The sequence below is a fragment of the Nyctibius grandis genome, chromosome 4 (assembly GCF_013368605.1).
Source record: "Nyctibius grandis isolate bNycGra1 chromosome 4, bNycGra1.pri, whole genome shotgun sequence".
In the NCBI taxonomy this organism is placed as follows: Eukaryota; Metazoa; Chordata; class Aves; order Nyctibiiformes; family Nyctibiidae; genus Nyctibius; species Nyctibius grandis.
The window spans coordinates 93,432,413-93,720,082 of NC_090661.1; the positions used below are offsets into that span (position 1 = coordinate 93,432,413).

The 287,670-nt window shown below is 44.0% G+C and overlaps 4 protein-coding genes across 8 annotated transcripts; 2 read left to right on the top strand and 2 right to left on the bottom strand.

Annotated features, from left to right (window-relative positions):
* Positions 1-8,551: 8,551 nt before the first annotated feature.
* XPNPEP1 (X-prolyl aminopeptidase 1) lies at positions 8,552-40,196 on the bottom strand. 2 transcript variants are annotated; one of them, XM_068398443.1, is made up of 21 exons: positions 40,096-40,196; positions 38,791-38,886; positions 36,022-36,152; positions 30,302-30,369; positions 28,526-28,626; positions 28,138-28,230; positions 27,042-27,185; positions 26,544-26,639; positions 24,231-24,312; positions 23,060-23,270; positions 19,396-19,485; positions 18,016-18,066; positions 16,790-16,848; positions 16,025-16,102; positions 15,418-15,489; positions 13,557-13,617; positions 12,648-12,717; positions 11,862-12,035; positions 10,923-10,999; positions 10,112-10,210; positions 8,552-9,107 (listed from the first exon to the last, which is right to left on the bottom strand). In XM_068398443.1, the coding sequence occupies exons 3-21, from the start codon at positions 36,136-36,138 to the stop codon at positions 8,979-8,981; spliced, it is 1,872 nt and encodes a 623-aa protein (XP_068254544.1). In that variant the 5' UTR covers positions 36,139-36,152; positions 38,791-38,886; positions 40,096-40,196; the 3' UTR covers positions 8,552-8,978. The 2 variants fall into 2 exon arrangements, with proteins under 2 accessions (XP_068254544.1, XP_068254545.1); XM_068398444.1 differs by having other exon boundaries at positions 40,040-40,105.
* A 22,283-nt stretch (positions 40,197-62,479) lies between these two features.
* Positions 62,480-163,343, top strand: ADD3 (adducin 3). Of its 3 annotated transcripts, XM_068398849.1 has the most exons (16): positions 62,480-62,594; positions 97,131-97,177; positions 135,668-135,891; positions 148,511-148,649; positions 150,164-150,315; positions 150,434-150,514; positions 151,591-151,740; positions 152,652-152,795; positions 152,884-152,982; positions 154,032-154,214; positions 155,028-155,285; positions 156,385-156,504; positions 157,816-157,905; positions 159,115-159,238; positions 160,164-160,259; positions 160,968-163,343. In XM_068398849.1, the coding sequence occupies exons 3-16, from the start codon at positions 135,697-135,699 to the stop codon at positions 161,264-161,266; spliced, it is 2,130 nt and encodes a 709-aa protein (XP_068254950.1). In that variant the 5' UTR covers positions 62,480-62,594; positions 97,131-97,177; positions 135,668-135,696; the 3' UTR covers positions 161,267-163,343. The 3 variants fall into 3 exon arrangements, with proteins under 3 accessions (XP_068254950.1, XP_068254951.1, XP_068254952.1); XM_068398850.1 differs by lacking the exon at positions 97,131-97,177; XM_068398851.1 differs by lacking the exon at positions 160,164-160,259 and having other exon boundaries at positions 62,481-62,594.
* Positions 163,344-183,097: 19,754 nt separating this feature from the next.
* MXI1 (MAX interactor 1, dimerization protein) lies at positions 183,098-240,425 on the top strand. Of its 2 annotated transcripts, none has more exons than XM_068398690.1 (6): positions 183,098-183,281; positions 194,086-194,218; positions 210,518-210,547; positions 235,689-235,803; positions 236,997-237,168; positions 238,529-240,425. In XM_068398690.1, exons 1-6 carry the CDS (start codon positions 183,098-183,100, stop codon positions 238,690-238,692), a joined length of 798 nt encoding a protein of 265 aa, XP_068254791.1. In that variant the 3' UTR covers positions 238,693-240,425. The 2 variants fall into 2 exon arrangements, with proteins under 2 accessions (XP_068254791.1, XP_068254792.1); XM_068398691.1 differs by lacking the exon at positions 183,098-183,281 and adding an exon at positions 192,935-193,397.
* Positions 240,426-247,125: 6,700 nt separating this feature from the next.
* Positions 247,126-257,935, bottom strand: SMNDC1 (survival motor neuron domain containing 1). Its single transcript, XM_068398606.1, has 6 exons — positions 257,832-257,935; positions 256,980-257,099; positions 252,938-253,080; positions 250,876-251,037; positions 249,672-249,825; positions 247,126-248,931 (listed from the first exon to the last, which is right to left on the bottom strand). The coding sequence occupies exons 2-6, from the start codon at positions 257,097-257,099 to the stop codon at positions 248,794-248,796; spliced, it is 717 nt and encodes a 238-aa protein (XP_068254707.1). The 5' UTR covers positions 257,832-257,935; the 3' UTR covers positions 247,126-248,793.
* Positions 257,936-287,670: the final 29,735 nt, after the last annotated feature.

Consider the following 287,670-nt stretch of genomic DNA (forward strand, 5'->3'; position numbering starts at 1 on the left):
GCAATGCCCAGTCAGCCACTGGCCACAAGCGTGGTCCATCAAACTGCTCTCCTGGCTCAGCATTTCTCACCCAGCTGTGTTGGAAATCTGATTGATCCACAGCTGCCCAGTGCACTGGTCCGGATTTTAAACATTTTTTAAATCTGAATAGTTGAGAACTTAAATGATGCGAGCACTTCAGAAGAGATAACACGGCATTGCACCCGGAGGGGGGCTGGTGAAGGTCCTAAGTGGGAAGGGTTTCCTGAAGCAGAGGTTTGCATGGCACTCATGAGTCTTGTCACTTGAACACAGGTTTATTTATCCCACCTAGCTGTAACCATGTGCCTGAGATGGCTGCGAGAGAAGCTTTGTCTGCTTGTCAGGTCAATGGAGAAGGCCATAACCCCAAAAGGACGCTTCAGCTCACAAGTACGCTACATCGTTTCTGGGGTTCCCTATCTCTCTCCACTGACCACAGAAAGCAAACCCAAGGTATTAGCTGTGTGTGTTTGATAAGATGAACACACACTTTGATGCATCTTAGCTGCTACTCCTGTTTCTCAGGAGCAATGCAATCACTGAAGCAGGAATTTTTCAGCAATATTTGACTTCAAGGTTTTTTTTATGGTTTCGTGTTTGTTATCTGAAAAATTCAAGTTCTTCAAAATTCAATCTGCACAGGGGATTAGGGCCAGGTTTCATCAGGTTTATGTCAAAAAATATTTTAATACAGTTTCAAAAATTGTCAGACTGCCTTGTTCTAACAAGTTCTAAATGGAAAACTCCCAACTTCTCCTTAATGGGTTTTTTTTTGCTTTAAAAATTAATCCAATCTTTTAAGTTTAATTAGAATTGCCAATATTTACAAAACATATTCGAAAACAATGAAAACTAAATGGTTTGATGGATGTCACTCTTTTGGCTCAATAATTCTTTCAGGTTTCTGGTTAGCAAAACTTTTCATGGTCTTATCATGACCTTATTATCTTGTCTCAGAACAGAATAACCCTACAAAATATTTTCAAAAGGCAGAAAAAAGATTTCCTGTTTGTCCCTTGTTTTGACCAACTCTGAAATGACAGTGATTGCTGCGGTGTTGAGCTCCCACAGCCACTCAGGCTCTTGAAGGGAGAAAGGGAATGCTAATTCCATGGTTGACTTTACTTAATTAAATAAAAAGAATATTTGGGCAAGTAAAATAGAATTTTTCCCAGACTCTGCCCTGATCAAGCTGTGCTCAGAAACATGCAATCTGATTATCTGTATTTTATCAAACTGACCGTAAGGCTTTGCGAGCCAGCAGGAAGACGGGCTGTTAACAACTCAGGTATTTACAGCGCAGATGTCAATAATTTGCAGTATTTAATCACGGCTTGCTTCAATTTGTCCACAGCTCAGACAAACGACCTGGCTGTGCCAAGGGTCATGGATGCGTATGGAGCTGGTCTGGGTCTATCTAATATCATTAGATATCTCTGGTTCTTGTGTAAAAAAAAAGCAATAACGGACTCAACCTCTAACCAAGCCATGCTGGATTATCCCGTCTCCAGCCAAGGCCAGATCCTGTACATCAACTAATGCTAAGTTCCGTGTGATCTTAAAGAAGTTGTGGGTGGGGGTGAGGAGGATTTGCTTTTTCTGACTAATGGCATGGCATATATTTTGCTTGCAAAAGGCCTCTCAGATATGAAATTTCGCAAATATTATGAAAAGGTCTTTTCTGAGTGCCCAGAGAAGGTGCACAAGCTAATCCTGCAGCACTGAGATGATAAAAGCACACCCTGAAGGAATGAATAATTGAAGTCCAACCCTAAATATTAATAGCATACAAGGGGAAGAGTACACTTTCCTCAACTTTGCACTTACGGAGCTGCCTGTTTAGATTTGAGCAGAGATATTCTCACAACTGCTCCAAGCTCCTTAAATCCCCTCCTAGAAGACCATGGTGCTCCGAACTAATGCTACCTTCATCTGAAATTCCCCAGCTCATTTTCTAGTCAAACCTCAAGAGGAACGTGGGGGTGTTTATCAGAAGACGTGCTCCAAATGCAAATGGAAACGAAGGATGCTCATTGAGCCTCCTGCCATCGCAGAGGGGAGAGCAGTATGTGCACGGGAGAGAGGATGCACAGAGGGACAGGGTGCAGCGAGCGGGGGCTTGCCCCAGTTCTGGAGATGCCCAGCCAGGGCTGCTCGACATGATGCGGGAGTGATGGACAGGATATCTAAGGCTCATGGCAGACCCTCTCCAGTTGGCTAATGCTCCGTTTTGGGAGATGTTTACAACATACTGGCCCCAGGTGCCTTTTCTTAAGCAGGATCAGTCCAATGCAGGTCCCCCTGCAGGGGCCAGGCTCTGTGCTCACCTGGCTGCTGGCCCATACAAACCGCCCCAGAGACTGCTGCAAGGAAGGGCTCACAGCCGAGCACGCACACGGGAGGACACCCACCTTCAGGCTCTGCAGGCAAAAGGCTCCCGTGATGCCAGGAGCCAGGGCAAGCCACTGGAGGTACATGAAAAATGGATGAAGGATGGGATTGGATTTTTTTTCTTCAAATGCCATCTGAGCGTGGAAATTGGTCTGCGGACAGGGCATCACGGGAGCCAGGCAGTAACCCGCACCAGAAGTCTGCACTCCCAGGAGCGCTGGCAATGGGCAGCCCTGAGGAATGAAACTCCCCCACAGCGTTCACCAGCCCTCAGGCCAGTAAAATATAGGCAATTTAAATTATTTTTTAAAAGGGTTCCTCTCTGTCCGTTGATATTGCTCAGGCTGCTGTCGGCTGGCTGCGTGTGCTCCTGTGTGTTTGCGGTCAGGACCACTGTCAGCGTTACATGCACTAACAAACATTCACCCCTGGATCAAGCCCTGGGCTGGGAGTGGGGAGACACGGAGATTCCTCTTCATCAGGCTGACGGCTTCTTAGAGGAGTTCAGACCTCTGTCTTCATATTTTTCCGACCCCAGTTTCTATTGCCTCTCCTAGCCCCTGCCTGCAGCCTTTGCCTGAGCATCCGGCAGAAGAGAGATGATGCCACGGACGGGCTTGTCCATCAGCAGGGTTGTTCAACATGAATCTCCTTCAGACCCTTCTGCCAGTGTCCCTGTCCCCCTGGCCAAGCCCACCACAAAGGGCTGTGGCTGGAAAGCTGTTCGTTTCCCATCCAAAGTGCCAGGATGTGTGCAGAGGCCCTGCTACCCTGCCGTCTTGCTGAGGGCTGAAGTGATCAGGCTGCTCTTCTCCTCCTCCTGGCCAAGCTCCTGAGCTGTTTCCCCTTGCAGCCTTCCCTCCTCTAAGAGACACTGTGGAGGTGACCAGACCACATGATGTTTGGACAAGGGGAGACTGATGGCTCCTACTCTCCTTGAGCCCCTTCTCCACCAGACAGTGAGGTTTCATCTACCCTTTTTGCTCAGTCTCTTCTTTTTAGGGCATTGTGCCTCTGCTTAGCTTGTCCAAATTCAAGATACATTACATGTGTCCGAGAACGTAACATGACACACCAACCCTAGGGTTAAATTTCTTCCTTTTCTTCTAAAAAAACAGCTCTCAAGGAATGTGATTGTTAAAGCCCTTATGATTTTGCTAATAAGTCCTCTCAGTGCCTCCTGAAGCAAGAAGGATGAGCAGGGGCTTGGGCACAGTGATGGCACAAGGTCAGCTTGTTGAGGCTGGTCAGAGGCAACAGATGCAACAGCTCCTCAGCAGCGCATTCAGGAGGGTAAGCAACCGGGGAGAAAGAGTGATTTGAGCAATTGGTGCTAAAATGGCTTTAAGTACCTTCTGGCTGCAAATCAGAAGGTTCCCAGCCATCAGAGCAGCCATGCTCTCTCTGACCACCTTGCACGAGGTGCATTTGGAGGGGGACTCCCCCATCCCTGCAGCTTATGATGGAGCCAGGCAAGCTCCTGAAGCGTGGTGTGACATGGTGACAGGACACCTGGCAAATAAGCAGGATAACTCGGCATGTCCCTTCCAAATGCGCACTGTGAGCCCACACCAGCTGTCCGGGCTGTATGTGCCAAACCAACACACCCCACCATCAGCGTGGAGCTGCTCCTGTGGCCACCAAACCCCCTCCTTCTCATGGAGTGATGCAGAGAAACTGTAAGAAACAGGAGGGGGTTTATGGGGTCAGGTGGCATGATGCTCCTGTTTCATTCCCATGCTAATCTTCATCAAACAGACATCACTCCACTGCCTCGCAGAAGCAAACACGTCCATGAGCATCCACCACATCCCAAATTTAGAACTATTTTTAACAAGCTGGAAGAAGCAAAACAAACAGCACTTGATCTGCAAGCTCCCCATTCTTGACAGCGTCCCCAGAGGTGGTGGAAAGCCGAGGAGATAGCTTCTTGCTTTAATTGGTACATTAAAATTCTTCCAGGCCACTACACAACTGTTAATAGGCAACTTAATTAAGCACTAACCCAGTTCATATTTCTACCCTCCAGAAGCTCTTGTTTCTTTTTTTTTTTCTTATTACTTCCAAAGCCATGGGGACTTTTGTCCTCATCATGTAAAACAAGCTGAGGGCAGTGACACCAGGCAATTTATTTAACTCCTGATCTCCAGACACCTCCACCAGATGCCCAGGCCTGCAGTTTCTTCCCCAAAAAGAAGATGGAGGACTCTGGGAATGAGGTGTGAATTGCTACAAGTCAGCAAAAATAAATGGCAATAATCCTTAGCACCAGCAGCCAACTCACCCCCACTGAGTGCAAAAAGGAGATGGTGTTGGGCAAAGGCGGGTCCTCTCCAGGCAACAGGTGCCAAGAAGCATGTGGTTCTTTATACAGTTCCCTGAATGACTAAGGAGCCTCATTCAGCCTCTCATGAGCATCTTCCAAAATGTAGGTGTCCTCCATGTTGTCCTCAGCCACACACTACCCAAAGGAGATCCCTCAGAGCACCACATGACAGGGAAAAGAAGTAGCAGCAAAGGAAAGAAGATGTCATCTCCTGATCCCCAGGACAGCTTTAACGTTTGGCTGCTCCAATCACCTGGCTCTCACTCTCACTATCTGCTGAAGGAACCACAGAAATAAGCACCCATGCCCCACAACACACTCCAGTCCCTCATCATTACTGGGCAACTAATTGACTGTGTGCAGCTTGAATGTCAGGCTGTTTTGATGGGTTTGCTGAGAAGAGATCCTCAGCAACGATGATCTCAGAAGTTTTCTTTTCCTTTCTAAGGCTGGGCTGGGGTAAATCAAAACTTGCTCCAATAGCTGTCGTGCAAAGTGATGGGTTTAACAGTCATGCGAACAATAGTGGGGTTTCCATTACAGATGAGTTATGAGTCATTTAAGTTAAAAAACAACTGGATTTTACTGCTGCCAGGCACACTTAAGGTAGTATCCACAGACTGAGGAAGGAGGGGTGACTGTGGAGAAGCCAAGCAGTCATCTGGCTTATGGAGGGAAGGAGCGTTTGTTGCTGGTGACAAATGAATATGAATCTATCTGCTCAAGGAGAAATGGTCTATTTGCCTCAAAAGCCTTGTACACCAACAGGCACATGGCCAATGCACACGTCATGATTCGTGATTGAATGGTAAGGCCAATGTGGATTTTGCTCACTGAAAAATAGGGTCTGTCTCCTGCTGTAATGTTTTTATTCCAAGGGAAACAAAGAATTTCATAGCCCTCAAACAGTAATAGCATAGCTGGAGCTTTCTAGCACAAACATTGACAAACAGCTGGGCAGGGGACAGTGAGGGAAGTGCTCTGGTGACATAAATCAGGGTGATCACAGGGACCTTGAGTATGGTTTGCATTTGCTGAAGTCCCATCCCATGGGTAGAAAAAGGATCAGGTGGTGGTGAGGCACAACTGCCTGCAGAGCTCCTGGGTTGAATGAAGTAATAGGACCGGACGGGCTTACCCCAGCAAGCACCCCTGTAAGAAAGGCTGTATGAGGAGCGGAAATGTGCTTTGCAGCATCATCTAAAACTGTGAAACACCCACTGGGTTAATAATACTGCAAAACCGAATAGCTTAAAAATAGACCATTAAGTATATTGTTATTGAAAACGCCCCTTCCTTCCCACAACAACAACAAAAAAAGCCTCTATGGAAATATTTTTTTTTAAATAAAATTACATTTCTCACTTGAGCAGCATAATTTTATGGTCCTTTCTGTGGATGGCACTCATACAAAAATAAAACCCAGACCTGATAGAAACTTGGTTTCCATTCATCCTTTTTCTTGCTCCTCTCTTATTTTTTTCCTTCCACCAGGAGAGGGGGAGAGAACACCCAGGGAAAGCAGGCACTGATGAAATATGTCAAAACTGGAAGAAGGAAAAAAAAAAAAGAAGCCAAGTTTAATTTCCATTGGAAACCTGAAGCTCAGACAGGAAGGGGTATAAAATGTATATTTTCAAGGAGTGAATAGGGAGAGAGACAAATGCCTTAGAGTTAGGAATACGTGTCAGCCAAGCCCCCAGGAAATGTCCCATCTCCCTCTGCTGAGGTGCCAAAATCCAAGAAAGGGGTAAAAATCTCTGAGCCGTGACCAAGCTGCAGTGAGAGAAACCCCGCAACAAAAGTCCACAGGGTTGAGATGGCATGGAGGGATGAGCTGGGGAGTGAAGGACAGGAGGTATCTGCTGAGGCTCCCTGGGCTGGTGCCTAGAGAAGGCAAGTCTGGATTGCCCCACTTCTGTCCCTGTGTGTTGGAGGGGAGACTTTGGGGTGGGAAAGAGCCATGAATTTCTGCAGTCTGGGTGGGAATGGCCCCAGGTGCGCATCTGACTGTAAAGAGGGAATCGAGGTGGGGAAAACGTCCAACAAGGCTATTCAAACCTAGTGAATTGCATTTGGTGTCACGTCCCCCATCCCCACTGAGGAGCCTGAGCCAACCACAGCAGCTTTGGCTGAAAGGACAAAAGCTTCCCTGGATGTTGTGATTCACCATTTGGTAGAAATCCTCCTCTTCTGCCTTCTCATGGGAAACGCCCTTGAGTTTGAGGAGAGACCTACCCAAGCTGGGTCTTTGCCACGACATCTGTGATGCTGTTCTTGGGGACATCTGTGGTCAGCAGTGCAGCCCCGCCATCCGTGGGTCTACACTGACCGGCAGAGTCATCTGCTTGAACTTCCACCATCCCCCTGGAGAGCAGCTGCCTTCCAGCCCCACAGGCCTCGTACCCGGCCGAGTGAGGCTGCGGCGTTGGGCTGGCAGTTCCGCCATCGTTCAGCCTCACCACATGCACAGCGATTTTGCTGGGAAAGTCCCGATTTGTCACAGCACAACCTGTTCCAAGACCCCTCGCTTGTCCTTTGACCCTGTAGCACAGTCAGTACCTACAGAAGCAACAGGCACCTTTGGTAGGAACGTTTTCCCTGATCTGTTCTAGTCGATAGCACATACTCATGAGACGCTGTCGACTGGGTGACGTGTGAGCCGGATTTCCCCCAGACACAGCTGAGATGAAAGCCAATACCTCGAGGTGGTGGTGGGAAACCACTTGGATATTTAAATACACTTAGCTTTCTGCAGAGGCTGGGCTGTGAAAATGACCTGTTAAAGCACCTACTGCACTTCTGGTTTATCACCTTCTTGGGTAACATAGCTAGGAGACCAGGCAACTTTGTTTCTCTTCCCAGTCCTTTTCTGTTTGGCTACATCCAGAACTCTGGAGGGAAACACCAGAGCCATTTAACAGAGAGTAAATGGCATTTAACAGAGATTAATATTTCCCTCTCAGAGTTTCTTTGGGAGAGGAGGGAAGAAAATTCTGTATATGAACATTTCCATGTGCACAGAACACGTCTTTAAAATACCAGGATTTCGAGTTGCTGTTACCCAATCGCTCTTTTTAGATCCAATATTGAACTTGAGTTTGATCAAAACACTTTCAGTGTAAATGTTAAGAATGATGACTTTTAGTACCTTTTAGTAAACATATTCTCACCCCATCATGTAACATTATGGACCATGCTTTGATGCGCCTGCACACAGTGATTTTCAGAAGACTGCAGAGCAGAGAACTCCCTCTCCACGAGACGAAGCTCTCGTACCTGTGTTTAACTTGCAGTAGCTCCCTTAACCACTAGATGCCTTTGTGCACTGCCTGGCAACCCAGAGCACGGTTCCTCATGGCCAAGGCCAGGCTGATTTTGAACCAAAGTTGCACCGAGGCCTTCTTTTGTCCATTGTATGCATTATTTTTAACTTAATAATTGCTTTATGTCCAGGAAGAGCTGTAATTCCATGATATTGCCCACGCATCCTGCACTGCCAAGGGTTATACAAGTACTCAGTAAGTCATAACAATAAACATAAGTACTGGCCTCGGTGCTCTGCACACACAAACCTCTGCTGAGTGTCACCACATCCCTTCCACGACCTATTACAAAGCACAGGCAGAACTGACTGCTCCTGTCAGGCCTCTCCACAACATCTGCCCAGTGCCTAGCACAGGGCAGCCCTATACATCTTCACTGTCTGAGCTGGATGCAGACATAAAGATGGAATTATCTGGTTCTCGCCCTTCTTCAGGTTGTCAAACCCAACGCATCACTGACTGCAAGAGAAGGCAGACAGAGCAAACAGCGGGTTGGAAACTTTTATTCAGTAATCAGTCCTGCTGTGTGGGGAGCATCTTAGCAACTGGAACCCAAGTATGCAAAAATACTGAGTTTTCACAGTGAAAAAGCAGACAGTATAAAATATTCCAGTATTGCCTCTTAGAACCATTATCTCAGTAAGACCCCTGTTTCAAAGGCAACATGCTTAATTATTTTGTTTGCTTTCTATTCCCAACCCCTCCCCTCCAAAAAAAATTGTTTAGAAGTAACCCTCCTTACCCCAACATTACCCACACATGTTGGGGGGAGAGAAACACTACACGAAATCCCCTCCTGATTTCCAAAGCTTTACTGAAGAACATTCTCCCAGTAGTGTCGCGAGCCGAGAAGACGTAGATTATTGTGACACTGAGCGGTCCTGATATTCTACACACCAAAGACAACTGTGGTGCTACTGAACTCTGATGAGAGGCTCTGTCTCCCGGATGAGCCACTGAAGAGCTTCGTGCCGGCCTTGCCTCTCCAGTTCTGCTCCAATTACTTCTCTGCACTTCTGATGGTAGTCGTTCACCCAGTTACACTAGAGAAAGGGAGAGGTATGACATTCAGTGTAAACACAGAAGGGTTGGTGCCCTTCCAGTTTTTGTCCTTGAGCTCTTTGGGACTGAGCTGTTTGTTAGGCTGGGATGGGATCCTCTCCCCAAGAGACAGACCTCTAATATATGGAAGTGACTTGTAAAATTGATGGGGGTAGGAAGTGAAGCAATTCGCCCCGGCTTTTCAGGGGAGACGAGATTCAGTTCAGCTGACAACTCTGCAAATCACTGCCTCCAGCAAGTCAGGCTACCTTGTCACAGTCTAGTAAATAGCTTTGCAAATTTGTAACTCAGCAATGCAGTCTTTAGACACAAGTTGCCCTATTGGTCTGAAGAGGTAACCTTATAGCACATCTTGGTACTCTTCACAGTCCTCTTCAGAAAAAGGAAATGCAAATAGGATTATCATTCAGAAAAGAAGGATGGGCTGAGGCAAAATAAAGACTATTGTAGAAAAACAGGATGAAACACACCACAGTGAATGTAGTGGGAGACCTAAACAGAAAGTTTAGAGCACGAAGCTATTCAGGAAATAAATGCTGCTGAGCAGGTATGACTGAAGTCTGCTGCAGAGTGTGGTGTGGCTGAATGGGATTGGTCATGAGTAGATACAGACAACAATACGGGGCAGTCATTAGTACAAGTCTCTAGGGAGACAGCATGATAGTCTGACAGAAGCAAATTAAGGCAGGAGTAAGAAAAGAGATTATAGTGGCAAATATCATATCAAGGGAACTACCAAAACAACATCATCAGAGGGGTCCTCGCTGCCTTCATCATAGAATAATTGGGATTGGAAAGACCTCTGGAGAGCTCATCTAGTCCACTCTCCCACTTAAAGCTGGATCAAGTTTAAAATTAAGTCAGATTGCTCAGAATTGCTCTCTGGATCTAGGAAATGGAACAGAGGCCAGTGGTTCTTGTAAACAGAACAGAACAAGCTGGTTCTAGTGCAAAGAAGGCAAAGCAAACCTACTGTTTCACTTACCTCTTTTTGTGTCAGCAAATTAACATCAATCATTTTCGTCTGGATTGGAACGAGGGTTAAGGGTTCAAAAGTCAGGCTCCCTCTGTTTTTGAAATTGTACTGCAGCAGAAAGACAAATGGGGTTATAAAGTTTTAGAACAGCTCTAGCCAGATCACACTTACTGCTCGGTTCATGACATCAGTACAGAACAACCCACATAATGTTCAGATGAGAGGGTAGCAACTTACAATAACATGTTTCTTATATCTCAAGCAAAGAATCTCAATATAAACCTTAGTTATTTCTTTCCATGGTCACTTTTTTAAAGGCCATGTCCCGGGTCACAATTGTACAGGACTCAGCTTGATGACTAGATGGTCATTTTCAGTTTGGCATTTCTAAAAGCATAACCCAGCCAGACTGCCAATTACAATGTCAAAATCCATCTGTAGTTTTGTTCCTACTGCCACTGAGGACTCTCTATCAGAGAAGAAAATCCCGACTTGAGAAGATCAATCAACTCTACAGCAAGGACTCCAAGGGGCTGAATAAAGATGCTTCTGGTCTTTGACATCCACACAGAAAACATTTTAAAACAACTTTCACATACACATTTCAACCTATGGAAACTCTGCAGAAGCAGAACTATCTTCTGTGCCCCCATGAGCAAGGGAGACTTAAAATCAGTCTTCACCAAAGCAGGGTTTTGGAGACCAGGAGTCTTGAGTAGGATTCAACTGTCTGCAGTATGGTCCCACCTCAAGTTCCAGTACTTTAAGTTTTACAACCAGTGAGTCATGAAGAAAGGTGCATCTTGAGCAGGTCATTCACCTTGGTTTCAGCAGGGATCACAAGGACAACATTTTCTATTCGTATCCCAAAGGAGCCATCTTCATAATACCCAGGCTCTGCAGAAACAGACAGCAATTAACTAAGCCGCATAGCTGCACTGTGCAAATACTTATTCCCTACGGCCAAACTTCCTCTCCATGGCTTTAGTCCACTGAAGTCACTAAGCAATCTTGACATCAGGCATCCACAGAGGCAAACAAATTTCTGACTCTACTTAATCTGCACAGAAGCTCCAAGCAAGTTGACAGCAAAAGTTCTCAAAGAGAGGAGAAACAAGACAGACAAGCCCTTGAGCTCAGAGAGTCTCCTTACAAGTCAAGGGACAGCACAGAGTACACCAGAAACTCTGAAAACATTAATGTCTTTATGAAAGGCAGGTGGGTATCCCCTTTCCCAAAACACTTATTTTAGAGAGTGCTCCCCTGACTCCGAGAGGACTTCGCAGCCCTGAAGGAATGTAAGTCTCTCAGCAAACCCCAGCAGGCTGTTAATTTACTACTGGAAGAATAAGACATGTAAAGATTTAACAGCTGCCTCAAATAGCAAAGACAGGATTAGCTCCTGAAAGCTTGGTGTCCACCTTGTACTGTAGCCAGCTCTTCCACTGCAGAACGGGAGGCAGCAAGCCAGAGCTGGGCTGGTCAGCAGCACAGCTGTGCTGAGGTTTGCACTGTAGAGAGCAGCAAGCAGGCCTGCAGCACCCTACTCCAAAGATGCTTTATGGAAGGTGAAAGAGCTAAAATCAGAGGGTCTTTACCTAGAGAGCTTAAATGACAATTAAAATAACAAATGGAGGAGGCAGGACCAGAGCTTATGATCCCACCTTTCCTTTACACCATTGTCAGATTTATTCCCTCTGCATCTTAAAGAGCTTGGTCCCTCCCCCAGTAACCAGGGAGAATCACCAATGCTGAATACCATCAGAGACGATCATGCCAGCCTCCAAGGGCTCATCTGCAAAGGTTTTGTAGCTAATGCCACAAGGACCCTCGTGTACATTTAGGAAAGAGCCAACTCCATGTCCTGTCCCGTGCAGGTAATCCAAACCACAGTCCCACAAGGCAGAGCGGGCAAAGGAATCCAGAAGGTGACCTGCAGGCCAAGGGGAAGAGACAGACGTGGAGAGAAAATTCGATCAAGTCAGGCTCTCTCTGAGATGCTGATAATCACTCTGAAGGCTCAAACCTGGAAAACACGCAAAAAAAACCCCAAACAAACAAAAAAAACCACCACCCCCTCAAAAAACCCCACCACCAACCAAAGAAAGCAAGTCATTGGATTGTTAGAAGTTACAGGGCAGATTGGGCAAGTCTGACATTCAAGCCCTTTCTCAAATAGAGAGCCCCCCTCTCTCTCCTGTTACACAGCTCTTCAGAAGATGGTCTGTAACAGAAACATTGCACTGCTGCTTGCTCCATTGGGGTTTTCAGGAAATAATCTAGTGGTTAAATGTCCCACAGAGAATTCAGTACCTTTCTTAAAGGTAGCTGCACTAAGTGAACTCAAAGTAGAAGACCTGCCAATTGTATTTGGTGAACTAATCAGCCAGAATCCAAAATGTTGTGATGGAAACAGATACAGACAGTTACATCAACATCTGCCGAGCACATCTGGACCCATCAACCATAATATTGCTCTCAGATCACTTAATGGCTCTTCAGAGGTCAATGCTGTGGATCAAAACACTCTAACTCACCAACTTACCTTTGGTTCCATTTGGGAAGATGGCTGCACTCACAGCTATATGTCCCTTCAGGACATAGGTGAAGCATTCCTGTCGACAAAAATGTCTGCCATAAGTAAACAGGGAGAGGCAAAACTTTGTCTTTCCCACGAATGGAAAGACTGCATCTTGTACCAAACGGCAGAGGATCTGGAAAGGCTTGCTCATGCTCTCCTGTGGCTGGCAATGCCAAAGCAAACCATGAGCAGAAAGAGTTCAAATTACTCTGAAGATCTTTCTCTACTAATTATGGAGAGTGTGTCACAATCTCAGACCGCAGGTTTAGCAGCAGGATTCACCTGACCTACATGACTGATTTTCTTTGTGGCTGTAGTTTTACTTCCTGAGCATACCCTACAGCATATTTTCATCACTGAGTGAACTATAATGATCAAATTAGTTTTAATTAAAGAAGTAATTTAAAATAAACAAAATTACATTGCTGAATTTCCAACACGGACCTTCTCAGATAAGTCTGAGACTGGTTTTTGATATGGCACACTAGACACAAACCACTGCTGCAGCCTTGCATTAGACACTGAACTTTGCACTAAATTAAACCCCTCTAACTAACTCCCATGCTGGACAAGCCAGTAATGTTTATCCTCAGCCCCCTGATTTTATTACTTCTTAGAGGAGACATGTCACTTTGCACATGAGAGGTGTGCATTTTAAGACAGAAAGGTGTCATTTTCTAAATCATTTAATTTATATTTTGGAAGTCTGACAGCCTCCTTTTCAGTCTTTATCAAAATGGTGTCACATGTTATTAAATAAATTATACTTGATAGAGCACTTTGACTATATAGCAATAGGGCACATTACTAATTTGTTAAAGTATCTCTAATAATAAAGATCAGATCGCAAACGACACTGAGATGCCAGCTTACCTTTTCATAGGCCGACGGTGTGCCAAAATGCATTGTCCTGGTCACATCTGTTGTACCATCTCTTCCAGAGGCAAACAAAGATGCAGGAAGCAAAGAGATAGAGAAGAAAGAAAGATCAACGTGAATGCACAGAAAACCCAGTCACACTGCAGCAAACCAACCAAACTCATAATTGGGTTAAGTCATCTGCTCTGGCTACACAAGACCGATGATATAACAATTCCTCATCTCAAAAAATCCTGAAAACACATGTCCCAGATGTAGAAATAATGATTTACAATTCAAAATGTTATCCTTCATCCATAAGCATCCCAAAGCTCTTCGCAAATTAGAATCTAAACTGCTCATAGAAATTATGCTAATTTGAGGTTTAGCAACCAGTACCTGCCCATTGAGAACAGAACAAAGAAGGCCAAATTTAGACTATTTGTATGGAAGATGATTCATTAGCGGCTTAAAAAATATATACTTATGCACAAATGACAGCTACCAGCTCAGGAAAGGGAAGTGCAAGGGGGTATGGTGTCCCTTTCATCCTCAGGATGTCTTGTTCTAAGATTTCTAGAAGTTATCCAGCATTTGGATAGGGGTCAGTCTGAAGCATCAGAAACTGGCTCTAAGTTCCTTCTACAAATATCATTTTGAGCCTGTTGTCAAAAACACAGAGGCTCTTGAAATAATGAGTTCCCTTTGAAACACTCACTCCTGTGCCTCTGCTTTTCCCCAGCACACACAGGCCATGGTCACAAAGAACTCACGGTTTAACTTCTCAGCAGGGACAAGCGGAGCATCCCTGTCACAATGCTGTGGTAAGTGCCATTGACGTCCAGCTTACATTGTATTCAAAGGGCTGCTTTTCATAGTGGCACTAAGGAAATCGTTAATTAGGCCGTCAGAGAGGAGGAGAAAAAGATCTCCTTGTAAAAATCTTATCAAAGGATGTCTGTATGGTTCTTTTTCAAAGCTTTTCCTGACTGACACAACAAAAAGGCATAGCTCTAAAGACAAAGCTCATCTCAAAGGAGCAGCCAGGTCTGTCCTGCATCTTTCTGAACAAGCCACTTCTCATCTATTTACACTGGTTAAAAACATCACTTCTTTCACTTTCTATGGAGCCAGAGTTCCACAGTAAACAGCTGCAGAGATTGAGGCCACTGAATAGCACTGTCAAAACAGCACTGAGTGAGTCAACAGACATGATGCCTTCCCAAAAACACACCTGAGACCCAAGTGACCACTGGGATGATGAGAAACCCTGCCTCTGAGTCTCTCTCTGGAAAGGCAGAGAACACCACAGGACAGTGCTGCCCTGCTCTTCTGCCCCACCTTGTTCTCTTCTGCCCCACCTTGTTCTGACCTCAACATCAGTCAAATCTGCCCAAGTCCTGGCAGGGCAGGTGCCTCACTCAGCTGCGCAGGCTGCTGTGTAGGCAGCCCAAGGCTAAACCAGGGCAGTAAGGCCTACTCCCTGTTCTCTGCAGCTCTAACACCAATGCGCCAGGTGAGCAGAGCTGCAACAGACAGAAACATGCACCACGATCTGGAGCACAGCTACCATCACACTGGTAATGGGACTCTGATGGGCACTGCACTTTTAGATCTCGTCCCCTACCCCAGACAAGGCTTGTCAACAGCCCTAGTCTGCTGTCCTGAGCCTAGCTCAGGGCCTCCTGTCACGGATCAGTCACTCATTGAGTGATGCACTTGGCTATATTCAGAACCCCACAAACTCCCTCCAGAGGGGATACAACAAACAGGCTCTCTGTGAAACGACATTGTGCTCAAAACTACCCTTTGCCATGCTTGCCACTGCAACTGAGAGCAGAAAACATAGCGATTCAGCACCATTCATCCCACTCACTTGTACTGTGCTCCTGAGTCCAGGAGGTAGATCTCATTCACAGACAGCGTTCTGTTGGTCTCAGGAACTGGCCTGTTCAGTTAAACACAAAGGTTTTTGTTCCACAGTTTTAAGGTCTCCAGCCCATGTCTGCAGTCCAGAAACCATATTAAGTGCAAGCTTGGATGTGTCAGCTCTGATTTCTTGTGACAGTGATGGAAATCCCACACATGCTGAGCCAGGAATCATACTGAGGAGTGTATTTGTCTACAGTAAATAGCACTACAGTAAACAGAATAGATTTGTTGCTTCCAGCAAAACCCTCAACATCTGTTCCTGGACATATTTCAGAACAGTTTGCACTTCATACTTGTCCTTCCCAGACTTCTGCCCCCAAAATAGCCCTTTTCTATGGCCCCTGAGCAGATCAGCATCACAATATATGCACACTGCCAGCAGGGAGATGTTTATTTAGTAAGTGTGGAAGCTCTGGTGGAATAAAGCAAGATGGCAATCAACAGTGACTACAGCTCCCCGGAGTACTCTGTTGTGACTCCACAAAGAAGCCAGACAGCTCATTCCAACTATGTTTGCTGAAGGATGAAAGGAGAAGCTGCGTTTCTCTTACTTGTAGTGAATGATGGCTCCATTTGGACCTGTGCTTGATATGGTAGCAAAACTCAATTCAACAAAGTCTTTCTGTTGGCTGAAAGAAAAGATTGTGATCACTACAGCACAAGTGAGGGGAGTACACCAGGCACCTGGGGCACTTGGAGTGCCCCATCCTCAATTTCACATCACCTCAGCCCTCCCCTTAAACTTGAAAGCCATCTGGGCAAGCACACTTGGGTAGGAGAATTGTACAGATTGAAGCCCTATCCTCCCAATCATGTGGAAACCTGCTTACCCTTTCCTTATAAGCAGAAAATTCACCACCCAGACCACCCAGGGAAGAGATGTCCTGAACAATTTCTTCTTTGTTACTTATTTACTCAAAGGCATTTTTAGAGGTCCTGTTGATATACACATGGGAGTATCTCTCAATACAAATGGTGCTGGTTGTTCATCAGAGGAGGAGGAAATCTAACTAACTCTTACATCAACTCCTCTGTGGTAAGAAAGCAACTGTCTCATATTTAAGTGTCCTAACCTGCGGCACTCCTCATTGCTATCTCAAAAGGAAAGCGGATAGGATCCAGTGGGCTGGGACTTGTATCTCCCAAGAGACCCAATTCTTCCTCAACTCTTTCAAGTGTTCAAAGAAATTGTGTAGTAACAGTTTGTCCTCAGGTAAAATACATCTGCGAGCGAGCTGGATTTCTAAAGAATAAAATAAAAACAAAGGATAAAAACGCCACCCAGAAAACATCCTCACAGGGGATTTACTTTTTACCTGCGAAACTCCTCTGCTTTGTCTGCAGCAATTATTTCAGTTACTGTTCCCTTAGGAACCTAGTGGACAAAGATGTAGGTTGAATTACTACACAAACAAGCAAAGAAAATGCTGTATGCTTAAGCACTGGGCCTCATCTGTGCGTTATGAAATCCAGTCTTGAAGTGGCCTCTTTCCAGCTTTTCTGTCCTCACTCCTCAGTAATGACAAATGCAAACCTAGCAATATTGTGCAGGGCATGTGAGAAGCAGGAAGTAGAGATGGTCACAGCAGGATGGCTGAACCCTGACTAGGGACCAGTTAGTGCGCTATTAACTTCACTGAGATACTTACAGAGGTAACATCTCACCAGGTAACATCTCTTCACAGACAGATGACACTAAGCTTAAATAGTTCTCTCCAGCAGCCCATTGTATTAGCAGAATTTTTATGCTTTTAAATCACAAATGGAAGCAGTTGTAGGAAAAACAAAGGACATTTTAATCTATCAAATGCCTAAAGTAAAACTTAACCTGTGACACAACCTCCCCAGGACTGGACAACAGGCAAAGGGGAGCAAGAGCTAGGTCTCATAACCCCTGAGGCAGACTTCTTGAGGCACTCAGACATGTAAAAAGGCACCTTCTGGAAGTCATCAAGCCATCTCCATAGCAAAGTCAATGGAATCAGACATGCAGTAGCATAGAAGGAGCACAGCTTAGTAAGCTGCTGTGTAACACCTGGCACTCTGCACCTTCACTGTGTACTTCTAACCCAGAGCAAACACAAGTAATTTATCTTTATCTCATTTTCACTGCACATGGGCATGACTGCACCTCTCCATTCATAAATGCCAGATCTATCCATACTGCCAGACAACACTGATTATCATGAGAATAATTGCAAAGTATTGCACCAAACTGGATATTGTTTCATGATTTACACTACCAAACCAGCACAAAACAGTATTAACACTATATTAAGCCTGTTCAGGTAATTTCTCACCTGCTCTGGTTTTGGTCCGTGTAAAATGAATGGGAGTATGTTTTAAAAAAAAAAAATCATTCAGCCTTGGATGGAAGCATGATTGAAACCCCCCCCCAAAAAAAAACAGAGAAAATCCCAACTGTTTCCCCACTTTTAGCTAAGGCACTATAAAGCCTATCAAAACGTTTATGCTAAAGAAGAATTTTACATTGTAGTAAAGTCTCCAAGTTAAAAAAAAAAAAAAAAAATCAATACACTACCTCTTTCTCCAGCCAGTTAAAGAGCTCACACAGGGCAACAGCATCTTTAATCTATGTTAAAATAGGCACAAGAAAAGGGAATTGAGAAGAAAAAAAGATTTATCAAGCCTCAGTATAAACGGTTTTTGATGCAAAAGAATTCGATCTGCAAGTTTCAGAAACACAAACTAAGAGATAATTTAAGAGGTCTTTCCAGGTTCTGCATCTTGTAATTAATACAAGCACTAGAAATTTATCTGGACAATTAAATAAATGTTAATAGAGGTTTACTGCTGGGAAGTATCTTACTGTGAAGAATTACCAAGAACTCAGCAAACACAGGCTTTATCCCACACATGACTTTCAAGTCTCTTTTGCTTCAACACACAAGATCTTGCATTTCAGATCGTGGAAGGAAACCACAGGACACATCTGGTGATGCGACAGGGGAACACACACTTCGGGCACACGGGCACCACACTCTGTCACACAGCTTCGGCTTCTCTCTTGCCTGATGACCCTCATTTTTCTTCCTTTTTTCTACACGCTTGCAGTATGCAGGGGCAAGAAGCAGGAGAGAAGTGTACAAGGGCAAGGCACAATTTTGTCCTCAGGTGGCAGATAACAAAGTATCTCTGCTCAGCACAAGTATTTTTACTTCCCCTTAACTAACAGGGAAAGAAAAGCATTGAAATAGAAAGTAGCAGTTCCTAAGAAACTAGCAGAAAATATGGGACAAGCCCAGAACTGCCAGCCCTGCTTTAACTGGCACATTTCTCCTATTGTGAACTGCTGTCTGAAAATTAACAGGAAATAAACAAGAGAAAACTTCAGCCCTGCCATGAACCTCTTTCACAGGCAGCTGCTTTGCTTGAAAATATGAAGCTACCTGGGAAATCAGCCTCATTTCCAGTGTCATGATGATGACACAAAACCAGAGTGCTTTGAGGACACTGGCTGCTTCTGAACATCTTGGCTTGTGTTTTGCACCATGTGTCAAAGAATTTCTCTGTGTTCTTTAGGCTGTGTTTATTCAAGCAATAACAATTTGAAGACTCCACTAAGAAAGACAACAGAACTAACAAAGGGGCGAGAACAGCCCTTTGAGGGCCCTTACTCTAAACAACACTTCTCAAGTCTGTGTGGTCTTCCAACAGAGCAACGTTGGTTCTTCACACTACTACAAATGTTGTTCTTCACTCCAAGGGAATGCTAAGCATGCAAAAAAACTGCTTCAACAGCAGTACATGTCTGACAGAGAACCGTTTTCATCCTGCCATCCAAATTCTTATTTGCTTTTTAATCCAAAACACTAAAACTGAAAGGAAAATGTAATTTCTTTCCCCAAACATAAAGCAAACCTCTTGTCATGTGCAAGGAGGCTCTCGAGTCTTCACTTACATGTGCTCGTCTCATGCCTTCTGTTTCCGATGTGTTCTTCACAGCTTTTGCAATGCAGATAGGGGTATACGGGGTGAGGTATCGGTAAGCCTGCAGCAGAAGGACAGGGATTACTTGCGGGTGGATTAGTCAGACTACATAATCCTACAGGTTTAATAACTCAGCCTGGCCACAATTGGTACTTTGGAAGTCTCTCTCAGCCTCCAGCACTGTGAGATACTGGTTGCCATTAGTCAGCTAAGTGCACGGGGGAACAAAGAGGAGAAACAGTCCCCAACTGAAGGAAGAACAGCCACAGGGAAATCCAAGGAACTAAAGGGTCAACAGCTTGTCATGAAGCGGGGTGAAGATTTGGATATCCTAAATACCATATATGTCAATGTCTGAGCCATGGTTTTCCTGTTGCTGATGTACACTGAAGGCCCAGAAACAGCCAATGAGAAACACCAATCCCAACTCAGGTTGAACTTAGGGTGTTCAGACCTAAAAAGTCACCTTGACTTGTTACCTGACCATCACCCTCAAGTAGCAGGGAGCAAAGGGTACCCAGAGCAGGTACCAAGCATTGGAGTTGAACCTGGAGGGCCCACCAAGGCTCTGGCTCCTCCAGCACTGAGCATCACCACTTCTAATGATCTCTGACAAACACATCAAGGGCCCAAGAAACATGAAAGGCTTTTTGCAAAGCTGAGCTTTACATGCTGTCCACTTCTGAAAGGAGCTTACATCAGCAGTTTGAGACAAAGCTTTCCTGTGCCTGGACAGGGTGGCCGTGCATTAAGAACTAGCACCTGATCACTTACTGCTGTGCACTTCCCCAAATATCAGCTGTCCTTAGATTAGCAGGAATGCTTGGCTGGTTCTGAGCACATCTTCAGAAATTCACCAACTGAGGTGACTTGCCCAAGCCTTGTCACACTTAGCATCAGAAGAAGGAACAAAAAAAGAAGTCTTTTGCCCCACAGTTCTCTGCTCTACTCATTATATATCAGGAGATGGGATAAGCACCTACACAAGCACAGCCCAAGCAACACACTGTTCTCCTATTCTCAACGCATCAGCATACAAATAAACACCACTCAAATTCATGGGAAAGGCCTGATAGACCCTCAGCAAAGACCAATTTCACACAAATCCTACAGGCATACAGCTTCCAAATTCTTAAAAATAGCAAGACCATTACACTAGATTATGCAGAAACTAAAGTACTGAAGAAGCCACAAGAAAGTCAGAAAAGTCTTTGTATCAGTCAGGACAAAACTTCTCAACAGTCGGATTCTTAGATTGGCTTGTCTTTTACAGATCCTGGCAGGTTCTATCAATCTTCTGTGAAAAGCATATTTACATGCAGCTGTAGGCAAATCTATAAAGGGTTTGCAGATTTGTTTAATAATGGACTGGATTTTTGCCAGTGTCAATATTTGGCTTTGATGGAGACAGACAGTAAATGGACTTCCAGCACTGGGGTTCTTCAAAGCACCCCAGATCAGTTGCTCAGCTGGTGAAAAGTGGTGTAGAGCTGGAGAAAAACACCCAGCATGAGGAACTGGGAAACCTTTGGCTTTCAGCGACTCTCTAAATGGTGTTAAATCAAGACATTTCAGTCCTTCCTCTCCTGCTTTCTATTGCACAGAGTTCCTTGAGCCAGGGACTCTCCCATTGCATGCAGAGGGCATGTAGCACTGTAATGACTCAGTATCAGCCAAAACTTCCAGAGGTAAATAATGTCACTACAACTCATTACATTCCTTAATCTAGGTCAGACCTGCTGTACTTCTCCATATGGATGGTCTGCGCAAATCATCTACGGCAACTTACCCAAACTAAGGTTAATCCATTGACTCCAGCTACACCAAGGGGTATTCTGCTCTGAAGTCAACAGAGCAACAACAATTTATCCTGAATGCTTCACAGACTCTACACTTTCTGCTACTCTGAACGAAAGAGAGCAGGCAAAATGCCAGTATTCTGTATTAAAAGGCCATTTGCAGCTAGAAATGTATTGACCATGTCAGAAGATTTAACCCTAAGCAGGGACAAAACACTGTCTATCTTGCTCATGTATATGTCTTGTTGGTTTTTAAAACTAAAAAAAAAAAACCACACAAGGCAAACTGCACATTTCCCTCAAGTCAGTGCAAAGGCACAGAGAGTCACATCCCATATTAAAGGGATACGTTGAAAGCAACAAAACTTTCCAGACCTGTTTGGTTTTACCATCTGTCCTGATGCACCAAGTGCAACGAAGCTATTCAGGTATATAAATGAATGTCTTCACTGGAGAAAAATAATGCATGGTTCCTGCTATTTGGCCGTGAGAGCTGGAGAGTTTAAGCAGAGATTTGTCCTGGTATCAAACTGTGGTAGCCTGGGGATACATAAACAGACCCTGCTTTTGGGATTTTGTCTTCTGGAAGACACAAAGCTGAGACCACTGTTAAAATTCCTGTATACAGAAAAAGCCTTCAGGCCCCATGAGTTAGCTCTGTTGCCATGGGTATGGCTGTATCATACACACACCTGCAGTACAACCATGCAGTACACAAAACAGGCAGGAGATATCTGCCTGACAGGTGGAGGCAGAAACCTGCTGGTGAGGGTATGCAGACTTGCAGCCAAACACTTTTTACAGTTTAGTTCTTCCTTCGGCGACCCCTTCATCTGAGCCCTGTGATTCTCATGCGGGAAGCCTGGACTGTTTAGTAACCCAGCACAAGCACAGATTCTGTTTAGCAGGTCTGTTCTTCCAAGGCAACATCTGGAAAATACCCACTGGTCCCTGACTCCCAGCCATATTTACTACCAGTATCTGTTAGGTACTAGATATCGCTCTAAACTGGATGGCATTCCAGAGAATGTGATCTCTAGCAAACATGAGATGTACACAAGATGCACGGAAACCAGTTTATTCGTCCACAGCTGCTGCTGTGTCCTTCCCTTAGTATCTCCTTTCATGACTATTGGAATATTAGGTGGACTGCAGGACTCCCAGACAGCCAAGTTCAAGTACAAGGGTAAGATACAGCAAGTACAGCTGTACAGAAATTATTCTGATGGTACAACTGTCCCTCAGCAGATGCACTCACTGCATGGACAACCTGTGCCTGCAGGTTATCTGCGTCCTCACAAGGTTCCCTGCCGCAACAACTCCGTCGCCCTGTCCCTCCTGTCTTCGGTATAAGACGTCACACATTGCCTGATATCCTTAAGCCACTGAAATAAATAAGGGGAACCATCTTCAGACACTCAGATAAAGTCCAATGCCCCCTCCCAAAAGTCCTGCTCAACTTTCCTGCCTCAGTTTCTGCAAGTTTGCAGCTCTTACTGCTGGTCCACGTAAGGCTGGTGCTCCAGCCGTGGGCAGAATGACCCAAGTTCACCCTGCTCCCTCTCTCCCTCCCCTCTCTCACTGTACTTGTCTTATCTTAAGCTGACAATTCTTTGGGTAAATCGGCTTATCGAGTTGGAAGGCCAGCTCCAGCAAGAGCAACCCCAGGATTAACAACCCCTTGATACCCCAGCATGGCTGGATCCCTTCTGCACAAGCCCAGCCTGCATCATGCTTTGCAGAGGGGAAGCTGAGGCCAGCTGCCCTCATTAAGACCGTTCCTGACCATGCTGAGCAGAGAGGAGAGGAGTATTTTCCCTTGCAAGGGCCACTAACCTTGGGAATGGCCTCAGTCAGAGCATAGCTGGCTTTGTCACTGAGCCACACTTTTTCCTTGGGTGAGAGGCCTGCACCAACAGCCTGCAACTCTGCCAGGATAGATCCGTAGGGCATCACCTGGATTTTAAACTCAGGCTCCACGATGGAGTCAAGCTGTAAGTGCTCCCTCACAGCTGGGTCCATCATCCGGTTGCCATCAATGAAGAGCCTGAGAAACAAATCAGACAGAGCAGATAGGTGGGACCACATCTGACAGTGGCTGGAGTAAAGGAGGGAAGGAGAAACCATTCTGGTGACATTTCAGGGAGAAAGGAGTTCATTAATTATGCACTATACTTTGTCCTATATTGTTTTAACCACTGGCCTTTACACAGCTTAAATCCTGCTTTGAAATTAAGATGTACCAACCTGCTGAGAGGAAAGGAGCTGACAGCATTTTTGTTTGTATGACACAGTCAAAATGGCTGCATCCCATCACTGCACTTCAAGCAGGAGAGAGTAACAGAGGCCAATAATGGCCATTCTCTAATTTTTAAGGGCAACATCTGGAAATGAAAAGGCTACTGTTGTTTTAAGTACCACATTGTCCTCGCTTTCACTGAATTGGAAAGTTCAGCTCAACCTTCACATACAACCTGTGCTCCCCCAGCCAGGTTTTACCTCAGATGCATGTAGCTAACAGTTTGAAGATGCCTCTAAAAGACTTGTGCTTGCTGAGGCTCGTTATACAGGGCAGTCACAGGAAAGAAGCCTTCTGTCATAAGACAGCCCTGAAACTTTTCTACACAGTCCCTGTAGTTTTGAAGTGACTCATCAATGACATTAGAGAAAAGTTTTCCAATGTCCAGGCCAGCATTGGCTCTTACCCACATTTCACCCAGGGCTCGAGGGCCCTCTGCATTATCTCTGGGAGACAGACAGAGGGGTCAGCCACCACGCCCAAGGCCACCCAGCAAGTCAGCCGAGGTGCTGAGGAGCACAGCAGAGCCCTTGGCTGCCTCTCTAGCTCTGATCAGGGGAGGAGAGTAACTAACATTGAAGACAAAAGTGCTCAGAAAGGACATTAAAGCGCCTGAGCGTAGGCTTTTTGAAAAGACAAATGCTTTGCTAGAACAGCTCTCCCACAGAAAAATGCATCTTGGGGGACAGAAGAGGGGAATACAAGCACCTGATTGTGTTCATTCCTATGACGGCGTATGCAAAAAACACAGGATTGTACTCAACATCAGAGCCTCGGAGGTTGAAAAGCCCTGGAAAATAAGAACGCCAAGAATCACAGTCCTGGTTCATCTTTTGCAACATTAGAGAAAGCCAAAAATAATCTCAGCAAAACACAGTCAAGCAATGAGTTGTCATGGGTGCAGGCTGTGGGTCCAGCTCCCACCCAGCTGTCCCATGTCCTGCTGCTTTTCCGGCAATCCTAAGTTTTTGCCAGGAGATGGCACCAGAACTGCAGTTTAAACACTCCCATCGGGCACGGAAATTGGTGGTTAACTTCTAAAGGAGGGCTGGCTGGAAGAAAGCAGCTACAGGCAAAAAAGACAAGGACACATGTGGAGAAAAAAGTAGTGTTTGCCCTTTCTGGTCTGTGCAATGCAATAAAAGCTCACTTCTCAACAGCCAGAAGACTTCAAAGTTACAAGTTATCATTTCATTCCAATCCTTCTTTTGATACTTGAGGGAAGAGGGAGACACAATAATCAAGACTGAAATACTCTAAAAAGGTCTCTCATTTGGGTGCCTCCAACATCTCAGATTCAGACTGCACAGTCTCAGGGTTTTTTCACAAACATTTTATCCCGCACAACTTCAGGCAAAGTCACGAGGGGAAGTAGATGTTCAGCATCTCCAAACTCCTGATTTTAGGGTCAAATAAAAACCCCAGGGTATCCAATTAGCTGAAATGAGTTACTCAAGGCAATAAGGCCAGCCAGCAGGACAGCTGGGAAAAGAACCAACATGTCCTAAATCACAACTCAGCACTGTATTCATCGAACTGTGCAAATTCTGCCACAAAAGTAAAAATAGAGTTTGATTCTCCCCAGGGAAGGAGTAGGTCACTTGAAAGCAGGAAAGAGCCACAAAGAACTCTACTGCACGGGTACAAACTTCCTCGCTCAGCTGACTCCCAATGCAGTAAGGAGGCAACAGCCTCCTCTGTGGCTCTCTTTCTCTCCCCAGAAACTTGTCTGGAGTTTAATACAGTGAATTGAATTAAATAAAATTAAAGACAACTTCTTCCTGTTCCCCCTTTAGGACAGGAAATCAACCAGGCACCCAGCAATAAGCTTCTCTCATGACCTCCTCTGGTCCATCTTAAAACCCTTGATTCATAACCAAGCTTGTCTTTGCTGGAGACATTTAATCTGAAACCGCCTCAGGGTACCAATTTAACATTAATTTAATTGGAGATGCGCCTGAAAAGGTGAGACACACAATCTCTGCTCACGCAGGCCTCCCCAGGGAGGAGTCATATTCACCACTCTCAGAAGTACTTCTTTCATGAAACAAGCTCTTTGCTCAGTGTCCCAGATCCAAGAGAGGCCACAGACCTCAGCAAGCTGGCTTCTCCCAGCGCCAGAGACGTTGCGCTGGCAGTGCTGGAGCTAGCAACACACCACCTGCATTTCTACCTTTTCAGATCAGACACAGGGCACACACATTAGCAGCACTCACACCCTGCCAATGCTACTTGCCCACTGCACCAGTCTGCGCAATGATGATTTCTGCACAAAGGATACGTACACAGCACTACTAACAACAGTCCTGGGGAACCACTGCTGTTTCTGGGCATTTTCCTTTCCTATACACTGGGCTGGGAGCCAGGGTGTGGAGATCTAGTCCTCCTGGGGCCCCAAACACAGAGGGGACCCTCTAGTGTTGAAGTTTTCTGGAAATACAAGTTGCCCTGACTTACTTGTTTTTACCAAAGCATTTGCCAAACACTGGAGAGGTAGAGACTGACTTAAAAAGTCATGACAATTAGGACGATTACTGTGAGTGCCGTGTACCCCACCCTTGCCTTATGTATACAAAGCCACATGTTGCATTGCTTTGTTTATAGCCCAGCCTCCATAGCAGAAAACAGTCTCCATCTTCCCATAGGGTGAGGCACCATCAGGACATTTTACAGCCAGAAAATGTCACAAGTCTTTTTTTTCCGCTTTCAGACTGCCTCAGGCTTTGTATATAACCTTCCTTTCCCTTTGCCTGGGCTGTTTTTCAAAGGACATGACTTGCTGTGTTTCCTGGGCCAAAAATGTAGTCAGGAGCTGCATTAGTGTAATAAGGCACTGTGCAGAAATACAGGCTCACTGTTTGTAACCTGTTACCGCCAGGGCACTTGATACAAGTTAATTGACCTGCAACAAACATGTTGGCTGTCATAAGCATCTCTCACCCTGGCAGGGTTCTTCCTTTCCAAGGCAGGAAGGACATTTATTTTGTAGGAAGAACTGAGAAGGAAGATGCAAAGACTTACATGCTACTTCATCCAAGGCCGTTACCACAAACCACAGGACTTTCCTCTCAGCCATTTTTGAGCGGAGGGCTATAATTTTGTCTCTCCAGCTGACCCCTGCAAAACACAGTATGAAAAGCTACAGCCACCAATTTTACTGGGGGTGGTGATGTAAACACAGAGCAACGTAAACACAGAGCAACGCATTGGATTTTGGAGGTACCCAAAACACAGTGTTTGGCTCGTGCTCCTCACTCCTTTCTAATAACCGATATGAACTACCTCAAACAAGCTGTCCTCCAGACATCCATGGATTTGTTTTGAAGTTATCTAGCAAATGGTTACTTGAAGTTTTGAGGACAAAGGGGTCATTAACTGAGGTCCGATCACCTTCTTGACCTATTCATAGTGGATCATATTGCGCTGCAGTAGTGTTTTTCGCACTACTTTGTAAAAGGAAAGCAAAGGGGGATAGGGCAATAGAAACAGAACCTGTCTATTGAGAGTTAAGCTTCTCACCTGTGTAACTCAGGTCGAGCGTGATGAGAGGCTTGCAGGGGCGCTGAGGACAGTCTGTCCAGATTGTATCAATCAGGTTTTCTTTGACAGGCACAAGGTCGTGGCCAGAACTTCTCAAGGCTTTGGACATCCTCTTCCACTGGTCTGCCAAACGGAAAAGAGTCAAGAGTGATGGTTTTAAAGAACACACACCGGTTGAACAACAGCCCTGTTCACAGTGGGCAAACTCAAGAATCTAAGTCTCCTCCTTTCCTTCCAGTCTCTCCTTCTTCCCATTCCCTTAAAAAACAAAGCAAAAGCTATTGCAATTACAGTTCCACAAATGCAGCCACTACAGCCAGCAGCAGCTACAGAACCTCGCAGCCCTGGAGCCTCATGCTTGAACTGAAGAAGAACTGCTCCAGGTGGGAGGCAGAAGTCACTGGAAGAAGCCACCCAGAGGCTGCCATAAGGGTGTCCTCTATCCCAGGGCAGAACCATGCTAGATCTAAGCTAGACAAGAGATGAGATAGGCTTCCACACAGCCATAAGACTGATCCTTAGCCCATCTGAATCAAGAAAATGTCTCCCATTGCCTCCAGTGACCTTTGGATTGGGCCCCATGTTCTGAAGCATGAGTAGATGGATACTCATTCATCCAATATAAATGATACCCTCTCCAGGACTGTGCTATCTACATGGAGAGCTGTAGAGATGCCAAGACCACCAAGCATGAGTAGCAGTGTAAGTTTTGCCTGGGTGTTCTGGGTCACATGCTGGCCAAGGCATTCAGCAACTTTGTACTAAAGTGCCCATGACAAGCCACAGCACAGACAAAAGGAGGTGGATCAGGACTCTGCTTTTCAGGTAAAGTCACAGCAAGCCCAGAGAACAGTTCTCATCCCCTGTGTTTTGGAATCAATGCACTGCTGTAGAGCTCTTTTGATACATGCCTAAAACCAAAATCCAACCTGTTTTGCATAACCGTTTAACCCACCACCCCATCTGGGCTGAAATAATTGTTAGCTGCATACCAACACACAACAGCTTAGCCAGAGAAGCAAGGAAGCAAGATCTAGCTGCCCAACCCAGAGTTATAAAATAAAGTAAAACCAACCTGCCGGAATAATGAAAGGATCCACTCCCACCTTCGAGCCTTCTGGGAGGACACTCACAAGCCAATCCTCCTGAGTTGGTGTATCTTTCAGACCTCCATGGATTTAAAAAAAAAAAGAAAAAAAAAGGTTCAAAGAAGTCATATTGAGGCGTTCCCACACTACCCAGAAAGTCCAAGCTAATGCATCAGATGCATCTACTAATGAATGTCTAGACCCAAGAAGAGTCACAGGACACTAATGCAGGAGCAGCAGCGTATCCAAGATGTCCCTAAGCCCCTGCATAATGGGGTATCCCTACAGCCCAAGCTGTAACATGTGCAAAGTGACCAAATAGCCTGTGATTGTTCTCTGTTTATCAGTGAAGCAGTGTCCCAGCCTCCTGCGTACCCATTTTCATGAGCGTCCAGTTGTTATCCATTTGATGTGCAGCTTGCAGGAAATAGCGTCCATCTGTCCACATGGCTGCATGCTGTTCAGTTACTATGGCAGTACCTAGGCAGCAAGGCAGAAAGATGAGGCGATTTAGAGGTAGGCAGCTACCATGCAGAGACACAGACAGCAGGAGGAATGTTTGAAATGCACCCCAATTCCCCAAAAGGCAGCTCTGCTCACTGTTCAAAAGTTAGTCCAGTTTCAGTGGAGATATTCACTGTTTCCCCTACACTATGACCTTCCAAATCCTATCAGAGACAGTACGCACAACAATGCATCTTAATGAATTGCCTCAGATGAATTCAACTCAAGCATATCTCAGCCAGTCAGTGGAACTGGGTAAACAGGGCTTTCCAAACCTTCTGTAACAGAGACTATGGTCTCCACTTGGCTGTTGTCACAGTAACACAGACTGTACATCCCCAGACTCCATCCCACCTTCTTATGGGGAGGAAGCCTGGGCTCTGGCCATCCACAAGGAACAGCTGCTACTGGGCTAGCAGACATGGGTGTCACTCTCAGTTGTCAGCTGCACCCCCTTCCCAAATGTTACAGCTCTAGCAGAGATGGCTGAACAGGAAATATGAACATAAACTTCTGCTGGTTTCAGTGTCTGTCCCATTCCACTGACTCCAGATGGAGGGATGCAAGCAGACAGCTGAGGGGCAGTGACATCTCAGCAAGGCACTCTAGCTGCCTTGCCCTTGGCAATTCAAAAAAAAAGAAACAAAACCAAGGCACAAATAGAAACTGATTCCAAGTCTTGAGTCTCTGCATCTTGACCGTACTCTCTGTCACTAGAAACTGAAGCCCAGATTAGCAGAGCAGAGTTTCCAAATACGAATTCATTGTCTTCCACCAAACTCCCCCAACATAAACCCCACTTTAAGCTGTTTCAGCCTGAAAAAATGAAGCAAGAAACAAAAGGTGAGCCCCTGTGTGAAACCTCACTGATTCGTCAAGTGCTAGGCTGGGAACACAGACCTTCCAAGTACGTAACAAGGGCCCAAATGTTATCCATTAACAGCAGCCCGCAGCCCTGGATTTACCACCTTCCACATGAGGTCCCAGAGTAGTTCAGAGGAACTGATGAATGGACCCTCCAAACACACAGGTAGCAGTATTTATTAAACCAATTTACAACTTGGGGGAGAAAGACCTCAATAGACTAAAATGACTTTCCAACAATCACACAGCAGAGTAAATTGCAGAGCTCAGGGTACAGCCAGGGTAAAAACTAGGTCTCTAGAAATACAGACCTATCCTACAGCCAAGAAAACATCCTGTCTCGGCAAGATAAGCAAACTTTTCCACAGCGTTCAGTTTCCAAATGCAGCGTTTCTGGCCCTGGCTCTGTTTAAACAGAAGGGCTAGCTAAAGTCCATCTACTATTCACTCAGTCCAAACGGGCAATGTAAAAATCTGTTCATACTGGCTGCACATCAAAAGAAACGACCATAGGTTACAAACACCACATTAAAGAGTTAACAGGATTTTACTTTACGAGAGGTTCATTCAGGGGTCAAACATTTTCTGAAAACTTGTTATTGCGCTGATATTACATAATTCCAGCAGGCAGCCAAGACATAATTCTGCAGATGCTGAAATGGGAAGAAAACAGTTCAAACAAGCTGGATAAGTTTCCTTTTCCATTCTGCCTCTATGCCATGAATGAGACTATTTCTTTACAGGGGAATTAGGTACATTAGCAAGAACCCAAGTTCTGGAAAGGTACCTGCAGAGCCATCAAATCCAGAGATGAACGCCCGTCTGCAATCACAGGGTGCAATGTACTCGCTCTAGAAAACAAGAGAGACAGCAATTATTTATAGCAGCAGGGAAAAAAAAAAATCAGCTGATGACAAATACTTTGATAAGCTTTTTCTCCTAAAGGATGCCACAGAGAGAAAGAAATGAGTTAAAAAATCCTGGGCTCCACTCCACTGGAACATTTAATCATCTGTGATTATATTGTATTTATGTCCAACTGCTTTTTTGGTTTTTTTTAAGCTGCAGCACTTTTCTCCCACAAACGTCTGTAAACACTGAAGTGCTTCAGAGTTTGCAGATGTTTATTTCACACTCAGCCTCCCCTCTGGGCAACAAACAAATGCGGCCTTTGAAGCTGCAATATGAAAAGAAGAGAAACCAGAAGCACCCCTTGATCTTGGAGACCAGAGTAATCAGTGCATAAAATCTGTAGAATTTCACTATCTCCAGTGAAGTCCCCTCGATGGCATTTATAAGAATTACTTTCAGACTTTCTTTTCCACAACAATGACATTGAAAGAAAATCACCAAGGTGGTAAAACTGTAAAAACTTTAGCCCTTAGGACCTTCCTTAATTAGATGCTGATCCTCTCACTTCTTCCTCACCTACTCAAAACCCAACTACACCAGAAACCACCAGACTACGGTTTGGTGGGTAAGAGGGAATCAAAGACTACTAGTTCATCCTGTGCTTGTGGACACATCTGTTGGCAGCATTACAAAAGAGCCTGAGAATGCACAGATATGTGACATCCACAGAAGCTGCCAAAATTAGAAGAACACTGTACCTTGAAATGGCCCACACACTATTTTTATGGGATCCCATTCTGGCAAGTTTGGAGGTCAGAACTGCTGAGTAGGCCTGTTAATTAACTAGCACAACTCAGCAAATCAGCTTAATCCAGGCTGACAGCACCAATGTTTGAGCTGCAAAACCCCTGGATTTGTACCTTACAAATGATCTGAAACCAAAGTCTGTTCCTCTGCCCATAAAGTTTCTCTGCACCCAGCTGCGCTGTGGCAAAAGAAACACTTTGGGGACCAAGTTGAGAAATCACAGCCCGATTCTCAGGTGGTTTATTTCCTAGTGTGATAGATACCGCATTTACCTGTCTCTGGCCAGGGCGATTTTAAAACCACCTGATTGTCAGAAAATACTCCCTTCAAATCTGTTACTCTTCACTGTTCTAAACAAGGCAGATGGTTCAGAGGACAGGAGTGAGTGAGAAGCACAAATCGCAGCACCTGGGACCAACACTTTATTTCTGCTCCCAATCACCCCACGGTCAAAACCCCTCCAGAACAGCTATGTCTCTGCCCTCCCGGGAGGCGCCCTAGGCAGCAGTTACCAACCATTCACCACTAACATTTTGAAACTGAGCCTTCAGACAACAAATCCATGGCCCAAAAGAGGATCTGTCTGAGTAACTTTTGCTCCTGGTTGCCAGGGAAGGTCCCTGGGACATGCTCCCAAGAAATCCTCTATTTTACACAACCACTAATGGAAGTTGGCAGAAACAGGTGGGTATAGAGACCACAGGTGCTCTCATCTCTGAGCCACTCCAGTTCCCCATGCCTCTTCCTGTTCAGCCCCATGGGCACCACAGGGCTGTGATATATGCTCAGCAGCTGTGGGGAGGAGAGGGGTCAGGATACCCACCTCGGGAAGGGATGATTGTCCTCTACACACCTCTAGCTGATGGGGTGGATCTGCCTCAGCCCACCACAGCAGCACCATCACCACTAATGCCTTTTAAAATAACAACGGAGGCATCAGGAGATAAAGTGGGCAAAGTTGTTCTGGGAACAGAATCAAGCGCCTGTTTCCCCAGCTGCCTGTCTCAGCAGCAGGACAGAACATGCAAGGCAGAGCGATGCTGGACCTGAGGAGGATTCCCCATTTCAACATTTCCTAGCAACTATTCAGCCTGTTGACTGCTACAACTCCCCCTCACCTACACTTTTCAGCTCAAAGCTGGGACACCATCTCCCAGGTACCGACACCTAAAGGGGATGCTGGAATTTCCCATTGTGGATCTTATCACTAAGTACATCTCAAATCAGATCAGTGATTTCTCTTTCCTTTCTCTTGAACAATGCAGCAGAGACTACAGGCTGGTTTGCTTGTGCAGACGAGCAATCTCACATTCATAGGAAGGGTTAACACTGAGCTAGCTGCAGTAACAGCACAGAACAGTAAAATGGATTAAAACAATTTAAAAAAAAAAATCTAAATGGTAAAAAAGAAGTCTATCAGTTTTATATCTGGTAAAAGCTGACCTAAACTAACAAAGGCCTTGACTGTGTAGGAAATACCTCATGCTGTCCCATTCACAGACAAATCAAGGGAATGTTTTAAGAGTTTACAATGAGGCAGATGGGCTTCAAAAGGGACTATGAGGGATGTGGAGGGGAAGATGGCTCATTCATCTGTCAGTCTGAATTCTTGCACACCCACCTGTTCTCTTCCATGCAGCAACCCCCACTGTGCGAAGATGAGCCTGTGTTTTGCACAAGCTAAAATTACAAGGGGAACACCTGCGTACGCCACACAAAGTATAGGCCACAGCACAGTATTTCCCTGGGGCTTGTCTTACTGCTCCGATGGCCTTCAACCTGGCCCTCCTCAGGCCTTTCACGTCTGCTTTCTACCACACCTGTCAGTCCTTGACATGTAGACAAAACTGTGGGCTGCATCACAGAAACCATCAGCTAAGCCAAGAAGAACCCCAAAAAATCAGTGGTGCTTATCACCAAAGCCTGCATGGTTGGGCCATTAACATGTTAAAGCTTATTCTATCCTAATTTCAACCAAGATCAGCAATGAAAAGTGCAGCTCGCTGCCCTTAGAGCTACAACACTGATGCCATTAAAGAACAAACACTGCTGTGTACTTGGAGGGAGGTCGGTATCCACTGCCAAAAACCTAACTGCATTGGTAAGATCTGGAACAGGTCAGTGCAACCTGTGCACAAGACGTCTCTTGCTTTATAACTCTGCTAATTCCTCGGCTCAGAACAAGTGTGTGTCAGAGGAGCCAGCCCTGAGCAGAAGACAGCATCTCTGCCAACCCAAACATGGGGCCCTGAGCTGGGCAGGCGCTTCCTTGATGTGGAAGACCAGCCAGATCTGACCAAATTTGTTTTCACTGAGTCAAGGCCTGGGGGTAGAAGCCAGCCCCAGTTAAGCTGTGACTGGCTCCAAACCCAAGCTCTAATCCAAACATCATTCCCTCCCATTAAGAAGAAAGCTCCTCCGATCTTTGAATATTCTCATATGGGCAAACTCCAGATTCGATGTAAACTGGGTGACTCAACATAAAAATGGATCCTGCATTTACCACTGCAACACTCCAAAAACTCAGACAAAGATTAGGTGCCTCATTCCTAAAAGCATGGCATTTCACCCCTTCATGATCCTTTGACACCTCCAGCCACATGATCCACCCAGCACTCATCAAAGGAAGCGGAGCACTTTGTATGGACTTCAGCCCACTTTTGGCTGTGACTGCCCTCCTTTCTCACCAGCCTTTGGACCACCCAACTCCCCAAGGAAACAGTCTGCTTCTTCTGACTTCTTATCACCAGCATCAAGTTTCAAAAATCAAAGCAGCCAACATTCAGGGCTGGCTGCAAGAGCCACAAATCCAAGGTATTAGCAGCATTAGTTAAGCCAGAGTCAGAGCCAGTTGTGTTTGAGAAGTTCTGCAAGTCTTTCAGCGTCTCACACAACTAAGCAAGGAAAGCAAAGGATACTACAGGTGGCAAGCCTGCTGGCAGAACTATAACCCAAGCCTTCTAGCCTTGGCAGGAAAACCAAAATTAAAAGCATAACAGAGCTCAAAGCTCAAACATTCCCCATGTTACAAAAAGAAATTAGTCAGCAAGTTGCAGCATCAGGGTGTATCAGCATCAGTCCAATCCAGGGGCTCCTTTGCGAGCTAAAAGGGAATAAAGCTTCCCCCAATCTAAACCCTGTGTCAACACCACAGGAGGGAAAGCCCTCTTTGTTGACAAGTTCTCTGATGTGGATCCCAGGACAGCCTCAGGAACAGCTGAGAGAGGCAAGGACAGCAGTAAGTAGCTTGGGCTGTGGGAAGGAAATGGCTCAAGCCACCAAAAGCTTGGGTATCATTAAACCGCAGTCTTCTGAGTCACGGAGGGAGCTGCCTAAGAGCAAAACCTGACTGCAAGGCTGTAAGGTTCTTATTTGTGTACAGGAAACAAACCCTTGCTTGGAACATGGGGAAGCGGCAAATCTCAGCTCATCACAATTTACCTCGAATCAGTAAGCCTATTCTGGGATCAACAGGCTTCTGCCAATGCCTAAAATTGCACCAATTCCCAAACCTCACAGACAAAATCCTGCACTAGTTAGTCAGGAGGCGCCAGAATCAGCAGCTTTTAGTAATCATTTCCATTCAGATAGATTCGCTCTGTAGAGAAACCTGACCAACTTGCCCGGCAGGAAATAGCAACATGGGGTTCTCTGCTTAACTGCACTCTGTCAAGGAAAAGAAAGCAACAGAAAAACCCAGAAGTCCTGAGGGTCACATTCTTCAACTCACATGACAGCATTTAATGTCTAGTGAAATGAAACCAGAGTTATATATGGACAGAGGCAGCTTGAGGCAGGAATGCAGCAGACAATAGCAGCTGCAGAAAACGCCTTCCCTCTACCTGCCTAAGTTTGGATCTCCTAAGAGGAAACATGATGCTGCACATACAGTCTCAGGGCACAGGCAAGTCTGGACCCAGCTCACTCCAGTGCCAGGTCAAGGGCAAAGGTTCCGATTCAGTTGCATTTTGCTCTCATGCACCCTGGGGTAAAAGGGAGCTTTGGGTGTGAGCCAGGAAAGCTTCATGTCTTTTGTTTCCTGAAAATGGCTGAGGAGGAAAAAAACCCTTGGCAGTTCTTGGGTCTCCTAACAGAGTGAACAGAAGAGTGAACCTAGCATGTGAGCAGGCAAGGGAGGTAAAAGGCACTTCAGCAACTTAAAATTAATGTCACAGACTACAAAAATCTTAACGGTGGAAGCAGCACACAACAGAGTTACTGCCACAGGTTACCACCCTAGGCCCAGACTTCCCTCCTGGCTTTAGTGCACGGAACAAGCTGATGCACAGCAGCATCAAAAGGGAAGTGTCATTGTGGCCTGTTCCTTCCCTGCCTCTCCAAAGGCCCCTCTGCATGGGATATGAAGGGCTTTAGCATAAGGCAGCAAATTCCAGCAAGAACTGGATCGAGCAAAGGGAAAGCTCTGCAACTAATCCTTCACCACCTCGCTTAAGAGTATGTGTTGATCAGGAGGTACTAATGGGGAAACTAAAGCCCAGATAATGCCTTTTCCTCCCCCAGTAAATCCATTCTTCCCAACAGCCAGGATGGGGACAGCAAGTACCCTGGCAACCTCCCTTTTTTGCAGTGTGGGCTCTGTGGAGACAATCTCATGAGAAGCTGCTGGTGGAACATCCCCGTTGATTTGTTACAAGAACATAAAAACCTCAGTCTCCTGAATAGACTCCAGAAACTTTTTCCAACATGATGTTTCTCAGGTTACCCAGGCTTTTATGCTAGAACCATTAAAGCGAGTGAATGACGGATGATTTTAGTTATCCCTGGCTTTTATTTTTTTGCAGAGAAGGAAAGTGCAATCATTCCCATAATCCATCCATCCATACCTGGTGGGCATCTCCAGAGGGCACTATGTAGGCTTGGACAGGCTCCTCAACATACTTAGGACTCTTCATCACCTGCCGCAGTTTCTTCAGCAGCTCTGTTGTAATTTTTGGACTCATCTTCCCACCTGCAACTAAAACAAGGCACAAAACTTCAGAGCTTCTCCAGCCATCCTGGGCCACTCATGTGCACAGGCTGGAGGCTGTCACCACTGGAAACTCCCCTTGAGGACAACTGTGCCATCATCCCTCTCAGTCCAGAATTTTTCCTGTCTTGTCACTTCACTCATGTTCCTTGAGAATGAGGCCAGAGAGCCAAAGCTGGTCTATCCTATAAAGGCCCCTTCCCACCTGGTGAAGGACTAGCATGCCTAGTCCTGATACACGTGAGCTTAACACACTTGCCAACCCTTCTTGCATGTGGACAGCACCAGGAACCAGAGCACCTCAGACATGCCCTGTGACAGCCAGGAAAGGCCTTGGCATGGTACGTTGACATCTGAACGTACCCACAGATCAGAAGTAACCGACCCGTCATGTGCACAGAGCGAAACTTTCAGTCTTTTCACTCTGGGGGCAGAGATACTGTGGCTTATATGCCACAGGAGCACAGGCTGCTGGGAGAGCAACCCATGCATATCAGGAACTCAGAAATGGACCAGTTAAGAATGAAATTTTTAGAAGTTTCACTATAGCCCAGGGTTTCATAGTGGATTGGTGACTGGATTAACTCAGGCAAAAGAAATCTGCTCCCAATGTTAATTCACCTAGCAAGAACACAACTGTAACCGGAGGAACAGCCCGCTGAGCTCTCACAAGTGACTGCCAGGGGACAACTAGGAAGGCTTAAAGGAACCTTCTCTAAAGACCTTTGGCAGATGCTCTGCAGATCTCAGCTGGTGTCAGGCAGGCAGGGGTGGTGCACAGGCTGGATGGAAGACAGATCAGAGGGGAAAACAAGGGCACGGGCCAATCACCCTCCTTTGCTGTGGATTTGCAATGGATGTATCTTTGGCATTGCAGTGAACACCAGCCTCTCAATTTGCTACCCAGAAACCGTCGATAGCCAGGGCCCACTGTGAGCACCACGCACAGTGATGCATCAGGCCATGCTGCTATGCTGGCGCGAGTGAAGGCTGCAGTGGAAGACACCAGCTGACTGCAGAGAACGTTCAAGCTGTGGGGGAGGCCTGGTCTGAAAGTCTATGAAAATCAAGTAACCTGAACCTCTTCAGAGGTTCTCTCCATCTCTTCTTCACTCACATCTCCAAAGGGTGCCCCCTTTCCAGTTCTCTACCCATTCCTTTCACATTTTTAAGAACGTGCTGGGATCTTACAACTTTAATGCTGTCACTTTCCCGGGCAAGATGGGTAGGCTCTGTGCTGCTTGAATGCTGTGCATGCAGGGTTTTATTCTGATCAGTTCATTTCACAGCTCATTTCACAGCCATGTCCACAAACAGATCATAGATGAAAGAAGCAAACAGCATGCAAGTCTCAAACGTTTTTTGCTTATCCAGGCACTTTATTTACACTACCAGGAGCCCCAGGTGACATTATGGTCTCATGCCAAAACACAGTAAGGCACAGTCCCTGCCCTGTGACGTTTGCCATCTAAATGGGAAGACAGAAAAGCTGCCTCCATTTCACAAGCCACAGGAAGACATGATTTGAGCAAGGTCACGCTGCAGCTCCGTGACCAAGTCAGGAACTGAACCCAGATCTGATGCATTCAGGTGTAAAAATCTCAACTCAAGACCATCTTTCACACGTCCCATCACAGGAAGTTTAGAGCACACCAGACTTGCGTGTGAATGACTGCCCACAGGTACACTGTGTTCTAAAACCCAGACCACAAGAAGCAAATCAAACTTAAAAGGCACGGTACACTAAATCCTCAAATTGGTATCTTGACTCCAGTGCATTCACTGGGATTATATTACTCCTCAGATTTACTTCCAGGACAAATTTCATCGTTTTATACAGTGTTTGCAAGCTACACTGAACTTTATTATACTATGATTGTTTCTGTCTGTCCTCTGTAACAACCTGCTGTAACATTCTATAACATTGCTGCTGATTTATGTTCAGAGGACAAACACGAAGGAGAGAGAGCAACAATGTAGCAACTAGCCAGCAGAAAAGAACCTCTTTCTACAAACTCATAAGAACACAGCTTCCTTTCTTGACCTGTGCTTTGTCTCCAGGGGACTGCAAGTCTCACTTAAACGGGCAAGAAATGACAAGGCTTTGCCTTTTAATAAAGCTCCTTGCTGACAAGACACAGTTTTTTTAGCAAGCAAGAGATTCTCTCAAGGACAAAAAAAAAAATCATTTAAAAAGTACTCTCACTGTTGAAACATTTGCTTGCAATATTAAAAACATAACTAAGCTAGATTAGCAACAAAACCCATATTAAGGAGGACATCTATTTTAGATAACCCCTACAGGATAAGAAATCACTTTTAAAAAATCCTCCGCAAACTTTCCAATAAAATTGTCTTCAATTTCCAGAGAAAGAGAAGCTATTTTCTCCCTGATCTTTGGTAGTCATTTACTCTGGTCCCTCTATAATTTTTAACAGGTGACCTTTCCTTTCTTGGCCATAATTATGAGCCTCCACAAAGTTAAAACAGCTTCTCCATCATTATTTAATCACTCCAGTGATTAAAACCAAACACAGCTGAAACAAAAGTAGCGGATTTAGCAGTACAAGAAACAGTCCCATTCCCTGCCCTAACTTTTTTCAAAGGTATCAGACTGCTGTGTTACCTGCCTCTGTAGTTCCCCACGTGTGGACGCCTCTTGCCTCTGCTCACACAAAATACCATTCAGCTCTTCGTTTAGCCTTCATAAGCTCCACTGTGCCTGAGAAAGCAAAGGGCAAAATTGAAACGGCTGATAAACTTTGCCCCCCATAAAACATTCTCATCCCCCAGAAAAGAGCTGAAAATGCATTAACACTACGTTCCACTGGCAAGATTAGAGATGCACTGAGGGTGAACCATGGGGGAGCAGGGAACGTCAAGGGCCAGGCATTTGCTTGTCAATACTTATGATTAAATCTTGCAAGCCTGTGCTTTTTTACACCAATTTGTTTTCGCAATCATTCTGTCAGAGAATGATTTTACAGATGGGGAAACTAAGGCAGAGTAGAAGTAACATGCCAAGTATCACTGCAGCATGATGGCAGCCAGAGCTGGATCCCAAGATCTGTCGCTGTCTAGACATATATCATCTACACGCCACTCAGACCACAGGAGTCGGTTCTCCAAGAGCCCGGGCCAGATCCTGCCTGGAAAGCATTTCCATCAGACACACGGGGCAGACCGCAACCAAGAAAACGCTGCCGGAGGAACCAGACACCTCTTCCTACCTCCTACACGCACACAGAGTGATGGGCTGCTGCAACCCCAGGTGCCAGCGATGGCAAGAGCTGGGGACAGCAGGCCCACTGCATCAGGGTGTGCATCAGTGCCATGGTGGAGAAGGGAGGGGGGGGGCAGGAAGCCAGGCTGCACCTGGGTCTGCCTGTGGCTGCTGTGTTAGACACACTGTTAAACACTCTGAATGTTTATGTCCTGTTTGCTTCAGATACACTCATCCTTGTGATAATTCCTCTTCATTTTCTCTTGTACGAACAAACTTGTTCAAAACAAGCGTGGAAGCTTGCACTGTCATGAACCAGCAACACCACCTCAAAACCAGGCCTCTCTGGCCTGGCCACACGCAGGGCAGCCCAGGCACTCGCAGCCGTGCACTGAGGCACAAACCCCCCTGCTCGCCCCCCAGTACCCGCCTGCACCCCAAGCTCACCGAAACCCCCAGCCCAGCCTGCCTCCCTGAGGCTGGGGGTTTCGGTGAGTGTCACGCAGGGCTCTCAGGGCCACTTGGGCCTGGACACCCCGACCGGGCCCGGCTGACAAGGCCCGGATACCCAGCCAGCGCCCGGCTGACCGGGCCGGCGGGGGAGGCCGTGCCTAGGCCCCCGCGGCCGCGCCCCCACGCCCGCTTCACGTACTCTGCCATTAACGCTGCAGCACCCACCGGGCCTGCCCCCGCCCCGCCGCTCCTCACCTGCCGCCGGCCCGCCCGCCGTCCGCCGCCGCGACGTCAGCGCCCACGTCGGCCGCCGCGGCCACCCTCCCGCTGACGTCGCGGCGGACGTCACGAGGGAGCCGGCGGCGCGTGGAGCGGGACCGCCCGCCGAGCCCCTGCCCGGTAACGGGCACGGCTGAGCCCTCCGGGGAGGCCGCCCCCGCCCCGGCCCGGTGCTCGTCCTTCGGGCCGCCTCCCGCGGGGGCGGCGGGGCAGGCGGCCGGTGTGAGACCCAGGGGCAGGCCGAGGGCGTTGCAACCGCCGGGAAGCGTCGGCCTTTGGCGGCTGCCGGTGCATCCCCGAGCGGGGAAACCGGAGCGGATCGCCTGGCAGCGCCTCGGGGCCTGTCCCCCCAGCCTGGGCCTGCGCCCGCCGCTCTGAGCCGTTTCGCTCTTAAACTTCCAGAAATAGTGTCCCGGGGCGGGGGCTGGCGGCCTCCCGGGGAAGGTGCCTGGCTCCCCGCCCGCCTCGCCCCGGGCCGCTCGGCCGGCCTCGGGGGCCGCTGGTGCTTCAGAGCAGCCTGGGGCCGGGGGAGAAGGGGCCCGGGCAGGGCCGGAGATGCTGGGGGCTCACAGCTCCCCCGCACTGAACCGATGGGCTTTAGGAACCCCACAGCTTTATTTCTGGTGCTGAGTGCAGCTCCAGGAAAATGTCAGCATCCCGTTACTTTGCTCAAAGCCTCAGCAGAAAAGGTACCATCCACTTTTCAAAATAAATTACTGTCAGTTTTCTGCTTCGAAGGAAGCAGGGTGGTATTTGTGACACCAGTCAGTGCAACTGTTGTAAGATCTGGCCATTTGCCATGCGTGCGGCCTAACGGAAAATCCACCACTTTCCTCTGCCCCCTGCGGTTTTTTACAGGTGGGCTATTAAGTCAAGCCTATTGACAAAAGCAGGAGGCTGTTACAGAAATGCAGAAATAAGAAGATCACCACCAAGAGAGGCTACAAAAACAGCTGCTTTGTAACTGTGTCCAGGCTGGAAGGGTTTGCCTGCAGCAGTAGGTACCCTGGGGACCCTCTGGCCCCCATTCTGTGACAATGCTACAGCCACCCCTCTCCCATGGGGTCCATCACTGCACTCAGTGTAGCCGTGACACTGCAGAGGATGAAGAGGAGGAAGGTGTGCTCAGTGGGACCCATGCTAGTTCAGGGCCTCCCACGTGTCCTGGGGACTCTGTAGGAGAGGAGATGCTCAGCTGGCTACACAGTACTCGGGACCGGGCCCTTAAAGATGCACAGGCTGGGCACTACACCTGGCATCTCACTGGTAAAGCAGCCTGTGTGGGTACGCAGACAGCTCATGAAACCAGTCCTTGGGCTTCAGTCTGTATGCATTTTTCCAGAGGAGAAAAAGTGCAGCCAGCAGCTGCTCTGTCCTTCCTCCTTCCTCTCCCTCATTCCACACCAGTGCTGTAGCCTGCAGAGCTTTACCCACAAACCAGCCAAATATTTGCTGCTGCATCTAGCGAGCCAACATGAGCCAGGCTGTTACTAAACCACCTGGGTCTCCCTGACTATTCATGTATTTCCACGGGAAGAATGAAGCAAAAACAGGATGAGAGCAATGTAGACTAATTCAGGGGAGAAGAGGCTTTTGGAGGTCTCTAGTCCAAGCCCCTGCTGAAAGCAAGGCCAGCTTCAAAGCTAGAGCAGGTTGCTTAGGGACTGTCCTGCTGGGCTTTGAGTATCTCCAAGAAAGGAGAAGCACAGCCTCCCTGGGCAGCCCGTGCTGGTGCTGCCCACCCTGGAACAAAAGGTTTATTCCTGATATCCAAGCAGAATTTCCTCGTTGCAGCTTGCCCCTTGCCCTTTCGCTGTGCACATCTGGAAAGGGTCTGGCTCCCTCTTCTCTCTGACTGTTCTCCAAGCTGAGCAATTCCAGATCCCCTGCAGCCCCAAATCCTGCAGCCAGCCCTGGTTAGCAACTGCTGCCCTCTGCGGCTCTCTCCACATTATGAAGCTTTGTCTCCTACATCTCTGGAGTAAAATCTAGGGCATAATGCAGCACAGCAAAACTTGTAATCCAACAGAAGAGAATAAAAGGTCTGTCCTGCAACCAGCATCCTGGCATTGGGAAGGGTCATTGGATGGAGCTGGGGCTGCAGGCTGTCCCTAAAAGGGATGGGAGAGAGGGGAGGAGGAAGCTAGTGACCACAACTGTTATAGCAGGAAGAGTTTTCTTTCCTCATTGATCTCCTTCGGTGAAGCTAATTGCTGTTTCCCAATTATTGTCACCCCATCTTCCAGCCCTGCCCACAAGGGACTTGTACAATCCTGGCAGTCTGGGCTGGAAAGGCCCATTTAGATCATCACATCAGTGTCTCCCTCAGGGTAAACTACAGCCGTGTTTTGCATTTGTGTTACAGACCATGTTATGCTCACCCTGCAGAATATTTGCTGAGAAGATTCATTTCTTGGAAACCGGCCAGAATCCAGCGATGCTCATAGTAAAGCACATCAGGACATTTTAAAAGCGCTGCAACATTGGCACGACGATCACAGAGATCATTTGCCGATGGCAAACTCTCCAGCTGAATCCAATCAGGGTTGTGAAATGGTCCTTTCCGCCTCCTCTGACTCATAATAATTATTTGGGGTTAGATTTTGCATTTGGCTGTGGCCTTTAATAGAGGGTTGTGGAGAGCTGCACCTGCCGGCCCAGGGAAAGGGGATGGATGAGTCCGAAACATTTTGAATGTTCGCCACGTGCCTTTCCAGCTCACCAAGTAGTGCTGCACCACGGGGATGCCTTTTCCTCCCCCGTGCTTCCCTACTCGTGTGCGTTGTACCCAAGGGGACAGGAGACTCTGACCCCCCGTTGGTCTGGTCCTTGTGCTCCACGCTGGCTTCCCAGGGGCAGAGCTAAGAGTGTCTGGCCTCTTCCCTTCCTGCTGTGCATAGCTTTCAGTTTGGCTGAATTTAGGACAGTGGTTTAAACACAAGGTAACTTAATGCCTGTGCCAGTGAAATTGTTTGTTTGATTATTTTTTGCCAGCGAATCATTATTAAATCTGTTTGGGTTCGCTAACGGACCGTGAGAGCAGCAGCAATCAAATACAAGGAGGAAAGAAAATACATCTCCTATGTGGGAGTGTGACTTGGGGAGTGTCCACAGCATGAAATAACCAGGCTGCTCACAGCCCCCAGCATACCAGGGGAAGGACAGGGCAGGGGAAAGCTCAGCATCTCCATCAAAGTTGCCTTATTAATTCCTCCAGGTCTGGAGGTGCCATCCTGCCTGTTGGGAGCCAGGCCAAGGAGAGCAGCTACAGCGTGAGAGCAGATCTGTCCTGCCTCCTCTAGCTACCCTATAGCCCTGGAGCGAGACAGGAGCAAACCAGGAAGGTTGAATTTGATTAACTTTCTCTACTTTGGTCCCAGCTCAGGGCAGAAATAACAAGCGCCACTGCGGACAGACTATCAGTGTGATATTGATGTCTCTGTAATTTAAAATTAAATAAATTAATCAACCACCAAAAACACCTTACTATGTTGTTTGGTGACTAAAATGTGGCCCCATTCTGTCTTCCTGATCAAGATCTTGATTTAATAAAGGTTAAAAAAAAAGTCTGTATTCCCATCTCCCAAAGATGTGCTAAAGGAAGCAGAAAATGGGACAGGAAATATTGATGTCTGTAAGAGCTTCTTAGTGGCTATTAAGCGCCTGGTATTGCAGAGCCATGTTATGAAGGCTTCTGTACCCAGAGATGACTTCTTACTGCTTTTGACTCATTGAGCACTAAATTTTAGACTAATTTTCTTCCCTTCCTGGTAGAATTAATAATGACAAACTGATGGGTATTCTGCATAGGAACCTCATTCCAGAAGAGGAAGGGTCTTGTAAGAGAAGATGTGTTCAGGCCAGCAAGCATTTTACAGACATCTCCTGATTATGCTTGTGACAAGTCCTCTGCAGTAAACAGCCACCTTACAGGTGGGGGCATGACTGCACCACATGGCCTGGTGTCCTGCCTGTCTGCAGAGACCTAGGTCCAAACACGGTGAGCATCCCAGTAACACCAGTGGTCTGACTCAGCAGGACCGGTGTTAAGCCCATGGATGAGCCCTAAGCAGGTCTGGGGTGCATGGGGGACTGGTGCTTACAGGCTGCCCAGAGAGGTTGTGGAGTCTCCTTCTCTGGAGACATTCAAATCCCGCCTGGACGCGTTCCTGTGTGATATGGTCTAGGCAATCCTGCCCCGGCAGGGGGATTGGACTAGATGATCTTTCGAGGTCCCTTCCAATCCCTAACATTCTGTGATTCTGTGATTCTGTGATTCTGTGTGCTTAGATGTGGCCCATGTGAAGGCTGGTGGATGCCGAGGCTGAATGAGCCAGCAGAGGATTGCTGCTAAAGGCTTTGCCCTGATGAGCACAGGAGGCAGCGCTATTTATTTCGTTTGAATAATACATGACTAATAAGTTAAATAAGAGAAAGTGGAATGAGCTTTCCGGTTAAGCCAAAATGTTTGATGCTTGTTTCCTGGGCATTTTGGGTCTCTGGGAAGCTTTGAAGTGGCCCTAATGAACTTGTCAATGTAGATAATGTAAAATACTTTAATAATTCATTTAGCAGGCAGTGCTGTCTATGATATATAATCTGAAATGCTTAAAGAGATGAAACTGTCCTTTCTAAGCGCCTGTTCGATCTTGACTAAAATGGTGCGAGTTCCGTTGCAAAGATGTTTTATGAAAGCACTTCAATATACCTTGCTTTTAATTAATTTGTCCTAATTGGGCTATCTTTTATGTTCTTATAGCGCTGTATTTGCATCAGATTACAAAAGAGAGGGGCGACAAGTAGCAACAAAAATTGCCTGAGACCAACCTCTCCAAGTGACAGAGCCATTAACTCTGTTGTAATCTTGATCTGTATCAAGTGATCAAGGCCAGGAAACAAGCGATAAAAGAACACCTGTTATCTTATCATCCTCCCTGTACCCATAATACCTTTATTACGGTTGTAACTTTCATTTCATTCACCTTCTTTTCTTGGGCACCTGTGAAATTTAGACTCCTGTTTTGCAATCTAATCTCCCGAGATGACCCCTGCCCGCAGGGCAAGCCCACAGCCTTTTCATGGCGGGAGCCGTTTGGCACCTTGGTGAGATCACAGCATTGGAGGCTGACACAGTGACCAGTCTGCAACCAGGACACATCTCTTTTCCCCCCAAAGCACTGGTCGTGGTGCAGGGTGCTGTGGGAGACAGCAATAGGAAACAGGGATTTGTAGCAGGGGCTGAGCATCCACAGCTCTCACTGAGTACACGAGATGCTACGGCTCAACTCACGTTAAGCCTGGCTTTTGGATCGCAGCATCCTGCCAGTGGCTTGGGACATCTCCTGGACACCAGACAGGTGAAAGGATGCTCTCAGCCCCACTTTCCCACCATGGGGACCAAGGCTGCCAGCACTGTTGGGCTCTCCCATTGCCATGGTCTCACAGCAGCTCCGGCACCACTTGCAAGCCAGGGAACATCTTAGGAGACCCATAGGGGGTTAGAGGCAGGGAGGGGGATCACTTTCCTTGGAGCAGAGGAAAAACACGCTTTTACGAGGTTGCACACATGGCCAACCAGCCCTTTCCATCCACATGACAGCACTGGGATTGCCTGGACAATAACTGACCCACTTGTATTTGTATTTCACAGGGGTTGTCCTGCAAACGGTCACGTGCAAGTTGTTTTACTCACAAAAGCCCTGGAGTGAGTTTGGTCACAGTCATGCCTCTGCGCTGGCTCGGCAAGGTCACATCCTCCCCGGAGGCATGCCTGTGTCCCCGCAGGAGAAAGCAAGTATTTTAAGTACGGTTTTCTTCCTATTTCCACCCTAGAAAATTACCTAACAACAATTAATGCCAGTGTTTTGGTAGTACATAACAGCAGCGCTGCAACATGCCAAGGCAAGGAAGGGCCTGAGAACAGTTCAGCAGAACATTGCTTGTATTTTAAGCTCTCAGCTCTGAGTTAAATGAAGGTTTCAAACACATGGCACGAGTTCTTTTGGATCATGTTTAAAATAAATTTTGTATGTTTGTAAACAGTGAAACTAGAAACTGCAACAACAAATGGTGTGTTTGGGGGAAAAGATAGCAGAGAGAAGGAACAAGCCTATCTTGAGATCTTATCTTATTTTTTCTTGGGAGGACAATTTATCCAGCCAGCACTGGAAGTTGATCATGGTTGGGTGTTTCCCAGCAGCTGCATTTGGAAAGGAAAGGGAGGCAGCAGGAGGCCAGGTAGATATCCAAGTGCTTCAACGTCTGCTCTTTTCAGTTAAATACCAGATGTTCGGACTTCACTTGTAAACCTTTAACGACAAGGATGAAAATTAAATGTTTGCTGAGTTTTCTGCCTGGCTCTGTTTCCACACCAAACAATGCACACACGTCCCTGCTCACCTGCACTCCTCTGTTTGCAAGTGAAACGTGAGCCTCACGGCGATTTCCAAGACTTCTTAGTTTTCCCTTGTCTGCTCTAGCAGTAAAAAATACGGGAAAAGCTAGCTCTAATGCATGCAGAAGAGACCACAGTGGTCACTGGTGCCCTGTTAAGTGCTTTAGGAGATCATTTGTTCAGCTTGCATAAAACTTCATGCTGCTAAGGAAGTATATCTTGATGACTTGGATATTTTTATGGATATATTCCATATTTAAATATGAAGATCATACTTATTGCACAACAAAGGCTTTTATTCAGTTCGTATGATGCCATTCTTCCTCAAAGTCTTCACTAGCACAAACGTTGACAGGGTGCAGTGACCTGCCTGTGTTTTGGCCTGACACCTGGGAAGCATTTTTATTACACTAGGTTTCCTTATCTGTTCCAGCAATAAAACTAATGGAGCCAGGTGTCTTCACACGTGTGGCCTGGATCCAGTGCCTCCGCTTTCCATAATGCTGCGAGGTCCCACTGCTCTCCCTGTCTGCTCCAGGGGCAAGTGGGAGCCCTCCTGCCAGCTCCTGCCAGGGCTTGGGTTAATGGCACGTCTCCTCTGGGCAACGCTAGCCTGAGCCTCTCTCCACTATTGATCCTGCTGCCAGGCTTGCCTGGGGCTGTTTGAGGGGTGCAGGAGTCTCTGAGGAAGTGGCGATGGACAAAAGGATATAGGCAACACGCACAACCTCATTTCCTTAGGAAGCCAGGTACCAACCAGGCACGTATTTCCTTTTGCATCGACGCACCTTTGAGATGCATCTGGGATGTGCGCTTGCGACCCAGAAGGCCAACCGTATCCTGGGCTGCATCAAAAGCAGCGTGGCCAGCAGGTCGAGGGAGGTGATTCTGCCCCTCTACTCCGCTCTCGTGAGACCCCACCTGGAGTACTGCGTCCAGCTCTGGGGCCCCCAACATAAGAAGGACATGGAGATGTTGGAATGAGTCCAGAGGAGGGCCACGAAGATGATCAGAGGGCTGGAGCACCTCTCCTATGAAGACAGGCTGAGAGAATTGGGGGTCTTCAGCTTGGAGAAGAGGAGGCTCTGGGGAGACCTTATAGCAGCCTTCCAGTACCTGAAGGGACCTACAGGAAAGCTGGAGAGGGACTTTTTACAAGGGCAAGTAGTGACAGGACGAGGGGGAATGGTTTTAAACTGAAAGAGGGTAGATTTAGATTAGATACTAGGAAGAAATTCTTTACTGTGAGGGTGGTGAGACACTGGCCCAGGTTGCCCAGAGAAGCTGTGGCTGCCCCCTCCCTGGCAGTGTTTAAGGCCAGATTGGATGGGGCTTTGAGCAACCTGGTCTAGTGGAAAGGTGTCCCTGTGTGTGGCAGGGGGGTTGGAACTAGATGATCTTTAAGGTCCCTTCCAACGCAAACCATTCTATGATTCTGTGATTCTATGATTGCCAGTGAGGGACCAGACATGGTTTTTGTTTCTAATTAACATTTGCAGTATAGTAGAGATTTATTTGTAAATACATATATAAGGACCACATTTTACAAGCCTCAACTCCCACCCAAAGTCACCACCTTTGTGAGCGAGGCCCACTCACCTGCCGAAAATCCCTGAACGTGCTGAAACAATTTGGCATCCCACGTGGTGCAATATATTAAACGAATCACAGTACAAGAAACAGATGTTTATTCCAGTGGGTGCAGGAGTCCAGACACAAAGTATTGGGTTACTGTCTGTCTCAGATAACGGGACAAAGCGGAAAAGTTGGAATTAAACATTCTACATGTGTCTCACGTGGAAACTGTAAACCTTAAAAATGCAGCCCAGGTCCCATAACTGGCCGTATGGGAATGAACCCTGCAGTTGCCGTGGGGCAGTCCCGGGCTGCGATCAGCACTTGGACACAAACCTGGGCGCTGGCATGTGCCCTGCACATTACACCGAACTCAGAGGCTGTTTGAGTGCTTTAGTTCTGTGCCTGGCCACATTTTTTAACTCCCGTGCCCAAGAGAAGGTGATCCGTAACCCATGTCCATAAGAGGTTTGAGAACATCTGAGACCCCATCTGTGATATTTCAGGTCTTTGGGCACTGCCACCCCAAAATCTAACTGCAGAGCTGAGCCCTGAGCTTTTCAAATGAGCTGTTTCCCTTAAAATGAAGGCTCATTATGTTTTATTAGTTGTTTTTTTCTGTGAATTTTTATCTGTGATTTTTTTTCCAAATGAAACATGAAATGTGAGAAGTTTAGGGGCTGGGGCGTCCCTGTCAGGTTGGCTGCTTTGCTTTTAGCAACTCAGTACAGGCAACGTTTACTCAAAACTCTGTGCAGGAGAAAGCATGAGCCTGAAAAAGCAAATGAAGCAATGAAAAGAATTCCCGTAGAAAGACAGTGCATATCCAGGGATGCTCCTTGCCTGCAACTTTTCTGCCATGCACTAATTCTGTTACTGTCAGCAGGAAAACATTGCCCACGTTGGTCCTGTTTGGGGTCATCCCTGAAAGAGCCCCTGGGGATCTGGGCAGTGCTCTGTGCTCGGGGTCCCTGAGGGATCGCAGCCTCTGGCCTCGCAGGGTGGCAGTCCCTGGAAAGCAGTGTGAGATTCAGACCTCCAGCCAAATACCCTTGGTTTAAACCCACTGTTCCTCACACCTGCAGCCACTGTCCTTCAGCTGGCAGTAATTGTGGAAAATGAAAAGCACTCTTTTTACATTTTAAAACTTATCTAAACAAACAGACCTTTGCTCAGGCAGGGCTCTGCCTCCTCACGTCTCACCAAGTGCAGTATCACCGCGAGCGCTTCCTGGCAGCAGGAGCTGAGCTTCACTCATGAAGGAGAAAAGATCTGCTGTTTCTTTCCTGTTCCTGTTTGCATCCCTCAACACACTTAAAATGGGCTGTATCCTGAGTTATTCTTAAACAAGCCTTCCCATTGTTTGAGTCACTGGTTATTAATTTTGTCCCTTTGAAGAAATATGACCTGTGCTATGGAAAAGTGAGAATGATGTTAAGTCTGCAAGAGATACTCGTGGCTGTGACATACAGGAAAAGGATGAGTGCTTTGCACTGTCCTCATGAATGAAGCCACAGGAAGGAGGTGTGACAGGGCAGCGGGTGAGCTGCTGGGAAACTTCCACAGTTGCTGATGCTGCAGTGGCTCAATTTACATCCTCACCCTGCATTTCCATTGCCTGAAAGTATTCCTAATTTATTAAAGGGCTCTTCTGGCACTAAAAGCCTTGTCTCTGCTAAGAGATTTCTTTTTAATACCTAACACCAGTGATTCAGACCTAGTTTGTGACATTTGTGTCATGATGACCTGTTCTGATAAGGGTTGGATGACATGGGGACAATCATCAGTCCCTTGCACGTCTCTCTACGCTAGCACTGCTCCTTTATTCTCATCAGTAAAGCCAGCTGAGTATTTGCAAGAGTGGGAGAAAACACTTGTGCCGATAGAGACCCAAAGTGCCTCTCTGACGGCTGCAGTCTCCTCCCCAGGACGCTGTTACCAGCCATGCAGGGTGTATTTTGCTGGAGCAGGGGAAAAATCAAAATGCCGCAGCCGGAGGCCTGGTGTGGACAGGCGCTGAGCATCACCGGCTGCAGCCTGCAGTCCAAAGCGTTTGGGGTTTGCTGCCGGGGCTCTGAGCCCCACATTGTCCATGCGGTCACTTGGCTTTTTGTTCGCCCAGCCCCGCTTTCAGCACCGGCAGTGCCCACGTTCCCTGCCGTGGGCTGCGCTGCCCATTGCCGAGCTCCTTCCCGTGCCTCAGTGCCTGGCTCCTGGAGGCTGCTGTCACGTGCAAAAAGGGGGAAGAAGGCAAAACAAGCACAGCCAGGATTCACATAATATTGCTGCAGCCCTGCCAGGAAACAGACTGTAAAAGTTCCTGTATTTAAAGCCGGGAGATGAGTTTTATTGTTAGTAGTTGTTATAGCAACCCGAGGTGCCGGAGAGTAATACATGCTCGGCGCGTTGCAACAGACTCTGACAAGTTCAAGGCTGTTGCCTCGCTGCTAAATCTTGTTGCCAAGGCAATGCAACATAAGGCAAGAGCCTAGAGAAATGAATACTGCTGACAGCTCGCACCAGCAGGCTCGATCTGATTAAAAGGGAACTTCTGAAAGTAACACAAACTTAACCAGCCCAGCAGCAGAAGAAGGGAAGGGGGAGCACGGAGGTGGAGGATTGGATCCAGAGGAGGAGCAATGGGTTAATGTCAAGCAACAGGTAAAGGAAAGCACTCGATTAAAAAGCAATGTGGCTGGAGAGGATGTCTTAGCCTGTAATGCAATAAATGTACTACATTTTTGGAGGGAGTAAAAAAGAAATCACAAAATTCTCATGTTTAACATTTGTTTAACTTGGGCAGTACTGCTGTAACTTGAATGGTTGTAACTTTGGCTTTTTCCCAATGGTGTTGACAGCAAAAATGGTTTTCTCGGTAAATTTGTTCAGTGATGCAGGTATTGTTGCTGCTGTAGTAAAATCCATGAAGTAGCTCAGTTGGCTTTCAATTTTATGTTCATTTCCAGCCTTTTTAAATATGCTTCATGGCAAAACGTTAGCTGGAAAAGAGATGAGGCTGCAAGTTGATTATTCTCTCCTGACTATGATTCACTGTTAATGTTGACAGTACACTCTGAGTTGAAGAGTACTACCCCAAGGACCACAGAGTCAAAATAGATGATCAATGACAAAGAAGTCAGGTAATTAAGTTAATTTCAACTACCAATACAATATTTTGACATGTGCTATGGGATACTAGGGTACTAAAATGCAAGTACTACTGAAGTGCCTCAATAGATACACAACGATTTCACATGAACTTGTTGACTTGTCTATTGATTTGTGAGTAAAAGCATAATATTTCTTAAACAATTACCATAGCAGTATTCTGATCCACTCCTACTTACATCCCATGCATTTTATATTTTCATGGACTATTGATAGCTAAAGATGACCTCATGTTTTCCTATCCAAGGACTATTTCCTCATGTGCAGTGTACAGTAGTATACCTGCCCTATGCCCTATGAGGGAGTTTGTTCTCCTGGCACCTGCTGTGGATTGTGGAAAAGTCAGGTCTCTGAGTACTTTGCACTATTTAAAAATGGGAAACTGAGACACGGGAAGTGATTTGCCAATTGTACTGGAAATTTTTTGTGTACAATCATGGGCAGAGCCATCTCTACTGACCTTCATAAAAGCAAGGCTTTTAATTAACTGTGAAATATTTTTCTACGAATTTGAAGTTCTTAAGCCATGGGCCAGGAAGAAGACAGGTGACTGGTCATATGCTTGTAACCATCATTTGTTTTTCAGCAGCTAAATTATATTCAAAGAAGCTAGCAATGTGTTACTTGCAACCTTGCTACTGTTACCGGCATTTTTCCACAGTCGCCATAGTTAACTGGGAGGTATTATATGATCAGAAAGAAGAGAAAAACTGGTTCAGGCAATTGTGAAGGGAACTTCACATTGCCCCAGAGGATGCTTTTATCATCTGAAGACTGTCCATTACATAAAGGAAAGTGAGAATCCTAGAACTGGGCATTAGCATTTTTTTGGATATGAAAGCAAAAGGAAACTATTTTTAGTCTTAGTTGAATTTCTCTGCTGGTGATTCCACACATGGTGTTACTTCTTAATATATCCAGGAGGTTTCAAAGCCCTCCAGAATATCCTTCCTTTTTCTGAAGAGATGCATATACAGAAGTCTGGCTAGTGAAAAGGCAAAACCATATGGGCAGGTCACGCAGCAACATCGACACTTACTTGATCTGCAGGATCCCAGAGCATTTCCAAGACCTGGCTTTCCTATCTGCAGGTCCCATCTGCCTTCATGCCTGTGATGGCTGGACCCTTCTTGGAAGGTTTCTAGACCATCTTTACCACCCCAAGCGCGTTGTGTGATGTCTCCTCCAGGACAGATGGGATGCATAGAGGAAGCTCAGACCCCCGCAGAGGAAACCACGGCTGAATCGCACTGCAGCTAAGTGCACCTTGGCACACGCTCCAAAACACGGAGGCACAACCAAAAGGCATCCCCCTCTGCTTTCTGCTGCCTCCCACCCTCTCCCCTGTTGCACACCTATTTAGTTGCTCGAGAGCCACCCCCAGAGAGCAGGGAAGCAATGAGGAGCCAGGACAGTGTGTCATCAAGATAGCTACTGATAGCAGCGTAGACAGAGCTATTTCCCGAATGATTAAGATTATCAGCACATGCTGAAGCTTAAGGCTGAACATAAACTTTAGAGGAATGGATTTTGATGTAAAAAGTGAATAAATGAGACAACTGTCAGAACAATGAGTGGTGAACCAAGTAAAGATCCTTAGTGTAGGAGATGCAAAGCACTGACTGCTGGCCTCTTTCACTGAAGCTGCTGGTAAAATTCCCATTGCCCTTCAGGCTGGAGAAATAGCCCAGTAATGGCGTGTGGCACACAGGTAACTAAACTAGCCAGCATTAAGGCTACTCCCACAACTAATTAGCCACGCGGCATTTTGGCAGGGGCACAGTGATGGTAACACCCTGGGAGCTAAGGCACTGCTCCCCCCGCCAGCCCTAACCATGCACCACCGCTCCTGGAGCCTGTTCAGGGGATCATTGTACTGCCCTTTACTGTACATACCCTGAGTGCTTACAAGAGTGTCAGTCCGAGGGCTCGTCCTGCTGCTGAATAAAAAGCATGTCTTAAAAGACCCGTCTGACTTATACCATCTTCTCATAATCCCCACTCCAGAGGTCTCGAATGCAGTAATTGAAACCCCGCTGTTCATCTTCTGAAAGTCAGGTTTAGCCTCCTGCAGGCAGCTCCCAGAAGGACAGTGTTTTGCATAATCAGTTACATTGCAAAGAATGTGTTCAGCATTTTTCTGTTTTTCTTCTCCTGACACTTTTCTCACAGGAGAGCAGGCAAACAAAATCTAATCATAGCTGTGCAATATCTTCTTCCACAATTCCTTTTTTTAACCCCCATCATCAAGGCTACTTGTTTTCCTAAGAATATCACATTGTACGGGCAGTTTCTGATTTCCTTTTTGAAAAATCTATTCCTCTCTTCCTTACGTGAGACATCTTGACAATAGAAGTCTTGAATGGATTCAAAACTGGTGGGTTTTGTTACCTTAGATCAGTGTCTGCAAAGAAGTCACATGCTCAGGGTGTTTCTCTGGAGTAGCTAATTCAGCTTGGACCAAGCCACATGATCCCCTTTTCTAGTCTTGCCTTATGGCCTCTGAGGAATGTTGCATTGGCTGCGAGGGAATTACTAGGTCTTGGCAAGACATGTTAATATCCTCGCAAAGACTTGTTAGTGACCAAGACTTCAGCCTCCAACTATTTCCTCTGATAAAGCAGAGTATTCACAGCAGTTCATTAGTCTTGAATCACCAGTCTGACTTTGAGAGAAATGAAAGTTCCCCACAGATCAGAAGAACTCTGCAAGTAGAGCTGGCTGGTGTTGCCTCCTGCTAGCAGGTGACGAAACAGAAGCACGAAGTGTTGGATCCAAGTAGAGAAATGAGTGGCTCAGGACACTTCAGTCAAGGGTTGGAAAAATGAACACCCAGGTGGAAGAGAGGTTATGAATTATGGCAACACGTTCTGCGCTGGGATTTGAAAGACAAGTCCATCAAGTTATTAAGTCCATCAAGACATCCGAAAACTTAGACTCTCATCTGTGGGGATGCAAATTTGATGTTTTCTCCCAAAGACCTGCCCATGTTCATAGACAAAGTTCGTAGCAGTGACAGAACTACAGTCCCACTTTATTACATCTGTTGTTTTGGGTTTTTTTTTAACACTCAGTGTTATCTTTCCATTAGCGTCAAAAATTACACTGATAATCCTGGAAAGCACCAGAGCGTGAGTATCATATCTGCAGCTGGATCTCTCTGCTAGGAAGCTAATTACACAGCATGGAAAGTATTTTTGCTATCTCATTTTGAATCATTGATAACAACATCACAAGTGAAGGGACCGTATTGTTCATCCATGAGATGGGGAGGAACCAATCCCACAGCCCCAGCACATCGCCGTCCCGAGCACCCACTTGCAGGGCAGAGAGGCAAGGTCTGAGTTACATGTTTTGTAAACCAGGAGCAGCTTTCTCAAAGCTTGGGGGGCACGGCACTGGTGCAAGTGCCAGAGGGTGGATCACAAACCAGGTCCCTCCATGCCAGCTTCCCAAAGCACTCATATCACTGAGCTGAGCTTCAGAGCATAGCACAGAGGACACTGTAAAGGTACCTGAGAGCTGGCCCCCAGCAGCAGCAGCTGGACCCAGCCTCAGCAGCTGGAGCGCTCGATCCGAGTAAGGGTATCAGTCAGATGCTCAGAAACTCCCAGCTGACTCATGGCCCCATTTCTTGGCTGCATGCTGGCCTCTTTACACCTCTGGTGTTGGAAAAGGAAGTGAAACAGCCGGTTCTCGTGTATACATTCAACAGCTTTGAAAAGCCCCCCCAGTTGTAGAAAAACGGAGCAGAGCTCCGAGGTCTGGAGCTGATTTCCTACCTGAAAGCTAGGCAGGATGCAGGATCCGTAGCTGCAGTTTGGTTTGACAGAGGGCCAACTCCAACATCGCCGTTCTCATCTGCTTTAATGTTGGCCGAACATTGGTGTGCCATTTTTCCATCCGGCACCATCCAACCCTATACCAAAGAGTAAAGTTTCCCCAACATTCTGTGGAGTGGTGGCACAAATTGCAGTCTTGTTCAGTGCCATTTGCTGTCACCCAATTCATATTTCATAGAATCATAGAACCATAGAATGGTTTGGGTTGGAAGGGACCTTAAAGATCATCTAGTTCCAACCCCCCTGCCACAGGCAGGGACACCTTTCCACTAGAACAAATCAGGACCCCAGTTCAGCAGCTACTCAAGGACATGTCCCATTCCAGCCTCCCTTGGGCTGTGCATATCCTTAGTTAGGCACACGTTTAAATAACTCACTACAGCCATGCTTAAGCCTTGAGAAAATGTATCCCAGCAGAAGGACAGAGAACTGGCTCAACCAACCGTGCACGAGATGTGTTCAAGCCAGCTAATGGGTAATCTTGTGTGTACGTACCACAAATCCACAACATAACTCACTGTCCTGCTTGGCAGAAGAGTGTTATTGCCTCTTGGGAAACAAGCATTCCTGATCAAAGACTATCCTTGTAGAATAAATAATCAAACCAAACTAACGCGTGTGTATGTGTGTGTATATATATAGTTCACATGGATTTATATGACGTGTTGCATATGCTAATGTCGGTCCATCTGAGGGGATAGAAACTGATGGGGAAATTGTAGCTACAGTATGGAAAGAACGGGAATTTTCCGGTGAACCTCAGCATGGCAGAGAGACTGTTCTCAGAGGTCGTAAAAGACTTCTGCAGCTTGCTAATTATACACTCGACAAATCTTATTACAAACAAGTAATAAGTATAGGCACGTTTGTTGGTTTTGCTAACGACATTAATGTCTTTTTTGATGATTTGCAGAGCTACAGGGGGCCAGAGACTCAATTTGTGCTGATGTATTTCCCACTCTGGTGAAGCCTAGGGAACTCATGTTTGATATCTTTTCACCATCTATCTTCAGACAATTCAAGGTCTGTTCTCTGCACAGTAGTATGAGCTGCTGCTTCTGCTGTGTAACACACACATTCAGAACTCTACTTAGTGGATCTGTGTATTATTTTCTAGTATGTAAGTGATGGTACACACAATTATACATTACTGTTGTTAAAGGGAATTTGTGCTTTTACTCCTCCACAGTTTCCTTATCTCCCATAGCAAAACGGCTGTGGCACTGAAGTCTGCTGTGTAGATTCATTTATCTTTCCCCTGCAGAGTCCCAGAGAGTTCAGATACCCCAGTTAAAACCACTGACTTTGCAATTTAGGGTCCGTCATCAGCAGGGAAAGAGACAGACTTGGAGCTGGTTAAAACACATTCTGAAGAATTACCAGGATTTGCCGGGCAAAGATAAGCAAAGGTTTTTCTCTCGCACACTATCCACATACCTCTGCCACCAATTTGTTTTGAATTTCCAGTGTCTGTTTGCACAGACCCGATCATCAGTCCCGCTGCCCTTCTCCGCTTCCTGTCTGAGAACAAACCGAGACAGTCAGCAGAAGCAATCTCCCGTCCTTTAGTACGAAAACCACTGAGCACTGTTTGTCCCGCCAGCAAAATCAGTGCTTTAAGTATGTGAGTAATCCACTGACTTCATAGGAGTATCTCCGGGTGAATTTTTTAAGCATGCTCTCGATGGCTGCAGCGGCAGAAGGACGCTGTGCTGAGCACACGCTCACAGGCTGCAGAGGAGTGCCAGGGAGCTCTGCGTAGGCGCAGCTGGCCCGCGCGGCTCTTTGGGGAGCCCTGCCGCACTGGGGCAGCGAGTCCTGCCCCCGGCTTTCGATCCGGCTGTTCCTAGCTTTACACATCCCTGGGAATACACTCAGAAACTACAGATGAGGTCATTCCCAAGAGTCTGCTTAGGTATTTGGGGCCCTTGACATGGAGAGGAGCTAAAATCTTATACTCTATGAATGGTTTTTAAAGGGAAAGTGGAACTCTTTTTATAGTATGTTAGCCGTTTGCTAATCTTGAATTGGGAAATGATTAACTCCTCTACAATTTGTTTGCCCTTATCGTTAGAGATTGCACTAACATATGTTCTTCAATCTTATTTGCTTCAAAAGAGACTTTGGGAGTAACAGTTACTTATGCAGAGTCCAAAATGAAACATTATTCATGAATTAATGTTTTTTATGCATATTAACAAATTTGAGGCTGATTTCATCTCTGTGCTGTCCTTTCAAGTGATCCATCAAATGTGAAAAACAACAGTTTGCCCAAAAGGCCCCGAATTTGACTTGATGCTCTAAGCTTCAAAACTTTTGTCCAGGAAATTACGCCACATGCTCCTCTGCGGGTCCAGAGTTAGAACAACAAGCACAGCGTGCAAAGATACATCACCACTGAGGGCAGGGGGTGACTCCAGCTTTGTCCTATGTCCGATTTGTCTTGGGATAACAAAGAAGAAAGCGGACACTTACCCTGGAGTCCAGGATAGGTACAGAAAGCCTTTTTTAGAGCTACTGAATCAACACTAGCAACCCCCAGCCCATGATCTTATGCTCCCGTACTTCCATGCTCCTCTCCCCCAGGCAGTTGTACTGGGCTTCCCACCAGGTGTGGGTCTGGCAACAGCACACCCCTGTCAGCAGTGGCAATTTAGCTTCGAATCACAGTTAATGTGCTGAAAAAAATCCCTACCTTGTTGTTCAACCAACATAAACCTTTTGCCTCAGTGTGGATGGTGCTGAGATGACAAACATGGGTTTCTTGATGCAAAAGGATGTGCTGTGCTCCAAATGCATCATCAGAATCACAGATGAGAGATGCCTTTTTAAAAATGTGCTCTGAACATGAGTTTTTGCTTCCAAAAATAAGTTGTATTTTGCTCACATTAGAAGAGCAGGATGTTCTTTCCTGTCCTGAAGGGATGAGGAGGAAATGAGAACTATGGGGTTTAGATATGATATGAGCTACTATTCTTCTGGACTAATGCTGTGAATCGTGATCTTTTTTTCCCCCAGCCTTAGCATTTTATTCCCCATGGACCTCATTTGGCTTCCATTTATGCTGATGTGACCCCAGTGAAGCTCTCTTTGATTTCAAAGGAATTCCTCCATATTTACAACATCTCCCACCCTAAGGCAGTAGTCATTAGAAGAGAGGCGACCTACTGAAGACAGTGAACGCTGAATGTCTCAAATCCCTTTTCGAATGAGATCAAGTCAGTTGAGAGACGCGAATCGGGGCAGAAAGCATCCTTTCCTGTCCTTTGCGTTCGAAGGGAAGAGACGGCTGTTTGGAGGAAATGTGAACGTAATGGACTGTACATTTGTGTCCCATTGTACCGAGGTCTGACAGGAAACACTTGGGGTTCGATTCAGGAAAAAGTAAATAGTATCCCTTTATGATACTCTCATAACCCCGGTTATCCTGCAGTATTTGACTGCATCCCTGTCTTTAATGTATATATTCTCTCAGCTCTCTCCAGAAGACCAGAAGGAAATCTGGCCACTGGGGAGTGGGGGAGGTATGGGAAGAGATTGTGCAGCAATTTCCAGCTGACAGCCCTCCTAAGTGACAGCAAAAGTCCAGCAGCTCTCTCCCTTTTAAACCAAAGGGACTCTGGAGCAGCTACCATTATTGACTGCCATGGTGGTGGTTCCTTACAGGAGGAGAGCTGCAAATACCGAACTTCAGGTAATTTCTGAGCAGCCTCCGCCAAGCCCATGAGGGCACTCTCTCACCATCGGCTCTCACCGTAACGTATAGATGGCTGCAGCGAGGTCTCCCGCCATGTGCATGGGGCTGCAGACTCCTCAGCAGGCACTGGGGAATCCCTTTGCTAGAGGCTCACCCTCCAGCAGCATGGAAAAGGCTCCAGCTCTCAGCATTTAGAAACTTTATTCCTCATACAGTCAGCTGAAGCTGAAGTGGTCTGTAGGATCATTGCTGGTCCCTGGAAATGCCTTTCATTGCCCCCGAGGGAGCCTGCCTGCCGAGTGACCGGGGTCAGGGAGCTGTTATGGCCCTTTGTCCACGGGGAACATGCAGTACCACCAGTGTTTGGCATTTTGCTGTACAGCTCTTGAAGCTGCAAAGGTTGCAAAAGAAACCAAAAACCCCCACACATAACCCAGAAGAGACGGACTGAGGACATAATGCCCTTGATTGAAAAAGGAGGCACCCAGGAAACCTTGTGGTATATTTTTTTTTTTGAACTAGAGCTAAAGTAATTTGGCATGCACGTCCCCTGAGCTGCTCACAGCTGCATGAGGAATTATCTAGCTCTTAGCTGAAGTAACTCCTTATAAAAAAAAATCCCAACATGTAGGTCATTAAAGTGCTAATAAAAAATGTTGATGAATCTCTGAGCAGTGCTCTGATTATCTCTCTGTGGGGAATGAAGAACTCATTAACATGAGCTCCATGCCACTCCCTCCTCCTTTCTCAGAGTTTGGCATAAAGCAAGGAAACAAATGTTTGTGGTTTGGCCAAGTTTCTAATGAGTAGCTCAGTTAGGTCCACTGATTAGACACATGGCTTTACAGTGGGTGAAAAGGCTGCAGTACTGTGTAAAGTGGCAAAGTATTTCTGCCAGATCGTGTACCCAAAAAGGATACGCTTTACCTGTTGTGTGTTTTTTTTGCAAAGTATTTAGCAGGAAATGTACAGAGCGAGGGTTTCATTGACATGGCAGACAGGGAGAAATGTTGTGAGGTCCAGAGAGTAACAGAGCCAGACGCATGTCTGAGGATCCGCTCTCCAAAAATGCAATGCTGTGGTAGCTTACTATGGGCTTGGTTTTACTCCTTAAGTGTTTTTTTTTTTTTAATACTAAACTGCAATCTGACCCTAAAAGAGCAGTCCTGGATATTATCTGCCCTCTCTGCTCTAGGTGTTACCTCTACAACTCCACAGAAGGATGTCTATGCAGCAGCCCCCACGTACCGCAGGAGCTCGCAGGCAGGCAGCCCAGGCAGAGATCTCCATTTGCTGCATCATCCGCAGGAGCTGCAGCACGGAGACCCGCCTAACTAGAACTGGCTGAGGCCGGTGACTCTCCAGCAGCACCTGACAGTTGTTTCAAAGGAGGAAACAAAAACTCCAGAACTAATGGGAGAAGTCTCTCCCGTGTAGGAAAGTTTCTTCTTGATCCTGCTTGTAATCCATTTAGGGCCTGAATCATGAGGACTTGTCATCTCCATCATCTTTCCAGGACTAAAGTAAAACTCATCCACATGCCCAGGAGAAGAAAACTCACCCTACAATAAACACGAAAGGCATCTTTACATACCTGAAAGCATTCTGCTGGGATAAGCAACTGCTGCCTCTGAAATTCAGATCTCGAGGTGTGTGATCAATGTCACGCAGCACCTCAGCGCTCAAATCAAGCTCCCGAGACATCAAGTCTCTCCCCTGCTGTTACTGCGTCATATAATGACTTTAATAAACCCTGTCTCAAAACCAGTGAGATTTTTCCATTCCCAATAAGCCTCCTGGAAACAGTGGAATTTGATTGCTCTAGTGGTTAACAACCCTCCTCTAATTTCCAGCTTAAATTTGTGCGTGGTTAGTTCATACCCAATTGCTCTTGTGCCAGCACCATCTCTAGCTAAGCAGTTGTCTCGACCAGAGTGCAGAAATCCTGATCCACTGATTTCATTGCAGTATCACCCTCACTTTCAAAACCACACCTAAAGTTTGTCATTTCTTGGCCTTTTCAGGTTGAAAGTTTATTAAAACATAATACAGCTGTAATTTTTTCTGAAAGGAAATAAGAGGGGATGAACATGCAAGGAACAGCCCTACTAATTCCATAATTCCATTATACTGAATAAATATGCAAATTGGAGAAAGCCAATTGCTTCAGCCTTCATAGTGCACTCCGCATGTAGGTATATATTCTTCCTGTGCCCAAGGTAAGTTTTAATTTCCTACAACCACCAGATAGTTAGAGGTCTTGTGTTAAATAACAGGTGCTGTACCACCTCATCCCATTATTACTGGCCAGTGCTTACAGCTTCCCATAGCGCTGGTCCAGTCAGGTGGAGCCATCTCAGCACTGGCTATAAATTTGCAAAGTTAAAACATGTTCTGCATCCTTTCCCTATCCAAATCAAATACTGCATGGCTGGATAGTTTGGTGCCTCAAGCACTTTTTCCTCTGATGACCAAGCTCCCGAGGACCCTTGCTTGCCTTTCTGTGAGGGATATGAAGCTCCTATACTGGTGCGGTGGCAGCAGCCAGCAGGGCCGGAGCCTCTTTGGTGACTCCATCAGAAGATGGCCCCGGGCACATGATGTGTTCACCCTGCTCTTGCTCCATCCCTGCTCATTTCCCTGTGATCACAGTCCCTGAGGGACTCTTTGAAAGCGAGCAGTATGCAGAATTAAAAGGTCTTGTCCCTGAAACCTACATGAAGTTAGTTGTTTGAGTAATTTTACACCTGTAAGCAATACTGCTGATTTCAAAGGGCACTTTTAAGCCTTTCAAGCATATTTTAGACAGCTTCTGAGTTTGAGAAATAATTAAAATATAGGCTTTTTTGCATACAAAGGACAACTATCACCCAGTGCTTCTGTAACTTCAAACGGCTGGTCAGAACTGCTCAGATGTAAGCAAACCAACCCTGAAACCAAGAAACCAGTAACTTTGGGTGGGGAACCAAGACAGAGATGACTTCAGCTGCGAAGCAGAACAATTACAGAAAGGAAAAAAAAAAAAAAAAAAAGGACGGGTTTTGCCAAAATGAGATTTGCATTTCGTGCAGCTTTTTTTAGCTCGGGCCGCTTTCTCCCCGTGGATGGTGCGAGAGCCTTCTCCTCAGCAGCACGAGCCATCTGGAGAAGCCTTCTGCTGCCTTTCAGCCGCAAAGACTGTTTAAATCTCTCAAAATTTCACCTCAGAATAAGGGGTTTGTTTTTGGGTTTTGAGGGTTTTTTTAGTCATCGCTCCCACATACACTTTATTTACCACACACACCCCCCTCAGCTGTGCACCGGGCGTTGCAGAGTCCATCTCCTCACGCCAGCCATGGCCCTTCAGAGATAAACGCTCCCCAGAGGATGCCTCGAAGGGGACGAGCGGCGTTGCCCGCCCCGCACTGCAGGTAGAAACCGCGGCCGAGACGCGGGGAGTTGGGCAGGGGACAACAATGGAGGGCGGCCGGGGCGGAGGACATTAGCGGTGCCGCCATCCCTCGGCCAAGTTTGAAGCCGGGGGAGGGTGAGGGGGTGGCGGCGGCCCCCTCACCCTCCCCCGGCTTCAAACTTGGCCGAGGGACGGCGGGGGAAGGGCGGCGGGCGAGTCCCCGCTCAGCTGCCAGATAGTGAGCCACGGCGGGCGGGCGGGCGCGGGAGGAGGAGCCCAGGTGTCCCTTCCTGCCACATAGTGCGCCGCCCCTTCCCCGCCCGCCTTCGTTCGCGGCGGTGGTGCTGGGGCTCCCGCCGCCGGCGAGGAGGGATGGACTGAAGCACAATAGACGCGGGGCCCGCTGAGGTAACGCTCCGGCGGTGCGGAGAGAGGGGAAGGCGGGGAGAGCGGAGGGATCCGCTCCTTTCCCGCCGAACGCGGTAACGGCCGTTTGCGGGGCTGTGGCCGAACCGTTGCCGCTGGTAGGGAAGGGGAGGGGGGGAGCGGCTGGAGGCCTGTCGTGCTCCCCGCCGCGTTCCCTCAGCCGCCTCAGGGCTGTGAGGGAAGCGCGGGGCCGCGGCTGCCAGCGGGCTGAGGCGGCGGCGGTGGCGGTGGTGGTGGGGGGGACTGCGGTGGGGGCTGAGGGGGAACTTCTCCGTGGGTATACGGCAGCTCTCCGGCCGGGGGAGATGCTGCAGTGCCGTGTTTCTGCTTCAGCGCTGAGCCTGAAAAAGATACGGCTTTAAATAATGCGCCTCTGCTCGGAAAGTCCGCTGATGAAATAAACCCTTGCAAGTAATATAATTATCGACTGCCCTCGGTTCATCGCAAGGCTCTATAGTCCCTACGAGTCTCAGAAAACTTCCTAAAATCAAATTTTCGCTAGCCTTTTATAGATGTTTAATCGCGCCCGGCTCCGCCTTTGCCGTGGGTGATGGTGCGGGGAGCGCAGGAATGCGCTTCCCCGGCGCGGGCACAGGTATTCCGGTCACGGCACCGCGTACCTGCCGGGGACCGGCCCTGCCCTGCGCCCCGCGCTCCGCGGGCAGCCGCGGGGGTCACGCAGCCCGGTGTTTTGTCAACAGTTTGGAATTATTTTCATTGTGTGTTTGTATTAGCGAGGGCAAAATTCAAGACTGCTGCCTTGAACTTTAGGCTCCAGAAATGGGGATTATGATGGGCCTGTTAGGAGTTTCTACCTCAGTTTTGGTCTTGCCCCAAGACAATTTTTGTCTCACATTAAAAAGCTTATTTAGGAATTCAGAGCGGGTTTATCAATCGGTGTTCATCCCGGACTTCAGGGCAGGCAGGCAGGGTCTACATGGCTGAACGATGGGATTTTTAGCAGGGAAGGCTTGGACTGGCTCTGCAAGGAGGGTAGAGCATGCCTCGAAAGCAACACCCGCCACAGCCGGTCGTGCAGGTGGGTTGCTTCTGTCTTCTCAGCATCGTTGTGTTATGGGCAAGCTGAAGCTGAATCTGCTGGTTTTCATCCACGAGTCCTGGACTCTTGTCTAGAGGTTAGTGCTGTGATACCAAGCAAAGGAGAAATGTGTAGGATTATGTCTCATCAATGTGGTGCCACTATGTGGAAGAGTTAAGTTTTAAAACAAATAGCTAAAATCAATGGCAATGAATATCTGGGCAAAAAATAATTGGCCAAGGGTTATAAAAGCATGACTGTATGAAATTGCTGAATTACTAATTGTGTGGGAGAAGCTGTTGCTTAAATCAGCTTTGGTACCAGAGGAATGAAGCTGATAAACATGACCTCAGCCTTTCAAAAAGGGCTTTGGTGTGCCTGGGGCAGCTTCAGGCTGTCTCACCTGCCTCCTGGTCTGGTTGCTGGCGACTGGAATAAAGCAGAGGTGAGGTGGACGTATGGCTGTGTGTGATCTGCTGGAAGGGATGGTGGTGTCTTTGGGGAGCAGCAGCATGAGCTGGGGCAGTTCTGTGCGTGGCTGCTTTGGCAGCAGATCTGTGGTGAAAGGCTCCCTTTCGCCCCTCTGCCAGGGTTTGCCCGCATGTCTCTTGTACCAGGGAGGTCTCTGGTCTGCACACCCTGTCACGTTAAGTGGCCTGACTGGAAACGGCCGGTGAACTCCTCACTTGAGCTTCTTTGGTGGCGTCCAGTACAGGAAGAGAAGGTGTGAACTCTGGGGATGCTGTGGGCTCTTTGGCCATTATCGGATGAGCTCCTCAGTGCTACTTTTGAGTAAGGAGTGCATATGCTCTTCAATGAAACAAAATTATAACTGCGTCATTAATAGTGTACATGAGTTTTAACTTTAGAAACTTTCATGTTAACACTTCTACTCTACTCACGTTATTTTTCAGAAGACATTCTTACTTGCTTTTAGTTTTTGCTGGGAGACCGTGAAGCCCTGAGCAGGGAGGAAGGGGTAGGCTGTTTAGGGGCTGAGTGTTTAATGATCGAGGTTAGTGCGTGATGATGATGATTAAGCACGTCCTTAATTCTTGACCAATAGATGGAGTGCTGCAACGCTTTAGGATATCTGGGGATTTAATGGTCTCTTGGTTAAATCAGTCATTATCCTTGACTCTTGCCTGAGGATTGAGGCAGCTGACAGTTTTATTTAAGGAAATGATGATTTTAGGGTGGTGCAGTTAGGCCTTCGTGTATGCCGTGATCATCTAACCCAAAGAGGAGGTCCAGGTGGTGACTCTCGCACCAGAGACTTTGCACTGCTTGTAGAAAAGGTGGACTTGAGCGATCTGGGTGGATGGGGATGTTTCACCGTCGGTCAGTGAGGTGCACTGCAGCTCTTCTGTCGACCCTTCGCTGGTTATGAAATGAGCGTCGGTCGTTCGACAGGGCTGGGTGAACCGAGCTGGGTCCAGTGTAACTGTGCTGGAACTGCTCCTGTCGCGTATGATGTTAGAGATGACATTGCACGCAGGGCTGCCTGCTTTTGTTCAGCTCAACTTGTTACAGGCCAAATGACCTGGTGTAAGACACTATTTGCCGTGAAAATCATCCGAAATTGACATGTAAGAGACAAAAAATGGCAAATATTTTAAGACTGGCAAATGTTACTTTGCTTCCTTTTGTAAGTGGAATGTTTTACAGATCAAAACCTGAAATAAAAGCAGGCAGAAGGCTGCTAGCTTTTCCCTTGTTAAAAAAATCATTGTTGATAGTTAAAACTGCAACAAATGTCCTTGCCACACTGTGGACGCTGTTGGAATGATAATGCTTTAAAAAAACAATTTTGATTTAGGAGAATAACTTGTGTGACTTTGAGCTGGTGCATAAAATTGCCTTTGTTAGCTTTTTTAAACTGGATAAAAATTTTTGTTTCTTTAAAAAATGTCCTGTAACTTTAGCAGCCATGGCAACCTCTGGCTATTATTTCCCTTGTCAATCAATTTCGCATTTTCATAGTGCTGCTGTTTCAAAAACTGAGTTGGTCATTGTTTTGGTATTGACTTAGAAGAATGCAATCTATATTATTTAATAACATTGCTTCCCATTGCATCACAGGCTTTTCTTCAAGCTATGTTATGAAATGCTGGTTGCCATATGAGAGATGGTGGTAGATAGTGGTGTGGCTTCTGGTAGGGGTCTTAGGGGGTAGTTGTCTTTTGTGTAGCATTTTTTGGCAGATGAAGATGAATAAAAGCTACTTGACCCTTAGGGAACAAGCAGTAACTTACTCATTGTGTGTTAATGTTAGATCTGTTTGCCCCAGAGTCTACTCTGCTTCCTATATTAACTTTGAGTCACTTGGCGTATGGGGAAACACTTTTGTTTCTTTTCTGTACTCAAGATAACACAAGTCATTGTACATCATCACAAATAGATTTTGAGGTATTTCTTTTAAAGATGTCCTAGTAAGTACATGGCTGTTTTGTGGATAACTTTTTGTCTGGATTATTAGTTAAGACAAACCAATTTTAATAAACTTGGCCAAGAAAGCATCTTTTAGTTATGGCATGCTCTTAATCTATGCTACGGGGTGGGGGGTGGTGTCACTTCAAAATAATCAGTAAACTGGAAAATGTTTACTACTAAAAAGCTGAGATTTTCTTCAGATTCGTTGAAAAGTTAGATAGTGAAAGAAGGCTTGAGAGCTTCAAACCTCAGTTTGAGGATGGTGGCTCCTCGTTTTTTTCCCCACTAGATCTTCACAGTTTGGTAAATGTGATGTAGGTATCTGTTTAGTTAGGACTCTGGGAGCATATTAAACGTAATGTGTGTCTTATGGTAGTAATGTCAATTCTGCTTGACAAGGATGCAATCAGCTGTTACAAAGTGCTAATTAGGGAAATATTGTAATAGCCTCATTCATTCTTCCAGTCTCTTAAACTGTTCTGGTCTTGGCTAGGAAGAAACTCTTTTCTTGCCTTGTATTGTTTAATGTGTTAAAATCCTGGTGACATCAAAGCAGCAGGTACTTTTCATGCTAGTTAGCAGGTTGAAGCGAAGATCAGTAAATCACAAACTGGTGTGAGAGCTCCAGCTCGCTCTGTAGATTTTCACGTTGTGTTTTCTTGACCCACAGCAGCTAACAGCTGGTAAATAAATCCCTTCTCCCTTGTGCAGTCGGTACCTCCTGAAGTTACTTCTCCAGCTGAAGTACGTGGCAATCTCCAATACCATAGAGCTGATGGCAGCTTGCTGCTGCTCTTATTGTCGCTGCGCTGCCCTTAACGAGTACCTAGCACAGTGTTGGCATTAATGGTAGCTGACACTTCAGCCAAGAGCTGAACTCTCTGCCATGTGGGCCGAAGTAAGATGATTCTGTTGAATTGCTTTGAAAATCCGTGCTTTTTGTCTTCATCTATACCTGTAATAATTGGTTTCAAGATTTTTTTTATTGTTTCATGTATTCAATTATTACATGATGCGGGTTTTTTTTGTAGAAAACAAGCATTCCTATGCATATCATCCATAGCTATTATACTAAATATGACACAGTTTAGAGGCCAGTTGGATCTGCATCTTGTGCTTGTGGATGCACAGTAAGTGTCAGTTCTGGAAGCAGGGTGCTTACCACCCAACCGAGTGTTCCTGTGCATATCCTTCTGACGGTCAATAGAGTGCAAAATAGAAAAGTGTACTGGACAAAGCTTGCTTTACTTGTTCTAATACAGTAAAAACAACAAAGGAAACATATAATTTGAAATCCCCGCCCCTCAGTGTGGACTGGCTTTTATTGAAGAAATGCTTTTTTTGACAGCTCTAGAAGTCTTGACAGAACGCTGTGGAAGTGATTTGGTACTGAAGTTGTCTGTGTGATTCAAATAAATCGTTCCTAGATCAATAAAAGTTATAAGTTGGCTGGGTTCAGAGAGATTGCTTATATTAATGTAAGTTGTTTCATATAATCCAGTATCCCAGTACTTCCTTAGCAACCCGTATGACATTTTATTCTTTATGGATTTATATACAAAAAACCTCTGTATTTATAAAGAGCATCAGTAAGGCCACAAAGTCAAGTATTTGAAAGCTGGGTAGTGCTTTCCAAAGAAAATATCCGTGATTTAAAAATGAAAATTAAACTATAGCATGGGAAAGTATACTTATAAGCCCTTGTGTCAGGAAGAGTAGAAGTGTTTTGGCTCAGATGCTTCAGATCTAGCAGACACTTAGCAAAGGCAAACTTCAGCCTAACGTATGAAAAAATAGGTGAAATTGAAAATAGGATTTTGGGACGGAAACAGCGGACAATACTAGGCAGTGCATCCAGCTCTGTCTAGAACTGAATACAATGACACAAAAGTAGTGACCTCGCCAGTACCTTTGTGTTTTCCTGACTCAGATATACAACCATTTTTAGGAGTGCTAATGAATTGCATAACAATTTCTCCAGGCTCCTTGTCAATGCTAAAACAGAACAGGAGTAAAACACAATTTAATCGAGCTCTCTTTTAATATACCAATTATTGCTACACACCAGACAACCTACCGTATTTGCTGTGTATCCTAAACCACCAGAACCAAACCAAAAAACTTCGTTCTTAGAACATACAAACTTTATTTGAAGATTGCATGATATAGTAGCCTGTGGAGGGTAAGATCGAGTATTCTCTTATGATTGTTTTCAGCAGTATTGTCTGCAATTTCTACGATGGTGCTGAAATTTAGGATGCAAGAAGCTGTGTTTGAAATTAATACATGGCACTCCCATATTAACTGAATACAATATTAGCCCTTCTGATGTAGTATTATTGCCATAATAAATGAATAACTAGTCAAATAGATATTTCTGTTGTCATGATTAAATTGCGATAGTGCCCACAACAAGCCCACCATCCTGTTTCTGATCTTGATTGCATATAGAGCATTATACTAAATACTCAGTTAAGGAGTAATTGTCTTTGTAATGTTCGCAGTTAATCTGTACAATTTCTGGCTTTCAACGGCAGCTGTCTTTAAATGCCTGTTTGTCTAAAAGTATATGCGAACCCAAAACTCTTCTGGTGACTCAATTTTTTTTTTTTTGACCCAACTGTCAGGGTAGAAAGCAGATGATGTTCATGGTCTTTAATTCATTTACTAAATGGAAGCTGTTGTCTCTTAGGGCGATCTGTGTATTTTCATACCAAAGGTTGTGTAATTTTCTTATTCCTAAAATTATTGAGGTTGTGAAAGAACCTGTGGGTATGCGTTGATTTTTTTTCTTTTTTTTTTTTTCTTTCTCCATTCCCGTCGATGGACATAATGCTGAATACAAATTAGATTTCTTACTGACACACTGATTGTTATGGATTGACTATCCAGAGCTATTTGTCTTTGATGCGTAGCTGACTTGGCATTCAAAGGACACGTGCATGTTCTGTGTTAAATTGCTTAAGGACTGGAGTGACACAGTTGGAGAGCTTGGCAGATACCTCTGCGTGTGCATGATTTGGAACAAAAATCTCCATCTTCTAAGACAAAGTGTCCAAAGTAGATTGCTCAGTCAAATTTTCATAAATATTTTTATTGCAAAGATTTAATCCTGAGCAGCTGAGGAAGAAAAATGAAGTTGTGACACATGCTTTAATAATGGCTAGTACAATGTTTTGTGAAGCAAAGTATGCATGTAACCAGCAAAGCCTTCTTTATGTGTTTGGCTTGTTCCTTATCGACCTGATCAAAATCATGGGTCTGGTATTGAGCAAAAAATAAGAAATGCCCAGAAGAACTTGCAAATACATTGAAATTTGTGGGTTTTTAAAATAAATAAATAAAAAACAAAACGAGAAACCAAACCCAGTGGTCTGGCAGTCAGGTTCCGTGCTCCTTTTTTTATTCTGTTTTGAACTTTGTTTAAATAGTTCTGCAGCATGCAAAGAGATTGAATACATCTGTGTAGTGCTAGCATGAGTGAGTCTGTACTCAAAAACAGGTTAGTTTAAAAAAAAATCTTGAAATGAATCCAGGTAGCTTCCTGGTTAAAACATATCAAATGACATAAAGCATGTGAACTCAAGACAACTCAGTTAAACTATATAAAACGTTTAAGCTGTAAAACATCAGGAGGTTTTTTATAGGTGCCTGGATAATTTGCCCTTAGGTGGCAGAGGGGCAGTGCAGGTTCCCTTTTTACATCAGATGTTTTCCTGTGAGCCAAGCACTTGGGGAAAAACTGAAATACTGCTTCCTCTTTAAAGGGTTGTTGCATACGTGTCGGTCTTTGTGTGTGTTCGCTCAAGCTTAGATGTTTTTGAACAGCGGTGTCCCTAATTTTACATGCCCTAAGACAACTCCTGGGTAAGGGATAGATTTCAAAGACTCCTTGGTTCTTCCCAAGCACCGCGCCATTCAAAATGGAAATTTTTTCTGTCTGGGCAGCAGAAAGTGTTCTTTTCCTTGGCCTTCCTAACACGAGTGGTTTATTGCATGTCAGTGCTTCTAATCGAATCGAGTGACTTTTAATGTATTGCCAGGTGGAATCCTGTGTCCTTCAAAATATCGTAAGTCTGAAAGGTTCAGTTGCCTGGATCACGACACCATCGCTTCAGTGATGGATCCAAAGTGACCAATGAAGACCATTAAGTGTGGTGGGATGTCTTCTATACCAGAGAAGTGTCGTCCAGCAAGGGCAATCAACATTACAGTCCTATGCTTTGTGAAATATTTGCTTAGATGTGAAGATTGCCAAACCTTTCCTCAGTTGGCAAACACATACAACATAACTTAGAGTGAAAGGGAGGGAGAGCTCTGAGTGGAGGTGCAGGAGGTAGGAGCGCTTTGCTCTGTAGGCAAGGTGAGCAGGAGCCCAAGCTCACCCAGTGGTTCCAGTGCCAGCAGCTTCGGCTGTCTAGTCTTTTCCTGTAACTGGAAAAATAGGCTGCCTAGCCCATATATATATCTGCAGAGCAATGTGCGTTTGGGCAACCCTTTTCAAGAACCTCAGTTGCTCTATGACACTTGTCTCTAAGCTTGGATCTGTGAACTGTTTCACAGGAGCCTGCAAGACCGAACAAAGTTTAGTCATCTTATTGTCCCAATACTTGTGTTAGGAGACCCTGTCTCTCCACTGGAAAAATTATGTGTTTCCTTGTTGAAAAGGGTTGAAATCCTCTACTTTAGGGGGAAAAAATAGTAAATTTTTTTAAAAATCAGGTGTATTGCTTCCTTTCCTATTAATATTGGCTAGTATGTTGCATAAGACTACTGTATGTGCAACGTTGACTAAAAAGAATTAGCTAATGGTGGGAATAAGAATAACAATGTCATATTTATAACCTGGGTTAGCCTTTACCAAGAAAAAATAGCTTGAGGTACACCGTGTAACACTAGTGTCTGGCTACTATCAAACATGCTGCAAATGTATAGTAACAGGTATTGTGTGCAGTAAATTTATCTTTGTAGTAGAAACCTGATGTTGCTGTTCCCAGGGGGTAAGTTGAATTACATTATTACCAAGGCTGAGCTAACAGCTTTGCTTATAGTATACATACAGACAAGGCGGTTCTTCACAGAGGGGTGACCTTTGCTGTATTTTGGTTTCAGATTTCACAGGGACCTATTTCAAAGTTTTTAGCTTCAGTCCACACCCTGCTGCTAGTTAGCTATAAAACTCTCTTTGAAGAAAGTTTTTTTTAAAAAAAAAAAGTCTGCCCTTTATTACTTTATTAAAGTTAGATAAAGGTCATTTGTTTACTCCTTTTGTAATACACACTGCTGCCAGTGTTACTTGTCGATGTAACTGATAGTTCAAAGATGAAATTAAAGCTACAGACTTACTGGTTACAATGTGCAAATGCATAGTGTAAGCAATTCTTTTTTATGACTCTTCTGTTTATTAGTTAACTTGAAGAATGTGTACTAGCATATATTTGTGCTGGGGAAAGCACATGGTTGACATGGCATAATGTAGAGTACTCCCTCCAAGGTTATTCCACCCTCTCTCTAAACCATTTTTCGTCTCTCTCTCTCTCTCTCTCTCCCCAAAACCAATTTAAAGAAATAAATTAAAGCCCTGGAATCTTATTTAAGAACCCAGTCAAATAAGTCTGAATGTCACTGTTCCAATAAATATAATCAACTCTTTAATACAGACACTTGTCTCTAGGACTCTGATTTCCATCTGGTTAAAATATTTGGGTTGTACGCTACAACCAAGCTAAAGGGGACATCCTGCTCTTCCCTCCTGGCCATGTGGTCCTGCCCCATCCTCTCTTGTGTAAGCCCTGCTGCTTGCTGAACTTCTGCAATTCACTGTGAATTGCAGCAGAATGCTTCCTCTTCCCCCCATCTGCATTAACTCTCTTTAATAAGTTGAATTAGCTCAAGAGAGGGTTGAGTGAGCGCTGGAGTGGGTGCGAGGTGTCGAAGGCAGCGGTGAGAACCTGTGGGGAAAGGGGGGGAACAGGGACAAGGGGGACAGTCAGAGCCGAGCTTCAGGTTGACTCCAGCCCCTTGATCCTTCGGTGGTGACACCTCTGCAGGGTCCTGCCTGCGGTACTGGGAGGCAATGCGAAAATGTAAATGAAAGGTGCTTGTGAGTTGAGCCTTCTGCAAGGGGACTTCTTTGTAGGAAAGAAAGAATGAAAAAGCTGTTTCTCTAGGCTTTGAGGTAGTATGTGGCAGCCACTAGATTATGAGGTTCCCCCTGCCCTCCCAATGCTCTCAAAATCTGAGGGGAACATTCATGTTTAAAGGGATGCTTTTGGAGATAAATGCAATGTTTTGGGGAAACTCTGTAGACTTCAAAATTATTTTAATTAATGTCAGCATGCTGGGCTGAGCTGTTCTTTGGCTCACATGTCATGCACCCATATGCCAGCTCCGTGAGGCTGCCAGTGAGTGACAGTCCTGGGTGGTGTGGAGGTGTTGGGCGCTTGGGGCTGCTTTCTGTAACAGCCTCCCGTTGTCTCCAGAGCCTGCAGGATACGTGCACAGCACAAGATACACTACTAAATTTTCTATTGTAAAATAAAAAGGTTTTCACCATTGAACAGTGTGTACCATTGTTGCTCTTCTTTTTTTTTTTTGTTCTTTTTTGTTTTTTTCAGTTATGTATAAGAAATGGAGGCTAAATTTTGTCATAGGAAAACTTCATTGTGCCAGGTAGGCCAGTGTCTATATGTTCAAATTATTTCTTTGGTGAGAGGGAAGGGTGGGGTTGCATTTGGTTCTAGTAATGAACTTATGCATATGTTTATAAGACAACTTTATATATAAGGAAGTAAGAATTACATTGAGGAAAATGTATACAAATAAGTTGTTTAGCATAGCTCAGCCTGCCTCCCAAAATGTCATGTAACTATAACTTGCAGTCTCTTACATGCCTTTGGAAATGGTATTGCCTCTCTTCTCCTTCCATCCAGGTTCTCATCAGTTAAATGATGTGTAAGAAAACCTAGTGTTGCTACCAACAAATTTGGCAGAAGAATTGTTTTAGAAGTGTAACGTTGAGTTTCCAACAGCAGAAAGCTGTTTGCTGTTTAAGTTGACTGAAATTGTTCCAGTCAGTCTCTGTGCGGGTGGTGAATGATACAAATTCATGGTGTGAATAGCTGTCCTGCAGACCGCACTTTATGGTCTGAAGTGCTGGGTTCTCCTAGGTTTTTCCTGGACCTCTCTTTTTTCCTTTTTTTCTCTTTTCCTAGCTGCAATGAAGCATCGTCTTCAAAAGTTTGTATTTTCTTTGTTTGATGTGATATGCAGGCTTCAGTGTAGATACTTAAGGAGTCTTATCAAAGTAATACTGGCTCAGTCAGACTAAAGATGCTTTAGTTAAATAGACTATGGCTGTGTTTAAAAATAACAGCTCTGACTGTGTCAGCGCGTTGGACAACCTGATACTGACTTCAACAGAAAGAGCTTCTGAAAATTACTTTGCCTGTTTCACGTATCGCCCCCAGCGTGAACTTGTTTTCTTTTGGTAGCATTTCAGTGTTAGATGAGCCAAAACGGAGCCCCTGAATTTTAAACGTGATCAGCCAAATAGCTTCAGAGAGCGCTGCTTGTACTGGGCACCTTTTAAATGCACGAACAAGAGTAGCAGCACTTCTGCTCTCGTTCGGATCGTCAAAGCAGTGGTGTCTAGGGTTGGGTGCAAATGCCATCCTCCTCTAAGCTCAGTAGTTTTGGGTTCTCAGCCATTTGATTTCTGTAGGAAAATGGTGGTGTGTGTAATCTACCAGCCCGGGGTCTGTCAGTGTGTGACTGCTATACTTGCACGCACGTTGCTTCCTCGTAGTAGTAAAGCACGTGGAGGAGCTCGTTAGTAATTCCTATGCAATCATCTCATCTCACCCCAGCCCTGGTTTGGCTCTGACTTCTGCTGCCTTTCTGAAGACTTATTTTAAGCACTGGTAATCTTAAGAAGTCTTGGTTAATGAGATATAGGCCATATGCAAAAAAAAAAAAAAAAAGGTAAAACTTTTTGCAAATACTATATGTATCTGAGGTTTATTCCTTTCTTGGCAAGGAAGACAGTAATACATTCTTGTACCAAGAGGAAGGGTATTAAGCTTACTCATAAAAAGAAGATTTATTATCAAATGTAGTTTTTCATTTTGTCCATTGGAATTTTTTTTTTTTTTTAAATCTAACCATACCCAGATTACTGGCTTCATTCATAGGGTCGTTGTATCAAGTTTGGATGGTGTCTTTGTTAAATTATGGCTCCTGAGGGTTTTCTGTTACGGAGGTTTCTTGAGTCAGGGGAAATGAGGGTATAATAAAGAGGATCCAAGGACCGGACATAATGATTCTATATAACTGAAACAAACAATGCCAGATTTGGCTGCTGTTGGATTTTCCATCAAATTTTTTGTTGGCGTTTGTTCATTTTGCTTTAAGCGGAGTTTAAAACGGAGGCAGCTTGAGTGCCTGAAGTAATTGGAAGACCAATAGCAGACGATTTGGGCAATACTTTTAATCACTGTATCCTATCTTCATGCATTTATCCTGAATTCTGGCTTACTCAGGAAGTCTCCTTGATTCAAATGCCATTAGAGCAGTAAATTCAGCGGGAGACATCCAGATCCACTGAAAGGACTCTAACTGAAGCCAGTATAATAGACCTGGCTGTGCCTGAGGTTCCTGAAACCTTGTTCCAAGCATTCAGCTCGTGCTCGGTGAGAAACAGTGCTGCTTTCTGGCACAGTGAGTACCTGACCTTCGTTGCTGTTGCCTCTGACTTGCTGCAACTGTCTGCTTAGCTGTTAATGGTATCTGTCGCCTTCTACTACAGTTATAAAATATTATTAATTGCAATATGCTAAAATAGTGATAGAATCATCAAAACGTACTTCAGGATGCAAGAAAATTTGCTGAGAGATCCTGTGAATAAATGACTGTGCCTCTCGGCTAGAAATGCAGCGTGAAGCAGGAAGGCAGAGTATGCCGGTGGTTTCCTATCTTTCTGATGTTGAGCACTGCCAGAAGAGGAATGATGCTGAATCCGTTTCTCACTACCTCTGCTATGCCAGAACATTGCTCTTTCAGGGTAGAGAGTGTGCAGTACTGCAGTTTTCTGCAGGTACTTCTAAAGGAGAGAGGAGGAGGAAAAAATATAGTATTAGCTTTGACGTTTACAATAGATACCACAGTAAAGCCCCTGCAGTCAAAACTGTAGCTATTGTTTTAATGTCCTTTTAATTCTTGTAGAATGTTTTGGGGGTATTTTTCCCCCCTTGTTATTCTCAGTGCCTTCTGTGTCTGCGCATTGGTGAAATTGGGTGCAACAATTGAATCATACCCAATACACAAAACTGTCTCCTCTCCCCATCTATTTCTGCACATGCTCTTCAACATACCTTATCCACTTCTTTATTCATAGAAATCTAGGAGAAACTTTTCTAATGCTTTTTCTCTTATTCAGGTTCAACTGCATAACTTTAACTCCTTTTCTATTCTTATGTCTTTCTTACCCATCTTAGAAGCTGCTCTCTGGTAAAAATGAAAGCCCTTACAGTGGCTAATCCTGTAGCACTTTGGAAGATGAAAACTGGATTCCTCGTGGTGCAAAAAGCTTTATGTGATTTGAGATTAACGCTTGCAGTGCATTAGCACTGTGCATTATGGTCAAATTTAATGAGCAGAGCATTTTTAGTCCTTTTTTTTTTGTACCAGAATATGCATGTGGTACAATAGGATTCTGCTTGATGAAAAAAGAAAGCTGATAGAAGGGGTAAAACTACATATTGCCCCAAGGATAAACTTTTGGAAATATTTCTGTGGATTACAGCAATGAGTATTACGTAAGAAAGAAAAAAAAGTTTGCCCTGAAGTGCCTAAATTATTAAAGCGTTTGTATAAGTAGGATTTCTCTGTGTAGAAATTCATTGCAATGTCCGCTTCTGGCCAGAGGCGAGATGAGTATGGATGCATTGTAAAATCATGGTCAGCTACAGGAGCCTGTGGATTTTGAAGGCTGCAAGATTGTATAACTCGGTGTGAAAAACATAAAAGGTTACAGCCGATATCTTCAGATTATTTATTTATCATGAAGTTGTGTGAAATTAAGTTTCCTGAGGGGTCTGAGTGACAGTATTTAGCGTAAGAGGATCTGATCCTCTAGCTGTTTGTTCTTTGTGGTAAACTGAACTAGTGCAGACTTGACCGAAAGTGTGCAATTGTGCAGCTTTCTAATTAATTAGATTGCTGTCTTTAGTGTATTTGGTAGATTGGGGTGGGGGGGAGGGGTTATAAAAGCAGAAAAGTAGAACTATCTTGGTTGTGAGATGGAGCGATTTCCTTGTAGCATCTCGTGGGGGAAGTTTGCACTGGACTCGGATCCACAGCTCCTGAGACTCTGTTGAGGCACAACGCCTTTCTTTGGCTCGGTCTGTAAGGGAGCGGAAAGGCAGGAGATATTCACACCACTCTGCTCAGCCAGCTGAGCCTTTCCTCTTAATCACATTCCTGCTTTGAATTGCTTTTTGGAGAGCTATCTGTGGATGCCGGAAGCCTTAAAACAAGGCAGACTCAACTCCGAGCTTGGCTGGCTAATTAAGGTGCCCCAGAAGCATAGTGAATAGCACACTTAGGTTATTACGCCTGCATGCAAATTCTTTGTACGGTGGGGCCTGGATTCGTGGGTCCTCTCGGCTCTGTGCAGGTGACAGCCAGATAACAGTTCTCTGTTTAGTTCTCAGCTCATTATTCAGATTGCTGTAATATTTAAATATCCCGTCTGCATATTGGCTTAACCTCTGGAAAGACTTGGGCTGTGAGGTTTTTGGGTTTTTTAAAATTTTTTTTCATACAAGCTGTGTAAATGCTGCAGTATGTTATCTTTCTCCTATTAAGGTGTTTTTATCCCAAACTGATGTGACAGCTGCTGGTGTTCACCCTTTATGGGAATAGTGAAACCCTTCATGTGAAATAGTTGGCACCTAATAAATGAATGAAGGTTTTGCCATTGATTTATTAATGTGTCCAGAAATCACCTGTATGTTTTGGGTTCTCAAGCAGTTCAATTTGTTTGTCTTCCCTCTTAGGAAAATAAACAAATACACACACATCCTCATTTGTTTCTCCTACCCCCCATCCATAGGTAGGCTTTGGAATCAGTCAAATCAAAATATTCTCAGACTGGGGTTTCTTTTATGTCTGAAGAAAAAGCTTTGCTAGCAAGGCTTCTGTTATAAATAGTAGGCAAGTGCACCTACCCAGCAGGGCTCTTCTTTTTAAGTGAGGCTGTAGCAGTTGAAGTTTGGAAGTAATTTTTAGGTACCGTGTAGATAGACTGCATGTGGGCAGAGCTGCTCACCTGCATCACCCACCCTAACCGAAGTAGCTGGAAACTCTTGGGTGAGAGCTGGAAACTCCTGAGCCTTGGCGCTCGGGCGCTCCAGCAGCCTCTCTCGCTGAAATAAGCTTTTCCTTGTGGAGCAGAAACAAGTGCTTTGCTCACCTCAGGGCTCAGATTGCCAGGTTTATCCATCCTCGCCAAAGTTTCCTCTCTGAACTAGCCATTAGGTCTAACCATGCTTTAAATCAATCCACCAATAAAGACAGTGTTTATACAAATATATATATATTTAATCCTGTTGAAAATTATGCTCAATTCAGATGTAACGTATGTGTAAAGTCCTTGTTAAAGGTCACTTGGGACATTTTAAGTAGTTGTGAAAAAATCCAGTTGTCTGATCTTCCTGCCTCCAGAAGCAAATACAGTTATGTGCCTGTTGATTAGAAATTGGCTGGTCGTGAGAAGATTTTAATGCAGAGTTGTAGTAACTATTTTTGTACTTTTATAATCAAATTACAAGTCAGGTTCAGTCCTAGGTAAACGTTGCCTTCTCAGAGCTGGTATAGCAATGAGCTGCTACAAAGCAGTGTTTCCTCAGTAACATGTTCAGCTTTTCTTTGATAAGTGTAGGCTTGAATTATTTTCATGGTGGATGTGTGAAGGGGGAGGGTGTGTAACTTCTTTGGTTCTAGGAAACATTTTTTGTGAGTTAAGAGACTTCGAGAAAACACAGAAGGTGAGTGAAATGATTATACATAGAGATAATTTTTCCTTAAACATTGGGTTCAAGATGTAGGCTGCATCTGTAATCATGTTTTTAGAAATGAGTCCATATTAAACCGATTCTTTACTAACAGCATCTGGGTGCACTCTATGGATGTGTTTTCTTTCATAAAGAAAACAAACTGTATGACATAACCCCAGTGAGATAAAAATGATTGTTATACACTTTGTTTATTGGTGTAGCATGACAAGATGAAATACGTTTTCATCTGAAAAACCTTACAGCAGATAACAAAGGTGAGCAGATGACATCTGCATTTCCAGATGGCCAGTCCAGGGTGCTGTGTAGTGTGGTTAATAAGCCCTGCTTGAAGGGATATAAAATTAGTAGCTGAATTGCTAATTGAATGGGGGCTAATAATTCCAGGTGCCTTCATGGGTAGTGTCCCGCATCCTGTAGTGGCCCTGCGATGCTGGTAGTGCTCCTGAAGCATTGCATGGGGTCAGAAAGAGCCACACTGTGCAGTGACAAACCTTCACACACATGGTGCCTTTTGGGACTGGTAGCAAACCCCTGGTACTGCTCACTGCTATGAGTAAAATTTGGGAGCAATGATTTGCTTTTAATAAAATAGACTGCACAGCAGTTGTTCGCATGAATTGTTCATACTAATTTCAGCAGGTTGATCTTAATTACGCTCTTAAAAGCGGCTTCTTCGCTTACAAAATGAGCTGTCTGTGGGGCTTGTGAGGAGGTTCAGCCCGGATTTACCTTTTGGGTTCAACTTGAGAAACAGTCAAAAGATAAGAATTGGAAATACCTTGCGAACGTCAGAGGCGTGATAAATAAAAAATGTTGGGCTGTGATGCCCTCGGAGGAGGGGGAGCTACACAGTGGGGTTTTGGCTGTTGTAATCCTAAACAACAGACCTCTACAGCACATGCCTACCAAGGTATTTAAGAGCGTCAGACATGTCTTTCCTACATGGAAGTTGGGCCACCTGCAGCTGTGGGAAAAGCTGTAGATGAAGCTGTGTTTAACCAAGCGTTTACGGTACTGTACTCCTGATTTCGAGATATTTGAAAGGAGCGATTTCCATGTAGGCCAGCAGACAGTTAATTCAGAAATAGCTTCTTGTGTCAAAAACTTGATGGGAGCTTTTATGCCCTACAAGACCTTGTGTGTCAGTGAGGGACATACTGGGGAGGGAAGCAAATGTCATCTACTGTAGGGTTTATTTCTTCCCTTAACAGGCTCCAATCAAATGTGCACAAGGAAAGGATGTTTCAACAATTTGTAGCTAGATAAAATATCCTTGTGTGGTTAATGATCTCATCTGAGATCCAGGGTGTCTTTCATTTTGGATTTTTTAGTTGATTATTTATACATTAAAGCTGCTTAGAATATGCAGTATTCAACAAGTAATACTTTCTTTGATTCTTTCCATTTCAACTGATTAGCTTATCTGTTAAGAGCACAACTTTTTTTTCACTCAGTCATGAGAATGGCACTGGTTTAGAGTAGATTTTTGTTGCAATACCAGAACAAAACAAGAATTTAAATACTGTGGCTATTAGACCTTTTAAAATTAGGCACCCTAATTAACAGAGCTAAACATGACTTAATTACTTAATGTAATTAACAGAATACCTATTACCTTTTTTAGTTGCTAGGCTAAAAGGTTTTTAGCCGAGTACAAGCTTTTGCTGTGCGTGATGACCCTTTAAAGGCTTTTGGGACTCTGTCCAGCTGGCAGCTTGGCATTGCTGAACAGATGTGGCTGATCTCTGGAGAGCTAATCTGTACTGCTAGCTTTATTAATTCCTGACATTCGTATTGATCTGTGGGTCCAAACAAAAGTAGAGAGTCTCATGTGGAAGTGGCATAATGTGTAAGTTCCTGTGGGTCTCTTCCTGATACGTTCAGGATATATTTCAGTAGGTCTAATATTAGTCTTAGCAGCTCTTATTTGTTGTTTGTACATGTGCATGTTTTACTGTTTCTTGGCTTCATGTTCTGTTCTTGGTGACTCACAGAGCATCAAAATGCAGAGAAATTGTGTTCTCAGCACTTTGGAAGACCTCTCCAGATAATTCTGAACACTGCTTGTTCACGGGAAGCAAGTGGGCGTGCTGGAGGAGCATTCAAGTTTCCTGAAAGTGCTCATGATTACTGAGGAACTGCTTTGCAGCTCTCTTCTCAGAAGAGAGTTCTTCACTTCTTCCAAATATTATTTAAGAATTAAAATCTTGAGGTTGAGAGGAAGTACATTTTCCTATAATAAGGACAGATGGTGTTGAAAAAGCAATTGAAAATTTGTGTTGATGGACTGGAGTTTGATTTCTCCTGGAATCTAATTTATATCCGCAAAAGGCGAGACATAGTAAATTGGGATTAGTATGACAATAAACCCGAATCACAATGACAGATTTTTCTCGTAGTCTGGGGAGAGTTATAGTCAGATGTTCTGTGTATGGGAAGTCTTTGTGGGCCACCCATTAATGTATTATTGTCAAAGTACTAAATCGCAGATTTTTTTTTAATGCTTATAAAATTTAAAAGGGAACTTGAAATGGTTTAGGAGTTTATGAATCAGAACAGTATGACCAGAAGTTGGCATGTTGGAGACACTGATCACAGGCAGTTGCAGATGGTGTTCTGAAGGTTATCAATGTAGGATGCCAGTGGGTTATGAATTTCCCTCTTCAACCCACTCTGGCACAAACAAACATGCTAATTACTGCAACAGAGACGCTGCGTTAATGCATGTTACTGACCTTATACCAAGAAATGCACAGCACTAGCCAATTTCTGATAGAATTTGGGGAAAACATTTATTTAAATACTTACTGAAAACAGATGTTTGGGAGGTTTTTGTGGGTATGTTAAAGTCTCTAAAAAAAAAAAACCTGAACTGTAATTATAATAGCTGATTGTTTATACCTTTCCAATCCTTGGTCTCTGAGGCTGTGCTTTGATAATTTCTCCAAGGGAAGCACTTGCTGGTCAGAAAGTGGATTCAGATTGAGACCACCCAGTAGTCACTGAATAGCAGTCATGGCAATATGTATGTTTTCATTTAGTATAAACATTTTGAACTTAATGACTTCCTGTTTCTCAGGATGAGAATAATCTTGCTTAAAAAAGAAGGGGGAATATTAAAACAGGAAACTTGAGTACATGACTGCGCTTTGCTAGTAAGCCTATGGGTCGATGCAAACTCAGGAGAAAGTTCGTGAGATGTTATGACATTACAACTTGCAATTCCGAAGGTGGTTGTCAAGTAGTTATGGTCGTTTTCATACGAAGACTCAAACTTGTGCATTTTGCTGAAGAGAAATGGAACAAGCGACAAGAGTTTGTTGAATGGAAGAGCAAATGAGGAAGGAGCGGATGGCCGGGAAGACAGTAAAGGGGGAATACGGATGGTGTGTTAAGTAGGTCTTGACTTAATAGAATGTTACACTGGGTAGGATTTCTGTTTAACTGGGTAACAAGTCTCTGTTTACATTTCCAAACCCAATCTGAATAGGCAAATATTACCATGAAAGAGTAAAAAGAAAAGCTTAGATAAAACCTCAAGATTAGACTTGAATCATTAAAACATTCAACAGGTGGACTCAAGTTGAAGATGTCAATTTATTCTGTCCTGATTTTGCTCTTTTTTGCAACTGGATTTGATGTACAAGTTCTCAATGTGGCAGTGTTTTAGAAGCAGCGTATAAAAGTGACTATTTTGATTCTTGAGTTTAGCAGTTTTAGCAGTGAAAGTGAGCTGCAAAGATCAGTAAGGGCTGCTGTAAATTGACCGCGGTGCAGATACTCAGGAAATATTACACTTCTGTAGTACTGTTTTGTTTTGTACCTGGACTTGGATTAATTCTGCTGGCCTTCGCCATGTATCTCGTGTAGTCTTGCATCACCACTTTGTGTAGCACTCTGTTTGATCAGCGCGTGTTTTCTTCCCTTTTTAAAGTAATTTTTGTTGAAGGATCCAAGTGTGTGCAATAAATGCCCTTAGCCAAGGATCCTCCTTAGTTGAGGATCTTGTTAGAAAGTCAGCTGCTGTGAGGTGAGGAGGGGGATGGCATGGTTTGATTTAACTTTGCAAGAGCTGGGAGGGGAGAATCGAAACCAAATGAGGTCTCATCCTTCCTTTCTTGAGGAAGGAACATATAAAACTAAATAGCATCCTTTTTGCCTAGCAATAATTTACATTTGTACTGTTCCAACTGTACACTTGAGTATAATTTCAAGTTTTGAAGGAGGAAAAACAATCCCCTCCCAAAAGGGCTTTGCTAGAAGTGTGCTGGAGGAGCCTGTGGAAGTGAGTCAGTTTGACTAAGTTACAAATAATGTTCTGTCTCAACTGAAAAAAAGGAAAAAAACTTGATTTCTGAAGAGGAAAGAAAGGTTAACTGGTCATGTTCTTATACCCTTGTAACTTCTGGTTTCGAGAATGCTTGACCTGTGTTAAATTGCAATGTTCATACTGATTTGGAGTTGGGATTATGGGACTTGGACAATAAATGTATGTTGTGAAATGAAATCTCTTCCCAAGTTGAAACATAAAAATTTGCTTTTGCTTTTGGTGACAAAATAAGATAAACTAATTGAGCAATCTTCTGAAGCTTTGCACGGTCCAGGCATTCATCAAAGTAGGGATTTGTCTTCTGAATATAAGTAAATTTGGGTATTGTTCTTGTTTACATCTTCAGTAAACTGACAGTAAGACTTACATATAGCTTTAATGGTCCTGTGTTGTTTTTTTTTTTTTATCTTTTTCCCCTTTGGAAAACTGGAATCCTTATGGTGAATAGCAAACAAGGATTGCATCAATAAACTTTGTTATAGTAGCTATTGTAGCAATATCTGACAGGATCTGTCTTTTGTCTCAACGTGGTGATCCAACAAGGCAAGACTGTGCGATAGCGGTGTTTTCATGGGACTGACCCCTAAATCTATTCCAGTTATCTTTTAAGAAGTTGTGCATTTATTTTCCTGTATTGTTATTTTCATAGAAGTTCTTCATACCTTAAAACTAGTTTAATCTCAACATGAAATTTAGTATCTTGTGTTTTACCTGTAAGTAGCAAAACGTCTTGGAAAGCAAAGCCTGGGGGGAGGAAAGCAAAGACTGCTGTGCCATACATCAGGTAGGCATTCTAGTTGCATTTATACCTGTGTGCTGGTTTTGGCTGGGATAGAGTTAATTTTCTTCATAGTAGCTAATATGTGGCTATGTTTTGGATTTGTGCTGACAACAGTGCTGATAACACAGGGATGTTTTAGTTACCGCTGAGCAGTGCTTACACAGAGCCAAGGCCTTTTCTGCTTCTCACCCCACCAGCGAGCAGGCTGGGGGTGCACAAGAATTTGGGAGGGGACACAGCTGGGACAGCTGACCCCAACTGACCAAAGGGATATCCCACACCATATGATGTAATGCTCCACATATAAAGCTGGGGGAAGAAGAAGGAAGGGGGGATGTTCAGAATGATGGTGTTTGTCTTCCCAAGTAACCACTGCGCGTGATGGAGCCCTGCTGTCCTGGGGATGGCTGAACACCTGCCTGCCCATGGGAAGGGGTGAATGAATTTTTCTTGTTTTGCTCTGCTTGTGTGTGCGGCTTTTGCTTTACTTGTTAAAATGTCTTTATCTCAACCCACGAGTTTTCTCACTTTCACTCTTCCGATTCTCTCCCCCATCCCTCTGGGGGGGAGTGAGTGAGTGGCTGTGTGGGGCTTAGCTGCCGGCTGGGGTTAAACCATGACAACCTGAAATAGCTACTGTCATCATGTAGCCACTGAAATTCTTTATTTTTACTTTTCCAACTGATAGCCTAAATTTCTTGAGTTATAGAACTGTCTCATTAAAAGCCTAATCTCCCCTTAATAGCGTTGTCTTGAAATATGTTTTAACACATGCTGAAATTTGGCCTTATAAAGGAGTTTCTCTAGTACCAGGCAGGAAGAGGATGGCAGTGGTTCCTGCTGCCTCCCTGGCATGTCTGACCTGGGCATTCTCATCTACTTCTACCTGTTCAGTTTAGCCCTTCCTTTCATATGTCTCTAGATTTCTGCATGGTTGGTTTGCTGTGTAAGAAAGACATAGTCTGAAATAAAGAAAATCCTACCTGCTAAACATGCCTGAAGTGCACGTGAGGGACTCATTTTCATGGCAGGTGTTAGGAGGTTAGTTACTTGCTGTGGATATGCCTTTATTTCTTTCTCCAAAGTGGTAAGTGCCCCTCAGCACGGGAATTCTTGAGTGCAGCCTTCCTTTATGGACATTTTGGATACAAAAATAATCACACTTAGCTTGAACAACAATAATGTGGTAAACAGAGTATTGTTGCTTCCAGTGTTTTTAGCAAGGCAGTAAGTGTCAGCGTTCTTCTGTTTGGGGAAATACTATTATTCATCTCTATTGGAATATCTTATAGGGTATGTTTTGTAAGGAAAGGCTTTGAAACTCAACAGGAAAAAAATGCTAAATATATATAACCCATTGAATACAGAATTGTATCTTAAAGAAGCGTGTTCTTGCCAAAGACGAGATCAAAGTTATTTGACATTTCCACATTGTGTTTACAGCTAAAACCATCATTCTGATTTGTGTTCAGAGTGATGCATGTGACAGGCCATTATCTGGATTATTCGATGTGTATAATTAGGCATGTACTTTCTTTCCCTTTCAGAGTATCGGCGCAGGGGTTTAAAAATTTGAAGTAACAATGATCTGTGCACTTTCATACAGCATTTGCATAATTAATTTGGTAGGTTTGTCAGAAGGATTTCTTTTTGAAGCTTTTGTGCCTAAAGTAGGTTCCACTGATAGGTAGAGATGGGTATTGACGTGCAGACTGCAATGGAATAGCATAGTGAAATAATATCCTGACCTGTGGTAATGTGTTTGGGATTTCAGGCCTGGGCTGTTATCTCTGGGCTGCTGGCCTTCAGGCGAACACTTTTGGAAGTAGGTTCTTAGCACTGATGTGTCAAGGTGCATTGGCATTTTCCTTTTGAAAAGGAGACAGCTGTCCAAAAAAATTGTCCCAGCCCAAACCAGTGAGGCACGTATGCAAACTGAGGAGCATTCTCTCTGGAGCTGAAATTAGCCTCATTTGAACACCTGCACTGAAACTGCTTTAGAAAGATTTCATTTTCAATTCACAGTCCAGTTTTTATTGAATGTAAAGGAGACCTGGATTTATCTGGAAGTGTGAATTTAAGATAACTTTTTTCTTTAAAGTGCTGCGTATACCCAGAGAGAAACTGTGTTGCTGTGTTGTGAGAACGATGGATAAGAAGACTTGTTTTGCCTTTTGCAGATACATACACATGTGCAACCTCCATTGCTAAGCAGAGGGCTATGTGGCTGGTTGGTAGAAGGAATGGTTCATTTCAGAGTTTCGGAAATGCACCACATACTTCTGAAGTTTTAAATTCTCCAAAGAATTCTGATTGTTTTGGCCTGGAGGAAGCAATCTTGTGGAGTTCCATGGCATAACAGCCCTTTGGGTCTGCCTGCCTCCTGCCTGCAATCCCTGCACGTGGGGCGCAGCACCGGCTGGGGAGAGCGTCCAGAGCAGCCCCGTGCCATCAGCCTCACTGGCAGGGAGGCTCGGGGGGACCCTCTTTGAAGTCTGGTACTCATTGTGACAGGGAAACCCGCTTGGGGTTCATGGTGTGGAAACTCCTCCTGAAAATCAGTACCTTTTACCTGGCCCTCTTTGATATCTTGGAAAGAAAGAATTTTTTGCTGCCTCACTGATTAAAAATTTGTTTTCTGTCTGAAAGAGGAAGCACGAGATGTGGGCAGTTGGATTTTTTTTTTAAAAGTCATAGAGGAACCGCGGCACATGTGAACAAGCAGACTGTATTGAGTGCCAGCTGTATTATAGGTTGGTTTTGGTGTCTCTTCCTGCACTGTTGTTGAGAGGAGGGGGCTGGTACTGGTGGTAAGCGGGTGTGCATCCTGCTTACACCTCTTTGCTCTCCCTTGTCGAATAGGTGGGTGTGCCTCACCAGCGAGGTTGCCAGTTAAATTACTAGTTCAGGATGCTCAAAATTCAATTCCTTAATCGGTTTGGAGGGATTTTGCTTTGTGCGCCTTCTGCAGCTGATGTTGTTGGGTTTGCTACAGAAGCAGCACAAACCCAGAGATTTTGTTCCATCGGATTCTGCCCCATTTCCTTAGAAACTAATTCCGTATCATAGCTGCGGACTGAGAATCGAGTTGCTTCACGTTCTCTGTTAGAAACATGTAAAATCAAATTGATGCACACTAAGTGCAAATATCTTGGTCCTCACTTTTTGCAGATTCGTCTCTGCAGTGAATCTTCTCTTACTGATCATTTTCCTCTGATGCTGTAAAGAACAGAGCCCATTAGGCTGTGATTGCTGTTCCTTTGATTAAGCTGTGAGGAGCTGTCGTTGCTGGAAGTAAAACTTATTTTTAGTAGCTTGCATGAAACGTTCAGCTTGTGTTTCAAGAAAAGGAAGTTCAGTTGCCTAATTGATTATTGTCCATGTCTTCACTTCTAAAAGAAAAAAATATTACAAATTCTGGGGGAAATTTGAACAGCTTGAAATCACATAAAGGGGGAAAAAAAAGTCCTTGTTAGCAGAGGTGTTGCTCAACTGGTAACAGATCTCCTGGGGTTTTGTTTCTGATAAATAATTTGGCAATGCTTCCCTAAAGCAGAGATGTGTTGCATCTTCACTATGGTTCAGCTAATTTTAATGACAAACTGTGTTTATTCATACTGATGGTCCTTTTTGGGTTTTGGAAATGAGGAGGAAAAAACTGAGAAGGGATAATGTTGAATCAATCTAGAAACTGGTAACTATGAATGCAGGGAAGCAGAATGTTTGATTTTATTAACGTTATATTAAGTCCTCATTTCGTAGATGTGGAAGAGGTAAATGTTGGCAAGGGAAGTCTTTCTGCCCCAGCTTTGTCCCCTTAATTATGCTGGTCCAAGCATTTGTGTGGCCACAGAGCTTTATGCAAATTTTTAACTATCTATTTTGCATTATTTTATGTGTGATGGTATTTGGGTGAGTTATTTGAGTAGTTATTTTTCACATGGGCATGTTCAATTATGTTTTTAATTCACTGTTACCTCTATACTGTGTGTTTCCTGCTTTAATGAATTTACTGTGGTGGTGGCATGCAGCCTCCCGCACATCTTCTAATTGAACTTCTACTCCTTGGTATTCCAGAAGAGCCACTGAAGAGACAAGAAGATACTTGATGTGATCATTAAAAATCATTATGCCTTTGAAGGGTCACTTCTTTGAATAAAATTCAGAGGTTCAACTTGAAAATAAACAACTGCAAGTAGTTCTCTTTAAGCAATCATCCCTCTAGAAAGGTATTTTTATTCTAGTACGTGTTTTCTAATTTATGTTACAGTACAGTTCTACATTGGCATTTTTCCCTTGTCACAGGTATTAAATTAGCTTATTAAACTGATTTGAAAATAATCAGATGTTTGGGTCAAGCATCACAAAGCATCAGGAACCTTCAATTCCTAATTAAAAAGTGCATTGCTCATTGCTTTCATTAATTTTCTCTGTAACAAGGGGGCCAGTCTGGCTTTCATTTAAACTTGATGCAGATTTCTGGTGCATGTCAAGTGGAGCAGAGTAAAGCTGCAAAACAGCTTTTAATGATAAGCTATAGTTCACTGCCTTTGATCGAAAGAGATAGTGTGCCTTGAAAAATAGGGTTATAAAATGCACTAAAAGGGAAGCATTATACAGCAGCTCAGATAAAACTGGATAAAGGTAGGTGGGTTTTAAGAACATGTGGTTGAAAGTAAAAACTGGTTTGAGGCAGCTGCTTGTCTTCTGCAGTTTGCACTTTTTCTGCAAGTCTTCCTCGGCACATTTGTATCTGCGGTGTTGGGAGCGGGGTCACAGCACGGATATTTTGATGAAAAATGGAGGAACAGAGATGCAGCAGGTCCTGCACTAGCAGTGAGCTACCGGGGCGGGGGGGATACCATCAAAATGGGTACAACTTCAGAAAATAAATGTTTGTCTATATTCCTTTAAAATTTGTCTCTGATCTTAGTTTGGCAATAGTTCATTTTATTTGCAAAACTGTCACTTTTACTGTCTAAATAAACGCTTTGATACAGTTGCTACTGTCCTAATCCATCATACGTGAACTTTTGTGCTATTTGTAACGGCTTTTGTGAAGAGAAGGTGAAAACTGAGAAGAAAGATAGTAATTTCTCTTTGATTTTTTTTTTTAAAAAAAAAAAAAAAAAAGGCAGCACTAGAAAATGGTAAATGAAGGAGTTGTATGACCTCAGTAGAGCTCACAAGGAAGATTGTGCGAGCTCCCCAGAGGGCACAGTAATTTTTCTGAGAAAATAAGAACTTAGAAAATAACTGTGCAGGCAAGACAGGAAGATAGTAAGGGGATTTTCTTTCTTCATGAACAAATTTAACTTTCTTCTTAGTAAAGTAAATACAGTCCAGATGGCTGGAAAGTACAAGATGCTCCCAGGGGTTAGGGTGGAGGTTGGATGAATTAAGCTTTGTAGAAGTCAAAAGTGAACAAGTGAGATACAGAGTTTTTAAAAAAATAATAATGTGTAGTTGGTTTCTATTCTTTCTCAGCTTTGGGGGCTGGATTGAGCCTTTCATGAGAGTGATTAAGTTAAAGAATATGAAGAGGCAAGGTTTCTGTTTATAATATCAGAATAAAGTAGAAAGAATACTGATGAAAACCTGTTTTTCTTTCACCAGTGGAGTTGGTCAGTTTGTAAACAAATCATAATCTTAACTTCCAAATACAGCTTGTTTCAATAAATGAGGATTTTGGTACTTCGTAGCTGAGGAAAAATATTTAAAAGATCTGCATGTGCACTGATCATTATTAGTTATGAGGCAATAGTGTCATCATGAATCCAGCTATGGCTTTATCCATAAATTAATACTGGAAGAACATAGTACCATACACTTGAAGTTTATGTTGTGAAACATCTTCTGATCATCTGTCATCAGGAGCAGAGATTCCTCATGGCAGGTTTTGCTGTGCCTTGATGCAACTGGGCTGTTTGCCTCAATCGCTATTGGGAGTGTGGGGAAAATCCTCTCCAGCCCCTCGAAACTTCAGCTGCAGGGCTTGCTTTTTATGTCATTCTCTTTTATGGGCATGGGCAAGTTTGGACAGTCTCGGAAAGAGATGCAGAATGCCAGTAACCTTGCTGGGAATGCTCAGAAGTAATGTTGCTGAAGTAGAATGGGAATAGCGCTTCAGCTTATTAGCTGAAAGAGAAAACTCTGTGGTAGAGCAGGTGTAGAGGTGCTATAGATTTGATGGCTTTGAAATAAAAACAACATAATATTAAAGGAAAAGGTGAAGGAAAGGAATCGGTGGCTGCTCAGGTAGTCGAAGCATCAAGTTAGCAAGCATCACCTCCTAGTAAAAACATCCTGAGTGGTCATTCTGTGAAATGAAATGTAGTGTGAGAATGTGCTAGATCTTAGTGATACTTTATATGAAAAAGTAGGGAAAGATTCCCTGTGAAACTTGCCTTGCTTTTTATCCTTATGCAGATCACTATCGCTGTATCAGTACTGTAACTGCAAATGTTTAAGTATATTTTTTACATGCAAGTCTAATGAGAGTGGAGTATCAAACGTACATCCCTGAGTGAGTTGGGAAGTTGGTCCTGTTTCCTTGTGTGAGTGATGGAGCCCAAGGGAGCAGAAGTCTTGCTCCCTGAAGTATCATCTGTTCCATTCTTGAAGCTTTGATGCTGTAGTGGGTGTCTTGGGCAGAGTAGGAGGTAGATGGTCTGCATACAGTACCAAGAAGTTGCTTCTGATTACAAATTTGAGGTGATTAAAAATGTAAAAATATTCTCTTGTGGATGTCAGATTGAGAATAAAAAGGGCTAGACAGGTGCAGGGCCATTTCCTAGAGGTAAACTTGTATCTTTGTGATTTATAGGATGTTAGCCAAAGCAATGCTTATGGACAATTCTCATACCAAGAGCACACATGGCAATGGAAGAGGAGGAGCGGGCCAAAGATGAAGTGTTGTAAGTGCAGGGGATGGTGCTGAAAACTGAATGCAGAAGTAGGAGTGAAGCACAAAAGGAGGGAGCTGCAATGAGTGGAGGGTGGGATTTCTTACAGCCATTAGCAGTCTTGGCATTTTTGAACAAGTATGTGTTGCAGAGGGTGGGATCCTGCAAACAGCTGGGTAGGAGTGGTTGGAGTGGATGGTTTCTGGTGAAAAGCTGAGAGCAACTTGAAAAATGTGGAGCAAGTATGGCATATTAGTAGGTGAAATCTGATGACAGTAATGAGATTGTAGCAAAAGCTAATGAGTTGGAGTTGACACTGAAAGACTGGTAGAAAATGAGAAAAAGAATTCTTCTCAGGGACAAGAAGAAAGCAGGAAACCTGTGCTAACAAAAGGTGAGAAAGGAGTCATGCCGGGCTTTCACATTTTATTTTCTTTTTAAAAAGGAATGTAAGGTATACTTTTTTTTTTTCTTCCAGTAGAGATTTAAAATCTGAAGAGTCTGAATAGCAAAATATATGTGGAGTGTGGCAAAAAAAGTGGAGGGGGGAAAAAAGATTAGGATGCAAGTTCAGGGGCATCAAATAGCAGCTAGGTGGTTTTTTTTGTTCACAATTACCCAAATCTTGGACATAGCTTGAAAACTATTTTGCTTAAGTGTATTGTGTGTAGCTTTAACATGTGCTTTTTCATTTTTCATAGTGAAGGCTAAAGGAGCACTGTCCACCTTCCCCTGGCAGGCTTCTTGAAGCCACAGTTAGCACTTGTGTTTTGTCTGGCTTGAAGTACCTGTCACTGAAAGAGATGCAATATATTAACAGATATGAATGAATACAGCTTGACTAATGCCGATCTCAGTAGGGACATCATCTCATTTTAAGGGGGTGAGGGGAGCAGAAGTATGTAATGCTGAAATTATTTTCCTGAGGCCAGTTAGGATGCCTGTTGCAGAACTGTACCTGGCAGCTGCATCCTTAAGACTGTTCAGATGATTTCTGAAACTGACATTTCCAACTGCCTGGAGTGTACTTATGTGGAAATTTAATAATGCGGTACTTAAAGTACCTGACTTGAAAATATTTTCACAGTCTTGCTGAGAAACAGTTAGTAACTAGAGTAGATACCAGACAGCAGCTATATTCTTTACAACACTGAATTGTTGAGCATTGAACTTTTAGTAGTGGGATTTATCAGATGACAAAGGTAAGTGTGAATTAGCATCTTCATTTTCCTATGTATTTAGTTCAGGCAGAAGTCATAATTAAAGCTTTTCAGATACTCTTCAGTAGCTTTGATTTGTAACATTTTCTAAATCAGTCTCTTCTTCCTTCTCAACACCAAAGCTTCCACTGATTGTAGTGCCGGTTCAACTTGAGTATGAATGTTACATAGACTCTGCCCAGTAGTTTCTTGCCATTCTGAACATGCATCTTGGTGCAGTGACTGTAGGAAAAAATAAAAATGAACTGTGCATTTTAATGAAAACCAGCAAGTCGTTTCTTGCGTAGCTTGATATTACTATGTTCTAATTGTGGAAATATGTGGTGTGCTCTAACTACTGCCTTGCCTTACTCTCCGCAGAGTTTGGGTAGTTCTCTATAGCATCACCAGTAAGATTAAATTGAAAAGCTTTTGGTGCCTGTTTTTCTCTAGGACACTGACAGTAATAAAAATAAAAAATAGTTTTTGAGTAGTCTTCTAAGTCTCAGTGCAGACTTTGGCATATCAGCTGATGTGGTTTTTTGGTTATCTAGTTAACAACTGGAAAAATATTTTTTGCTGTACTATTTGTAATTAAACCAAGCTGCTGCTTTGTATAATTTATGTTTAGATCTTCAGCGTCATCTAAAAAGGAGGGAGGGTTCATGTTTGTAACTTTAGAAAAGTTGTGTTCTCCAAAACCAAGAGTGTGCTGTGATGGAAGGTCAGCTCTTTGAGAGTTCGATGCACATCTCTTTGAAAGCAAAGATCAAGAGATGCAATAGTTCAAATAAAGCCTAGCTTGAAATTTTTAGCTTCCTGTTCAGTAACTCCTGGTAAATGGTTTTGTATGTGAAAATATTATGGGAGACTTGCAATGGCTATTTTATCATTTATCATCTTCGAAGACTGAAGTACAGTATAGACACGTTTCATTTATGGTGGTGACCTCTTCCTCTGTGGTGCCATTGGAACGAGTTTGTTGTCAAAGCCTTGTGGCCCTGTTTGTCCCCATGTGGGACACCAGAGGCATATCCCATTCTCCTTTTAAAGAGCATGGAGGATTTCTCCATGTTCTCTCCTAAATGGGGAATTCCAAAATTTGAAATCTTGTAATTGTAAGGGGTGGTTTCCTTGACTACCAAGGTAATAATCCCTCAGCCATAGATTATAAACACCCTCCCACACAAGGAAAGTCTTTTAAACATCTCTGTCTGAAGTTAAGACATTTCGTCTTCTCTACCATCCAAAATTCTTGACTTGTTTGGCACACTGACTCCCTAAAGCTTTGTCTTTCATGGATTTTGTTTGTTTTGTTTTTTCCTACTGAAAACAATTTGCTCTCTTTGTAGCACATTTGAGTTTTATTCTGTTTTTATGACCTGTTCCCCTTGCTTTCCTTCAGCTGCAATGGAGAGAATTAAGTCCAGTTGTAGCGCCGATTAAAATCTTGGCTTAATTGAGTTGCAAATTTGCAATGACAGATATTTGTCAGGGTGCCGATGATTAGTACCTTCTAGCACTCCTGGTGCCTTCCTGAATTCTGAGAATACTCTGTTTTTACTGTTGCTTATGTTCATTTCTTTTTTTCTCTCTTCTCAGCATGAAGCTCGGCATAGAGCATAAATTGCTTTCTCCATTATAGAGTGACTTGTTAATTAGCTGTCAAGAAAATTAAGTTCCTTTGTAAGGCCTTTCTTGCCTTTCCCTTGGTGTATCTCTGATACTTGGTCTCCTCATGCAGAGTCTAAAGGCTGGTAGACCATGAGTACTAAAAGTGCCATTGCCCATACCGATATCCCAACGTATCCAGCTTCCTTTGGGGAGAGTCAGAGTGTCAGTTGGCATTGCTCAAATAATAATCCCAAACGGAGAAGTTGGGGAGGAAATCTATTCATTAGACTAACGTGGGGGATACTGTATAAGGCACAAGGGATATACTACCAGTAGTACTGCTTTTTCTTCCACTTGTCAAGTTGAGTAACAACCCATGTTTTCGTGCCAGGGCTCCTCGGTAGCATCACCTGTCTTACTGTCAGGGAACGCTGCAGGACTGGGTCTTGTTACTGACATACTGAGTTATGCTCGGGACTAAGGGTCTGTTTCTGGTTGATAGGGATGCTAAGAGTATTTGGGGAAAATGCAACAAATAAGTAGAAATTGCATTAGAAAAATAAATTTTGATTAGACAAAGGTGCTTAATAAATAAACATGAATCCTCTGTCTCTCCCCCCCCCCCCGCCATCTCAGGAAAGAGATTCTTGTAAAGCCTCTCAGGTGCTGAGTTTTAGCAAAGATATCTTGTGGCCCTGGTATGACACTTCTGTATCCTATTATATCATCTGTTTTCTATGCTAAGCGCTGAGAGTGGAAAAGATGGAAACATGGTTAGATTGTCAGTTGTTTCCAATGAAGAAATCTCTGTTTGGTAGAACTGTTTGCATTCCTGTGGTCAGTGGTATAAGGAAATACCATGTTATGAAAAATTCCCAATTGTTTCCTTAAGGGCTCTTAGAGTTGCACAATCTTTTGATGGTTTTGTTTGTTAAAAAAAGAAATTAGTTGCCAGCTCTTCAGTTTGGAACTCAAAATTCTCTTAAATATTTACTAGGGCTTTGCTTTTTATACTCAAGGTTTGGATTTAAACCAGAAGTGTATTTTCCTAATATACACTGATCAGCCATTATAATATGAGTAGTTGAAGATGATTATATTGTCATTCCAGGGGGTGTTTCTTTGGGATATCCCATCAGTTCCTTGACTATCCATCATTGTGATTACTCATAGTTTCTGGATGCAGCTCTGAAATGTCGCCTCGCTGAGCAGAGGAGAGCTAGCTCTCAAATAACCAAGTGGCTTTTGAACTCTAATTCTCAAGAAGAGAAATGATATCTCTGATGGACAAATCCTTTTGTCTACAGGCTGAAGCCCTCATTTAACATTTAATTTGTACCTGCATTTTCAATATCCTGGTAGGATTTGTGTAATATGTCTGATTTCTGACATATGCATTAATTCAGATGTATTCCAATTTTTTTTTGAAGCTGCTCATATTCAATATTTGTCTTGCTGCTGTCATATCTTGAGTTAAAATCTATCTCTGTCCAAGGTATATTCATCCAAGAATGTCTTTCAGTTATTATTTTCCCTGATCTGAGAGCTAGCTTTGAGTTGGTTCTTTACTGTGTGACTGTTATTCCTTTTCAGATTTTCTTTTTCCCATTCTTGATACGGTCTGCATCCTTTGTTACTCGATCTATAATTTTTTTTGGCCATGGAGGCATTTAATTAATGAATAAGAGCTGAGAATATGGCCTAAACAATGCTAAGTGCAGTGAAGACAGCTGCTGGCCAGTGCCTACGTCGAGAGTTTCTTGCCCGTACTTGAGGGGTGGGTAGAGTGGGATGAAAACACCTCAATGGATTAAGCAGAGTGAATTAGGTCATGGCACCAAATATCATAGTAGTTTTACAATTGTCAAGGGTTTTTTGTGTTGGGTTTTTTTTTAATAATGAGAATTTTAAATTGGGGAGGGAGGAAGAGCTTGTGAAAGTGCATTGAGTGATAGTGAGGAGAAGGGGTGTAAAGAGGAAGAAAGGGATTGTAGCAAAGAGCTTGTGACAAAGGGCAGAAAAAAAATCTACTCAAAAGCATAATGTTTGGAGTGTTATGTCTCCTGGCTTCAGCTCTTTCCCCTGCTGCCTCCTTTTGCTGAGAGCTGTAGGGGCACGGCCGAGCAAGCTGGCCATCACTTTCCTGGGGCTACGCTGGCCCCCACGGGAGTGAGGGGTACTGTGCAACTGGGGGGGGCTAAAGTAGCATTAAACACCTTCGTAAATGAGCACCTCTGTGTTCTTCCAGCCAGTGCAATTTGGCCCAGAGCTGACAAAACTGGGAAGAAGAATAAATTTTCATGTCTGAGAGTGGTCACCAATGCCCTCTAGAAACGATAGCTGCTAGCCTGCAAGATGGGATCTCTTCTTGCGGGTGACAGCTACGCTTAAAATAACGTGTCCGGAACTTGCATAGAAATAGCATTCCCTTATCTCTAGTAGTGTGAAGTAGATGAAAAATAAACCGTACTCATGCCAAGAGTAAACAGTCACGTTAAAGTGTTTAAATTCCTGATGCTGTGGAGGGCTCCTGCTCTAACACGACATTTTGATGCCAGTACACTTCCTCCTCTTTCCCCGGTCATTGCCATCGCTTTGTGTGCTCTTCCAGGGAGCAGTTGGCAGGACAGCAAAATAAGCAAATATGCCCAAGCCCCATGCAGAGCACCTGGCTAGAGCCAATTCTGTCCCCTACATCTGTATTGCTGTCAGGTTTAAAAGTAGATGAAATAGTTTTGTGGTTGTTTACCTGTATTAATACTGAGTATAAGTGCTTCGTTCATTCCTAAATACGAACTTGCTGAAAATAATGCCATATTTATGGCAACATTTATTTTTCAAGTGAGCAAGGAACTGACTTTAACAAAGTAATTCAGGGAAAATAGACAATTTGAGCACACGTGCAATAACATCTTATTTTAACTGTGGTTCTCTTGGAAGTTTTGTTTTTTCCTTCAGAGTTTCTTGTGACAATAATGTCTTAGAGTAATTTTGTGTAAGTCTGCTTGCCTTCTTTTTGTGCACACTGTTTATTTTTGGAAGTCAGTTCTTCACTCTGAAATTCATAGAGAACATTGAATAAGCCAGCCTTTAGTGGTGATGGGGAATGGGATAGCCAGCCTGCTGAAATGTTGAAACTGGTGAAGTATTTGTAGTGCAATATACTGCAAAGATCTAAAGAGTAATGTGTGAGGATACTGTATTGAAGTCATGAAAGAGTAAAAAGGAAAAGCTGGTGGTGGTTGAAAGAGGCTGTTACAACCTGATGAGTAAAAATGGGTTAACAGGTTGATGAGAAGTACTGCCTGTGCCTGATGGTGGGCTAAGCTTAGTGTTTTCACAATGCATAAAATGTCTAATTTGCAATGTACAGATCTTAAAAAAGAAAATGTAGCATATGTTTTTTATGCGTGTATGAAATCAAGGAGTCTGGCCCCCTTCCCCCAGGAAATAACTGCTTTTCCTTGGAGGAGTGGTTGAGGGAAAAGGGAAGATGATGGAAATAGATGTGTCAGGTTTGATTGAAGATAACTTGTGCTCAAAGACCGAGAAGACAAAAGGTGATAGAAGTAAACAATTGCTATTTTATTTATTCATTTTACTTTCATGTTAGAAGATGAAGGCAAGAGGAAAACCCATAGCTGCTCAGTGGTGGGAAAGGGGTCAGAGCAAGGCGGTTGTTTCCTTATGAACTTTGCACACCAGCGGTTGTCAGCCTTCAAAGAGTGGTGTTGTGTTCCTTTCCCCGGCTCCCACCCACCGAAGCCTGCCCGCTCCACAGCCGCTCTAGAGTTCAACTTCTGCTGGGCTGGAAGAGGAATTGTGGATTGTGGCCATTATGCTCTATTTTAAAGATGCAGCACGTAGGCTGAATTTCACTTTCTAATTTGTAACCCGGTGTGCATGAGGCAAAATGGCCAGATTCCCAGCTAGGCACTCTTAAATGACACTTCCCTTGGAGATTTTTTTAATATGAAAAATGTGTTATATGATAACAAAATGTCATTCAATGAAATGTTCTGAAAAAGAGTTCAAGAAACTAAATGTTGTGTTTAATGCTTTCGTAAGTTTTAAGTGTACACTATTCCAGTAATATTGAAAAGCCTACCAGGAGTCAGTAATCTTTCTTCTGTTTTACAGGTCAACTACGTTACTAGAGCAAGGAGAGCTGTGGAAAAAAAATCAAGGTACCTAAAACATTTTACTGCATGAATTCTTGGCTGTGTTCTTGCTTGTCATTTAGTGTAATGACTTTAAGGGAGAGGAGAGGAACTGAATCAGCAAACTGCCACTTTAAAGTGGTTTTATTAAAAAGCATAGACCAAAAAAAACCCACAATAACTTTAATCTCATTAATGTTGTGCAGAATACTTTTGTGGGATGAAATTGTACCCTAGCTTTGGTATGTGCGCAAGAGTCTGAACAATATTGCATAATATTTGCTCTAAATATGTAATAGAATTTCTTATGTGTAAGGATATTGAGGTGCCCTGCAAGTTCCAGCCACAGTGAAGTGGGTATTACCTGTTTGTACGGCTGGGTACACTGACCAGCTGGTGATAAGTATCATCAAAGATGAGTGAACACGTTTCTTGCAGCTTTGACATTCACCACGGTGGTTAGCAGACCTCAGCATGTTATTTAACTGTTACATGTACAGTTCCTAAAGTTGCAAAAGGAGGATTACGAAGACAGCAAAACCAGAGCAGTAGCCTATATTTTACAAGTGAGGCACTGGGTTTTTTCATGCCTCTTTCAGACACTTCTGACTATTATGTCTTACAAGTGTTACTGTGGTATAGCTGGCATATATTGTGTTGTGGTCTTCGTTTTCATAATAATAGGCACCAAACATTCTTGCAGTGCAATCTTTTAGGGATTTTAGTGCCTAATCTCTTATCTGAAGTACATTTTTTTTCCTGCCAGTGTTTTCTACAGCTCCCCAGTCCTTGATTAAAATAAGACAAGGTGTTACAATTTATGCTTTCTCGCATGTTACGTAACTAAAAAGACTATATTAAAATAATCCTATTGCTAACACTTGGCTAGGATTCTTTTAGGGGATTTTTTTTGAGTTGGAGAAAGTTTTTCTTCATTATTTGCTGTGAAATATTACCCGTGGAATGCTACACATACCTTGCAATTGCAACACTATGAGGCAGAAGCAAGGAGGAAGTCAAAACATTATCATTTTATCAAAATGTAAAGACAGTGACTTTTATTGATAAACGCTTACTGCATACTTCTGTGCACTTCAAATTGAATAGTGCTGAGCTGCACTAAGAGTGCATGAATGTTACTTGTGAGTGATGATGTAGTGAACTCTGGAGCTTTCTGCCCTGTTGAGAAGGTAATGCTAAGTTTGCATATTTTTAGCTGTGCAGGTTGCTCATGCAACACATACAAAAGCACTTTGCTATAGATAGGAGTACGGTTTATACAGAAGTAATCTCTCAAATTTCTCCTTTTAATACAGCTGTTAGAGACCAGTTATGTCAAGCATTTGTTTTATCTTTGTGATTGAGGGAAAAAGATAATGGATGTTTTATTTTTGATTGGTGTCTTCATAAGTGTGGAAATTTAGAAGAAAGGGCAGAGCAACTTACAGTGCTGGTAAAAATGAAATGTGTCTAGTTCTTGACCTGCCGGTGGGTAATTATGCTTGCATTACAGGCAATGCAGAACTTTTCAGGTTAGTTATTTGCACAGATTTGAAAATACAAGAGAGAAATCCTGTCCCAGAGCGAAACAGCAATATTGGCAGACAGAGTCATCAATAATGTCTTTCATTTCAAGAAACAGAGTAATTTCTTAGTCTTTTGACTTTGCTTTAAGATTGTTCAGGTGATCACTTTCACCTTTAAATTGAGGTCTTCTGTGATGCTTGGGGTGTTTAAAATGCGAGTGGTTTTTCTGGAAACTTGGGAGATTGTCTGCTGTACATGGAGCCCCAGCATGGCTACGTTCCCTTCAGTGCTGGACTGGCCTCTCCTGCAGGCTCCTGGTAAGATGAGAAGCTGGCAAAAAGTGTAAAAAGGAATTCACGTGTGGCTGGAAAAAAGATACAAGGGAGTCTCAGACTTTTTATCTGGCGTCTCCAGTGCTGAAGGAGAGGTTTCTATCTCTTTGCCCAATTTAGACAAGAGATTTTACTCCAGACGTCTTTTTGCCCCTCACTGTGCAAAACCTGTCAGATCCTTTTCCTGACACTTTCTCCCCCGTCAGTCCCTCAGAAAGACTTCAAAAGAGATTTTTCCCTATTGCAAAAGGAACCAGACAGGGCCTTTCTTACTCACCCTGCATTTGAAGCGTTGATAAGTAACATGTGGCTGGCTCCAAACTGCAGACTTTCCCAGCCATTTGAGAAAACACTGTTAATCGTTAAGTTTTAAAAAACTATAGGGTTGTTCTTCCTTCTTCCAGTTGCTCTTTTGTGTAATATATCCCGAGAGTTTTGATTCTCTTCTGTCTGAAGCAGTCAGAATTCACTACTGTCTTTCTAATTAACGCATATTGAAAAGAAATGTTAAATTTTTAGAACTTTTCCATATGGGAAGGATTTCTTTATTCATAATCTGTGTCACACTGTTTAAACTGTAACTTTTTTCTTTAATGCCTTTGGATCATCACAGTTCAGAACATTTATTTCAGGAGTGCCCTATCAGAAAGAAAAATATTATTTTTAAAACTTGAGACTGAGTAAGAGGAGCCTGGAATCTAAATCCACTGTCTTGCATAATTGTTTAAACCTGCTACGCAGTTTGGCAAAGGTACGAACTAAGAGGTCTTTTCCATAAAATGTAGCTGGGGCTTCATCCTCAAAGACAGGGTATGCCTGAGGACAGTTTCTGATCCTTTTAATAAGAGTAGAGCTCACTTGAAAGGCAAGACTGCAGATGAAGAAGAATGTAACCTGGGGGTTTATGGGCTTATTCAATAACTCCAATCTGGTGCATCGCATTATAATGATGGGAGGACACGGTAAGATGACTGCCTTTTTATTTCTAGTCTGTCTGAGGAACAGTCTAAAAGCAAATGGTACAAAAATGCAGTAAGATGGAAGATTAATCTAAATCTGTGTTCAAATTTATCACCCAAATTGATTTTTCTTAAAAAATAATAATGAAAACCCCAAGCTCTCCCTGAAATACAGAGAGGCTGACAGTATTACCCCCCAACCATTTAACCTGGATAAAAAAAATTCAGTGTTGGCTCTTAGCTGTTGGGCAAGCTGCGTTCCCTTAAGCTTCTGTTGTCCCACATGATTTGTGTGAGGGAGGCTGAGACCTTGAACTGTTAAAACATTCAAGGGACCTGTTGGGGGCCATTTTCTGAAACCATCTCACAAAACTCTACTTTAAGATTCAGCACGTTTGTAAAGTTGATTATTTTTTTAATGCTTTTTTAATGCCTTTCTCTAATATGAAGCACATTTCTATGCTCCAGTTAGCATTATTCATTTTGCTAGAAATTAGACTTCTAAAATCCTTTTACACATAGTCCTGAGGAAGAGGTCAAGATAGGGCAGAGTAGGACGGTTACCAAAGTATTTTTGCATATTACCGATGTAGAGTTGACCAAAATTTTTGTCTCTACCCTACTTAAAGTGTCAGTACTTAGTGTCCTGTTCCCCCCAACACGCGCACACAGGATGCGGGGGTGTATCTGTTTTGCAGGATGACTGTAGCAGCGCTGGTGAAGGTGATGTTTCTAACGAGGCTGCTGTAGTTTTAGTGCTTTTGAGCCCCTGGGCTTTCTAAGCCTAGAGAGAGGCTAGATGTTATTTGTGGGACTATTTTAAGCATGCTCTTGAGTGCCTTTCCCCCCCGCCCCAATGCATCTTTCAACACGTCTGTCTCCATTTTCCTACTGGCCCACACCCTTCCAGTCCAGCAAGGAGGGATTGGGATGAACATTGGCTCAAAATCCATTTAAGCACACCCCTTCCTAGGCTTGAGCAAGGGAAACTGTTTAATAAGTGTTTACTCCTGGATATACAGCACTTCATGCAAATATGGAAAGATTATATTCTCTGTCTTCTGTCAGTTACCAGCCCTGACAAAAACATACTTTAGCATCCTAAAGGCCTGGGATTCTCCGTTAAATGTGACTTTATTGTCCCCTCTGAGCCCCATGGTCAGGGTGAACTTTCTTATTTTGGTCGTTTTTTTTAACTGGGGCCGTTTAAGTGACCTAGGCGGGGCTCTTCAAATGACAGTGGCTCTAGATAATCCTGTCTGTGTGAGTGATGAAGAAGAACATGTGATACAAGTGTATTTTTGCTGTAAATGCCTGTTTCCAGTAAATATTCGTAAAAAGAAGTTGGTCTTGCAGTCTGATAACAAAAACAAAATTAAAAACATAGTTGGGCTCATGCACATTTCATAAAATCATGTAATCTGATGCCTCGCTCTCTACAGTGAATCAGTTTGAAACTTTTTTTGTTCCTAGCATGAGAAACTTCAATGCAGAAAAGTCTGAGTCTTTGATTTAATCTTCTCACTAAATATTTGTAGTTGCAGACAGTAATATTTATTCATACTGTGTCTGCACCCTGCGTTTTTCCCATTCAGATTGGAAAGAGATAACTACATTCATCGTGAAGATGACTGTATTTTTCTGGACTCCTTCATTTGTTGGACTTCTTCTTTCCTGTTGAGGTGAAGAGACTTTCTGGAACTCAGTTCCTGTTTGCTTGGCTGGTCTCAGACTTGTCCTGTACTGAACATGACAGTGGTGCTCTATCTCGCCCACCTCTCCAGCTTTCCCTGCTGGGTGGTAGTGCTCATGCTGAACTGAGCTGTTTGCCGTGACCAGTTGCATCAAAGCACTGGAGCTCTGCCCAGATGCTCATAAACAAATGAAATACAATGTGGGATATGTATTGTGCAAGCTAAAGCAATCAAAGCGAATATAAAAAAAGACAAAAGGAGATCCTGTTCAACATTTCTACAGTTGTTGCCTTTCTGTTGAAAAAGCACTTGCTTCGTATGTAGCTCCTGTTGCTTTATTATACATGTGAAAGGGTTCTGTGTTGTTGATTTTTGGTTTTAATTATTATTTTTAAAACTCCATAATTTTCAATGTAGGTTGCCGTTATAAACTAGAACCTAGTTCTCTGTATCCTCAGCACCAAGGTGATGATTGTCTTGTCTCAAAAGAGCCAAAGACAAAATTTCTCTGGCACAGTCAGACTAAGCTTGAGCACTTGCACTGCTTCTCTCACTGTGATGGAAAGCTGTAGGAGGAGAGCTTAGTAGTGGAGGATGAGGAAGCTTTTAGACTAAAACAGGAAAACGTCCCCCTTTCAGAATACTTTCAGAATTGCTGCTACCTCTATGATCCATAGTAGTAAGGAAGCTTATCCAAATTCACACAGCCTTTTAAAATGTGAATAGGGTGCTTGAAGCAAAGACCCTGCTTCCTCAGGCATGCTGCTGATCCTTGGATTTGTGCAGAATTTCGGTGGATATTAATTCTCTTGTGAAGTTAGGAAAAAGACATTCAGGCTTTCCCAGCCAGCATATCTTTTGAAGGCATTATTTTCATTACGTTAAAATCCTGAGTTGTCGGTGCTGCCTTTTTCTCCCCCCCCATGAGTGCCTGGAACGTGTTGAAGAGCGTTGGATTGCTCTTCGCCTTTTTCCCTTTCCCTTTCCGATGCCCCTATCATGGAGGCAGTTTGCTGGCAGCAGATAAGTTTCTATATCTCATTCCCTGTCAAATTTCTCAGTCCGTGTGATAAAGCAGCTTCATGTGAGGCAGGAGGAGGAAGAGGACAGCATTCACATGAAGTCTATGATTGCAGCAGGGGTCGGAGGAGCTTGGCAGGCATCTCCAGAAGGAATTGTAGGGAGTGGGTGCTGCCGAGCATGGAAGAGAAGCATCGGAGCTCTGGAGTTCACCAAACAAAATACTTGTCCTTTTTCAGTTGACACAAGCAGGCTGTTACAAGTTAGTAGTACAGATTGTGGTATCAAATCCTGTTAATTATGAATTAATGAAGAAAGCTCTGGAAAAGAGAGTTGATATAATTATTCAGTAGCTTGTGACATGGTGATGAAATTTTCAGCTCTTTCTATGTGATGCTGGAATTAAAGCTGAAAATGCTGATTCAAATGGCAGACTGGTGTATTTTAAATCAATAAGCTTATAACAAAAAGAGAACAGATCTAGCTTAAATTTAAATATTGTTTCCAAATGCAAAATCATTCTATTTTGCTAGCATTATAACCATTAACTAAATGGGTTTAAATGTGTCACCCTATTTCTACCACATTGTACTTAATTTTTTTAATTGCTCCTCAGCTTAGGAGTAAGTCTGTGCTTGATGGCTTAAAAATGGTGAATCCTTGTGAGCATAAAAAAATGTAGCTAGATGTGTATCAGCTCATCATTGTGACTTTACAGTGGAGATTGTTGGGTTTTTATCCAACTTAGTCTGGTTTGGCTTTATTCATAAGCTGAGTGGAGTAAATGAAGAATAAGTGCTTAAAAATTGAACTTTTTCCAAAGTAGTTATAAGCCTTAAAACTCTCTTCCACTCAATACTGATTTAATAATTTCAACAACAGCCTGTGTTTTTAGGATTTTTTTTTTCCCGTCACGTATTGAACTGTATTCAGCAATGATGACCTCCTTAGCAAATGTTGATATTTAGAAAGTCAGTTTAATAAACATACAGCTTTTTGTTTCCCCTCTGCTGAAGCTGGATTTACTTCTTAACAGTTCAGTTGTAATAACATGAGGGTTTTCTCTGTCTGCTAATGACCAGTGACTCTTCATAGAAAAGAATCTGTTACGTGTAGAACTAGCTTTAAGATTTGGCTCACTTGTGTACCTTGGCACGTCAGGTTAAAACAATGTCAGTCGAGTTATTTGCAGCTGACGCTCTCTTAATTCTGTTCCTTCTAAAGGGCTTATGCTGTTAACTGAGACTTTCCAACACTACGGTCTCCACTGGTTATCAGCGTGGAGTGCTAGGAAACGTGATTGTGTTGTGTCATCTTTAGGCTGAGGAGAGTCTCGCTGAGGGGGGGATCGCTAACGTAGTGTAGGTGCGAGTGATTTCTTTATGCTCTGTCTGCATTCGGGAACCGTTTTCAGTGGTGAACGGTTGCTGCTATTGCCTGGTTTCTACACTTCAACATAGAGATGTGTAGAGTTTGCAGTCTTTGAAGATGTGTTCCTTAAAAAAACAAACAAACAAACAAACAAACCAACAGACAAAAAAAAAAAACCAAAACAAAAAAAACCCAAACAAACCAAAAAACAACCAACTTACGAGACACATGGTATTATGAAACATACTGTAACTCACAAGAGTTTTGGTCTTGGTTATAATACGTTGAAGAAATTGCCTTGACGTTTGGAGCGCTAACCTGCTACTGTGAAGGTATGGAAGGAGGTAACTTCATGAATGTTTTCAAAGGAGGAAGGCTGTTGGTATCGGTCTCAAGCCTGTAGAAGGCAGTGTCTTCAGAAAACATCAGTGTCACTTTCAGTACATTGGCATAAGGAGTCTGGGATAGCAAAGCTGGTTCTTAGTGGCTCCCAGTAAGCAGAAGCTTGAACTACGGTTATATTTCTATGGTTGAACTGGAAGTTCACTGCTAACATCAGAGCCTGGGAACTGAACACTGTGGTTCCCATGCCAGCCTTTTGCCTTTGCTAGTCATAAAAGTGAGAATGCTTGTTATAAGGAAATTGAAGTTTGCAGGTAGCAAAGCAGCTCTTCAAAGACTGAATTAAAAGTTGGATAAAATATATACCAACTATCAAAGACTTCCAATTTTTTTTTGGTGCTTCATTTTATTTTTAAGAGGCAAGGAAGGTTTTATAGCAGAGTTAAGGAATCTCTTAGAAACAAGGAGACATCTTTCAAAAGTTGAAGTTGTGTCCAAAGAAAATAGAAAGGAAAAAAAAAACCTCTCTCAAATTAGATTTTAAAGTATAATAAGTCTGGCCAAAAGATATTCTGAGAAAAAAATTGCTAAAGATACGAGAGCCTACAATAAATCTTTTAAGTTGAATCGTTTCAAGTACATCAGAAATGGATGTCCTGCCAGACAGACTGGAGAGCTGATAGATGACTGAAGCATAAAAGAAGTGCTCAGAGAAGATAAGGCGCAGAATGAAAGCTAAGTCATTTGTGTCCAAGTGGACTTTCGTGGGAGATTTTCATGCAGGAACTTCACTCTGTGGGTAATATTTTGAGAATTGGTCTCAAATTGAAATGTTGGTAGAAGAATGATTGTTTTTTAGAACCTCGGGGGAAAAAAAAAAAAAGAGCAGCAAGTTGCCAGGCGTAGATAACGATAACACTTACCAGAGAGATCTTAAGGTAACTGCATGTGGCAACTGTGATCTGTTACCTAGGATCAGAGGCAGGAAAATAGGCGAACACAATTCCGATGTATTAAAAGCATTCCAGAAACAATCAGGGTACCACAGACCAGCAGGTTTCAACAGACACGTTGGTATGTGTGATTAGAAACAAATAAAAACCACAGAATTGGTAAACGTGTGCATATATTGTTTATCTCATGTTTTGAGAAAAGTGCACATGTACTTTTCAAATAGAAGGTCTTTAGCCTTATGGTGCACGTGCAGTTAGTTGGTTCTCTTCTTTTTCCTCCCCTTCAGCTTGCAGAATTGAAACAGAAGTTAAATGTAATTGAATTGAAATGTAAAATGCAAAAAAGCAGTTATTTGTTCTGTAATCATGTAACTTTGTGAAGAATGTGGCTAATAACCAGAAACAGTATAATGTACTGCAGTGTAACTTTTTGTTAAATTAGATGGATGTCAATAAACAATTAGATGGTAAGAAATAGTGGACTAAAATTGACTGTATTGCGTCAAGCACACTAAATGACCTGTATGTAGTCAAAATCTGTGACTGCCAATGTACATTAATTTACACATGAATGTTCAGGTTTGGTCAGGTCCTGACCACAAGGTATAGGTGAAGTTTAGTTTGTGGTGAATGGAGTATGGTTGGTAAGTAGACTCCTATGAAATCTGCCAAGTCTGAATTTTCTCCTGTCTTCATGTGTGATTGGCATGTGTCGGACTGAATGCATGTGGCTTTTTTTATATTGCTGATGACGCATGCCTCTTGATAAGAGGATACAAAATGAATAAGGTATGTGCCTTCATGACATCAGGTACTAAGGTTCAGGAAAAAAGATTCTTTGGACTAATAGTGGCTTCATGCAAGTTATTCCATGGGTACAGCCTATTTAAGGTGCCTAACTTTGTGTATGGATCAAATACATTTTAAGGGTGTAAAAAGTTTGCATTGGAATTAAACATCATTTTTTTCCTCAAAAGTTCTTCATAAGTATGAATTTATGAACTGAAGGAGGAAATCGGCATTTTACAAACTTTACATTTTTTTGCAAAAGAGAAAAAGACCTGATTAAGAGAAAAAAGTATTTGATACACTTTTTTCAAAGATGTCTGCCTTGAAGGAGTAAAGTTGCACAAAGCAATAAGGCTGTGTGCTGGGAGGATTTTTTCCAGCTACCTATCCTAAGCAGGAAGAAGTTGCATTTCACTTATTGTACATAAAGTTGCTGATGATCTGTGGATGCTTGAAAAGATAAGAAACTGGGGAAAAAAAACCTCAGTGCTGATCTGTGTAAAGAAAAATTAATACCTTAAAGATGGTCAAATAGCTTTGAAGTGAAACAGATTTACTAGACCAGACGAAAGGCCCTCTTCTGTATCTATCAGCCACGTACCAGTTTTGTACTGAGGAATCACAAAATGAGGAAAGGCTACCAAAGAGGTCAGGTTACTTCCACTGAAACATTTTCTTTGACCTAATTTGTCCTTCAGGCTTTGGGGAGTTACACTGTAGATAAATTTATGCTATTCTCTTTAAAGCATAAAACATCAAGTTTGCATCGTTGTTACTTTGCACACATTGTGTCATATGGAAGAAAACGTGTTTGTAGGTGGGTACTGATAAGCTTGCATGATTTCGAAAAGTAATCAAAAATCCTTTCGTCTTCACCATAACTTACAACGTTGTGTGTTTGCCATGAGTCGTGCCCCAGAAGATCTAGCTGTGGCATACAGAGGTGAGTTTAAATTAGCTTTCACCAGATTTCAGATCAGCTGTAAACTCTGTATTGCAGTGAGTATAGCAAGGTGCTTGTAGTAGGCTGATGGATGTGAGGGGTTTCTTGTTACTTTAACTCAACTTTGAACATGGACTGTTAAGGATTTCTGGTATAAAGGAGTACTTTGCTTGTTTATGTGTCATGCTAACATTGAAATGTAAAGACTTTAGTACCACGTTGAGGTCCAGAAATGGGAGTTGTGTAATGCATTAGCTCACGCTTGGCTCATTTTTCTTTCTTGACAGCAATAATAAAATACAGAAGACAGTCTTTGAGATGTACATTAGCTTCAAGCATTTACTGGGAGCAGGAGGGAAAGCATTATCATTGCTTTAAAAATCTTTTATGGAACTCGTTAAACACCATTTCCTCTTAAACTCATTTTCTTTATGGTAGTCTCCATGGATGTACGTTTTCCTAATCAGGTAAATTTGTATTTTGATCATAAACCCAATAAAATTTAAATCTACTACATTTCCCCTGTTCCCCCTTCCCTCACCTTTCCTCCTGCTCTCTTCCCTGTATGTTGACATTTTTTTATTTATATTTTTTTAAGGAATCAGACACGTATTTTCACGTAACGTTTGTTTTGTTAGCAGTTCCATGCACTTAGTATTCTGAAATCTTTTTTTGTGCCTGGTGACGTTTTCTCACAGCATATTTTAGTCTACATTCACACTAGTGTTGCCAGATCTTGGTATTTGCTTGGTATTGCTAGATACTCATTTTGTACTGTGATGTATCATAGTACAGAAAATTAGTATGTAATACGACTTGTTGACTGTAGCAACGTAAAAGCCCCCTTCGCCTCTGAAGTTAGTGAGATGCGTAGAAAAAACACATGCCAAAACGTACTACCTGTCGTTCTGTGTGAATTGCAAGAATTTAATGAGTAGGCTCTTGTTTTTAAATCCACCATTTGCCTTCCCCCCCCTGCCCCCCCTTGGTATTTAAAATAGCTAAGTGATCTCTTCTTATGTGTTTCCTTGGTCTTGCATGTAGCTTGCTAGTGTTTTAGAGCAGCATGCGTCTTGCATAACTTGAGATGTCTGCAATATGTATGTCTACTTGTGAATTATGTGCCTCTGTTGCAATCACTGTAAGTCTACAGCGCAGCCAAAGAAGTCTACAAAATGACTCGCTTCATCCGAGAGAGGGACTTTAGTTGGACAATTAATTCAAATGTTATGTAAATATCTAAAGTTAGGCAAAAAGAATGGCCCTCTAGGACCTAATGAATTCATGCACACAAATGTTGAACGTGAAGATGTTACGTTTCAGTAGTTCATACATAATATGAATGATAAATGAAAACTATTACTTTAGGACTTAGGAATTTTCCTTTCAGACTGGGAACTTTTAGACATTGGGCAACTTTGTTCCTGATTCAAATTTCAGAGAGAGAAAAACTTAAATCACCCCAAGTGACTCAAAATAATTTAACGATAAAGTATGAAATGTGGTAATTCATGCACTGAACTCCTCTTGCAAGTTCAGATGGGTGCTATTTATCCTTAACCATTATGTAATGTAAGTATTTCTAGGCACTGTCAAACACCTTCCATATTTCAGTAACTATTCCAACATAAGTTCATTCATGTGGGCACTTTCAGCATGATCCTCATGCCATGGCTGAATGTGAAAACTAGGGATTTTCTAAACCCCTTTTGTATTTTTTTAGTGTGAAATTCTTTGTTGTGTAGCAAATCTGAGTGCTATGCACCACTTAAAACCTCACTACTACTCACCCATAAGTCTATTTTGGGATTTAGGTGGTATGCAGGCTTAGAGCCCTCTCTGCATCTGAATTTTAGCCTTAGTCACTTAAATTTATCTCCAGCTTGAAGCATCATGCTTGAATTTGTACGCTAAATCCTTATGAGCAGAAGAATTGTGGTATTTTATTTCTGGGACACATCTTTCATGCTTTTAAGCGATGCATAGATCTGGATAGGTTTGCTGCACAAGAACGAACTTTGCTTTGGAGAAGAAGTAGAAAGAGAAGAGAGTAGTCTGTGAACAGTTGTATGTGGTCAGCCTGCTGGCATACGTGCACCTGCAAGATTCAGTAAAATGGTTTCTATTTGTAGTGCTCAGCTGAGTTTTACTGATGCAGTGAAATTTACTCTTTTGTCACTTTTAACATCTATCGATATTTTCGCAGCCTTCTATTAAAATATCACTGAAAACTGAGCCTGAGAAGCAATTTTGAAATCGATAGCTGTTAATACCCATGCTAATAACTGTGGGTGGAGTGAGAGTCATTTCTAAGCTACTTAATTTCTTGAGAGGCAGCTACAGCACTGTCACCATCCCTTAGTTTGCTGAAATATCTTAGATTTTGAGGTGTAGGTCTAATAAAGCCTTTAGTCCCTCTGGGATTTTTAGATTAGAACCTTCACATTGTTGTGCTGTTTAAATATAGTTTTGCCTTGTATTGCCCAATAATATATTAAGTAATGTGTAAGTAAGATATGTTATTATTATTATTATTTGTGTTGCAGCACTTCATGTGAAAAGAACTAACAGTCTTTGAGAACTGGCCTGTGTGCCTTGGAGGTCAAGGGGTTGCTCAGTGCAACTGCTGCTATGTGCCCTTGCTTCCACCTCCCTCCCCCCGTGCCTTCTTCCCAGTGTAACACTGGATTGGTCACATACAGAAACTTTTCTGTGTGTGTTTCTAGTATATGAGAAAGTCAGTTTTGCTATGGCAGACAGTAAGCAATGTAAGAAATCATCCTCCACTGGATTTGCCTGATGTCGAGCAGCTAAAAGTGAAATTACGGGAAGAATGATGAGTGCTGTTCTTGCTTTCAAGCAGCAGTGGAACTATTCCTGTGACAATATAGTGAGATTACTTGCAGTCTGAAGTGTGCTATACTTCTGATTTTAAAAAATTGTGCTGCTTCTGTTTATCCATTACTGAGTCATAGGTTCCAAGGGAGTAAAAAGAGAAGGTATTTTAAGCCATTCATACGAATTCATACTTTCCAGTCAACCATAGGATTTGGATTTACCTCCCTGGGGAAACTGTAAATTACTGAAAGTCCTTTACTTTTGTATTTTCCCAGTGATAACTCTGTGTGCTCGGGTAGGTGTTTCAGAGACGATACCAGTCTTCCTGAAGCATAGGTCTAAACTTTAGAGATCTCTATTTAAAAAGGTAATGTTTAAATATTTAATCAGCCTTGTTTGGTAAAAGAGTATTGTTCTCATACTTGTTTCATTACTGTATGAACACAGTATCACAGTCTTATTTCTGCAGAATGTTTTTCTTTCCACATACCAGTACACAAGCCTGTAGTTTTAGCAAACGTAATTTATTCAGCAAAATGCACAAGATGGTACTTCAGTGTGCCTTTTTGTGAAGGGAATGGCCCTTCAATAGTTACTTCTTACATTAGATACTGGTCTTGAAAATTTTCAGGTGCAAATACTTTCTTACTAGTGTTATTCTTCTGAATACCTGTGCAGTTTGAGAGGTTGCCTCTGATTGAGTGGTCCAGCAAATCAAAAGGTGACCTGCTGTTACTAAAGATCAAAGGAGCTCACTTTGACTGGTGATGTTGGAGCTGAAGAAAAAATGCCGGTAATATATATTAGAAAAGTCTATACCCAGAGAAAAGGAACCCATATGGATAATTTGGAATTTTTAAATGGAAGCTGGCTTGGCTTAAGGGAGGAAAGAAATACATGTTGTTTTTGTTTTTCAAATATGTTAGAGGAAAAAGATGAGCTGTGCATGTAGCCTGGTGAGTTTATTCCAGAGTTGGATGAAATTTCCAGGCACTCGGCGGGGCGGGGTTTGTAGATGTTACCGATAGCATCCTCCTGTTATATACTCGGCCTTTGCTCGAATCCCAAGGGTGGCATGAGGGGATTTTATTCATAGGAAAGACTCTAAAGGGCTGAATTCTGCCTTAAGTTCTGGATCTTCAGGGCTGCAAGTGTTGGGAAGATTACTTACCAATAAGTAATAATTACCAATAAGTAGTAATTGCTTATGAATAATTTGTACTCTAGTGTAGGTGGAGCCAAGTCTCCAGCAGCCTCATTGTAAAACCACTGATCCCAAGTAAATGTAACAGCTTCTGTGAAGTGCCCCCAAATTTACCTGTTTGGCATCGGCCAATGTAAAAACATCTTGGCAGAGCTGACAGACACACGGGTTTCTGAGGCCGTCCCACCTTGTCTCTGCCAGTCAGTGACAGTCATGTCCGTCCTGCGCGCAGAGCCTGGCTTTGCCAGCAGCTCCCCATCCCCGTCCCCCCCTTCCCACCCCCTCTCCCCCAGATAACGTTATCCTCATAGCACAGATACGCAGCACTCTGGTCTGGATTTCATTTCTTCTTCAGCTCCATGCGATCTCGTGCGCATTCCTAACGCGTTACCAGCAGCCTGCGTCTCTGAAAGCGCCGTATCGGCTTTCGGTGGCAAAAGCTCAGAGAGGAAACAGGCCGATTCCTCCCTGCGCAAACAGCTGGGCAGTTGTGGATGGAATTAATTGCTGATAGACACTGGCTGTGTTTTTCTTCTCTTGTCATTTCCTTTGCAGCTGTGAAAGGCAAGGTTTTTTCAGCTTTGAAAACAGCTCAGACCTCAGCAGTAGTGATGCAAAAGTACTGAAATATGTACACTGATTAGGATTTGCATACAAAATAAAACCTCTCCTAAGCTGTAACAACCAGCACTTTTGATGTTGGTATTCAAATTCCAGCTGCACCTTCCAGAAGTAGTTTCTGACTTTGGATTTCCAACTTGGAAAAATCTGTTAGGGGAGATCTGGCTTTCTGAAAGCAACAGTCAGTATTTTCTGAAAAGAGGAATCTGAAGTTGAGTGTTGAAAGTAATCCATTCTGAAAATGGTTGTCTTCCATCTATAGTATTGGAGCTATTATATCAAATGGACTGATGCTGCTTTAGCCAAATGTGAAACAGTCAAGTTGCTGAAAGTCAAGTTCCAGGCCGGCAGTTATGGGAAATTTATCACGGGGTTGGAAAATACGCATGTTATCAACAGGGCTGCATGTCTGCCTCGAGGCTTCACCCAGCCCATAACAATATAAAAACAAACCACCCACCACAAATCAAAAAGTGCTGTCAAAAGTAGATTTGGAGCACTAATGGTGTCAGAAGCTGCAGCGTGCTGGGTTTAGTTGTAAAATCAGTGGAAAAAAGTGTAGTATCTGTTATTGAAGATAATGTTTTGTTAGCTTCTACCCTGTAAGTCCCACATATTTTCCCCTTGTTTATTAAACCGTTCTAAATGCACTTTTGTTTTATGGAATTGTTACACCTCCCCTACTAGTAGGCTTGTGCTGCCATGCAATTTACTCAGGGGAACATCTATAAGTTCTTTTGCCAAAATAACTACAACTATCCTAGGGATTTTACTGATAAACAGTAATTGCATATTGTATATTTATAAACAGTCTGATACGTAGAATGGATTGTTTATTTAAACAAATGGTAGAGAAAGTTTTTGTTGTTTTAAGACCTACTCCTAATAACTAAATAAATGAAGTTGTACAAATATGCTGAAAATGTCCCCACCAGCTTGCGTTGTGCAATTACTTCTACCACGAGATGAGTATTTCAAAGGTCCCACTGAAACCAGGGCTATTACTTGTGGTAAGAAATACTGTGCAGAGTGAGGAAGGGGTGACAGACCAAGATCTTAATTTTTTCTTTTTTTTTATTAAAAATAAAATAAAAAGTTATGCAACTCTTGAAAGGAGCCAGGCTTTCAGTCACAGCACCCGCATCAGCCAAACTCTTGCAGAGACTGCTACAGAGATCTGTGTGACTGTGCTTGCAGCAAATACGAAGGAGCGCATCCTAGTTTAGACTTTCATGCAAGGGATTTCCGCTGCAAACTTGCATCTGTCACGGCTAGTAGCACGCAAGGAGACACCAAACCAAGCCTGGCTCACATGGCACACAGGAAGTTCAGCTGTAGTAACTCGATTGTAAATCTGAGCCAGAGTCAAGTATGCCTGAACTGTGGCTGTTACTTCAAAGAATAAAGGCTACCTCTTTCAAAGGCTTCTAGTTTTTATAGCTACATAAAAGTTAGCTATTACATAAGTCGTATGTTCTACATATGTATATATGTATGTTAATATTTTATTTTAAATATACATGTATCACAGGCACCCTGTCCTGTATGTGTCATGCTACGTACTTTTTTGGCAGGTAACAGAAGTTATGGAAACAATTAAAATTCCTGTGCAACATCGCATTACTTATTTGTTTGGAAGAGTGGGTGGTGTTTGAGGAGGGGAAAAAAGGCAGATCTGTACTTTCAAACCAAAGTGTAAAGGCTTTCTGGAGAGTTTTTACCAGAAGATCTTTTTGTCAATTTGTGTTTTGACAGAAAGGTCTGAATATCAGGAATACAGTTCTGGGTTTTGTACTCTGGTGTATCTTATTAGTAAATATTTAAGAAATGGTAGAGCTGCAGTTGTTTTTATGGCCAGTAACCAGCCATGTCCATTTCAAGGCACTAAACAATATATGAAAACAGTGCTCTTAACTGCCCTGTAGTGCAAGAAGTTGTTAAAGTTTAGAAACTGGTTGCTTTCTGCTCTGGCTTAATGTTATTTCCTAATTCGCTTTAATCTAGTGCCTGTCTGACTGAGAGATTAAAAGTGGCAAAAGACCGAACCAGTTTTTAAGAGCTGATGTAGTAGTTGAGCAATTTAATTTCAGCTGACAGAGAATATCTTGATCCAGAGAGTCTGCAGCTGCATTTGCCTATGGGTTGTGTGACAGGTTCATGTCATGATCTGCTTTGCAAACCTGTAAATGAGTTCATGTTTGTCAACCCTGTAGTTGTGGTTTCTTTCTCCACCCTTTTCTCATAAATAAACTTGAAAAATACTTAAGACAAGATTTCTGTGGACTCGCCACATCTGATGGTATCTTTTTCAACTATGATCTTTGTGTATATGTACTTCTAAAACAATTGGGAGGTGTGGTGCAATGTGCTTCCTTGGAGGGAGGAACACTGTTAGTAAAGATTACTAATTCTGTGAGAAGAGTCAACCACACAAAATGTGAATACTGTAGCTGGGAGGAGTCTGTGGCTTTGGTTCTTAACTCCCTTTGCATTTTGCCAGTGACTTGGAGCAGAGAAGTGTTTGGTCAGCTATAGTGAAACACCAGAAAGATTTTAATCTTCCTGACAACTACATATCTAAATGTACTACTAAGTTCAGTGTCCTAATCAACCACCTGACTTGTTACATGAAGTAATTACATGCAATTAATAAATATTTCAGATTGTTCTGCGTGTGACTTACAAGCCTCGGTTGATGAATCAAATACACAGTTTGGCAGTACTAAAGCTCGAGACATCGTTGCATGAACTTTGTGTAAGAGTGGGTTCATTCAATAAAAAATAAAAGGAGCATTTAAAGAGCCTTTTATTCCTGTCATAAAGATGCTTTGTGCTATTGCCGTTGTGTATTTGACAGAACGGTTGGGGATGGATGCAGAAAGTTGTCTTGTATTTTGATTGTCTTCTGTTTGAGACTTGTGTGATTTTTATCTTCAATGTCGTGACATGACTGGTGAGTTACAATTTCTGTGTTTGAATGGCGTTTTCCAGCGTAGTTAAGTATCTATCTGTGTAATCCATAAATCAGTTACTTTGTTTGCCTCAGTTCTGCATATTACTTCTGTTCTTTAGGAAATGTGATCTGGTTTTGCTTCCACTTAAGTCAAGGAGAACACCAGCCTCGGTAGGACTGGGCTCAGAGTTTTGAGTATATGCTGACAGCTAAAGTGAGCGCAACCACATGGGGCACAGGGCTGATTCTGCTGCGGTGGGGTACCATGATTTCCTGTACTGGCCTTCGAGGTTTTAATTTTAACTCTATGAAATAAAATAAATCAAATATATTTGGGTTTGGTTTGTGGTTGGGTTTGGGTGTTCTTTTCTTCCAGTTGAGCACAAACAGCTAGGTAATCTTGATTTAATTTAGAAGATACATTAACACATGGCACTGGTCACACAGTTACAGCAGTTGTTGCCCTGTAGTCCCCTATCACTTTATTGTATCAGAGTAGTTCAACTTCTGTGAGTATGTGCGCTAATGGACTTTTATCATGTGTACGAGTAGTAGCAGACTAGATATTCTCCTGTATTAGTCCTTGCAGTGGGAGATAATAGAGAAGTCTGTTCTCATTTAAAGCTATAGCAGAATGCATGAAGCAGCCTTCATTAACATATACTATAATAGCATTGAATGTCTTAGATTACATCAGATAGATTTCTTATGATAAACACATGACCAACTATTTTTAAATTGCCTATGAGATTCAATTTTCTGGTGTCAAAAAAAAAAAAAAACCACAAAAAAAACACCCAAATACCCCCAAAAAGGCAAAGCACCCAAGTATTAAAATACATAAACTTGAACTGGGGAGAAAAGATGAAGAAAAAGCTTCCAACTTTTAGTAGGTTAATCATGCTTTCAACATCTGGAATTAAGATTTTTCTTAAACACAGCTTTGAGATATGCGGTATTAATCCCAAAGTTTTGTGAGGGCATGCAGAGCTTAGCCTAGGAGTCAGATATTCAGTTCTGGCATTAGGGTTTTTTTTTTTTTTGCATTGTTTCCACATTCTGGCACTCCATTCCATTTCCTCACCACACTGAGCACTGAACATAAATTGGACATAAATTGACATAACTAGGTTTTTCTGACTGGTGCAAGGGAAGCAGCCTGAAAGATAAACTTTAACCTATCATGCTGTCAACAAATTTGCATTGTTACAGAAGTAAGAATTTATATGCCGTGGAGTCAAGAACAGTATGCAGGGACTATGCATTAAGATAAAGAAAGTGTGTATTTGAAGTTCTATTTTTTTTCAGCCTAAAAATAGGAGCTAAGCATCCCACTGTCTGATTTGCTCTTCCATAATTTTGGCATAAGAAAAGTTCTGAGTATTTTTGCTGGCCTAAAGCGAGGAATTCTTAACTATGGAAGAAGTTGAACAAATTAATGGGAAAATTATGAAATAATTTGGCTTGTCACTGTAGTTTTGGGCTGGCTAACTTCTTATAGTGGTCTATACTGTGTCCTAAGCATGCCACAGTTCAGTTATGCAACCTTGGGAAATTTGTCTCGCACTGAATGTGCTTGTCCTTTATTAAGGCTAATGGGAGTCATGTGTTTGTGTCAGTGGGAAAGTAGACCCTTACAAATCTTTCTGGTAGATTTGGTGGAAACAGAGCTCATGTTCATTATTGCTGTGTTCTGGACAGTTGGATGTCTCATTAGCAGGCTGTTAATGATGTTCAGTGCACTTCTTTATTGGACAAGAGGATGTGGTGAAAATATAAAGTGAGTGACTTCTCAATCTCATAATTTCCTGTATTGTTGGATTAATTTCTGTCTGTTGTGTCTTTTCTCCCATCCCTTCAAACATTATCACCTGTAACCTGGTGGATGTGATGCTGTGACACTGGGGGTACCCCAGCCCTGCTGTCGGGCTGCTCTGCCCTGAGCCCACACCATGGCTCCCCTCTCCCTGGAAGCTTGCTGCAGCTCAGTAGCCACCATTACATTTTCAATCCTTCTACAATTTAAGGCAGGGAGCAGATCATAAGCAGTGATCAGGTAGGAGCCAAATTTTAGCTGTGGGACTCTCAGTGTACTATCTTTATAGTGATAGCCACGTGCAGAGGGAGTAAACATGGTTTTGCACAGATCCAGGGGGAAGGACCCATGGGGGATGACTGGCAAGAGCCACCACCACCGCTTTGCCGAGCAGATGTTCCTTCAAACCGCCTGCTAACAAAAACAAACCCACCATCTCCCCGCTGAGTCAGGGCGCAGGCTGGCCCCCCGTGAAGCCAAGCCCTTGGCCAACGTCCTGGATGCACAGTGGGAATTCGCTTCCCCTCAGGAAACGTCGGCTTTCGGTGTTTTATCTCGCTGAGGCAACCACAAGAGAACAATAGGCTGTTAAAGCATTAGAACAACGCAGCTGTGACTGACCCCCTCATAACTTCATTGTGCAGGGGAGGCTAAAAGGAGAGGTTGGCCATGCTCAGAGCTAATTTGGCGGCCGGTGCATGGGGGCATGGGCTGGTGGTGGGTGTGAGGTGAGGGTGGCCATGAGGGAGCGTGGAGGTCTTCCCCTCGGGGTGCCCCCTGGGAAAGGGACAGAAATAAACATAGAAACAGAGTGTTGGCAAAGTAAAAGTGTTTGGTTTGTTTGTTTTTTCTTCAGCTTTTAAGACAAAACTATTACATCATTGATTTTTGTCACTGTGACTGTAAGAGTGGCTGGAAATGGCTGAATCACAGGTACAGTGTCCTGTCACAAGCAAAAAGGTGCTGGTCTCCCCAGTTCTACATGGAATGGGACAGGCAGGCTTTCACCTCCCATGCAGAGTCTGCAGACCTGATTTTATCTTGAATGCAGCCTTTGGAGTTGTCTCCCTTCCTGAGACTGTGCACATCTGTAAGCAATTAGATAAATTACACCATTGATATCTCAGACATTAGAGTCAAACTTGCTGTACTAGAAATTTGGTGTTTCAGAGAAATAAGGATATAGGGGAATGCTTTAATCTACAAACAAGGTAGGCTCCAGCTCTGTGTGCCATTAGTCTTAAAGGTGCACTTTTATTGAAAGCACGTTTGTTTCAACGCTGGTAAGATGGGTAAAGCTGCAGAGTGGACATGCATTTTGAGGAAAGTCAGATGGAACACAACATTCAGATGTTTGCCAGTAGCTCCTCCTTTGTAAAACAGTAACAAGTTAGTCTCTCAGCTTTCACTTGCACACATACCAATAACGAAAAAAAAAGAAACCAGGCCTCCTGGTGACATTTCAGACTGTCTTGGGTAGAATTTTCCTTCCTCTGTGGCTGGAGGAGGAGCCCATCCCGTACGTGAGTTGTCAGTTGATCTTTCCATGATGAGAAGCAACAAGGTGATGAAACGAGTTTTCTCTTCTAGACTGGTGTATCTGTCGCATGCTGAGAATTTTATGTATTTTTTTTTTTAAATGTGGTTTTCTCAAAATATGTAATCATGAGGAACTGTGGCATTCCCTTTCTGGGTAGCTGTGTACTCATTATGTAAATGTATTCCCCAGTGCCCTGACTGGAAGCCTGCTAGAAACCTCCCAGTCAGTGCCCTCACTCTACAGCTCTTGGGTTGCACCCAAGGGTCCAGTACTGGAGACTTTGCCATCAGTTTGACAGGGGCAAAACAGGCTTTTCGTGTGGGAAGAAATATTTAAAAGTTAGGATGTGCACCTCTAGGTGGTTTTGTTTTTTTTTAATTATTATTTGAGAAAACACAAGCGATGGCAGCAGCTGTACCACGTGAGCGAGTGTGTCATGAGCCTGCTGGGCAAGGCATAGTGAGGGGCATTATTCCGCCGGGAGGTTGGCACTGGACATGGCCCTCCAGAGTCGCCACAAAGGATTTTTGTTCGACATCTAACGCAACAAGAACATTCATATGTTTGCCGAGGGTTTCCATGGAAACCGGGGAAACTGTGATGCCAGCAGGCAGAGGCAAAGGTTATACTATTGTAAAGGGCCTTTTGTATTCTCTTTAAATGTTTCGGAGCAGCTATATTTCTTAACTGATACTCGGAGCCTCTGTGACAATTCGTTCAGATTTTTGTTTTGGTTTGGGCTTTTTTTTTTTTTTTTTTAGCTGACTGAGCATTTGTCATGGTTGTACTGAGAAGGTCAGATGAGCTGCAAGAATAACAATTTCATTTTAAACAATGGGTTTAATTTTTTTTTTACCTAGGATCACTTGAATGTCATAATTTGAATTGATTTATCTTTTTGTTAGTGTTAATGATGCAATTGGAAATGGAAGAACAGGGCACGAAAGAAAAAATTTCAAGCTATTCTACCCATACTAGTACAACCCCCAATTCTGTTGAGCGCTTTTATTGCTCAGGTAGAGCAGACCCCTTCAGGCCATTGTTCACTGGCACTTGTTGAGGAATTTTGGCTGCTGTCTCCTCTCAGAAGTATGAACCTATGCTCTTTATAGATACCAGTTTTAACACTGACTAGCCTTTAGCATGCTTTGAGAGTTCATGCTCATTTTAAATTTATACTACAAATTTAAATTTCCAAACGTATCTATTGCTTTGTTTGTTCATGATTCAGGAAGTACTACCACCATGGGCACAAACGCTACTTCTTATTAAAAGAAAGATAAGTATTATCTCTTCTGTATGATTATCCGAGTTGCCATTTGACTGTCCATGTTTGCAAAATTGTGCTTGTTCATAGGCTCAGCTTAATTATCATGGGAGGTTTCTTTAAATGCCTGAACTCAATTCTGCACTCGTGTCTGGGCTTGTGCTGCATGTCAGCGAGAGGTCCAGGTACCTGCTTATTGTTCACCTGCTGCTCTATGAACACGAGATCTTGCCTGATCACACCGTGCACTTATTCACTCCTGCCACTTAACTTCTGAACAGATTGGTTACTGTAAGCCAAACTGGGTACAAAGGTAAAAAATAATTACAAAAGTTGATATCTGGTTAGAAGAGAAAGATGTAGAATTTTGATGCTGAGGTTGAACAGAGGTACAAGTTGCTCATTCTGTCTGATCATAGGGCAATGACTAAAAAAAAAGTCCAATATAAGTGTACATAATTAATTGAACTTGTGATCAAGTTTGCAGAACCAAGAGATAATTTAAATTCTCAGTTTTAAAGTGTTCCATACTTTGCTGCATAAAGTACAAAAACCTCTTAGGTGTATAAGATGTTCCCGTCTAATAATAGACAAGTAACCTAGAGGCATTAGTTGTGTTTCCAAACAACGTAGTTTTGAAAGCATTCACAGTTGTGCTGCCACAATACATGAAGCAGCACTTAGTAATTACTTTTTGGAATAGCTCCATCATTTTGGTCTTCTAGAAACCACTAGTCTTCTAGTCCAATATCACCCGATTACAAACAACACTTTAAATATAACATGAAAATGAACACAGGCTAGACATAATGAAAACCTGTCTTTAAGTTTCATATAGCATAATTGTGTAATTGCACTTGTGAGAGACAGGGGTTGTGCACCAGGTAAGAGTGTTTTTCATTATGAATTCCAGCTTTCTGAATTTGAAGCCAGAAGTCTCAGGAAAAAAGTTTGTTCATATAGCACAAAACTTTGCGTGCTTTTCATCACTTCTTCCTGACTGCTGTGCAGTACAAACTCTGATCAATTTTGATAATTTATCACAGAGATAGAACATAATACTGATGAGGCAGGCAGAAATCAAAATCCCATAGCAATTTGCTAGAGAATTAAAAAGAACAAAACAAAAAACCCACAGCAACCCACAAATGGCATCTTAAATGCTTGTTCCAATGCATACTGGAAGCATCACTCAATAATTAAGATAAAAAAATAGAAATCCAGCTAGCTCCCTGCCCAAAATAATGCAATAAATTAGCAAGTTAGAACAATGCATCTTAAAGAAAAAAAAAAATCTAAATAATGCCCAACTCTAAAAGCAGCATCTGCTGCTACTCCTCCAGAAACCTTTAAGACCAGATTCTTGAGACCATATTCATCCTGCAGATTCCTTATTCCCTTTAGAATTAGGAAATGAGTTCCAAAAACGATGCGGTTCATCTGCATCCCCACTGTGCCTACTGCAGAGCTCTGGCCGCCCTGGGTCAGTGCTGTCCTCCGCAGCATTCCAGCATGTCTGTGGAAGCGGTCGTGAATGAGCCTTTGGCAGGCTTCTAATCACCTATTATTCAGCACTTTATTAATCAAGTTTTGTGGTATTTTTTGGCATGTTCTTACATTAATACAGAGATCTTTAGTTCCTTGGACAGTGTTTAGGTTTTTACAGATGTTCTAAAAAAAAAAACCTCCACCCAGTACATAAGTGAACAAGATAACTGAAAGCCATAGAAAAGATGTGATTTACTTTCACTCCTTAAGCAGAGGTAATCTGTATAGCCTCAGGCATTTTTTTGTGTCATCAGTAATTTTCTTATGGTATAAACTGAAATACCGTGTTTACCTAGGATGATTTCCATGAGTTATTCAAATATTCAAAAATAAGCATCGCTAGATCTCAGAACACAGTGTCATTTTTACAGGAATCGTTAATTGATTTTTAGGTTGGTTGCTTTTGATTCATAACAATATATTTGAGAGAAAAATTTACCCCCACATCTCTCTGCACTCAGACTCTGAACTCCAGCCCATGGGTAACTTGTCTGATACTTGCTTTCAATATAAACATAAGCAGGTTTAATTGCAAACAGGCAAATACCATTTTCAGGCCAGGTTTACAAAAGAGCTTTGGAAATTCAAATAAAACAACTTTTGTGTTATTTTATGAATTTTTGTCATAATACATTATGTTGAAATAGTTTTATCTAAGAGACAGATCCATCTAATATATTTGTTGACTTCAGAATATTCTTGAAATTACAAACAAAAAAAAACAGTAGAAGTCGAAACTGGAAGAATTGTTTGGGGAAGGACTTGAGGGAGAGTCTTTCATGCTGCATGCATGACTGAGCAAAGGCTGCATGTGCCTTCAAAATTATAACCGAGGTCTTTGCAACTGGACTTCTGAGTTGCTGGTGCTGCAACTCATTCAAGTGCCTGGTTTGTTTCTCCTCTAGGAGAAACCATGAGGAAGCTTTTCTTCACTTGCATGACAATGCTTTAGTAGAAAGTGTCTCCTGAAGCTGTCTGTGGTGGATGGTGTTTGTGCCGCCTTGGCTGCTAGGAAATTCTGTCCCCGATACTTTGGACCGGCTCCTCTTTAGACATGAAAATCTGCCAGTTTTATTCACGCTTCATGAAACTCTCGAGGACAAAAGAGAGGATGGTTTAAATCTCGAGGAGAAGTGTTCAGTGTCAGGCTGGTTTTCCGTTCTAGTAACAACCATCGCAGATGTTTGCAAGTCCCCAGGATTTTGTGTAGCATGCCAGGATGCATCCATGCTCTGTGGTACTGGTGTAGTTTGTTGTGGATTGTCTTTTATTTTATCCAGACTTTCAGTGCTTATAAGTGATGATGGAGGAGGAGAATTATGGGATAAAAGTAGATAATTGCTTGCTTGCACTGGAAAATAATAGTAACCTAATTATGAAATATTTATATATTTGGCTTTTGATTTAAAAAAAATGCTTTTTCTACTGTGCTTGATGCTGGCTCACCATACCCCTCGCTGTGTGTCCTACCAAAGCTTTTGTTAGTAATTCTTCAGCACTTGTTCAGGGACGTGCTGGCTACCGCTCTGGGCACATCTGCTTCTCTGATCAGTGCTGTGGTTAAGTCCAAAATGACCCTCTGAATTCAGACTGGCTTGCTTGAAATTCAGTGGAGTAATTTTCCATTCCTGAAGGTGCAGGAGACCTTTGGCTATCTAAATTCCATTTGCTTTTCCAGTACCATGAGCAAAAGGTGGCAGAGATGAGAAGCAGGTCAAATGCAGGCCAAGTCAATTGAGATTAATGTACATACTTACATAAGTTAAACTTTGACTGCAAATGAAACTTTTTGTATTTACTGGTTAGGTAGGTAGTTGGAGTTTTTTAATTATTTTGAAGCAAACTGAAGACAATATTAGCAATGTGGGTAAACACAGAAAAAGTGTTGCTGCACCACTGTAAATCCTAGGGATTTCCCTGGGAAGGATAATTAAAGCAACATGCTTTGAACGCAGCTAATTAAGTAGCTGTGTTTTAAACTTTCAAGGAGGAGGGCCTGGCTGCTCCCTGAACTTCCATGTGGCCCTTCTCTGCTCCATACTTTCCCCTGCCCTCCTCCCCCAAATTATATTTAACCCTGATCTCTTTGCATATCCAGTTTAGACCCCAGCTTCATAGGGAGGAGTGCTGGCACCTAGGGGATGGCATTTTGAGATGTGGGGAGCTGAAACACATGAGTTGGGAGTGGCAGGATTGCCTCAAGCCAGCCAGGAACACATGACAAACTGTAGCATAAGGTGTGCTTAACTTAAGTCCTCTGAAGATGATAACTTTGTACGTATTAGGCAGGTGACCATAACCTCAGTCAAATCCTGCACGTTTGTTAACTTTTTTCATGTTATGTTTTAACATACATTAACATTTATGTTTGCAAATGGACGAAGGAGGGGGAAAATTGTCCCATATGTTAAAGCAAAACTAATTCCGGTAATGGACAAAAAAGTATGATCCTTTGGAGACTGAAGGAGGTGAGAAAAGACATTGTCAGCATCATTTGGGAACAGTGATTTACATGTTTTTCATAGAATCATTGAATGGTTTGCTTTGGAAGGGACCTTAAAGATCATCTAGTTCCAACCCCCCTGCCACAGGCAGGGACACCTTTCCACTAGACCAGGTTGCTCAAAGCCCCATCCAACCTGGCCTTAAACACTGCCAGGGAGGGGGCATCCACAACTTCTCTGGGCAACCTGTTCCAGTGTCTCACCACCCTCACAGTAAAGAATTTCTTCCTAGTATCTAATCTAAATCTACCCTCTCTCAGTTAAAACTGTTCCCCCTCGTCCTGTCACTACTTGCCCTTGTAAAAAGTCCCTCTCCAGCTTTCCTGTAGGCCCCCTTCAGGTACTGGAAGGCTGCTATGAGGTCTCCCCAGAGCCTCCTCTTCTCCAGGCTGAAGAGCCCCAACTCTCTCAGCCTGTCTTCATAGGAGAGGTGCTCCAGCCCTCTGATCATCTTTGTGGCCCTCCTCTGGACTTGCTTCAACATCTCCATGTCCTTCTTATGTTGGGGGCCCCAGAGCTGGACGCAGTACTCCAGGTGGGGTCTCATGAGAGCAGAGTAGAGGGGCAGAATCCCCTCCCTCGACCTGCTGGCCACGCTGCTTTTGATGCAGCCCAGGATACGTCTGGCCTTCTGGGCTGCAAGTGCACATTGACGGCTCATGTTGAGCTTCTTGTCAACCATGACCCTCCAGTCCTTCTCCTCAGGGCTGCTCTCAATCTATTCTCTGCCCAGCCTGTAATTGTGCTTGGGATTGCCCTGACCCATGTGCAGGACCTTGCATTTGGATTTGTTGAACTTCATGCAGTTTGCACAGGCCCAGCTCTCAAGCCTGTCAAGGTCCCTCTGTATGGCATCCCTTCCCTCCAGTGTGTCGACCACACCGCACAGCTTGGTGTCATCAGCAAACTTGCTGAGGGCACACTCAATCCCACTGTCCATGCTGCCAACAAAGATGTTAAACAGGACCGGTCCCAGTACCGACCCCTGAGGAACACCACTCATCACTGGTGTCCACTTGGACATCGAGCCTTTGAACGCAATTCTTGGAGTGCGACCATCCAGCCAATTCCTTATCCACCGAGTGGTCCGTCCGTGAAATCCATGTCTCCCCAATTTAGAGATGAGGGTGTCGTGCGGGACAGTGTCAAATGCTTTGCAAATGTCCAGGTTTTTGTCCCCTATGCCATCCCATGGCTGATGTAAGCTGTTAAAGTCCTACCTGCAGAGCCTTTCCTCTACAGCTCAATTTTTAGCTTGCTTTTTTGGAGCATTTACTAGAGTAAATGTGTAGCTCTTCTCGAGATGCCTAGGTTTTTTTCCATGCTTCTCATGGCCAATCAGTGGCAATGTGCCTGCTGCACAGTCAGGCCTGGGCTTGGCTGGCATCATTCATCTCACACTTTCATTGATTCCTAAAATTACTATTTTTAAATTACAATTAAAAACCTTAAGACAACCATAATGTTCCCACTATGCCTGTTCTTCATATGTGAAGATCAGTATGTGCAATTGTGTTGTTTTATAAAAAACATTCTTAGTTTTTTACTATAACTGTCATAAATCTGCTTTTTTTGAAATGCTGTTGTTTTGTGTTTAATGTGAGAATGTATGTGCAGGGCAGTAAAATGTTAAAATTCTTTTTTTGAGAAGCTAGCCAATTTATTTTGACATGGTCAAGCTGATATTGGTGTATTAATGTGACTTGTGTTATTGCTCCTTACTTAAATTTATAGTAGAGTGATTCAGAGATCCCAAGATGAACTGAGGGGAATCATGCAGGGTGTGGTGCATAATATAAATAAAGATACAATTTGTCCTGAAGACTTTATGATCGAAGGCCTGGCACAATTTCATCTTTTCTTCAAGGCTCCAGTTACAAATGTCCCCACTGAGATGAGCTGTTGGCTGGGTTTCCCATTCCTCGCTTACGAGTTACAGAGGGCGTTGAGCTGCAATTCTGTATGGTCAGTGCATGGCGGTGGTCTTAAATGGGGTCTACACTGAGCTGTCGGTGGTGGTAAAGGTCAGAATTTGATGTGAAGAGGAGGAACTCCAGGAGTTGGGGCTATAAAAAGGTTTGGCTGTGTGCTGCCGTACACGAGATCAGTTGTTCGTGTAAACATTTCTAAAATCCAGCAGTTGCCTCTTGTCGATCATCTGGGTTGCCCACCATCGCAGCCTCTGACCCTCCAGTAAAACCCAGGAGGCAGCTGCTTCGGCCATGACATTTCTCAGGATAATCAAACTGCCATAAATCAAGAAGGCTTTTGATGTGCCCTGGGATCAATAAGAGTTTTCCCTGCTATCTAATGTGACACGTTGTACCGGTGACTGAGGAGGGCTCTTGCAGATTGCCAGGAGTAGCCCTCGTTACTCCAAATGGTGCTTTCCAGATTGGTGGGATTTTAAAAAAATTATTTATATAACAAACTTGATTCTTCTACTCCATAACTCTGTGTAGGTCTGCATAAAAAGTGGAACTGTTTTCCCCCTGCACCTGTGCAGTTCAGAGGAAGCCCAAGAAAAAGTCACCTGAGGAAGCTGGAGGCTTCGCATTGCAAAAGAGGGAGAGGAAGAGTGTTGCAAAATGTAAAATGTTTTGACTGCAATCAGCTTTTCCAGTTACATGTTTTTTCTCACAGATAAGTTCTTAGTTTATGTTGTAGAGGAACCCAGGTTTCATCTTTTTCAAAGGATTTAGGGGGATTTTTCAGCCATTGCTTGTGTATGTGTGGGGATTTTGTGTTTGCGTACTTTCATGGCTTACTACGGATAAGTACTAACAGAATGTAATCTTTTAATTTAGCTCTCTATTGTCTACTGACTCGTGAAGTATTTTTAGGTAACTTAGCCACAAGTGATTATGTAGATAAGCAGAGATAAGTCTTTTTTTAAAAAAATAAGTTTTTTATTGTCTTAAAGTTGCAATATTTTGGAAAATACTACCTTACTTTTTTATTACTGACATCCCAGATATCTCTGAAACTAGATGAATGCAAATACTGTCCTTCCCCTCGCTCCCCGCCTCGTGTTCTACTCTGTCTCTTTGTAGCATGGATAAGAGCTAGGTCGTGAGAACCAAAAGTTGAAGCTGCTTTGGTGCTGCAGCATTTGCGTTTCATCAGAATCCTTAAAACCAAAAAAGACAAGCAGTTATTCCTATTGAAAACTGATATTTATGTCTTAAGTCTTCATTTCTGGTTTTAAAATAAAACAGAAATATGCGTTTGGGGTTAAAGCTCCCTGGCATTATTTTGAGGGGTTCCCTGACTTCAGTAAGGACAAACACAAATAATCTGGTTTTTGTTCTGCAAGTATAGTTTACTTGTATCCCCTATCGATACTAACTCTGCAGTGTGTCAGTCAGGAATGGATAAAGACAGGACATTAATACACACAGAGTGCTCCTATCACTGATGGATTCTTTGAAATATGTAAATATATGCTAATAATATTTATGACACTTGTTCCAAGCATCCAAACGGGTTTGACATATAATCTGTAAAAGAAGGGTGACAAAACAGGGTCAGCAAGAACCGAAATGCACTGCCAGTCTGGGAGAGCCCACCAGGGCTGCGCTGACCCACGAGCTGGCTCTGCAAAGTGGGCTGTGCTGCAGAGATCTGCTCGGGGGTGCCTGGACCTGCCTGTGGTCTCATGGCCTGCTGGCACGCTGGCGTTATGCACGTGTTCATGTGCTTTCATCATTCAGAACTACTGTTTAGAGATGATTTTAATTGATATGTTTTAATAAAATTTTAAAAGTGGTTAAATTTGGATGCATAGTTTATTCTCTGTAACGCATAAGCTTCGAGGTGGCATTGGGAAAGAGCCAGTGCTTTTATCTTCATTTTGATTTGCCAAAAGAAACCACTTCCAGAGGAGACTGGATTGAATTCTTGCAGGTCAAGTGCTTTACTGCCCGTGAGCTGGCTGAGGGTGGTCACCAGCAAATGCTGCACTCAAAGTAGTGGTGCTGCTGTCATCACTGTGCTGGCTGGCTCCTCTGCTGGAGATCTTCTGCGTTCAGATCCTTCTTCTTTGTAGACATCCTAAACGTTGCAAGGGAATACAGCTTCAGAAAGCTTGCAACTTGAAAACCTGCAGCAATTCATGCTGCTGTGGTCCTTATCAAATCCTCTGGAGCTGTGTGGAGGTGGGAGGGGGTTTTCTGCGAGCGGCAGGCGAATTTTTACCCTGGAGCGAAGTGGGAATAAGCAGAAAAATGTTAAGGGACGGGCGGAAGTAACTTCATTTCCATTGTTGTCATTCAGCTGCTTTTTGCATATGCCGTAGGGAGAGGTCTTCTTTTACCTGGGAGCTCCTGTAAGTCTCCTTAGCGTTCTGCTACAGTGAGGACACTCTTCCTGGACAGACGTCTTGCCTTTGGATAAAAGCAGGTTATTTAAGCTCAGTGTTCAAATATTTTTGAGTGGTCTCATATCCTGTGTGTGAAATTTTAATTTAACACTGCTATAGAAAAACAGCTTAAACCAAGAGAAACTTACGTTCTCATCACAGAGCTCATTTTTACGATGCTTTTTCACGAACCTCAGTATAACATAGAAGACAAAAGAAAAACAGAGAAGTGGGTGTGAGGTAGGACTGACATGCTTTTCAAGTCTAGTAAGTACAGAAGCTATTTACAGTTTACGAAGTAATTTAATTTATTAGCTGTTCCGGTGTTTTTACTTGATTTAAGGAGGTGATTTTTTTTAATTGCCTTAGAAATAGTCCTCGTCCATGGACTCCACACCATTTCACAGGACCACTCACCCTGTGTACCCAAGCGGAGGTGACAACTATTGGCACTCCAAAGTGCAGCTTAATTTTGTTTCAAAATATACACATAGGCTTACCTACATAAATAAAACTTACATATGAGCAAAATATAACTCAGCTTTAAAACTGTTTCTGGTAAATTGCAGTGAACCAGGTACTTACTAAAAATAACAAATAAATAGAAGGAGGAAATGTAACTACCAAAAAGAAAAATTTCTCTTAAAGGAACAAGTTTAGGGAAAGGGAAAAAACAAACCAACGTGATATCTGTGGGTGACTGACCTCCTTCTCCTCAAGTGAGGTTTTAGTGACATAATCTGTTGTCTCTCTTTAAAATTACAAATTAATAGTTTGTATTCGCTTCCATCATACTGTTATAGATAAATGCTGTGGCAAACTGTGTTCAAGAGTAAGAGAGGATTTATAGGGAATAATCAATATGTGACATGAGTCCCCCTTTTCCACTCTAACATCTCTGTGCTTTCTTGTGTTTCTCACTGTGCAGCCACCCCCTTCCCTGGTTGATGCAGGAGTACCCATGCGCATCAATCAGTTCACCCGCGAACTCTGAATTCCTCCTGTTACTTCTCTATAACCAGTTTGCTTGTGTGATTAGATTTGTTCTGACTTGAATGTTTTGTGTACAGAACAGTACAAGCTCAAAATGTTCTTATTGTCTGCACAACCGCAACATTTTGCTAGTAAAACAAGAAAACATTGTTTTATGGAGTGAAGCAAGGAAGGCCCTATACTGCTGACTCCTTAAGGGTCATGCACTACAGCGATGGAAACAGCCCAGTTTCCTCAGCACAGGAGGTTTGATACTGGGCAAGATGGACCTTGGATCTGAACTAGAGGTTGTCCTTTTGAGACTGTTCTTGTCTTCTATCATCCTGTCACTGGATGATAGTAACTGGATAACTTGCTCATCAAGAGTTCTCTCCATCATTAAAAACTGTCACGCAACCGTGAAGGAATACCAAAATATAAATGAATAAAGTAGTTAGGGACTACATGGTTAAGCATACAAGTTCATTTATGAGACTTAACACATGCAAATAGCATTTATGGCCATGTGGTAGAGCATATTGGATACATCAAACCATCATTCTAGGCTTGGGGTTTTTTCCCCCTCCACACTGATTGTGCTGCAAAATGTTGGCAGGCTGGCCTGCAAATGCGGAGGTGCAAACTGCACCTGCTAAAGGCTGGGTGTGTTATAAGGAGCCTTCCTTAACAGAGGAAAAATGTCACATCTTCAGTCAAAGGTAAAGGTATAGCCCTCATATTTTGGGTGGCTGTCAGCAACCCACTATGTTATCTCACTTTTTGACAGTAAAGAGTAGCTGGCTCAGTTCCAGTTTACACTGAGTAAAGTGTGAGTTTCACAGCTTGAATATTTATGTTGACTTTAATATTGCGCTGTATAATTGAGCAAAAATAATGCATTAGGTTTAACACAGAAACACAAAAACAAGGTTCAAATACAGTCAAGTTCTTATTTCTTAGGAAAAATATATACTGCCGCCACATAGTCTCTTTAATGTGGTGTCTGAAAGGAGATTATGATTATTTCATTAGCTTACTCTGCTTAAAGCAGAAGGACTTAAATTAAATATGCAGCACTGGATTAGAATATTTGATTTGTAACCAGTTTGGGCTGTAGCATGACAAATTGTTTATGCCTGCATTGCTACTGGAAGAAGCAGTATTAGACACCCCTGTATCATCACCGTCTTTGTTTCAGAACAAACAGTTGTGTAGATGTGCAGTTAACTGGCTGGGGTAACTGGTACAATTGAAAATAAATCCATTTTAAAAACCTCAAAGTTAAAAAAAACCAACAAATCCAAACAAAACAAAAACTTAAATTCAACCGAAGAGTAGTTTCTCCTACCCATTCCACCATCTGACCTTACAAACATCTGCTGGCATAAGTCTGAAGAGGTGATAGAGTGACAAAGATTGAAAGGCTGGGAAGGTTGGGAGTAGGTGTGACTGCTTTATTTTTTAATGCAAATACTACCTTGTGTCAATTTAAGAGTGTAGTTTGACAGTTTGACTTGAGTGCTAGTATCCAGGATCACTGTATATTAGTAAAATCGGTTACTATAATTTTGAACAAATGCTTCCTATCTAGTGTAGCAGAAGTATTTTCAGTTCCACAAATGGCATCAAGAAAATGCTAACGTCTGAACATACATCTTACTCATGAGTGTGTAAGGTGAGACTGATAAATTAAAGCCAAACCCATCGTAATGTTGAAAAAAAAAACCTGTCAATACAGTGTCAGATATTGATGGTATTTGGTGTCCTGATCAGGAGAATAAGAAAATTAATTGAATTTTGAGATGTTTGTCCAAATAATTTGTTTGCCCTAAAACAGATGTGATTAGTCAATTATATGTCATTATTAAAATTTATAGGAAGGGGGAAGGCCAGTTGACTTCCTAATGCCAGAAGTCAGCGGTGATGGCCCTCGTCTCCATCCATATTCTTCTACATATTTGCCTGTCCCTCTTAACTGTTCCTTCATGTTCCTTAAGCGTGTTTCTTTCTGCCAGCTTACTTGTGTAGCTGACAGTGTTGGCTAAAGCCAAGTCTGGAACCTGCCTGTTTCATAGGAGGCTGGAGCTGAGATCAAGAGACACCCAGTTTGCTTCCAACAAGTCTCCTGGCAGACAAGATAATGGAGGGGGGGAAGAAAGAGCAGACTGTTCCTTAAAAACAAGCAGGCGAGAAATAGCAAGAGCAGAATAACACAACGTGCTCCTTAAAAAAGAAATGCTCGGATGCGGTATAGTCTAGCTCGAGTGCTCAGACCTGAAATCAGTCATACCGGTTAACGAAGCGGTGCGCACGCTGCTGGTTTGCAGTACTGGGAACTCTCAAACAGATGGATTGCACTGCATAGAGAAAATGGGAATGTCTGAAAACAGCCATAAAAAATCAGCATAAAAGGTAACTTCACGATTCTTTACTTGGTGCTCTAATGATTTTATCCCTTTTCTATTGCTCTTTCTCTTATGGTGGTATTTATTTTTATATACATTCTGTACATTATGAAAGATACATTTATATCAAGTCAGTGCTTTCTGAGATGTTCTTTGGGAAGATAAATTTCTCTTGCATTTGGTCTCTTGCTCTTTTGTTTTCCTTCAGTACTCCTTGTTTCTCTGACCTCATTATTATTTTTGAGCTGCTTTTGTGATTTGACATTGAAAACAGTTATTCCAACAAAAGCAGCACAGCATGTTACTTAGACTTTACAAAGTGTCAGATGGGGGTGCTCAGGACTTAATGTTGCAGCCTAAAATCAACAATTCCAAGTTCATGGAATGAATTGGACACTTTTATTAAATAAAACTTACATCTAAGTGGAGAGATGCATATCCTCCTGACAAAGGTGGAATGCTCTACTTTCTCCTGGTAGCCCAGTTACAGTTATAAAATACAGAACAGAACATGGAGGCCAAACCCATGAGCTATATAAGGCATCAAAGCACAGGAGGACATGACCTGTTTTCCTTTGTAGCAGTATCGGAGTTCAGTCAGCAAGAACCAGGGTGGCATATCTAGACAGGGGGAAGCAGAGTTAGATTAACAAGTTACCCTGTAGCGAGAGCTTTGAGCTTCTTCTGTTTCGCAGGTCCCTGAAAGTATTTTCAGCAGAGAGGAGGATTCTGTATAAAAAAAGCTTAGACATGCTGACTCGCTGCTCTTAGTTTCTTTTGCTCCCCATTGGAGTGGTTGAACCATAGGTGGGAAAACTGCTCTCTGTATACTTTGAATCTCCTTTTGGCGTGACAGCGTGTTAGGCCAAAATGCGGGCTAAAATGTGTGTCTCAGCTGAGCAAGTGATGGCTCTCACCAGGACAAAATCAGATCCTTGTTTAGGTTTGATTTCTCTGTGTATGTTTGTCCTTTCTGACTAGTCTAGAGATAGTGTCTTGTTGCTATAGGGACTTACGGTCTGTCATTTCCACCTGTGCCTCAGTCTCTGGAACCGCTTATACTTATGAGGTATAGCACGCATAAGAACCATTAGCTAGTACCGCTAGCTAATCAGGAAGCTAATCAGGATGATCAGGAAGATGATCGCTCACTTTCTGTAATTCATGAACATCATTGAAAGGGATGGAAGCCAAAAGCAGCCTTGCAGCAAAGCTGATTTTTCTTTCAGGCAAAAGAATCTCACAAAAAAAGTGGGGAGGGGGGGAGAATCCTCTGTCACAATTCATAGCTTTCGAGACCTGGATTTTCTGTAAATACTTACTTCTATGGCATTGCCAGTCCTGTGCTGAGATGGAGGTACAGATTTTTAGATCCCCAAAAGCAGAGCACATTTTTAACAAGTGTCCCTTTTTTAAAAAATCAATGCAAGATCCAAATATATAATAAAAGAATGGCTGATTTGTTTGAAAATTTTCCAGCCGAACAGTAGGGGTTATACGAGAGTCAGCCTGGGCCCAACAGAGCAGGCATTGAACCAGACCTAATAAGAACAACTGGACCCAATACCCGTATTATGTTCAGTAACGAAGGTTTTTTTGTAGTACAAGGACTTTAATGTTGTAATCTTAATGGCTAGAGGTAACAAACCAGTCTGAAAGGAAAGAGGAAAAAATGAAGTCCAAAGCAATTTAGAAAAATCTCTTTTGTGGGTTTTAGGTATTGCCAGCCACATGTGTGTCTTTTTACAGATGAATGGGCTTTTCTGTCACTGTAAGAACGAATTGTAAAGTAACGGACTTGAACTAATTATGTCCTGTAAACCTATAATAATAGCAATAAAAGTTTTTGAAGTTCAGGCATGCACGTAGTTGGTCCAGCCGAGTGGATCAGCAGTTGAGCAAGTTGGCCACTCGGGGTTTACGAGATTCATGAGCATTTTAGGAAAAACAGTTGGATATGGCAACTCCTGGGAAGAAGTAACTGAAGAGCGAGAGCCGCAGCTGGTTGCCGATTCAAGCAAGGTTCTTGCCATCTGCATTTCTAGACTGTTTTCGGTTACCAGCAGGTGCTGGAAGGTGTCTTCTGACTCAGATGGAGGTATTTACCCTGACACAGATGGAGAACAGTGTAGGCTGAGAGGTCTGGGCTCAAGCCCTTCATACCTTGTGGCATTTGGAGAGTGAGCTTATGGCTTTGTGTCTTCTCCTGATGATTTTTTCTTTTGCTTCTTGAACCCCACCAATTTTTGGAGAGGGAGAGGGAGGGGAGACATAATACATGGTTACATTTATAAAGGTATCTCTTCTAACCTGAACAGAGGGAAGGCAGGCTGTGATCATATCCCCAAATGCTGTCCCAAGAGGTTTATCCTTCTGCTTCAGTGCTCCCAGCTGGAATAGACCATAGTTCATTCTTTAGGAAAACTTAAGCTCCTTTTATATGTCTAGATTTTTCCCAAACCCCCACTTCCTTGATGCAAGCCCCTTGCCTTCTCCCCAGCATCCCCAAACTGATCCCACTTAGCAGGCTTCCCAGTGGTCAGTCAGCAAACGCTGAATGAACTCAGACTGCACCGGAGCAGCAAATGCAAAACTCACTGGTAAGCTTCCACAGCATCCATAACAAAACCATCAGAGTTCATGGAGCTTGCCTCCAGGATGTGAATTACACATCCCAGAATGTGGTACATTCATCCAGCATGCCAGGTACCTCCTAGAAGCTTTGTGGGTGCAGCTGGATAATGTTGCATCCCAGAACGTGTCTTCTCCCTCAAAACAAAAAGAGCACGTAAAGAACAAAAACAATTACAACTTGTAGTGATTGTTCTTAGAAGGGTGTTAGCTGTATTTTATCTCAATCCCAAATGTTATCATAGTCTGTAATATACAAGAAAATCACAGATGTGGTTACCTTGTACCTAATCTGCTAATGCTTTCCCAGCTCTGTAGGTGATATCTGTTTTGTTTTCTGTCTATGGTTTCATATTTGGTAGCAGGGCTGCAGTGCCCCAGGATTTCATCCTTGCGCTCTCCCTTGCAGCGTGCCAGCAAAGCTGCTTGGGCGTCAGTGTGGGAAACTGGCTGAAAACTAGTTTGCGTCCTCCTGCCAGCCTGGCTCATGGCATGGCTGCGCAGCAGAGGGTGCAGCACAAGGACCGAAAGGGCTTGTTGCAGCAGGAGGAGGGCTTGGGTTGCTGAAGCTGCCTTTAACAGAGGTCTCCCCAAATGTTTCATCTGGAAAATACACAAGGTTGTAGTTGGAAGGGTTAAGATGCTCCATGTCAGTTCACAGAATATCCCAAACAGTAGTTGCATGACCCAAACGTGGGGTGGGTGAACTGTGCCGTGGAGCAAGGACACTTCAAACCACTGATACCATAACGTCAAACCACGCTGTTTAATACTGCTGGACAACTCTTATTCCTTCATGTTTGGTTTTTTTTTTTTCCTCTGAAGACCTGAATTATTTACATACCAAATACATTTGCATGCAAATATTTTTATATTAAATATATTATTGAATGTAGATATTTGCATTTTAAAATGTATTTTCATAATACACTATCTCATCCTATAAATCTTGCTTCTCTTTGTTCATCAAACCTGAGAAAACGTCCCTCTTCAGTATCTGTTTGAGGAACAGTGTTCCCGAGCGTGCTCCTCAGCCTGATTCTTTGTATGAAAATTCAGGTGTCTGCTTTTCTGCTTTTGATCCACTTCTGTTTGTGTTTACAAATGCTTATCAGGTTTTTTTAAATGAAGTTTTAAGCATAGCTTTCTACAAAGACATGAAAGTTTGGGCTTTTTTTTTCCCTAACGTAATGAACTTCATATTTTTCCTAATGTAATGAGCTTCAGTGAGAATCTTTGCGCGCAACTGCATGAGAGAAGAAAAGCTAAAACCCAGCTATTTGCCACGGACGCAGCCGCAGTCCTGCGCAACCCAACATACGACCTTTTCTGCAGTTCCCTTGGTGTCTGCGAGTGTCTCCTGAAAGCACAGGCACCAGCCGGCGCTCTGCAGAGATCCCCTGGCAGTCTTCAAGCGGCCCAGCGCCTCTTCAGCTGGGGGTTATGAGATGCTTCAGAAATGCTGTAATTGAGGAATGTCTTCATTCGAGTTGGGAGATGAGGTCTGAGCGGATGGTAAACAGAGGCCCTGTCTGAGTGTTTGGTTGAACATGTCAGGACAGAGAGCTGTATAAAAACCATGGGGGAGTGATGAGTGCAATGTAAAATGATATAGGAAAGTTTGTCGTAAAATATATTATTGGCTGTTCGAATGTCATAATTTTTAATTGTATACTGTTGGGTTTTTGTTTGAACTTGAGTAGAGATGGTTATGAACTATTAGAAGACTCATTAATAGTTTTTAAACACTTTTCTAAAATTTTTCCTTAGTTTTCTTCTTATGATAATTATTCATTTGTTCTCCTTTCATTTTAGACATTGTTCTGCAGAGATGAAAAAGAAAGTTATCTGTATCCAAACTTGCAAGTTATATTCAATGCCTTCCTTTTAGTTGTTAATCATTCTTCCCCCTTTTTTATTTGTTTCAGGTGAAGCCTACCATCCGCAGTGTTGAAGCATGAGTACTGATGCCAGTCAGGTGGTGATCACTACTCCTCCCCCGGCCACGATGCCTCACAAGGAGCGGTACTTTGATCGTATCAATGAGAACGATCCAGAGTATATCCGGGAGAGAAACATGTCTCCTGACCTGAGACAGGACTTCAATATGATGGAGCAAAGGAAGAGGGTCACTCAGATACTGCAGAGCCCTGTGAGTGGGATTAAGGGGGGACGAGAATGAGAGAATGTTATTTACTGAGATTCCTGATTAACTTTTTGAGACTTAAAAAAAGAAAGCTACACACAACTAGAATAACTCTGGACCATCTTCTAAGAGAGTCACTAAACAGATTATCCAGCGTTTTGTTTGCGTAGTTTTTTTGTCTGTGAACAAGCAGCCTTTATTGTGTTGTTTTTTCTCCTGATGCTTTTATGGTCTTACGCTTCATTGCAGTGTTACAGAAAGATCTGGCTGGCTGCAGGGTACTTAATTAAAACTTAGGGACAGGGAAGAGAGTGAAGGAGTCGCTGGTCAAATAGGAACAAATTAGGGCATTACGTGGTGTTCTGCTTTCTGGGTTTGAATATTAACCTATCATTTGCATCAGGAATGCTTTAATTAACATTTTTAATTGGGTTAAGTTTGTTTAAAAGCTAGACTATCTGTTCTTTTCATGTCCTTGGGGGTGATCATACCCATACTTGGCCATAATAGCACTTACTGATTGTGTAAGTTCAGTACTTGTGTAGGCTACATATAAAATTATGAAATCTATTGAACCGCTCTCATATTAGTTTTAATTTATATTTTTCTTTGGGTTTAACCTGATGAATACATTGGAAAGTAGTACTGTTGCCTTGAGTATTTTGAAGCCATAGGGAGTGAGGACTCTGCAAGGGTGAGCCTTTGGGGGTGTTGGAGTGTAATGTGAGCAATGAGGATAACAGGACTGGGAAGGGGTGAAGCAGCTTTGAGGATCCTTCTCTCTTCAATCCCTCTCAAAGTTGGGGTGCTGCTTCTGGAATTTTTTTTAAGCTTTTCCATATCCAATGAGATTGCAAACAGCTGTTAGTAATCACCCTATTATAGTCATCCATGAATAACAGGATTGTGCGCTGAAGTGTGTCATGGAGTGCCTCTTGGATCTGTGTGTTGCTCTGAGTATAATGTGAACCTGTTGACTAAGGAATTTATTACTTTCAAGTCAATTTGTGCAAGCTTGGTTTTGCAGCCAAGCTCTTTTATAAAGAAAATACTCTAAGGAGGTATTGCATAATGCTTTAATCATGATAATTTTATGTTGACACTCAATTGTAAAATGTGATCGGAGTCTGCTCCTTCCTGTTAAAATATTCACATTATGAATAGCCAGTGCTTGCAGCAAAGACTAGATCTTTAGCCTAACAGATAAAAATAAGTTACGGAGATCTTGTTTGGGTTTGTATGTGTGTTATTTGTTGGTCCTTTTGATGGCAATGTTGAATCTGATGAGCGTAATTATTTCCATAACATTTTGGGGGACCTTTTGCCAAGTCTGCCAAACATAATAAATGTCCCTTTGCCTCAGCCTCTGTGGTTTTTTTAATAGATGCAGTGTCAGCGTGCAGATTTTAGGAAGGGGGATGAAGAGGGGCAACCCCTTCAGGTTACCCACAGGTAACTTTTAACAGCAGGTTGGGGGACAAAGAGCCATTGGGCTGCTGTTAGTGTCGTGCCGCAAGAGAAGCTGAGCCCAGCACTTTTTGGAAAGTGGCTGTCTGGAGCTGCCAATAAGTTGCAAGTTATTGTTGTGTAAGGGAACAGTTGTCCAAATAAGCCAGGGGCCTGCCGCCTGCTCGGCTCCTGGCATCTGCCGGGGAGAAACAGGAACGTGGGAGCTGAGTGTGTGATCAGGCACGAAGAGGAGGTGTCTGAGCTACCAGTTCCCCTCACTTAAGTATCTCCTTTTATTGTCTTTTTTCTTGAAATAAAAAAAATAGAGGAATCCTGCTATGATTTCTCGTGTGAGGAAATAAAAGCATTTTTAATACAATATCTGTGACTTAATGTCCATCAAGCAAATTTCATAAGTGACTTGGGGATAGAAACTGCATTATTTCTTCCAGGTTCCAGCTGCAATGTGCCATAGTGTTCTTGAGAGTCAGGACTGAAAACAATTACCTTGTCTCCTCCTGAGTATGATATTGGTCACAAAAGGGCCAGAAAGCATTTTTCCTGCATAACACAGGTTCAGGATTGAATTAACAAGTATTGTGTGTAATGTTTTTGTTCTATAGCTGCAGAATTACGTTTCATTAGAAGTTTGCATAGACCTTTGTTGCTTCTCTGGTTTATTCCAGTCAACAAGGAGGAAATAGTTTGAAGGTGTTCTGGAAGAAGGGGAAGAGAGGTTATCAGACACATTTTAAAGACGACCTTGCTTGCTGGTAAATCTTTACCCAGTCTTAGATATATGCATTCATATCTTCACCCAGTCTTAGATATATGCATTCAGATCAGAGAAATAGTCATTGACTCATCTTCTGGCAAGTATTAGTAAATATAAAATGTATGTAGCAAGGATAATACCTTTCTTGAAAATACACAAGCATGTATGGACCCAAGGTGAACTTGTTTGAACATGCACTTTCTCTGAGCAAAGAATTATGGTATAAAACTAAAGGGTTAATCACTGTCATATACTAGAAAGCTTAGGTACTGATTTAATTTGTTTTATTAACAAGCTTTTTTCTTTCTTTCAAATAGAAATATCTAAATCCTTTATCAAGAAAATAAATTAGAGAATATATTTCAGGAACTACGGTGTATTTTGTGCAGTGCATGTTATTGTAAGGGCTACAGCCCTGGCTAGACATCTTTAGACATCAAACTGCTGCGTCTCTCTGATGGGCTGTTTGATGCACATATTGATGTGCAATCTGACTACTCCTCTCTGATGTACAATTTCCCTTTCCTAAATTAAATAATTTAAAAGCTACTGAAGAGCTGTTCCCATTGCCTCTGATGTTTGTCTTATTATGAGTCTGCTCATAATAAGTCTTAAAGAAATTATAAGAGTTTTATGACACTGCCCATGAAGAATGTCCTGACATTATCAGTGAATTCTCAGACATGTTTGCTTAATATTGCATGTAACCTGTGAGCATCCAACGGCCTGGAGAATCTGACAGGACCTACATGTTTGTTGTTCTGTGTCTGTTAGAAAGGTGGAAAGAAATTAAGATCAGATGGGTCTGAGCAGCCTGATAGCATCCAAGGGTACTGCTGGCCAATCTTTACGATAAAGCCATTTAAGTTTATTTCAGTAATGTCTGCAAGTTCAGAAGGTTCAGGTACTGTGTCGTTACTTTTAAAAGAAAGGCACTACACTTATGCAGTGGGCTAATTTTATTGCTTTGCATTGGGTCTGAGATACTTGACCTATAGTATATCCAAAATTTAAAAAGATGGGACTTTGTTTTAGATTTTCCAACTTAACTCTGAAATTAAAAACTATTTTGTCTTTTTATATGCTAAACAATCATATCTTGCTTGTTACACAGAGTAAATACCTTTTTCAAAGAGTAAACATTTATTTGCTGTATCATCAAAACCTTTATTTCAGTTATGGTGTACAAGTCCTCCTGGCCTTCATTTCCTTCTGGTATTTCTCTCGTGCCCTCACCATGGCAACCGAACGTTTCAAAACACTTTACAAAAAAAAAAAAAAAAGCAATGGTTGTGCAGTTATGGTGTGTGAAGACTGAACAGTCAGTTCAGCATTGAGGAGCTGCAGGAACATACAGCAGGGAGAAACTCCCTGCAGCCCTTCCGGATTGGCCAAGGAAGGTGTCTGGTGTTTCTGTGGGCAGGCAGCAGTGCCAGGCTGCTTCCAGTGAAGTGAGACCATGTGAAGCAATTACCTAACCAGCAGGAAAGCTATCTACAGGCTTTAGCTGTAGTTACAGGCTTAAGCTGTAGTACAGGCTTTACTGTGTGTGTAACCTGATTAGGAAATTAGGATCACTGTTTAAACTGCATTGGGGAATACCTTACATCCACTTTATATCACTGTATTTGCAGGAAAGCTACAGGTCAGAGTGGAAATGGAAGAGGGTGTGCTTATTCATTTAACGTATGCATAAGATAACAGTTATATGAAATATATTTTGTTATTTTACTGATGTAAGAAGAAGTTGGAGTAGCCAAATTTGTGTCTGAAGTGATGAGTTGAACAGCTGAAATATGTAAACATAAAAATGCCTGGTTATTGGAATTTAAATGCCTAATTTATGTTTTGAATTTACCAGTGAAAGTTTCACATGGCTTGTTGAGACCCATTGAACGTGCACTTGCCATTTTTACTTACAAAACATACAGTTATTTGGAGCTTGCTTCTTTTCAAGCTGAGAAGTTTGCTGGCAGGATCTCATCATACTTTACTTTACTTTCATGTTGGATGCAGAGAGAGCCCACTGATCCGTTACAGCTCTGCAGGGTGTTCAGGGCGACTCTGGCTCGGCGCTGCCATTACATGAGGGCACTGGTTCAGGTTTAGCCATCCAGATTGCAAAATCAGGGTTTTCTTATTCTGAGGTTAAAAATGTACTTCTCTCCCGTACCTCTCTTCCTTCCTGCCTTGTACATAACACACACGCCCCTGCCTCCCACGCCAGCTGGTCTTGCCCAGAAAAGTGGGGAGGTAAGTCCTCTATTCAGAGGTCTGCCTTAGCGTACAGGCAGATTTTTCTCCTCAAAAACAAGCAAACCCACCCACACTTGAGGTTTTTTTCTGGCTATGTCATTTTCAAACCATCAGGACAGAGATGAAGGATGGTTTGATTTATTTTTTCCCCAGCTTTTGCAGTTGTCTAGCTTACTTTATTTTGTATCGAGTGAACACGCAGTATTTTCACAACACCGCTCCCTTTTGGAGCAGTTTATGTTCTTAAAGTATTAAAGTCCTTTCAGTTCCTCACGTTTCAGCTTCCACTGCCCTTTCCCCACAAGTTCAAAAGCCTTTCAGATACTTCAGGTGCATCACCCTTTGGCCACAAAGGGCTCACAACCTTATACATCCGCTGGGGACCTCCTCACTGGGTAGACCTCTCGCATTGCAGCTTCTTCCTCTAGATTCCGTCTTCTCTGACACCCTTCTGACTTCCTGCTGGGGAGTCATGACTCTTCTCTCATCGCAGTACCTCATTTAATCGTATGCTTTCGTCACACGATCTGTGCAGCATTTCATTCACTGGGGGAGATAAGGTCAACTTGGCATGTCATTTAAGACAGGCCACAAAATGTCCCTTAAAGATCCATTGCAGTACAAGTAATGAATAACAATTAAAAGGACTAACTTAGCTGTACTAATTTTTAAGTCCTTTTTTCTTTTTTTTTCTTTTTTTTTTTTGCTTTTAAATAATCCTTTGGTTTAGTACAAGCTCTTAACAGTGCCTGGAAAATCCTGGAAAGTCATGACTGATGACTTTCTTCCCTGGCTGCATCCAGAACGCCCTGTGAGAGCTCTGCCCGTCGTATCTCCTGGTGCATCGCCACCATGTGTGCTCCCACCCTCCCTACTCCTGTGTTTACTGAAAAAACAGTTAATTATGCTGGGAAACATGGAAGGCTCCTGAGAAGTTGAAATTTGATTTCTTCTAGCATTTTAAATTTCATCAGTTATGTTCCATCTAAGAAGATGCATAGCGTGGCTTTACTCCGTGAGAAAACACGAGGGAGGGACCCAGACCTCCCATTCACGGCAGCAGTTGTGTGAGCGTGGAGATTGCTGGTGCTGGGACTTTGGGAGCTGGGTGTGCTGAGGGATGGGCTTTGCAAAGGAGTTCAGTGCTTCAGGTTTTACTTTAATCATAGGGTGTCTCTAGGCTGCTTATCGCAGGAGCGAACGCGCCTCTTCAGCTCACAGAGGGAAGCTGGTGTGTACAGGGTTAGAGGAGCTGGAAAAACCAGCGCAGGCTGAGCTCGGTATGGGACCGGCTTGCTGTCAACTGAGTCACTGAATCCAGCCCTGGTACCCACACACTTCACTGCAAGTGAAGAGGTGGTTGTAACTTTTTACCTAATTCCCCATGTGTATTACGGAGCCTGTTCCTTTCTACCTTTAGAAAAGCCCCGCCTTTTTTTTTTTTTTTTCATAGCTTTAACAAACACTTTTTGTGACTCTTATCTTCTCCCCACCAGCCTTAACTCAGTGGCGGTTTTTTTTGTGGCCAACTCCACCCTTTTCCACTTAGGGCACTAGCTGTTTGTATCTCAGCTCCAGTCCCGAAGCAGCCTGTTTCGAAGCCGTATCGCCTGTTTGGGTGAAGGTCTTCCTCTCCGCGGGCAGCTGCGTTTGCAGCACGGGAGTTAAAATTAACGTCTCTTCGCTCTCGAGACCAAAATAGCAGTTAAGTTTTGAAACTTTTTTTCAATGGTGGTAATTTGGCTTAGAGGCTCCGTGTGGGCACATTTATATGTAGATCAGTTGAATTAGACCCTTTTTAAAAATGGGTTTAAGATATATAAACTCTGATCAAAAAAGAAAATGGGTGAAGGGGTTTCTTGTATTATAGTGCAGCTTTTAGGGCAACAGCAGTGCTGCTATTAAATTTGGGGACCTCACAGATCTTTTCTAGCTACTTTCCTGTAGACTGACCTATCAAACTGTTGGGACCTTACTGTAATTAGTCCTGATGTGGGCACATGCTTTCTCCTCTTAAAGGTTTGTGATGGTGTGGGGTATTTGCAGATGACCTGTATGCCATTGTTTTCTCTATTTACAGGGAATATTTTTTTCTTATTATTTTATTTCTACTTCTTTTGAGTGGATAAGGACTACATGGAGAAATCAATGGTCAGCAAGCAAGAAACAGCATAGAAAGTCAAAATACTTATGAGCCAGCATACTTAACATCCTCAGAGAGCTGCCTACCAAGATGAAGAGAATAATACTAAAATTTTCTAGCAACATTGTTATTCTGTGCTATATATAGATGTGTATACATGTAAAATAGGTTATACTAGCAAGTTAGTTATTCTAGTTTTTCTGCTTATGTTGACTGAAAAATACCAGTTGTCAACTCGTACATGCAAACGTTGCTTTGATTCTTAAAAGCCCGAATTTACACTGTCAGCTCACACTTAGACTGTTCTTCTGAAAGAAAGTTGAAGTAAATGAGTCAGAACTCAGGCTTGTAACTTCACTCTTGAGTTCCAGAGAGCCCTTGTAGGACTAGGTTGAAAGATTTTTGCATCTAAACTGCTTGAGTTTATGATGTGTGTTTGGAATATGATTGCAAATATTTCTGGAGAAGTAATTTTATGATATTAGAAAGACCTTGACCTAATCATGCAACTAATGACTGTATCAAGAAGAGCTGTATCTGTTCTGCAGGCTGCAGTACTGTGTAAGGCTGTCTAAGCTGGTGTAACAGAGCCAGAGTTTTAGAAACTGTTAGAAAGTTTAGAAACAGTGGAGTTCTATAAACAGTATTAGAAATGGGCTGAGCTGCCCTGTATATTTTTACTGGTGAGTTGTGGGGAAATTCATGTCTCAGTGCAAGGTAATGGAGTGGCTTTCAGAAGGTGGGTGAGATGGAAGCAGAGCAGCCAGCTCAGGGCAGTCAGGTCAGCAGGCTTGGCTGTGCAGGGGATGCTTTGGTTCGTGGTGTACATGCAAAACTGGTTTCCTCTGGTGTAACTTAGTGTAGTTCAGCTCACTGCAGTTTTGAAGAGGACAGCCTCAGCTGGCAGTGGTGGAAGGGGAGTTTGCAGCCTGCTATGTACTGAGGTCAGGCTATTCGCTTAGGTGGCTGTCTGCTGCCAGCTGAATAAAAGCTCTGCTTGACATCCTCCTAGTTGTGCATCTTGTCTGAAGTGTTGCTTGACCTCCTTTCCAACAGCTGTCATGGGCCCAGTTTTCATACCATGCGCCGTTTTCTATGCCAACTTTCAGCAGGATGCTTGGAGTGCTGTTCCAGCACAAACAAGGGAGGACACTGGTGCTTGGCTGGGCAGGTGAGCTCACTGAAGACAGAAGGATGCTTGTGCAAACAGGAGATAATTCTTAGCTATGGTGGGGTGGGTTATCCAGGCGGCAGCCTTGCCGTAGCCCTGGTGCAGGCACAGGCAGGTTGGCTGAGTCCAGAAGTGGTGTGGCTGTGTTGATGGGGCAACTGTGTTGATGGGCAGCATGGGCAGCCATGAGGTGCTGTGCTTCTCACTTAGGGACTCAGTATCCCACGTGAAAAGTCACTGCTCTTATTGTATCATCTTAATGTCTAAAGTTTTAGTGTTTTAAAACAAACAAACAAAAAAAAGCCACATGTACCCAAAGAACTATTTAGATGCCAGAGCTGAAACTTTCTCTTTATTGAGCAATGTTGAGCATACAGCTGAATAACATAATTTTTCATTCATCTGACAGCACAGTTTTCCCTTTGTCAGCATTTTCTTGTCAAATACTACAACTGAAATTACTAGTGACCTTTCTGCTTGAAAAATACCTGCTTTGTGCCAGAGCAGAGTGTTTGTCATCTTTATGAAAACATCTCTCTCAAGCATGAATTTTACTTGGTCACCTGTGGGCAGTTGCAGTGTAATGCCATATATATATTACAGTCTCATGAATTAAAACAAAACCAAACCACTTGATCTCCACGCTGCAGTTAGGTTTTCGGAAGCAGATTCCTGCTGCTGAATGGGTCAGATCCCAAAACTGGAGCCCTGCACGGTAGTGGTTTTACAGAAATCAGTGCTGCACAGTGAAAGCTCCAATAAATATCATTTATTTAATGGCTAATATTTAAGGTAAATTGCTGTCCAGAAGAAGGTGATGCCCTTCGCATGAGCCCATCAGGAATTATCAGAAACAGAGGAAGGTTGTGTTAGCATGTGTGGGGTGGTTATCTATGGACATACAGATCCAAGTTTTAAAGGTCTGTAGCAGTGAACGGAAGGTATTGAAATATTCATAAATATGCATGGAGAAATGTGCATGAGTCATGTGCGTGACACACTGGAGGCTGCAGTCTGCTGGAAAACATTGTTGCGCACTGGCGTGTGGATAAATGGCATACTTTATTTTATGCACTTCATCCATATCCTCACCTCTGTTTTACAGCTCATCCCAAATATCACTATTTGCTGCTTGCCCTGGCTCTTACCTATCTTCTGTTGTTTCTAAAATTATTTTTAAGGAAAGCTGCTTGTTTGGTTTAACAAAATTGTTGATACAACATTAAATCCTCATTTGTAGTAATCTCAGCAAGTGTATAATATACTACTGTTAGCATCAGAGAGCAAAACTAAGCTCAGAAGAATGAAAATAGCATGATCAGAAAGCAGAAGAATTAAAAATACAGTAAGAAATAAACCAAAAAATCTTTCTGTCAAAAATTGCCCAAAATACATTACACTACTTTTTTTCTGCTATAGAAGTAACATTACTTGTACAGGTTTAAAAAAACAAAAAAGCCTGAATATGACTAATGAGTGTACTGTGAATGTTTTTGCAGATCCTTTTTATAGTCCTTGTTGAATTGAAGTGAGAGTGATTTCATGTAATACAGATAACTGTTTATCTCCATCTCCTCCCAAGCAAATACTTCCATAAATTTAATGAATTCTGTCTTCTGCATGACCCCCAGGAGACGACGAATGTGCTGTTTCCTTATATATGTATTGTAAACAAGAGTGAAAGAGCATTTCAGCCTTGCAGAGTGTGAAATGGGAGAGCTTTCTTGCAGGAGGCCTCTTTCAGGAATATTTGAGGAATAATCGAATATCTTGGAATGACAGAATTTTAAAATAAGTGTTAGTATAGCTTGTTGATGAAATATATTGGCCAGTCGTTGTCTCTGCTATCTTAATGGATCACAGTATCGGAAGGAGAAAGTGCTGTAAAACCATAGCCTCATGGTGAGCCATTAGCAGAAAAGCGACCTGGCACTGGGATGGCTGGTGCTTGAAAGTCTGTTTTACATATTTTGGGGCTTTTTAAGGGGGAAGAAAGTGCCTTCTATAATGTGAGGGATATGATGTGCAAAGGGCCAAGGAAGTACCTCTTGTTCCTTTACATTTTTTCAACTTCCAAGCAGGTTAGTAGAACATAAAGGTTGGACCTTGGCTCCTTTTTCTGTGCACTGTGAACTGTTTGACCACCAAAATGCTTTCTTCTAGTTATATGAAAAATCCTTATGTCTTCTACAGGGGGATGTATAAATCAGCACATCTGAATTTCATTCAAAACCACTTAGGTTGTAGTGAGAGATGCTCAGATTCAGGTACTAACCAACCTCAAGGATTTAAACCAGGCTGTCATGGGTGATGCTGAATCATCTGTTTCCTGGTTTTTCATGTTGTGATTTTCTGTGTATCCCCATTGTTGCCCTGAGCTACAGCAGTGTATTAAACACTCAGTGCTGCACTTGAATTTTCACTGAGAGTTGTGCTTTAAGTATGCAAGAAGCTACTTACTGCCCAGTGCTCTGCAAATGAGGCTCTAGGCCTCTGAGACTGAATGTCCCAAGTTGGTGGAAGCATCTGACCTCAACCTCCTCACTGCTGTTCTGCGAAAATGATGACAGGGCCCTGCTGCACCTTAAAGGCATGTTTTGGGGATTAGTAAATTAATGCTTGGATTACAGTAAATTACTGTAAATCTAAGTGAAGCACTTGGATTTACAGTAATGATCTGCCTAGAGAAAATCTTGTCAGATAAATAATAATTGTCATCTCAACAGAGTATGAGTAGCATGCAAAAAAAGGCAGAGGACCATGTGCTGAGCCATGAGAAGAGGAAAAAATTCTGAATTTCTTTTTTAGTGACAACTAGCCACTGCGTGCCAAATGTGGCATGGGGACAGGATGACTGTGGTATGCTTAAAGATTATTATCTGTGTGCAAGAGAGGCAAGGAAACATCCTCTGCATGTCTGACTTCCAGCAGTCCAGGCTTGTGGCCACGTTCCGGTTCCAGGCTGGGGATGGTGCTCGTTATTTTGTCAAAGGGTGGAACCCACGTTGCCATTGGAACACATGGAGTCATGATGATTGTGGCCATCCTCAGAGTTGAATGAGATTGAAGGGAGTGGGTTTCACAGTCATCTGCTGATAGATGAAGGATGAAAATCAGGATGTTTTCTCCAACCGCTTGCTGTTTTCCACAAATTCTTGTTTACCTTTCTGGCAATTACCTCCCTTATGGCTCCCAGTGCTGATGCACCTCCCATACCTCCGTTTCTTTTCTCCCAGTCCCAGTCAGCTTCCTTTCCTCACTTGATTCCCTGTTTCTTCGTTCCTTTTCCCCATCTGCTCCCTTCCCCTGCTGCATAGATCTTACCTACAGCAGTCACTAAAGAGAAAAATCTGACTTTGCCCATGTGTCTTCAGGCTAGCAAGAGGTTGTTCAGCTGCTGGGGGATGTTGCGTGTGTAGTCTGGTCTACACCAAGAGATCCATGTAACAGATCGCTGCATAGTCAGTCCACGTGAATTTTTAGAGGCTTTACTTGTGGAAATCTGGCAAGCCTCAGGTACACACGATCCTGACAAAATTACTCTAAGGGAGAGCATGGGTGTCTGAAAACTTGGAAATTAAAGTGTAGTTATAGATGCTCAGCTGTCCAACTGAGAGGCCATACCAAGTAGAGCCCTGAGGATGTTTGGGGGGGTCTGGTAGCACTCTCTTTTAGAGTCAAAACCTGTTGATGAACAGACTGTTATGAGATTGGTGGATTTTACCCAATAAAGTGGGTGTTTTGGAGGACTGAATTAAAATTCAGTGAAGATATTACATTTGCCATACAGAACTGTTTTCTTTTTTAATTGAGAGCAAGTACTCTTCTAAGTAAGGCAAACTGAAAGGAGCAATTACATAGAGGGAATAGCCTGGAGTTATAATAGGAGTCAGCTGCGTGGTAAAGAGACCAAATGTCTTTCTGGAATGAACCAGCAAGAGCATTCGCAATACACCTCGGCTCGTGTTGTGTGCAGCTTTGCGTACTGCTGGTTCAGACAAAAGCTGGAAGATGCTGCCAAGAAATAATGAGAGCGTTAGAAAATATAACCTATAAGGAAAGTTTGAAGGAACAGAATTTACTTAGTCTAGAAATGTCAAGACTGAAGTAGTCCTAGGACAGGCGTTTGTTTTGGATAGTGGTTAATCTATCACCTAGACAGAACAGGCTTTGTCCACAGTGCATAGTATATTAAATTTGATACTGCGAAAACCTTTTTCATGATATATTCTGCAAGACTTTCTCTCTTGGGGTTGAAGACATTTTATACAGGAGAAGAGGGAAGGGGTTTTCCCTTTGGGAGACGGAAAGAAATAGAGAGGAGATGGCATCCCGGAATTCCTTCTAGTTTTTGCATGTCTGTGATACTACTTGAGCATGGATGACCTCCAGTTTTCCAGTTGTTCATAACTTTATCAAATTTGGATGGATTTTCAGAGGCATTACAGACTTAAAAAATATCCAGCACTAAAAGCAATACATCCTGATTGAATTTTGTGTACCTCTTCCAAAATATGGATAACTCTTTAATTACTGATAAAAAGGGGTTTTGTTATAATTTAGAAAAATACATTTTATCTTGTCTTGTTCTGAGAAATAGTTAACCCTCTGTGACTAAATTCCTTCATCCTGCCCCTCAAATTGCCAATATTTAGCATACAAAGTGTAGGTCAGATGGTTAAAGTTTGGCAAAGTTATAAGCAGCTAAAAAGAAGGTCTAAGGGGAAGTGTCATGTAACATTAACAACAGGCAAAGCTACTAGCCCCACCTATAATAATCTTATTTCTATCAAAGCCAAGTTTCCTTGATGATTCTCAAATGTTTTTACAGGCTTTTAGAGAAGATCTGGAATGCCTTATTCAAGAACAGATGAAGAAGGGCAATAACCCCACTGGACTGCTTGCATTACAGCAGATTGCTGAATACATTACAGCAAGCTCTTTTGCAGGTTTTTCCTCATCTTCACTCAGTAAGTGAATTATACATATAATTCCACCTTTTTTCTTCCTTTTTTTATTATCACCAGGGCTTAGCAATGCTGGGTTCTCCTTTTTCTTTGAATAAAAGTTCTGTCAGAGCTTGCTTCATCTGTGAAGTAGTACAGGTGGTGGCCTTAACTTTCCTTTTTAGGCTTCTTTCTCTCAAATTCTTTGGTTTGTATAATGATATCCAAAATGTTGGGAGTCCTCACACTCAGTTATTCTAGAATTTGCTAATAAAAGTTTAACTGAGGTAGGGAACAAAATGCTGTGCCCTGTTACTATTAGCAGTTTAACATAAGCTGAGTTTAAGCTGAGATGTGAAATACATAACCATGTAGATTGTTTATTTTTCTACTCTTGCATGTAAATTGTTATTAAAAAAAAAAAAAAGGAGGGAGAATAGACTGGCAAACTGAATCGTTACGCAAACAGCTCCCACAGTTAAAAACAGCTTGTAGTATGCACACTAGTTACAAAGATGTCACTAGGATCTTTCAGTTAACACCCAAGTTCTTCTTTCCAAGTCATGAAGCACTGAAACATTAAAGTCAATTTAAGTTCTGTGGGCGGACATCATATGGGAGCTTACAAGCCTGAAGCACAGTGGCAGCTGTCAGCATTCACCATCTTTTGAGACTTGGTCCCCAAACGGTGCTTCAGAGTTCATTTAACAAAACAAGTGGAAGATAACAACAGAGAGCCCACATAATCTCATGTCCATGTCTCTGGTCGGTTAGTGAGACTGTGGGTCCAACTGTTGTCGCTGCTGTGTTTGCCCAGGGACTCAGACAGGGCAGCTAATCTCAAAGTGCATGCTCTTTTTGTTGAAAACCAAAATGACTTTTACCTCTTCTGGTTGTAACTTTCCCTGTAAGCAAAGGCTGTAGCTCTCAAAGGGATATCATGCATTCGTGAAGGTGAGAAGGGTACGTTTGTGTAGTCACAAGTCAAAGAGATAAATTGATCTTTGTGATTTCTCTGTTAAGAGGTGATCTCTTCTTTCTGAGGGTTTGAGAACTCTTGCACTAATCCTAATGTCTTCATTAGGACCAAATTACAGCACTAAGACTGAGAATCTCTTAAAATTAGTTATACTGATGTCAGAAGTCCAGCAGGAGTGTGTTCTCCTGTAATTTTCAAAGTAACATGTAAAAATACTTCATTAGTGGCAAATGTCCTAAAGCACAGTTCCAGTCCTATATAGGATCTTGAATCCGCAGAGAGCTCAAAATGCAAGTGGTACTTCAGAGGAAATCTGTATTTCACCTCTCTCATGATTGAAAAAGAGATGAAGACTTAAATTCGGGGTATGGTTCTTCCCGTCTTAGTGACAGAGTCTTTCAGTAAAGACCTTCGAAATCCCAACAGTGCAGTTCCAGTCTAATAATTTCTGGTACTGATATTGTAACAATGTAAATACACTGCTTCTGGAAGATCACGGCATAGCTAGAAGTTATTTAATTGTCCGACTGGCCATCATCTTTTTTTATTTGTTTTTCAGGCCATGGAATGATTACACCCATCAATGACCTGTCTGGGATAGATACCTCCTCGTTTGTTAAGGGAGAAAAACTTACTCGTTGCAAGTTAGCCAGTTTATATAGATTGGCTGACTTGTTCGGGTGGGCACATTTGCCAAATGCCTATATCACAGTAAGTATTTTGGAGAATAAAAATTTTGGAATCTTACATATTCATTCAAATTAATTTTTCCCCTGAATTATATTAATTCAAAAATAGATCAGTAATCCATTTTCTTCCTCTTTTGCAGGTAAGAGTAAGCAAAGAACATGACCATATTCTAATCATTCCAAGAGGTCTGTCCTTTTCTGAAGCTTCAGCTTCTAATTTGGTACGTGATTCACCTGCTGTAATAACCAGCAAGGCCCAACCTGTTTTCTAAAAGACTTTTGTGGCTGCTGAAATGGACTGCTAAACTAAAATCACGCTGTTATTTGTTTTTTAATGTTTACCCACCAGATGAAATCTGATTAACTATTTAGACACTAGCATCCTTTGTCCTCAGCATTTCTTTTTGGGTTTAGCTTTGCTTTCTGTTGCTTTGTCTTCAGCTTCAGTGTGGAGCAGCAAAGTTTTGTTTTCCTGTCTGATGAAGCTCATCAAATACCCTCAGTGTAACAGCAACCTTTTATAACCTGACAATATGGTAATGCATATGAAATGACTCTGTAGGAGTAGTGTTAGTAGAATCAGCTCTTATCTTTGTAAGTGGGGAAATAAAGTTGAATAATCTTCCCCAGGCCCAACAAAGGAGCTGGGTGAAGTTACAGATTGACATTTAGGCAATGGTAGTTGCTAAATCACACACCTTTTGGTGCAGAACCTGCCATATGTTCTTCATGTCAGTACATATCCATAAAGAAACTACCTCCAGCTGAAAGGGGTAACAGACTGAGATTGATAGCATTAGACCAGCAAACACAGAACCAAAATACAAACATGAGAACAAGACCTGATATGACCCTGCTGTTGTTTTTTGTTGATCCTGGAATTATTATTTTAATGTTCCCATGAAATTGAAAATTCCCTATGCATTTAATTTTCTTATTGGAAATTTCTCAGAGGCTGAATTTTCTTCATATTTAAAATGTGGGAAAAGTTAACAAAATTCATTTTTGGAAGTCAGAAACAAGGAAAGGTCAGCTAGACCGAAGAGGAATATATGTTGTATCACAGTCTTATCTTTACTATTTTCATGGCTGGACTTCCAACAACTACCAAGGGCTTGGACATTAGGATGGTTTATTGACACACAGATTCATGGCTGCTCTCCTACTTTTTTTCATGCTTTGAGCCCTAAATATGTGGGGGGAAATTTGGTACCAAGTAAGAAAGGGAGGGTAGCTTGTAGGTAATGGCAGTTGTTGCAAACTTTTTTAATATTGTTCCTTTGTTTGACTTTTCCAGGTTAAAGTAAACATCCTAGGAGATGTAGTTGACCAGGGAAGTACAACTCTAAGTATTGACAATGCAGGATTCAGTCCACATGTGGCCATCTACTCCACGCGCCCTGATGTCAGATGTGTAATACACATACATACCCCTGCAACAGCAGCTGTAAGTCTTCCTTCTAGCATGAAGAGTAAAAGAAAACAGGTTTACCTTGTGAACTCAGAGCACATTTCTGAATCTGAATCACTGCTCATGGCAGTTTTATTTTTGTTTTTAACATCAACTATACACTAGTAAAGAAAGGTGTGAGGTTATCAAATAAGCAGAGGAAGAGGGCTGGGCCACTGCAGTAAAATGGGTAGGAATAAACTGATGCTCAGATACGATTGTCCTCAGGTTGAGGAGACTGTAAAGTATATAGTTTACACAGACTTCATCTATAGCATCTTAGACCATATAACGTGCTGTATACATCATCGTTTGCATTCTACAACTCCATTTTTAAGTGGCTTAAGTAGCAGTTATGTTCAATTTGGATTTACCTCACTATTAAAAGTCATAGTTAACATGGAAGTTAAAAATGGTCTGCATAACAATGATAAAAATGTAAGGAGACTTGAAAGAATTGGTTTGAGATAAATAGATAAATTCAAATTACTGTATATATAAATGCATATATATGCATTCCTTGACTACAGACAAAAAAAAGGAATGGATAACTTCTTTTATACTAGCTTTTTGAAGTTATAAATGTAGGAAAGAAGGAAAAACCATTAAGTAGGCTTATGCTGAGAATTAAACATGGGTAAAATTCACAAAAATTAGCTTAGTTGGGATAATTTGTCTTTTCCTATAATGAATCTGTCCCTAAGTTGGGTAGCAGCAGCTCTGTCACCCTATTGCAAATTAGTCTAAGGAAAAAAAAAAGTTATTGTTTGTAAGCTTTCACTATGGAGAGTTTGTGTCTCTTCTAGCAAAGATACAAAGTACATCATGCTAAGGCTTGGGTGGTTGAGATGTGGGTTTTAAGAGTTTCATTTTTTCCTGATTATCAGTACTTCATTTTCTTGAAACAGGTTTCATCTATGAAGTGTGGCATCCTTCCCATATCACAAGAGGCTCTGATTCTGGGAGATGTTGCTTATTACAACTACCAGGGATCTCTTGATGAACAGGAAGAGAGAATTCAGCTTCAGAAAGTTCTTGGACCCAGTTGCAAGGTATTCAACCTGATTCACGCTCTTCATAAACAATTTTCCTGTACTGCGCCAGTTTCTACCATTTAACATTAGTGTCTTCATTTACTAGGTATTAGTCTTGAGAAACCATGGTGTGGTAGCACTGGGAGAGACACTGGAAGAAGCATTCCACTATATTTTCAATGTGCAACTGGCCTGTGAAACACAGGTGAGAGAGAATTTACCTGTATTTAATTTCAAACACTTATGCTGCTGAGTTATAGATTACATCCCAGATGGGAAGATCTCTAATATTACAAAATATTTGGGGTTGTGGAATCCAGTAATCATATGCCAGGTCAAAGTCTGAGAAACTGGAATAATCATGAAAACATAGAAAGAACAGCATAAATAATGTATCCCTCTTCCTAGAATGAGTATCGGTGTTGTGACGCTCTGAAGGGTACAGGGTTTGTTCCATGCTGTGGAGAGAAAGCTTCACGCAGAGAAACTGTCGGAGAATAGATGCAGTGGTACTCGCTGCATGTGGAGGTGTGACTTAACATCTCTCGACATCCAGCTCATTTATCAAAGCTGAATGTTGTGACAAGGAAAGAAGCTTCTCCCTGTGATCACAAAGATATGTGAAACCAAATAAGCAAAAGGTGTTTGTAGCAATGCTAGAGGGTGGCGTATTTAAAAATAACTTGAGTCCCAAAATCAGTTGTTTCCATTTGTCTAACTTTAACTACCTAGTTAGTATCTAGGTATTATCTATAACCTGTGGAGAGAGACCACTGAAAGTGTCCTCACCTTCCATAACTCTTAAGCCCATTCTCAGAAACTTTATCACTTTGCTCCTACTTGTTCCCAGTGATCCTGTCCTCCCAAATAGGCATTTGGAGGTGCAAATGGCAGTCTCCCACTCCTTTCCTTTCCTCCCTGGCCCTGCCATTCATTTTGAGTTCGATCACTCCTTCGTTTTGAAATGGATATAAACATGAAAAATGTTTAGTCTTGTGATGCAGAAAGACCTTTTTCAGATACTCTGAATGCTAGTGTTTGAGTCTACTCCTTTTGAAGTGCAATTATTAGCAGATATTATCGTCCTTTCTGTAAGAATCACTTGCTGTATATTTTAATACATTTCTGCACAGTAGAAAACTAGCCTGAGAAATACCTGCAGCATGTGTTTAAGTATGTTTCTGCTGTGAATTCAGAAAAGCAGGGAATCCAAAAGCTTTTCCACAAATGAAATACACTTATTGATGTCTCTAGGTTCATGCATTAGCTGGAGCAGGTGGGATAGACAATCTCCTACTCCTGGATGTGCAGAAGTTCAAGCCTTCCACACATGCTGTGGCAGCAACTGGAGGAGGTGGAGTTAATATGGCTTCGCAACAAAAGTGGAAAGTTGGGGAGCAAGAATTTGAAGCACTCATGCGGATGCTGGACAACCTGGTGAGAGCACGTTGATGGCGTTGTCCATATAGTCTCTGCAAGCTTCTGAGAGTGTAGAATCAGCTTCTGTAAAGCAAACGATTTTTTCTGGTTTCTTTGTGAGTTTGAAAATGGACTTTTATTGTATATGAAATCTCTTCTGCTTGGTTTAGTTTTCGTTATGTCAGTGTACCTGACAGTAGTATTCTGTCTTTATAAGAATTTATAAATGTTTATAAATGTTTTGAACTTAAGTTTTGTCCCATCTCACAAACATATTTGCTCTTTATAGTTGCTTAATAGTAAAAATGTATTTTAATCACCGCCTAGTAAATAGACATAGCAGATTCCCTCTATATTTTGTTATTAATTCTAATATTGGGAAATAAGATGATAATTTATTATTTGTTTGAAATGTCTGTTTCACTGCACTGTGAATTCTGGAACAGCCTTCAATACAAATAGAGTGAAGAATGGGGGAGTGCTGTTGTGCAAGACAGATAAGTGTCCTCGTGAACGCTACCTCAGTCATAACCTGAGCAGGGGGTCATTTGGTGGTCACGCGTTCACGAAGGTGGGAGGAAGGTGAAGTGTGAGCGGGGTCCTGTCCAACAGCTTCTGTACTGTATTTTAAATGGGTCTCTTGAATGTTAATAGTATGAATGAATGACAGACACCACCACTAGCCTGTTCTCTGAAGAGCTCGGTGGACCTCTTTAATGCATACAGGGTAGCGCAAAAGTTCCATGACTTCTTTGGATACCTTTCTCTGATTTTTTTTTTTAATTTTAATTTTTTTAAAACAATTTTTTCTTTTCTTTTCCTCCTTCGTAGGGATACAGAACTGGCTATGCCTATAGGCAACCATTAGTCAGGGAAAAACCCAGACATAAGAGCGACGTTGAGATCCCAGCCACTGTGACTGCCTTTTCCTTTGAAGATGATGCGGTCCCACTTTCCCCCCTGAAATTCCTGGCGCAGAGGCAACAGAGGGAAAAGACAAGATGGCTGAACTCTCCAAACACATACTTGAAAGTTAATGTGCCTGAGGAGTCCTGGAATGGGGAAACCAGTCCCAGGACTAAGATCACGGTAGGTAGATGTTTTTGGCAGTCGCTTAGTTTTTGCACTACTTGAAAATAAAGTGGGCACAGTTTATATAAGGAAATCTTTCTAATAGGATTAGCAAATAAGTTCATCAAGCAAATAAAAACAGGCTTTGGGGAGACGTAATGAGATTAGTACTAAGGGCCCCCTCTGTTTGGGGCAGGGGGCTTTAACTGTTTGGAAGAGTAACAGTTTATGATAAGATTTTAACAATGATTTCCCTTTTGTTACTAGCTCTCCTGATTCCTGAAGTAGAAAACAGTTTTTCTACAATATATTTTTGTGCTATTAATTATCCACCAAACATAGTAAGGTTTTAAATCACCCGTGGGTTGTTCTCTTCTCTACACAAGGCAGACACAAGCTCTGATTCATCTCTAACTGCCCCCTTCCTGTTTGTGAGCCTGCTGAAAATAGACCTGGAAAAGTCTGTTCATGCTACTACTTTTAATTATGATCAAGATTTTTCCTTCTCCTTCAGCTCACCGAGATGCTTCAGCTGTGTTTCCAGCCTGGAGAGAGGTGGCTGTAGTGGGACTACTAAGCATGTTATTTGCTATCAGGCTACTCCCAGTTGCATAGTACAATTGTAAAAGCATCAGCTCCTCCTGCTGGCAGGCTAGCAAGTTTCTAAACTTAAGTTTAGGAGAAACACCCTCAGCAACTGATTTAAAACCCTGCTTACAAAAGAAAAAAACTACAGACAAAATGTGAGGTTAGCAGAGGTGGAAGCTGATTGCATAAACAAGGGTTCTGGAGTTGGTGGATCTACATGCCAGGTACTAGGAAGTGTGATCCTTTCTAAATATTACTTCATTAGTATACAATACTGCAATTTTCAGGAATGTATTTCAGTGTTTACCAAAAGTAATCTTGATGATATGTGTTCAAGGCAACTTAAATCCTCTTGGGCAAACATCCAAACTTGTAAGGAGTTGGGATTATTTTGTGGGTGTCATGTAGAATTGTGAATAAAGTCAGAAAGTCTTTTCTTTATACCTCTTCTTTAACAGTAAGACAACACTGAGAATTGTTCCTCCTCGTCATGCTGGGGTTTTTAGCTGCTTTTTTTTTTTTCTTTAAGTGGATGAAAGCTGATGACTCCTCCAAGACTAGCGGAGGGACGCCAATCAAAATTGAAGATCCGAACCAGTTTGTTCCTCTAAATACAAACCCAAGTGAAGTGTTGGAAAAGAGAAATAAGGTAAAAGAAGTGTAATGAAGAAAATGGTAACGTTTCCAAATAAAATTTTATGTTCAAGTAATGATTCAACACAGCAGTAAAATAACATTTTCAAGTGTTCTGATTTTACTAAGAAATTTCTTACATTGTGTGTAATTTTTGGCACTAAAAAGCATGTATTTAAATGTATGATATACATGAATTCTGTAGATACATATGCAATATATATAAATTTTGAATGCAATAGTTTGATGAAGGATGAGTATTAACTCTGGAAATGATTGGAAATGGTAGTCCCTACTACTTAGCATTATATTTAGTGGATAATTAGGTGTCAACATGAACCAAATTGCTGTGCGTCATCTACAGCATGATTCAATCTAAGACTGTAATCTCACCCTGTTCTGTATTAATTCTCCTAGCCCTTCTTAAGATGGAGTTTCTGTGGTCTACTCTGCTTCCTAATGGCAGTTAAAAAAAAAGCAAATGAGAGATTATTGTTGGACCTCTCTGTAGACACAAATATCTCGCTGCTTTTCCCTTCCAGCACATAAGACACTGACTGTGAGACTGACCAAATACTCCATCCTAGGCATAACTATATTAACGGATATTCGGGACACTTTCCATTTGATTATGTATTTTTTTCTTGCTTGGAAAGCACCATATCAGTATCCATGGGGACTGAACTGGAGTCAGAAGGAGCAACTCCCTTCCTTAGAACTGGAAAGGCACTCTCTAATCATCTAGAGATTAATAATACAAGTCCCAGACAATAATTTTTAAATTCATGCATGTCACTGTCTCGTTAGATAGTTTATTCCTATATTTCTGCTGTAGAATTTTTTTAATATGATGTGTATTTGTATTTACATTTGTATCTGATCTGTGGATCTCTTAAGCACTACCAATGTGATGCTAGGGCTGTTGGCTTGGGGGAAATAATGAGGTATTCACAGAAAGAGAAACTTTACCAACTTTTGTGATCACAGACATTTCTCCAATAGCTTAACATGGGTCATTTATTCTAGGGTGACGGAGAGGACATGTTCAGAGACATACTATTCCTTGGAACTTATTTCTAAATACTGGCTTGCAAGAAGTGCAGGAGCTGGGACTAGAGTGAATATTCGGGAGTACTCGAAGGGCTAAATAACACATGCAGTGCATTCGGAGGTGGAAGGAGAGATCTAATTTTTAGGTGCAGCAGCATAGAGCTTGATCCTCCAGCCATTCACTGCTGCTTGTGTTACTGGCTTTGCAAAGCTGGTGGGCATAGGATTTGTTAAAGAGAAATATCTATTTCTAACCTGGTTTATTTTCTCTGTATAGATAAGGGAGCAAAACCGATACGACCTAAAGACAGCAGGACCACAGTCTCAGCTGCTCGCTGGGATTGTTGTGGATAAAAAGCCAAGTCCGGTGAGTAGGAGAAAATTAACTGCTTTACGTATATTTGGGTTATTTGGCTGCCTGTCTCTCAAACATCAGTTTGGGCCATTTTCTTTCCAAATGCTTTGTTAAAACTGATTATTTTAATGCAAAATTTTGTATGTGTGATACATTTTATTCATGTTTCATTTCGGAGGTTTAAAATGTTAGTTTCAAATGGAGATATGAATGGTAAGTTTGCCTGCCATTAAAATTAATCAAGTAGGACCCCTGTCTAAGAGCATTTCAGCTAAAGACTGATGAACTTTGAAATGCATGGCACCAAAAATAATCTTTTCATCAGTCTGTGGAACTGTTGCTAAAGGAAATCATTGAGGCCCAGAAGTAACTGAGTTTAAAAGGTGGAATGGGACGTGTAGAAGGCAGGTTTCATTAGAAACAGGCTTCTAATTGGGAGGGAGCGTTTCTGGTTTCTTACCTGTCCATGCTAATCTTTTCTTAAATAGAATATACTTGCTTCCAAACAGTACAGATATCCCTAATAAAGTTATCTGACAAACTGATGAATTGTAATTGGAATTCTATAGTTCTAAGAGTTTCCAGCCATCCATGGGTTAATACATCTATTTCCTCATTTTGGTTTCCAGTATTCTTTTGGGATAACACTGAGTTTGCTTATTTATTTCGGGCAGAAAGAATATTTTCCAAATGAGTTTTCTTTCAACATGAGAATAATTTTAATTTTTTCATTGTAATATTTGTCTCAGAAGAGCTCTTCCAGTTAGATTCCTAAACAGGAGCATAAGCACAGTTACTTTCCTATGAAAAAATTCCTAGAACTTGTGGCATTTGCAGAAAATATGGGAAACCTTATTTTTGAATCCCTGTTGTTAAAGGACTTTCACTTCTCTGAAGAGTATATTAGTCCCTGAAGTGTAAGCTGTTGAGGCAGGTCTCTGCTCTGAAGCTGTCCCCCGTGATTTAAAAAAAAAAACCACAAACTCAAATAGTGATTGTGCTGCTGCAAAAGGATGGGGATTTACAGCTCGGTGGTCAGTATTCGTTGCTATGTGAATGCCTATTAAATGGGGTAGTTTCTGCCTGGATGCATCTGTGTTTTTCTTCTCTATTCCCTACCAATCTGGTGTCACCAAACTTTGGGCAAAAAAGAGACATTAACCATGGATATCTTGCTTGCTTGCCTCTTGTTTTTTAATTTTGTGGTTTCCTCTTTTCCAGCCAATGCAATTTGAAGATGATGAGCATGCGCCACCAGCACCACCCAACCCATTCAGCCATCTCACAGAAAAGGAACTGGAAGAGTACAAGAAAACAATTGAGCGCAAGCAGCAAGGGTTGGAAGGTCAGTGGCGTGGTTTTAAATGTTGGGGTTTACATTTTAATAATGAGTTCATTTTTGGTTTGAAAATACCTACTGTAAAAAATGTATACATGTTAATTGTTAGCATATACTGTTGGCAACTACTTTAGAACTAGACGTTTCTTGAGACAGTAGAATTTTGGGGTTTTTTTACTTTGGTTAGTGCTAAAATCAAAGCAATTAAAGGTTTGCACAGAAGTGGCGTTGACAAAAACATGCTTTAACGTAATGACTTTTTGTGTCAGAATCATAGAATAACCTAGGTTGGAAGAGCCCGTGAAGGTCATCTTAGTCCAGCCTCCTCCTCAAAGTTGATAGCAAAGTTAGATCTAGTTGCTCAGGTCTGTGCTCAGCTGAGCAAAAGTTTACTGAGATGTTTGGTCTTGGCTTCTTGAATTTTTACTTCTATTCTCCCAATGTGCAAGACTCATCTACTTCCACTTTTTATATCTTCTTCCAATACTGCTACTCCATAGGGAATTACTAATTCAGGGTTGATTATTTTTTTTTTTTAACAGTAACACTTACTATGCATTCTTCTTCACTAATATTGTGTAATAAAACAATTTTGCTATATATGACATTCAGGGCATAGCATAATAGCTTACTATAACAGCAAACTGTGTGACTTACGGCTAGATAAAACCATGGGGCATGCTACTTGGAATGCAACCCTGCCACCCTTTTTAATGCTTTCTATTAAAGAACTAATATATAATGATTGTTAGCAGATAAAACGTGTACATCCGTAATTCTATAGAGTTTAAACTGTGTGTTGTAACTTCTTGATATTGTCAGCATGAGCAACACAATGCTAGCAGAGCTGTTAAGTCTTGTAGCACTAGCACTGACATTCTTGCTTGATTTTTACTTTTGCATGGCTACTAACTCCAATCTTGTCCTGCAGATGCTGAACAGGAATTATTCTCAGATGACGGTTCATCTGTGTCACAAATTCAGTCACAAACTCAATCCCCGCAAAATGTCCCAGAAAAATCAGAAGGTATTCCATGCAATTTTTCTGTAAATGCTGGTGGCTCTGATAATCTCAGTCATCCACTCCTGCTGCATTCTTACACTTGCATGAAGTTGACTGAGCTGAAAAGAGCCCTCTTTTTACGACGTCTGGGTGGGGCTCTGTCCAGAAAACTGTTTTTCCCAATTTTTTCTAATGCGTAATTCTCACAAACAGAAAACAGCGCAGGGCATACTGAAACTTAGATATTAATAAGGTGGAGGAAATAGATACTATATTTTTATTTTACTGAAAGTGTTAAGATTAGTTTTTTTACCTAAGACTTTTCCAGCAAAGTCTAAGAAGGCATTTTGAAAGGCTGCTTCACCAGAGACTTCTCTATGGAATGGCTGCGTTTTCATAAATTAGTCTCTAGCAGTAAAGTGTAATTCTGAGTGTGCTTGAGACTGTGTACATATATGTTGTGCAGACTGTATTTGTATATACTGTTACAGCTTGAGCTGTATATATACCTGGCAGAGATAAGGTTAGCCTTTTCAGCCCGTTTTCCTTTAGTGACGTTTTCACAGTACTGTCTGCTTAAAACACCTAAGAGTGTAGATAAAGCTGAAAAAACCTGCATCTAAGCACTTTGGGTTTTCATTCTTTGGATCACAGTCCAGACTCGCAGATTTTGTTTCAGTAGTTTTTTTTGAATGATAGTGTACCTAAATAATTGCAAAATTGTTCTTTCAGAAAATCATGAAGATTTCTATACCCAGAATGCTAACCTAATAACTGTGGAATTGCCAGTTGTGGTGGTGAACGGCAAGGAAGATGCACATGACGTGGAAGAAGATCTCACCAAGAGGGTCAGTCAGTTAACCACTAGTACTGTGGAGAGTGTAGAGATTACGATTAAAAGCTCTGAAAAGATAGAAGAGACCCTGTCCCCTGAAGGGTCACCTTCCAAATCCCCATCAAAGAAGAAGAAGAAATTCCGCACCCCATCCTTCCTGAAAAAGAGTAAAAAGAAGGAGAAAGTAGAAGCGTAAGTGCAGTTCTGTTGTGAGGAGACATTGCACATTTTTAAACATTTAAGTTGACCATTAACAGCGTAGTGTTAGGGGTGTGCAGTAACTGGACTTTTAACCTAAACAAAAAGGAACTGGAAGAGGTTTTGCTTTAAAACAAACAAAAAACAAAAAAAAAACCTTTCATGTTAATTGAAAATTAATTCATCTCTCACTTAACTGTGTCCAAACTTGCTGTGAGGGTTGCAAACTGTCATTAGTTTCATGTAGAACTACGCTGGCAGGTGCTCAGTTACCATCATAGCAAGATCGAATACCATCACAGTATGCAGCAGCAGAAAGTTCTGCTTGGAGTATTTTGCAGACCTTAAAATATTCCGTACAGTTAAAATCTTTATTAAAGTTACTGTTGAGTGATCACATGACTTTTTAAAACTGCTGTCACATTTGGTAACCAGATCATACATTTTTGTATTGTGATTTTGACCATATATTTTATGTTTCTGTACCCCTGTTTGAGTGGGTGCATATTAACAGCACACCTTTAAATCTTTTTTAAGATTAGATCATATAGAAATATTATACACTGGCACATAATATTAGGGGGAAAACTGTAAGAGAAAGTTTATTTGGAATTATACAAAATGTCTAAAGAATTCCATTCTTCAATAACTTTTTTGCCAAATATTTCATTTTAGTGAAATATAATTTTTGAAGACTTCTTTTTTATTCTATCAGTTGGGGGCGGGGGGGACCCTTATTTTTCAAGAAAGGGGTTTTTATACACATAACATTGATTATTTAGTTTAACTGGCAAAACAAAAGAAGATTTTATATGTTCAAATGTTTGTATACCATTCAGTATAAAGGTATTATAAGCATGTGAACCAAGCATTTAATAGTAGAGTGTATTTAAAAATGCTTGGTTTAGAGTATACTTAAATATAATTCAGGAATCCAGGGACTTAGAAATCAAAGGATAAAAGTATATAAAATTGAACTGGATTCATGTTTAAAAATTACTTGTGGGGTTTTTTTTTTCTCTCATGGTATTGCTAATGGATGAAGAAAAATAATCTCGTAACATAACCAAATGAAGGAAACAAAACTGTTAAAAGGGAAAGTGAAATAGTACGAAAATAGGAGGAGACAAAGAAAGTGAAAGTTTGGTGACTATTTTTTTTAAATATATGATATGGAGTGTGGGATATTTTTATTAAATCAGCAAAGTGACATTTCCATTTTAGATGTTTTAAATAATTTGTATGGATTCATACAGAGTGCAACACTTTGGGTTTTTCTTCACTGTCATTTGAATTGTAAAAGGGTCTCATGAATCTGTGTTGTCCTTTGGATGAACCCAGAGCAAATCAGAGCCTAGTGCCACGGGTAAGGGCGGTGCTGCCACTTACTCATTTTTACTGATGTTGTCATTTTAGTACTCTTACTGTATTGTAAATACAAACTAAACATAGAAACTAACATAGGGTTTTCTTCGCTGTGTCAAATTGTCTGTAAATCAGTCATCGCAATAGGAAGTACATTTTAAAGATCCATGTGATTCCCAAATTGCCGGTTGAAGTATTTTACGATATATAATTGTTAAATATGGCTGGAGAGTGGTTTGGCATGCAAAAATGTTGATTATAGCATGTTTGGGGGCTGGTTAGCTTTGACCGTGTAAGTGTGATAATGCAATGTTGGAATGGATCCTGGAAACAATTTTCTAGCTATCACTAAATACTGGAATCAGTGTTTTTAATCATAGTGGAAACTTTCAGTTGCTTACTTTGTTTTTTATGTTCTACATTATTTGTGTTGTATTACAACATATGTAGAAACAGTAACCTGTGAACTACGCTTTTCATAACTTTTTTAAAAATATATCTAAATGAATGCAATGTGCATAAATATTTTTTAAAATGCAACCGTGAACTATTTGCACCTTTTGCTAATGCCTCTATTTACTTGCTTTGGCATAAAGAATGAGCCAGCCAACTCTTGTGTCCTGTGGAAAATATATAAATGTTATCTGAAATTGCTCATAGATGTAATGCTAATTAATGTTAAATCACAAATAAACAGTATTTTAAATAGATGGATTTTGTATAGCAGCCTTTTGTTTATACAGTGCTCTCGCATCTCTCGCTTGTAGGAAAGATGCTTTGATTGTGCACGTTACTTCTCAGGAATTTATTCTGAAGATGGCTTCTTGCTTGTGCTTCTTCTGAAAGCTGTGCAAGAAAATACTCTGATCTTATTAGAGAACACTTGTTTTCTCTGTCACAGATCCTGGAGATGAAAGAGGACAGGCCCGTGGTAAAATACGCAGCGTTGTCAGGCCGTTGTTTTGAACCCCAGTTGGGTTTGTGCTGCAGGCGTTCCTCTCCCAGGGTGTGCTTCCCCATCTTCTTGGTCTGTGTCTTCTGCTCTGCAGCATAGGTTTACGTATGACAGTCCGAGACGTAGGACTCGGGTGGTTTAAGTGCTGTGTAAGTACAGAGCAGGGAAATAGCTTGTGGAAATTACCATTTTTTTGATTTTATTAATGAAAACAAAGGTTTTTCGTAGGGAAGGCTTTTAACACAAAGTTATTTGAAGACATCTGTGTCATGCCCTGCCAGCATATGGTATACCTCGGAGTCTCTGAGCCTGCAGAAGTTGCAGTGTTATGTTTTTATAGCTATATCAACTCTGTGACATGCCTTTAAGGCCTTCAACAAATGTTTATTTTCATTGTCCTTCCACAAATCAGCCTTTTGTTTCTGTTCACAAGAAAGTCAAAATCCAGCCTTCAAGTCCGGTGACAGTTTCGTGAACTCAGTTCCTGTGTGGGAGGATAATTTTTGGTTCAGCATTTTAAATAAATCTTAACCAAGATTCAAGTAATTTTCTCACTATCATTTGTCTCCAGGAGCATCTACAGTCTGCTTAGTGCTGCACTAACGTGAAAGTGGACACTATATCAACACAGAGGAGCTGACACTGTAAGGCTAAGTGCATCTGTAGTTTTATTCTTCGAACTCTTTATTCCCAAGAGTGTATGAACCACAACAGACCCTTCATTTTCACTTGGATCTTACTCTTTCACAGTGTTACAAGAAGGTTCTGAGATTCTGCAAGCCAAAGCGTGGAAATAAAGTAGATGTTTATAACAGGCATAACATACATTAAGGCTTAAATCTTGGGAAGCAGGAGCCCTTGGAAATATGAGCTTCAAAATTAATCACTGACACAATAGGAAATAATTGTTACCATTAGGATGCTTAACCCAAGAAAGAGCAATATGGAGAAGCAGCAGTGTGTGCTATGAGGAATTACATGCAAGCTACCATCTAAGAGCCTTATAAAGGAAAACAAAGGATTTATAAAGTTGTGCATCTTTCTACCCCACTTTTGTCTAAGTATGGCCACACTAAAATCTGTGTTGTGATCTGGGTGATCACCCGCCAGCTTCTTTTACAGACTCGCACCTGTTCTGGACATGAGTGTTACACAGAATAACAGATTTTGCTTGATTTGCAAAAATTGCAGAACGACAGATACTTTAGATCAGGCTTTAGATGCTGTGAGGAGACAGGATAACGTCATGGTGAAGGCTGTGATAGGACATTTTGACCAATATTTTCCTGCCTTGCCCATGGAGTTGTACGCTGTTGAGCACGTATCATAAATTGCTGTTTTCTCTGATGCTCGGTAATTGAGGATTTTTGATTTTCTGGATGTCCACTTTGGAAAACTGTGGAGTTTTCACTGTTTCAGCCTGTGGAAACTTCTCAAATACGATGTACTGCTAAGTAGCCAAGGACAGGGAGAAAGGGCCACTGTATCCCAGACGGGGTATACGGGTCTGATGGAAACTTGCACAGACTCTTAGAGGAACAGTAGAAAGCACATCCCTAACGCAAAGGTTGCTCAGCCCTTTGCCACAGTTTCTGATCTCAGTTACAAAGCCAGCAGCAATTTAGGTTCCTAAGAGAAAAGATTGCCAGAATGTAATGCGGAGAACCTTGTATTTTTCTACAGGCTTGTTCTTTGGAAGTGTTTAATTCCATTAGCTTCACATTTTATGCGTGCCGGCAGTACGTGCAAACACACCCAAGCAGTTTTCACTTGGACCAGCACACAGCATGGGAAAATTTTGGTCAAGTTTGATCAACTTACAAGCAAACAAAACAAAGCCTGATGGTGAGAACTGGAGGGCAAACCTCGTCGCAGCTTATGCCTCCAGCCCTGTTCGTGCAGCCCAGCTCTGGTATTACCCATGTGGGTATTCCATCCTTTAAACATCCAGTTTAAACATACCTCAACAGTGCTGGAAGATCCATAGGGCAAATATGCTGAGCTAGGGGGAGAAAACATTTCCTTGGATGCCTTCTCAAAGTCCCTTTGCAACTGGTTGCACCTTTCTTCTTTCTGCATCTGCAGGGAGCAATGTAAATTCGAGAGTTCACACTCTGAAATTGTGGTTGAGAGTCCCAAACACAGCCTTTGAAAGGTGAAAATTCAAGCGGCCTTTAGGTGGCATCAGACTTCCACGTTTGCTGCCTTCATTCCCTGCAGTTGGAAAACCATTAACAAAGAGCTTTCAAAGAAAGTATTTTGGTGGAGATTTTGTGGGCTTTATTCCAGTTCCAGCGCAGCGAGATGAAAGCAGACATCTGGCTGTCGGACTCATTTTCTTTATGGATTCATTTCAAAATCCAGCAACGGAGCAGGCTTTGTCCGGGAGGCAAGGCTCCTCCACTCCCCTCGATCTTCTTGCACGTTCACAACTGGCTAAGAATATTTTCTTTTTTTGTGCTTGTAAACTCACTCCACTGAGCAGAAGAACGTCCTTATGTTCCGTATTTTCTCTCTAGCAACCTTACCCACAGGCCAGAAGGCTCTTGGCATTTCTGGATGATCGGGGCATAAGTGACAGAAGATCCCAGTGGAAGGTGTGCAGCGGGGACAGGGCTGAGAAGCCACAGAACTTCAGATGTCTTGGAGTCAGGGCAGAGCCTTGCTGACCTCCCCCTCGGGTGAGCTGTGGGTGTGTGAATGGAGAACCAGAAGTCACGGCAGCTGTGCCTCTAGGAGGGTCTACAGGGAAGGAAGATATTTAAAAGTATTAGAAAAACCCACTGCTTTGGAAGTTCAACCACGCCAGTTTGGAGCGTTGTACTAAATTTTCATAACTCTTTAAAAGGGAACAGCGTGCTTTGCCACTGCCAGCCCCTTTGTGTCTGCTTGCTCTTCAGCTGATAAATTCTGCCAAAGGCACACTTGGCGTCTTGACCTCGGTCTCAGGCTGTGAACTGCACGTTGTTGGGGGCTGAGGGCAAGGTCTCGGGAAGCATCAGTGCATGCTCACACTCTTCGTAGGCTTTTCTCCAAGTGTCTTCCCTTCATCTTTGTGGGAAATGAGATACTGGGCAAATTGGACCTTCGTTCTGATTTGCTACACTTGTTTTTCTGTCTTAGTCAAACTTGAGAAGGGAAAGACTTAGCTGTGTGTGCTGTTACATGTTGTGCATGGAAAATCAGAGAAAGGGGGGAGAGGATGGAGACAGATAATATAAGAGCATATAATACAATCATCTATAATATATATTTAAAACTATATACTAATGTATCTATCTCTCATATATGGTGGTCAAAAGGACAGATGCTCTGAATTGTCTCCAAGAGAGAAAAAAAGACACGTTTGACTTTAAAAAAGCGGAAGGTGTTGTCCGGGTGTTTCTTACTTGGGATCTGCCTGCAAATGGAGGACACAAAGGAAAAATGATGGCTGGAAGCGTTTGCAGCACGTGTTTAGCAGAACTTCCTTTCCGGTCCGTCTTCCCTGAGTGTTCTAGTTTCTTATTCCTATCCCTGGTCAACGTTTGCACTTTGACTCAACCAAAGGCTTGAGCTCACAAGGCAGATGCAGGTGTTTTCCCCTCTAGGGTCCTATGCTGAGGTGTGACATTAGTGCAGCTGTACCGTGCAGATCCTCAGCTTTAGCCTTCAAATCAAGCAGTGCCACACCATAGACCTAGTGCCATGGGCCATGGGGAAAGTACACGGTATTATCCTGGCAGAGTCCCAGGCTGCATTTCATGCAGGGTCTGACCACACAACAAGGTAAGCGCTCGGGGTCACTGTCACAGCCTGACCCAGAGGTCACTCAGCTCTGTGACACCATGCATGTCCCTTCGCTGCCGGCAGCTCCGTTATTGCTTTAGTTTAAGGTTAGATATATTAACTGAAGAGGGAGAGGATGAAGTCTGGCAGCTTGCTTTTAAAATACTTTTTATAAAGAAATCTATCTCTAAGCCGAGGCGGTGGGATGGACTTGCCTTGCTGCTGTGCCAGTGCCTGTGTGCCGGAGGCCGTCACTGTGCCCTTCCACATGCTGAGGTGCCATCTGCCTGCTTGGGTGTGAAACCCCAATCCCTTGGGCACCAAAGTCCAAACATCTAATGAGTAAAAAGAGAAAGTGCAGCCAGTGCTTAAGAAAACTAGAAAATAAATGCATTTAATATGTGCAGCTGCATGAGCATCAGCCGCACAAGCACTTGCACGGTATCTCCCTCTCAGCCAGACCATTTGCAAGGACTAATTCTTGCCTTTCCCACACTAAGAACCTCCAGCCTGAAGCTCAGAAGGGTCGTGGAATGGAGGACGTTTACCTTGCCAGGTGTTTGGGATGGAAAAGGGAAGGCAGTAGCAGCATATAAGATTTTTCTCAGGCTTGGTTATCTGACAGCATCTGCATGATCTGCAGTCCACGCAACCCGTGCAGAGGGATCTGTGCTCACAGCAAGAGCCTGGCAGAGCGGGGAGGATACATGCAGCCTGGACTCTGCTTTACCACCTGGGTAGGGGATGCGGACATGGACCCAGGCAGGTGCTGTGCTGGGGCCTCGGGATGCTCGAGAGGACCAGAGCCTCATCATTTCCTGAGTTGGGTCTTTGCTGGGTGCCAAAAATGACCCACAGAAGATGCTGTGAATACACTGCAGCAGCTGCGGTTTATACACAGTGCTTTGCCCTTGGATGTCGGACGTTTCCAGCCCCAATTCTTCTTTAGGTGGATGGACAAGACAGAGAAGTTGCTGTCAAAATCCACTCAGCAGAAGGGGAACATGGGGCAGTAACTCCCTTCCCCAAATATCAACTACCAACTTCTTATTCCAGTGACTTTAAACACTCTTCCCTCTCTAGTGGGCAGCAGCACAGTGGTGTCGGTACTTACTCCTTCCACCTGGCTAGACAACTCTCCTGTCACCAATACCTGTAATTACATATATTATGGATATTTGTATATACATATTACACATGCTAATTATATCTACAGAGGCATTAAATCATTCACCCTGCCTGGCTTCAGTTTTATTTTAAAGTTAGTAAGAGTCAACATTCAACCAGCACTAGGAATACACTGTATAAGTAATTAGAGTTTATTTAGATTTAATCAACTGTGTTTACATCTAATAAGTCATCACATCCACTTAAGCATTGATGTCCTGGCTGGCATATCACCTACGTGTGATCATTCCCCTTCAGCTGGAGCAGCTGCTCCTTTCTGGATTTATTTAATGGGACCAACTTCACAGCTGACCTGGAAGAGGGACATCAAGGAGACTTTGCTCTGCCACAGTTTGGTAATGGGAGAATATTTGGGTATTGGAGTGATTTTGTTATAACCAGATGTTTTGGGCTGCCTTACTCCATTTGGCCTGATTTCTGCCTCTCCAGTTGCTTTATGGCACTAGGAATGCCCCGAATGCCTTCTCAGGGCGAGGATGAAGGCACTATGTCAGCATTGCCTGGACCATCCCACCAGCACCCTCGTGCCCGCTGGTGTGGTGGGGATGCCTGCGGCTGCTGAGCCTTTTACAAACACTGTGAGAAATAACAGTGTCCTGTCCCTTTATTTAAAATTAGCTTTGTGTAAACAGAAGGGACAAGGGGAAACGTCCCTGATGATAGTTTTCTTACATTGGGCATTTCGTGCTTAAAAGCAAGGTACGTGTGCGAAGACCTTCACTTTTCCTTTCAGCCTCTTCCCCCAGTTTAACCCACGTGGGTGCTGGCGTGACCACCACAATGTGCACACTGTTGCACGCTGCACAGGGCAGTAAGAGGCATCCAATTTGGCTGGAGAGATCTGTGTGTTTTACACGGGGGATCAGCACCTTTATCTGTGTGAAAACTATCTTGTCTGAGCCTTCGACCCGCGGGCAGTTCATGTGAGCAGGTTAAAGGCTCCCCTGGAGCCTCCAGCCCCCCTGAACCCCACATCAGTGTGGCACGGCTCGTTGAGGCTCATCATGCACCACCAGTTCCCTTTTTGGGGTGGATTTTGGCAAGTCCCCACACTGCATTAACCCCCCCTGCGAGATCAGGATTCAGCCTGTAATCCTGATGAACCCCAGGTGCTGCCCCAAGGGAGGGAGTGCTGCTGCCCCCCAAACACGGCCCCTGCTCTGCTGTGGATCTAATCAAGGCTGTCAATGCTGTTGATTTACTGGACACTGAGAAAAAACACTCTGAGAAATTGATATTACAAGAAAGAACCAAAGTGGCGTCAAGATGAATAGCAACGCAGCGCTGCGCTCCCCCGGCATCTGTGTGAATGCCATCTGCACCACACACAGAGCGGCACCTCTGGCAGCCCCGGATACCGAGCAGAGGGTGTTAGAGAAGTGTGTGACACTGATGCAACGCAAAGGCGTGACAAGTCTGTGGAGGGGACAGGCTTTCACAGTCTCATCTCCATGGGTCAATAAATGAGATGGCTCTTGGCAGTGGCAAGATCATGAAATGCCTTTACATTTTAACGTGAACTTGTGATCTTGAGCATCATTAGTGCTTTGACTTTCGATCCTAATGAAGTGGGGGATGCTGTGAGAGGCGGCTCCGAGCCCTCCTCCCGCGCGGCTGGGCAGGGACCCAGTGCTGCTCGCCGGGAGCCTCTCCATGCCCAAGGGCAGCTTCCCTTGAAGGAAAAGCTGCAAATTATCCCTGCGTGATGATCCCAGCTCCGGCAGTTTTTGAGAGAGGAAAAGTGGTTCTTACCGTAATTAAATAACTTTGACCAGAAGTCTGAGATCTGCAACAGAGCTGTTAGGGATGGCTGAGCCTTGTACACTTTGCAATTGCCGCCTGGGCACCATGCGAGCGTGGTGTGGTCCTGGACACCCCAGGCTGCAGCGGGACGGCCAGGGAAGGGTTAGAGCAGGAGCTGCTGTGCCCAGCTCCCATCACTGTGGTCTCTTGGCTGATGCAGACCCCGAAGCCAAAGCCCAGCCACTGCAGGAGGAGCGCTGCCTCTGCTCCCGCACTGGGAAACAGCACCAGGGTGCGACCAGCCGCAGCTCACCTCTATGCTCCCTGTGCACAGGAGGAAAATCATGAGAAATGAGGACATGCAGGAAGTCACAAGCAGGTCCCGGGCAGCCAATGGGCAGGGGTGAGGTGTGCTGGTGCATCGCCCGCTCTGAAATGTGCTCAGGGCTGCTGTTGCGCGGGAACGGGGGGACCTACCCCCAGCCTGCCCGCCGACAGGCGCTCCCTGCACCCCGGGGAGCAAACACGCACTGTGGGAGCTGTGCGGTTCTTTATCGTCACCAACACAGAGCTTCTGGTGCGGTGGAGCTCTGGAGGAAGCCGGCAAGCATCCCATGCCCGCCCACCGAGGAGTACAAATTATCTGCTCTATGTTTCAGATCGCTGAACTCGGTGCAAAATGACTCGGTCCACACCAGCCACTTTAAATCTGTGGCTGCCAAGAGACTTCGATGCCAATTTTCCCATCACTTGCTCCAGCTGCTGGACTGCTTTGCCACAAGCATCACTTCGGTGGTGCTCAGAGATGCTGTGCGCAAAGGTACCCCTCTAAATCCACCCAGAAATGCTCTCAGCACCTGCAGGAAGCTGATCCCAGAGATCCTGGTTCAAACCTCCCCCCGTTTATTTGTCTAACACTGAGAAAACTCTCCAGCCCGCAGCAAGACGGCCCCATCCCTCGGAGCACTCACAGCCTCTGGGGGATGGAGGAAAAAAGGATTTATTGGGGTGCCTGGGATTAGCAACAGGATTTGTTGTCTTCAAAACAGTTGGTGTGATTCAGTTTTGGAGGCTGAGGGATGGAGACGTGAATGTTCCGCGGGTCATGGCTGATGAAGCGGGATGAGGACAGCAAATCCTGCCTGGGGATGGGGGGGGAGGCTGGACAGGCAGTGGAGCCACATCCTGGAGACCCCACAGATCCCACAGGCGAGTGCTCAGCCAGGGCTCCCCAACAAGCCTGACCTGCCGTGCCGGCGGCAGACGGACCCGGGCTCCTTTTCCATTTCTGGGTGGGATAAAAAACGCCCACGCCATTGTTCGCAGCCGTCCTCTAGAAGTTTATAAATAAACCCCATTTCCCTGCTGGCTTTATGCATTTCCATTTTGATGCACCCTCAATTTCCTCCTGTTCCAGAGAGCTTCAAACAACCAGCCCCTTTTTTGTTGTTGTTTGTTTTCTTCCTCCCAGCTTGTGTCCGAACAAGCGTCGGTGGTGTCCCCTGTGCCCGGGCGCACCCCGGATGCCAGGTACTGGGTGCCAGGACGCCGGGCGCCAGGACGGGGTTATCTGACAGTTTCCCATAAATTACCCCGCGTTGTAGGTGTGGGCGTTAACGTGCATCTTGGTGACGAAGCAGCCAGTTTCATCGCATGTTAGCGATGGGAGGAGGATGCTGAGCGGTCCGGGGATGGGTTGCGGGAGCCCGGTGCCATCCCAAATGAGTCTTCCCTCTGCGGGGTGAGGCAGAGCAGACGGGCTCCTGCAGACCCACGCACGAAGTGGGTGACCCACGGGAGTCCCTGCTGCACAGTCAGAATCTCACACCGTCTGTCCTAAAAATACTCGGGGTGTCCAAAACCGGGTGATTCCCCAATTAATTTTAGTGGCGACACTTCATTTCTGAGCGTTTTAATGCTCACCGTGTGCTGGAAATTCGCAGTCCTTTAAAAGCGACTCTGACTAACAGTGCAGTTTGTGTAAATATTTAAGGAACACTCAAATCCACCCACAAGCTGTGTAACTGCCCTTCTCTCTGTATCAATATTGGGTATTGCCAGTTTCTATCTCTTTTAATAATACATGGCTGTATTAGACATGGTCATAAAGGCAGGTCTGCACCCTGGGCCAGCACAAGGAAGGGTGTGTTTTGCTTTTTCAGCACTTGCATTGCGAGGGCAGGCTAATTTTTAACTCTCTCCTTCTCATTTATTTACGGCATCTGGGTGAAATCTCTTGCCCCCGGACGGAGCCTGGGGTGCGAGAGGAGCTGGGGAGGGCAGAGATGCTCTGAGCATCATGGTGCTGCAGAGCCAGGGTGAGAAGTTACGGCTGCGGGATGAAGCTTTCCCTTTTTTATTCCTTTTTTACCTGCTTCTGCTGAAGGTAAACACCAAGAAACACTGCGGGCCCACGCTGGTGTTACAGCAGCCCTTCTGCCTCCTCACTTAAAGACCTGTTGGGTTTTTAGTCTCCAGCTGGGTGATTCCCAAGCGAGAGCGAAGTTGCCATCTCCCATACCTGTGCTTACACCACTAAGGTTAAAAAATAACAAAGAAAGAAATCTTAAAATATCTTTACACCTGAAATTCAGGAAAAAGAAAAGGGACGCGCTGAGCTGTAACACGGGGCCAGCCCCCACGCTGGCACCCGGCAGCCCAGCCCTGGTGACGCTGGGGGCACCGAGGGCTTCGCCCCGGCTCGCCGCAGTGCGAGTGGGTGTCTCCTGTTATTTAACATTTTCCTTCCTCCTCCCAGGGGCCGAGGCACCCGTCGCTCCCCATCCCGCCCACGTCTGGAGCCACCAGCTCGAAGGGGAGCAGCCTCAGACAGCGAAGTTTCCCCGCTCTGCTGCCTTTGTGTGCAAACCGGGTTTATCTGTGTTGTTTGACCAGCGCTGGCAAATGACACCCTGCCTAACGCGTCGTTAGGGAGAGGCAATTAAATACCAACCCGACGAGTATTGCGGCCAACGTGACTGGGGAGAAACAGCTGCCATCTGCACGGCAGCTGGGAGAGGCGGGTGGAAAACATTAACGTTTTTCTTTATGTCTTTGCCCTAACCTCCGCCATGCCTGGCTGCCCGGCCGGGTGAAGCCCGCGCTGGGCAGGGGGGACGCCTGCATCCAGTGAGTTTGCACTGGTTTGGCTTCAGCCCAAACGCCCGGTGATGCCCACCCTGCGCGGTGCCAGATCGGCCCACCGACGGCCACAGGACTCTTTGCTTTCTCCCTGCAGCCCCATCTCTGCCTTTCTGCGGCTGCTTTCCCAGCGGGCTGTTCCTGCTGGCAGCGGCGCCGGTGGCCACGTCCTGTACGCCCCGGTACGATTTACTGGTTCAGCTCAGCTGCCCATTGAATCAAACCTGGTTTTCTATGGCGTCTTCTTCAGCACCCATGTGCCCCAGCTCCTGGTACTGAGCTTGAGCCGGTGCCATCCCACCGCCAGCCTCCCCCACCGTCTCGCTGCGGGCTGGAGAGTTTTCTCAGTGTTAGACAAATAAACGGGGGGAGGTTTGAACCAGGATCTCTGGGATCAGCTTCCTGCAGGTGCTAAGAGCATTTCTGGGTGGATTTAGAGGGGTACCTTTGCGCACAGCATCTCTGAGCACCACCGAAGTGATGCTTGTGGCAAAGCAGTCCAGCAGCTGGAGCAAGTGATGGGAAAATTGGCATCGAAGTCTCTTGGCAGCCACAGATTTAAAGTGGCTGGTGTGGACCGAGTCATTTTGCACTGAGTTCAGCGATCTGAAACACAGAGCAGATAATTTGTATTCCTCTCTGTCGACGGCTTTCCAAGAGTCAACACCCCCAGGTTTGTAGGGTGTTTTGCGAACCCTGAGCGAAGGGTGGCCATAGGAGCACCAGGGAAGGGGAATAACCAACGCAAGGCAGCGAGCCAACAACACGGAGCAAACATGTTCCTGCTGACGGTGCTGCCTGGCCAGCCCTGCCAGGGACCCGCAGTCACTCCCTCCTGTCCTGTGTGTCAATCTGTGGGCATTTTATTTTGTTTTACTCTGCAGCAGTTTGCTCTTTGAGGGATCCTGCAGCATCTGGGGTCCTGGGGAAAAACACCAGTCAGAGGCCTGGAGAGGATGGGGAAAGGGTTAAAAGGGCGATGAACAGGTCACGCTGATTTTTTTCCCTTTACAACCAGTGATTTTTCTAGGGCAGGTGATGCAACAGATCGAATCTCTTCTTCAGACACATATCTGACAGCACCATGTGAGATGTTGCTAGTGGAACCGGAGCAGGTGAGGATTAGCGAATGAGCTGCAAAGTGGGTAACGCGCCGGCCAAGGGGAGCAGAGGGGCTGGGGACGTCACCCCCCACTCAGCAGAACCGGGACCTTCACAAAACGGGGGTCAGGACCAGCAGCAGCGGGTTTTGCTGCAATATGGTGTGTGCAAGGTGCGAGGATCTCAGTCGACTGGAAAGAAATCAGAAGCCACATGCGTGGCATGGCTGTGGGCAGCAAACTGGGAGCTGAGATGCTGTGACTTGCCAGCGGTGCTGGTGCAATGGTCAGCCATGTCTGGGGAGAAGGGGGGGATGGTGGGCGACATCAGCCTGGGAAGATGCACGGTCCTTCTCCTTAGTTACAGTGTGAGGGGGAAGCCCTGAGGAAATACTGGGGAGGGAGAACGGCTTTGAAACTGCAGCTAACATTGGCGTATGAACAAATGTGTGTTAACTGGTGGGGGCTGCCGGGAGGCTGGGACATTTGTGATGGGGATTATAAAACGCGGCTGCTCAGAATAGCAGGAGTTGGACTAAACGATCCAGCAGATCCCCTCCGGCCTCACCCTCCCAGGTGCTCTAAGTAGCAGCAGGGCCCGTCTATTTATATTCAAATATTATGATGTCAAGCAAGTAAAGACGATCAAAACTGCATCCAAACTGTGCTTTTTGTTCTCGAGATGTGCCAGGAAACCCTCCTGTGTCAGCTCCTGGGGTCAAACCCTGCTTGCCAGTGCCCCGCAGACACACAGCGAGCCGTGCCGCAGGCCAGTGAGGGGTTGGAGGGAGATGCTGGTGAGAAAGAGAAGGAAATCATTAGGCAACTGTAATTACACCACGAGTTGTCTCTCGATGCGTCGCTCCCACACTAACCCAGCAGAGCCAGCAGCTTGCGGCACCGGCTGCTCCTGAGGCTCCTCCCAAAAGCCCTGTAACCTCCGAGCCACGGGCTCCCTTCCCCAGCCAGGCTCCATCATTGCTGGCACCACAGCCCGGGGCTGCTTTCCCCTGCCCACCGTGGCCTGTCAGTATGGCCAAGAGCAGTGTCCTTCTGTCCCCCTGGCCCCCAAAAACCACCCCAGCAGCCCCTGCCTATCAGGCTCCTCCAGTCTTTCCCTGACCTCTTCTCCTGGCTGCAGGTGAGCAGCCGAGAATCGAGGATCAATCTATCTGTGTAGTCCTAGGAGCGGTATAAAGTTTTCAGTTCAGCAGCTGGAGGACTAGACCCTCCCCTTGGCCTATTTCACCAGGGACATGTTCTCAGGCCTTATGCCACATTCTTCGTCCCACCCGTCTCAGCAGATCCCGTCCACCCCTTATGGAGCCACCCAGACCCACCAGGAATATTCAGCAGTGAATCCACCCACCAAGAGATGTGCTTTTTTCTGCTGGCACAACGCAACTTTAGACCATATGTGTGCTTTCCCTTAAGGGTGGGCAAGAAAAAAATTCCTTATTATTTTTATATCAGTACTGCGTAGCAATTACTGTGAAAGGACAAGCACGAATGGCGAAGACCCAGCAAGAGCCAAGAAGAGCTTGTGCCAGCTCACAGCCTCCGAGACAGAAAACTTTCAATTGCAAAGACAAAGAGCTGGGAGGGCAACTAGGAGGCTGGGGAAGAAATTAAAAAATGCTTATTGTAAAAGGAGAGATCATAGCTCAGGTTTGCTTAAGGAATGGCAGAGGAGATCGGGAGGCACCACACAGGTAGCTTCTAAGGAGGGATCTCAAATGGAATGAAGTAGAAGCTTTAGAGGTACTAGAAGGATGAAACTGTAAATAACAGCAGCGTAAATGGGTCTGAGATAAACAGCATGGTTGGGCAAGACAGGAGCAGGCAAGAGGGAACACCAGCACCACTTCTAGCTTAGTTATTTCTAGCACAGGAGAAAAAAAGAGCATCGAACGACAGATCGCAAAGGCGATGCAGCCTCCCCGCTGCCTGCTGTGCCTGCTGCAGTGTCGGGCAGCACAAGATCCACCCAGAGAAACCACGGCAAGAGATCCACCCAGAGAAACCACAGCACGAGATCCACCCAGAGAAACCACGGCACGAGATCCACCCAGAGAAACCACGGTGCTTCTCCGAACCCCAGCAGAGACGTCAGGACCACTCACGAGCCCAGGGAGCAACGCCGTGTGTCAGGGCTGCTGGAACAGACACCCGAAACACTGCCGGGTGACGTTCTCCTGGGGCACCTCTAAGTCGTTCTGATCTCTTGTTTGAATTTAGGGAGCAATTGGGGAAGCGAAAGGTCATCGTAGCGCTGGCTTCGTAACACAGGGATGGATGCATCCCCCCACTCCAGGTCTGGCCAAGTGAGACTCATCCTCTGACAGCATCTCTAAGGAGAGACACAGCCCTTGGCTGCAAACATCTGCCTGCCTCGCAGAAGGACGTGTGGCCCTGCTGCAAATCCTGGTCCCGTGGGGACCAGGACAGGCGGCAATAGTGGGTGGCAGCCAAGGGCCTGGCGGGAGAGCCTACAGCCAGCACTGGGGAGAGTGAGGTTTGTTGATTTCTCACTGGTGAAGGATGCTCAGGAGCAGAAGTACTCACAGGCCTTTAAAACGTTGCCCACAAAACTTCCCAGATGACTCCTTGCAAAATCCATGGGTTGAACTGGAAACTTTCATCTAAAAGTTTGAAACAAATCAGATTAATATCATAGAGGAAATGAAAATAGCAACATTCCTCCTCTTCTGCCCTTCCTCTTCAAAATGAGGATGGGTGTTTGATGGCCCATGATGTTCATCTGTGCTCTAAAAAAGTGAAAAAAATAGTCTGATTGGAACATGAAGAAATACGTCTTCTTTAAAAGTCTACTCGAGTTTTTTCTTGCCATGAGCCTTTTCCCTTTTTTCTTTGAACAAGGGAAATATTTGATCAGTAACGCTGGATTCTTCCCCATAAACAACCCACCAACGGAACGAGTGTCATTGGGAAAGAGGGAGCACTGGGAAGTGTCCGAGAGCTGGCTGGGTCCCCCACACCTGGAGAAATGGTGGTGCTTTGATGGACCATCGCACCCGCACCCAGGGGCTCAGGAGATGTTTTATGGCTGTGCTGTGTGTGCACAGGGGACAGAGGCCGGCGGGGAAGCCTGACACCAGTAACCACTTCTGCCCTGACCTCCTAAAGCCCAAAACTGTTGGCAGCCAGACCCCAAGACTGGTTTTGGCTATCCTATAAAGACCATGCTTTGGACCTCCTGATGGAGAAGACTTTTCAGCAGTGGCCTTAGCAGAATCATGAATTGTCTGCAACAAAGATGGGAAACTGAAAAGATGAAATGCAAGATGTCACTGACCGTGTGTCGCTCCATGCTGGCAGATTTCTGTACCCTGATGAAATCACACCTAGGCCCCACCTGTGCTTGCCATCAGGCTGGGACCACTTGGCTGACCACAAATAGCGATGCTAATACCACATCTCCTGGGACAGAGCTCATCTGCAAAGCAAGCCCCTACGGCCTGACACACCGCTGAGGGCCAAGTCCAGGGGCTGATTTTTTTTTTTGCAAATGAAAAAATGAGCTCCTGGATATTTGGAAGCAGAAAGGCTGGTATCAGAGCAGGGAAAGAAGTGCTGAAAAACAAAATGCTGGTCCTTGTAGCCATGCTTCTCAGCACAGATGGAGGCTTTCTGTTTCCCTGCTACAGCCCACAGCGTGTCCTAGTGCAGGTGGTGCTTTGGGAAGATCCCAGCCTACACAGAGCAGTTACTGAGGCACTGCTGGGCATCCCCCATGGGCACCCAAAGGGGCTGTGAGGGCTAATGGTGTCCACCAGCGCTGCTGGAATCACCATCCTGGTAGCAGCAGCAGCTTCTTGGCTTGGGCCTGAGCTCATAAAATTCCCAGGACCAACAGTAAAGCTGAGCTTTTAGGAGTCACTCAGGGTCTTTCAGAGATGAGCTCCCCATTCAGGGTACAATTACTCCAGACCAGCTCTAGCCCATCACCACTGCCACAACTGTGTCCATTAAAAAAAAAAAAAAAAAAAGAATAGATGTGACAGCCCTCCAAACAATTTTTTAATATCTTGATATCACTCCTGTGCGGTGAGAAACGCCTGCCCTTGGCAGATGGGCAGTGCTGTTATTGCTTGGAAAACAGGCTCGTCCTTCCAAAAGGGCACCAGCAGACTTTAAAAGGCAGGTGAAATTTTATAAAAGGATTACAATGGGATTAGCTGGAAAGGAGAGAGAGCAGGTGCCTCCAGGAGCCTCTGCAGACTGAAACCCAGGGTTGTCCTGGCCCTCAACCTTTCAGACCCTCTCTAAACCCTGCCAGGTCTGTCCTGGAGGTGATTTACACTGGTGCTGCCACTGGAAGAGGCTGAACAGATAACACCTGCGATGTGGGGAAATAGCTGCTGTGAGTGTGTGATACCACCAGGACAATGTGAAAATACACCCATCTCTCCGCTTAGCCCGCACCCAGGGCTAAAAAATAACCAGTTGTTCTATCACCCAATTTCCCCTCCCCATACAAGAAAGGGAATCAGGAAAAGGAGGGAGACTTGTGGGTTGAAATTTAAACAGATTTAATAAAATAAGAAACACAGTATCAATACTAATACAAAAGACACAAAATTATACTTAGCACATAGAGGCAAGTCCCTCTAGAGAGAGTAACCCTTGAGAACACAAGTAGAGGAGAGCAAAGAGCCCCCCACCCCCAGCAGCTTTCCCATTTATAGTGAACGTGACATTAATGTTACAGAATACACCTGTGGGCCAGCCTGGGGCAGCTGCCCTGGCTTTCACTGCTGATGGCCTTGATCACCACACCACAGCTGGCCACAGACTAAAACAAAATGTAACAGAAAAGTGATTCTATAAATTTTATCCCCATGAAACCAGGAGAACCCACCAAAGGGGACTCACCATTTGTGCTCAGAGCAGTAGCCCCGTTTTTCACCGTTTAGCCCAACAAGGGCACGACACGCGCACGAGATACCCACCGCAGAGCCGAGCGGGATGCTCACTCTCTAACCTGTGGGTTTCTCATGGCAACTCACACCGCCGAGCAGCTTTGCACCTAAACCAACACCTTGCTGTGTTACAGAGCACTGCAAATCAAAAGCACTCCAGCAATCTTACCCCTTGCCTGGCCCAGTCCCCAGACGACGGTGTGGATATTTTTCCCACTTCCACGAGTGAGAATTTGGCAGCAGCACCGTGGGCACCCAACCTCCGCACCCTGGGGCCATGCTCCCCTCGCCGTGCCATGCCATACCGAGGGCAGCATGCAGGGATCTCCCACGTGGTGAGCAATGCTTTGGCGAGGTGCCCAGGCAGCAGTGGCCGTGACGATGGCGTGGGCAGTGGGGCTGCGCCGGCAGCTCGCCCCAGCTCACCCCATCTCCCGTTCCTGTGGGCCCATGGGGCTGCGCTCAGTCCCTCTTCTTTTGTCCGAGAAGCAGCTTCGCCATTGCCTTGCAGAGAAAAAATTGACAATAAGACTTCAGGGGACAAGGACTGTCCCCCTGGGAGGTGTCCAGGCACAGCCTCCGACACTTCGCCAAAGACCCAGCTGTGCACGGACTCCCAGGACTCAGATGGGAGCCGTGATTTGGGGCTGCTCCAGCAAAGCACGAGGAGAGCCAGGCCAGTTCAGCGTCCTGCCACCTACAGCTGAGGATGGATGCCCAGAGAAAAAATGTTAGAAGAAAGAAAGCATCAAAGGGTCCAGGGCACGGTCCCCTCCCAGACAGGAGTTCTGGGGCTGGTAGCTGGGGTTCAAAGCTGGGCCAGACCCGCCACAGTTCTTGGGGGAGTCTGGGACATCCTGCAGCCTGGCCAGCCACAGCAGAGCTGCTCCAACCTTTCCAGGGCAAGCTGTTTGGGCAGACTTGTAATTCTGGCTGCTTTTCTCTGTAGAAGTAACTTTAAAGAAAAAATATCCTGGAACTAAGCTAGAAGGGAAGGGGATCAAAATTGTGATTATTCTGGCTTCAAATGTGGGGATGTCACACTGGGAAAAGCAGCACCCACTAACGACGGCTGAATCAGCCCCGATTCGTACAAAGCATTCAAAAAATCCCAGGAGAAAGGTTGTACAGGGGCATGAGGAAGACCAAGGGATGCAGTAGGTAACAGAGGATGCTGCCATTAGGCACAGGATCTACAGCGTGAACTCCAGATGACCATACGCATCCTCATCTTCTTCTGGGAGAGGGGTCGAGATTTTTAAATCATGTGATTTTTAAGCAATCCAAGACTGTCTGACTCGGCTGCCTTTGATGTGTTTTCAGTAATGGCTCCTCATACTTTAAGGTAAGGTCACGAAAAGTCTTCTCCCCATTGGTAAGGCGGCAGAAAGATGCTCTCGGTGTTACGCCGAGCTGGGCACCCGCTTGTGCCCGGGTTTCTGGTTAAAGCAGAGTCACGTCCCCGGCTCGGTCCCTGCGCAATTAGAAAGCCGTAGACTTTCTGCCTGACGTTTTAATGGGAGTGTTTGCCGGTGCACGCTTGTAAAGCGGGAATCGTGTCTTATCTCAGCGAGTTAGTGGAGTTAATAAAAGCCAAGTACATTTTGAGTCCTTTGCGTGCCTGGATGTATTTTATGGCTCAGCCTGGCTCTCACCTCCACCTCCTGCGCTGGTCAGCCCCTGCTCTGCCAGCCAAAATCCTGCTCTCGGGGATGGCCAGATGCCTGTGGGTGCTGAGCACACCCCAGCCTGGCAGTGGCATGCCGTCCCGCTCTGCTCCCGGCACACCGGGCTCTCACCTCTGCCTTCCCCGCTCTTCTCCAGGCCACGTCTAAATCCAGCTGATGCTTTGTGCCTCCCCGCTTCCTAATTTTCCAGGTACGTCCCGTCTCCGGGCACTGCCGGTCCATCCTGTGCCATCCATCAGCCCATTTTGGGTGGTAGTAGGGGCACTCTGCTGAACACGGTGACGGGACGAGTTGTGCCATCTTTGATGCGGCAGCAGCTACGCGGTGCTGCTGGCACAGAGGTGCCACGTGGCCATGGGAGAGACTGGGATGAGCCGGCCCCGCTCCGGCATGTGCCCTGGGCAGGGCGTGTGACCGACAAAATCCTGCAGCCATGCTTCCCAGAAATAGCCACAGCCCCCAGCAATTGGGAGCCAGAGGGACTTCACCGCTGGGGCATCGTCCCCTCTCGGCTGACTCAGGTCCCTGTGACACTGCGGGCTCCAAGTACCAATTAACACTTACTAATATGGCATCTTTTAAACTCCGTGACCTCTCTTTTCTCCTTACCTCCAGCCAGCGCTGGCCCCTGCGAGGTCGGTGAGCCTGGCAAGACCTGCAGAGCCCCACGGCAGACAGGCGTTAGCAGGTCCCTGCACCCCAGCACATCTCTGGGGCGATGCTTCACCCCGGCCGCTCCTGCAGGGCTCCTCGGTGGATCCAGACCAACCCAACCAGCCCGGCAGGAGCGGGGTTTCATGCTGCGGGCGTAGCACCCTGGCTCAGGCGTTGCCGCCATGGGTGGAAGCGGAGCTGGGAGGGTGTCGGAGGGCACCTGCTGCCAGCCCGGTGCCAGTGGGGTCCCCTCCTGCTGCCCCCTCAAAATGCATGAACCTGAGATCGCAGATGGCTTGTGGAAGTGCAAAGACTCACCCTCCTCCTCCTCAGGCCAGGTCAGATCCTGCGCTCTCTCCCCCGGGGCGCAGGCACTCTATCCACCTGCCTGGCTGCAAACAAGGGGAAATAAGGGTACGCCCCAGCCACGGTGTGCCCGGCCCTGACCCCGCGTCTGCAGGGATGGACATGGCGGGTGGGGGAGGCTGGCGCACCCCCTGCCTGCCCTCCAGCTTGGATTTGCTTTGGAAAAAATCCATTTATTAATTGCTTTTGGAGTCTGAACCCAGAGAGGGCTTTCTGGGGGCACTGCTCAAAAAAGGAGTAATTTGATATTGAACTGCTGGTGCTTTGTGCTGGGGGGTCCCTTGGAGCTGTGCCCGCAGTGCTGGCCCCCATCGCCCCCAGGGCTGGGCATAGCAGAGGCTCCCAGCCCGCCTGTCACCCCGGGTCCCTGAGCAGGGAAGGGCCCTCGGGCAGTGACGGGAGGTGACACGGGGTGACAAGGGGCACGGCGGGCTTGGCTGTGCCTCTGTGTCGTGAGTGCGGGTGCAGCGGGGCTCCCACCGCCACACTGGCACTGCCAGCGCCGTGCCACCGTCCTCGGGGCGCGATGCCACCGTCCCCGGGGGCGCGGTGCCACCACCGCCGGCGCCGCAGCCCCCCGTTTCCGGGGGGTCGTTTGCCGCTGGGGAGGTACAGAACATCCCGGGGCTGCTGGGGGGCGACCCGCCGGTCCCCCCCACCCCGGGACAAGCCCGCCCCAGCCCTGCCGACCGCTGGTGTGTCACCCCCCCCGCGCCCCAAGAGCCGCGCAGCCGCCGGCGCTCGCACTCCGCAGGCGCGGCCGGGCCGGGCCGCCCCGCCGGGGCGCGGGGGGGGCGGGACGGCGGCGGGGCGGGCGGCGGCAGCGGCAGCGCTAGGACCGCGGCGACCGCCGCGCTCGCCGGCAGACGGACAGAGGGACCGGCGCGCACGCAGCGCCGCACGGGGGGGCGGCGGGGCATGGGGAAGCGCGGGCGGCCGCGGAGGGAGCCGCGGGGCGCGGAGGAGGGCGGCGGGGCCCGGTGTCCCCTCGGGGACATCTGCAACACGAGCCCCGCGGCGGGCATGGACACCTTCCTCTACAACGTGCAGGTGCTGCTGGAGGCCGCCAGCTACCTGGAGCGGATCGAGAAGGAGAATAAAAGTAAGTGGGGGCTGGTGGCCGCGGCCGCGCGTGTGCGTGACCGGCGGGGGGGGGGGGTGAAGGGGGGGAAAAATAATGACCCAAACTTTTGGCCGGCTGCAGGGGCCGGGGGCACGGTGACAAAGGGCGCCGGGGCCGGCCTGCCCCCCGCGGCGGAGGCACGCGTGGGACCCCCCCCCCCCCGCGACCACGGAGGCCGGGCCCGGGGGGAAAGTTTGGGACGGAGAGCGGAGCGGGACGGCGCGGGGCAGGGGGGGGGAGGGGGGCGCATCTCCGCCCCTCGGGGAGGGCGGGCTTGGCGGGGCGGGGGGCGCGGAGAGAGGCCGGGGCGGGGGGGGGGCGGCGGGCCCCGCGCGGAGCCGGAGCCGGTGGCGGAGCCGGAGCGGCGGGGGAGGAGGCGGTGACACGTCCGCGCTCCCCCCGGCGGGGCATGGGCAGAGTCACGTAGGCAAGCGGCAGCGCTCGCCAGGTAGCCGGCGGGGAGGGCAGAGCAGGGCAGGGCGAGCGGCCGGTGCGGGGCGGTGGCCAGCCGTGCCGCCGTCCTGCCGCTCCGCGGGCGCGGAGGGTGCGCGCAGCCTGCGCCTTTCCCCTGCGGAGCGGTCTCCCTGGGAGCGGGGCGCGGGCTGCGCGGGGGGCGGCGGCACGGCAGGAAGCAAACGGCTGGGGAACAAAGGGGCGGCCGTGTCCCCCGCGGCGGTGCGCGCCCGCGGAGCCCCGCGCGCGGAGCGGACACCCGCGGCCCCCCGGCGCTGCGCTCGCCGGCGCCCCGCCCCCGCAGCCACATGGTTCGCACATGGAGGCAGCCCGCAGCGCTCATTGGTGGCTGCCTCCCGGGGGGCGGGGCCGTGCGTCCCGCTCCGCCAATGCGCGGCGCCGGGGTCCCCCGTGTGACGTCACGCGTTGCCGAGCGGGGCGCGGAGCGGCGGGGGGGCGCGGGGCTGGCGGGGGGGCGACCCCGGGGGCTCCGGGTGCCGCTGTCCCCCGGGGTGTCACCGGCAGACGTCGCCGGGAGCCCCGGGCTCCGCTGCCCCACCAGCGCTCTGCCCTTGTTCTCGGGTTTCTCTGTTGTTCTTTTAGTCTTTATTTTGATTTCGTCTCTTTTCTGTTCCTTTTTTGGTTTCATTTTTTTTCTCTTCTATTTTCCCTCTTTCCTCCCCAGTTTTATTTTCCCCCTTTTTTCCTCCTCTTCACGGAGCACTTGCTGCGTTTTCTTTTTCGTTTAACTTCACAAAGCGATCAGCGAGCCCCTCACCGTGCCTCTCCGTCGCACCATCACCCTCTCCTTGCCGCTCGTCCCCTATGGCAGCTATAGGTCCTACGCAGGTGACGGTATAGGGTGCCCTTGTTCTGCGGGACCAGCTACGTGCACACAGGCTTCCAGGGAAAGAGATCTCGCTGCGGAGAAGCTGCTCTGCCGCTAAAGCCGTGGTGGTGATGGGCCGAAAGCCCTCGTTCTCCGCTTGTCCAGAACAAATCCAGGCTGCTTTTCTGGTTTTGAAAGTTGAATTAATATTGGGGCGTTTGTTTTTTTTTTCTCATGTGCTAATTGTTGTTTCGTAATGAATCTGCAAAGCCCTGCGTCCGAGGAGCTAAGCAGCACCGCGGCTGGCAGATGCGAGCAGGAAAATGACAGGAGTTACCGGCAAAAATGGGGTATGCGTGTGAAAACAGCAGCCCCGCTGCTTTGGAGATCAAGTGTGAGGCCGCTGGTTTGGTTTTGTTTTGTTTTGTTTTGTTTTCCTTGAAGAGTGCGCTTGTTTTGCAGGGGAACTGTCAGAATCGTGTTTTTTTTTCTGGGGGGGTGTGTGTGTAGAATTTTTCTTGCCGTTGAGGTGGATAGTATCTGATCTGATCTCCATTTAAAAATGCATCATTTTATGCGGTTCCTTGTTTGGAACTGGAAAAAGAGCAGGACAGGAGGACACTGGATTTCTATTGCTACATTTTGAAAGGAGGTGTTTGCATTCAAACAACTCCATTCCTGAGCACTTGTTTTCACTGATGCTTTCACTAACAATAATCATGGTGCTAGTACTGAAAATCCTCACTTTTATGAAGCAATTTTGCAAAACCTTTCAATATTTTAATTTGCAATCAGGACAATTTAGGTTGAAAAGTCCCATTTAACCAAAGGCTCAACTATTGAACGTGCTGTTAGGAACGTGACCGCTGTAAACCAGGCAGCTTTTACGTGTTGCTCCCAAACAAAGAAAAATGCTGCTGGGATTGGAAAACAATGTCTGAGCGTCACGGGCCCTATCTAAACTAAGGAACAGCTGCAGAAGTGGAGGGTTGCATCCTGACGTATATACATGGTCTTACAGGGAAGAGGTCTGCATGCGGGGCTCAGGTTATTGCACCAAGAGGATACTGTGCCCTTTTGTCTGCCAGCGCAGGCGTGATTGCTCGGTGCACCCCATGCTGGCGGCCTGGCAGAGGCGTTGGTAATGTCTGGTGACTCCTCGTTACAGTCTCCAACCTGGCAATTAGCAATAACAGAGGAGACCAGCGCAAAAAAAGTTTGATGATGGAGACTGCGGCCAAACTTGGTCGCAGGCAGACTCGGTGCTCACCTGCTTCCTGCAGGATGCCCAGGTCATTTGACCACGGAGTTACGAAGGGCTGTAACGAGCTATTTTGGTGTTACTCCCGTCAGGATGGTGGCTGAGTCACAGCCCTGCTGTGCTAGGTGCTGTACACGTAGGCAAATGACAGTGCCCTGCCCCGAGGAAACGGTCTTAAAAAAACAGAGGTAACAGGTAGATGTTTGTCTCCTTCTGGCAAGGACAGGTGACAGAGATGGGGCTGGGTAAAGCCCCAGGGTGCTGGCTGGGATCAGCATCCCAGCTGTGTAGAAGCTGAAGGGCTTCAGGAGCCAAAGGCAGGAATTTGAGGAAGAGCTGTCATGGCTGGGTGAGCTCAGGTGGTTTTCTTAGTAGTTTTACGCAGTTTCTGATAAGCCACACTCTGTGTCTGCGTTCATTGTTCCAAGCCTTTGGTGGCTGTGCCAGGTTATTCACCTTATTAAAACACTATCCCAGCTGGGAGTGGATGCTATTTGGTACAGTGCCCCCGCTGTGAGGCAGAGGCATCCCTGTCTCTTGTGGATCCAAACTCTTGGATACCCCAGAGTGTGAATATCACAGCTTCTGGTGGAAGAGAGCAGCTGCGAGGCCCCTTTCAGCCCCCAAAACACACCAGTTTCCCACCTCTGCCTGCAGGTCAGTGGTGCCAGGTGGGCGGTGGAGCCTTCCATGTCTAGGGCAGGACTTTCAGTTAAGACAGGAGTTTCCTACCTGCTTGGTGCCCAGGAAGAGATAAGGAGATTATTTTTTTTACATTTATAGGTCCCACATCCCATCGTTGTGGTCGTGAATAATAGCAGAGGGTCCATGGGTTGGCTGGATGGTGTGGAAACAGAACCCGCAGGGCTGAGAGCCACGGAGCAGGGTAGGATGTACCGTCAGGGCTATGGTGGGGGGGAGCTGTGCTTCAGGAGTGCCCTTTCAGCACCAGCAGTGAAACCACCCTTGTAGTATTCGCTCACCTTTAAAAAAAACAGAATAAAAATTATCTGTATTACAGTACGGTGATGAGGGAGGCTAGAGTCCTGTTATCAGACTGCTTGGGTGAACTGGAGTATTTTAGCTACTGAAATATAACTGAATTATTTTTCCAGTTGAACCTCTGGAAATGAATAACAGTGCTGCCTGCTTGCTTGCTGCAGTTCTCATGGCGAGACCACAAAACCAGGTCCCAACACACTGACATGTAAAGGTTTCCAAATGACCTGTTTCTAGAAATTTAAGCTTGGTGTCTAAAGAATAGAAATGTCACATGAAAAAAATTACAGTGGCTGTTTTCAGAAACGAAAGTTGTGCTGAGGGCACTCTGTTGGTGTATCTGTAACCTCTGCAAATGCCACTTCATGAGTGAGCATGGCTGGAAATCTCTAGCAGCTGAAATGCTGGAGTTTGGAAGATGTTTTTAGAGGGACCTGAAGTAAACTCAGTTGAGGTTTAGTATGTGCCAAGCATCCCCTTAGTGTGTGTGGACTCACGCTTTTGTCAGTAGGAGCTGCGTAAACGTGTGATGAATTCTTTGGCTATGACGGCTTACCTGTAATAAGACATGGTATGTAATATATACTGATCTCACTGCAGATACAGACGTATGTTGCCATGTCCTCTTCTAAAAGCACAAAGGCACACAAGCTGCTGTAACAGTGGTGTTCTTATTCACAAGTCTAGTAGAGGTGGGCATGCATGGGACAGTGGACCTCGGCCCCTCACAGAAGATAGCTAGATCTTCTTCGCAGTCTCAACTTGGAAGTGCTGCCTATGTTTATTGACCTTCTGACCGGGAATAACAAACGGGTGACCTTAGATTTGTCCTTTGCTCCTGAATAATCCTGTCTGAAGGAGAGGAAAACTGAACCTTGAGGGTGAGTCAACAGTATCTTCATCATGTGGCTCCTTCCATTGTTTATTTGCTGTTTGGGGTCTTTTTTTGACAAGCCAAAGTAAAGATGTATCAGAAACCTATAATTAGCAGAGGGCAGAAGGAGACAAGACTGCCTTCAGTCTGTGCGCAGAGCTCCCATTGGATCAATGAGAGGTGAACACGTGGCTCAAGGTCAGTGTAGATGGTCTTGGATCTTACGGTGATGTGATGTATGGAGCAGTACAGGGCTCCTTTATTTATATATTTTTCATCCAGCTCACAGTAAACCCCTTTCATTCCTTCTGGTTCATGACCTGGCCACAGTGATTCATGTGTTAGCCACTTCCAGGTTGGGTTATTTTGACTCACGCTGTTTGGACCTCAGCATAAAATTCAGAAGGAAGCCACAGCAGGAGAAATGATAGGGCAGAGGTAAAACCGTGGGACTGTGCCAGAAGTGCTGCTGAGAACCGATCACATCCCTTGTCAGCAGAGCATCCTGAGGGCTGGCAGAGAAGCACCTTCTGCCGTTGGCTGAAGAGTCTTGCCGCCTTCTTATTTAGCTGAGGGACCCTGTCCTGTATATGATGTTTTTTTTCTTACAGGAGGTCCTCTTACTTAATTTTGCAGCTGGATCAGTCAAGTGACTTAGCCAAAGTCACAGAGGAAGTCACTGACTCAGAATAAACTGGGGCGCAGCACAGGTCTGAAAACAGAGCAACACATCTCCCAGAGGAGAGGAGCAAGTAGCCCAAAGGGCCGGTGCACCTGTGGCCTTTACCTTATTGATTGGCAGAGCTTAGTCTGTGAATCAGAGTGAGGAATACAGCATGCGCTTTATTCCTGTTCAAACTCTTGGATATCCAGGTGGTTTGGCTCTGAGGAACGGCTGTCCTCACCAGTGGATGGGTTCCAGGCACCAGTGGGAGTGCTGAAAGGGATTATTTGATGCCTTGAGAAAGAATGAGGCTCCTGGATGAGAAATGAGGCCACGTCCTGTAGGCAGCGTAGGTCCCTTACTGAAGGTATTGCAAGCATTGGAAGGGTGTTGAGTAGGTGGGACTTGGGATATTCTCCAGCCCGCTGCCTCAAGTCCTCCGATGCTGAGCTGTTACAGTCATGAGTACAAGAATAGAGACCTGGTTGTAACAGCATGTGCTGATAGGTGGGATATTCAGTTATGTCAGAGATGTTGTTCCCCAGGCTAGAAAAACAGGAGCTTTATGGATCTGCTATCCCCAGAAATTTGGGGAATCAGTGAATCTTTTCACTGCTTTGAGAGCAGCAGAGAGTGGTTCCTACTGGGGATCTCTGTTTGTGCCTTGGTTGCAGGAATGTTAGGTTTCAAGGATTTGAAAGCAATATTATGAATTTGCCAGGTTTGTGTGAAAGTGGGCAAAGGAAGCTCTTGCAATTGTTGCCATCTTTATGTTCCTGCCAGGGGTGGCAAAGAGTTGGGGATAGGAGGATTTTAGAAAAAGCCAAAGAAGGGATGGAAAACTAGGCAGTTTAGCCAAAGGCATTGCCCTTACTGAAAATAACTTCCACGTTGCAAAACATTGTGTTATTTCTAAGCCTTGTGTTCAAAGCAGAGGGTTGGGCATCTTGATTCGTGAGCTGTGTTCCTGTTCTACCTCTAGCTTAGGGTGTGTCCTCATGTGAGCAATTATGCTGCTTGCACCTCAGTTTCCCTTCCTGCAGAGTGGAAAGAAAAGAGCTAAAGTCATTGCAGGTTTGAAAAGCTTAAAACATTGCTTTCTGTAAAGCTCTTAGAAGATTTCCCTGATGGAAGATGCTAGTTTAATGCAAGTGATGGTGATGTTGGTAAAAAAACAGACCACATCTGTTCTGCTTGATTAAAATAATACAGCAGCATTTCAGATGTAAATATTAATTGATTTCTGCACTGCAGATTTCTTCTTGGATATTTAAATTGTTGCTAAGGAGGAGGGAAAGGCTATCAGGGAGATTAACAAATCCATTATTAAGGCTGGAAATGGAGGGCTGCCGAAGTGCCATTTAATAAAATGTAAAAAGCCCCTTTCTAAAGGGCGAAGCAGCAGAACACACAATGCAAGTGAATCACAGCTGCCAGAAGGGATGCCAAGCAGCAAGCACTTATAATCAGAAAACTGTACTTACAGATCATTCAGAGCCACTAAATTAAATGATCTCATTCTCCCCTAAAATACTCTTCCCTTAGCCCCTCCCCAGCGTTGCCTGTGGGTTGCTCAACCACATTTTAAATGTGACTTTGGGGGGTTTTTTTGGTCAGCAGTTGAATAGCATCGGGCCTCTTCGTGCCGTTCACTTTCCACCCGCTTCTGTTTCTGTCCCATACAACTCTGGCATTTTGTGGGCTGACCTGCCCAGCCGAGCACTTGGGATGGCAACTGAGAGATTTTGCAGAGCTGCTGTGGCTCCGCGGTCGGCCTGCCTGCCTCTTCAAGGCTCCTTCTTTGGGAAGATGTCCCACAGTGTATTCTCAAATTTGTCTTTGTTTCACACAGAATTTGTTTTCTAATTGTATATTGTTCACTTCAGAAACAAAGACTTGGAAGCTGAGCTGATATGTAACTGGAAGAGCTGATCCTACATCATTTCCTGCAGAACTGATCCTGCTGTTACTTCGTTCCAGTGCTGGTTTAATTCACAGTGTGTACCAGGGTCCCCCTCCTTGGTACTCTCTTATTTTGTATCTTGAACTTCAGCTTCAGGAGACTGATACTTTGATATGCTCCTAAACTACCCCCTCATTTTCCAGCCATGGCTTTCCCTATTTAATCCCTAGCATGGCACCGTGTATCTCTGAATGTGCTTTCAAAAAAGCTAGTGGCAGTGGATGCTGACAAGAACCTGTCTTGCAGTGATTTGGGGGCTTTACCATGGGGTTTTGGGGGTGGTGTGGGGGTTTTTAAAATGTTTAGTATTGCTAATCTTGAGAGGCAAATGGCTCCCTGGTTTTGGAAGAAGGTTAGAGGAAGCACAGTTAGAGCCCAGAAATGCTCTCATGTTAACCCCGCTGTTGCGGAGCGGTGTGTGCACCTGTGTCCTTTTCCCTTTCTGATTAATCCAAGATCATATAAGCAGTCCCTGAGACTGCTCAAATTTTAAACTTTCCATGTGCTTTTAACACTCTGTTCTATCAGCCCTTTTCAGTGTAGAAAGAGGTGGGGGGAGAGAGAATACTTCCTTCCCTGAGTTCTCCCCCAGACAGAAGCCAATCTTTCCAAGTGCTGTGGTCCGGCACAGTGTAGGTAGTGAATTGGAGGCTGTCCTGCCTGAGCGAGGGCTGGGGCTTGCTTTTCCACAGCGCAGAATGAGGGAGGTATGTCCCCAAAGGTGTCCCAGCTTCCTTTATTCTTCAACTATCCTATCTTAAGAGAAACAAAACAAATCAGCCCTTTGAGATTCGGAGATGAAAAGGGCTGTGTAAGAACTGAATAGTGGTATTATTTTTACCTCCATCAGCTGCAAGCCTGCAGTTTTCAGAGGAAACCTCAGAAATGGTGAATCAGCAAAAGGTGTTTAAAGAAAAGTTAGCTACCCTGAATCCACTTTTTTCCAGGCCTTCTCAAGCTGAGTGTTGCCAACTCTTGCAACTTCATCACGAGTCTCGTGATGCTCTGTGCTCTGCTGAAAGCTCTTGCTACCAGACACAAGCCATTAATTGAGAATCTCAGCTTTTCTGTTTTTTTTAAAGGTACTTTTCCAGCTCCCATTCTAATGGAGGAATGCTTGCAACTGTAACCAGTCATAGCCTAAAGGTTCAGACCAATGAAACATAACCCCAGCTAGAATTACAAAACAATCCTGAGGGGGTTTCTAAGTCAGTATCAGTTTTTGATTCAGATTTTTCCTCTGGATGTTCTGATTATGATTCTGAAAGTTCTCCGATTGTTCTCTTTATGAGTGTAGGTCAAATATTTTAGAGACTGGTGTCATACAATTAAATGCTAACTGTTAAGCTCTATTCCAGTAAACCTTAAAGTAGTCAGCAAAATTCAGAGTCGCAGAAGTGATCGTGAGGGTTTGTGCCTGTATGAAAATCAGGATGTAAGTACATTATCAAGATACTGAGAAGAGTGATAGGACTGCAAGGCGTAGGTGTGACAGTATTTATTAAGATGTTGAGATGGTCGCTGTTGTTACTTGTTTACATGCTGCTTCAAATACACAAAATGGTACATAGTGAGATTGCTCTCTGGGACATCTTTTGTATATCATCTCAAAGGACTGTGTTCCCATCAAAAAATGGGTCTTGTGCCTCTGGCTCCCATCAGAAACACTGGATCAGTCACTCCAGGTGTGATTTCCCAGAGCCTGGCACCTTTTCTTTAGTTACGTCTCCACAGGTGAGATGTGGAAAGCTCCCACCCTGTGGCTGCAGCTTTTTCTTTTGTAGCCCCTCTTTGCTTTATTCTTGCCACAGTCCTGGCACTTCCACATGTGGGAAGCCCTGGTGTTTGCAAGGAGAGGAATGAAGTGGCTGCAGGTCCATCCTGCCTCCTAGGCAATGTCCGTCTCACCCTTAGCATGTTGATGGAGTGTGGAGCTCTGGCCTGCAAGCTGCTGTGGTGCGGCAGCACCTGCTGCCCGTGGGTGGCTACACCAGCCTGTGGTGGCGGTGGCCTGGGGGCCCCCTCATTGCCCCACCATGTACAGCTGGGTGTATGGACTGTGAGCGCTGCTGGGTTTGTGCCACTGGTGCACCAGGGGCTGCGAGCCAGCAGTGAGGGAGGAAGGACAGGGCAAACCACCGCCACCTCAGGGCCCGGGTGGGCACGGAGCCGTCACCTCAGGGCCCGGGTGGGCACGGAGCCGTCACCTCAGGGCCTGGCCACCATTACCTCAGGGCCTGCGTGGGCAGGGAGCCGTCACCTCAGGCGTGAGGGCACGCAGCCATTGCCCCGGAGGGCTGCGAGCCCCCACGCGTGGGGCCCGGAGGGCGCTGCCAGCCCCGGCCGGGGCGGGGTGGGGGGGTCTGTGTGGGGCCCGGCGGTGACCCCGGACCGCCACCGTCCCACAGTGCTCGGCGGCAGCCGGGGAACTACCCTTCCCAGGCCGCCCCGCGGCGGCGCGCGCGGCCCTCCCCCTGCCGGCGGCGCGGGGCTGAGGTAAACAAAGTGGTGCGAGGCGGCGGGGGCGGCGGGCGCGCGGCGCGGCGGGGCGGCGGGGCCGGATCCCGGCGGGGCCGCAGTGGGGCGAGCCCGGGCCGGGACCGGCGGAGGGGGGAGCTGCGGGTGGGTGCAGCGCCGGGCCGGGCGGTAGGGACGGGTGTGGGTCAGGAATCGCTCTCGCCTCGCAGCCTCCCCCCGGGGGGGGGGGGGGGGGCTCCCGGGCCCGGTGCTTCCTCCGGCATTTCCTCGCGTGTCCCCTCGGTACCCCCCCTGCGCTCACCCCTCGCCCTCACAGGAGACCCGCCCCCGGCCCCGGGGCGAGAGGGCTGTGGGTGTGAGGAGGCCCGGGGACTGGGGAGAGACGGCGATCCCTCACTGCCCCCCCCCGCAGCCGCCCCCGTTTCCAGCGGGGGAGCTGGGAGCGTGGGGGCGGAGGGGGGCCCGGGGCTGCGGAGTCCCCCGGCTGCCGGCCTGGGGGCCATGGAGCAGGTCCAGATGATCAACATCCAGCGGCTGCTGGAGGCGGCCGAGTATCTGGAGCGAAGGGAGAGAGGTAATGGGGAGAGGAGGAGGGGTGCTGGGGTAACAGCCCTCCGCGGGGGGAGCGGGGCTGGGGTCAGAGATCCCCGCGGAGGGGCGAGAACGGCCCCGGCGAAGGGGATCTGAGCGAGCGTTGGCTGGTGGTCAGTCCCCAACAGTGAGGGGTTTGAGGAGGGGCAGGGCTGACAGGTCCTCCCGGAGGTGGTGGGTGAGGTGGAAGGTTGTTGCAGAGAGGGGGAGATGGAGGTGAATGTGTTTTCTGGAAGGAAAAGAGGGGATTGGTGTGACAGTTACCCACTGGGCAGGAAGGATGGTGGTGGGTGGCTCGGGCTTTGCAGAGACCTCGATGGCACAGTGAAATACGCCTGGTTTGCCCGGTTCAGATAGCTTGGACAGGAGGAGAGAGACAAGGTGCTCTCTGGGCTGTCATGTTTTCTTTTGATGTTCTCAGGTGTTTGGTGGTGTCCTTCCTCCAAGGTTGGCAGAGCCTTTACACTCCCCTTCCTCTCTTTTCTCCACCTCCCAGTCCACTTCCCTCTGAACACATCATCCGTCATTTCCCTGAGCTGTTGTGCTTAAGGGCCTCCCCAGCTAGGCTGACCGGTTAGTCGTGAGGCCCGCCTGCTGACTTCTTTTTTTTCCCCCTTTTTTTTTTTTTTTAATGACCCTTTTTTATGCCCTGCCTGTTGATTCTCGTGCAGAGTGTGAACATGGCTATGCCTCGACCTTCCCCTCAGTTCCAAGTCCTGGACTACAAGACCCAAAGCCCACGCGGAGGCTGAGCCGGGCAAGAAAACACAGCGGCAGTGGCAGCAGTGGAAGTATTGCCAACAGGTACGATGCGGACAGGAAAGCGTGGGGTGCAGGGCTGGCCGGGAGGATGAAGCTGGAGAAGAAAAGCTGGAGGCAGAGGAGAGAAACCGTTCAGGGAAAATGGGAAGAGTCTGAGCACAGGGGGATTCAGAGCTGGGACACACAAGTACGGTGTCTGTTTGGGATCCATAGCGCTGAGAGCAGAGGGGACACAGGGGAGCTGTATCTGAAGTGGCACTGCCAGCTGACTCCATGCCAAGGCTCAGATGCTGCAGAGGGAAGGGGAGTAGGGAGATCTGTTCATAGGGTTCAAGGAGGAGGTAGGCAGTAGCTATTCCCATTATATACAGCTGATGTCTTTCCAACCCAGAAGTCACTGCTTTTAAGGGATAGCGTGCGTGCAGCCTGAGTGCTTTGGGATTGTAATGACAGGGATGATTTGAAGCAAGGAAATGATGTTTTGAAATGGATCCCCTACAACAAATGGGAGAGAGGGAGATGACTGGCTGCTGTATACGATGTGGTAAAAATTCAGTTCAGGAAAATGAAGCTGTCTTTCACTCTGCCTTTCAGAGCAGTGGGATTTCCCAGCTTTCTGATTGCTTGGTAATTGTAGAACTCCACGTTTTTGACACTTCTCTTATTATACAATTCCATATTTCTTGGTTTCTTAAACCTAGAAGAGACAACAGGATTAAGCCTATCACTTGGTGCTGTGGTAGGATCTGCCTTTCGCCTCCCTTCTCTGTTCTTTTTGTTTTCTTTTGCTCCCTTCTGTAGAATTGTTCAAACCTTGTTGAGACCTTCAGGGATAGCGAAACTTTAGAAACATAAATTATAATTTTGAAAAGGCAATTGCAAGCTTGCTTTTACTGCAGCAAGGCCTGTGCAATCTATAAAATGGTGGCAGGTGGCTCAGGTGATTAAAGCTTTCTTAAGGCCATTGGGAAGGACCTGTAAAGGCCTAGGGGAAAGGTGCCTTTGCTTGCAGTGATTCTGCTTCGGCAGCACTTGATAATAAAGGTTGTTTGAAGTCATGTTAGGACACCTTGCTGTGGAGAAGTTTTCTTCATCAGGATCAGCATATCCTGAACTCTTTGTATGCTGCATGTTTGTATTTGCTTCCCTCCTTCATCCAGTCTCTCCTGATTTCAGGGCAGTTGCAGCCCTTTACTGTTTCCCATGAACCAAAGTCCCAAATCCCGATGACTTTGTGTTGGGAAATGATGGCAAATGCTGAATTGAGATCTGTATTTTTCCCCTCTAGGATTCTGACATACTATTTTTCCATCCCACACCTCTTTCTCTCAAAGGCCTTTGTCATGGCAACCTGCCCTTCTCCAGAGGAGGGCTGGAAGCACATCCCCCTCAGGAGCTCCTTAGCACCGAATCCAGCAGCCTGTACACTAGAGAGGGATGCAGAGCACTCCCCGTCCCTGGAGCCTGGGTGCACGGTGTGCCCCCACAGCCCCCAGGCACAGCTCTCACAGGGCACCTTTTTGTGCTGAGACCAGCCCACTGGGCCATTTAGCATGACAGGCTGAATATATTGACGTGGAGGGGGAAGGCAACAGAGAAGCAGAAAAGATACTTTCTAGTCTTATTCCTTATATAATTAAGGTTTTAAATACTGAGGCCAGATGGAATCTTTGGAGTGAGAGTGTGACCCAGTGTGTTGCCTCCCATGGTTGTTTTGGCCCCAGGGAGTGACCAACGTCAGATCTGCTCCAGGCAGAGACCAGAGCGGTTCTTTTGGGGACCTCAGACCTTATACACACGATTGGAAATGGAAGTTTCTTTTAGCTCAAGTCGTAGCAGCTTGCACTTGCTGTAGGAGATGGCAGGCCTTCCAGATGGCTGCAGTGCCGGGAAGTGACAACTGTAAAGTTCAGGGTGCCTCCAGATTCACTGCAGTGTGTTTTGTGTGACGCCGAGTGTAGCATCAGCCTTGTTTAAGGAAGGCTCTGTATTATCCCTTCCTGTTAAAATCAAAGGGACAATTACGTTAAGTTCTTTCTAGTGGAGTTTGAATGGACTTTGAATTATATATCAAGCCCTCAATGAGGGACAAAACTTACATTTCGTGTGTGGACGAGAGACAAATGACTCTCGAGCAACCTAGGCAAAGCATAGTTGTTGAGATTTAAAAATTGTTTTTATTTATACACTTTTAGAAATTGACGTGTGTGTGTTGTTGCTGGTTTTTACTGAACCAAATAATCCATGATTATGTGGCGCAGGGTATTTACAGAGCCTAGATGCTCTTTAATTCATAGTTTAAATCCAAGTACTTCCCTTCAGCATTTACAGCCCAGACATGACAGCTATTTCTTCCCAGCAGGCTCTGTGCTGTCATGGCACAAACACCCAGAAAGTTCTGAGGAACAGGCAGCCCAGCTCTGGGTGCCAATGGTGGAGCAAATCTTATTCTTGTAGGACTACAATGGTCTCCTAGTCCCAGCAAAATAATTTTTTTCTACCCCAAACAGGGGTGTGCAGCTAAGAGGGAAAACATTGCTTCATTGTTTCTAATTTACATGATGCATTTTTAAATAAGGATGTTTTGGCTCAGGTTCTCTCATCCTTCGTTTGTCTCAGCTGTGCGACCAATAGCGTGCAGATTGCTGCAGAGGGGTTGTCCTCTGCAATCCTTGGGACGTTATCTGTATGTATGTGTAGTGTTCTGCGTGGGTATTTTAAAGACCTAGTATTGCATGCTGTAATTTAAAACCTGAATATATTTAAAAATGAGCAGTCTTGCTTTAGTTAGGGATATTTAGGTACTGAAAATTACCCACCTGCAAAAATATGTGGAGAATCACAGTGATTGTGACCTGGAGTTCATAATAAACAAGGGAAACTTTATTTTAAAAAAAATCCCATTTAACACATAGCTAAAAGCAAAAAACCAAGCAAATCAATTAGCCAACCCATATAAAATTAGAATTTAATTTTGCCTCTTTTTTAATTTGCTCTTGACAGAAGTATCTTCTGGTTTTTGGACTGGGCTTAAAAATTAGCAGAGATTTATTGTAACATACAGTATCACCTATTTAATGTTTGTTCCTTCTGAACATGTTTCTGGGACAGAGGCTGAGCTCTAAAAACTTGCTAGAGAAGTGATGTGGTCCATGCTGGGAGTACAGTTCTGTGGGTGCATTAACTTGCATTCGATGTCACTGGAAACTGCTCTTACAGACCCTACATAAGCAGTTCTAAATAGACCCAGCTATTTGAAAGGTTCGTTATAGTTGGTTAGGATTAGACTGGTCTGATATTTATACATTTTGGAAAATAATTGAGAAGACGTTTTAATCAATTGTTGTGTCAGCAGGAAATAAAAGGAACAGCAGGGATGCTAAATTATTTTTTTCCCCCATAATACAATCAGTTTAATGAAGTTAAGATTTATAACGGAATCTGAAATTACATTACAATATTACATTGTCATTTGTGTTCTGTTTTTTTTTTAGACTCTCAGGCATGTAGAAAAGTCTGTTATTTTTTGGTCTGATCCTGGGGAAATGCTAAACACCCTCCCAGCAGCGCTGGGAGCCCTCAGCTCTCCTGGGAGGCCCATGTTGTTAAGGGCACTCAAAGAATCTATTGCTCAGTTCCATGGGGGAGGGTTTGATCTCTGTCCAGTTTCTTTTTCCTTTCATTTTCCTCTCTTCCCATTATCCTCCCTTGTGTCTGAGGCTGCTTCCCAAGGGCCTTTCAGACATCTACAGTCCGGTAGCAGGTTGCTTGCAGAGCTTGGAATCAGCAGCTGTAATGGGTATGGTAAGGCTGTTGGACATGGTAGCTCGAAAATCTGTGTGTCTGGGTTTCTTCGCGCTTCTGGCTGTTCTAGTGATGCAGCTCCTCATTTTCTCTGTTGTTGTGCTCTCCTCTGCCGCATTTGCAACTTTTTTTCCACACTTCTAAATCCCATCACTTGGTTTTGTGCTGAATCTTCTCTATAGCCTTCCACTCTCATTTTGAGGGTAGGGATGGGGGCTGTACTATTGAAACCCTCAGGTACTCTTGGCATTAAGCTCAATTTGCTGACCGTGTCCCTGAGCAAGGATGGGGGCAGGTGGGTGTGCATTAGGTGCCTCAGGTGATGGCTTCATGTGCCACAGGTTCACGAACACGGGCGCAGAAGCTGAAAGGATGTGGCATGTGTAGCTGCAAGTCAGCCTTGGCTGGCTGGTGTGCAAGAAAGCCTGATTTACCAGAACAGCAGTGCTGTGCAGCTGTACCTCGCTGTGCAGGGGAGGAGCAGGGGGATTGGTGAACACTTGTGTAAGGACAGTTTTAAATGTATTATGTTTTCTGTCAGAGGAGGTTCGCTGCCTCCCCCCGCATTGCGCTGATGACTGAGTACATGGCAATTTTCAGTCCTTCCTACAGCCTCTGGAGGTAGGACAGTGCTGTAATTCTCACTTTGTTGGGGGAGAGGAGGCGCAGGGGTCTGAGTGGTTTGCCTGTCTTGCGTAAGAAATTCCTGAAAGCGGATTGCTGTGTCAGCCCATATTGTTTTACTTTTCAACAGAAAGCCCCTACCCCATTCTTCATGTCCCAGAGAGCTGGTCTCTCAGGCTTTTTGTTGACAGCTTTGCTGCTTCCAAGCCTCTGTCAGTTGTTATTTGTTTCTGGATGATACTTTGTTTATTTGTTTGGGGGCTTTTTATGTTTTTTTAGCCACTTGCACTGGATCACACCTTACTCCACAGCCAGCGGGAGTCGAGTTTTGACTCGCTGTGTGTAGGTGGGTTAGAATCTGGCCCTTGTGTAATATGCTGGGGATAGAGACTGTGCTTTCTGTCTCGAGCCTTGTAGTGCCAGGGAGCTCTGTTCATGGCTCAGGACTTGGCTTTGCTTCGTCGTATGGTACAAATCCACATGTGTAACACAGAGAATGGATGAAATTTGCTGTGGCATGTTTTCATTTATGCCACATTTTGTTAATATACAAACAGGGAGATTGCTATCTGGAATCTTCATGCAGTTGTTGAAATTATGTCCAGAAATAGTTGGAGGTGGGATTTTGCCTTCCAGTAGAGAGTATACGTGAGTATGCTAGTTAATTTTCCAAGAAAGGAAAACTAGACAAGGCTGAACTGTTAAGGAATGCTTCTCTGTTAGAGGTGTTGAGAGGGACTGGCTGGCAATATTGACTATCATTAGGTGTGAGCATGACTTCTTTTTGAGAAAGCACAATGGCAGTTTTGAGTGTTAGACTGGGAAAATGGATTGCTGGTCCATGCACGAGAGACGAATCACCCCACATTAAAATCCCACTGTCTTCTGTAGGTTTGTACTGGAACACAGTTGATCAGAGCAGGTTGGCAGATAGGGCTGTACTCAAATAACTCTGTTCAGCCTCAGCACATCCCATCTGCCCATTTGACATAATTAGTCCCAATGCAGTCTGCAAGTGTAGAGAAGCAAGTCGTGGTGATGCTGGACTTTCTGAACATGCTGGCACTAAGTTGTGCCTTTCCTTGTCTCTGCTGATTTACATCACAAGCTGAGATCCTGCCAATGATTTGGGCAAAAAAAAAAATACCCCATGTAGGTGAGATTTTGCATGCAGTGTCTTCTCAGCTTGGCTTTGCAGTACAACTGGCAGGTTACCAGGCAAAATACAGAAAGTGAGGGTGAACCCAGCAAATGGCATGAGGAGCATAAACTCCGCTCCTTAGTGAGGAATGAGGCCTCCAAAAGCGCTAGGGCTGATGTAGCAGTTTCCGTGGGGGAACCCACTGTGTTCCCCTTTGTCACCCTGTTTATTTTATCACACTCCAAGTGGGATGATCCTGCAGAGCTGCAGTTCCTGCCTTCCTTTGTTTATTAGTAATATAGCCATGCATAGGGAGATCTGTGTGGCAGGGAGTCTGTGCAGAAACCCACGATTCTGGGCTGAATTTGTACTCTGATACCTTCAGTAGGTGTAAAATGTAATTTGTGGTCTCTTTAGACTGAGTTGTGCAAAGAGGCCTTTGTGTAAACTAGAAGCAGGCCCAGTCGTTGATGTTATCTGCAACTTAGCTACAATTCACTGCTGCAGCATCTGTCTGCTGTGAATTGTCACGCTCTGGGGCTGAAGGCTCACGATCCCCTTGTCCTCCCAGGTTTGGGGGAAAGCCTCTACAGGAGCATGCTGTGTTGCAGCAGTGGGACTGTTAGTCAGGGCTCATGCTGTTCATGTTGCAGCACTCTACCCAGGTAGAGCTGTGCTGCAGCTGCTGTGGGCTGATTTGCATCACTGATACCAGTGCTGGTGCAGTGACAAGGAACTTCAGATTTTGGTGCTTAGGGTCTTTTGAAATGTGAAGGTTGTTAGCCCCAGCTCCTAGAGAGATTTGGTGTCCTGGGATGGTAGGGAGGATATTTGGGCCAAATCTGGTCATCTGTTCCTAGAATTCCTTCATTTTTCTCTTCCCATTGTATTCAGTGTATAGTCAATTCCCTGGTTTAAGTAGTATTCCTTGTTTGTCAGGTGTTTTGGGTTTTTTTTCCCCTCTCATCTCATTTGTACCCTTTTTGTATCTTCTCTGTGTAATGCCTCATCCACAACGCATGCAGGGATTTATCCTTCATCCTTTTTTTTTTTAACCTGACCTGATCCTTTGCTTGACAGTGAATTGGTTGTCACCTGTAGCATTATTTCCATCTGCTCCCCTGTTTGTAGGTAAGACTGACTTTTTCCTTTCTCGCTCCTGGTTGAGCTTTCAAATCCATTTCTCTTCTGACCTGAACATACCAGTCCATGCCATGCTGCTGAGTTAATTGTCTTGTTGGAGTTCATGCTGTTGATCATCTCCTGATCCCTCCCGACAAACTTCTGCCCTAATTCAAAGACTGACTTCTGTTTGTTCTCCTCTTGAGAGTGTTGGCTTCTACTCCCTGCCTCCTTTGAACTAACAAAGACAGAATTTGTTGTTGTTGACTATTTTGGGCTCCCTTGATCAGAAGCTGTGGGTCTCTGGGTCTGTGCACTTGGTTGGCCTTTGCCTGGATCTCTTCTCTGTGAGGCGCTGCCTTGTTCATCAGCTCAGAGGGAACAGGCGCTTTTTTCATCCTGCTGGATATATTCCCATGCCTCATTCTGTGCTCCCTACTGTACTTCCATTCTCTGGTATGAAAGTGATTTCACTTCAGTTTTGTTGCTTTATGAATCCAGTTTGAAGTAGCCTAGATGATTTCCAACATTATCTTAATTACTTGTTTATACTTTTCTGCTTGCTCTGTGACAAGCAGGCATGTGGATTGACAGCAATTCTTTTGCCTCAGTTTTGATTAAAGTTCCTTTGCATAAATAAGTTGATTATTTTCTGAACACGTTCTCGTTTATCTCCTTCCATCTGTTACACCATCAAGAGGGGAGAAGTTATGGGAAGGGACAGATGACATTGGGAATTCTGTTGAGACTGTTACTCCAGTTGTCATTGCCCAGATGCTTGGGCAGCAGCAAAGCAAGGTATGGATATGGTAAGGTAACATGGCACCAGTTCTGGTTTGCCTTTAACAGTTAGGCTACAAACTGCAGCAGTTCATGAACTGTTTCACAAGAAGCTTGGCCATCTGCGAGCAGTGGGAGGTAGCCACCTCACTGACTTCATGTTAGTTGCTCCTGCTTGTGAGCCAGAACTATCGGAACAGAAGAAAACAGATCTCTTCTGTTTTTCTCAACCTTCTTTTTTCTGAGATGGTAGATGAGTATGTCCCTGTTAACAGAATATAACCCCAGACATCAGGACATCTGGGTTCTATTCCTGATATTGTTTCAGCCTGTGTAAGTCTTTGTGCCTCAGTTTCCCTAATACAGTGTGTAGCTAACAGTGATGTTAATGTATTTTCAAGTGTATTTCCCCTCCCTTCATCTCCAGACACAGTATTACAGCAATATAGTTGTAACATAAGAGGTAACTAACGAGCCTAAATAGAAGTGAAGAAAGTCTGGCCTGGCCCACAGCCATACAAATGCCATCAGTTTCTTCTCAGACAAAGTGTGTTTCAGTCAGGTGGTGTGTACTCAAAAAGCCTCATTTTCCCCAGTGCATCTGAAGGCAGTTTCTTCAGGTCAGAAGATGCGTGTTGCAGAGAAGTACTTGTTCCCAAAACAGACTGCTGCTCTGCAGATGACATTGCTAAGGCTATTTCTGGTTATGACCGTCTTCCTCGAAAGGGTAATGTTATGTGTGGGAAGAAGCATGGTATAGGGCAAAGGGCTGGCATGCTGGGCCCTTGGATCGTTCCTGAGTCAGCTGCTGAAAGGCTGCAAGATCTGGGCACATCAGATGACCTACATAGGTCCTACCATCTGTACATTACATGGTTCCTGCCATCTGTACGTTGGGGTAATGCGCACACTTCTTTAATCCTGTTTTCAGGAAGCAGAATCAATATTTTGGAGCTTGTGGCTGTTTGAAAGAAGATGAGACTTAGGATCCTAAGTTTTCAGGGTAGATTTGAAAATTGCCTCCTGTGCCTTTCTTTATTCTCTTTCTGTGAATCGTGCAATCTCTCTGGCGAGCAGGTACCAGAAACTATGATGCTGGTTCTGGTGTGGCCTTGAAAGAGACTGAGTCCCTGACCATGCAGTGAGACTCATGGAACCTGCTGGAAGCCAGTGGAGCAGGGACCACACAGAGCCTTCTGCAGGCCTTATCCTGCTCTGTAATACACTTGAATATTCAGTAGAGAAAATTTCATTAACAGAGATATTAAGGTGTTAGCAGAGGATGGATGAAGTCTGCCTCATTCTACTTAAATAATTTGTTTTGCTTTGAATGATCTGTTTATGATGATTGTGTAGGGAGGTTGTCCTTCCCAGGTAGCACTTGGGAGAGACCTGGGGGACAGCACACAGCTGACATTAGTGCGAGGAAGTGTGTGTATTTTGCTGTCCTCATTCTGTGCCACGCTCTTCTCTGTTCATGGAGGAGCTTGGAGGTGCCATGGTAAAGCCACCTGAGATTTCTCTTCACCAGGTCCTGAAAAACATGGGTTTGTCAACATATTAAAAAAGTCAAGAATCTGTCTACAAGAAGCTCAAACTCCCTTGGATCATGGATCATAGACAGGAATCTTGCCTTGGTGAAGGCAAAGAATATACTTTTTCCTGACCTGTGAGAATCTACCTGAATTTGTCCAAGTTCTAAATCATTACAGAAGATGTCTGCTGCTGCATGTCCAAGGGGTGTGGGCTAAGGTTTTGCTACTGAAATGGCTGAGACATCTCCCAAAACGAACATCAGCGTTTGTGTCCATCTGTGTGCATGAGCCCCTCCTGATGTGGTAACTGTGGGCTGCAAAGGGAAGGAGGTGGTTTCTGTAGGACCTTTGCTCACTTGTCGCAGAAGTTAGAAGGCAGACAAATGGAGCAGTAAATAGCACATAGGAGAACTCACTTCACCCCTGGCCCCTGTCAGCAGCCCTGTGTACATTCAGCAAGTCCCTTTTAGCCCGGCTTGTCATAGGAGACCCCCAGATAGTCTGTTCCTCATATTGTGATTTTTTTTTTTTTCCCCCCAAGGTGTGAGCCTGGGATCTGAGCTGTGGAAGTGCTGATGATGCACAGCTGCAAGGGGCACCAGTGGGAGTTGAGCTTTGAACATGTAAAGTGGCCCAGAAAACCAGACCCTTGGGGGCCTTCACAGAGGCACTCGGGGGGATGAGAAGCTGCAACTCTGATTTCCCTGTTTCCTAGCTTCCAATTTGGAAAGCAAGGATGCTTGACAATAAACATGCTTGTGAAGTGCCTAGCTGCTGCTCTCGGCGAGCCTGTCGAAAAGCCTGTAAGGAAACCGCCAGTTCTGTATTCAGAGCAGGGCTTGGCTTGAGGCCACACGTTGAACAATGAGGAGAAAACAAATATTAAATAGCTGCTTATTCAGCAAACCCAGTTCCTCTTGGCCGTGCAGGGCCCTGTGTTGAGGGAGTGTTTGAGATGGGGCAGTTCTCCCTTAGCACTTGGGGCTAGGACCAGCCTCTGCATGTGGGGTCTCAGGTGGTACAGGAGAAGTCCCACACCAGCACTGGCTCCCAGCCCGTACAGTGGGGAGGGAAGCCAGCTGGGATATTCTTTGCTGGCCCCAGATTGCAGCCCTGAGTGCAAAACAACATTCTTACTGTTGTGTGGCCTGGCTTGGAAAACCTTCCCCTGCAAAATGCCACCTTGTGCTGCTTAATGAGGTCTTGCTCTGCTTTGGGGGAGCCCAGCTCTGGGACTGGCAGAGACTCGTGGTGCTCAGCAAGGAGGAGCTGTCTTCCTGCACTTTCCTCCCTTGTGCTGAAAAAGCAGAACACGCATCAAGAGAATGGCTGTTTTGTTTGGGACTGTGGCTGCAGTTCTTTCTCACGTGAGGGTTATGGCTGATGTGTCTATTGGATGAGTTTTATCGGTAAACTGATATTACTTTGCTCTTGGCTCCCATTTAGATTCTTCTCTGGCACCTCGTGCAGTAGCGTCTGAGAGTAGGGTTGGCTCACTTGGCAGACCATGGGCAAGACATGAGGGCTGGTTTAGGTCTGGGTTGTTGTTGGTTGGTTTTTTTTTCCACTTTCCCACTCGCAGCTTACAATGATTATGTCATTTTTTTGTCTTTGACCCAAGAATCAGGTGGTACAAATGTCCTTGTTAGACATCTCTCTGGGATCCCTGAGAACAGCAACCCACTGATGCAAGCCTTATCCTGGGGTTCGGGGAACCCAAGTTAAGTACCCTGCTCTGCCACAGGCTTCTTGTGTGACCTTGGGAAAATCATTTAGAATTTGTTGGTTTTGACCGAGTGTCACAGGAGGCTTTCAGGATACTGCATAGAAACCCAGGGGTGGTTGACTTTCTGCGGTTGTGAACCACACAAAGGAACTTTCTTACCCTCATTGAGCTGAAAACAGACTATGGGGCCATTTCTCTTTTTCCGAAGATGAACAAACATGAACAGATTCCAGTATGGCTGTGTCCCCTTCTGTGTTGGAGATGGAGAAGGTGAACTTTGGAAAGGGTCTGGCTTGATCCTGGGAAAACAGCTTTGATCAGAGCCTTGGGAGGAATCTGATACTATGTCCATCTAGGAGCAACAGAAAAACTAGCCAGAGTTTGGGGCCAGGTTAATCTGGTGCATCTCCATTGATGTCAGTGAGAAGGTGAAACAGTCTGTTCTGTCTCCTCACTTCAGCTCCTCATGGAGAAGCATTTATTCAGGACCTCAAGGCCAGACACTGTAGGGGGATCATGGGATAGTAACGACTAAGATAACTTCTGTCTCTAGTGTTGTTTGGAAGAAAATGTTTTGTTAGATTTGCTGATACAGAAGGCTGAGGTGAGGTTCTTGTTGAACTTGAGGCTGGTACTTACTTGCAAAGGGCATAAGGACGGCAGCAGAAGGACTTCTGCTCTAGCTACGCCATATCCTGTTCAGCTGCATGCCACTCCTCACTGCAGGCGCTCTTGGCAGCGTTGAGTACCATAAGCTGCCGTGTTCCCGAGGCTCCTGTGCAGCCCTCCAAGAGCCAGGCTCCTGGCCCTCCCAAAGGTGAGGTGGGTTCACAACTCCCTTAGAAACCCAGCCCTTGAGCATCTCCGTCTGGGCAGGAAGATTTGACTCTTGTGCAGCTATTGTTTGTCTTACCATTGGGCTGAAAGCCTCACACGCTGCTACTGGTGGAGCTTCTCCATAGGCTTCCCAGACTATGGCTTGTGCAGTTGGTTTCATAGACTACTTATGGTATTGATCCACTGCTACTTGAAACCGTGGCAAAACACTGGGGTTCTTCAGACAGTTAGTTTTGTTTTGTGGACACAGATGGATTTAACTTTGAAAAAAGCTGTTGATCACTCTTCCTTTTCATTTATTTTGTCATTTGTCTGTTTCCAGTAGGGGTCATTTCTGAGGAAGAACTTGCATAAAAGAGAAAGCAGCAATGTAGTTCACTGGTTCCAGAAGGGTGGTTGATCTTGGCTTGGGGAAAGGAAGGAGGCATTTCCTGCAGGGGAATTTGGTGGCCCACTGAATGTGTGTCTACAGAGCCAGAAGGTGGGGAAGGTCTGTAAAATGAAGAATAATGGTATCATATGTGGTGTGGTGATGCATAAGCAGCAGAGGTGGCTGAACCTGAGTGAAGAAAGACAGAAAGCAGTTGGCCTGGTCTGTGGGTGGATGTTCTTGATGTTTTGCTAAACAGGATTCAGGTAACTGTGCCTTGGTTTGCACAAGCTGATGGAATGTTTCTTTCCTCATTAATTTCTTGCTAAAGCAGAGTGAGGTGAGTGAGTTTGGAGGAGAAGCACTGGCTCTGTGTTGGCATAAAGGAAGTGTATTGGAAGAGGTGATTTTTATTCTCCCCACCCCCTTTACCTGGCAGTAGCATCTCCTGAGCCACGGGTATGTCTGCTGTGATGGAGATGGAGCACTTGGAGTCCTGGGCTCCTCTGGAGCCAGGAGCTGGTGCCAGATACAGGCAGGAGGGTGACCAGATAGAAGGAGATGACGGGGTCATTGGTCTAAATGCCACCTCTGTATCACGTAGGACAAGGCTTCTCGATTGCTGTGTTTTCCCAGTAGGAAATAGTTACCCACAAAGAAGTCAAACCAAAGTGCAGATAGGCTGCAAATGTGTTCGTTGAGCTATTTATCAATATTAAATGTGTAAACCAGAAAGGTCAGCTGTGTTTAATGTCATGTGGCAGCTTTGTGATTTTAATGACGGTAAATAAAACCAATGACAAATTAATTCAGTGCTCTTTAGAGCTTGTTCCTCCCTGACACTGTTTTGTTGGCTTACCTGTGCTCAGGGAAAGTTTGGCTGCCTCTATCATGGTAGGAGGGATTTTATGTAAATAAAGAAAATGGGATAAAGTAATAGCTTATTTACAATGTCTCATTCACTGGGGGAATTTAGTGTAGCTTAATGTTTCAGCAACACCTTTTTACAGCGTTGGATAGCAAGGTTGCAGGCAGAATCCCAGGAACTGGGGCAAAAACGTTGTTGCATCTGACCTTAAATTAGAGTGACTGGCAATTGCTGCTTCCCTGTTTCTTCCTATTTTGGATGCAGTTTCAGGTAAAGAGGGATAAAATTCAGTTTCTCCTCTTCCAGCTCTTTGCTATTTAAAATCATGATAGGGACTGCTCTGCTGTTTGTTGTTGTTTGCTTGGCTCCTTTATGTTAAGCTTCTAAAACTCTTTCTTGATCTTTTCCCAAGCTGTTTTCAAAATGTACTCAGCAAGATCTTCTTCCTTATATAACATTCCTTCAGTTTTTAGGGGTAGTAATCAGTTTGGATGTCTTAAATTTATTGTTAAAGAACTGCTATAGAAACCTGACTTTTAAATGAGAACCCTGCAAGACCGTTTGTGCTTGAGCTACTTTTAAACTGCAGCTGAGGTTTTGAGCAGTGCCGGTACGTGTGCTTGGGCTTTTGTTTACCTCTCTGAACCTGTGCGTACCCGCATGGCTGTGGTTTCAGCTTTGTAGGTGGGGGCAAGGTCCTGCTTGCCCTGTCTGCCCAACAGCAGGGAGGTGAGCTCCTCTGGTTTGTGGTCCACGCTTAACACAGTGTCCTCATTTCATTGGGTGACACAGGCTGTGACTGTCTATCAACAGCAGCAAAGCAACATCACACTGAACGTACCGGTTCCTTGCTCTTGTGCTGTTGTAAAAGCAGAGTGTTACAAGTAACCCTGAAACGTGCCCCGAGTGCTGCAATAGTTTACAGCTGTGGTGTTCATCCTGTACCTGTCAAAAAGCTGGCACTGGCATACAAGATGGAGCTTTGATTTCAGTCTGGTGATACTCTCTAGGTTCTCAGTTGATGGTAAGACCAGCTCGGTTAAAGAGGTCCAGTTACTTTTGTTTCTGTACCTAATTAAAAGATTTTTTTTTTTTGCTGAATGTAGTAGCAGTAGAGGTTCCTGTACTCTTTTCCACTTCACTGACAGCACTGTCCTTGTTTAACTCCAAATAAATCTTAGTAACATGTGCAGCCTGAAGACGAGGGGAGAAAATTAATCTCTAGATCAGGAGCCACAGAAAACTAAATGAATTATGAACAGAAGAGAGAGGGGTTTTTTTTCTGTATTTGTTGTCCAAGCAAAGGGAAACTGGCACAGAAAATAAAATAGTGAATGGTGGTAGTGGGGTGCTAGATTTTTTTCCTAAACTTAGATGAAAGGAAAAATTAAAACTTTTCCAGATATCCCCAGTAAGAGTAAGCAAAGCGTAGACAGGTAAGAGAAGTAACATCCCCATAGGATGCATTCAGCATTGTTGAGATTCTTTCCTTTGCATTCAGCTTCAGTGGGAAAGTGTTAGGGGCCGCTGGGGGTTGTTTTTTTTCCTTGCCACCAATATGGTTAAAAGTCAGCATAAATTTCCTGACTTGGTGAAAAGCCTGTGACCCCTCTCAGTTGTCTTGTTCATCAGAAGGCAGATAGGTAATAAAGAGTCTCCTGTGTGAGAGGAGTAGGGAGAACCTGCTGTTTTAATTTTGTTCACAGCAGTGGGCCAAACTTTGTTCTTTCAGTGCTGGCCTTGATAATTGGCTCGATATAATATAGGATTCAAGCCATTGCATATCTCTGGCTTTATAACTGCTAATGTCATAGCCAAGAAGAGTGCAAAGTTTCCTGCAAGAACATGCAGTAAATAAGAACAATAAGCATGTTCCAAAGAACGTACGGGCAGTGGTTTTAAAGGGCCTCAGCTCAGCCCTGGTGGCTTAATTTGCATCAAAGTTGCCTGGACAAATGGATTTTGCTGGTTTAGACTCCATGGGGGACGTGGGTTTGATTTGGGAGATTTTCTCGACTAAAAGTTATGTTCCTATCTCTGATTCCTGGGTCCTCTCTTTTTGGAGGGAAGGATTTGCTTTGGGACTTTCCTCCACTTGAGGAGTTTGGCTATAGTGTGCCTTGCCTTTAGGGTATCCTGTATCCTGCTGTGCAGGGTACCTTGCACAGACATACGGTAAAGTCTTGTTTTTACTGTGGCCACCTGCAGCTCTCAGCCACGGCTAGCTAAGACTCATTTACCTTGTTTTTCACAGACGTCCGTGGTTTATTTGTCATCTTCAATGAGGTTCTAACACCTGTTAAGCTCTCCTCCCTTTTTTTGGAGAAGCATTTAATTATGACAGGGTTTCCCTTGGAGCACATCTTCCATTCAGTTCCCTAATTGTAGAATTCTCTGTGGGATTCTCCAGATGGGGGATAGAGGATAATCTTCTCAGAGCTCCGGAAGAAATGTGATGCCAAATTACAGAAAATAGATCCTTTTTATTAAGCTCTTGGGCTCCTCTTACTCTTATTTTAAGGTGACCTTCTATTAAAGAGAAATGTTGGATAAATGGCTATCCTTTTTAAATAATCCTCAAAAACCTTACCTGGGTTACTAATAACATCGTTAGATTAGAAATCCTGAAAGGATTTAAGCTTTTTTTGCCACTTGTGCTGTCATCACAGTGACAAGGAGAATGAACTTGCCTGTTTCCCTTTGTTTCTACTTGGTCTCATTTTCAGCCTGCGAGCTCTGAATTAGGGAGTGCTAGCAGCATGCTTGGCGTGGCAGGCAGGTATAAAGACAAAGCCCCCTCCTTTCTCAAGTGGTCACAGTGCCACTTTATGGGTCACTGACTTTGCTGCAAGCTAGTGCTGTGTCGGAGCTGTTTCAATCCCCAAGGGGTTTCAAGGCATCCTAAAAGTGCTACTCAGCGCTGCTGATGTTTGCAAACACGGCAGTACTGGCCATCCCGTTTCGTGCCCAAACGCTGGCCATATCTGGAGTTGTACTAAGTTTGTTAAATCTAGCGTGTGACCGCTGAAGGGCTCCAGGGGTTGTCCTTACAGAGCCAGTTCTGCTGGAGGGTTCCAATGTCTTTGATGTGCATAAATGAATACTCCATGAGCTCCTGTGTTAGCAGATGATACCAATATTTTTACAGGAGAAACTAAACCACAAAGAAATGTAACTGCAGTCCTGTAGTGAGTTGGTGGCAGAGCCCGAAGTAGTCTGGAAATGGCTGACTCTGGTCCCCTGTTCTAATCGTTGCCTCTCTTTGGGATTTTCTGTGCATTTAAGTCTTTAGGGAACTTTTTCTGTAGCACCAGTAAGAGTACCAGCTTTGCACGTAGCAGGTAGCTACAGACTTAGGAGGGGAGGAATCTCTTGTTGGCTGGGAGGCTGAGGTTATAGCTATAGATTTTTATGTGTGTAGTTGGTGAGCTTTACACTGCGATACGCTGCTGGGGATGTGTACAGCTTACAGTGGGTGGACTTTAGTGCTGAGAGATCAAAGGTGGCTAATCCAAATTTTTGTTTATCTTCCAGGTCTACGCACAACGAACTAGAAAAGAACCGGTAAGTAGCTAATGAGCTGAATTCTAAGAAATGTAAGCCTAGTGAGTGTAATGTGCTTTAACCTTACACGTGCAGGTGCCGTTTGATCAGCTTAGCTGTGAATGACCACGCTGCATCACGTAGTTTTAAAAGTCGGGGGAGGGGAAGACACAAAAAGATCTGAAAAAGCAGACTTGGTTTTGGTTGTGTTTTTTTTTTTCTCTCTCTGAAAAGGCAAGAAGTGACCCAGTTTTGTGACTAATCTGTATGCAGAGTAAATACTGTTCTTCTCCTGACACAGTGAAATCTGATTGGGGCACTTTCCATACATGAGGTTGCTACGGGATCAGGTTTCTTGGGCCCTGGGTAATACGCGTTACCATGAACTGAAGGGCAGAGCTCTGTGCTCTACACCCTCCCACTCCAACCCCTCCACTGGGCTGTGATAATCTCTACGGTGCAGAAGAAAATACCATTGTCCAGAGGCTCAGAGGTCTGGCTACCAGCATTCCTGTGGAGACTCTCTCTTCTAACCTGTTCTAGGATTGCGCCTGTTTATCCTTGAATCTGAAGTTTTAGCAAGCCTTGCAGTTTTGTTACTTGGCTAGCTCTGCTATGTGACTCAACCCTTTTGTAACAGGAGTTAAAGTAAGATAAATACCATTGAGACAAGGGGAGCTAGTTCACACACAGATCAGATTATCACCTTCCATTCAGGATGCTATAGTTAAGGTTGTGTCAGGGTTTCCATTATAAACTTATCTTGGCTCTTCTGTGGGATTTTAGGGGGGGCTGGGTGTGAGTGTCTGTTTTTTGTGGCTGCTGGAACAAAAGCAGTGCTCTGGCCAGCTGCTCCTATGAAGAAACCACCAGGGTGGGAAAGCTGAGTCTAAATAGGTTGCCTCTTCTTCCCTCTTAGCAGCCATCATTTACCGAGGGATGGGAGGACTATAAGGATAACCAAAGATACACAGAGGCTTCGAGCCAAGTGTGTATTTCCATTCAAACGGGAGCTTCCCATGTAGCTTCAAGGGAGTGGGAGCTGAGTACCTGATGCATCATGTTGCCCTCAGTTTCTCCCGCATCTGCCTCCCCCCAGCAGCAGCAGTGCTGGGAAGCAGCTTGGCTTTTGCATGGTGTGGGTGTTTTCTTCCAGGCTGTGCTTCTACCTCCTGGTAGCTTTGAGGATCTACAGAGTTGTCATGGTCCTGTCTTTCTGGGGTGATGCAGGGAGGTTTTTTATTTGGGTTATGTTGCTCCCCAAGTCTCAACCTTTCCAGTCCCAGGTTGAGCTGTGTTGAGAAGTGTTGGCTCTTGGGTTTGCTGGTGCTCTCTACAGTTTTATTTACCAATGAGGGATAGAAAATGCAGTGCTTGGGTCTGACCCAGAATGGAGAGTGCTTTTTTCTCCATGACAACAGAAAACGGTCACTAATTTTCAATGTGCTTATTTGCATATCTAATTGTTACTGCAAACGCTGCTTGTCCTCAGTACAGCTTTAGAGCAGAGCTGTCTCCATCTTTCCCTGTGCCAACCTGGTCCTCTCACATTGGCCGAGTTTGCAAGGGTATGTGACCATCTTTTTCTACCCTCAGGCTTGCGGGGCAGGGAGTGAAGCTTCAGACTCTCAGTGGGTGAGACCTCAGCAGTTGGCATTACATATTGTCCAGCTAAGGACTGGCAACTATTGGTGCGTTTAGGATACGCCTGATACCAGCTATCTGTGAGTTGAGGGAGTTTCTGCCTTGATTCCCTGTCTTTAACTGAGGACAGTAATACTACCTGGGGTGGGGATATCATGAGGATGGACTACTGTCCAGCACTTTGTTATGTATGTTACTAGTGAGAGGAGTATTGTTACCTGTGCTTCCCCTTATGCCACCTTTTTCCAAATGTTGACAAGCTATCTGCTTGCTACAGAATTTGTCTTCCCATTCCCAATTGCTGTAATATCTCTCTTCCTTTCCTTCGGTCTCAGTTATGCTCCCTAGCCCACACCTGCTCCAGGTTGGAGACTCCTAACCATCAAACTTCTCAGCAAGGTGTTTCCTCAGGGCTTGATGTTCGGAGGCACTGTATTCCAGGTCTGTGTCTCAGACATGGTTTTACAAGCCCTTGGTTTTCATCCTTCTGGGAGGGGCAGACATTTGATCACGTTGGGTGGTCTGTACAGGCAAACTCCTGTATCTGGGATCTTTGGTCAGGAGCCCGCTGCTTCTTGTTTGGGATTGTCTGTCCCTTAATGCAGATGCTATGACCTGATCAGGTCTGTGCATCTGCAAACCCAGCTAGACCCTGGATTGGCTGTGCTGGGTTTGCAGGGTTTATTACCAATGATTTGGACGGTGAGGTTCATACTGGAAGCACTTATTTCAAACTCCACAGCAGTGTTTTCTGAGTGAAGGGGGTTGCTTCCCGGTTAGATTTTCACCATGTTTTATTTGCTGTGTCATTAAGTTTGTCAGTGTCTCCAGACTTAACCGTTGCAAAGATAAAAGCCCTGATACTAACGGCTTTGTGGCTGGCAGGTGCTCATTTTCCCTATTATTTGAGATTATTCCTTTTGAATCTCACTGTTATCTCCATTATTGACACACACTATAATTTTCAAAATTGTCCACTATTAGGTCTCTGACTCTGGTTTTTCTCTTCTTGTCTGTGAACAGCGGCCTTCTTGTGTTCAGTTAAATTTTGTTTTAACCCGTTCAGCAATTACACAGAGTTTCTTTCAAGCAGCAGCAGGAGAATAGTAGACAAACAAAATGCTCCGCTCCTCCTTTTTGAATATGCGATTTAACTTGGACTCAATATTGCAGAGCTGATGATGTTTCAGTGTATCAGGATTAAGAATCTTGTACCCCTTTGATGTCAAAAAATAACTAAAAATATATTAAAAAAATTAAAGTGTTTTTTTTAAGCTCCACACCTTTTCTTAGTGTTAAAGTATTTCATGAACACTCTAGTGGTTCTGCTAAGGAGCTGTTTGATTTGGTACCAAATATTAGCTCTAATATTTAAGTGACTTCTCTTTCTGCTTTGATCTGTTTTTTTTTTTATCTGAAAAGATTGCAGTGACATTTATATGAGGGGTTTTGTTTGGTTTATAAAAGATTAAAGTTAACTTATAGTTATTATCTGTCATTAATCCTCATGTTGGAAAATTGTTTGTGTTTTTTATTTAATGGGTATGTGTTTCAGTTTATCTCTGCCCAGGATGAGTCATAGCTTGCATTTAAACAAGAGACCAGTATTCTGCTTCTCATCTGGTGCAAGGCATAACTAAAACAATACAGTTTAGTCCTTTAACACGCTTACCAAAAAACTGCTTCGTAAGCAACACCCCATCATTTTCTAAAAGAAAACACGATAAAGCAAGTGACTGAAAGATGAACTTTGCTAGTGTAAGATTTTTTTCAAAAAAGGATAATAAATAAAATTCAGGCTTAAGTTAAATGGTGTGTGGTACACAGATAGCAGAATTAACTGTTGTCTGTGAACATTTTAGACACACGCCAGTTTTGGAAGGATGTGGTCAGTGTGGTGTGAAGAGAAGGTACACAGCACCGGTATGACTTTCCTGCTGCTCTGTGAAGTGGCAGTTCTGGTAGACCAGCATGGTGGTGGTGTCTGTCAGAAAAGTTACATCTCCTGATAGAACAAGAAAGATGTTTGTAAAGCTATTGATCAGATTTTAAAAAAAAAAAGTTTTTCTGTATATCTTAGATTGACCTATTTATTTTTGGTGATGATTGCATTGTAATACAGCAGAAGGAAGGAACTGAGTAAAGAATGAGTTATTAGGGCAGATTTTTCTTATGGCAACAATAATTTCGTTCAAACAAAAGATAGGCCCGAGGAGGGAAAAAGACCTTGGGAGAATCACTGAAATTAGAATTTTCTGAAGATCTCACAGAATTTGTGGCTCTGCAAAAATACCTCGTTTAAAATGGAAAAGGACAAAGTCTAAAGGAGACAAAACTCCTTCTAAACCAACTTGCTAAAGAGTTGTGTTTAGTGTAAAAGCACAGAGTGAAGTGGTGTAAGATCCTTTCTCTCTGATATCTTTTGAGATGATCAGAAACTAAGTAAAGAAGACAAACACGTAGCAATGATAGAGTACTGTGTTTTTTAGCCTTTCTGACTCTTACCAGGATCCCTCTTCTATCTTCTCTTTAATGTGAGAGACTGTTTATTGCAGAGTGTTTCTCCAAAACGGTTTCTCACGCAGAGCTGACTGTGATGCTAGGTTGCGTATTTGAGGTAGCAAATGAGATAAAGGAGACACCCTACTGAACTTTTAGAAGAAAACCATGACCTGGGTCAGCTCTCACTGAAACGTGGGGCCTTCGAAGGCTCCGCAGCAATTGCACAGTTTGGTTCTGTTTCTTCAAAACAGGGGCTTGCGTGTGTCTATTAGCAAAATGCAAGAGAAGGAGGGAAAAGCATTTAACATAGGGCATTTAAATAGCGCAGACATGCTGTCTAGGCTGGGAAAGATAGAGGGAAGGGAAATGAAAGTATAGTGAATCCTTGCTACTCTGAGTAGACATGGATGATTGTGCTTGCCAAGGCAATCTGATCAGTGTTTGTCTTGAACCAACTAATCAATGTGGTGTTGAGTTCAGTGCTATTTATCAGGAGAGCTGGAACAAGAAACTAATCCAGTAAATTTCATTTGTTCTCTGGAGTGGGCTTTGTTTTCATGTTAACTTCATGTAGCAAATGTTGACAGTACATATTGTTTTCCTCATTAATAAAACTTGGAACCTGTGATGTTCCCTGCAGCAGTCAAACCATGTCCAAGACAGCTGAGCATGCATCCTTCTTTGACAAATCCAAAAGTCAGAGCATGCACCGATCCAACTTGCTCCTTGTGGGAACTGTAGCTAGACCCTCCTGTCTCCGTGGCCAGCATGAAACAAGAGCTGGAGGTAGCTAGCTGTCTTCGACTCTGTCACTTGGATGACAGATGCCTCCATTTTCAGCAGGGACTTACAATTGTCAGCAGAGCTGAGACATGTTCCTCTAGTTTAGGAGATCTGGATAACTTATTACACTGCTGTGGCTGGTTTTGCTTAACCTGGAGAGAGCGAAGTCTGTAGTTTGTGGAGTAAGGCTATTGGAGAGATGTTCTTTCTGGATATGTTTAGGCTCAGTCATCGTTGTTTAGTGTCAGTCTGCCTTTTGCTATATTGTGGTTGCTTCTTTGCCTTGCTCTGGGAACTCACCAGTCAGATGCTGTAAAACTGGGATCGGTCTCTTTTGCTGACCACCACGCTTGTTCATGTGAAGTGCCTTCTTGTGAAGAAGCAGCATTTCGATTCACTCACAGTCGAAAGTCTGCAAAGGCTTTGTTTCACATTGGCTGGGCAGCAGAACATTTTGAACTCCGAGTAAAGCTGATGAAAAGGGACAGTTAGTCTCCATGCCAGAATTCGAAGGAAACAAAATGACCCTCATTTTGTTGGAAGTCCTTTAGTGCTGCACATATTGGAATTTCTAGTTTCAATGTGATTTTTTTTTTTTTTTATTCAAAGTGATGCAGTGAAAAATGAATGCATGCCTGCTTTCCTTTCTGCTCCCAGATCTCTGCCACCTCCCTTATGAATCCAATAGCAGTTGGGGAAAGAAGAGGAAAAAGAACAATACTACCATTTTGGATAAACTGTCTCAAAGCAAAATGTTTTTGTTTCAACAAGGTTGCACAATGAAATCACTGCTATAAGTCAGTTTTCAGAAACAGATAATATATCACAAAGCCCTTCTCAACTAAGATGTGTTTTAGGGACACTTTCTGATGTGTTTTCTTTCCATGGTGTAGAAAGAACTGTCAGTGCCGTCTGCTTGGCCTTGCCATAATGATCTGACGCTGAGAATCCTTTCGTTGTCTTGCATCCCAGAGGGAGACTTCAGAGGAAACCCCCATCTTAGGAAGAAACATGCTCTGCAGTCAGGTCTCCCCACTTACTGGCTGAGTTCCTGTACTTAATATTTCCAGAGAGGTGAATAGAAGAGGTATCAAATGGTGTGTTACTGGTTATTTACTGCTTTCAGGGAGACGGGTTGGGGGTCTGGTAGCTGCTGTGGATGTGTAATGAAAGCAGTTCAATGTGCTTAGATGGTATCTGATTTGGAGTGCATCATTGCCACCTTTTGGTTCTTGAATCTTTTCCCAATCTTGCATCCTTGAATTTCTCCTTGGGTGTGTTGCTGCACTTTTCTTTCAGGCTGACTCTTCTCCAGTTAGGTATTTTTGTGCCCATCCTGAAAAAAATAAAGACTGGGCAAATCCCCTCTGTAATCAGTGAGCTTGGACCAGGGAAGGATCTGTCCCCAGGTAGGAAGTCAAGCATGCAGCTTTCCTGGATCAGTTTTCAGCCATGTCAAGGCTCTGTACTTGCCATGTCTCTCTCAAATGCATCTCTGGAGACTTAGCAGGCTTTTTTTTTGGTCTTTTTTTTTTTTTTTTTTTTTTTCCTGGGCTGCTGTTTGTTGAAGTGCTGAGAGACAGAAATTCTAATGCAACAACTTTTCGTGTTCAAGTGACTAATATTTGCTCATGGGCCTGAAAACATTACTAGCTAAAGCCATTTGGGGAGTTGCTGCCTTAGGGAAGATGAGGTAATAGGAATATAATTTTTGAGACAGATTACCTGTTAACTACAAGTTTCAGGACTTTGTACTCTTGGGGCAGAAGCTGGAGTTGTGTGTACTGGTCTATATCTATATCTGGTACGTGTGTCGAAGGTACTATAGCAACATAGCCCATGTAGACTTGTGATAACCAAAGGAAGTTCAGCGTGGGATAGGAAATGTAGGCAAGAAACTTTCTCGTTCTCCTTTCTATGTATGGCCCATTTTTACCAAAGTATCACAACTTCGAGAACCTAAATGTTATAATATGCCAAGGAGGGGTAGGAAGAGTCAGACACCCCCATTTAACAGGTGAGAAGCAGAAACTCACATGGATTTAGTTGCTGGAGTAACGGGCATGTGGGAACAAGTCTTCATTGACTCACTCCTTTGCTTCATTGATCCACATCTCCAGCCAGTTGCTTGCTTTTCCTCTCCTTCACAAGTTTCACCTGTCCCACCTCTGCTTCCTTCAAAACTTCATCCTCACTCCTTGTGTCCCCCTGTCAGTGCTGCCCAGGGCCAGGAGGTGCTGCATGACACTGTCTTGCTGCCCTCATGCCTTCTCCCACACGAAAAGAGAAAAGGGGCACAAAGTGAAGGTACCTTTGCTGCTGTCAATGGTTGGTGGGGGTTGGCACAGTACGGTCTAGCCCCTTGTTTTAGGTGCTGTGGTGGGTAGCACAAGTGTGTAACAGGCGTTCATGGCCTCGTCTGGGAAATGAAAGCAAAGGGCTTCATCTTGCAGTTGCTGTGGTTGTTGCCTGGCTGCAAATGGTGCTGGTCACCCCAAGCAGTTTGCATAACTGTGGGCAAACAGAGAAGGCAGGTTTCCTCCCAAACAGTGCGTGTGACAACCATAAAACAATTAAATGGGCAATGTGCAGCCAAGGGTCAGGAATTCTCCTCCCATGAAACTGTCGGGTAATGTGGACAGGGCTAAGTCAGGGCCATGGCAGAACACAGCAGTAGATGGTGTCATCTACCTGCCTCCCTTTCTGTGTGCCTTGGGAGTTTGGATTTGTGTAGAAATACAGATCTGCCTAGTGCTCTGTGTTTGCTCTTTGGTAAATCTTTACGGTGCCTTTGCAAAATTGCAGTATCCCCTTTTTCAAAGATGGCACTTGAGTCTGTCAGATGCAGGCTGAACCTCGTATAAAGATTCTGGATTTGTCTGTGTCTGGAGGAACGCAGAGGAATCCCTGGATCCCAGAGCAATGGGGTATGAGTCAGGTCTTCTGCCCAATGTTCCATTAAAAAAAATTAAGGGCTGTCTTTTGAAGGTGTCCTTTATGTATACACTGCTGCCTGAGCATCACTTCCCATTAGCTGTGTAATAAGATTTTCTGTCCCTTTTGCCTGTTAATTATTTACCTTTGAGAATGCATTCATAAAGCAACATGACTTATTTAGGGAAAAATGAAAAGCTTCTGCAAAGGATGGATGCTTTTTGCTCTTATTTTTTTGCCCAGGGGTTTGAGTGCCTTAAGACTCAAGGTTATAGAATGGTTTGGGTTGGAAGGGACCTTTAGAGATCATCTGATTCAGCCCCCGATGAAGAAGGCGTTGCTGTGAATGGGAGATTTCACAAATGAGCGTGTTCAACTCATCGAAGGTGAGGCAGGGAAGGTGATGTAGCAGTTGCATAGTGATCTTGTAACTGCCTGTACAAGAGTTTCTGCCCAGGAGGGGCTGAGGGAAAGAAGGAGGCATAACAGAAATTGATACAAAAAAAACTTATGCACTGAAACCTCCAGTGGAAACAGAACGTGAGCTTGAAATGCAGCGTTACTTTCACAGAAACAGACTCTCTGAATGGTATCAGTGGGTTCATGCATGGTCCAGGCTGATAACAGTCCGTATGATAAGGGTGTGGTTTTTATCATGGTAGGTAGTAAACAGCTGCACAAAACTTAGTCATGCTTATAAAGTCAAGTGCAGGCTGCTGTATCTGAGTTGACTGGTTGCTGAGCCAGGGTGGAATATCTAAAAGCATCTGAATCATTTAGAAGCACAGCTCTTAACGACTCTGGAATGAGTACTTGCTCCTTCATTTGGGCAATTGTTGCTCCTCCCTAGTTGTCTCTCCGGTGCTGTAGTGATGCCTAGTCATTTGGAGAGCAGTGCCCAGGGTTCCTGTGCCAAACGGCTTGCTGTCCAGGACAGTGAGTAATGCAACAATGGAAGGAGGGCATTTGATAGATGCTGCTCTTCATGTGAATAAGTGAGTGTATTTGTTCGTAGAGAGAGGGCAAGGACCCTTCTATGAGGGTGAAAGCTGGCAAAGCCACACACCCACCAGAGGGGATATGTGGAAAGGAAAAGGAAGTTGATGCCAGACTCAATTTTGCTGCTTATTTGTGTATGGGTAGATCTCCCTGTGAGCAGCCCAGGAGCGAAAAGGAACTCTGAACCCTCTGAACAGGAGGGTTCAGAGGTGAGATCAACCCTGAGGAGCTCACTGTGGCTGTCCCTAACCTGGTCAGCCAACAGTGTCACAGGACCTGAGAACAGGTAGCTGCCAGCATTTCCATCTGCTACTGCACTATGTACCTCTGCTCTTTTCACTCAGAGCTAGACCATGCAAGAGGGATTGCTCTGGCTCTCCCAGGAAGTTCTGGGTGCTGTGTCCTCCACATTTTCCTCACAAGAAGGACTTTCCAGTGCTACTTAAAGACACAACCTGTTGAACGCTTGGGGTCATTCACTGTAATTCCACATAGCCAAAGTCCAGCCCTTAGATGGGAAGTGTTCTGCTCTTTCTGGAAACTCAGGGGAATTCTTCAAATGATTTACTCTGAAACGGGGAGTGGCGTAGCAGGTTTATTGTCGAAATCAGAGGCTAAAAGAAGTTGCTTTGTATCTCTCATGTATTTTATTCCCACCTGTTTGGCCTCGTTCCCTGGGGTGGGTTGAGTTGTGTGTTGCCCAGTCAGATTTTGCCCAGCTGTATGGGAATACAGCTTGGAAAATACTATTCACTAGCTACACTTCGGTGATGTCAAGAGGCCAAATGTGGGGTGAGTACGGCATTTGCACAGATGCACACAGTTACGTGCAAGCACACACAAAGAGCTTGCAGTTAAAATCAACGTGCCCGTCTCTTTTTAACAGGGGAAGGCAGCCCCAGCTGTGTATACAGCTTGCTGTTTCCCTTTGATCTGTGTTTGTTTCCAGTGTTTCTCACAGACTGGATCCTGGCGCTCCTCAGAGCTGGCTGCTCTTTTCCATGTTTGCAGCTGCATAACTGCATACAGAGATGCTCGCTGGGGTGACTGGGGTGTAACTGGTTTCAGCAGCTTGGGGTAGGGGTTCCTTTTCCCTGTGACCCCTCCTGTTATGTGCTTTGCTCCTGTTCTTTCCTCGCCAGCCCGCACGGCAGGGGATTGTCTCCTTCTGCTAGTGGAAACCATGCCTTGCAGATGCCTCAGGACCCTCCGTTTTACTTTATCTGCCCGCTCCCACACGCGTGGCATTACTGCCCTTTTCCAGCTGCATGCAGCAGCTACAACTGCCACTGTGGAGCCAGTATTTTCCTCTGTCACCAGCGTCATAGCTCAGAGAGGCAGAATTCCCCTTCGCTTCCCAGAGAGTCAGCACGCTGCCCCTGCAGCTGGCTCAGGCCCTGTGCGTAAAGGAGGGCAAGAAATTGCACTGTTCAAACTTAGGTGGGTTTTGTGATGCTGTCAAAGATGGGGCTGAGGGGGGCCTGCAGCGCTCATTTGGTCTGTCCCCTCGCCCCAAGGTGGGATAAGCTCTACCTAAACCTCTCCTGACAGGTGCCGATCTAGCATGGCCTTAGAAGCCTTTGACAGCAGCGTTGCCCAGGGAGGTGGTGCAACCTATTGCCCTGATTAACTGCTGTTACCACTAGAAAGTTTTTCCTAATGTTAACTAAGAAGAAAATTATTTCAACATTGTTGTAGGGGAGAAAAAAAGCCGTCCAAAGTTGAGTGCCTCTGTCTGTGTGAAAGGGAGAGTCCCAAACCCTGAATATGTTACTCAGCTTTCATAGCAAGAATCCCTCTGTTAGACCCTAGAAGTATGCTGAGGAATTCTGGCTGAGATAAGCAAACGGAGGGGGGGAAAATACTCGTCTTTCCTTTTCCCAATGCATGTGTTTGCCACTTCACCTACCCAGAAAAGCAACTTTGATGCCAAAAGAAGTGGGAAACTGGATGGGAACACTTTGTCTCCAGTGGATATTCTACGTAATATGACCCTCTTAGGAAATGTGCAGGGCCTGTTCTCTGTGGCGTGACCTCTTTTAAACTTTTCTTGGCTTGGAAAAGCAGCTTACAGGCTTGGTGTTCACTGGAAAAAGCACATATGGAGATGCATTTCAGTGAAGGGATTGCAAAGGGAGAGAAAAAAGAGAGAAATCTTATATCTGGTGTCATATACTTGAGGAAAACATGCGAAGGCCCTCTGGAGTCATGAGTGTCTCTTGGAGTTTCTTGGAGTTGGGGGTTTTTTTCTTAGTGATCTCTGAGAAAAATACACATGGTGGGGAAGGAGCAGAGTGGGAAGGGGATTATACTGTGGGTTGGGCACATTGTAAATGGTTAGCAGTAGTCGGAGTGGAAAGCTGTTGTACGGGAGTAGGGGGCTCCCATAAGCCCTCCAAGCTGGCTCTCAGGTCTGTGCAGACAGTGCTGCCTTGCACTTCCCCTCAGCCATCCAGGGAAAGCAAATTGCATGAGTTTCTTAAAGGCTTTTTTTTTTTGGCTTTGTAAAGGAGTATTTGTTAAAACTGTTCTGTTATTTAAAATGAAAAATATTATTAATCTTGCCGTCTTTTGTAATCTCTACTTCAATTCTGGTGATATTCTGTGATTCTCGAATCCCAGCACCTGGAGTTAAGTGTTTTCTAATCCCCCACATAAAACCAGTGTATGAGCCAGTTTAACCTATGTATTTAAAAAACAGAAAGAAGAGGAAGCATCCTATGTAGGTGTTTATGTTTGCTTTTTTAAATCATGTGATGTCTGAGCTACTATGGTGTATTTTTTTAATGGGCCTAAATCATAATCTTTGGGATGCATGAGATTTACAGCAGGACATCAGAAACTAAAGGTTTTAAAGAAATAAAAAGTTTTATGACTGCTTGATTGCAAAGTCAACAAAACAGCCTTCATGTTGTTGTCCTGATTCTGACTAAACTCCTTTGAACTTTGCTGAAATTCCGTCTTAGGAATTTCTCTGGACAGAGGTAGGAGGACACCTCAGATAGTTTTTGCTGCATATACGGTGGGGAGCAGTGAGGGGTTATTGATCCATTTTGAGAACTGTGGTCATGTTGTACTCTGGGCATTATTAACTAGCAGAGAAAGCTGAATGAATTAGCTTCCCAGAGTGTCCTACTCTTTAGGCACTTCACATACCAGTGTCATTGCTGAGCTACATGAGCACCTGAAAACCAAGAGTGGATTTAGCTGTGCAGTACTCCGTGAAGGAATTAGGATTAGCTCCATTTTGTGGATGAGCAGTGCGTGCCTCGGTTCCTCAAGGGGTTTACCTGAGGTCATGCAAGCTGTCTGGGGACAGGTCTCCTGACTCTCACTTAAAGGTCTTGCCTGCTGCATAACCCTTTCCTACTTGTGGAGAGAGTTGAAATGTCGGCTCCATTTGGTTGCTGCTTTGCCCTTCCTGAGACCCCATGCAAACTGTACAAGCTCCTGGCTAGCACAGCACTGGGAAAGTCAAGAAATCTGTGCTTCTGGTTTGCCATTTGGCTCTCATGATGAGGAAACCCACCACAGCCTTTCCCCAGGTGAATTGTTTGCGGTGAAAATTACCTTTTTTGTCTTTTTTCTTGTTTTTTAATTAGTATTATTTTTAACACCAGTGTTTTTTTGAAACCAACAACTTGTGATCCCAGGATGGGACACTGTATAGAAAATATCTGACCATGAAGCAGTAATTTATCTTGCCTAAATTCATGAGGCCCTGGGAGGGACAATAGCACTACAAAATAGCAGGGAAGGAGGGGTGTGATTGTAATTATAGTGCAGTGCCACTGCAGGTATTTCTGTAAACTCGTATGGTTGTTTTCTTAATACTGTCCTGATAGCTGAGCAAATGGAAACCAGTTTCCACCAAACCAGAGGACTAGGTGTTCCAGCTCTGATCTCTCTTATTTTTTTTTTTTAAATTATTTTCTTTCCAAAACAAACTATGAACCTTTCAGTGTCTGGTTTGTTCCCAGGTGGGATCCTAAGCCTTTTCCTGCTAGGAGAATACAGAGCGAGCAAGCATAAGGCAGCTAATCCTCCCACAAATGTTAGTTTACTCAACTACAGCTGTTCTTGGTTTGGCGGAATTAAAAGTTATATCCCTTTGTGGCATTGCTGACCCAGGCAGGGGTGGTAATGATCTTCTCCAGCTGATCAAGGGTTCACTAGGTAGAATGTCCTGTGCTTAATATAATGACTTTTTGAGCCCTATTAGAAGCACTAGGAGTTTTGTTGTTGAGCTGAAAAAAGTTGAGCAATTTTCATGTCTTACAGATACATTTAGTCTTGCTTCCTGCCCAGGGAAATGGTTTCCAAGTGGCCAGCTTCATGCTTTTTCCCTCTTTGAGGTTTGAGCAGTTTTACATCTCTTGGCTTTCACACATGCCCAGAGGAGAGAGAGAAAATGCAAGGAAGGTGTCAAGGGTAGTTAAAGGGAAAGTGCAAAGCGGGGTTTGTTTTGTTGTTGGGGTTTTTTTCCCCTGAAGTTTACATTGGTTTAATTTTCTAGGTGATAAGCCTTGCCTCTCTTTGGAAGAACTGTATTGACAATGAGTTTGTATTAGCACATCACACCAGTCAAGCAGAAGCAAGGTGTGTTTTCACACTCTCTGGTACCTCCTTCCAAAAACTCTTTTCTTTCCTGGTACTTCTGTATGTATGAGATCTGGACAGGACTCATCTGCTGTCACAGTGCTGGGAGCTGTGCTTCTCTGTTCAGGTTCCCCTGCTGAGTAACATATATAGTTAACTTGAGTTAAAGCTGTTTGTCATGTAACGTTAGCTAACTCCTAGACTTTTGAAATACACTATTACTGTTCTTTGTGTGCAAAAATCCATATCTCATAGGAAAAATAGTGCTAGGATCTCTTAAGTTCTCCTTCCTAGTGCTTTTTTCCAAACATACATCTGATAGTGACCTCGGCTGGTAATTCCTTTTTCCTGGGAAGTCCGAGGTTAAATTTAAAATAATTTTACAAGGTGAAGTTACACGCACTGCTTCCTCTGTTCCAGATGCATGCCTTGTATATCTGAAAGGTACAGTAGATATTTGATGACTCCTTAAAGAATTCTGACAGTGTGAAGAGGTATTAGATGAAGAGCACATGCTTTCCTTCTGGCACAAAAGATTTTGTGTAAAGTAGTATTCCAAATGGTCACATTCTTAGGATAGTTTTTCATTAGGAATTATGATTTTCTTCCATGGGGTGAGGAAACTGGAATATAGCTTCAGAAAAGAAATGTATGGGGTGGAAAAACTCTGTCCTATCTTAATGAACAGAAAAAACATCTTTTAGTAGCAATAGCTTATCTGTGTAATTTTTAAAGTTGTGTTAATGACAAAAATAACTTCCAGTACCAGATCAGAATGTATTCCTGATATCAGCATATTCCCCATCATTATTTTGAAAACAGGAGATATGTTTTCCCAAATAACAAGTTGGTAGTGTCCTTTACTCTTTCACTGATGGACGAATGTCCAGCTTACAAAGCAAGTGCTCACTTCTTTCAAAGCGTTAGTGGCGTTACTAGTTTAAAACCTGACTATATTTAGTAGGCACCGAAGTCCAGGGTCTCTTTCAGTAGTATGATGAAGAAACAGAGGCTCTGATTTGAGATACTGTCTTTGCCTTTACTGCTATGGCACCCTATGGACCCTGTGTAGCTTTTCCACTGTAGCTAGTTGAGCGGCCCAGGGGCACTCTCCCGCTGCCTGCTGGGAAGCTGCCTAATGTCTCAGGTTCTTCCAGTCTCAGTGCAGGCAGGTGGCCTTCAAGGATCTCTGCAGATCCCTGCTAATTCATCTGTTTTCTGGTGTGCACCATCTTTGATTTCTCCTTGAGAGGCTGCAAGGACTCAGTGGTAGTAGATCCAAACTGGAGAGCTCTTCCCATTGCCTGCCTGACTGCAGAAACCTAGCAGGAGCCTGAAATACCTCCTTATTTCTTTTCAAAGCCATGGTGCTTAGCCAAGAAACCTCTGAACAGAATAAACAAGAATAGCTGGCAAGTTTGGAAAATCTTGGCTATCTTTGCTGGTGACCTAATTCTAGCAGTAAAGCTGAAAATCCGTAGGTCTCAGCAAAGCAGGTTACTGCCTCCTCTTCGGCGAGGCAGGTTTCTGATGAATGGCACAGCTGCTCTGCAGGCATGTTGGTGGCGTGGAGGAGGATGCTGCGCTGGTTGGAGCAGCGTCGCCAGACTTTGCGGCTGTGAGGACGTTGCGTATCCCTAGAAGGATGATTATAATGGTATTAGTGAGAACGAGGGCACAGGACACTGTTGGCTATTTAAAGAGCAGGTCTATTTTTAACTACCTTTTAACAAAGACTGAGTTTTTATTAGACTGGGATAGTCGGGGCTTTATAATTAACTGGCCTGGGTTGCATGTTGATGTTTACAGCTTGCTTTGTGTGTTCCCTGATAGCCAAACACAGGATTGTAACCGTATCTTACTGCCAGGGTGGTAAAACTGCGATACCTGCGTGGTCAGCAGTGAGCAAGATTGAAAAGTTGGTGCCGAATGATCTTGTGCAAGAGGTACCTAGATGTGACCGTACCAGTGGCAACTAGGCTGTGTTTTTAGGTCAGAATGTGATGTAGAGCATTTATGGCCTATGATGGCTATAGGGTTTAGCATACTGTTGTAAGCACAGCTTAGCCTAAAAGGGGTTTAGCTGGTAACATCGTGTATTGTGCTACAGTAAAGTTCAGTTAATTATATTAACCAGGGACTAAAATACTTTATGGCTAAATGGCCAAGATCAATAATAGTAGATCCTCAATATATAACTTTAAGGGGAGATGAGCTTTGATAAATAATATTAATAGACTCTGCTCCAGAGCATCTGTTGCTATTTGACATCTCTTAACGACTGTCCGATTGCTTTCAAAGAAAGGCAGAAAGCTACAGAGGAGGGAAGAGAAACTGATGAACGGGCACCAAAAGCTCGGTGCTAGATCTGGATGAAAATGAAAGGGCGAGAGAAAATGCCAGGCATTGATTGACTCCGTTCCTCTGCTGGGCAGATGGCCACCTATCCTGCTCTCACCACCTTTTCATTGTGACGCACAGGCTATTATATTTGATCTTTCTCTGCTGAGTTGAAGTAATCTGTCTCATTGGTGCCTCTGAAGATCAAAGGGGTTAGGAAAGGATGAGCAGGCATGTTGCTGAACAGCTGTGAGTTCATTCTGGAGGAGGCACCTTCCAAAATGGAATCATTTTTATTACTGTGAGCATCAGTATTCAAATTTTTTTGCCATTCCTTTAAGCATCCTAGTTCTGGAAGTCATGGGATTACAGATGGTCTCTTTTTTTTTATTATTTTATTAGTTTAAATGAAGCTTCTGTATTCTAGCCCTCTAGTTCAAAGAGAAGAACTTCAGGATATGCAACAAATAGGACCCAAAGGCCCAGAAGTTATTGTGTGAATAAAAATAGCCCCAGATATATCACTTCAGCTTCAGAATCATAATGTTGCTTTAGTCTAATTGTTTGGGATCTGCTTGATACAGGATTTCTGAGTGCAGTCACGGGATCCTGTTCAGACGTCAGCGCATTTGGCAACTGTATTCTTGTTCCAAAGAGTTTCCCATCCAGTAGACTGCCGGAGAAGAGGACAGAAATAAAAACCGGGGCCGGCTGAAGGATGATGGTAGTGATAGCAGAGAGGAGCAAGCCGTCCAGCCTTTGCACTGCTGGTCAGAGGAGAGAGTGAAAAGGAAGGTAACAGAGACTCAGTGTGAGATGAGAGCAATCCTACTCCCTGAAGTGCCCCCTGACATGAGAGTAGGACCCCGAGTCTTCCAAAAGTGTCCTTTTCACAGCTGTGTCTGCAGTGCTGTGGCCTTGAATCCTGGAAGTGGGAGCTCTCTCCCATCTCCACATAACTCAAGGTGTTTGCAGGCGAACCCCTGCACCCACTGAACAACATGTTTTACACTTAAAGTCTGCACGGTGTGGACAGACTGATCAGCCTTTGGGACACAGAGCTAAAAGTGTCTATTATCCCTCCATCTTGCAGCCCAGGAGACGCCTGTCATGTAGCAAAGCCAAATCTTTCAGCCAGATCCCCCATATTTCACCAAGGGATTGGAGACTGCCTGATTTCCCCTCCCTCCATCCCTCTCTTCCCCTTTTTTTATTTTTTGGAAAGCCTTGAAGTAATTCATTTGCCTTCAAAATCGTAATGAAATTCGGAGAGCCCTCTCAATAATATTCAGTTTTATACCTAGAAGCATCTCAGGAAGGGGAGAGACCTTGACAGTTGTGTGACATGGAGAGAGGTGGGGGAGAGTGTGTGTCCCTCCAGACTGCAGTCATAGGCTAGAAAGACCCATGTTGGAACGGGCCAGTGGTGGCGACAGACCACTTGGCACAAGATTTGTTGGTCTTGCAGCCTCTGGTTGCCAAGAGCCCAAAGCTCTTCCAAAGTTGAAATCAGTGACGAGTCTTCCCATCTAGAAGAGCTGGGGATAGAAGTACTTTCTGCATGCCCTGGGGGTGCACGTGGCCATATGCTGGCTCTGTGGAGGAAGGCCATGCTGGGCTCTGGGACAGTCAGGGCAGGGTTTGTAGGACAGCCTCTTTCAAAGTTTACAATGGAGGGTGCGGGCAGTATGTTTTAAGTTAAAATCCTTGCTTTACGCTTACCTTAAAGCTTGCAGCTTCTGTTGCAGATGTGGAGAACGGTTTGTGTGCTATAAAACTGGCCATTTTTTCGAAGTGTTTCAGTTTGGTAAGATGCTTCCTTTCCCAGAGTACCTTGTCTTGGTTTGGTGACTGAGGTGGCCTTTGGACAAAACGCTGCTGTTGCAGAGTGCATCAATACGTGGCTGTTTGCATTTTATTTCTGCTTCTGGGCTTGAATCGGGATGCTGCTTTCTTGAGCACTGTACCACCAGTTACCTCCCTGTTATGTAGCTTGTCACCAGGCAGAGGTGCATTGACTTGTGTGACTTTGAAAAGCTGCATTGCCTTGTTTTTTTGTTTTTATTACTATTATTGTTCTTACTATTGTTTAATCATAGGTCTCTTCATTTGTGGTTTGTTTTTCATCTGCCCTTGATTTCAGAATACAGTTGGGTGCATGTTCACCTTTAACTTTTGCAGACAGATCTGGTATGGTTAAAGCCAGACTGAAAATGTTGCTCATAGAAATTTTTTGTTCCTTTAAATTCCTATTTATAATACATTGTCAAGTCTTTTTATTGTTGGTCCCAGATTTTCATTTCTTTGTTTATTGTAAACAATAGAAAGCTTAAAAAAATGTAAAAATCTAAAAGCTTTTTTTTTTCCCCAATTACTTTTTCATGGTACATTTTATTAGCATTTGCAATACAAATACTCCTAGATGCCAGGGAGCCATCAGTAGAAATTGACTGGAAACAAAGAGGCAAATGAACAAGTATCTCCTTCAACTGGGAGCAAACACAGGAAAATAAATAATCGTGAGAAGAGACCTGATTTAAAATCAGAAAGCCAGGCTTGTTCTGAATGATTTCACAGCTCAGGTGGAGAATATTAACTTTTAACTGCATATTTCTGAGCCAGATTTCCTTCTAAAACATGTTTCTCATCCCTGGTGTCCTGTGGAAGTGGGGTGAGCGGGTGTGAGTGTGTTTATTGCAGGCTGGCTAGATGCCACCGCAGCTTTATTGCGTGTGGCTGTAGGGCTCGCTGCGATTGCATAAGGCTCTGCAGCGGAGAAAGCATGGGCTCAGCTCCCAGCGCCCGACTGCCTCGCTGGTCCTGGGCACCGTGCTTGGCAAAACCTCCTCTCCCTTTGCTGAAGAGAAGCGTTCAGTAAAGCAGGGGGTAGATACTGTAGCAGAGAGGGCTGGGCTGGGGGTTAGAGACAAGAGTAAGGAAAAAACATCGAGTTGTATGATGGCTGTTGGAGATAAGCACGCCTCTGACCTGTGAATTGCTTTTAGAAGGAAACCGTATTTTTCTCCATTTTCCCTGCCCTGTGGTTTTTGCCTGTGTTTCTCATTACTTTTATCTCAAAATCGTTCTCGTCCAATGAATTATTGATGTGGGGTCACTTTTGTTTCTCCAGGAATTGCTTTCTTTAACCAGTGATCCCTCCTGAATTTTTTAAGCAATCTGTTAGCTCTGAAATCCAAACAAAGTTGGTGGTTTCTAATTTCAGGGTTAAATCAGTCTCTACTTTGAAAAGGTGTAGAGGGAAGAGGAAGAGGGCAGAGGGGAAGGATGATAATATCCTTTTCCATGTTAGGATCTTCCTTCTGCTGGTTCTTTTGGTGGTTCTTGTTTGGTTTCTTTCTGTTTTTTTTAACATCTCTTGGAGATCAAGTGTCTGATTTAGCTTCAGAGGGACTTGAGTATATTCCTAATGTTAAGCACATGCTTAAATCCACTGTTGAATTCAAGCCCTATAGACCTGCAGGCATAGTACAAAAATATCTGGGCAATGCTTTTCTTTTCCCTCAGATGCTCCCTTCTTTCAACATAGAAAAATCAGAATTCAGCACTTTGAAATGCTGCTGGAGGCGAGTTGGTCATTTCCTGCTGGGAGGGAGGCTTGATCTTTTGAAGAAGGGAAGAGTGTGTGTCTGTGTGTGTGTGTCTGTGCGTACGTGTGTTTTGCAGATGTTGGGGCCTTGATTCAGCAAAGTCTGTCAGCAGTGCCTGACTAGGGCATAGTGCTGAATCTGGTAAACCTGCTGCTTCAGAGCTGAGTGTGCACGTGCGTTTGACTGACTCCTCAGCAGAGGAAGTTTCTTGTCTCTGTTTCCATTGCTTCTGCCTATGGTGGCAGCTGGAAAAAAAAAAAAAAAAAAAAAAAGAAAACACACACAACAAAAAAACACAGAAATCCCAAACCTGTCCTAGCAAAGAAGCTGCAGTCTCTCCAGGGATGTTTACTTTCAGGGACGGCTCCCTGACGGTCGTGCCCACAGCCATTGCTGCAATAATGTCCTTCCAGCCCTGGGCTGGCCCTCGCAGGGGGCTGCTTGGGCATCGAAGGTAGGTAGGTTTCTAGCCCCTGTGTAGCCCCGTTGTGACCAGCAGACACAAGGCTTGGAGGTGCCACCACAGGTCCCCCGGCTGTCTGGGGACGTCCCAGGCAGGGAAGAGGCTGGTGGCTTTGTGCCCAGCGTGCTTTGGTGCAGAGTGGTGGGGTAGGTTGATTCCTACCCAAACCCCTCAAAAACGTCCTCAGAGGAGTGAGGGAAGGAAATGGGGAATTTTTTTCACCCTCACACCTTTTTCTGCACTGCAGTTTTGATCCAGGCAAAAGGGAGCCCAGTTCCTGCAGTGGAATTTGGGTGCATGTTGTACAGCGAGACAGCGAAAGCTGTGAGCAAAAAGCATGCATAAATAAAGGCTTCCTCCCTGTGCTTTATATAATCAGAGTGGATGATGTCATTGGGAGCTGGAGAGGAGAGCAGGCTGTGAAATTACAGCCCTCTGCAGCCAGCCAGAGCCAAGTGCAAGGAGGGCCTGCATGGAGCAAGGGGCAGGCTCCTCTCTGATAGAGGCTCAGAACAGAGGCACTGGGGGCTCAGGCTTGGAGGGGAGCTGGGGGGGTAGAAGTAGATAATCCAAATACAGTCAGAAGCTCTCACACAGGCACAAAGTGAAAGGGGGGAGAACAACACATGCCCAGTGGGCAGCAGTGGGGCTGCCATTTCAGGGGCCAGCATCCCCTTCTTCCCCATGCAGCCACTTATAGCTTGTTGTGGATCAGCTGGCAGGGCTATGGGGCTGCTGGGCTTGCCCATCCCTCTTCTGCTTCAGTCTCCTGGCCCATCTGTTTAGGGGCTGACGTACCTTTCCCCACAGCAGCTCCTGGCAGAGAAGAGAGTGCATCCTTGCTCTGCTTGCCCTCCACATCCCAGAGGAGCTTGCTTCTAGGCTTCTGGCATGGCACAGGGGAGGAAGCAGAAGCAGCAGAGGAGCTCTGTCTTACCTGGAGTTGCCAGGTGGAACAGGATAAAAGGTTGTCATCAGCTCATTGGGACAGAGGGATGCGTACTAGGCTCTGGTTTTCTGAAGCCTCTCAGTAGCTTTGCTCCTTTTCTGGCTACCCTGATGCCCCACATAGCAAGCTCAAACAGGAGTCTTCCCCCTCATCAGGCTGAGCAGGAGGGGGACACCAGGCTCCTCTCTTCGGAGAGAGGAGAGCTCCCTCCTTTCAAATCCTCCTTGGATTCCTTCTTCAGCACATCCAGCATCTACCATGTGCTCGGGATGCTGCTGTGAGAGCCTGATTTTTTCCAAGGCCACTTAAGACAGGAGAAAGGGCTCCAGCTTCTCCCATCTCCCCTGCAGCTAGCGTTCAAAGGCTTCTGCCTCGGCTGAAACCGGAATTCTCCTTCTGTCATCCTCTGTCTTCCCAAGGATCAAGGCAGTGAGAGGCAGCAGCCCTTCGCGCCAGGCCCGAGTTGTTTCTCTGTTATATAACAATATGGGCATTTAGTCTTGTTTTTCCAGATATTGGCAGATGCGTCAAATATTGGCATAATCCAGTGGTTTACATGGAAAGCCGTCTGGCTCTGCCTGGAGCCCGCACAATGCTGGTATTTTCATTGAATACAAGAGCCTGCAGCATTGTCAAAGCCACGTTGCAGTAGAGTCCAGGTAAACAAGGGGAAAAGACATTCATATCGTGGCCTGACCCGTGGGATTACAGCTATCCAGGTACAGCTCCAGGACTCGATAAGGAAGATTAATAGGTTTGTGATTGCTTCCTCTCTGAAATAGTCTTTTAGCTAAGTTTGCTGTGATGCTTTTGAGCTCTAGAGTTTTATTTCTGGGTTTTACTGAAGCCAGCCATGAGTGCGTCAGACCTGCCTGTGTGCTCTGTGGTTTAAGAACCCATCATAGCCTGGCTGGGCTGTTGGAAGTTGAGAGAGGTCGGGGACTGTGACCGGGTTAGATTTTAAGAGTAAAAAGGCAAGGTACTGACCACTGCGGAGGGGAGAGAGCTGGGGAAGCTGTTTGGTTTGATCTCTCTGAAGGAAAGCAGTGCGCTCGTGTGCCAGGACGGTTTCTAGGCTTGGTTGCCCTTCGCTCTCCCAGCTGCACCAGGCCCAGGAGCTCCCGAGCGGCTCCGCCAGTGTCGTGCCCAGCAGCGGGGGTGCCTGCTGGGGCAGGAGGGCCTGGCTGTCCCTGGTCCGCACCAGCCTGTGCACGAGGCTGGCCCGCTGCTGCACGCTAATGCGAAGCCCTGCGCGTCTCCCTCGGTTAGGCTGTGGTTGGAGATATAAAACACACTTACATTTGCAGTGGCGTCAGAACTCTGTGGCTCAGCTCTGAGTGCAAAATAAGGGGAAAATCCAACAGCAGTACAGAAGTGATTGCTTTGGTCAAACCTCTTCCCAACCTGCCTCAGCTCAGCCAAAGCCTGCTGCCCCTGCAGCGTGCTCATTGCTCGACCTGTGCTATGTGCCATCGTGAGCTTATCAGCTCGCACTCACACCCTCCGTCGCAGGCAGGTGTCCCCTCCTGATGCCTGCTATGCCGGCAGAGGCCATCACCCCTGCTGCAGGCCATGGTCTTTGGCAACCAGCCAGCAGAGCCGCTGGCAGGAGCAGCTTCTCTGAAAACCACCTGCATGAGGCTGGGCCAATCTTCTGGGCTTTGAGAGACAATGTGGGGATCCAGAACTGGGGGAATGTCCCTTTTGGGGCCACACGTGCTGGGGAAGTAACTCTGCCAGCTTTTCCAGTGTCCTCATGAGGACAGACCTTCTGACTGCTTTGTCCTCCCCAGCCCATGTCAGGGCCCGCAGAGCGCAGTAACCTCCTTCGATCCGCCGTGGTCCTGGGCACGACAGGAAGTGTTTCAGTGGCCAGGGTTTCATTACGTGGCTGGATCTTTGCATGTAGCTTTCAGGTGCTTAACACAGTTATCTCATCGAGTCTGCACATAACCTAGCTTTTGACGTGGCAGATGGGTGCCATCCTTTTGACCAATGTCTCAGCAATCCAGCCAGTGCTCGCTCCTGCCCGAAGCTGATCACTGGTTCCAGGAATCGCCATTCCTGGTGCAGCACCTTCCCCGGTTCCTGGTAAAACCTCCAGTACTGAAACTCAGCCCAAAGCTCAGGCATGTCTATCCGCTTTCAGGAGTGGACTGTGATATATTTGACACTGATTAGAGGTTGATTCCCCAAACTTTTGTTTTCTGTTGCACAAGTAATTAGTTTTTTCAGTGTGGGCTGGGGGTGAGTCTGCAGTCCCTACCTGTAGCAAGTCCCCTGTTAGGTGGAACCAGTCCTGCTTCTCAGCCGCCTGATCTGTGCACACATCTTTAGCTCTACTCAAGCTGCATTTTTAGCTTGGGCTGACCCCGTAGGCGAAGTGTATGGCTGGTGCTCGTACTCGTGCTGTGAAGAGACACTTGCTGCCCTGTGCTGCAGCCTGATGACTAGGCTCTGACAGCTCTGACTCGGTGACTTGCCTCTATGACCATTCAGGAAATCTGTGGCATAGCTGAAAATGGGTTCAAAACCCAGAATGTCTTGAACCACAAGATCCTCCTCCTCTTCCTTTCTCTAGCTGTGAGAAGTTGGTGTCCAGCTTCCTGTGGGATGGAATGAACTATAGTGCCAGTGTGAACCAGCAATGGTCTTTCATTACTGGCCCTACAGGTCATCATGGGCAAACACCTGTAGTGGGTGCACACAACTCCTGTTGATCAAGCTCTGTGTTGAAAATGGGCTTCCAGATAGGAAAAAGTCCCACCGTGTCAGCCATACAGGTTTAATGTTGGTGGGGTTTGCCCTAGAGCAAGCTGAGAAGTAAAAGATGAGATTGATGTGATTACTATTTCTTCAGTTTGATTTTTGGATGATGATTTCCCTTTCCCCACGCCTCCAGCTGTTAATGAAAAACACGTGTTCTTCAAGGCCCTTGCTGATCATGTGCAGCCCTGTTGCTGTTCTTGAGACAGAATGATGGACCCTTTGTAAAGAGATTTATAATAGAAACAGTGAGGAGCTCACAGCTACAGCACCGCTAGTGAACGCTCCCCTGCGCTGACAGTTCATCAGCAAAACCCCTGACCCTTCCACCCTTAATCATCCTTGCTTGTCACTGACATAATTGCCTGATTACAGACTCCTCTCCCCCACCCCTTTCAAACTGAGTGCAATAGTGAATTTGAAAAACAAATTGAAATGAACTGTCCATGCTCTTTTTTTTCGTTCTTTTTTTTTCCCCCCCTTTCCCCTGCATTGAGATGGATCAGGCTAAGATCAGTTTCTTTGTGCAGGAGCAGGGGCTGGGATAGGCTTTCAGGACTCTTTTGCATCGGTGTTTCTTGCATGTGAATGGTGGAGCTGATGTCATTGTGTTATTGATTGGGATGACAAGTTTGGACATAAATCATTAATGTCTGGGAAAGAGAGAGGGAGGGGAAAAAGGCAACCCACACTTGACAGTTTTCTATAAATCTCCTGTTCGTTCCTGCATACGTGATACAGAGGAGGAGACAGTGGGAACAATTTTCCTGTGCAGCCCGAGGACGATGTGCTTTGCCACTGCTGCCTGAACCATCTTCCCCAGAACACGTTTCCATATTCTGCAGAAAATGGCTCATATCATCAGCAACGCTGTCATGCTTGAGCCTGTCTTTGTAGACTTGAGCCAAGGTCAGAAGACTGCCCAGGGGAAGGTCTTGGGTTCTCTTGTTCCCACAGACCTTGCACCCCCAGCAGCATTTCAGACCTGGGCCCAGGAAGGAGTGAGAGTGCAGTGCTTGGGAACTGCCATCCCTCTAGCTCCTTTAACTGCCCACAGGGATTGTTTGGGTGTTTTGGGATGACCGTTTTTCTCATCGATCTTCTTGATTTTGTGCAAAAAGACGGTGCTTAGATCAGTTCATAGCAAATGTCCCCGAGCCAGCAATGCACAAGTGTGCAGGGAGTAGCAGTCATTCGAAACTGCTGTCACATAAGTTCTTCTCAGCAAAACAGACAGCAAATAGCTGAGAGAGAGAGGAAACCCACGAGATAGTTGTACCATTTGCCTGTATGCCTTGTCCCTGCACAAAGTTCATCTAGATGAGTCAGATTATCAGTTCAGACAGCAAGGAAATAAACGGTGTCTGTCAGAGGTTAGCAAATGCAAGTATTGGTGAGCAGATGATGTTTGCAGTGTAAATAGTTTAGTGGTGGTCTGTCCTGGTACCTATGGGGAATCTTGTGATGTGTGGAAAGAGGGAAACATGAAAAGTGCCTCGTAGGAGGGAAGTAGAGAAGGAAGTGACATTCCCTTTCTGAAAGCATAGCTCTGATCCTCCTCTTCTCCCCTTGCAGCCGAGCTCACCTCCGCCTGTGTCTAGAACGCTTGAAAGTTCTGATACCGCTAGGACCAGACTGCACCAGGCACACAACGCTTGGGCTGCTCAACAAAGCCAAAGCACATATCAAGGTAAGAGCTGCTTTTCCCACCTGCTTTGTCTGGGCTGTTGGGAAGTGCAATTCCATTGCTCACTCTTGCTGCCTAGAGGTAACTCTGTTGAAGGAGATTAACACCTTTTTAAAAACAATAAAAAGAAAAAGCAAGCAAGTCTTGCCCTCTTGGTTAATCATTTATCATTGCTACAAGCCACATTGTTAAGAGTCCATAATGAACTCTGTTAACTATGGAAATGATTGATTTGGAGAGCAGGGGTCTTGTTCTGTGTTGTGATCATTCGTTGACAGCTGCATCTCTTTAAAGGAAAATATACCTACCATTGAATGACTGCCTTTTGATGGGAAATGCAGGTTTTTTTCTGATGTGCTAGTGAGTTTCCACTGCAGAAGCATTAGCACAAACCACAAGAGCATGAGAGAGGGTTGGCTTGCTGGGGTTTCTTGTGTGAACCTGCCAGCTAGCCCAGCGCTCGGCTAGATTCACTTTTGGCAAAGCGAAGCATGAAAAGAAAATGCAGCATTGTCAGTATCTGGAAGAGGCTGAAACTCTTTGTTGCAGGTCAGGATAGCGGGAGGGAGGATGGGTGGTGAAGAAGAAAAAGCACTGCCAAAGGGACAGAGTTAGCCTGAAATGACTCCTCCTTATGCAATGAGCTTGTTGTAGGAAACAAAGAACAGTGCCCTGGTAGATTTCCCAGCTGTGATCAAAGAAATCTGTAGTAGGTTATGTAAATCGCTTACTGAATAGAAAACTGTTTCTGAGAAATCCTGCTAAACCATGCAGCAAGGAACACAGAACTCCCAGGGCACGTTTTTATGTTACAGTGGATCATAACAAACCCTGGTTTGGTTTGGTTAAGGGAATTGAGGCCCCTTCGTGGACAGATTCGGTAATGCAAGTGGCTGAACCCATGTGGAATGACCCACAAACTGCTACAATTCAAATAATTTCCCCTGGAGACGCTCTGTCCTCAGAGACTTTTTATACTAATGTGTATGATTTATCAGGACTTGGGAGGTGGAAAAGATGTGAGGAGATGGCATTGCTTTTGGAGACTGCAAGGTAGCTTGGTTCAGGGCGCTTTTGCAGCTTAAATCCTTCTGGGACCTGGGAAGGTCTAAGCAAAGCAGGTGGCTGGGCAGTGGAGGTGGGAGGGAAGGAGAAAAGGATGAAACTAATTATTGAGTCATATTTGATCATGTCAGAAACTTGAAGAGGCTGAGAGGAGAAGCCAGCACCAGCTTGAGAACCTGGAACGAGAACAAAGATTCCTAAAGAGAAGACTGGAACAACTACAGGGTCCTCAGGAGATAGAGCGAATACGAATGGACAGCATTGGATCTACCATTTCCTCGGATCGCTCAGACTCGGAGCGAGGTGGGTGTCGCTGAACTAGCACTGAATCCCCAGGACTCTGTGAAACGAGGGCATGAGATTCATCCATTTCTTGTCTCTCAGCTACCCCCTTCTTGTGGCCTTTGGTACTTAGGCTACTGATTTTGCTCACACACATGCACATACACACACACAGACACACATATACATACGTGTGTGTATATATATATATATATATATATATATGAAGAGTTTATAAGTCTGGAAGAGGTGTTGTTATTGTCAACTTGAGCTGGTTTCTGTGACATTTAAAGTGACGTCTTTCTCTGAAAAGCTCTCTAAAATGCCAAAGCATTAGTTAGGAAAAATAACATGATCACAAGATGGTAGCTAAATACCTGATGGTAAAGTTGAGATATCCATTGTGCTCTTTGGTCTACTGAATCTCTCGGCAACACAAAGAGGAAAATCTAAGAAGATATTAGTGAGATCAAAGCAGTGTCCAGCTACTTATTCTGTCTTTGGGCCATGGTATAACCAGGTTACCATGGTACAACCAAGCAAATTGCCTCTTAAAATTCCCAGAGTCATTCTACACACACCCCTCCCTTCTTTTCCCCCAAGCTTCCCATAGAGTTCATCTCCTTAGTTAAAACTGGATAGAGATGATCTAAATGGCTAACTTGAATTCAAACAATTTTCTTTTTTTTAAATATCTCTGCTGAGGAGAGATATTTAGGCAAAATAGATGGTTTGATATTTATTGACAGACCCAAAAGATGCTGTATAGTTTAGTGTGAGTCTGTAGTTTAAAAAAAAATTCTTTTGGAAAATTCCTAAACATTATGGGAAACAAGATACCTGGTTACCTAGATTTCTGCTTTCTAAATCCTTCTTAAAAATAAGATTTATGTTCTGAAGTCCACTGAGCATCTGTGAGTAACCCAGATCCCCATGGCAATGCATTGTAATGCCCTATATGAGTGGTCCTGGCTTTGGCAACATAATATCAAGCAAGTAGCATGTTTTGGGGTATCTTCATGCTCTGTTTTCTCTGTTGCCGTCAGTTCTGTTTCTTTTTGTTTCCAACACTGGGGTAGTAGAGCTCCACAGGAAGAGGTAGTGGAACAAGTTCAGTGCGTGGGGTGGCCCACCTATGCTCATAGTGTGGCCTGCATGCTGGAGGAGTCAAACCCCTTTGCCAAGTCCCTAAGACAAACTCCCAAGCTGTTATCTAGTCTTTTTATAAATCATGTCCACAGCCCATCCCATTCCAGGGAGAACACTAAACATCTTCCTGCCGGACTGCTGCTTCATCCCTGACTGGGGGAGTCCCAGCAGCTCGCTGGCTTGAAGGGAGCAGGCGCTAACCTGTGTGCATTTCTCTCATTTTTCTTTTTAGAAGAGATTGAAGTGGACGTTGAAAGCACAGAGTTCTCCCATGGAGAAGTGGACAATATCAGCACAACCAGCATCAGTGACATTGATGATCACAGCAGCTTGCAGAGTATTGGGAGTGACGAGGGTTACTCCAGCGCCAGTGTCAAGCTCTCGTTTGCTTCCTAGAACCAAGTGAGACAACAGTGCAGGGTGAATGATTTCACTGGGGTGATCAAACTGGGTCCTAGATGCCAGTATCCTCTTTCAGAAGTGACATATTGACAGCTAGTCCTGGAGAGACCTGTATATAAAGCTTTTTGGATAAAGGAAGCCTCCACAGAAACCCACATGTGTTCATTTGGTCATGTTACCAATCCCAATTCCTGCTGGCAAAAAGTTAGACCAAACACTAGTCCCTCTGAAGTCAGTGAAATCTGTTTGTTTCTGTGGGACCTGGATCTAGACCTTAGTGATGAAACACTTTGTTTTGAATTTATTTGTTTGAAAGAGGATACTATAGACTCATCCCTCTCTTTCTGTCATGAGATCTGAGAAATGTCAGTTTCTTATATTGCATTCAGGTTGAACAACCTAGTTGAGGCCCTTCTGAAGAGCTTTTGTGGTCCTAAAAGGACCGTGTCCTACAGTTTATCACAATCCAATGCCGTCGTAATGTAGTAGGAAATCTAAGAAGGCTTACGTAGCCTAGGAGTAACAATGACGATAATGATTAAGGTCTCATTCTGTGCCCAGAGAGAGAGGGGCAGCAAAGAGAGATGTTCAGGAGAGAACACCATTCAGCTCAGCTTTCTGTTGGACATCATTTAAAAAGCAAGTACCTCTGATGCGTGGCTAAAGCAAGAGGTACACGCTTGTAATCTACCAGCACATCGTGGGCTGTGTCATGCCTCAGGCTGTGACACCGACAGCAGATCTCCCGATAGATGCGTGCTCGTACACGGGCACACAACCAGATGAGGACAGAAAGAAACCAGCACATACGAGAGGTGATATGCCAGAAAGTCATGCCCAGATACTGAGCCACTATGACCTTTTTATTTGAAGAGATTTTTTGATAAACATTTGTAAATGTGTTGGGAGGGAAAACACCCCAAGTCTGATGCGTCTTTTTAGAGCTTGTCCATAAGAAACCTTAGATGTCTTTTATATGAATTTATGCCATGAAAAGATCTCTGTTTTGATGAAGCACTTGACCCAATGAAATGCGAAGATGCTTTTTGCCATGCACACAATGGATGAAGGCTGTGCTAGCTGGAAGAGGCCAGGTTTGGTGGGGGTTTCTTCAGTTTTCTTTTTAGAATCATTCCCTTTGCTGACTTTTGAAGTTCCAGTCCAGTAGTTAACCTAGTTAAGCTCAGCACGTCTCTCATGTTAATGTAACGTTTTGACTGCACGTCCTGTTCCCAAGGGCCTTGCCATCTTATCTGTGCAGGTGCTGTTAAGAGCTATTATAGCGAATGTTTTCTAATTTTCTTGGAGATGAGCATTCTAACCTGCACTTTGAGGGCTTTGCTTTTTTTATTTTTGTCTTTTTAATGGCCAGGATTATTTTTTTTTCCAAGTTTTAAAAACCTTAGTAGAGTCCTCACCTATGGCATTGTTTGAAACTTTGTATATCCTTAAGTAATTTAACTACCCCTCATTACTAAGAAAAAAAAAAGAGGAAAAAAATGCTTTATAAAATTCATAACTTATTGCTGATTTGAATGGGTTGTTAATTTCAGTCCTTTAGATTTTTATTTTATTGTTTTAGGTAGGGTTGGGCAAAAAGAGGTAAAATAAAATAAAAAAATAAAGACAACCATATTTAGCAGTGCAGTGGAATTGTGTTTAAATGTTAGCATATGGTCCCCATTAAAGTAGCACTTTAATGCCATTAAACATTTCTGTATCTGAAATGAGTCGTGTTCTTCCATCTTGGTCATTCGTATCACTTTAGCCAACTCTTTGTTCTTCTTGTGCCCTTCGATCCTGCAATGAGAAGATCCTGAGCAAGTCTGCTGTAGAGTTTTGCATTATGATAAGTTGCCTGTGTTGAAATATTTTGATGTTTCCCCCACTCTCCTCCAAAATGTGTCATCCCCTGTAAGAGGCATAACACACGTGCTTGAGTAGAGAAGTAATCTTTCCATGGCTGTAATGGATGATTTCTGTTTGTTTTGGGTTTTTTAAATTAATTTGCTTACTAAGTCTGGATCGCATTGCTGTTGTTAAATCTGTTTTCCCCTGTGTGTATGCAATCCAGTGGCTCAGTACATCTGTTCTTCTTCCTTCTGGGAGGTGACCTGGCAGGAGCAGGAGTCTGCCACAGCCTGAACTGAGCTCTGGATTAACAAATGGGGCCTGAGGGTTTTCAAAGAAGAAATGCTGCTTGGATTTATGTTTGGGGTCCATATAATCTCTGGATGACACAAAGTTTGGGACAGTCTTCTGAGTGGTGAAAAGTGGGAAACTTTAGCAAGGCCTTATTTATTTATTCGTTATTATTCTCCTTGAAACTGTTGACCACTGGCAGCCCGTGTGCTGAGCAGTTGAATACCAGTGGGATTTATTTATTTATGACCCTTTTTCTGTAGCTGTCTCAGCACCTCCCCTCCTTTCTGTTATTCCTGTTTGTTTTAAATGGCCACTTGGGAAAGAAATATCACAGCTGAGAAATACTAAAGTTCAAGGGGTGGGGAATGGCTTTGCTCTCCTAGTTGGTATAAAACAGTGACGTGTCTATGGTTAGAATGAACATGTCTGCAATGTTTCCTTGTATGCTCCAGGGCCAGTTTGGTATCTCCTACCTTTTTTAGCATTGTGGTCGTGAAGGGGTCTTGATAACAAGTGCAAATATAATGGGGAAAAAAATGTAGCAGGAGATGAGCTTCCATCACCAGCCACCTGCCTGACCGCTCAGCTAGCAGCAGTGGTCCTGCCAGGAAGAGGACCAAGGATAAAACAAAATTAAGAGCCTTTATAATAACTGCTAAAGACATGGGCTTGGTTGCTCTGGTGCTGGGGAGTTCTCTGTGGCAGGTCTTAGCAGATTTCAGCTGGAGTTTGGATAGTTTCTTATGTGACGGAAACATTTCTCTGGCTTTTTGGGGCTGTCTTGCACTGCTTTATTACTGCACTGTGGACTCTGGCCTTTTCTGTATGCTTGCTCCTCACGCGGTCTGTCACGCTCCTCACGTCCCCCTTCGTTGGGCTGCTCTGTTGTGTCGAAATGTTCAGGATGACTCATTTGCTCAGAGAAGTTGCTGTAAGTTTCTTTCAGATGATTGTACAGGCCAATTTGTGTGGTTATGCAGGACGTCAGTTAAATGATCATAATAGTTCCTTCTGCTTAAAAATGCATGAATCTCCTGAATTGTCTCTGTGGCAAGCCAGAATAGTCCCGTGTGCCAGATCTGCTTTAAGGTCATACCACTTTTCAAAGTACCATCAAAGTTTGTACTAGCCAGCCTGAAATCTTGTCAAACAGAGTGAGTGTCCAAAGGTGCAGATCCAGACCCTTCATGGTTAAGTCTCTCTTACCCTTTGGAAGCTGAGGTGGTCCCTCATACTACTGAACTCTAAGAGATCCAACAGAGCAAGTCAAATTTACTGGTTTTCCCCAGAAAAGTGCTCACAGAAGCTTACTGTCTGTGTTGTCCAAACTCTGTCCTTAAAACAAAGAAAAAAAAGAAAAAAAAAATTCATTCACCCCAAAAGATAAAGCCATTAAAGCATGTTGCTGTTTGGGTTCCCAACTCTAGTGTTTTTTTTAATACACAACTCTGTGGGATTTGTGCTGCTTCTGAGGCCTCATTTTACTCCTCTGCAAGTAGAGAGTAAAGTGAAACACTTCACTCCCAGTCTTCTCTGTGGCCCTAGGTGTCTGCCCGCCACATTAACTCTAGTTTCATCCAGAATAACACTTCTTCTCACCACATGGTAATTTGGGCTTGGAATCACATTATCCCTTCATCTTTGCAAAACTGCTTGATGTTTTTTTATGGCTTGCTTTATGGGTGCAATTGTTTTTCTGCTTTTTTTTTTTGTGTTTGTAGAGTAACAGAAGTCCTAAATCTGTTCTCTGCTTAATTTTACAAGAATCCAGTGACTTTTCGTGTAAAAACAGAATTGGATGTGCTTTCCTTAGGCAGCTTGCCCAAGTACACACACATGCACACACGCACAGCTCCCTCATCAGCTCATTCTGTCAAGTCCTCCCTCTGTAAATTAGATCCCCAGTGGGTCCTTTTGCTACGGACAAACCCATTAAAAAGACCATCCAGCATTTTCCTTCTTTTGACACAAGCATATTACAGTGTGTCATCTCGTGTCTGCAGACAAGGTGGAGATGACTATCTGGCTGCATTTGTCATGGTTATCCTGTGGCGAGTTGTCACTTGAAGGTCATTTTAATGTCCGTTCCATTAGAGGCATGTCAGTGACGAAGGTGGTCTCAAATCCATCTGTCTCAAGAAATCTGTAGGTCAATAGAAATGGGGTTAACTCTACAGATCTATCATTTTCCTGGTTTTGGGGTTGTGTTTTCCTTTTGTTTGTTTGTTTGCTACCATCTGTTTCTGGCCTGTGAGCTCCAGCCTCCTGCTTTTCTGCTCTTTGTTCTCTTTTACTTGCTGCTCCCTGTTTGTAGTCTTGTCTTTCTGTGTTGAAATGGATGAAACATTTGGCTTCAGTGGAAGTGGGATCAGTCACGTGCACTAAATGGAGATAGTCCTTCCTCCCCCCCACCCCCCCAGGATCGTAAGCTTTTGTTGTTGTGTATTTTCTGGCACCAGCCGTACATCATTGGAAAGAGAAACTGGGGTCACTTACTGGAAGATATTGGTAAAACCCAGGACTTGGTTCTGAGGTTAGAGAGGTGATAATATTACTAATGAAAAAGAAGTCCATAAATAACAGAATGAAGTCTGATGTTTTTTCCTGGGGCTTTGTCCTGTGGAGAGATTCTCTGATGAGCGATAAATTCTGTGACCTGACAGTGACTGAAACTCCTCTGCATCCACAATACAGTCTGTGAATTGTCCTGTGGGACCCTCGGGGAAGAGGAGTGCGTCCTTCTTCCTTGCTGTTCCCCAGTCTGCACAAAATATCTAGAAAATACTGGTGCGCTGTCAAATTTGCTTGAAATCGGCCAACAGATCAGAGTAATGTTTGGGAGGACGAACATGGGAGAGGAGAGTCATTGTCTGCATACACAACGTTTTCCTTTGGAGTGACCTGTTACAGACAGGCAGGTTGTTTCACTGGGGATAACACATCAGCACTGACCCCTGCTCGTCTGCTCATTTCCTCCTGAAAAGAGGGCTGATCCTTTAAGTATTAGGCAGAAGCAGACATAAGGAGTCTATGGGTATTGATGCTGTGGCCGTGGTACTAAATATGTAGTATTTAGGGTTTCTGTTTGCTGTGTTGCTGTGTTTGACTAAAACTAAAGTGTTGTCTCACAAGGAGGGACACTCGTATGAGGTCCCTTCAAAAATGTCAAGGATCGGGAATTGCTGAACAGCCTTTGGGAAGGGTGGATGAGTCCTGTGAGGTGTGTGCATACAGGGCTGATGATGGAGTCACATGGTGCTGCTGGCCTGATGGATGTGGGTCAAAGGTGTGGAATGTCATTTTGTTTCAGAAGGATCTTCAGCATTAACCATGCTGTAAGGGCTATGGGTAATGTTTTAATTTACTTTTGCCACACTGGAAAAAGTCAGCCCCTTAGTTTGTGTGTGATCCCCGCAAGGCCCAGAGCAAGCTGGTGTGGTGAGCTGGTTCATTTGGCCTTTAACAAGTCATTCAGCACCTTGGCTTGTAGTCTGCTGTGCTGCAGTCACGTGCTGAAGCTTCGTTTTAATACAGCATTTACTCAACGGAGACAAAGTGCTGCAGAGGACTGATGTTGGTCTTCAGCGGGTCAAGGGAAGGCAGCTGGCTTCTGTACGTTCCTGGGGAGCACAGGGTGGCTTTTAAGGCCATGAAGGGTAGTCATGTGCTGGAGATGTGGTGGTTCAGAGGAATCAGGCAAAGAGGAATGCTGAGGCAGTGGCTCTGAGCACTAGCAGTAATGCTAGTCTCACCTCAGGGGCGCTCCCAGGTTGGGGTTCTCTGCAATAAGGTCCTCTGGGACATTTCGCCATACAGATATGACTGTAGCATGGACATTGGCATTTCTTGTTGCCTTCCAGAAAGCAATAGCTCTAGCGTGCCTCCTCTGCGAGGTGATAGTTACAGGGCTGGTTTGAGAGAAGACAGATTTAGTGTTCATCTGTTCCCCCGCCCTGTGATTCCCACTGAGAGAAATGCTAGTGAGCCAGCAAGCCACTCCGTGCTTGTGCAGCTTTGGGCCAAATTCACCCCTTCTCTAAGGCCTCATTGTGATGTGAACATTGCAGCAGGGCTGCATTTCAGCAAGGATTAAATTTGATCTTGAGGGCCGTTGCAGCAAAGCAGGATAAACCATCAAAGGAATTTAAAGTGTTTTATGGTAGTTGTAACGCTGGTTGCTAGTCAGAATGTACACAGACCTCGTTCATGACTTGAGCTACCAGTGCTCTAGCTAGTGCTCAGTTTAGCTAAGGCTAGGAAGTTCTTTCCATTTAACCCCTTTTCAAAAATACTTGTCTCAAAACAATGAATTGTTTTGGATCTCTTCTTGGAAGCCTTGATGGGGAAAGATAAAAGCTCTTTCCTCTCCTGTACAAAATAGTACTTATTGCCCTAGGGACTACCTGTTCAGCAGGTCTGCTAAAAGTGTGAGCTTTAAAACTTAGCGTCACTTGTATTCCTCACAGAGAACTTCCCTTTGGGAAGGAACATCACCTTTCAGTCTAGCTGAGAGCAAGACATTGTCCTGTCAGCATCCATCACGGGAAAAAAAGCTTTGCACTTCTGTCCAGACCAAGGCATCATGGCAAGGCGAGGTCAGCGTAGGAAGGTAATTGCTTTACAAAAGGAAATAATGTGTGTTTATATAAAATGGGCTTTTGGGTAGCAGAGCCTTCAGCTCGAGGCCAGAGTTTTGACATATCAGTGAAGCTGCTTAATCAGGTCGTATGTTAACAGGTCACTAGTTTGGGTATCACCTGGCATGGATGCTTACCACAGGCCTCATGCAAACGTCCCTCCTTATTTTGCAATCTAAGTGAAGCTTTTTAAGAGTTCAGATAAAGACTGGACAAATTGCAGTGCACAGAGCAGCACCAGCTGCAAGGCAGTGATGCATTTTCCCAGAGGCCAGGCTTTTAGTGGAACTGTAGTGAGACATGTGGGTGCTGGTTGTTTCACAAAATACTGCCACAGTGCTGATTCAGGCAAGTGGAACGTCAGTGGGAAGTACAGAAGTTTGCTATTGGTTTTGCCTTCTAAACATCTCCAGCATTGAATTGCAATCTTTTAAGTCCTTTTTTGTAGCTACAAACCTCTGAGACCAAGCATCTACAGAAATACGTGACACAATACTCTCACTCTGGCTCAGGGAAAGCAAAAGAGAAATGGGCTGCCCTGACCATGAAAATTTCAGAGTTGCTACTCTGAAGACTGTTCTAAATACTTAAACTGACTACAGCAGTCCCAGATTTGTGAGCCAGAGTTATGCCGGTGTAATTTCCCCAACAGATTACAATTTGTACAAGACTCAGGCTGTGCTAGATGAACCATTTCCTGTAGTAACTTACTTGTAAGAGGAAACATGCATCCCATACCGGTCATCTTGCACAGTATCCTCCATCTGAAAGGAACAAATCTGTGTTCTCCAACAAATATAGCTTCCATAATGTCTCTAGCTTAGTGGTTTTGCACTCTTTACTTTTACACTTAACTAACTTTCCCTCTGTCATTTCAGTATGTCTCAGTACTGTCTGCTCTACAGTAGGATTTGCTGGCACTGGGGTTGGTACTTATTCTGCTTGCTGAGAGGCCCAGAAGTCAATGCAGAACATGAGCTCTGAAAAATCAGGTTTGTTATTGTTTAGAGCAGCTAATAAAACTGGGAAATAAATTATTATTTAAAAAAAACCCAAATCAATACCAAACACTTTCAGCCACACATTTCAGGTCACTTCAGCATTTGTAAAATAAGGAACTTTTTTGTTTGTTTGTTTTGCAAATTACCAGCATTGCTTAACTCATGATTTTTTTTTTTTCTATGTGAATTTCTCAAGACACTTTACTAAGACAGTTTTCCAAAGCCAGACTACACAAATTGGCCTGATCCTGCAGATGTAGAAACATCATTAAAAAAAAAAATAAATCAAGTGCCACAAGGACTGGCTGTGTGGCCAAGGTGGCAGTTTTGGTGGGTTCTTTTATTTATACAAGTTGTCTTCAAAATGTTCTCTCTCCCATTGATGAGACCACCCCAGCCACAGTGGTATTACTGTGTCACTGTCTATTCCAGGTAAGGCATTTAAGAAAAAAGTTTTTCTATGCAAAAGAAAATGTAAACCCCCTGCTACAAGTGAAGATGAGGAATCAAGCAAGATCTATTTCATCTTAGAGTGACTTGATTCACTTTTGTGTATTACCTTCTGTCCATCAGATTCTATACTTACTGCTTCCCTCATCATTTCCTGTCCCCCCCACATGTATACATTCACTTTGTCAAATGTGTCCAGCAGATTTTAAACACTTTATTTAATAAAAGTTAAACATACAAAACTGAAATTAACACACTTTGTATTCATAAAAATCACCTTCTCCCATTATAGGGAAAACCTTTTTCTATGTATGGATTCTAAACTACCAGTTGTAGAGTTTAGCTTGAGTTGTGACTCAGGTAACTGATGGACATTTCCACCAATCAGTGCATCAACAATTGCTGACGTGACCTGATCTAGTTAACAAATTACAAAATGAGCTACATTAACAGAATATACAGGGAAATAATGGTCAGGGTTAATGGACAAGAAACACCCTTTAATTATTTAATGGGGGAAACAGCTGATGTGCTCTTGTCCATTAACTCAGCCCTAGATTTTACAAAAATAATATCTACATTGTATACAGGGCTACCCATTAACTTCTTAAACACGTTACGGGTTCAGAGATGGCACCACTACCGTAAGTGAGAGACAAGTAACAGAGGAAAACGAATCACATATAAAGTACAAGAAAGCAAGAGCTTCTACACGTGGTTTCCTGAATAAAACTGAGGGGCTCAGCAGCACTGTAATCCAGCTGAGGTTACAGTGAACGCCGGGGCCAGTCAATTATTTAAGGACAGGAACTGCAGACTAACCTTTACTCACTCACAGCTAACTAAGCAGGACTGAGGCATTCCTATCCACTGTGCTGCAGTTCTACCTGACCAGATGGAGAAGGCCCAGACACCAGCTGTTCCTGTGTATTCCAGGTCTGTGACCATACCCTCAAACCTACAAGACCTACAAGAGGGGAGATGATGGCTCCTTTCCAAAGCACAACCAACCATTTATGTTCTCCAACTCTCTGATCCTCGGGGAGGGCTGGGTAGTTTTAAGTACAGTTCTGTACTTTGAAATTGGAGTCTAAGTACCTTGTCCTATGGTTTTCTGGTTACATTTCAATAACCTTTCAGTAACCTCCTATTAAAATTTCATGAGCATTTAAAAAAAAACAAAACAAAACAAAACAGTATCTCCTCTGCTTAACTTCTAGCACAGGAAATTCAGACTGGAATTAAAGTCAGATTTATTGTTTCTAGCACATGAATCACCATGAGTAATAAAGTTCCTATTAGGCCTGTTCTGCCCTCATTTACAGCTGTACAAATTGATCTTCTCGTAAGGGGGTAATTTAGAACTTCCTCAGCAATTCCATGTGACTTGGAAGCTACGATGGAGTCTTATCTCTCTCTCCCAGAGCTGCAGCCACTCTGTAATGCTGAGCTTGTGGCTGAGACAGGAGACAGCACTGTGACTACCAAAACAAGGGAGGCTGTTAAGGTGCCATTTTTATACCACCACTTTTCTTAAGGAAAAGAAAACTTCACTACTAGTATGAATGGAAGATTCCAGAGATCAAAGCTGCAGAACTACTGCTTCCAGAGTAACAGGTAACAGCAGTTCATGAAAGCATTTACCTGCAGAATGTATTTTAATGCAACTACAAAAAGTTTAATGATTAGGGGGGTCAAATCAATAACTGGAGATTTAAGGCTCGTATCAGCTGAAGCCAAAGTGATGGTGACAAAATGGACTACTCGCTATGTGCCAACAAATAATTTACTTTTAGAAAAATATAATGATAAAAAGAGAAGTGTAAAGCCCTGCAGAGATGAAGTTCCACCTTTTTCCTCTGTTACTGAGGCATCAAATGCCTGACATTATATTTAGAGGTATCTTGATACTGTGTCATAGGTTTGTCTGCGATTCCACATGTTCCAACTCCAACCTTGCCAGTTACGCTCTCAGGGGAAGCAAAAATACTCCTCTTCACCTGCAAATGAAACAGAAAACACCATTTCTGAATAATTACTAACTGGCTCTTAAAAAAAAAAAACAAGTAATCAATACAGTTTGAAGTGTTTCAGTAGTCTCAACTGCTCACTCTGTGGACAGGCACACTTTGTAAAGGTGAGCTCATCCATGGTATGTCACAGCACGTGAGACACCAGAGCTGGGAACTTCCTGACACCTCAGTACTGCATGTGATGGTGGTACTCAGGACCTTGGGTCAGGCCAATAATGACTAAAATTCACCTTCCTCATAATATGATCTCTAATAATTGTTCATAAGAAAGACTAAAGTTTTACTACTATGTCTGGCAGCTCTTGGTCAAGCCACAATGAAAAGGAAATAAGGCTTTAAAATGTCCTTGCTACCTTCTTTGCACTATGCTTGCTATTCCAGGGCAATTGCTTAGCGCTGTGTCTGCCAGGCTATAAACGCAGCAACAAGTCAGGCTTGGAGGTTTAAACAGGCCCTTGGTTCTCCAACCAACACTACCTGGCAACTGGCAGGGAGCCCAGCTCTCCAAGCTCAGCCTCGTCAGAAGAGCACTCCTCCAAAATCACCCAGCACAGAACCAGGCCTTTTAGGTGTACAAAATACCAAACCCCACACTTCAGAATCCCACAGATGAACCTCCTTTAAAAACCACTTCCTCCTCACTCCCAAAGTACTGCACAGAATTCTATGCCCTGTTGTTACTCACATACTGACAAAACCAAACCAACCTGGCCTTTTTTGTTTTTAGAATAGGCTCTGTTGTTAAACTGTTGCCACTTGACTTTCTGGTCCTCTCGTTCCTGTTCAAGCTCTTTAATTCTCTGAGCTTTTTTCAAAGCTTTCTTCTTTTTATACTCTCGTTGCTGGGCTATCATCTCTTTTCTGGAGAGAAGGAAAAAAGACATGTTATGTTTGTGCCTTTTCCTTTAAGAAACTAAAATCCCTGTAAGACAGACACGCACAACAGTTTTCCATAAGTAAATAACAGAAAACAAAGCTTGTAAATTTTCTTCACTTCTAGGAAAAAACACACAAGTCTTTCCATGCATAAGCATTACATTGCTTATTTGTATATTTGGGCATAAGAACAACAACAACCACCACCTGATTAAGGCTGTGCCAAACACAGCAACCCATGGGACTGAGTGAAGTTCATCTCTGACACTGAAGATGTACCTATCAGCACTTCTACATCTCAGAAACATCTAGGGTTTGGAGAATTTAAAAAGCCCATTCAAGTGAAAAGCCCAAACTTTTCTGCAGGACTTTCATGCTACCAAGTATTGGACAAGGATGGAAGGAAAAGAACAAAGATAAGTTACTTCAGTAAAGATGAAGTTCAAGGAGTCAATCTATGCCACACTGCAGTGTCCCTGAGAGTGATCCCTTAGAGAAGGGATCATTGCCTATAACAAACTCTGAAGTTTTACCACTTTTTTTTTTTCTTCCTCCAAAAAAGTTTTCAGCCCTTAAAAATACTTTTCTATGTTAAGACACAGTAGGATACTGAGTAAACCACATCTCCCCAGCGATGGGGTCAACACAGCTATCCTAACACAGGGATGGGGCAGAAGCCGAAGTCCTTTGCACTGGTGAGCATACTCTGTTGTGAGCCAGATCACCGACCTGAGCAGCGCCTGCACTAGGTGTGGGCTGAAACTTGTACGCTCTCTGCTACAAGTGAACTTTTTTTTAATCTACTGCTTACATACTTGATACCTTTGAGATAGCATAATCCGAGTAAAACAAAAAGTCTGTCACGTTATCTTGCCAGGATACATAACACACATGATACTAGCCACAATAATCTACCAAACATTATCTGCCAGATTGATTTAAGATCCTTTTTCAAGCAAACATGAAGATATTAAAGGTAAGTAAAATAAAATAAAACGAAAGCAGCTTTCAGACTTCTGCCTGTGTGTTACTTACTTGGACATGGGTTTGTTGCCGCTGTCCTCTTTTGCTTTTCTTCCCTCTTCCACAGGCTTGAGGTTGAACAGAGGTGTAACTTCAGCGTTGCCATATCCAGCAAACGTGACTGCAGCTGTTCCATTCTCCTCATCTATTTCTTCAATCTCAGCTTCATAACACCTGTAAAGATATCATGGCTGTAAGCATGTGAGTAAAGCTTTAATACTCAGCCCTTCAACACCTACACTGTCAGACAGCTAACAGCATTACGTAAAAAATTTTAAAATACTGGCCTTCATTTTCAGGGACAATACACAAATCAAACCAAGAGATTATTTTCTTAAGGTCAAAGGGACACAAGTACAAAGACTGGAATCTGCTGTGCTTGACCTTCAGCATCAGGAAGCAATGGCCTCACAGTTATCAAGGCTAATGACTAATGCTGGGGCCAATCTAATCAGATATCCTGATTTAGTTCTAGTTCTGGCAGGTCATGAGATTTAAAAAAAGACCCAACAAAATACTGCATTCACAGAACACAGCTTTCAAGGAATTCACTGAGGAGCTCTGGAAAATGTCACCTCACAAGAGCAAAGCTTTTGTTCAATTTTTCTCCATAGGAAAAAGAATTATGAAAAACTGAAGCTTTCAAAATATTCCCTCTTCAACACTTAAAAATTAGAAGTTTTCTTATTGATTTAAAATAGCAATTTTGAAATTTTAGCAGAAATCAGTCCATTTCATATTTGTGTATGAAACATTTTGGTCAAACTGACCTCGTAATGGGAAAGAGGAAAAAAAAAGACAAGTGACATTTCCAAAAATACTTAAAATTGAGTCCAAAATCAGAGAAAAAGGATACATCTAAAGCAAACAGAGGAATAAAATGAGATGTTTCATAGAGAATATTCCAGTTAACATTTACTAAATTAATTTTTTGTGTGATTTTAGTGGGCCAACAACATCTTGAGTTGAGCTAGATGAAAATACATGGAAACCCAAACTGCATGAGGTACAAAGTATTCATCTCTGGCTAGCTTTTCATGAAACACTGGTCACTTAAGAAATGTTTCAACATTTCTTAATGAAGCAGGGGGTTAAAAAAAAAGCAATACAATTAAGTCCAATAAGATCCACTTCAGTGGACACGGTGGCACATTCTTCCCCAAGCTCTGATCCTCTAACCCAGTGATCAGAGCAAGAAGAACGACTCAGTGGTGACCTAAGACAGTAAGATTCAATTTTTAACTTCTTACACAAAAGCATTTTACTGATTAATAATCTGTGACAGAAAAACTGTTCACTTTTAGGTTTGTTTTCTACCTAAGACATCAACACCTATACCAGAATCTCTATGTGGTTACTGCATTGTTAATAGAACCACATTCGTTGAACAACAGAGCTTCTCTCTAAGTGGTAATTACTGGGATTTTAGTCCAGCATAAATAGTAATTTTAAAAAAGCTGCAAGAGTTATACACTTTTGCAGTATGGAAAATAATTTTAGAATGTTTATTTCAAAGATTACGAAGTCAGAATGAACTGACTGTAGGCTGATGTAATCAAAACTAAATCCAAAAGGCTGATTAATTCTAGTTACATTACACAGCTAGTTATTTCATAGGCAAAAAACAGCATTTCCAAATAAAAATTAATTTCCAATTAGAGGCACAAACTGAGATACAGCAAGGATTTTTCTTGATACCAATCAATTACATATCTATGAGTGCAATGACAAATTATGAATGATATATCCTGAAACCTTTACGAAAGACTGCTCTGACAGATCAATTCATGAAAGTCTGCCATGTATTACATTAGCAAACAGTAATTTCCCAAAGCTACCCTACTTTTATAAGGTTAGTGACAACCAGGGCATTTCTAGGAAATGACCCCACATCTCTTTGCTTTTTATCTAAAATACTGACCTTTAACAAAGACTGTACAAGAATACCTAATATCATAATTATTTCCTAATTTCCTTTTGCTTTTAGTCACCCTAGGGGCAGTTCAAACTGAATGAAAGTCTCTTACCATTCAACTATTTCATGTAACTGTTAGGAGAAGTTTTCTACACTTACTGTCCATCCTCACTCCATATTGCCATACACCTATCCCCAACCTTCCAGGAGTGACTGGGCAGAGCAGAAGCAGAACTGTCAGAACTTGCAAGAGTTTCCGAAGGTTGTGTTGAAAGGAGATCTTTGGTTAATTCTATGACTTCCTATAAAAGACAAAAAACCCACAAAGAATAATTTTTCAAACTCTGTTAACCATGCATGTTTTTTACCCCAAACTTACTGGTTTGGGTTCTTTGAAGTTCCTGTATTAAGTTCATAGCTGATGTAAGTGGACTAAGTATGTTTTGGGTTTTTTTTAACCACTTAACTAAACTCACTCATTGCCAACATAGATAAAAAGATATATGGTCCTCACTGTATTGCAGTGAAGTTGCCCATGCCCTCCTCTAAATTTCAAAAAGCAGCCCATTATTCTTAAAGCATTTCTTTCTAGATGAAATGTTTATCCATAGGCACAAAGACACAGCTAGACAGTCTCAAGAAAAAAAGAAAAAAAAATTGATGGTGTGACTCTGTACACATGGCTGCAAGTGATGCTTGTTATCAACCAAAAAAATCACACATGTGGCAAGAGTATTCAGCAGGACAGTGCTCTGAAGACAAAACATGAAAGGGCGTAACGCTTCTATTCTCTCTCTTCCATCCCTTGCCATTTGGGACTGGCTGGCTATATTATATATGGTGATCCCTAAACCACACCACTGCAAGTACAATCGCAGCATTTTTAAGTGATGAAATGTTTTTCAGTTTACTCAGAAGTATATGGATTGGCTGAACTGAAGGACCCAGAGCCAGGGTGGAAGAGTTACCTTCCAACACTGCCACTCTGTAAAGCCCCCTCATTTCTAGAAAGCACTCGGGTGCATACTAAAGAAATAGATTTCCTTAAGTCATTTTGATATAAGTGTTTGTTTTTCTCTAAGTTCCCTGACCTTAAGGTTTCAGGTCAGGCCTTCCCTTGCTAATCCAACAAGACAAATAAAAAAATAAAATTTTTTTCCAGTTCCTTTAAATATTATTCACAGACAGGAACATGCAAAAGCCCCTCCCCAGCTTCCTGTCAATGTTATGTTCTTATTCTGCCTGATCAAGACCACTGGTTTTAACTACTGTTAAAAAGGAGCCTGCACCTAAAAGGCCATTTAAACTTTCTGTGTAAGGCAAAGCAACTCTGCAGTCCTTAGAGAAGATAAATTCTTTAGTTCTTTGAGTATCTCAGCATGAACCATTGTCACTCTCCTACGCATTTAAATTAGGAGAGGGTTACAGATAAACAATGTTCAACTGAGGCTCAGCAGAGCCTGAACTTTCCGCCCAGTTTCACATCCTAGTTCAGCTATGGGCGTACAAAGACTAGCTCAGGAAAATGCGGTAAAGAAGCTGTTTTCACTTCTCAAGAACCTAAAGGATCGTAAGCAATTCCCAAATAAGAAGTTAATACAATATAAACTTACAGGCATTTTTATCTGATAAACTATACAACTGGCATGAATAGCCTAACAGTTTGTTTCTGTTGCAACTGTTAATGTCTGAATTTGCAACAGCTTCCTAACAAAAGTTCCGCTCTTTGTTTTAGAGGAGCTGCTAGTTAACAAGTGCAACAGTAAGCACAATCAGTAGCAACTGTGAGCACAGAAACAGGCTTACAATGACTTTGGTCTCCATTTTCCGTAATACTACAGCTGAACGAGAACAGATTTTGATTATCAAGTTACCTAATTTGAGAGCACTCTGCAGAACATACAGCATTAGCCTAATTTTCCCTCCCAGATGCAAAATCCAAAATTATTCCTCAACAAAGACAGCTGTGTTCTGCAAATCCAAGAAGCTCATGGTTTGAAGCAGGTATCTTATCTCAGCAAGTCAAATACAATACATCAGGCACAAGCTACCTGAAAGTGAGTGTTTCAGCTATGTAGACTACCAGTAATATGAACCTGTTAACTTACTCTTGCCACATTCATAGATGGCTCATTGTAGAACTCTAACATGAATAGTTTCAGACAAGTCTACCAAGGATTCTTTCATTTTGATAAGTCACCTAAACACCAGGCTACAAATAGCAAACTTTTGTTAATAATCTTCATCTGATACCCACCTATCATAGTGCTAAGCACCAGACAGATACATTAGAAAACATATAGATAGAAACATTAGATTTAATCGCAACCCATGAGATACACAGTTCTAAAGAAGTCTTTAATGGAATAGCTCAAAGAAAATTTCTGAGCACGAGTTAGACTACCACAGCAGCTCAGTACAGCCAAATGGGTTGAACGATACGGCTTGCTGCCATGTCCCTGTGACACGAAGGTGTGACCCGCAGAGAATACCAGTTAGAGCTGGCCAAGATTTCTCCTGACCAACTGGTCTTTACAAAGCAGAGGTCTACACTCCAGAACGCAACACCCATAGATACCATCTCCAATTACAGAAGATGACAGCTGCCATCAGTTCTACTTGATACAAAAGGTAAGTTGGGTCCTTGGGTGCACAGACACTGTCCTAGGAGTGCTTCAGTGAAGCAAAAGGTGAAAAGCAAAGTATTTAAAATAAGTAGTACAAGAATTTTTTATAACCTTGTTACTCAGGAATAAGCTGAGTATACAAAATGCAGTAGTGCATCACTATTTATGATAGACAAAAAATGTTTCAATTACTTTGTAAAAAATCTTCTTGAACTAATTTGAACGCTATCGTACATTGTAAAATCTTTTTGAACTAATCTGAAAGCTATTTAGTTGGGACACTGAAGCATCAAACCCATTTTTACTATTGTTAGGTTGGCATATATTAAGTCTGCAAAACGTTATGTCATTTTCAAGGCGGAACACGTGGATAGCAAACCTTTTGGGGATGAAAGTGCAAAGATCTTCCCCACTCTGTGCAGAAAGCTTTTATAAAAATTTTTGCAAGTTGTCCTTTCACATCAATGATCTCTGCATATCAAAGCCGAGGTCGTGTTGGTATCGGAAATATCATCCCATACGGGTTTTGCTGTGCATTTTAAAAATATAAAAATATACACATGCTTTTAACAGTGTACAACGAAGGACATTAAGATGATCTATAAAGTGCCTTGTGGGCACAAAGCCTTTGTAATTTAAAAGGAATTCTAAAGATCACTGATTTGAGGCACCACTTGTATTTTGGTTGAAGCACCATTTTTATTGCTGTTATTTCCATACAGAATCATGGTTACTGAATCTTGTACTGGGTAGTTTTATATATTTTTACATCTGATAGCTAAAGCAATCCACAACAGAAATGAAGCAGCATCTTGCACTCTCAGGACAAATTTTAACAGTGCTGCTGGTTTTTTTATATGCCAGTGTGTCTTTATATGCACAAGAATCTGAAAGACCACTTATCAACTTAAAATTAGGCTGGTGGTCTTCCTGCCACCGAACAATACCCTAAGGACCAGAAATGTTTTTTAGCTCTTAAGAATGCAGTATGCTCTCAAATGTTTCAAAACCTGGAGGTGGCAAATGAAGAACCCAACTCTTTTTCTTTCTTATAGAAAACCTTAACGCAATCAAGGCTTAGAAGGAATACTGAACTACACTTTAAAGCTTTTATCATTGCAAATGCATGCAATGGATAAACAGATTCTGGATCAAATGATCTGATAACTCAAAAATAAGCAGAAAGGCATAATGTTAAGCCCAACCATCAGGCTTCAGCATAGTAAAACCAACAAAAAATAATGACTTTCTGAGAAATGCTTTAAAAAAAATAAAAAAAAAGAGATAGTAAAGACAGCACTGGCTTATCTTTCATCAGTCTGGCTAAAGTTTTTAGCAGAAGAGTTTGCTACATAAATTAGCATATATCTTTTTTACTAGTCTACAAGACAGGTTTAAAATAGGCCACGCTTTGGGTTTTTTCAAACCAACCCTACCATAATTGTATCAAATTACATGAAAAAAAAGTAATAAACCCACCAAGCATATTCCTGTTGCAATGAAAACATTTAGGAAAAATTAAACACTTACTAAAGACCCTAAAGTTTCAACTACTCATAACCTCAAGCTCTCACCTGTAAGTCTTTCTTCAGTTTTAGCAGATCTTCATTTTCTGCATTCCCAGATAAGGCAGCCTCAACTTGCTGAAGCTGAGCTTTGTAGCTAGCTAACTGCTTAGCGAGGTCTTCTGACATCTGCAAGAAACATACAGACACACACATCACATCAAAACAACGGGCTTGCTGCTTTTTAATCACGTCTTGTGGTACAAGTAAAGTGGAACTGATAAATAACGTGAAAAGCTATTACTAAAATGTTATGAATACAACTAAGTTTCAATAATGCACTACTTGACTATAAATTGCCGCTCACCTTTATTTTTGTACTGCTCAACTACTCCCAAGCGATTTCTAAAAAAGAAAGCTTAAAACACGTGCCTGTGTGAGTGCACCGGGAAAAGCCGTCACTTACAGTCCGTAGGCAGCGGGGTCCTTAGCCTCGGAATTACCCGCATCTGTAGAGAACTACCGCGCGCCAGTGTTTTTCCCCTCCGGTTGCCACAAGCCCCCCCCTGCATGTCTACAGTAGCGAAACCCTCCGCGGCACCCGGGAACCGGCCCCTCCGCGCTGCCCCCGGCAGCCAACTGCCCGGCACCAGCGCCGACGCCGGCCAGCCCAGCCCAGGGCCACCCGCTCCGTGTCGGACCGAGCCTGGCGACTCGGAGCGCGGCGGAACGGCGAGCAAGGTGGGGAAGCGGGGCCGGGCCCGTGAGGAAGGGCCCGCGCCGGCGGGCAGGCCCAGGCCCAGGCCGAGGCCGAGGCCTAGGCCTAGGCCCAGGCCCAGGCCCAGGCCCAGACTTCCTCAAAGCGGGAAGGACGAGACCGCCGGGCGGCAGAGAGGGCGGCGAGCAGCCGCCAGTTCTCACCTCGGCGGGCGTGCGGGGCCCGAGCCGGGCGGGGGGCGCGGGGCGGCGCCGCTCAGGGTCCCGTCAAGCCGCGGCCGCTTCCGTCTCCTTCGCCGCGGGCCGGGGGCAGGGGCGGGGCAAAGGCCCAGCGCGCGCCAGAGCTCGCGAGAGCGCCCCGACGGTCACGTGCTGCCGGCCCTCGGCGCTGGGCGGCCAAGCAACGCAGCCCCCTGGCGCGGCCCTCGGGTCACGTGTGGGGGGGAGCGCCCCCTAACGCCTCGCGGGGGCGGGAGCGCGCAGGCGCGCGGGAGCGCATCCGGGGAGGGGGGAGCTCATCGCGCGTAAGCGCAGGGTGCGGGGACCTGGGCTTCGGCGCGGGCCCAGGGCCGGGCCTGGGCCTGAGCCTGAGCCTGAGCCTGGGCCGAGGGTCGGCGGAGCGGGCGAGGGCCGTGTCGTGCGGCCTGCACCGCTCGCGCCGGCGACCAGGCCTCGGGCCTGACGGTTCCCTTGTCCCCTCGCGAGTCCCCTGTGGGGAGAGGCCAGCACCTCCTCAGGCCGTGGCCCTCCCTGCTGCGGCTCGGCCAGGCCGGGTGGGAACTGTCCTGTGGCTCCTGCGGCTGTCCTGACAGGATTGACATCAGCTGAAGCTACTAACGGCATCGAAATCTTCCTCTTTTGGGCAGGGCGCAGCTCTTTGCTCACAGAGGAGCGACGTCCAATTTCTGGTATCTGGTCCCTACTGTAGGGGACCACGGGGTACCTGAGACTGTGTGCACCTGATGGGTACCCTCGCTCACACCTTTGTTCATGACACTATCAAACACAATACTTTCTGGCAGCTTCACTGATAATTAGAACCATGCAAAACAGTACCAAACAATTTAGAAGAGAGTAAGTTTCAATATTTGGTCTTACAACAGGAGAGGAAAAGGGGTGGGAAAGCTCAGCGGCTTCTTCAAGCCTGTCATGGGAAGAAAAAAATACTTCCTGCTGGAAATCCAGTAATTTGGCCTTGAGCCTCTGAGCCAGGCAAATTAAGCAGGCGCCCACAAAGTTTCTCAGTGTTACCCGGAGGATCGGTGTCTCCTGCAAACATCCTGTCCCTCATGGTCATCAGCATGCATGGCTTCACAGGAAGATGACTTCACTCGGACTCTTTGGGTTTGTTTACATATTAAGGGGGAAATATGTCTACTGTGTTCTGCAACACTTGATTTATGTCCTCAGAGGATATCCTGACCAAGGATAAAACACATTTCTGTATCTTGGTGTATGATTTAGTAATTAAAATACAGAAATTATTGGACGCTGTTCACAGACTGAGTGATGAGACCAAGTGTAACAATGAAGATAACAACACTAACATCTTTTTAGTATTTTTATTAGTCATCTAGAAATAGATACAGAAACCATCTTCTGATACGACACTGGGGACAGATCGGTGACTGTTGAAAAGACATACAAATTTATTGATACAGAGCAATCCTAATGACTTTGTGAGCGAACCTATGAGTTAAAATGCACATTAGTACAATCAGTTTCAACTTCACATCTCAGAACAAGAAATCTAGGCCACATCTGCAGGACTGAAGTGACCGAGAGAGACTGAGGAGGCATGCAGTGCCCAGGTATCTCCAAAGACAACAACAGCAAAACATTTCTGTGGTTGCATCAGCAGAAGCAAGCATAAGGAGGTGGTTTACTTCTATAAAAATTTTGGTGAGAGTTAATACTGAAATGGTATCTATGGTTCTAGAATATGGAGTTTTTGGGGGTCTGTAGGCTTCTAAAAAGAGCCACCAACATTATTCTATGGCTGGAGAAAACGCCCTTCTTTCAGTGAAAGGCGGAAACGCCCCATCTGTTTAGCTGGGAAAGGAAGACCCGGAGGTAACTTGACTGCAACATGTAACTAATTTGAAAGGAAACTAGTATGAAGTACTTGAAACACAAAACATTGCAACGCCCACTTGACTGAAAGCTAAAGGTACAATTACTTTTTTCTCTTGATTTCTTCAGCTCAGGATAGTGCCTTTTTAGAAGGTATTTCAACATGTTTCACTGAAGCACATGCTGCTACATGTAGGAAGACAGGCCAGATCTTGAAACCACTGATCTTTAACTCTTATAAATTGGAAATTCTCATTAATTGCATCCTTAAAACTGGATTTGTCTTCGCCCAAGAATAGAGATTTTTTTTCCTATGTTTGACAGAAGAAGCTCTTTTATATTATATTGAGGAAAAACACGGTATAAGTAGGAGTTCTTCACAACATGTAAGCAACATGATTTACAGTTCATTAAATGGTTGGTGCTTGGAGGGATAATTGCATAACACATTAGCACTATTTAAAACAATGTACATCCAGTTGTCAAGATTTTGCTCTTTCTGTATTCGTTAGGAGATCAAAGCAAGTTCAGATATGTTTGTGCTGTATCTGAATGTTTCTAACTACATCCAGTACTTTCCTCTTACCCATGAGCAGCAGAGTAGCTGTGGGAACTGCCTCTCTTCATAAATCCTAACAATCTAAGAACTGTTTATGCATTGTAGTGCTGTGTTACAGTGTATGCATAGAATTGAGCCACATTATTTACAGGCTATAAAGTTACACGGCAGTAATATCATTATTACAAAGTAATTGATACCATCTTACTGGAATTTATCACATTTTATCATACATGATACATAGAATTTTAGTGTATTTTATTACCAAATGAAGGCATGTAAATTTAAGACAATATTTTATCACAAATGCTGTAGAATTTGTTTCCCTAACTTAGTAACAGAAAGAAAAGGCAACTTGATCTGCTTTTATCTAAGCCAAACTCTGTTGGCATTAGCATTGAGGCTTTCCACTATGATTCCTAGTGGGAAGCTGTCTGATGGATATGACTGTACTTGGGGAAAACTGGTGTAACTGGAGTCTGTCTTGCGGTGCTGGTGCTGTGGGGCAGCAGTTAGTGTAGCAGTAGCCGTGCTACTCTGTAGAGAATGGCACAGCTTGTTGGGAGGGCGAGGTTTCTAGTAACCAGTGCAGCTGGGCATGCCTCGGGGTTCATGAAGGGGCTGCTGTCTTCAGGGCAAACTAATTTACAGTTGGAAGGGACACTGGTGCGTCCTGCAGCCGTGCTTGGCTTGTCCAGGAGGTGGTAGTGGTGCTGCACAACATGTCTGTATCCCCAGCCGTGTTTAAATAGCAACGCAGGAAACTTACTCTGTGGTAGGTCCACAATTATGTCTCTTCTTTTACAATTTGCTGCGTTATTTTTATAGCTAGAGGTAATGGGAACACGTATCTGAAGTTATTTTTGAAGACAGCTGCGACTATACATACGCTAGAACATGTATGAGTTATGGTGAATAAGTACACTTAAATCAGTAATATTCTGCATTCTTTAATGTTAAATCCTGAAGCAGCTAAGGGTCAGAGATCAGTCTCCTCAGCAGCAACTAATGCCGTAAAGACAGTTATATCCAAATGGTTTGATATCCCTTCTTTTCAACTTTGTACGGACAGATCATCGTGCTCAGCACAGGCACCTAGTCACTAGCAAAAAGTTGGCTTCTGCAAACAAAACACTCTGTCCTCATGACAGAAAGTGGATTTTTTTTTTAGGCTTTTCTGGTAGGCTGCCAGCCTGGCAGGCATTGCCCTGTTAGTAGGGCAGTATGTCAGGCGTGAAAGTCATTGGTATATTCATTTGGAACAAATCATCACCTAAATATCGTATTAATACTTCAATGTTGATGGTTGTTTTCCTGAAGGTGTTTTTTTTTCTTCCAGTTGAGCTGTGCCTCTAAGCAAAATTATTTTTTTTTTTTACTATGTGTCATCATGGGCAGAGCTGCCAACTTCATCCATCGATGCAATTATGCGATATTTCCCATTATGAGACTTTTTTTTATTATTGCTCCTGCAAAATTTGTTTCTATAGGCTGAATTTTTTTTCTGCACTGGCTGTTTGGCTCTGACTAAACTTTGGAAAGCTTCAGCAGTTTGACACTTACAAAATCAAATTCTAGAGAGAAATGCTGATTGGCCAGGCAGATGATTAAAATATACAGCTATTCTGTTGAGAGGTTCAAGTGCCTCTTCATTTTAAAGCACAGGCTTGAAACTTCTTAGGGAAGTTCTGCTTGTTTTAAGGCTTCATTTTTGCCATTCTACTGTACTGAAATTTGGCCTAATTGTAAGGTTTTGAAATACCTGTTTATGCAAAAGTTCGTGTGGAAGTGAAGTCAGTTAAGTGAGCGTGTGCACATTTCCAAACATTATTTCACTCTCTACAACCCTGGAGGCCAGCACGGATTGTGGTGCTAAGCAAAGAAACTGAGAGCTCAAACATGTTCCATGCTCTGAATGATTGCAGTAATTATGGCCCATCAGTAAAAAAGGCACGGTGACTAAAACTGAGGAGGAAAAGTGAATCAGAACTGTATGAGGAATAAGAGCCAGGGTGAGGCAGCCTGGAGATAAGGAGAAAATGTCAGAATTAGGAAGAACGGACCGAATGCTTGCGTCCATTAGGACGTCATCCGCTTCAGAAGGGTCTGAGGCTCTTGGATTTCCATTCCTCTGCCACTGGTGGCTTGTGAGAGCTGACAAAACGCCAGCTTACGTGGGAAATGACAACCTGCCAGTGTGATCATTTACTTTACTGGCAGAAGCAGCAGGTCTGTTTGATGGGTCTTAATCAGGCCCACACAACATGCAGTTTGTCACATGGTTATTTTCAGCTTAACATGAGTCTTCGGTTGGGAGCAATATGCCAAGTCAAGGCGCAACTTCTTTCTCTGGAGCATTCTGCCATCTGTGTCAGGGAGCATGTCAGTGCCGGAGGCCTGGGGACTTCAGAAGAAGGCAGCTGGAGAGGCTGGTTCTTCTTCTTGGGGTGCCGGGAAGTCTGTTGGTGAGACTCCTTATGTCCAGAAGGGGTTTGAATGGCAGGAAAGTTGAGAAGATGAGGGGAGTTTGAAAAGTAAGGAGCAAGGGCCGCTGCAGTGGGCAGAGGAGCCTGGGAGAATTAGGAGTGTGGGAGGTTTGGGAAGCAGGAACTCGAGGTTAATATGGGAACAGCGTGGGGGTATTTTGTGTTTGTGCGTGGGGAGGGACCTGGGAAGTAAGGAACAAGGCGGACTGCTGTGATGGATTGTGGGGTTGCTGTGGGGGAAAGGACATCTAAGTCCTGCGGTAGTGAGGGTAGACAGAAGGAAGGGTATTGTACGTACAGGGAGAGGGAGGGAAACTTGTGATGAGTACATGAAAGGAGAGGGAAGGGGATATTAGGTGCAGCTGACAGCAGTGATGACTGTGTGCATCTTCCACAGTACAGGGTTTCTGCCAGCCACGTGCCACACACTGGCTGGGGTTTGTGGCAGCCAGTTAGCAGTCAGCCACAAAGAGCTAGGTGGCTGCTCTGCGCTGGTGAACTGCTCTGCTGTGTCCCGCAGCTGCAGCTCAGTGCTGGCAGTCAGTCTTTGGTGGTCCACCCACACGGGAGCTGCATGCTCCTGGCCTAAGCACTCCGTTCAGAACACAGGATTTGCAGTAATCAAGGATGTGTTGTTAAAAATAGGCTGTTGTTTGTAGGTCCTGTATCTCTGTTTGCTGAATTTTAAAGGAGCTAAAAGAAGAGGAAGAGAGCTTTGCAAGAGGGCTACTGAATACCAGTATAAAGATCTGGATTTACTCTCCTGTGTAGGAGTATCTACATTGTATGAGTGAGGTAGACCTGTGCATGGAAAAAAAAGAAAGCTCAGAGTGTAAACTTAGAGCTGATTGCCCCATGGGACTTGTCATTGAAAGCTGACCAAAGAAGCTCTGATTCAGCTGGAGGTAATTTTGCTGCCGCTGGGGCATGGTTAGATTGCTTTTAGGAACTGTCATGCATTCCTAGGTTTTGAAAAATCATAGCATGTTGGCTGGGGACAGCTACAACTCCTGATCAGTGTTACTACTTAGGCCATATGAGTAGTTTTGGGGGGCAGTCAAAAATAGAAAGAAGCAATTTGAGACAGTGGTACTTATTTATAAAGAGGGTTCTGATTATTTGCTGCCTCTTCTAAAGATAACGACATCAGAACTTTTAATTAGTTACTCGGACACCTTTGGACCTCTGTATAGCTGTTTCTTTGCCCTCCATAGAACAAGGGATAATAAAGCTATCGTATGTTTTATAAATGAACACTTAAAAAATGCTGCGACATAGTACTGATTAATATCAAATGACAGCCAGTAAGAAAATGAAGAATTCTCTCTTTAAAATAGAATTTGAGGAGCCCATGGCAAATAGTGAGTTCCGCTGACGCAGAACCAGATTGTGAATGTCTGGCATCAGAGCAGTATCAAGGACTATTGAATTCTGACTTTGTCATGCCATGTTCTGCTTCCATCCTGTGAACCTGGAAGTTGCCCACAGTTAACTTTTTTAATGCTGAACTGTGATAAGGTTATTTTTACTAACTACGCTGTACATGAACCTTAAAAAACATTACCTATGCTATGGCAGCGGCAGAATTCACATGCATCAATGTGCTTTCTTTATCGATATAAACAACATGGACAATTTGCATAAAATGCAAAATATGCACATTGCTGTTCCAAACTTTGCCGTCCTTCATTTTACTGACAGACTTTCAGACACATTTTTCTGAAGTGAGAGAATTTCTGGAGCATGCACGGAGCAGTGAGAGATGGCAACCACCCGTCCTGTTGCGTGAACAAACTTGTTAAATGTTCCCTTCTACATCGTGTTAGTCACTACTTGGGCAGCGAGACTGCTTTCATGTGGTTTAGCATCCTGTTCCTGGTAATCAGAGTGTTGTCTCACGTCCTACAGCTGATCCAATGCTTAGGGAAACTGAAAGTCCTTCTACAGATGTTTCCTCTGAAAATGAAACTGAAATGTCTCTTACAGTAATTGTCTTGCATGTCATTGCAGCTGTCTCCAGATGAAGTTTGGCCAGCAAATGGTGCTTTGCAGAGGCTACTAATAAAAGAAGAGTGTAAGAGATGGGCACTTAGAACTCTCTTTACCAATGTTTCTATTTATATGTCACTTGAAGGAAAAAAAAATGTGGAGCTATTGGTTGATATTACTTTAAATGCTAAATTTCATATAAAAAATATTGTGGTATCCATCTTAATGTGACAGGGAAACCAAGATGACAGGTTACCAAGAGGATACTAAGATATAGGAGATTTGGAAGCCTAATTACATGATTCTTGTTCACGCAGAGGTATCGACACCATGTTCGGGCTCTGGGATAATTTTTGCTCATTGTGTATTGGCTAAAGATCTATGGGAGGTTTTGGTTTGTTGTTTTTTTTAATTTTTCTTTCAAGTTTTTTAGCAATTTCATCTTACTCTTCTTAAGTGCAGTGCTATCTACGTCCTTTACTTACAAAGGAGAAAAGGTATCGTTGATACATTGTGCTGTTTCATATACTGGATTTTTTTCCATGAGGATTTTGATTCCCCATGCTATGCTTCCTTTGTGAGGAGGTTTCACTTCTTCAGTGTAGTTATAGATCCAAAGTCTTTCCGAAGCTTTAGAGCTGCAGGAGCAGTTAGAACTTAGCTTGGTACTTTGTTGGCTCAGGGATAGGTGATGGATTCTGATTAGGTCCTCTGAAATTATGGGGATGTTTGTCCTCACCTTGGTCAAGCCTATTCATGTAATTTGGTGAGAGGGTAAAATATGCTGCTCAATGGCATTCAACCCTGTACTGTTACCAGTAGAGAGAGCTTAAAATGAAAAGCAGCCAATGTCAGTGGGAACCAGATGACGATTATTGTCAGTGACCATTATAATGGGTATTATTTGATGCTGTTGGAGAATCTTTTGAATTAAGCAACCGAGCCTATAATCACACTAATCATTGAGATGCAGCCTCCTTTTTTCTGAGTTTTTACTTTCCTGCCAGGTCAGTAGTGAACTGAACTTTTCCAGGACATGTGCAGGCAAAAGCATGTGTAGAGAAGCACCTGTTCTTCCTGTGTTCGGCAGGAGAATTTGATGTGTAGTTTTTAATTGAATATGGGAAGGCACAGTGTTTTACAGCATAAGTAAGGATGGACAGCTAATCAGCTAAAGGGCAGCTCAGAGCTGAGCCTTCCGAGTTTGAAGGTTTGGTCGGTTTTAGTGTTTGGGTTTTTTTAAGCATCAGTCTCAATCTCCTTGGGATTTGCCAGTCAAGCAAATAAACACAAAAAGATAAATATGGATCCAAACTGCCGCAAGCAGTGCTGATCTGTAGATTTTATCTAGAGGCACAAAGCAGATGTCTTATATGTCTAACTTTTTTCCTTTTTCTGCCTTCCCTCCCACACCTGCTGAAACTATTTAGCTTTGAATTGTTGGAAGGCCACATACCTGAAGCAGCAGTGGGCTTGTTTAAACATCATTTTCTGGTATTAGCTTTATAGATCCAGATATGACTAATAAGGAAGTGTCTTCATTCAGTGTTCATGGATGACCAATTTGTACTAGCATGAGGAACAAAGCTGGTATGAGGAGGTCGTGTCACCCAGGGAACAGTTCAATCCCCGGAGTGAGTCATGACACTGATATCTTAAGCCACAGGGATAAAACATGGTAGCAAAACTCAAGCATAGGGGTTTTATCTTCTATCTTTTTTTGGGAATATTTCCAAGCAGGCTTATTTCACTAACACAGTGTTAATATGTCTAGATTTAGGGCATTCATTTGGGCTCTCCATCTCCCTTTTACTGTAATAGAATTAAGACGGTAACTGCCTGATAAATCAGAATAGTGAGCATAGGAAATACCATTTGTATATCTCTAGATGAGTTTTCATAATACATTTCTCCTTTTTTTAGTCACTTTGGGGATTCAAATACACATTGCAGCAGTGGAGAAGGTAGTGGGTTTTGTGGTGTTGAATTATGTTTTTCTTCCAGAGATGGTGTTTCCTTTGGAGCTAGAGAGCAGGCACAACATAGCACAATTATAATATCAAATTATTGCACATCCGAAAAACATATTGATAACGTTAGCGGGTCTAAAGGCAGTAAATGCACCCCTGGCTCTGACGTTCATAGGCAGGCCCGTTCTGCATCGCAGACTTCTCTACAGTAGAGTTGCTGTGTACATGGAGAGTAGTTTGCTCCACACTCTCCTCCCAGGATCACTGCTGAAATCGGAAGGGCAGGATATTTACAGTTGACAAATGCTTTTAGTGGCGTCTTCAATTAAGTCAGTAGATCTTTCCTAATTCCATTTCCTGCTGCACTAAAAACTCCCTACCAGTAGATGATGATGCTTTTCGAACCATGAAACCGTCTTAGAAATTTAATTTGGATAATATGTAAAACCAGTAACAGAATCAGAGTTCAATAAAATATAGACATGGTTTCAGACAAATGTAAAACAAGGCCAAATTAGGCTGTGATATAATTTTAAGGCTAACCTTGAGGGAGCTGTTGTCAGGAACTGTGGTGCAGAGTGGTTGAAATATTAGATCAGCTATGTTAATCTTTTTTTTTTTTTGTGAAACCTCTTGGGAAATAATCTTTCTAGATTTCTTTGGAGCATCTGTATAGATCCGAGCAGGGAAGCACTATTGGTTTTGAAACTTTAAATCACGGGATAAGTCTCTGTGGACTGGTCCTATCATCGGTGGTATTAATAATATAAGTGATTTTAGTACAGAGTGTTCAGTAGATATTGATTCACTTCTCTTTTGGAGCTAGTCAAGCTCTCAGATAGTGTATTTGTATTTACATGGTATTAAAGGATTCCGTGTGTCTAATAAGAGCAATTAAGAACCTTCTACTGCAATTTTTTGGTTGGAGAAATTGTTGAAAGTGAGGAGGAAAATTTTGTCATAAGTAGATGTCAGTATCCTTAGCACAGAAACAGGAAGAGAGGAAGGAGAATATAGAATAATAGAAGGAAGGAAATTAGGGGTGGTTTAACCTACAGATGAGAGTTAACAATTTGGGTTCTGCTGCAGGAAGAAATGCAAAATTGAGTCAATATATAGTGCATACCATATGGGCATGCTAAACTGAATAAAATGTATATTCACCTCACAAGAAACGGAATAGTCTTGTAGAGCTGTTTGTTTTCATTAGGCAAATTGGCCTCTGTATTTGTCCTCAAAGCTGTAAACAATGTAAGCCAGCATACAGCAGTTAAGTGCCATCATTTAGGCTTCACTGTCTGTTTCACCGTGATTTGCTTTTGTGTAAAAATTTATTTAACAGAGATTGTAAGTTTATTTAGGGGCTGTTCCTGTAGTAACATGCTCTTTAAGTGCAGTTTTACTTTACAATTTTCTCTTTTTGAATGGTTTTCCATTAAGGTAGGCTTCCATTTGAGGTAACTTCATGTGTGTCTGTAGTTCACTTGGTTGGGGACAAGTCTCTGAGATGTCCCTTGGGCAGAAAGTGAAGTGCCTATTGAGAAAGCAGCATCGTTCACACAGGTGGCGTAAGGAGCCCAGTGGAAGGGCTCTCCAGGTCTAAATAGTGACATGTTTAAGGTACGTGTAAAAGCTGGATGTAAGGTGCTGAAAAGCTGGGTGCCTTTAGATTTCAAAGGCTGGCTAACATTTAAGCCGTTTAGGAATCCTGTGTTTCTGGTTTCATACTGTTGCTTGTGTGGTCGGGTTTGAACTTCCTTTTGCTTCATGCAAGCCTCTCAAAACAGAGGGCGTGCAGGTAACTCGTGCACGCACCCGTGGTCAGATTTTGCTCAAGCTTGTGAGGAAAGGTAACTGAGATAAGGTGCTTAGTATTGTTTGGTGATCCAACATAGGCTGTTATTGACACCTCTCATGGAAGAGCCGGACTTTGCTACATCAGGTCTTCCAGGCAGAGGATTTTTAGGGATTACACAGAGAAGGTGACTTAAAACCTAGAGACCTGATGTTTTATTCTGCCAGGGATTTGCAGTTTAACCCTGGGCACAGTTACTTACCTCTTGTCCTTGCTCCCCATCTGCAGAGTGAGAATACCACAGGGTAGAAGCTAACATGCACAGAAGTACTGCCAGACGCTCAGAATTCTCCTGTGGAGCATGTAATGAAAGGAGGGTGCTTGGTCGCTCATCTAAATCATTTAGTTTACCCGTTGCCGCTTAAAATAATAGCATGAAGTCAGCATGACGCATGCTCTGCTCTGTTGTGGCCCACATAACATCTGCTGATGTACAAGCTGTGAGCCCTCCGTTCCTCTTCACTAACATGGCTGGCAGATATCACCTTCCTTCCTGCGTGCTGTCGCAGTCTGACCCTCGTGTTCAAACAGTGCAGGTGGAGTGTGTGGCAACGTGGAGGAGGTGATGGAGCCAGGAGCTTCTGAAACACACAACTTCAGAGAGTTTCAACTTACAGAAGAAATTAATATACATCAGGTGGATCCGCAGCTGTAAATGAAACCTTGGGACACTTCTACAGCCGTGACTAATCCTGCGCACGCTGTGACTCAGCTAGTGAAGCATTTATCAGGAGAGGTCCCAGAGCACTCAGTTATAAACCAATAAATAAAAACATCTTGGTTTTTGTAACAAACAGAATCATTGAATCTAATTTTGTGACCTCTTCCCTACCCCTTCAAAGATAAGCCACCCAAATGTTTATAGCCATGCAAGAGAGGGAACATCATTTATAGTAAACATGCCCTTTGTCTTAAATTCATGTGTTTGCCTCCTGATTCTTGCTCTGTTTCCAAGTTCAAAATCTTAAAATTCTGAAACATGAGTGACTCCAAACGATTTTGTAAAAACATGCTTTTGGTCTGCTTTGTGGTTTATGAGCTGCATGATGATGAAACCAGATGTAATTCTTCAGGTTTGTATCATCGGTAAGCTGTGCGCGTTGGCTGAAGGTAGTTAGAAGAGACTGTAAGACACACAGGGTTTTTTAATGGTCTTAGTAACGGAACTTAAAATAACTACGTTATTCATAGTTTGGTTACCCCATAGTAAAAAAACCCGCAAAATTCTAGGCGGAATACAAAGTTGACGACTGATTTATTCTAAAACATGAACCAAGGCATGGAGATCTTGTTGCAAATTTCTGCAAGGCTGTTAGGTTTATTATGCTTTTCCATATTTTATTATTTCAGATTTTAATTGGTCTGTGAAAATAACATTTACAGGACAAAAATGAGTTAGTAAAAAAATTTTTTAAAAAATCACGTTTTCAAGGTGTTTTTGTTGGCTTTTTGGCTGAGTCAACCCCTAAAATAACAAGTGTAAATTTTCTTTCTCCCTCCTTTCAGCTCAGGTTGTGGCATTTACTGCAAATTAGTATTTAAGCTGCATCTTGTGCTTTGGGCTTGTTTTGTGGTTTATAAACTTCACCTGTCCCAAGATCTTTGCGCACAAAATGTAGCAACCTCTGCTGCAGATGAATGTACAGGGGGTATTGCTGTTGGTGCAGGGGCTCTGATCTAAATGAGAATGCTTTTTTACAACTCTTAAACCACTAAAATGTGGGATTGTCACACCTCGTGTCAACTGATACTGCCAGACTGGTTTTGTAGATGACTTTGTATCCTGCTTCAGTCCAGCACCTTTTCTTCATATTCAGTTCTTTTGTGACAAACTTTTCTTCTTTGAATACACAGAAATTGAGCATGTCCAACATCTCAGCCAATATGTTTTGTTCTCTATCCTCTGACTGGCTTTGAGAAGTCTGTTTAAGAGAATTTTTAAATCAAATATGGCCCAAATGTCCTGTTTTCTCGCTGTTTTAAATCAGGAATAGACAAACATCAGCTGAGTACAAAGGTGGTGTTTGGCATTTTATGGCTGCTTTAAAAACAGTATTTCACATGTTCTGTATTTTTCCTGGTTCTTTAGTTATGAGTAGTGTGAATGGGTAGAAAGAACTTCATTTTACACGGTGATGAAATTGGTTGCTGTGAAAATATAATTTCTTGGAGATGTCTCAGTTGTGCTTCTCACTTTCATTGGAGACACTGAATTAAGCTATCGGGCAGAGTGTGATTAGCTGATCCCGGAAAACGAAACGCCTCAGGATGTCTGTTCATTATTTAGAATATTTATCCTTAGATCAAGTGAATGATTCCAGCTGGAATATGTAGTAGATAGGATTTTACAGTGGGAGCCTTTTGCTAAACGTGAAACAGGCAGGCAAATCCCAGCCTGCATCTTCGTGGACAGGAATGTATGCGTAAAAACTCCATCAGTTTTGACAGCCCACCTTACGGACAACAGTAGTTCAGGGGCCAAAGCGTTGGCAGGCTGAGTTACACCAAGGCTGTTCCTATGTAATGCATGGGTATAATACACCTCTCTGTGTTTCCTTGTAACGTCCAGCCTGAAATCAGCCTAGTTCTGTCTCACAAAACTATTTGAGTTCTTAGCTGAGATAATGCAAACTTGTTCTTGGTATAGATTTGTGTTGTCAATTAAGTGCCAGTATGCTTGGGGTGAGAATGCCCTGGGAAGTTAGAAATACACCTGCAAATACATTTTAAAGATGCTGAAACATCTCAATGCATAAAGTTGACACATATTCAGTCAATTTAGCATGTTCCAAAGCCAACAAAAGGTAATTGCAGGGTCTTTATACTTTTTGAGGTGTTCCTGCCAAGGAACCCAGCTGGGTGGATTTTGGAAGATGGTACTTCGACACCTCAGGGTCCTATCTAGAGTCTGCCAGTCCTGCAGACACCATGCTTGTCGGTTCTTCTCCCCCCACTCCTCAACAGCAGTTGCTGCATTCCCAGCTACCCACTTCTCAGGTACGGTTTGTTACAAGAAATGTAAGCTGGCAGGTTTGGCTCAAAGTAAAATTCCTTTGGATAATGAGGAGATTAGCGGATACTTTAAAATTAACTGTTAGCATGAGAGGAAGAAAATGCCCTGTTTTTTCCTTTAGAATGTCATGTCATTCTTGCTGTTTGCTTTTTGAATAGTGTGTCATATGCGAATGGCATCTGCCAAATACTAAGCAGGCATTTGGGTTATTTGTGTTGTCATTCTCTATGTAATAAATGGAAGGGGCTTGAGTGAGAGCGTACGAGGCAGTCTTCGTACAGCAGCCTGTCACTTTGCAAAGCAGCTGTGAATTTAATGGGAGTATAAATGAAAAGCGGCTTATAATTAGGCTGCTGGGTGTCTTAGCATTATTATTGTTAATTTCTAAAAATCAATTAGGTAATCAAGAGAGGGCTATTGAGAAGCATATATTTTTGGATTTAGTATCCTAAGCAGGGTTCCATCTGGGTGACATGATAGCTTACAGCTCCTGGTAGGAATTGGAGCTCAGAGGGGACTCAAGGGTCCCGCTAAGCTGAAGGGAAGGGGCAAGATGGTATAGTGAAGCATGAAGTTTATTTGTAATACAGGGACTGTGAAGTTCAGTTAAGACTTTTTTTTTTTTTTAACTGTACATAGTGTTAGAGGAGCTTCTCTACCACCTGGCAGGTACAAATGTCTGGATGCAGCTATTCCTCCATTTCTGCAGTCACAGGCATACTAGATACAGCATTTATCAGTGATTTGGACTCAAGAGTTGTAAGACACCATGACAGAAGACATGATGAGGTCTGTTCTTTCAATGTGTGAGTAATTATTCACCTATCAAAACTCCTCTGTGCAATCTAGAGATGAGACCTCTTGGTGTAAATCAAACTGTAAGACATAGCTATGTCTGAGTTGAAAACCTTACATCAAAAAGAGGGTCTGAACTTGACATAATTAACAACAAATTAGCAGTTCTTTACACTCTGCTTGTTTTACACTGGTATGTGAATTTCCTGGAATTCAGTTTTGACTTTGATTCACATCTGATTTATATGCTCGTATTGAATCACAACTTGCTCATCTACATGTTAGCAATTAAAGTGAGTGCTCATGAAAACAGGGGCTCCTTCAGCTCCAAAGCCACCCCTTTGTAGTCAGGGACTTCAGCCTTCTCCTGCAAACACCATGCTGAATTTTCCCTTTGCTCCCCCCAAATCCAATCATGCAATACTTACATGATTTATTACTCCTTTATTACTGATGTGATTTATATACCTTTTATAGTGGGCATGAAAGCAGCTATGAAACTTGATTTCTGCGGTGATCCAGTCTTATTTGTGCTTGGAGACAGGCTGTTGCACGGTGCTACTTTCTCTCAGCCTTCCCCATTTATCCAGGCAGCCTCTGCCGTCTTTCCCCGACAGCTCTCTGGACTGCAGAACAGCATCCCAGATTATGCTCTGCTTCCCATAACCTCCCTCCAAATTCCTTAGCCTTTTCTACAGCGTTCTCAATTAAACGCTGACAATGAGTTGCATGGGAAAATAGTTCTGCGTTACATCTGAATGTTGTGCCAGGTCAGCAGGTTTGCGCGCGGCTGCCTGCATATCCTTCCTGTGCCAACGCAACAGTCATTCTCCTTTCCTAGACTGTGAAATACAGAGGTGGCTAAGTGCACTTACTGCTGTGAGGTTTTGATTAGGGGAGGGAGGTAGCAGTTTGCTGCAGCAAAATTGCAATTGTTTAAGGGGAACAGGAGCCTTAATGGTAAGAAAGAATCTCCTGCCTCTTGCACTGTACTTAGGAGGAACAAGCCTTCATGAACTTTGGTGCTTGTTTTGTGGTTTGGGATGCAGCAATAGCATCTTGAAGTGCCAGATCAGGGACACTTCTTCTACAGTATTGCCTGAGATGAAAGAGAGTGTGTAAAAACAGAGATTAATTCTTTGAGATTTGCCCTGCTTTAGCTGTGAATGTAGCCCATGCGTACAGGCATCTCTCTAATGATAGATCTGACTTGGCATGTGAATGTGGCACTGAGTGACAGCTCTATACCAAGCGCTGTCTAGATGGCAAGCTCTTGTAAAGCTTTGCTCTTGTTCCTCTCAAACCTAGTTATAAGGATCTTTTGTATCCTCACATGATCAGGCATGAGAGCAAGTGCTGACTGACAGCAAGGCGAGGGGCAGAAGAAGGGGAGAGGCTCCACAAGTGAAGGGGAAAGAGGCTGATTCTCACTGTCTTTCTCAGGTATCTACCAGTAGTTACTGCCAAAAGCAGTATCCTGCTGTAGTTGATCTCGGTCTGTTATGGCTGAAGCAGAGATGCTGGCACAAAGCAAGGCATCACATCATGAGCGGGAGAAAGGGAGAGAGTGGTGAGGTGGCAGAGTGCTATGGATGGGCAAACTGTAGATTGTGGTGAGAAGTGGGAGGAAAGAGAAGCTGGAGGAGGCATTAATGGAGTAATACAGAGGTTAGCAAAAGAATGAAGGAACAATGAGGCCAAGGAAGTGACAAATCTATCTAAAGCTGGTTCTGTCAGCGGCCTTTATGGCGGGGTAGTAGCAGCACGGCCATTTGAAGCTGAATATTGCCTCAGTCATTGTTTTTGTAATTGTCTTTCTACTCTAATACTGCAAATTATGCAAATGTGCCAGGTGCATGCTGGGTGCAGGATGCTATGCAGAATCTCTTATGAGATGCAAGGCTAATAGGCAGCTTTCATCCAAAGCACAGCTCTTCTGTGTGACTCAGAGAACTGGCTGCTATTCTAAAACCCAGTAGAGTCTGGGACCTGCCAGACTGCTTGGTTTCTCGGATACTTACCTAATAGCTAAAGTAATCTGGTAGGTTCTTCACACTCCAGAACCGATATGGAAACGTGCCCAGCTGAAGAGCCAGGACCTTATTTTCCTTTAATCATCTTGCAGATCTCATGCTGCCTGGCTTGATGTGGCGGGGAAGAGGGCTAGTGCTGGTGCAAGGATGGTGATCCAGGAGGGTAAAACCTTAGCTCTGCCACGGATTCTCTTTGGCAAGTCATGACAACTTGTTCAACTACTTGTGCAGTGGGATCATCCTTTACTGTAGTGGTTTCCTTTCCACCAATGGTTAATTATTATCCCTAAGAGCATAACGAAACCATAACACCTCAGATGTTACTTGCTGGTAGCATGACAGATGCTGTTACTGTTGTGGTAATCGGCATGACATGTAGGGGTGGTGCTAGCTCACTAAAATTAGAAAGAACTGAAGGCTCAGCCTAAAGTACAAACATCGTTATTATGTGACTTGCTTGTTTTTGGCTTTTAACTAACAATTGTCCCATCAGAGTAAAGATAATGCACAGCAGATGAAGAGCAGTGATTTTAGTGAACTCTCCACGCAGGTGACTCATGTGTTGTTCTATTTGCTTTTTTATCGATTTAATTTATTGTAAAAGACCAGCTGCTATCCCGAAACATGTGCCAGGGAAAGAAATATTAAAGAGCAACAGTACAAAAATCTTCCTTTTGGATTGTTTCAAAATGTTCGCTTACAGACAGGTATTCCTGCTGCTTTGGTTTGAAGAGTTGACTTTTTCTCTACCTCCAAACTGATTCACTCTCACCCATGATGAAAGGCATTCAGCGCCTCCATTTTTCTGCTCCTCTGTTCTCAGTGAGTAACTCCAGTGTTTCTTTGGTTAATTAAAGTTTACTGCAGGAGGAGCAGGAGTGGGTTGAGAGCACTGATGAAGAGATGACTAACAAAGTAATCGGCATGTGATTAAAGTGTGGGCTGCCAGGCACAGATTAGCCCTCCCTGGACTCTGCTTTTGTCTGAGCTCCATGTTTTGAAATCATTCTGTGTAATAATATATAGAACTTCTATCCCATCTAGCTTATCACATTAGAGCAAACTAGACAAAATGACTCAATTTCAAAAGGCTCTGATTCAGCTCAGGCTGCAGCCACTCATTGCAAACATGAAGTTAGGTGACTCTTTTGTTTCTTTCAAATTCTTGCCCTGTGGGAAGTTTAAGGGGGAGAGAGTAGGTCAGAATAGAAAATTAAGGTGGCGTTATAAAGCCTCGTGAGATGCATCGGTGACGATCACGTTGCAAAACTCCATGTGAACTGGCAGCTGCTGAAGGGTGAGGAGGATGTGGAGGTTTGAGTTGTGGATAAATCATGAAGAGAAAAATAACAACTTTTCCCAGAGGATTTAAATTAGTTATTAGGAAGAAATTCTTTACTGTGAGGGTGATGAGACACTGGAACAGGTTGCCCAGAGAAGCTGTGGCTGCTCCCTCCCTGGCAGTGTTCAAGGCCAGGTTGGATGGGGCTTTGAGCAACCTGGTCTAGTGGAAAGGTGTCCCTGCCCGTGGCAGGGGGGTTGGAACTAGATGATCTTTATGGTCCCTTCCAACCCAAACGATTCTATGATTCTAGGGAGAGCTGCCACATACACTTGCACAGAAAGTTGTTTGTTTGCTCCCTGCGGTGGTTTTTTAATTTTTTTTACAAAAAAAAAATGTTTTTTGCAGGTTTTTTCTTTTTAAATGAGAAATCTTGTTGGGTTACTTACACCTACCTGATGCAAGAGGACAGAAAGGCCTGCTTTAAACATGCTGTGTTAACACTTCATCTTGCTACTCATATCCTTTTCCCCCTATATAATTCTAATATCCCATGAGTCTAATACTGAGGCATTAGTTTGGCTGCTGTGCAGTTAACAAAATGATGATTTGAGGGAAGCACCCACATGCAGAGAGAATAGCGAGATGTCCGCTTCCCCCCAGATTCCTCCATCTGCTGTTATGGCCACAGTGAGGACAGTGTTTGGAAACTAGAAGAGCAAGCATATAAGCTGAAGGTAACTGAGGACATGGCAGAGAAGGGAAGGAGAAATCCTGTGAAGAGGTGATGTCCATGGCACACCAATGACACAGAGGCTGCTTCTAGTGGTGACTGCCATCAAGTGCAGTGCTGAGGTTCCCATCCCATCGGAGAGCACCAACAGCATCATCTAAGTTGCCTGAGCAGCTGCTGCTGGCAGCACTCTTCATGAAATAGAGAAGTGGTGATCAAGAAAGGGAACTTAAATCACTGAATAAGTTATTCATGGATTATTTGTGGAATCTTAGAATAAGGAAATAGAAAGAAGCGGGGGCGGGGGGGGAGGAAAGAATTCAGTAAAGGTTTAGTATGTTGTTTTTCTCTGCTCAGAGCTCTCAGTGCCCCAGTACTACCCGCTCTCAGGAGCTTTCTTTCAGAAGGTGCAAAGTTGCCACTTCCAGCTGCTGGGGACGTTGGGGACCCGTCAGGAGACTGTCAGTGCACTGCCATTGTACTCCAAGGTAGTAAAATAACTTGAATAACTCTTATCAAGAAATGGATAGTACTTCTGAATAACTCATTTGTCATCGCTGCTTAAGACAGCTGTGACAAGTGTTGAGTGAATGTATCTCAAACTAGTCTTAATGAATCAGTAATTTTTTCCTCTTCTTGCAGGGTAGAATTGGTTTACCTCTTTGATTTTAAAATGTTCTTTTACAGAAGTTCATTTGTCAGCTACTTAAAGCTGTCAATTGAATGTTTGTTTAGAAGAACTTACAAGTTAAAATAGTGTCTTAATCAGGTTTCTTGGCACAGCACTTAATGATGCTCTCTTTAAAGCCAAAACAAAAAAAACCCACAAATGCATCCTTTGTAATGTAAAGTGAAGAAGAGATTAGATGCTTCATGCCATAATGAAGCGTGGGTAAGCTTGCATGTTAGCTAAACATTATCTACCATCTGCCAAGGTAGTTGTTGTCTCTATACAGAAAAACAAAGTAAGTAAGTCCCAAAAATACAAGCTCTGCCTAAGTCATTCTTGAGATAGAAATGATCCCTCAGGTGCACCAGGCAGCTAACCACAATATTACAAGTGTCGTGTTCAGTTCAGTGTGAAGCCCTTGAAACTGGTGCAACTGCAGCCCGAGCCTCCCCCTTCTCCTGTGTAAATTCTTGTTTGTTCAAATATGAGACTTAAGAGAAATGACTAGAAACACTGGGTGTTAAGCACCGTGATGCTCTTCTCTTAGAATCATTGAATCATAGAATAGTTTGGGTTGAAAGGGACCTTTAAAGGTCATCTAGTCCAACCTCCATATCTTCTTTATCTTCATAGAAATTGGAGCCTGAATGTGAATAACAGACTAGGGTGGGAGGTGTTTGGACTGGCTCCATCCCTCCTTGTTCTTGATCAGGCATGGGGAGGGAGCAGCCCTAGGTTTTAGAGGTTTAGAGGTAACGCAAGGAGCAACGGTGTGTTGTGGGCTGTATGTCTGAACTCAGAAGTGAAAAAGTCTCTCTAAATGCCCGTGAAATCAGTTGACTGTCTGAACTGGTTTGTTGATGGGTTGTTTTTGTTCCCTAAGCTGATTTCAAGACCATTAGTGGCACTCTCATTTTGATCTGGAAGCCAGATGATTGTTTAAAAAAATAAGATGTTAAGGGAGGAGATACTGCGGAGTTTGAATTGCAGCTTTAACTATTTTGAAAATTAGCTTTAAAAAAAAAGAAACAACTTCCTTGTTAAAACAGATGATTTGGCTGTGGTTTTACTTTTTACAGCAATGTTGCTGAAGTCATGTTAACCAGCTTTCGTGCCAGGTTCCCCATGATGCTAGCACAGCAAAAAATACCTTTTTTTTTTTTTTTTGCATCTGGATCAGTTATCCGGCCTGGTTGCCACTGTGGTGGGAATGGTGTGGGATGTGGACTGCTACTAAGGAAATTCCTGGGGAACCACATTCACAGTAAGTTTTGAACCAGTAACTCACTACTGTAATGGTCCTGGGTCTGGCCATCCTGATGAGTGACTAATTGGCCTCCTTGGAACAAGGAAGAGCAGCAGTTTCTGGCGTGTGGTTATCAACTGGCAGCTCGAGATAGACAGGTGATGTGAGTTTCTTCTTTGTCTAGGTTTTTGTATGGCATCAGAGCACCAAGCCACCAAGTAAAACTTGTGTGGCAGGCACTGACCTGCAAACAAAACTGCCCTCCTTTGTATCTGACGTGCCAGAAGATTCCTCTAGTCTCTGGAAATTGCAAGATGACTGGGGGCTTAGCAGGTAGCTAGATTCAGTTTTATTTGTTGTTCTCCCAACTTAATGCTCCGTTATATTATTTTTTATTTCTTCTATCCTGGCTCTGAAATGAATGCTGCTTTGCTTAATGGCAATGAACATGAAACCATCTATTTGTCTATGAAGCTATCTTCAAAGGCGTCAATTTTGGTTGTCATTTTGAATGTTGGTGTATACGCAGCTTGGAAACCTGTTGGTCTCTGCATGTTACATTACAGTGTAGCAAAATCCCATTGAGAGAGAACTTGAGATATCACCAATGATATCACCAAGGGAGACAATGAAACTGCTCCTAAGGACAAATTAAAAGAGCTGAAAGTTGTTTTCAAGCTTCCCCTTTACTTGTCCTGAGTGGGGAGAGGGGGGAGGAAAGACCTGCTTTTTGCAGATGGTAGAATGATTCACCAGTTAATGGGATCTTAATGCCTGGCAAGAAAAGATGTCATTAGCTGTGCTGAATCTCTGTGTGATGCGCACATTTGGTCCAGCATATAGCACGCTTCTGTGCGCTCGTTCAGCCTGCTGCTCGCTCGCAGAGTTCCTCTCTTACTCCCCTGCAAGCACGTCAAATGTTGCTTTTGATAAGCTCTGATTTATGGGCAAGTGACTTTGTAATGGAAAAGTGCTCTTATCTGATAGAATGGCAAAGAGCTACTCTGCTTATTAATAGTGGCTTAAGAGACAAACTGCTGGTTAATCAGTGGTGAGATACGCAATCGGGTTGCATTTTTTCCTTTAAATCCACTTCATTTGAAATACATGATAACATGAGACATCATTATGTCAGCTACTGTGGTCAGAACTTTTTGAAGTGAGTTACAAAATACCGTTTTTGTTAGTACCTTCGATATTCATTAACCTTTCACAGCTAACTAACTTTCAGGCTTCCAGATTTCCAGGAAAACTTGCGCAATGGGGATTATTTCTTAATCTTTCACACTGAAACTGATGTGCAGTGGTTGGGCATCATAGTATTTTAGCAGCAGCTTTTCCCATGACCTGGATAGGCTTCTGCTTTATTTGTGGGAAGTTGCACAAAGGAGTAAAAAAGGTTTTAAACTTTAAATGAACCACACTGTCACAGAAGGTAACATTTGTTTTCAGGTTGCAGGTTAGTTATTGTCCAAGAAGATAATTTAGTTACAATACTTAGACTACAGCGTTTTAAAGCTGTTGAGATTCCTAAGAGGAGCAATATGTTTGGAAAAAAAAAAAGAAAGAAAAAAGAAAGCAAGACTCAGTTTCTGTTTTTAATGGGGAAAGGCTTAAGTTCTTCAGCTGGAGAACTCGGTATGTCTGCGTCAGTCAGCTGAGTGACTCAGTGTTGTGATGCTAATGTAGATCTGACTCTGGATTGGAAGCCTAAATTTATATAACAGAGAAAAACTCAGCATAGCTGAGGTTGAGAGAAGTGAGTAACTTTTGTTTTCTGATGCATAGCCAAATTTAAAAGCTTTTATCTTTCTCCGTTATATTTCCTTCCTCTTCCCCTGCTCTTGCATATTTGTTTTGCCATACTACCTCAGAAACAAATGTTCCTCTCTTTTCCATAGTAAAGAGTTGTGTTTTTACTGAAAATCTGAGGATTTATCTGCATGGTATCCCATGATAATTTGATTTTTAAATATTTAATAATAATTTAATATTTTAGAGAAATAGTACCTCCTTCAGTTTAATTTCTTTTACTTGCACAGCAAATCTTTGAAGAAAGTAAATCCAAGAAGTCCTGCCTTTATTCTGGATTAAGTTTGAACACCAAATTGTTCAAAGATTACTACTGTCTTTAAGTCTCATCTATCTAATCTAAATAAACTTCCAGTGGTAGGTAGGTCCTTCCTTTCTTCTGCATTGTTTTAAATGATAAGAGCAAGGATGTGACTAATTACCTTCATTGTGAAATTATACTGAGCTAAGATTTGCTTTCTTTGGCCTTACCTGCTTGGTGTGTGCCTTGTATCAAGGAAACCAGTGTGATTCATAATGAGGGAGAAAATAAAGTGGTAGAAATGATAACAGGTGTTGAACATTACCCATATGTAAGGTGCCACTGTCATATCTCAAAGGGTTTTATAGCTGCTGTTTGACTTTCAACTGTCTACTACTAGTGGTTATATATCCAATAGGGGAAATTTGCTGACAGGGTTTCCCTGTAGTGAACTCTGAGATTTGGATGTGCCGCTGTCATTTATTTGCTCTTACGCAGTTGGTGTACATCAGGCAATGTTATGCTGGCAAGGGATATGCTTTTTTGCAAGAGACTAAAAAAAAGAACTAAAAAAAAATCCCTGTTACGTGTCAGCCTCTCATGCTGTAGCGTACTGCCAGTAGCAGCCCCTGAAAATCTCTCTGCCCAGATGCCACAGACATCCACAGTTGCCAGCTGTCTAGCACAGATGAGGCTAGAAAGAGATTGCGCTAATACTGTCATTCAACAATCTGGAGTAAATACTTCTTTAATTCTGTTCTGGAGAATGCCTACTCAAAAGTGGAAGGAAGGGAAACCTTTGGGTTAAACTAAAAGAGGTCTAGTAAATTATCTTCCAGGAAAGCACCTCTGTGCCATCTAGGCAATGAGGCTGACAGTGATAACATGGCGTAACTGATAACATGGCATAATTGACCTACTGTGCTTAATAGGGGAGTACCTTATCAGGGAATAGCATTAAAATATTTCCCTTGTATTTCTATTGCCGGATTGTACTAACAGGATTACAAAAAGAACTTATCAGCAAATAAATTATTTTGTACAACACTGCTCTTTAGTGCTTTATAACAAAAAAAACTTTTTACAAACACCATCAAATTCTTGCAAGGCTGTAGAGATACAACATCACTTTACACACGGTCTAACAGACCGAAGCAGGGAGTAATGGGTTTGAGGTAGCTGGAAGTGGAAAAGAGGGCTCTAGATCTTGGCTGTCTTTTGGAAGAAGCTGCCTGTACCAGCAGTATGCCTGGATCGGTCTTGGCTTGCTGGCACAGGCTTTCTCTTGACTCACTTTATCCTCTGACAACAAGTGAAAGGGACTAGAAATACAAATGATGGCTTAGCAAAAGGGAGAGAAGTTAGTACATGCCCAGACGAGCTGTCAGCCCAGGATATCAGCTTGGAGGCCCTGGCCAGAGATGTCAGACATGTCAGCCTGAAGTCAGACATCAGTTCTTGTCCTGTCCTGGTTTTGGCTGAGATAACTGGTCACCAGTCTGGTACCTTTTGAGACTAGCTGTGAAAAGCTGAGCACAAGCTGTGGCCAGATCTTTGCAACAGGGCATCATCTGATTTCTTCGTTTCTGGCATTGTCAGTTACCTTTCTAAATTGTGTGATTTGAGGGGAAGTGGGGGGGGAAATGTGGGTTTGCTGCAGTGTAGTGTAATATACATGTTATATGCAATACAAAAAAAGAAAAAAAAAAAATCAACTCACCCAGTGTTGGAATGTGAGCAATTCTCTCCTATTACCCAGGAGCAGTCACCTCAGGAGCTGGTTATGTGTAATGCACCAGTCATAAAGCAGTGGGAGTATGTTAAAAATCAAGGAATGGAGTGGAAGGGGGGCTGGGAGGTAGTCTTGGAAATGAGTAGTCCTCTCCCACTCTGGCAAGCTAGCTCCATTATCTGAATTAGTGTAAAAATACCCACCCACCCCAAGGAATGCACTAAGTCACTCCCTCCGTGCCAGATATCACTGACTGAGAGTAATTGCTTGCTTTTGATGGAGCTCAGAGTGGATCTCTACGGAGTGCTTGAGTAGGAGGTAAAAAATCAGTAGCTAATGTGATGGCTTCTGTTTTTGTTTTATTTATTCTGAAACTGTTTTTCAAGCCCAAACAGCAGGCTGCCAGGGAAGGTGTCTCTGCTTGGGATTCATTATAGTTATTATCAGTAGCAACATGCCTCTGGCTAATTGCACTTGGTTTGTGAGTGACAGCCTTTGATTGGACAGTACTGCTTCCCCCTCCTGGGGAAGGGGATACTTTTCAGGTCACAGATTAAGTCATTGCTAGATGATGATTTCATGGTATGTTATGGCAGCACATGCTTGAACTAAAGACTGCCACTGCTTAACTCTCTCAAGCTAGCTTTTTCACACATCTGCTGGAAATAGGAGACAGGGCTCAGATCTTGCATCTGGATAACTGCCACTTTATAGCAGCATGAAGATCTAAATGTGCCACTTCAAGCTCGTCTCTAATAGGAGCTGGGTGTAGAGTTCAGTGACTTGATGTAATGATGTCCAAGTTGTCCAGTTGGGTGCAGGGACAGTAATGGCAGATGTATGGTTGGGAGCTTCACGATGAGGCATTTCGAAGAGCGACTTCTCTGGACAGTCTAAGGGCTTTGGGTACAATTTCAAGAAACTTAGGAGTAAGTAAGCCACTCTTACAAAAGTAAGCCACTTTTTTTTTAAGCCACTCTTACAAAAAGTGGCTGCTGTCAATAATAGTTAAAGCATCCCCCTTTGTCATTCAGTCTGCCGGACAACGTTTCTGACAAGTATTGCTGCAGACCCTGAGTGTGGAGCATCATTTAAAGACCCATCTGCTCATTCATTAGTAGCTTTTGGTCCCCTGGTCTTAGCTGAGGCCAGAGCTTTGGAAGTGACTTGAGGAATGGGCGATCCCTGTAGTGTTTTGTATTTGCTATTTGAACTGAGCTGCTTAAGGAAAGTACGCAGCATTTTGCTGCCGGGGTTTAACTACCGTCTGCAACCCCTAGCAAACACAATGTCCCTCTGCTTGCCCTGGAATTTTTTGTAGCTCTCATTTTGCACTACTGCTAATGTGGAACAATGATGCAGATTGCCTGCCATCACTATTACTCTCTCTATTAACTCTGAATATCTTTCTTGGCTGTGCAGAATGGTGGGGCTCTCCAGACTCGTTGCAACACTTGACATGAAAGCATTTTTTATGAATCTGGTTGGAAATGCATCAGCTCTTATTCTGATCTGAAATTCTTGCTTCCCTTTGCTTAGAGGCAACCTAACACTGCTTAAATACCTAAGCAAATGACAAATCTCTAAAGAAGTAAGAAAATACTCCTTGTTAGAAAAAACTCTAAAATTTCTACCAAAAATCATAGCCCCTTGTGTGTAAGGCTCACGGCAGTTGTCAGTGGTGTAATGGTCAAAACAGCCGTGGCTGGGTTGTTCGTGCATTCCTCAAATTAAACAGAGAGCAAGATTTGAGCAGTGATGAGAAGTATTAGCAAGATACATCCCATAAAACAGAGGTTTCCCTGAACTGCTGTGGGGAAATACCTCAACTTTGGCATTTAGGAAGGGTTGGGTTTCTCCAATAGAGGGGAGGCGATGCCCTGAGGTCAGATGGGTCTCTTCTGCAGCTCCATCCCTCCTAAACTTCCTCTTCTGGGTATCTCATTTGTTAGAGACAGACCAGCTGTTCTGAAAAGTCAAAGGAGAGTCACATCTTTCTTCCTGGAGGGTATATGAGTTAGGGGGAGGCGAGAGAGGAAGGAAGGCAGGGGAAACAACTGGTCTCTTCATTGCTTTTCTTTATTTCTTTTTTCAATAGGGCTATAAATGTCACTTCCCCTCCTAATGTATCTGGAGATTGAAGCACTCCTGCTACTGGAAGGGTTCATATGGCTCTAGCAGCCGTGTAAATTTTCTTTGTGCTGTTCTCCATCTCTCTTGTGGAAGGAAGTATCTAAGGGCAGGATAGGTAGGTGTGCGTATCCTTTCGCTATTAGAAAACTCACTTTTGAATGCCTCCTGGTTTTGTTTTTGTTTGTTTTGGTTCTTATAAAGTTAATCTAAAATAATTTAGTGGCCTTCATCAAGCCTGTAACTGGCAGTTGTCTGCCTCACACAGAGTTTTTGTTTCCCTTCCCCCTCCCCAGCTATATCTCCTTAGCTGGTAGTCTTAGGACAGAAAATGAATGAATGAATGAATGAATGGGTGCATTCTTTCCTGCCTTTCCTCAAAGGTTCCTCAGGTTGACATATATTGTGTAGGAGGAAAATTGGCTTTGTGTTTTCCCTTGGACTGCTTTGTAAGTAAAGCAGGGAATTCAGCTCATAGAGGTGTCAGTCAGTTTGGTTCCTTTTGCTTGCACAGAATTCACTTAGCTTTCTTTACAGAAATATTTATGAAGCTTTAATTAGATTTTTCTTGTTTAGCTTGAAGTACTCTGGTGAGCAGAGCTCCGAATGCAAGTGTTTAAACAGCTGAGGCAAATGATACTGCACATGCAAAATACTTTGTGAAACTATGAACTTTTCTTCCCACGCACATCTACAACTGATGCATCATGCAGCGTCTTCCTAATGAACTCTGCAGTGGGCTGGAGCAGAGCTGTCTCTTTAGAGGTGTGCTGCAGAAACAGAGGCAGAGAAAGGGGAGTTTGCTGGCTCATTTAAGGACTTACCTACCTCAGTGTATTTGTTGTGGAATCTCTGATTTCCTTTCCACTTCAGCATGACAGATAGCAGAGCTTGCCACCAGCTCACATACTCTTGTAGACACAATGTAAATAGGTGATAGATAGGAAACTGAAATGCCTGTGGGCAATATAAGTAAAAATGCAGCTGAAGTAATATATGCTTCACAGCCTTCTGCTTTCTGTGGTTGTAATGGACGTTGTTGGCTATAGACAGTGGTGCTTGCTCTGCCAGGCTGGTATCTTCATTTGATGCTCTTTTCACTTGAGTAATACATTTTTAAGAAGTAAAATTGTGTATGAAGGCCAAATTAAAGCTTTATGGCTCATTATGGCAGAACAGTGCAATCCACACTGTATCCCACTGTGCACATTGACCCTATCTTTGCAACAGCATACCTGAGTATGAGGCATGTCTGAGATCTGGCATAAATTTTATGGCTTAAACTCAAGTGCAGTGGTAGTTAAACCTCCAAAACGCACAGATGTTTTGCACATAGAGACTTTGTCATATGCTAATACTCCGGTAGCTGAACATGCTTGCACATGCTGATGAATGAAATTCCTCTACAGCCTCTCTTTTATCAGAGGAATGATTTATAGTTTTTAGGCACCCACAGTCACAGAGGAAGCCAGGAACAGAACCTGACTCTCAGTTGACTTCACCACGGAACTATCCTTCCTCCCACATGCTGAGTGGGTTCAGATAAGTGCAGGGGGGTTAACGTGGCTGTTTCTCCTGAAGATCAGTATTTCATTTCTGGCCAGAAGGTCAGAGATGGGGAAAAGAAGTTCAAAAATGTAACTGAAGTCTACCAATCTGAAAATTCTAAAGTCAATTTTGCAAGGCTGCTTTACTCTCTTGCTGACCTGAATTTCCCCTGGGTCAATGAATCTGCCTTATAAATGGGACAATTTCAGGTTTTTGATAGAAATTTTCCATTTATGTCTCATCTGCATATAAACTGCTGTTGCTTGAAGAGTGAAAGATGTGAAGTCCTATTTTTTCTGATACGGGTGTCAGAATTTAGTATCTTTCCTCCAGGACTGTCTTCTGCCTAAAGATGCTGCTTTTCTGTCCTGTCAGTCTACTTTTATACTGAAACTTTTTGCAGTTCATTATAGCTGCATTACTACAAAACCACTATTTTACATGTCCATTTAGTATCCTAAGTTAATTGATAGTGATGCACGTGTTCAAGGTCAGCTGTGTTTTCCAGTTGTCTCTGCTTGATCAACAGCTTTGTAAGAATAACTGGGCTACTTTGATGGGGTTAGAGTAGTTGAGTAATACTTGCTATATCCTATTAATCTACCTAATTTCATCAATGTTTCATATTCTTCCTCACGACGGAAAGAAAGAATCTTGCTAACAGCAGTAATCTGTTATTAGGATTTGAGCTGTGGCCTATTTTTAAGATATTGAAGCTTGTTTAGCCAGTTTCTTCCCTTTCATAGTTGCTCACTGAATACAGCAGAGAGGGTCTTGTGTTCTCATACCTGTGCAGAGAGGGAGGTGCCATTGCAGTGAATGTGCCATTGATTGTTAATGCACGTACAAAATTGTCCTGGCCCCTTTGAAGCTGATTTCTTTCGACTCCAGCAATGAGGGTTTTGCAGAGAGATGGATTTCAGAGAAGATAACCATACCAATGGAACCAAACTAGCATTTCTAGTGTTCCTCCAAAGGTAAGGTTGCCATTGCAGATAACAATTACTTAGTAGACCTAAACACGTCTCATACTCAGGTTGTCTCTGGCCAGAAAATCAGACAGAATTTACGGGAGAAATGAACTGAGGATAAAGAGACGCAACTAAGCATTTAGTTAAATTCAAGGAGAATTTGGTCCAGAATGACTTAATATTTTCAAGATTTAATGTACTCGTCTGTGACTTCTGATTTAAAAAACTGTTCTTTGTGCAAATAATGTTTGTTTTAATTTCTTTTAAAACTGAGAATAAATTGGTGGATATTCTGAAAGCACGGGAGAAAATAGAAAGGAACAGAGTTCAGCTGAGCCAGTTGGAAGGTGGCATAACACCATGCCTTGGCTTGGCAGACCTGAGTTATCTCAGGTATCTTTGGGCAAATTATCTAATCCCTCAGCAGTTCAGTTTGCTCTGCGATGGGGACGATATGACTGCTTTCTATCTCAACAGTGCTTGTGGTAATGAATACCTGTAAAGATTATGAGATGACAGAGCTGGGTTGGTGCTGCACAAATGCTCTTACAAGTAGAAATGAGGGCACAGTGATAGTGTTGAGTTTTCAGCAGCAGTATTTTTTCTCTTTCTTTCAATGTTTCTGTTCCAATGCTAGCACAAGCAGAGGTGGAAAAAATTTTCAGAAGCACCAGTAGAGTATTAGGAACTGAGCAGCCAGCAGGCAGGCTAGTGGAATATCAGTCATGTCAACCGAAGTCTAAGTAAGTGATATCATCAAGGGCAGTGTTTCTCCACACACACCAACCCCCCGCCTCCAAGGTGTAGTTTCAGTTTTTAATTGTGACCTTCAGTGTAAATTAAAAATGAGTCTATGCCTTTTCCCTTTCCTTTTTCCCACTTGTTCAGGAAAAGCCTGAAGATAT

Coding starts and splice junctions, on each gene's coding strand:
- XPNPEP1 (XM_068398443.1), bottom strand. CDS start 36,138: ATGAGTCCAAAAATTACAACAGAGCTGCTGAAGAAACTGCGGCAGGTG. Junction 18,067..19,395: donor AAGGCATGAGACGAGCACAT/GTAAGTGAAGAC, acceptor ATTTTAACATAG/ATTAAAGATGCTGTTGCCCT. Junction 13,618..15,417: donor GACTCAGGAGCACAGTACAA/GTGAGTGGGATG, acceptor TGCCTCTGGAAG/AGATGGTACAACAGATGTGA.
- ADD3 (XM_068398849.1), top strand. CDS start 135,697: ATGAGTACTGATGCCAGTCAGGTGGTGATCACTACTCCTCCCCCGGCC. Junction 154,215..155,027: donor TGCGGATGCTGGACAACCTG/GTGAGAGCACGT, acceptor CCTCCTTCGTAG/GGATACAGAACTGGCTATGC. Junction 156,505..157,815: donor TGTTGGAAAAGAGAAATAAG/GTAAAAGAAGTG, acceptor TTCTCTGTATAG/ATAAGGGAGCAAAACCGATA.
- MXI1 (XM_068398690.1), top strand. CDS start 183,098: ATGGGGAAGCGCGGGCGGCCGCGGAGGGAGCCGCGGGGCGCGGAGGAG. Junction 194,219..210,517: donor AGTGGAAGTATTGCCAACAG/GTACGATGCGGA, acceptor TTTATCTTCCAG/GTCTACGCACAACGAACTAG. Junction 235,804..236,996: donor AAGCCAAAGCACATATCAAG/GTAAGAGCTGCT, acceptor TGATCATGTCAG/AAACTTGAAGAGGCTGAGAG.
- SMNDC1 (XM_068398606.1), bottom strand. CDS start 257,099: ATGTCAGAAGACCTCGCTAAGCAGTTAGCTAGCTACAAAGCTCAGCTT. Junction 253,081..256,979: donor AACTGAAGAAAGACTTACAG/GTGAGAGCTTGA, acceptor TGTCTTTTATAG/GAAGTCATAGAATTAACCAA. Junction 248,932..249,671: donor CTAAAAACAAAAAAGGCCAG/GTTGGTTTGGTT, acceptor TTTCATTTGCAG/GTGAAGAGGAGTATTTTTGC.